The sequence below is a fragment of the Molossus molossus genome, unplaced genomic scaffold (genome assembly GCF_014108415.1).
Source record: "Molossus molossus isolate mMolMol1 unplaced genomic scaffold, mMolMol1.p scaffold_m16_p_2, whole genome shotgun sequence".
Lineage (NCBI taxonomy): Eukaryota > Metazoa > Chordata > Mammalia > Chiroptera > Molossidae > Molossus > Molossus molossus.
In genome coordinates, this window is record NW_023425355.1 from 2,280,106 (window position 1) to 2,557,366 (window position 277,261).

General features: G+C 43.2%; 4 protein-coding genes and 2 pseudogenes across 10 annotated transcripts; 3 read left to right on the forward strand and 3 right to left on the reverse strand.

The window, feature by feature from the left end:
- The first annotated feature begins 43,736 nt into the window (after nt 1–43,736).
- SLC7A3 (solute carrier family 7 member 3) lies at nt 43,737–47,839 on the forward strand. Its single transcript, XM_036271231.1, has 11 exons — nt 43,737–44,106; nt 44,553–44,711; nt 44,902–45,079; nt 45,278–45,390; nt 45,514–45,736; nt 45,907–46,046; nt 46,146–46,248; nt 46,664–46,830; nt 47,017–47,183; nt 47,513–47,621; nt 47,724–47,839. Exons 1-11 carry the CDS (start codon nt 43,737–43,739, stop codon nt 47,837–47,839), a joined length of 1,845 nt encoding a protein of 614 aa, XP_036127124.1.
- Nucleotides 47,840–60,589: 12,750 nt separating this feature from the next.
- On the forward strand, nt 60,590–193,422 carry TEX11 (testis expressed 11). Its single transcript, XM_036271112.1, has 29 exons — nt 60,590–60,626; nt 78,624–78,772; nt 84,747–84,831; nt 88,611–88,690; nt 93,454–93,534; nt 93,626–93,745; nt 98,399–98,479; nt 103,147–103,232; nt 117,578–117,632; nt 121,095–121,190; nt 128,238–128,319; nt 129,924–130,002; nt 133,770–133,921; nt 136,746–136,831; nt 138,833–138,970; nt 151,881–151,983; nt 153,850–153,974; nt 157,263–157,348; nt 160,322–160,378; nt 163,945–163,985; nt 165,146–165,232; nt 167,120–167,190; nt 169,309–169,425; nt 179,626–179,698; nt 185,370–185,519; nt 186,771–186,879; nt 188,347–188,467; nt 192,809–192,973; nt 193,351–193,422. Exons 1-29 carry the CDS (start codon nt 60,590–60,592, stop codon nt 193,420–193,422), a joined length of 2,784 nt encoding a protein of 927 aa, XP_036127005.1.
- On the forward strand, nt 168,031–168,471 carry LOC118635932 (annotated as a pseudogene).
- Nucleotides 174,430–175,308, reverse strand: LOC118635931 (annotated as a pseudogene).
- A 6,636-nt stretch (nt 193,423–200,058) lies between the features above and the next one.
- Nucleotides 200,059–251,115, reverse strand: DLG3 (discs large MAGUK scaffold protein 3). Of its 7 annotated transcripts, XM_036271095.1 has the most exons (22): nt 250,717–251,073; nt 248,984–248,989; nt 247,812–247,865; nt 247,511–247,561; nt 246,966–247,090; nt 246,582–246,751; nt 246,155–246,291; nt 245,689–245,833; nt 244,988–245,147; nt 243,265–243,421; nt 242,740–242,842; nt 221,278–221,392; nt 209,369–209,545; nt 208,576–208,651; nt 205,608–205,653; nt 204,188–204,229; nt 203,112–203,162; nt 202,627–202,728; nt 202,019–202,191; nt 201,539–201,648; nt 201,158–201,249; nt 200,166–200,740 (listed from the first exon to the last, which is right to left on the reverse strand). In XM_036271095.1, exons 1-22 carry the CDS (start codon nt 251,071–251,073, stop codon nt 200,634–200,636), a joined length of 2,556 nt encoding a protein of 851 aa, XP_036126988.1. In that variant the 3' UTR covers nt 200,166–200,633. The 7 variants fall into 7 exon arrangements, with proteins under 7 accessions (XP_036126992.1, XP_036126988.1, XP_036126990.1 ...); XM_036271097.1 differs by lacking the exon at nt 204,188–204,229; XM_036271094.1 differs by lacking the exons at nt 205,608–205,653; nt 247,812–247,865; nt 248,984–248,989 and adding an exon at nt 207,775–207,874.
- A 12,081-nt stretch (nt 251,116–263,196) lies between these two features.
- GDPD2 (glycerophosphodiester phosphodiesterase domain containing 2) lies at nt 263,197–274,217 on the reverse strand. Its single transcript, XM_036271319.1, has 15 exons — nt 274,113–274,217; nt 273,802–273,905; nt 273,475–273,568; nt 273,241–273,300; nt 272,844–272,942; nt 272,578–272,671; nt 272,306–272,451; nt 272,136–272,218; nt 271,905–272,055; nt 265,883–266,104; nt 265,526–265,674; nt 263,820–263,967; nt 263,608–263,690; nt 263,333–263,361; nt 263,197–263,249 (listed from the first exon to the last, which is right to left on the reverse strand). Exons 1-15 carry the CDS (start codon nt 274,215–274,217, stop codon nt 263,197–263,199), a joined length of 1,620 nt encoding a protein of 539 aa, XP_036127212.1.
- Nucleotides 274,218–277,261: the final 3,044 nt, after the last annotated feature.

The window sequence follows — 277,261 nt, forward strand, 5'->3', positions numbered from 1 at the left end:
TATATACAATAAAATGTACCTGTTTTACATGTACAGTTTGATGAGTTTTTAAAAAAATGTGTATTTATTGATTTTTAGAGAGAGAAGAAGGGAGAGGGAGAGAGAGAGAGAAATATTGATGAGAGAGAAACATTGATTGGCCGCCTCCTACACACCCCCACTGGGGATCCAGCCTGAAATCGGGGCATGTGCCCCAACCGGGAATCAAACTGGCAAACTCTTGGTCCATGGGTCAATGCTCAATCACTGAGCCACACCGGCTGGGCAGTTTGATGAATTTTGACAAATGAATGAACTTCTGAAACCACCACCATCAAGAGAGAACATTTTGGTCACCCTAGAAAGTTCCCCTGTGCCTCTGTCACAGCAAACCCTCCACACCCATGGCACCAGGCAACCATTCATCTGCTTCCTGTTACTATAGAATTGCCTTTTCATTTAAATATTTTTATTGGTTTTAGAGAGAGAGGAAGGGAGAGGGAGAGAGAGAAACACAGACAAGAGAGAAATATCAACATCTATCTGCTGCCTCCTGCACGCCCCCTGCTGGGATCGAGCCTGCAACACGGGCATGTGCCCTGACAGGGAATGGAACCAGTGACTTCTTGGGGCATGGGACGATGCTCAACCACTGAGCCACACGGGCCGGCATAGAATTGCCTTTTCTTGAATGTTATGTAAATGGAATCAAACAATATGTACTTTCCAGTGTCTGCATTCTTTTTCTCAGTGTAATTGTTTTAGGTGGATTCATGTTATTGCCTGTGTCAATAGTTTGCTCCCTTTTATGCTGACTATATCCACCATTTATTCATCTGTTCTCCCGTTGATGGACGTTTGGGTTCTTTTTTTTTTTTATCCTCACCCAAGGACACTTTTCCATTTTTGTTCAGATAGAGTAGGAGGGAGAGAGAGGGAGAGAGAGAGAGAGAGAGAGAGAGAGAGAGAGAGAGAGAGAGAGAGAAACATTGACGTGAAAGGGACACATTGAATGGCTGCCACCTGCACAACCCAACCAGGGCCAGGGACGAATTGCAACCGAGGTAAGTGTCCTTGGCTGAAATCAAACCCACGACTCATTGGTTCACGGGCCAATGCTCTTACCGGCCAGGGTCATTTGGGTTATTTTTTAATGTTTGACTATTATAAATAAAAATGCTATGAATATTCTTGTACATGTCTTGTGATGGATACATGCACTAATTTCTGTTGAATGCTTACCTAGGATTGGAATTGCTGAGTCATAGAATAGATGTATGTTTAGCTTTATTTGATACTATCAAATCGTTTTCCAAAGTAGTTGTACCAATTTACATTGCCATTAGTAATTATCAGAGTTCAGACAGCTCCACATGCTTGTCAAAAATTTGTATTTTCGCCCTGGCCAGTTTTGCTCAGCGTTAGAGCATCGGCCTGCGGTCCAGAGAGACCCGGGTTCGGTTCCCGCTGAAAGCACGTGCCTCAGTTGCAGTTTGTCCCTGGCCCTGGTTGATCGTGTGGATGGCAACCACTCCATGTGTCCCTTTCATGTCGATGTCTCTCTCTCTCTCTCTCTCTCTCTTCCTCTCTCTCCCTCCCACTCCCTCCCACTCTATCTGAACAGAAAATTTAAAAATTTTCTTTTTAAAAAATGTTTTTATTTATTTTTTGAGAGAGAGAGAGAACGTTGATTGGCTGCCTCCTGCACGCCCCCTACTGGGGATCGAGCCCAAAACTCAGGCATGTGCTCAGATTGGAAATCGAACTTGGACCTCTCAGTCCACAGGATGATGCTCAGTCCCCTGAGCCACACCAGCCGGGCAAAAAATTAGTATTTTCAATATTTTAAAAAGAACAAAAACAACCTTTTAGGTGAGAGAGAAGTATGTTGAAATAATTTTTGACAGTGAGCTGCCCATTTCCCTTAGAAAACTATTTGTGGGAATATTTTGAGGCTTTGAGCAAAAGAGCATTCTTTGCGAAAGCATTTTCTTCTGCTAGGCATTTATAGGCAATGATCTGGGACCACGTAAACTAAGGCAATTTTTTTTTTGACCACTAGATGGTGTGTATTTGAGCCGTAAATCTGATCAAGGACCCACTTATTGTTCAGTTTCTCAGGGGCATGGTTCTCCCCTTTACTTTCTTCAAAACAGCCAAAGCAACAGTTCCTTCAGTCCCCTGGAGCTGGGGAAGTGGGGTTTGGTGAGACTACTTTCCAGTTTGCCCTTATTTGAGGTTGCAGTCCTTTCAGGACCCAGCTAAAACCCAGGGGTACAGGAAGATTGCCCTTTTTAATTAATTAATTTATTTATTTTTAAATGAATCTTTTATTTACTTATTTTGAGAGAGAGAGAGGGAGGAAGGGAGAGAGAGAGAAAGGAAGGAAGAGAGAGAGAGATTTGTTGTTCCATTTACTTAGCATTCATTCATTGATTGATTGCTGCATGTGCCCTGACCAGGGACTGAACCCACAACCTCAGTGTATCTAGCCAATGCTCCGACCAACTGAGCTACCTGGCCAGGGAAAGAGGGCCTTTTTAAGTACTTTCCACCTTAGACAGACCTAGGAGTATACAAATATTTTAGCTGAAGCTTACCAGGTTTTGCAAATACTCCCAGGGCAAAGGCAGCTTCAATGCACCAGGTGTCTTTATAGGTTCTCTTTTATTTTATCAGAGTAATTCCTTAATATCTTACCAGTTCTTTGATGCTTTTAATAGGTGCTTTATGTTTTATACAGTCTCTTCAGTGTTTTTTTCCCCTATGTGAGGGCTGATTCAGACACCTAATCTACCATAGAACCGGGAATGGAAATCTCACTTCGTATTTCTGTCATTGTTTTCTTGTATGGTTTTTGTTTTTGCTGGAGTTTCCCATTGACCTTTATATTTTATAGTAATGACTTATTCAGATCATTAATATAGGGTCCCAAAAAAATGTATATACACAAAAAGTATAATTATAAAGCCAGTGCTTATTAAAATCTATTTCATTTTCAAAATGTAATGGAATCTACAGATACCCTGTAGACATTTGGAGGGGACACCCTGTATTTTCCAGCTTCCTAATCTGTCCAATTGGAACCTCTTTCATTCTTCTTAAAGACATTCTTTCTGTAGCACCCTGGTTTCCTTTGCTACGTTAGACTGATTGCTTTCTAGTCCTACTTCACAGTTTTCATCCTGGAGTTTTTGTCACTGTATTCAGGAGCTAAGCCTACTGTTTCTTGTTTCCCATGTCTTTTTATTTCCGGGATTTACCCTGGTTTTGTTGGAGTAACATCCTAAGAAAGGGTGTGCAGGAGGTATTATTTTGAGTTCTTACATTTCTTTTTGTACTCATAGTTGGTGATTTGGCTAGGTTTTTAATTCTAGGTTCAGAATAATTTTCTCTCAGAATTTTTTTTTTAATCCTCACCCGAGGACTTTTTTTTTTTTTACATATATCATCAGATAGAGTGGGAGGAAAGGAAAGAAAGAGAGAGAAACATCAATGTGAGAGAGAGACATCGACTGGGTGCCTCCCGCATGAACCGACCAGGGCCGGGGATAAACCACAACCGAGGTTCGTGCCCTTGACCGGAATCGAACCTGGGACTCATTGGTCTGCAGGCTGACACTCTACTGCTGAGCCAATCCGGCCAGGGCTTCTCTCAGAATTTTGAAGTGTCATTCTAGCATTCAGTATTGCTAATGAGAAATCTGATTTTTGTTTCTTTATGGGTAACCTACTTTTTCTTTCCGCAAGCATTTATAATTTTCTCCATCTCTGATAGTATAAAATGATGTAGTGTGTAAGCATGGGTCCTTTTCCCTTCGGTCTTCGTCAGCCCTTAAAATCTTCTCTTCTGCCCTGGCCAGTTCGGCTCAGCGGTTAGAGCGTCAGCCTACGGTCCACAGAGACCCAGGTTCAGTTCCCGCTAAGGGCGCGTACCTCAGTGGCAGTGTGTCCCCGGCCCTAGTTGAGTCGTGTGGGTGGCAACCACTAGATGTGTCCCTTTCATGTCGATGTTTCTCTCTCTCTCTCTCCCTCCCGCTCTAGCTGAATAAAAAATGGAAAAATGTCCTCTGGTGAAGATAAAAAAAAAAAATCTCTGCTTTATCTGTTCCTCTGGGCTTAATTCTGCTTGCTTATCTTGGTCATTCTTTACATAATGCTGTTTTTTCTTCATGTTTCTGGTGGTCTTGTTTCTTCATATTTATAATGAAAAAATAGGTGGTTGACATAGATGCCTCTACTTTATGTCTATAGATCCATTTTCTCACTAGATCTCTGTCCTGAATATAGTATTGGACTAAATATCTGTGTAATTGGTCAGACTTATGAGTAGCAGCCCCCCCCTTTTTTAATTTTAAAATTTTTTAAAATTAATTTTTAGAGAGGAAGGGAGATGGGGAAAGAGAGAGAGAGAAATCAATTGGCTGCATACCCCCATCAGGGACTGAGCCCATAACCCGAGCATAGTCCCGGACTGACAACCAAACCAACAACCCTTTTGTGCGTAGGACGACACCCAACCAACTGAGCCACGCTGGCCAAGGCTAGCAGCCTTCTCTTTAGACTTGGATTTGGAAGCTGCCTTTGTCCTGAGGGACTTCAAATGCCAGATGAAGAAGATTTTTCATTTGCTGTAGGGCACCAACACCTATACTATGCTTTAATTTTCTCCAGGCATTTATTCTACTTCTATTAAGTGCTCTTCTTTTTTCTGTTTATTTTCTTAACTCGGTCAAGATTGGGTTAACTCTGCTGAGTATAGGGATGATGGTGGGAATCACAGGGAGCCAATGGGGGCATTTGCTTCATAGACAGGCTTTCAATTTACCCCCTTTTTTTTTTTTTCCCCTAGGGGGAACCGAACCTGGGACTCTCTGGTCCGTGGGCCAAAGCTCAACCACTGAGCCAAACCGGCCAGGGTTACCCCCTTCTCATTTTGACCTTGAATACTGGCCAGCTCCGAAATGGGAGCCTTTCTGGGATTCTACCAGGTATATTGGTTTGTTCCATTCTGTTTCATCTGTTGACATATTTCCAATCTTCCAGAAATTAAGCCATTTTCTTCACTGTTAAGGGCTTATTCCTTTATTACAATTTTAATGGTATGTCAAAGGGAAGGGAGATAAGCACATATCTTTAGTCAGACATCTTCAAGCAGAACTCTCTTATCTTTATAATGGCTTCATGGTAGACCTTTGTGTGCATGTAATATAGTTTATCAAATGCCTAATTGATGGACATTTGGGTTCTTCCCAGTTTTTCACCTTTTAAACAATGCTGCAGTGGACACCCTCTTTACATACATCTTTGGGCACCTGTGCACGTGTTTTAATAGAAGTAAAATAGGCACATATTGCCAAATTGTACTCTTTTTTTGTAAATAATTCATCCCCTTTATTGATTAGAGAGAAAGGAAGGGAGAGGGAGAGATAGATAGAAACATCGATGAGAGAGAACATCGATTGGCCGCCTCCTGCATGCCCCCCACTGGGGATCAGGCCCACAACCTGGGCATGTGCCCTGACCAGGAATTGAACCAGCAAACTCTTGGTGCAGGGGTCGATGCTCAACACTGGGCCACGTTGGCTGGACCCAAATTGTACTCTTAAAACATTGACTCACTTCCCACTCCAGCTAGCAGTGAATGAGAATATCTCCTTCCCCATATCTCACACTATCATTAATCTTTCCCTATATTTGCCAGTGAGATGGACAGAAGTCTTCTCTGTCCTTGTTTTAATTTGTATTTCTTTTTTTTTTTCCCTCATCCGAGGACATTTTTCCATTTTTTGTTCAGATAGAGCGGGGGGGGAGAGAGAGGAAGAGAGAGAGAGAGAAACATCGATGTGAAGGGACACATCGAGTGGCTGCCACCCGCACGACCAACCAGGGCCGGGGACAAACTGCAACCGAGGTACGTGCCCTTAGCGAGAACCGAACCCGGGTCTCTCTGTACCGCAGGCCGACACTCCAACCGCTGAGCCAAACCGGCCAGGGCTAATTTGTATTTCTTAAATGTGAATGAAGTTGAGCATTTTTAGATGTAATTTCTTCTGTGAATTGTCCATGGATGTTCTTTGTCCATATCGTTTGCGTATTTCCAGTTGGTTTGTAGAAGTTCCTTTTCGTTATGTATCAAAAGTGTGGCTCTGGGTTTACATCGTTTATAAGTTTGAAATATGCAGAGTGACACAAAATTAAGCAAGCTTCTTTTATTTAATCCTCACCAGAGGATATGTTTTACTGATTTTAGAGAGTGAGAGAAAAACATCGATTGGCTGTCCCCCCAAACACACTCATACCTCCACTTTTATTTTTATCCTCACCTGAGGACATTTTTCCATTTATCTTCGATAGAGCAGGAGGGAGAGAGGGAGGAAGAGAGAGAGAGAAACATTGATGTGAGAGAGACACATTGACCGGCTGCCACCCACACGACCCCAACCGGGGCCAGGGACAAATTGCAACCAAGGTACGTGCCCTTAGCAGGAACCAAACCCAGGACTTTCCAGTCCACGGGCTGACGCTCTAACCACTGAGCAAAACTGGCCAGGGCCATACCCTCACTTTGATCAAACCTGCAACCTAGGTATTTGCCCTGACTAAGAATAGAACTCACAACCTTTTGGTTATTGGAGGATGCTCCAACCAACTGAACCACACTGAGCAGGGCAAGCAAACTTCGTCATCACAGACTTTATAAAGCCTTCAATCATTAAAGTTTAAATACACTTTATTTATTTATTTTTTATCCTTACCCAAGGACATTTTTCCATTTTTGTTCAGATAGAGTGGGAGGGGGAGAGAGAGAGAGAAACATCGACGTGAAAGGGACACAGCGAGTGGCTGCCACCCAAACGACCCAACCGGGTCGGAGACAAACTGCAACCGAGGTACGCGCCCTCAGCGGGAACTGAACCCGGGTCTCTCTGGACCGCAGGCCGACACTCTAACCCCTGAGCCAAACTGGCCAGGGCTAATCATTAAAGTTTAATGTGATCATGTAAATTATGACAGTGAATTTAGTATGCAACATTTCTGAAACTAATCTGACCACAGAACTATTTTTTCTGGAGTATCTTACGGAACTAGTTTTAAGGGACCAGTTTGGGAACTGCTGTCTCATATAGTAATGAAACTCAATGAGAGTGAAGACGGTGTCTGTCTTATTCACCATTGTATAGCCAGCATCCAGTACCTGGCATGTAGTAAACTTTAAGTAAATATCTTTTGAATAAATGAATGAATACATCTGTCAATGCCCAATAAATGAGCATTTTTTTGTACCTAATATATGGTACTCCGATAGCTACTGTTCACATGTGGAATTACCGTACTTCATCTCATCTAAAATATCACTATCAGATGCACCCTTATTTTATGCACCACTAAGAAAGAACAAAGCATTGCCCATTAAATTATAAAACAACATTATTTTAACTTTTAGAATTTATACTTTATAATTATTGAGAAAATTCTTTAAAACCTATTTAGAAATGGATTTTTATCATTTATCACTCTTGTGCATACAAATGACACTGAATGGAAATACATTGGTTAAGGTATTTTTAAAAAATGTATCTTTATTGTTGAAAGTATTATAGAAACACCCCCTTTTCCCCCATTGCCCCCCTCTATCCCCTCCCACCCCACCCAGGCCTTCACCACTATTGTCTGTGTCCTTGGGTGATGCATATATGCAGATAAATTCTTTGGTTAATCTCTTCCCACACCCTCTTCCCTCTGAGGTTGTCGGTCTGTTATTTCTCAAACATCTTTAGTTCTGGAATCTGACTCTTCTGAATTACCTTTTGGCTCAGCCAACTTGTTCCAGATTTTACACATAACATCATTCTCTTTGTCATTAAGAACATTGATGAAGTAGTATTTCTGGAGAGGGAGCAGTGTTCCACCATTATTCAGGATTTCCTTCCGAGTTGTTGACAACCATTCTGCAAGTGTGCTTTCTTGGTCTTACCAGAAGGTGTCAGGCAGGGACAGCGACATCACAGCTGCTGCCTGGCCAACAGCAATCGTGAGGTTCCATTCATCATAAGATACATCTCAATTTCAGAAATTTTCAAAACATGAAGAAATGTGAATGTTTGAATCAATGAAATATGCTCTGAGATATCACTGTGCCCTTCAAATTCTCTGTCTCTCCTTCCTGCCCTTTCATTCACTCCTTAGTCCACTGCATTCTAACCCCCATCTCTCCAGTGGTCGTTTGTTTTCTCTCCTGATACAGATTCATTTACCAACCAGCGAATGTGTAGTCTATTTGGGAAGATAACAATAGTAAGAAGCGGATCACAGAATCCTGAAGCTAGAAGGGTTCCTAATTCTGCCCTCTCTCATATGGCAATCACATATTTGACCTATTATCTGTGGCTCCTTTTTCATCTGCCCCTTTTATTTATTTATTTTATTTTATTTTTTTATCCTCACCCGAGGACATTTTTCCATTTTTTGTTCAGATAGAGTGGGAGGGAGAGAGAGGAAGAGAGAGAGAGAGGGAGAGAGAGAGAGAGAGAGAGAGAGAGAGAGAAATATCGACGTGAAAGGGACAGACATATTGACTGGTTGCCCCACCCACATGACCCAACCAGGGCCGGGGACAAACTGCAACTGAGGTGCATGCCCTTAGCGGGAACCAAACCCGGGTCTTTCTGGACCACAGGCCGATGCTCTACCACTGAGCCAAACTGGCCAGGGCTCATCTGCCCCTTTTCCATTCATTTTATTTAAGTTTAGTAGTTCTAGTTTCTTCAGCCAGTCCTCATGTGAGTCTTCCAGAAAACTTCCTATCTTAGTTACCTGGACCCGAACTTACACTGTAGTTGGCAGTGGCCATCCTCCCTTGTGGAGCCCCGAGTGAAATGCATGATGGCCCCAGTGAAATGCAGTCAGATCCCAGTGACCTAGCAGCCCTTTCACTATCACTAGGCAACGCGTGCTCCCCTCCCCGCACATGCTGTGTCAAACCTCTCCTCGCCTCTCTTCTCAGGTTGCCTGCTCTGTCCCTCGTGCCTCCCAATCTGAAGACATCCTTGCTTCCCCTTCATAAAGCACACTGAGCCAAGCATCAGCTCCTCTACTGCAAGTTAAATCTGTGCTCAGCCTGGCCGGTGTGGCTCAGTGGCTGAGCGTCGACCCCTGCACCAAGAGTTCACTGGTTCAATTCCCAGTCAGGGCACATGCCCAGGTTGTAGGCCCGATCCCCAGTGGGGGGCATGCAGGAGGCGGTCAATCGATGTTCTCTCTCATCCATGTTTCTATTCCTTTCCCTCTCCCTTCCTCTCTCTCTGAAAATCAATAAAGAAAAATAAATTTTTAAATCAATAAAGAAAATTTTTGGTTTTAAATCTGTGCTCAGCTTTGGGGGGTGAGGGAGGTAGGAGAGGGGATAGAGGGTTAAATGGTGATGGAAGGAGACTTGACTTGGGGTGGTGAACACGCAGCAGTGTACAGATGATGTATTATAGAATTGTATACCTGGAACTAGTATAATTTTATTAACCAAGGTCACCCCAATAAATTCAATAAAAAATTTGTGCTCAGCTTTTCCTGTTTCCTTCCCTCAGTGAAAAACTTATCCTTCTACCTGTGCTCAGAGTCATGGATCCTCCCATCTCTCCAGGGTCCTGGTTAGGTCAATATTATTTCTTCTCTTTCTTTTTGTTTCCCCCTGTTATTTTCTTAATTTTTATTTTTTATTTTTCATCTTTATTGTTGACAGTGTTACAGATGTCTCCCTGTTTTTCCCCCACTGCCCCCCTCCACCCAGTTCCTGCCCCACCCCAGGCCTTCACCGCCCTATTGTCTGTGTCTGTGGGCTCTGCATATATGCATATAAGTTCCTCGGTTCATCTCTTCCCACCTCCCTCCCCCCATATCTCCATCACAAATTCTCACCTTCAACTAGGCAACATGCTTTAGTATCCACTGCCTGGTGAGAAAACAGTATACCTCATTCATTCTACATCAATCATTAGTTAAATTGATTTTCTTCCTTTTATTTATAAACATCAATTAAATTTTTATTAGTATCTCCTTTTTGGTTCAAACTTCAAAAGTTATAAGAAGGCATACCAGGAAACATCTTCTTCCCATCTCTATGCCAGTGGCAACCCGGGTTTTCAGTTTCTTGTGTATCCTTTTACAGCCCGCCCTAGCACCCTCATGCATCCATTGCATGCAGTGAATCAACTTATGGCCCATGCATCTAGGTGGCATAACTATGTGCAATTCTTGGGAGAATTGAGAAAATAATCTCATAAATAATATTCTACAGGGCTTTAATTTCTGAACCCTGGTTAAGAAAACCTGCAGAGATATACTATACATATATAAGGGGTTGTGTGTGTATATGTGTGTGTGTGTGTGTGTGTGTGTGTGTGTGTGTGTGTATAAAATGTTCCTCTATTTTTAGAGAAATGGTGCATCTTGCATACCATCTTGCATCTTTATTTTATTTTATTTTATTTTGTACGTGCCCCTAGCGGGAACCAAACCTGGGACTCTCTGGTCCGCAGGCTGACGCTCCAACCACTGAGCCAAATTGGCCAGGGCCATCTTGCATCTTTATTCACTCAACAATATTTTCGGAGATCTATCTATATATCTGTATCTATTCTTTCTCTCTTTCAATTATCAATGTATCATCTAACTATCTACTGGAGAAATCTCTATCTCCAAACCTAAAGAGCTCTCTTATTTAAAATAATTTCACCTGTATATTTAAACTAACAGCTTTATTGAGCTATAATTTACATACATTACAATTTACCTATTTAAAGTGTACAAGTAAATGGATTTTTGCTTACAGAATTGTAAAGCCCTCACAACAATCAATTTTAGAACATTTTTATCACCTCAAAAAGAAATACTGTGCCCATTAGCAGTTATTCTCCATTTTCTCTCAACCCTCTCAGCCCCTGGCATCCACAAATCTACTTTCTGTGTTTGTAGATACTTCATATGAATGGAATCACAATATATGGTCTTTTGTTATAGGTTTCTTACACTTAGTATACAGTTTTCAAGGTTTATATGATAACATGTGTCATTTCTTTATAAATAATATTTGATTGTATTGACATGCCACATTTTATTTTTATCCATCTATTGATGGAAATTTGAGCTGTTTCTATTTTGGGTTATTATGAATAATGCTGCTATCAATATTTGAACATTTGTGTAACACTCTTGCTGGGTCATATAGTAATTCCATGTTTAAGCTTCAGAAGAACTGTCAGACTGTTTTCCACAAAGGCTGCGCCATTTTACATTCCCACTAGCAGTGTATGAGGGTTCCAATCACTCTACATCTTCATCATACTTGTTATTTCCTTCCTTCCTTCCTTCCTTCCTTCCTTCCTTCCTTCCTTCCTTCCTTCCTTCCTTTCTCCCTTCCTTCCTTCCTTCCTTTCTCCCTTCCTTCCTTCTTTCCTCCCTCCCTTCCTTCCTTCCTTCCTTCCTTCCTTCCTTCCTTCCTTCCTTCCTTCCTCTCTCCCTCCCTCTCTTCCTTCCTTCCTCTCTCCCTCCCCCCTTCCTTCCTCTCTCACTCCCTCCCTTCCCCTCCCTCCCCCTCCTTCCTTCTTTCCTTCCTTCCTTCCTTCCTTCCATCCTTCCTTCCTTCCTTCTCTCTTTCCTTTTTTAATTGAATGTATTGGGGTGACATTGGTTCACAAACCATGCAGGTTTCAAGTGTACAACTTAACAAAACATCTGCACACTATCGAGTGCCCGTTGCCCAAAGCAAAGTCTCTTTCTGCCCACCTCCATCTAATCCCCACCCCCATTTCCTCTGGTTATTACCACACTGTTTTCTGTGTCTGTTATATATAATGTTCGTTCTTAATCCCTTCACGTTCTTTCATCCAGTCCCCACCCTCTCTGCCCGCTGACAGCTGTCAGTCTACTCCATGTATCCATGCCTCTGTTTCTATTTTGTTTGTCACTTTATTTTGTTCATTAGATTCCATATCTAAGTGAAATCATATGGTATTTGTCTTTCTCTGACTAGCTTATTTCACTTAGCTTAATAATTTCCAGGTCCATCCTTGCTGTTACAAAAGGTAAGATTTCCTTCTTTGTTAAATCCTCACCCAAGGATATTTTTCCATTTATCATCAGATAGAGTGTGAGGGGGAGAGAGAGACAGACAGATAGAGAGAAATATTGATGTGATAGAGCCACATTGACTGGTTGCCTCCCACATGACATGACCAGGGCCAGGGATGAACCGCAACCGAGGTACGTGCCCTTGACCGAAATCAAACCCGCAACTCATTGGTCCACAGGAAAATGCTCTAACCACTGAGCCAAATCGGCCAGGGCGATTTCCTTCTTGTTTATGGCTGAGTAGTATTCCATTGTGTATATGTACCACAGCTTTTTTATCCACTCATCTACTGATGGACATGAGCTATTTCCGGATCCTGACTATTGCAAATAACGCTGCAATGAACATAAGGGTACATATGTTATTTCGAATTAATATTTCAGGTTTCTTCAGATATATTCCCAGAAGTGGAATTGTTGGGTCATAGTGATATCTTATTATGGTTTTGATTTGCATTTTCCTGATGGCTGATGATGTTGAGCATCCCTTCATGTTCGTTTTGGTCATCTGCATGTCTTTGTTGCAGAAATGTTTCTTCAGATCCTTTGCCTATTTTTAAATTGGGTTATTTGTCTTCTTTTTTTTTCTTTGTTGATGTTAGAGAGAGGGATAGAAACATCGATGAGCGAGAACATCTATTAGCCGCCTCCTGCATGCCCCCCACTGGGGATCGGGCCCACAACCTGGGCATGTGCCCTGACCAGGAATCGAACTGGCGACCTCGGTGCATGGGTCGATGCTCAACCACTGAGCCACACAGGCCAGGCTAGTCTTGTTTTTAAATAATAGTTATCTTAGTGACTATTTCTTTCTTTCTTTTTTTTTTTTTATCCTCACCCAAGGATATTTTTCCATTTTTTGTACAGATAGAGAGGGAGGGAGAGAGAGGAAGGAAGAGAGAGAGAGAGAAACATCGACGTGAAGGGACACATCGAGTGGCTGCCACCCGCACGACCAACTAGGGCCGGGGACAAACTGCAACCGAAGTACGTGCCCTTAGCGGGAACCGAACCCGGGTCTCTCAGGACCGCAGGCCGACGCTCTAACCGCTGAGCCAAACCGGCCAGGGCTATTTCTTTTTTTTTTATTAATGATTGAATTCAGAGATTCTCTGAGTTTTCTTTTTAATCCTCACTCAAGGATATGTTTTTGTTTATTAATTTTTTTTGTGTTGTTGTTCTTTTATAGTACTCACCCAAGTATATTTTTCCATTTATCTTTAGATAGAATGGGAGGTGGGAAAAAGAGAGAGAAAAAAACATTGATGTGAGAGAGACACATGGATTTGTTGCCTCCCACACGACCCCAACCAGGGCTGGGGACCTGACTGCAACCCACGTACGTGCCCTTGACCAGAATTGAACCCGAGTCTCTTTGGTCCACAGGCCGATGCTCTAACCACTGAGCAAAACCAGCCAGGGCTGTTTTGTGTGTGTGTGTGTGTGTTTAGTTTTTTTCTTTATGGATTTTAGAGAGGAAGGGAGAGGGAGAGAGAGATAGAAACGTTGATGAAAGAGAACATCGATTGGCCACCTCCTGCATGCCCCCCACTGGGGATCAGGCCCACAACCTGGGCATGTGCCCTGACCAGGAATCGAACTGGCGACCTGTTGGTGCATGGGTTGACACTCAACCACTGAGCCACACCAGCTGGGCAGGATGTGTTTTTTATTGATTTTTTTTTTTTTTTGAGAAAAAAGAAGGGGGAGAGAGAGAGAAACATTGATGTGAGAAAGAAACATGGATGGGTTGTCTCCCATGTGCACCCTGACCAGGGATCAAACCTGCCATCTCTTGGTGAATGAACAATGCTCCAACCAACTGAGCCACACTGGCCATGGCTATCTATTCTTTTTTTTAAAGGTTGCCCATGGTTTATTAAAAATATTATAGCACAGAAGAAGGATTCAAATGGCTCCACGTGGTGTTTTGAAATTCATCCCAATTGTAGCTGTGTGACCTGCAGGTTGGACAGACTGCTTAAGTCCAAGAGCCTCAGCATTTCCTTAGTGTCAAGATCAACTTCAGTGATCTGTTGATCCAGGGCTGAGACCTCAGAAACATAATTGTCTTTGTTCTCTATCCTCTTCCTGCAGCTTGATGAAGATACCTCTCATGGGGCCTGTCTGAATCCGCTTCATCAGATGTGCGACACGGCCTGCTCTCTTGTTCTGCAGCTTCTTGCTGAGGATAATGGTGATCTCCCTGCACACGCATTTGTTGGTGTGGAAGTCGTTGCCCAGGTGTGTGTAGTACTTCTCAATGATGACCTGGGCCTCCTTCTTCTGGTCTTGGTGTGACCACAGCCCATCTTGGTGGGTCCCTAATGAAACAGCTGATTAATCTATTATTATTATTTTTATCTTCACTCAAGGAACCCGCAACCCATGCATGTGCCCTGATCAGGAATCAAACTTGTGATCCTTTGGTACACAGGACAATGCTCCAACCAAATAAGCCATACTGGCCAGGGCTGATTCATCTATTCCTAATTCTGTTGCTCATGCTTTTGGTTTTATATCTAAGAATCTACTGCCAAAATAAAGGTCATGAAGATTTGCACTTATGTTTTCTTAGGAGAGTTTTGTATTTTTAGTGCTTACATATAGGTCTTTGATCCATTTCAAATTAAATGTGTACAGAGTGTGAGGGAGGAATCCAAAGTCATTTTTTCTGCCTTGGAACGTCTAGCTGTCCCAGCACAATGTATTGAAACATAATTCTCTGTCATTGAGTGATTTTGGTACCCTTGTCAAAAAAATCAATGATCAGAAATGTAAAGGTTTATTTCTGGACTCTCCATTTTATTCCATTTGATTCATAAACATAGAATATCGTTTCATGTTTTAAGTTCTCCTTTAATTTTTTCTAAAATATTTTGTATTTTTCAGAGTGTAAGTTTTGCGCTTATTTGGATAATTGTATTTTTATTGATGCTGTTATAAATATAATTAAAAAAAATTTTTATCCTCACTCGAGGACATTTTTACATTTTTTGTTCAGATTGAGTGGGAGGAAGAGAGAGAGAGAGAGAGAGACATAGACGTGAAAGGGACACATCTAGTGGCTGCCACCCGCACGACCAACAAGGGCTGGGGACAAACTGCCACCAAGGTATGTGCCCTTAGCGGGAACCGAATCCGGGTCTCTCTGGACTGCAGGCCGAAGCTCTAACCGCTGAGCCAAACCGGCCAGGGCTAAATAGAATTTTTTAAAATTTTATTTTCAGTTTGTTTATTGCACCTATATAGAAATACAACTGATTTTTGTGTATTGATTCTTGTACCCTGCAACCTGGCTGAACTCGCTCATTAGTTCTTTTGGTTGTTAGTGGATTTCTTGGAATTTTCTATATGCAAGATCATGTCATGTCATGTGCAAGTAGAGATCATTTAGTTCTTCCTTTCCAATCTGAATGCATCTTATTTTCTTTCTCTGCCTAATTGTTCAAGTTCACACTTCCAACGTTGGCCCGGCCGGTGTGGCTCAGTGGTTGAGCGTCGACCCAAGCACCAAGAGGTCGCTGGTCCAATGCCCAGTCAGGGCACACGCCCAGGTTGTGGGCCCAATCTCCAGTGGGGGGCATGCAGGAGGTGGCTAATCAATGTTCTCTCTCATCAATGTTTCCATCTCTCTTTCCTTATCTCTTCCTCTCTCTCTAAAATCAATAAAGAAAAAAAAATTTTTTAATTTCCAACATTGAATAGAAGTGGTGAGAGTAAACATAAACATCCTGTCTCGTTCCTGACCACAGGAGGGCAGCATTCCATTTTTCACCATTAAGTATGATGGGAACTGGATTTCTTAAGTTCTTGAAGACTGCATCTCCTTCTATGCTAAATCTCTGAGCCTCTACTTTGGAGATCAGGGCGAGGGCAGTGGCCTCTTGAGCAACATCTGTTCTTTGTAAGCAGGGCACTGGAAAGACCTGGAAGCCTTCAGGGCTGCAGTGTTGTTCTGCGCCTTGAGTACAGTCTCCTTTCTATGACCATGGGCTGGGTGGAGGAAGGGAGCCCTCAGTGTCTTGATCTCAATCACCAGGAATTTGAGAAATGCTGGAGGCTTGCCCCCCCCCCACCCTGGGGAAATATGAACTTTGGGACCTGGGAGAAGAGAATGTCCTGTTTTCTTGGCCACATCTTCCAGGAGTGGAGCTTAGTCATGTTGAACTGAGGCAGAGGAGGCTGTGTGTTATTGCTCAAGGGTCAGACTCTTACTGGCCCTACTGAGATTTACATTTCTTGAATAAATGTGTGTTTTTTAAAAAATTTGTTCTATGTCCTTATGACAAGTTCCAGAGAGTTTAAATGGTTGTGTGTTTAAAAAAATAATTTCAGCCTTGGCCAGTTTGGCTCAGCGGTTAGTGTCAGCCTGCAGACCAATGAGTCACGGGTTTGATTCCGGTCAAGAGCACGTACCTCAGTTGCAGTTCGTCCCCGACCCTGGTCGGGGTTGTGTGTGAGGCAACTAGTTGATGTGACCTTCTCATATCGATGTCTCTCTCTCTCTCTCTCCCTCTCTTCCTTTCTCTCCCTCCCTCTCAGCCTATCCGAAGATAAACGGAAAAATATCCTTGAGTGAGGATTAAATAAATAAATAATAAATAAATAAATAAATAATTTCACCAGTCATGGGTGTTTCATTTGGGAGTATATCTTGCAGAATTCCTGACACTGTCATTTGGAAATGGAACCTCCTTCATCTTTAAAAGAACTACCTTGGCCCAGCCAGTGCTCAGTGGTTGAGCATCACCCTGTGCACCAAGAGGTCGATTCCCGGTTAGGACACATGCCCAGGTTGTGGGCTTAATCCCCAGTGGGGGGCATGCAGGAGGCGGCCAAATGATGTTCTTTCTCATTGATGTTTCTCTCTCTCTCTCTCTCTCCCTTCTTCTGTCTCTAAAATCAATAAAGAAAAAAAGTCTAATAAAAAATACAGTTGAAATATGCCCTTTATATTATAATAACTACCTTATTTTCCACTGAAAGGACCATACTTTAGTCAACTAGTTCCATCCTGATTGACATTTAGGTTATTTAAAAGGCTTTACCATTAAACATTGTGCTGTAATTAACAACTCCTTGTATATGCTAGTATATCTGTAAGATAAATTTCAATTGCTAGAATAGTATGAATATAAATATCTTTGATAGATGTTGCCAGGTTGCCTTCTGTTGAGGGCTTCCACCACTAATATAAGGCAGCATCTATTTCTTTGTACTATGCCCATACTAGTATAAGAAATTTTGTCCTATAGACAACAATGCTGGAGGAGGAGGGCAGGATGTCTATGGGGGAAAAAGGAGAAACATCTGTAACAAAAATAAATTAATACAATTTTTTTAAAAAATTGTCCTTTGCTACCCTTATTACATGAAATATATATTTTTTAGAGAGAAAGGAAGGGAGAGAGAAATAAAAACATTGATGTGACAGAGACACATTGATCGGCCGGCTCCTGCACGCCCCCTCTGGGGATTGAGCCCGCAACCCTGGCATGTGCCCTGACCAGGAATCAAACCGGGACCTCTCAGTCCAGGGGATGATGCTCAGTCCACTGAGCCACACCGACCGGGCACATGAAAAATAAATTTAAAATTTTGTCATGATTTGTTTTCTCATTTTAAAGACATATTGATTGAGCTTTTGGTCAAGATAGTGGTGTAGGTAAACACTGCTCACCTCCTCCCACAGCCACATCAAAATGACAACTAAATGATAGAACAGCCACTCCTGAGAACCACCTGAAGACTAGCTGAACAGAACTTCTACAGTTAAGGATATAAATAAGAATACTAGTCACATCGAGACTGGTATGAGGAGCAGAAACATAGAACAGGCCAGTCCCACACCCACGTGTGGCAGTTAAATGTCAGGAGGGATATCTCGGGTGTTTAGGTCCCCCCTGAGGAGCAAGAGATCCCAGCCTGACACTACTACTCAGCCCAGGGTTCCAGTGCCAGGAAGTGGAGTCCCCACAATATCTGGCTGTAAAAATCAGTGGGGATGCCCTGGCCAATTTTCTCAGTGGTTAGAGCATCGGCCCGTGGAACAAAGAGTACAGGGTTCAACTGCAGTCAAGGGCACATACCTCGGTTGTGGTTTGGTCCCTGGCTCTGGTCAGGGTCATGCAGCAGGAAACCAATCAATGTATTTCTCTCACATCAATCTCTCTCCCTCTCTCTCTGCCTCCCTCCCCTCTCCCTCCCTCCTCTCCTCTCCCCTCTCCATCTCTCTTCCTCCCTCCCACTCTATCTGAAGATAAATGGGAAAATATCCTCAGGTGAGGATTAAAAAAAAGTCAGTGGGTACTCTGTCCAGGTGAGATGGAGGGCTTCTGTGGATTCAGGCATCCTTTTAAAGGCCCAAGAATAGATTCACTCACAAACATTCACCCTAAGCTCCAGCGAAGGGACAGCAACTTGAAAAGTGCCAAGGACGTACAGGGAGGAATGGAATTGTTTGACTTCAGGGCCAGGGTTAGAGAGACAGCTCTCACCTGGATAGAAGTGCTGGCAGGCACCAAATCTGAGCTCCCCATTAATTTGGCTAATACCACTCACACTGCCGTGGTAATTTCCTGAGATCCTGCCCCACCCAACTCTCGCATCATCCCAAACCTCTTTCAGCAGCTGTTCCTTACAAGCAGCCAGCCTCAGCCTGTGCTGTGGACTTTCCTAAAAACCCTCAAAGGTCCACAAACTCCAAACAAGCAGCTGCTGGCCTAAGTGTGCCCTGTACCTCTTGCTAAGTGGTCCTAAGCCCAGCACAGGCAGCTACCAACTGCAGATCACTCCTACCAGGTGGCCCCAGGACAGGTGAAGGCAGTGATTGCCTTGGACCTGCACTGGAGCCCCTCCCAAGAGTCCCCAAAACCAACACATCTGGTGGCTGGCTTCAGACCACACCAGAGCACCACGCAATTAGCACCACAAATGACACACCAAAAAGGTGAATTTGGCAGGCACCAGAGCACCACTAAAGTGAATCCCACATTGTGGGGTCAGTCCCTGTACAATGGCTCATACACTGTAGTCATGGACAGTCCTCACAGCCAGTCAGCCTGAGGGTTAACCCACTCACTGATGTGCCAACAGCAATAACTGCTCCACTACAACAGCAGGGCACAAACTACTCAAAGGCACACCCCTGGAGAACCCAGCTCAGGTGACCTGGGAATCTGTGCCACTACACTCCATAGGACACCTACTACATAAGGCCACCCAATTAAGACTGGGAGATGTAGAAGATCTACCTAATATACAGAAGGCAGATGCTCTCCCTCTTGGGAGTACACCCACACTTTTCCTGTTCCCCTAGTCTTCTCCCCAGGTGCATTACCTTTACCTTTCTCTCTCCTAAGCTCCAAGGGCCCCTTCTTTTGCCTCTGTAACTTGTTTCCTGAGCCTGTTCCTTCTACAGCTCGTTTCTTCTACCTCTGTGGCTTTCTAAACAAGCTTTCTCTTGAGAGAGAGAGGGAGAGAGAGAGAGAGAAATATAGGGAGGCAACCAAGATGAGGAGACAAAGAAATATGTCCAAATGCAAGAACAGGACAAAACTCCAGAAAATAAACCTAAACAAAATAGAGGCAAGCAATCTACCATATGCAGAGTTCAAAACACTTGTTATAAGGATGCTCACTGAACTTTGGGGAAGAATGGATAAACTCAATGAGAACTTCAACACAGAGATAGAAAACATTAAAAGGAGACAGAGACCAGCCCTGGTCGGTTTTCTCAGTGGTTAGAGCATCGGCCTGTGTTCCAGAGAGGCCCAGGTTTGGTTCCTGCTAAGGGCACGTACCTCGATTGTAGTTTGTTCCCGGCCCTGGTTGGGTCGTGCAGGAGGCAGCCACTCAATGTGTCCCTTTCACGTCGATGTTTCTCTTTCTCTCTCTCTTCCTCTCTCTCCCTCCTGCTCTATCTGAACAAAAAATGGAAAAATGTCCTCGGATGAGGATTTAAAAAAAAGGATATAGAGACCAGAAAAGAACCAGTCAGAACTAACCAATACATTAGATGGAATCAATAACAGATTAGATGAAGCAGTGGATTGAATCAGCGATTTGAAAGACAAGGTAGCATCTTTTTTTTATCACAATGGTATAAAACCTGAAATCAATTACAAAATAAAAACTGAAAAACACACAAACATATGGAGGCTAAATAACATACTCAAAAAAAAAAAAAAGAATGGGCCCTGGCCAGTTTGGCTCAGCAGTTAGAGTGTCCACCCGTGGACCAGAGAGTCCTGGGTTCAGTCCCCACTGGAGGCAGATGCCTTGGTTGCAGTTTGTCCCCAGCCTTGGTTGGGGTTGTGTGGGTGGTGGCCAGTCGATGTGTCTCTCTCGCATTGATGTTTCTCTCTCTCTTCCTCCCTCTCTCCCTCCCGCTGTATCTGAAGATAAATGCAGGGGTGTCCTCAGATGAGGATAAAAATAAAAAAAAGAATGGGTTTCCCTGGCCGGTTTGGCTTAGCGGTTAGAGCAGCAGCCCGCAGACCAAAGAGTCCTGGGTTTGGGTCCCACTAAGGGAATGTACCTTGGTTGCAGTTTGTCCCTGGCCTTGGTTGGGGTCGTGTGGGTGGCAATCAGTCGATGTGTCTCTCTCACGTCAATGTTTCTCTCTGTCTCTTCCTTTCTCTCTCCCTCCTGCTCTATCTGAAGATGAATGCAAAAATATCCTTGGTTGAGGATAAAAAAAAAAAAGAATGGGTTAACAAGATCAAGAAAGAGATCAAGATACCCTGAGACAGAAGAAAATGAAAATGCAATGATCCAAAATCAATGGGACACAGCCAAGGCAGTTCTAAGAAGGAAACTCATAGCAATACAGGCCTACCTCAAGAAACAAGAAAGCCCTGGCCAGTTTGGCTCAGTGGTTGAAGCGTCGGCCTGTGGTCCAGAGAGACCTGGGTTCAGTTCCTGCTAAGGGCGTGTACCTCGGTTGCAGTTTGTCCCCAGCCCTGGTTGGGTCATGCGGGTGGTGACCACTTGATGTGTCCCTTTCATGTCGATGTTTCTCCTTCTCTCTCTCTTCCTCTCTCTCTCCCTCCCACTCTGTCTGAACGGAAAAAAAAAAAAAAGGAAAGAAAAAAATGTCCTTGGGTGAGGATAAAAAAAAAAGAAACAAGAAAAATTTCAAACAATCTAACAAATACCATATGATTTCACTTATATGTGGAATCTAAAAAAAACAAAATGAATGAACAAACAAAACAGAAAGTGACTCATTGATACAGAGAACAAACTGGTGGATGCCAGATAGGAGTGGGGTTGGGGGTCTGTGTGAAAAAGGTGAAGGGATTAGGAAGTACAAATTGGCAGTTGCAAAATAGTCCCAGGAATGTAAAGTACAGCATAGAGAATATAGTCAATAATATTGTAATAACTATGTGCGGTACTAGACCTACTGGGGGCATCATTTTCTAAGTGATATAATGTGTAATTACTATACTGTACACTTGAAACTAATAGTGAATGTCAAATGTAATCAAAAAATAATTTTTTTTTAAATGATTAAAAAAATAAATTCAGACAGGGAGAATAACAAAAGTCCTTAGCATTTTGTGTTGATCACTGCTAAAAAGATCAGGGCTCTTGAATTGTTAATTAAAACACTGTGGGCCCTGGCCAGTTAGCTCAGTTGGTTAGAGTTTTGTCCTGATGCATCGGGGTTGTGGGTTCAATCCCCAGTCAGGGCACGTACAAGAAGCAACCGATGAATGCATCAATAAGTGGGACAGGAGATCGATGTTTCTCTCTCTCTCTCCCCTCCTCTCTCTCTCAGTCACCACAGATAGTCACTGAAGAACCTTTACTCCTTCTGTTGTCCTGTCGCCAGCTCACTTTTTGCAGCACCAACAATGGCCTTTGCACTTTCCATAATTTTCTTCATGTGTTCCTTTCTTGAGGTCATTGTTTTCTCATACAGGCCATGTCTTGCAAGTCAATGTTTGGGTTCATTTTCCTTTGGGTAATCCAAGGAATCATAAGTTATGCCAAAGCCAGTTGTCTTGCCACTACCAAATTGGGTCCTGAATCCAAACACATTTTTTTCCATTTTTTGTTCAGATAGAGTGGGAGGGAGAGCGAGGAAGAGAGAGAGAGAGAAACATCGACCTGAAAGGGACACATCAAGTGGCTGCCACCTGGACAACCAACCAGGGCCGAGGACAAACTGCAACTGAGATACGTGCCCTTAGTGGGAAGCAAACCCGGGTCTCTCAGGACCGCAGGCCGACGCTCTAACTGCTGAGCCAAACTGGCCAGGGCTGAACCCAGTTCTTAAAGTGAGACCTTTCCTTGCACTTCCCAGTTATATGAGTAAATATAGTCCCTTAAAATAATTATTGATTGATTTAGAGAGAGAGAGAGAGAAACATCGATGTGAGAGAGACACATCAATTGGTTGCCTCCCACATGTGCCCCTACTGGGCTGGGTATCGAACCTATAACCCAGGTATATGCCCCTGACCAGGAATCAAACCTGAGACCCTTCAGTTCATAGGCCAGCGCTGTAACCAGTGAGCTATGCCAGCAGGGGCTAGTCCTTTTTTTTTGCTTATACTAACTAGTATGAGTTAGATTTCTGTCACTTGTAGTAAAACTGTAATAGTCTTGAATCATGAGTAGGCATTTTCAAGGTAAGAAAGGAGAGGCATTTCATATAAAAGACACAGCCTGGGCAAAAGCCTAGAGGTTTGAGATGTGGCTAACGTAATGACAACCAAAAGAGAATTGAAAATAAAATAAAACATCTAGCCCTGGCTGGTTTGGCTCAGCAGTTGGAGTGTGGGCCTGTGGACCAGAGAGTTCCGGGTTCGGTTCCCGCTAGGGGAACATACCAAAAAAAAAAATCTTAGGTGGAACAATGTTGTAACATACATTCCTAATAAAATAATTTTTAAAAATACAAATAGAAGCTCTGGCCGGTGTGGCTCAGTTGGTTGAGCATTGTCCCCTGCACCAAGAGGTTAAAGGTTGAATTCCTGGTCAGGACACATGCTAAGTTTTGGGCTGGATCCCCAGTAGGGGGTGTGCAGGAGGCAGCCCATGGATGGTTCATGGATGGTTCTCTCTCTCCCTCCCTCTCTCTAGAATCAATAAAAACAAATTTAAAAAATAGAAATAGAAGGACATTTTCTTAATGCGGTAAAGAGAATCCCAAACCACAATCACCATACTTACTCCCTCTGAAATTGAAAATTAATAAGGATGCTTGTTATTATTATTATTTAATATTGTCTCGGGTGTTTCGGCTAGTGCAATAAGATTGAAACAAATAAGAAAAATCAATATTTGAAAAGAGACAAAAATATTACTTGCAGATGAGGTGGTTGTATGCCTAAATATTCACCAGATGAGGGAAATATACAACAATCAATAGCAATCTTTTAAAAAAAATTTTTCTTTATTGATTTTAGAGAGAGAGGAAGGGAGAGGGAGAGACAGATAGAAACATCGATGAGAGAGAACATTGATTGGCCGCCTCCTGCACACCCCCCACTGGGGATCAGGCCCACAACCTGGGCATGTGCCCTGACCGGGAATTGAACTGGTGACATCTTTGTGCATGGGTCAATGCTCAACCACTGAGCCACACCATCCGGGCATCAGTAGCAATCTTGTACACCATAAATAACCAGTTAGAAAATAAAATAAAATATTGCATAGCCCGTGGACACAGACAACAGTGTGGTGAAGGCAAGAGTGGGTGGGGGGGTGGAGGTGGAGTGGGGCCTGGGTGGAGGTGGGCAAAGGGAGGAAAATGGGGAACATTTGTAATAGTGTCAACGATAAAAAGAAAATATGATAAAAGAGATCCTATGCATGATAGTAAGAAATATTTTAAATAAACTCTGAGAGATACATATGACCTAAGGAAAATTTAAAAACTTAACTGAGGAAAATAAAATGACTCTGTTAAAAAGGCACATTTTGTTTCTGGATAGAAAAATGATATATAAGAATATTAGTCTGATACATAAGAATATTAGTCTTTGTTGATGTAAGAAACGTTCAAACCTGTAGAGAATTTTTATGCGAGGTTATTTGAGCCAAACTGATGACATATGCCAGGGAGTAAGATCTCAAATGCTCCAGAAAAATGCTCCAGTTTTGCTGCTGCTTGTATGCATCTGAATTAAGGCAGGAACATAAGGAAGATTCCATGGAGGTGAGAGATAGCAAGGCAGGGACTGGATTACTGGACAGTTAACAAGATTATGTGCTCTCTGGAGGGTTAATACCTGCTTCCAGGGGTATTACTTCTGGCATTTCAAAGGCTGTTAACCTCGATGCACAAGAACAGTGGTCAGGGCTGGCTTGAAAACTTTCACCAAAGGAGTTTTAGGCCCATTTACGAATTTATGATCAGATCACCCTGTGAGGTTACGTTCCATTGAACCCCCTTGCGGTCCCTATTTTAAAATGAATCGATTAATATATTGTGATTCTATTCAGAACTGCCACAAATTTTTTCTTGAAACTCAGTACTGTTATTTTTGCTATAAGCAACATATGCGTTTCTAAAAACCACGCAGCTATACAAAATTGTGTAATAGAAGCCACATGGCTTATGGGTAAAATGGGGTTAGGTGCTAAATTGTGTTTTGAGATCCAGTTCCAACTTGATTGGGAGTCCCCATACTAACAAGCAATTCTTTGGCTGACCAGCAGGGTGTCAAAGAATTCAGTTCAATCTGACACTATTGTGAAGGACAAAAAGGGGTTCTACGGAAAATCACCTCACAGGATGATCTGATTGTAAATTCCTACCTGCAAGGGTCAGAGTGAGTAGTCACGCCCTCGCAGGCATCTAACTTCTTTACAAAAAGGCTTATCTTTGCCTTAATCAAGCCCTGTCCGTTGTTTCTGTGCATCTAGGTTAACAGAATCCTTCTTCTAATACCTGACCACCCTTTCAGACCCCTCCTAAAGCAACCACCCTCAAGAGAGCACATAATCTCAACTCTCCTGTAATCTGACCCGTTTGCTTTCTTCCACCTTCATATCCTCTTCCTTCCCTTCCCCTCTTCATCTTTCTTAAAAAGGTATCTTTATTGTTGAAAGTATTACAGATGTCCCTCAGTTTTCCCCTATTGACCCCCTCCACCCCGCTCCCACCCCACCCCCTGGCCTTCACTGCCCTATTGTCTGTGTTCATTGGTTATGCAAATATGCAGATAAATTCTCTGGTTAATCTCTTCCCACCCCCACCCCCTTCCCTCTGAGATTCATCAGTCTAAGGAACTGCAAACTTATTCTAGGAAGTGTTTATCTCAGTCTGTTAAACTCTTACCTCCAGGTGTATCCTGTTTGGCTCCAGTAAATTCTCTACACATGTGGACGTCAACTGTATCTACTGGGAGATGGCATCAGATCCCACAGGTTAAGGGCTCAGTCCTACAAGACAGCCCTACTCCACCCCCCCACACACACTTCAGACACCAGCCTCCAACCCAGGCTCTTCTTACCTGTGCTTCTCACCCACCGGCTGTAGATCAGAGGTTCCAAGGGCTCCTTGCAACTCAGGATGCCAATCGCTAGTCTGGGTTGTCACCTGCACTCTGACCAACTGGTTATGTCAGAGATTCCCCCAAACTCCCTCCTTATTTTTTATTAACTTGCTAGAGGGGCTCACAGGGCTCAGAGAAACATGGGACTGTACTTAGTAGATCACCTCTTTATTGTAAAAGACTAACTCGGGGGCAGCCAGATGGAAGAGGTACGTAGGGCAAGGTATGTGGGCTGGGATGCGGACTCTCCAGGCCCCACTGTCCACACAGCTCCCTGTGCTCACCCACCCGGAAGCTCTCCGACCTTTTCTCTCTCTCTTTTTTTTAACGGAGGCTTCATTACAAAGTCATAATTGATTAAAACCTTGGCCAGTGGTTTAACCTCTAGCCCCTCTCCCCTCACCGGAGGTGGGGGGTGGGACTGATAGTTCCAATCCTTTAACCAGGCGGTTGGCCCCATTGGTCACCAGCCCCCAACCTTAGGCACTTTCCTACTGTCACATGGTTGACATAACAAAAGACGCCTTTATCACTCTCAACTCTCAGGAAATTCCAAGGATTTGGGGAGCTGTGAGCAAGGAATTGTGGAACACCAAGTACATGTATTTGGTTATCTGAATGACTAAATATATATTTCTTATAAATGACAATATTGCAAAGGCACAACAGTAAAAATTGTTTAGTGATCACAAAAACCATAGGATGTTAAAAAAAAGGGTTATCACAGTTTTACACACATTAAATGAAAAGAAATACATGACTGTAAGGTCGGTGGGCTCCCAGGAGTCGTATGACTTCGGGGAAAGAGACAGCCCGAGGAGAAATTGAAACCACCAATGAAATACCTCCCCTCTTCGTTATGCAGAATCACCCCATCTTACCCCTCGACCCATCAAGTACCCCCCCTCTTTGTTCCTCCACCCCTCTATAAAACTTTCCTGGGCGAACATAACAGCGCAACTTCCCTGGCCCCTGCCACGTGGACCAGCGAACCTTGCCCGGGAGCACTCCAATAAAACTTCCTTGCCTGCTTTTGGGGCTCTGTTTCTCTTTCTTCCTCTGTGAGAAACCTTACATTTGGTGCTTAAATCCTGGAGGAGCTTGAGCCCTCCTGGGCTGCTCCTCTCCCTCCCTCCCGAAGAAGACCGGGGACCACCGACCTTCCACCCAGTTTGGCGTTCGGTGTGGTGAGTCCCCCTGCCTCTGGCTGCTCCTCAGTTCTCTCTGCCTCCAGGGCTCCCTGTCTGTAATTCCAGCTGCTTTAGGGACCTCCTATCCATTCTGGGTGTGTGGGGCTCCACAGAGATGTCCCGAACGCCCCCTACTCTATCCGTCGGTCCAGTGACCAGAGATTGAGTTGCGGGTCACCAATTCTCATCTCTGATCACTCCAGAGCTGAGGCCGACCATGGGCAATCAGGAATCTCCACCGGATTCAGAGACTCCTCTAGAGTGTCTCATACTAAATCTCTCAAAAATAGATCCCTCTCTAAAGAAGAACTTACCTTCTTCTCCGCCGTGGCCTGGCCACAATATCCACTAGACAATGTGTCTAGATGGCCTTCTGAGGGGACTTTAGATTTTAACATACCAACTTAGATAACTTTTGCCAAAGAAATGGGAACTGGCCGGAAGTCCCTTATGTTCAGGCCTTTTGGCACTTGCACTCCCATCCTAACTTGTGTGCCTCCTGCTCCAGGGCTCAGGTCCTCCTAGCCAAGGACACCCCTCCAACCCCTCCACTCCTGACCTTTCCTTGTTTGCTGAACCCCCAGAAGAACTTTCTCTGCCCCCTATCCAGCCTGATCCCACTCCCAGTTCTCCGCCATACCCAGGTCCATCTTCCCCTAACCCCTCTCTGCCTCCAGCCTCTGACTCCGCTCTCCCTCCCCTGTCAGCGCCCACAGCCAATCACATCGTGCCTCACAGGAAGAAGTCAACCTTCTTTGTCCTCTTCGTGAAGTGGCAGGAACAGAAGGGTAGTTCGGGTCCATGTTCCTTTCTCTCTTTCTGACCTATCCGCCATTGAAAAACCCTTAGGGTCTTACTCAACTAACCCCACCGCCTTTGCCAAAGAATTCAGATACCTCACTCAAGCTTATGACCTCACCTGGCATGATCTCTATGATATTGTGTCTTCTACTCTCACCCCCGATGATCGTGACCGTATCCAGATGGCAGCACAGGCCTATGCCGACCAGGCACACCTCACAGACAACCAAATGCCCGTTGGGACCCTGGTGGTCCCTGTGGCAGAACCCAATTGGACTTACCAAGCAGGACAGGATGGTAGATGCAGACGAGATCAGATGGTCCAATGCCTTTAGCAGGCATGCAGAACGCAGCCCAAAAGGTAGTTAATTATGACAGACTAAGGGAGATCACTCAGGGACCTGATGAAAATCCGGCACTTTTTCTGAATCGTCTGACCGATGCTATGATTCTCCACACCCGGCTAGACCCTACCTCAGAGGCAGGGGCTACAGTCCTAGCTATGCACTTTATCTCCCAATCAGCTCCAGACATTAGAAAGAAACAAAAGGCAGAGGAGGGCCCTCAGACCCCTATCCGAGAACTGTTGAACATGGCATTTAAATCTTTAATGCCTGAGAAGACAAGGCTGAGGCCACTTGTCAGGCTCGAATGCAGCAGAAGGTAAACCTCCAAACCCAGGCTCTAGTGGCAGCCCTGAGGACAGCAGCCCAGCATGGGCAGGGTACAGGGGGTGTCCCACCTAAGGAACATAAGGTCTCTGGGCCGCCAAAGGGAACCCCACCAGGGGCCTGTTTCAAATGTGGCAACGAAGGCCACTGGGCTCGTCAGTGCCCGTGCCCACAGCCACCTATGAAACCATGCCCAGGCTGCAAACAGCCTGGTCACTGGCATAGCGATTGCTCCTTCTGGGCAACGGGCTCATCCTCGGTGCCTCCACGCCGGGGACAAGCCGGCCAAGCAGGCCCATCGCCTGAACTCCTCAGCTTCATGGACGACTGACGCAGCCCAGACTCAAGGACCCCTATCACCCTCACTGAGCCAGGGTAACACTACAGGTAGCAGGTAAGCCCATCTCATTCTTGATGGACACGGGGGCTACCTTCTCTATTCTGCCATCTTACTCCGGGCCTCTGGTTCCTTCTCAGGTCTTAGTTATAGAAATTGATGGAAAACCCTTCTTTCCCCCTCGAACTCGGCCTCTCTCATGCATTCTGGAAGGCTACCCATTCTCACAGTCCTTTCTAGTCATGCCTCTTGCCCAATACCTCTTTTGGGCCGAGACATACTTCACAGCCTTGGAGCCACCATCCAACTGACATCTCACCGGGCGGCCTCCTTCCATCACTCTCTTACCTTCCCCCCAGCTCAACCCCGCCCCCTTACTTCCGATTCCGGCCACGCCACCGGAACCTACCCATTCCTGTCCAGAACTGACAGACTCTCTCAGCAGACCCTGGGAGGGTCTATCTGACTCACCTTTGGAAAACCCGGACCTTATCCTTTTTGTAGACAGGAGTTCAGCACTGGGGCCCGATGGGTTGTGGCGGGTGGCCTACGTGGTAGTCACTGACTCCTCTACTGGCCCAACTCCTTCCAGAGGGCACCACTTCCCAAAAGGCTGAACTCACAGCTCTTACCCAGGCACTCACACTAGCCCGAGGAAACAGGTAACCATCTACATTGACTCTAAATGTGCCTTCCTCATCACCATAGCCACTCTGCACTCTGCAGGGAATGGGGATTCCTCACTACCAAGGGCTCCCCCATTATCAATGCTACCCTCAGCTCTAAGCTCCTTGACGCCCTCCTGCTACCATGGAGGTAGCAGTGGTACATTGCAAAGGACATCAAACCTCACCAGATCCTGTTTCTCTAGGCTCCGCTCATGCAGACACAATAGCTTGGCGTCTCACCTCGGACACCTCCTCTACACTCACCATGTTTCTCTCCACTCCCATTAGGCCTGTTATACTTCCCAGGAAGAAGAGACTCTTCTACAAAAAGGAGGAAGAAGAACTGACCAGGGATGGATATTCCTCGGAGACAGGCTGCGGCCCTCCGCTCTGACATCCACCGCTCCCTACATGTAGAGCCTAAAACCCTTTACCGGTTTCTGCAGCCACTCTTTCTCCTCCCAGGCCTCCAGCGAGCTATTGAAAAAGTACATGTGGCCTGTGCTATCTGTTCAAAGACCTCTCCTCAGGGGAGTCTCCGCCCCCGATTCCCTACCCACCAAATGAGAGGACATCAGCCAGCCCAAGACTGGCAAATTGATTTCACCCACATGCCTCCCCACAAAAAACTCCGCTATGTCCTTACCTTTGTTGATACCTTTTCGGGATGGATCGAGGCCTTTCCCACCCCTCAGGAAACAGCAGATACCGTCGCCTCTATCCTCATTGACCAGGTCATCCTATGTGTTGGACTGCCTACGGCCATTCAATCAGACAGTGGTCCTGCCTTTACTGCTCAAGTGGCTCAGCAGGTAGCGAACTCCCTTAACATCACCTGGAAACCCCACATACCATATCATCCCAGATCATCTGGTAAAGTCGAAAGGGCCCATGGTATCCTAAAAAACCACCTGACCAAACTTCTATCGAGGCCAAAGTCTCCTGGCCGGTCCTTCTCCCTCTCGCTCTCACCAGGACTAGAGCTACTCTGCGGGGCCCTACAGGGCTCGGCCCCTTTAAACTGTTTTACGGGAGACCATTTCTAATTAACCACAATTTCCCCATAAACCCCCCACCTCTGGCCACGTACCTCCCTTTCCTATCACTGCTCCACCACCTCTTGAGGGAACACGCAGATGGGACCCTCCCGCCTATAGGGGGCCCTGACGGTGCCCAGCCCACGGTTCCCCTCCAGCCAGGAGACAGCATCCTCCTACAAGAACTCCAGCCCAGCTCCTTGCAACCTCGGTGGACGGGACCCCATACGGTAATATTAACCACCCCCAGAGTGGCCAAAGTCATGGGATAAACATCCTGGTACCATGTTTCCTGCCTCAAGCTGGCCCCAGACCAAGACCACTGGCAATCTGAACCCTTGGGCCCCACCTGCCTCTGGATTACCCAGAGGGAGCCTGGCTCCCTTGGCCCCTTCTCCTTCTCCTTATCCTTATTCCATGAATTCCCAGTAAGACTAACCAGATCCAGGCCTACGTCTGGCGTTTCTAAGTACAAGAGAGCTGGACTGAAGGTGGGACAACCCACACCCACTTCCTAACCACAGCGGGCTGCCAGCCTGGGGGTTGCCAGGCAGCGGACACCATCACAGCCCAGATGTCAGAAATGAAAAGCGCACCTGATTCCGGCAGCTCCACCGTTTGTTTCCTGCATGAACAGACCCAGGATCACTGCTGTCGGTGGCCCCAGGCGTTTGGAGGCTGCCCCTACCGGGCCTGTGCCATAAGCTACCTCCAGTCGTCCAAATTTAAACTCATCATCAAAGACCCCTGGGACAGAAATGGGTAAAAAGTGTAGAAGGAAAAGTCTACAGATGGCATGCGGACAGCTACCCCTCAGCCACCCTGGACAGTCACCTGCAACCCCAAAAAGACCCGTTCTCCTGGCTGGCCCTGATACGTCAAGGGGCAGAAACCTTGAATCACCCCGGACTGGGCAATGTTACCGGCTGCTTCGTGTGTGCTTTTCTTGGCCGTTCACGTCTCACGGCAGTTCCCCTAATCCAGGGCTTCAACGACTCGACTCCACCCAGCCCGCCCTTTCCTCCGCTAACAGAGGTACCCCTATTCCGGGAATTCCTCACCCAAAACTTCTCTATGTTACATAGGCTCTTCTACCTCCTCATCTCGTCTCCCTCCCGTGCACCTCCACTATTGTGGTCACTGCTTTACTTAAAGCGCCACCTGGAGGATTCTTTTGGTGCAATGAAACCCTAACTAAATCTATAAACACCTCATCCCCTTTTCCCTGCTTACTGGTTACTCTAGTACCCCAACTTATGATGTATGGCCAAGCGGAATTCCTTTCCCTGCTATCCCAACGGCCCGCCGGGAGAAAAGGACAGTCTTTCTCGCGGTCCTGGTGGGCTCTCTCTAGCCTCCTCCCTCGTTGCCGCAGGTATGGGAGGTGGCGCCACAGGCCACGGCTAACAACCGCTTCCCAGCTGGAAGAAAAACTCCACATAGCTGTAGAGGGTTAGCAACATGCCTTGCCTCTCTCCAGCGCCAGATCACCTCCCCCGCTCAGGTTACACTCCAAAATCCGTGGGCCTAGACCTACTGACAGCAGACAAGGGAGGGACCTGTCTGTTCCTCCAAGAACAATGTGCTACTGTATCAATGAGACTGGTCTAGAGAAGAAAATAGCAACGTCCTGAATCGACTGCAAGACGAGCTCCTCAGGAAGCAGACAACAGATAACCCTTTCTCAGGATGGTAGCAATCACCAGCATTTACATGGATTGCACCCACCCTAGGCCCTCTCCTCATTATCTGCCTGTTACTGATGTTTGCTCCTTTTATCCTCAGATTTTTTTTTTTTTTTTATCCTCACCCGAGGACATTTTTCCATTTTTTGTTCAGGTAGAGTGGGAGGGAGAGAGAGGAACAGAGAGAGAGAGAGAAACATCGACGTGAAAGGGACACATCGAGTGACTGCCACCCGCACGACCAACCAGGGCCGGGGACAAACTGCAACCGAGGTACGCGCCCTTAGCGGGAACCGAACCCGGGTCTCTCAGGACCGCAGGCCGACGCTCTAACCGCTGAGCCAAACCGGCCAGGGCTATCCTCAGATTTTTACAAAGACACATCCGCAAGGTCTCTCGAGTAGCTGTCAACCAGATGCTACTTCACCCCTACATGCGACTCCCTTCTGAGCCGCCGACCACTGACCTTCCCTCCCCACAACACCCCTATCCAGCAGGAAGCTGCCAGACCGAAAAGGGCGCCCACATCTAACACAAAAGGTCAGAATGTAAAGTCAGCGGGCTCCGAGGAATCACATGACTTCGGGGAAAGAGACGGCTCAGGAGAAATCGAAACCACCAATCAAATACCTCCCCTCCACATTATGCAGAATCACTTCATCTCACCCCTCAACCAATCAAGTACCTCCCCTCCTTGGTCCTCCACCTCCCCTATAAAACTTTCCTGGGCGGACAGAACAGCGCGACTTCCCTGGCCCGAATCGGGCCAGCGAACCTCTCCCGGGCGCGCTCCAATAAAACTTTCTTGCCCGCTTTTGTGGCTCCGTTTCTCTTTCTTCCTCGGCGAGAGACCTTACAATGACTACTACAATAAATACGACACTTGATCTTGGAAAAAACCTCAAGTTTGCTTGTGGAAAAGGGCATTGAATGGTTTTAGCTTGTGAATTACTGTAAAGTGGTGGTGATAGTGTTATCAGAAATTTGACGAAGTTGTAATGCCAGATGTGGATGGCTGTGACTCAGAACCCGCGTGGTAAATTGATGTAGCTGGTAGCCCTCTGCAGTGTACGCATGTGCTCGTCGTTATGTGTCTTCCTGCAGGGCTTGGTTTATCTGGGTGCAGTTTTCTGCCTTTGTTTACTGTTTCCCACAGACGAAATTGTACGTAAGCGAAGGTGAAGCTCACATTCTGCTCAAATTGTCGCCTGATACATAAATTGCGTGTGAGCAAATTATCATTTCTTAAACGTTTTTTTTTTAAAATCTTTACTGATGTTAGAGAGAGAAGAAGGGAAAGGAAAGAGACAGAAAGATCGATGAGAGAGAATATCGATTGGCCACCTCCTGCACGCCCCCCACTGGGGATGGGGCCCACAACCTGGGCATGTGTCCTGACGGGGAATCGAACCAGTGACCTCTTGGTGCATGGATGGATGCTCAGCCACTGAGCCACGTCAGCCGGGCCAAATTCTCCTTTTTAAAACAAGCATTATAGCAGAAATGAATGTAAAATGGCTGTTCCACTTTGAGAAATAAAGTGCTTGGAGTACTTTGTAGAAGGAGCAAGTCTTGCCTTAACAAACGTTAAAATATGGTAAAGAACCTATTATTTCAAATGTTGTGCTGGGAAAATAAACTACAAACCACATAAATGTGCATAAACAGGAGGCTGGTTAAATTATGGGCCATCCATACTGTGGAACACTAGTGGTCATTTAAAAGAATGAATGGGGAAAAATAATAATAAATAAAAGAATGAATATGGGTCCGTGAGGACTGATCTGGAAAGCAGTCCACAATTGATTCTTAATAAAAAAGTAAAAAGCAGAAAAATATGTATAGTGTCAACATATTGTATGTAGTTTATCTTTATTGTTGAGAGTATTACAAACGTCCCCCCTTTTTCTCCCATTGCACCCCTCCACCAGGTCCCCCCAGGCCTTCACACCCTATTGTCTGTGTCCACAGGGCTATGCATATATGCATATAAATTCTTTGGTTAATCTCTTCCTGCCCCCTCCCCCCTTCCCTCTGGGGTGCCTCAGTCTGTTTCAAACATATTTGTATTTTAAAAAGGATATATGTGTTCATATTATGCATATTTTTTCTTGTATAGGCATGGAATCTGGAAGAAAGCAAAAGAAACTGGATGGAAGTGGACTTTTACGTTCTCAAGAACATGTTTTGTTTTTGTAATTTTTAAATTAAAAGTTAAATTTAATGTGCTGGCATGAGAGTGGACATAAATTAATTGAAGAATAGAAAATCCAGAACTACATACTATTATATTTAACAATTTACTATATGATGGGGGTAGATATCAGTTAAGAAAAGAATGACTCATACATGGTGTTAGGCTGACTGATTTGTATTTTGACAGTTCAAATCATTTATATATTATATATAATGTCATATATAATATATATAATGTAATATAATAACCATATAATATGTATACCCATATACCATATATCGCTTTTCATACATGAGAGTAAATTTCAAGTGGATTACAGACTTATTTAGAAAAAGTGAAATTAGTGAATTATCATCTATAAAAAGGTAATCATTTTTTTGTGATTAAAATTTTGTTTAATTGTATTGATTTTTAGAGAGAAGAAGAAAGAGACAGAAAGAGAGAGAGAGAGAAACATCAATACACACACCTCAACCCGGGATCTACAGGAGATTGAACTCACAACCAGAGCATATGGAATGACACTTTAACCAAGCAAGCTACACTGGCCAGGGTTGATTTTTAAATATTTTTTTTCTTTATTGATTTTAGAGAGAGAGGAAGGGAGAGGGAGAGGGAGAGATATAAACATCGATGAGAGAGAACATTGATTGGCTGCCTCCTGCGTGCCCCCCACTGGGGATTTGGCCCACAACCTGGGCTTGTGTTCTGACCGGGAATCAAACCGGCAACCTCTTGGTTGAGCATGGGTCGATGTTCAACCACTGAGCCACACCGGCCAGGCACAGGGCTCATTTTTTAAATTTTATTTTTCACTTACAGTTTGTGTTCAATATTATTTTGTCTTAGTTTCAGGTGTACAGCATAGCAGTTAAACAATCATATACTTTACAAAGTGGTTCCTCAATATTTCAAGTACCCACCTGGCATGATACATAGCTATTACAATATTGTTGACTATATTTCCTATGCTTTACTTGATGTCCCTAAAAGGGTGATCATTATTAAACTTTTAATGAAAAATTCAAAGCTGAGTATAAGTTGAGTAGTATAATGAATACCCATATGCTGTTCACTTAGATTCACCAATTGCCAGCATTTGCCCCATTTGTTCTCTGTCTCTCTCTACACACAAATGCACATTATTTATGCTGAACCATTTGGGAGTTCATGCCTCTTTATCCTTAAATACCCAGCACGTGTCTCCTACGAACAAGGACATTCTCATACATAACCTCAATACCATTATCATGCACAAGAAATTAATATTGATACAATACGGATGGCTCATCTTGTACCATCATCTAACACAAATTCAGATAGCCTCAATAGCCCCAATAATGTCCTCTCTAGCTGTTTATTTTTACATTTTAAAGTTCCAATTGAGTAATATGTACTTTATAATGTCATCTCTAGTCTCCTTTCAGCTAAAATAGTTCCCCTACTTTTTTTCTTTTGTTGATCAAGACATTTGCAGACTACTGGCTAAAGTTATCTTTTGTTTTGTAGAATATCTCGCAATTTAGATTTTTTTGTTTATTTTTATTTTATTTACTTTTTAAAAGGTTTTAACACTTAATTTATTCATTTTTTAAATTACAGATGTCCCTTCTTTGACACTCTCCTGCCTGCTTTCCCTCTCCCCCACCTTAACCATACTGGCTAGTTCTTTTTTTTTAATCCTCACCCGAGGACATTTTTGCATTTATCTTCAGATAGAGCAGGAGGGATAGAGGGAGGGAGAGAGAGAGAGAGAGAGAGAGAGAGAGAGAGAGAGAGAGAGAGAGAAACATCGATGCGAGAGAGACACATCAAGTGGCCACCATCCACACAACGGCAACCGGGGCCAGGGACAAAGTGCAACCGAGGTACATGCCCTTAGTGGGAACCGAACCCAGGACTCTCTGGTCCGCGGGCAGATGTTCTAACCGCTGAGCCAAACTGGGCAGGGCTACTGGCTAGTTCTCAATGGCTAGATTTAGGTTAACATTCTTTGAAAAAAATATATTATGGATGATATGTACTTCTCATTATATCGCATGTAGAGCACACAATGTCAGTTTGTCCCATTATTTGTGATGCAAAATTTGGTCATTTGGTTAAGTTGGTTCCCCCCAGATTTCCTCACTGTAAAGGTTTCGTTGAAGGTAGAATTTTGATCCCCATGACCGTCTCTCCTCAAGAATGTGTTACGTTACATAGCAAAAAAGACTGCAGATATAATTAAGGTTACCAATTCCTAAAATAGGGAGATTGTCTTGGATGATCTCAGTGAGTCTAATGTAGACACATGAGCCCTTAAATGTAGAAGAAGGGGAGTCGTCTGGCCTGTGTGGCTCAGAGGTTGAGTGTCGACCCATGCACCCAGAGGTTGCTGGTTCAATTCCTGGTCAGGACACATGCCCAGGTGGTGGGCCTGATCCCCAGTGGGGGGCGTGCAAGAGGCAGCCGATCGATGTTCTCTCTCATCGGTGTTTCTCTCTCTCCCTCTCACTTTCTCTCTCTCTCAAATCAATAAAGGAAAAAAAATTAAAAAAAAAGAAGGGGAGTCAGATTCAAAGCAGGAGAAGGATTTGATGCACTGTGGCTTGGAGATGGGAAGACCACATGTTAAGGAAATGGGGACCTCAGTCCTATAAATGCATGGAAATAAATTCTGCCAACAATCTGAATGAGTTTGAAAGTGGATTCTTCCCCAGAGCATCTAAAAAGGAATGCAGACACTTTTATTTTATCCTCACGAGACCCTGAGCAAAGAATTCAGCTATGTAGTGCCAGACCTCTGACCTAGACAAACTGTGGAATAATACATTTGTGTTGTTTTAAGTCGATAAGTTTGTAGTAATTTGTTGTGGCAGAAATGGAAAGCTAAGATAAGTACCTTTCCCTTTGTAATTAATATGTAATCAGGGAGGGGGGAGTAGTTTGAGATCATATGAATATTCTGTTTCTCAACACTTTATCTATTGATTAGCCTTGTCTGAATCAGTTATTACTTTGGTGAGTGCGAGATAGTGATTTTCTAATTCTAGCATTAGCTGGTATTCTTCTATAAAGAGGAGCTGTCCGGCCGGGTGTGGCTCAGTGGTTGAGCTTTGACTCACGCACCAACGTTGCCAGTTCGATTCCCCATCAGGACACATGCCCAGGTTGTGGGCTTGATCTCCAGTGGGGGGCATGCAGGAGGCGGCCAATCGATGTTCTCTCTCATTGATGTTTCTTTTTCTTTCTTTTTTTAATCCTCACCCAAGGACATTTTTCCATTTTTGTTCAGGAAGAGTGGGAGGGAGAAAGAGGAATAGAGAGAGAGAGAGAAACATCCACATGAAAGGAACATGTAGAGTGGCTGCCTCCGGCTCGACCCAACCAGGGTCGGGGACAAATTGCAACCGAGGTACGTGCCCTTAGCAAGAACCGAACCCGGGTCTCTCTGGACCACAGGCTGACGCTCTAACCACTGACCAAACTGGCCAGAGCTCTCATTAATGTTTCTATCTCTCTCCCTCTCCCTCCCTCTCTTTCTAAAAGCAATAAAGGGAAAAATTTTTTTTAATAAATAAATAAATAAATATATATGTATAAAGAAGAGCTGCCCTGGCCGGGTGCTCAGTGGTTAGAGCGTCAGCCCGCGGTCCAGAGAGACCCGGGTTCGGTTCCCGCTAAGGGCACGTACCTCGGTTGCAGTTTGTCCCTGGCCCTGGTTGGGTCGTGCGGGTGGCAACCACTCGATGTGTCCCTTTCATGTCGATGGTTCTCTCTCTCTCTCTCTCCCTCCCACTCTATCTGAACAAAATATGGAAAAGTGTCCTCGGGTGAGGATAAAAAAAAAAAAAAGAAGAGCTTCTTCCTGCCCTTTTTTTTTTTTTAAAGTTTTGTTACAGATGTTTCTCCTTTTTCCCCCACTGATTCCCCCTCCCCCTCCCTCTCCCTCCCTGCCCTTTCCCCAGTTTGTTGTCCATGTCCACTGTTCATGCATACATGCATATAAGTTCTGTGGTTTATCTCTCCCCCACCATCCCTTCTTCTGGGGATTGTCAGTCTGTACCCCACTTCCATGTCTCTGGAACTACCCCATTCCTCTGACTGTTATGTTCATTATATTCCACAAATAAGTGAGAGCATATGATATTTGTCTTTCTCTGTTTGGCTTGTTTCGCTTAGGATGATACTTTCCAGGTCCCTCCATGTAGTCTCAAAGGATAAGCGATCTTTCTTTCTTATAGCTGCGTAGTACTCCATTGTGTATATGTACCACAGCTTTTTAAAAAAATTTTCACCTGAGGATATTTTTCCATCTCATTTCAGATAGAGTGGGAGGAAGGGAGATAGAGAGAAGCATTGACGTGAGAGGGTCACATTGAGGGGTTGCTTTCCGCATGACCCTGACCAGGGCCAGGGACGAACTGCAACCCAGGTACATGCCCTTGACCAGAATTGAACCCATGACTCATTGGTCCGTGGGCTACCACTCTAATCACTGAGCCAAACCAGCCAGGGTCCTCCTGGCTTTTAAAAGTGTCACTATGAACTTATGAATTTTTTAATTTATTTTGTATTGTTCATATACATTTGTTCTACTGATTTTATTTTTTCAGAATGATTAAATAAATATTTGTGTTTTTTTTAACTGAACACACTTTTTTATCTTTAATAAATTCTAGTAGTCACATGATCTCACTTATTTGTGGAATATAATGAACATAACAGTCTGAGGAATAGGGTAGACCCAGAGACGTGGAAGTAGGGTACAGACTGACAACCCTCAGAAGAGGGGGTGGTGGGGGGAGGGAAGAGATAAACCACAGAACTTATATTCATATACGCATAACTGATGGACACGGACAACAAAGCTGGGTATGGGGTGGGGGGGATGGGGAGGAGGGTGTCAATGGGAAAAAAAGGAGAGACATCTGTAACTAAAATAAATTAATAAAAAATTTACAAAATAAAATAAAATAAATTCTAGTAGTAACTTGAAAAAATATTTGATCATGAAAAAAGGAGAATGCACAATTATGTGATAATTTAATATATGATATATGGGGTGGACAAAAGTAAGTTTGCAGTTGTGAGTATGTGAAAGTGAAACTGAGTTTATTTTTCTATTATTATTAATTACTGTATTATTTATTTGTATTATAACTGTAAACCTACTTTTGCGTACCCCTATGTATACATATATATAGACAAAAACCATAACAAAGCATGCAAAAACACAAATAGTTGGTTTGTTAGGAATTATGGGTGACTTCTTTTGCAGTTTGCATTACTGTTACATTGTTTTGTAATAAAAACAAACAAAAGCCCTGGCCAGTTTGGCTCAGCGGTTAGAGTGCCGGCCTGCAGACCTGAGACTCCCAGGTTTGGTTCCTGCTAACGGCATGTACCTCGGTTGCAGGTTGTCCCAGGCCCCAGTTGGGGTCATGTGGGTGGCGATCAGATGTGTCTCTCTCACATCGATGTTTCTTTCTCTCTCTTCCTCCCTTTCTCCCTCCTGCTCTATCTGAAGATAAATGCAAAAATGTTCTTGGGTAAGGATAAAATAAAAGTCAGTATTTTTCACCTGTCCGCTCATTGTACCACAAGAGGTATTGAAGTTGGAGAAAGTCCATGATGATGAGGACACCGTGGAACTTCTAGAAACATAAAAGCTGAGGAAGGAAATATGGTTGAATGCTAGCTACAGATTCATGAAAGGGATGAATAGGTGAATAACAGTTGTTCACAAAACCGTGGAATACTAGAATTGGAGGGTACCTCCTGATACTTCTAATTAATTGATCAAGTTTTTATTGGATAATTGAGTGCCTATTAAGTCCACATTTAGGTTTGACTGGTGTGAGTTTATGACTGATGATAAGAATTACTGTTTACATGTTAGGTGATAAATTTTTGACACCCATTACTCCAAGAGGGAGTCATCCACTACCTAACCTTATCTTCCTCTGCTGTCCAACAAACACGGCACTTGCTAGGCTGGTCTCTACATGGGACCCTGACTTTACCTCATACCTCTTTGTGGGTCCAGAGCTAATCCACCCTTCACCCATCATGGCTCAGCTCAAGTCTCTGCCAACCCCCCTCCTCAACCCCTTACAAACTAAGAGGGCTTTTTTATATGTTGCAGTCTGTACTGATGACTTCTTTCCCTGAATATTTACAACACACATTTGTCAATTAATCTCACAATTGAGTCAATCACCTACTCGAAGCAACCACATCATTATCATATACAAATATATTATTCTGAATACGAATAAAGTTGCTATTGAATACTTCCCATGTGTCAGGCAAGAAAATTTGATTTCATAATCTCATCTAAGTAGCATGACGACCCTGTGAAACGTGTATATTATATCTAGAAACTGAGCTCAGAGATGCTATAAAATTTGCTCCAGGCCACAGTGGCTGAGCCGGAAATTTATTTTTATTTTTTATTTCTTTTTGTTTATTGATTTTAGAGAGAGAGGAAGGTAGAAGGAGAGAGAGATAGAAACATCAATGAGAGGGAACATCAATGGGCTGCCTCCTGCATGCCCTCCACTGGGGATCGGGCCCACAACCTGGGCATGTGCCCTGACCAGGAATCGAACTGGTGACCTCTTGGTGCATGGGTTGACGCTCAACCACTGAGCCACACCGGCCGTGCTGAGCCAGAAATTTAGCCTAGGTCTAACTCCAAAGACTGCACTCCTAACCACTATGTAATACTGTTTTCAATTATACTGTGTGTGTTTTCTTGCCCTAACTGGATTTTTAAGTCTGGGAGGGCAAGGATTTTATTTGATGTTTCCTTTGTAGTCTCTTCATTGCTATACTAGCTGTTGTACACAGAGTGCTCAATAAATATTTAAGGAATGACAAAATGGAGTTGTAGTTAGCTGAAAATACCAATTATTTGGAAAAGGACTTGGATTTTGGGTAGATTTTGTGGGTGACATGTTCATAATGGATTCTTCATTATTATTTATTTTATTATTATTATTTTTTATCCTTATCTGAGGACTTTTTTTTCCCATTTTTTGTTCAGACAGAGCAGGAGGGAGAGAGAGGAAGAGACAGAGAAACATTGACGTGAAAGGGACACATTGAGTAGCTGCCACCCACACGACCCAACCAGGGCCGGGGACAAACTGCAACCGAGGTACGTGCCCTTAGCGGGAACCTAACCAGGGTCTCTGATCCGCAGGCCGATGCTCTAACCGCTGAGCAAACTGGCCAGGGCCGTAATGGATTCTTTAAAGGAAACAAGGATATTTGGGTCCATCCTTACTCCCTGAGATGTTTTGCTGGGGGAGAAGCACTCCTTCACAACACGTGCTGATCCATTACTACTCAGAGCTGATTGGGCTGGATGGCAGTATGGATTTGACACCAGGTGTGATCATTCTTTGATTCTTCAGCTCCTCTTTTGTTTTCCACAGACACCTGGCCTAAAAGGGCCTGTCTCCATGCTGGTGCTTGTCCTGATTTGGCTTTGCTTGAGACCACACCCCCTCCTCTCCTGCATTTAAATGAGGTATGGTACCTGTGGGAGGCAGGCATGTAAGTTGGACAAGCCAGGTTTTATCAGTGAACAAATATTTATGGTGTGATGTCAAGCAAGTCATGCCTCTGAGCCTCAGCTTACTCATCAGTAAAATGGAATTAGATGAGTGCTCTCTTCCAGTATTTCAATATTGTCAGAATTTCACACTTAAGAGTTTACCATTTACAGGGGCCTGGGAATCTAGATGGGGTTAATTATGTGTACAGGTGGTGGTTGAAATCATCTTCCATTCTCTTGCTGACTGCCTTAGGAAAACCCACAAGAAACACCCGCATATTGTATGCCAACTACACATTAGTAAAAATCAATTAAAAAAGGAAACTCCCACAGTTGAGAGCGACAGCCGAGGGTCGGCGTCAGAGGCTGTGCATAATCTGGCATGGTACTTGGGAAAGATTTCAGGGGTGCGGGACCCTCCTGTAGAAAGGAAATCTGAGGAAGACCGAGGGGGAGGGAGTTGGAGACTGCAATGTGGTTTCCCCTCCATTTCTCACCCCTCCCCCACCCCGCCAAATACAGAGGTAGAAAATCCCAGGGTGTCTCTGGCCAGAAAGCCTCTCCCGGCCAGGCTAGGAGATAGGCGAGGAATAAACGCTGCCCTCCCCCTTCCTCGCTCCTGGCCACGCAGGTCTTGCAGTTGCCAGTGGGAAACAGTCTCAGGCCCCACGCAATCCCTTTGGCAAAGCGGAGGAGTGGGTGTGCATGCGTGTGGGTGTGCGCGCGCGTGTCTGTGTTTGTGCGTGTGTGTGTGTGTTGTGTGTAGGGAGGAGGATTGGAGGCGGGATCCCATGACGTTACCGGCTCCGCCTCTGGGTGTATATAAGGGGCGCTTGGCGCGCAACGACCCCAAGCAGCAGCTTTGAAGCCTGAGCAACTGAAGTGGGCACCCCCAAACCAACTCGCCCTAACTCAGCCTCGCCGAGCCGATTCCAGACTACCCGCTCCCTGGTAAGCCTTGGGGGCCGACACGTGCGTCGGAGGGGGACGGCGAGGGTCCGGGCATGCCTAGGTTCTCTGGCAACCATGGTTTGCAGTTGCATCAGGCAACCATGGTTTGCAGTTGCATCAACGCAGCCGTGACCTGTTGCTGCGAGACCCCGGCCCCGGGAGCTAAGGCTCCCATCTCCACCTCAGCCCCCAACCGTTTCTAGTGAGGGCATAACGGTCTGGGAGCTGAGTAGGGGGGCCTAGTGCCGAACCCCTTCTCCCCGGTGTGAGCAATTTCGGGCTGCTCAGGGGCCCCTCTTGGGGGGCACTTCCAAGTCTTTAGATGTCGAAGCCCCGCCTCACTGTTGATGCTTGCTGGTCAGCCTAGCGGGGCGGGAGGAAATGGGGGAACATTTGCTTACTCCTCTGATCCACGGCCACGCAGTTCCGCGGTGTGGGCTTGGTGAGGATGGAATTGAGGCTCTGCTCACTCTTGATCCGCCGCCCCAGGTGGCGTCCCCACCATGGCCATCTCCGGGCCATGCAGGAACCACACCTATAAGTGGCCCTGGGGGCAAGCGCTGAGAACGAAGGTGGATATTGGGCTCCATCCCCTAGTTGCTGGCCCCTCCTGAATCGAGTTCTGTTTAATTTCCAAGGATCTACAGGCCAGGAAACAGACATATTGGGCTCCATGGTTCCTGGGTGGAAGGGTAAACCCCATAGCGTCCCTGCCTGAGGAAGAAGAGACTGATATTGACCAGACCGAGCAGGTGCCAGGCCACCGTACTTACTATAGGGGACTTTCATGTGAGATACGGTCATTCCTCCCCATGTGGAAAGAGACTGAGGATAGAGGAAAAGTGACTTGGCTGTGGAGAAACAAGCTTCGTTTCTTCAATAGCCTCCAGCCCATCCCCCCCATTGCACCTGTGCTTGGCGGAATGGGTATTGTAATTCATTTTTAGAGTTTAGGAGTTACAGCCCTACTGAAGAGTTTTTGTCTTGGCTTTCAGCAGATCCTAGCATCCTCTTCCATCCCAGCTAGGATGCCGATGCAGAAACTTCGCAGATTTGGTCACAAGCTGGCACGCAGACGTACACTGGAGCCAGGCATGGCTGAGACGCGCCTTGCCAGGTGCCTGAGCACCGTGGATTTAGTGGCCCTGGGTGTGGGCAGCACACTGGGTGCAGGCGTGTATGTCCTGGCTGGGGAGGTGGCCAAAGATAAAGCAGGCCCGTCCATTGTGATCTGCTTCTTGGTGGCCGCTCTCTCTTCTGTGTTGGCTGGGCTGTGCTACGCGGAGTTCGGGGCCCGGGTTCCCCGATCTGGTTCTGCATATCTCTACAGCTACGTCACTGTGGGGGAACTCTGGGCCTTCACCACTGGCTGGAACCTCATCCTCTCCTATGTCATCGGTGAGCTGTTGGGGCAGGGGGGAAACTGCTCAGCCAAGGAAGGGGCTTTAGTTTTCAAAAATATGTTTCTATTGATTTTAGAGAGAGAGGAAGGGACAGGGAGAGATAGAAACATCAATGAGAGAAGCACCAATCGGATGCCTCCGTGCCCTTCCCAGGGCAAGGAAGGGGCTTTTGAGTCCGGAAATCTGGGTGGAATGTCGAAGGCATTCACAGGACTTCAATACCGCTCAATGTGTGTGTTTGCTGGCGGGCGGGGAGGCTTCAAGGTGTGGAGACATTGTTCATTCTACTTCCCTTGGTCCTGGTTTTCTTACATTGACTAGTTTTGGTTTTTAAAGAGTAAGTCTACTTGAAAACCACAGGGATTCTTTTGAGCCTGCTATGGGGGAGGGAGGAGAGGAGGGAGGAAACTTGACCCGGTGTTTCTCCCTCTGCTCCTCCAGGTACAGCCAGTGTGGCCCGGGCCTGGAGTTCAGCTTTTGACAACCTCATTGGGAACCACATCTCACAGACCCTGCAGGGAAGCATCTCTCTGAATGTTTCCCATGTCCTTGCAGACTATCCAGACTTCTTTGCTTTGGGCCTTGTGTTGTTGCTCACTGGTGAGAGCAAGGGACGACGATAATGATGGGGGTGGGGTGAGGAGGGACGAGGCTTGAGAAGGGCTTGGAGGGGGTGGTGATGGTGAGAAAGAAGAGAAGCTGGGAAGGAGCAGTCTGTACATAGAGGTGGGGAAACAAGCTTGGGCTGAGGACTTTCTTGCTTAGAGTTCTGAATGTCTCTTTCCCACAGGATTGCTGGCTCTGGGGGCTAGTGAGTCGGCCTTGGTTACCAAAGTGTTCACAGTGGTGAACCTTTTGGTTCTCGGTTTTGTCATCATCTCTGGCTTCATTAAAGGGGACGTGCACAACTGGGGGCTCACAGAAGAGGACTTCAAACTGGCCATGGATGGACTCAATGATACTCATAGGTTAGGAGGTTCACTCTCCGCAGATGCAGAGCTGGGAACATGATGGGGAGCAGGGGCATCCAGGCTGAGGGATTCTGGGTTGGGAGTGGGGAGGGATGGGAGCCTAGGCATTGAAGACCTCAGTAGTTTGGCATTAGAGGAAAGGTACAGAGTTGGCTGGACACACCCTTAACTTTTCCATTCCTTCTTCCACTTTAGCCTGGGCTCTCTGGGCTCTGGAGGATTTATGCCTTTCGGCGTCAAGGGGATTCTCCGTGGAGCAGCTACCTGTTTCTATGCATTTGTTGGTTTTGATTGTATTGCTACTACTGGTAACTGGCCCTTCTGTTCTGTCCCGGGCTTGGGCACAGTGTGTGCTCAGGCTGCATGCAGACTGGGGGAGGTGGAGGAGTGATGCTGCTTTCCTGACCCAGAACATTGTGCCCTTTCTGCAGGGGAAGAGGCCCAGAACCCCCAGCGTTCCATCCCCCTGGGCATCGTGATTTCACTGTTCGTCTGCTTTTTGGCGTATTTTGGTGTTTCTTCAGCACTGACGCTAATGATGCCTTACTATCAGCTTCACCCCGAGAGTCCCTTGCCTGAGGCATTTCTTCACGTTGGCTGGGCCCCTGCCCGCTATGTTGTGGCTATTGGATCCCTCTGTGCTCTTTCTACCAGGTCAGTGGCAAATGTGTGTTGTCCTCTGCTGTCAGAGCCTCAGGTTCTAGCATTCAGCACACAGAAGACCCCTTAAAAGGGCTGTGAGGAGAAGGTGGAGACTCCTTAACCTCGCAGACTGGGGAAGAGAGATCAGTCAACTGATGCCACTCTGGACATTCTTCCCCCAGCCTCTTGGGCTCTATGTTCCCCATGCCGCGGGTGATCTACGCAATGGCGGAGGATGGCCTGCTGTTCCGTTTCCTTGCCCGGATCCACAGTGGCACACGCACCCCCATTGTAGCCACTGTGGTTTCTGGCATTATTGCAGGTGAAAAATCATTTCTGCCCTCCCCCAGTTGTTCCGCCAACCCCCTTATCTTTGCCCTTCGCTTTTCTCATTTTTTTGTTTTCTGCCCATCCATTGCAGCATTCATGGCATTCCTCTTTGAACTCGCCGATCTTGTGGACCTCATGTCAATTGGGACCCTGCTGGCTTACTCCCTGGTGTCCATTTGTGTTCTCATCCTCAGGTGAGACTCAACTCTCTGTGCATACTGAGATTTGGATTTTTCTTCTTGGAGGGGGAATGACGGAGATCTGCTTCCCCCACCCCCCACCCCAAAGATCTTCTGCCCTGCATAGTGCCCAGGGAGGTTAAGCTGCCTGAGAGATCTTAAAAACCATTAAGGCTTGTTTTTTTGTTTGTTTCTTTATTGATTTTAGAGAGGAAGGGAGAGGGAGGAAGATAGAAACATGGATGAGAGAGAACATCGATTGGCTGCCTCCTGCACGCCCCACACTGGGGATCAGGCCCACAACCCAGACATGTGCCCTGACCAGGAATTGAACTGGAGACCTCTTGGTGCATGGGTTGATGCTCAACCACTGAGCCACACCGGCCGGGCAAGGCTTGTTCTTATTACCACCTTCTTACTCTTGCCTCAGGTATCAGCCTGGCCAGGAGATGAAGATGGAGGAAGATGAACTGGAGTTGCAGGAGGAGACGATGCCTGAAACAGAAAATCTGACCTTACAGGCACTCTTTTGTCCAAGCAACTCCAGCCCCACTCTGCTCTCTGGCCAAGTGGTCAATGTTTGTTCCTCAATGCTTGGTGAGCAATGGGATTTTCCCTTGGGGGTGGCTCCAGGTCAGCATGATGTGGGGAGACAGTGCGTGGCATTTGGTGACTGAGGAAGGACTAGAGAGAGTGGATGACCCTCCTTGGAATGGATGCCTAATGTCTTCACACGTTGGTCTCAAGAGTTGCTTTTGATGGTTCTCAACTTGACTCTTGAAGCTCTGCTCCTGAGTGTCCTTTGCCTGGTGCTGGCCCAGTGGTCAGTTCCACTGTTTTCTGGAGACCCAGTGTGGATTGCAGCAGTTGTGCTGCTGCTGATGCTCATTACTGGGATAACTGGGGTCATCTGGAGACAGCCACAGAGCTCCACTCCCCTTCACTTTAAGGTAATGACCTCTCTCTTTCCCCTACCAACCCACCTTGAAAGAAAATAGGCTTAGACCCCTTGCAGTTGAATCAGGTTCAGAGATATTCTTTAATTGGGCAAGAAAGAAATGATCTAGGAGCTACCTAGACCAGACTTCTTCTCTGACCCGCCTCAGTTCCTTTCCAGTTCCCCCAATTTTGGGTATTCTTACAGTTCCATATGAGGTACACTAAATGAGTGGGCACTGAAATACACAGTTAGGATTTCCCTCTCCTGTCTGAGTAGGTTAGGGATCTCTTTCTAGGTCACCTTGTAGTATGTCCAAAAAAGATCTTGTTTTGTTCCCAGGTACCTGCTCTGCCTCTCCTCCCACTACTGAGCATCTTTGTGAATGTTTACCTTATGATGCAGATGACAGCTGGCACCTGGGCCCGATTTGGGGTCTGGATGGTGATTGGTAGGTATCCACTTGGGAAGAGTAGGCCTCGTGGGTGTCCTATCCCAATTCCTTTCCCTCTGGTCACTATTTCCTCACCTCACAGCTACGTTTCTACACTAGGGTTTGCTATCTACTTCGGCTATGGAATCCAGCACAGCCTGGAAGAGGTTAAGAATGATGAACCTCCACTCAAGACTAGGACCCGAACAGTAGAATTTGATCTCAGTAGTACCTGAATATTGTCTGCTGTCCCACACAATAATGGAGAGAACTCCTGAGCACACAGAGAGCCAGCAGTGGGAAGTTGGGGGAACACTAATGGGTCTTGGCTGTTTCTCCTCTCCTTTTTTTTTTTTTTTTAAACTTGCCTACTTTTTAATTGCACCTGTAGCTGCTTACTGGCTTTTAAAAATATTAAAAGGATCTAGAAAAAGAAACCATGTCTTTTTTTTTTTTTTTTTTTTTTTTTTCTTCCTGGAGCTGATGGAAAGCCTGACTTTCGTTGCGGAGAGCTTCAGATCAGTGTACTTGGTTCCAGTCCCCGCAAAAGTATCTGTTATGCCTGTGTGTGCTTGTTGGTTCAGGGATGAGGGTGGTGGAAGCAGTCATCCAGTCTACTGACGCTTACAGGAATAATCTTGAGATATGTTTTCCCTTGCTACACTAAAGGTTGGTTTCTGAATAAGTAGACAGCCACACTCATCTCGGGGGTTTGGGATGGACTCTGATCTCAACACTGGCATTAGTCATGGCCCATACTGAGACCACTGTGTTCCGTTCCACTCCTTCTAGTTGGACCAGTCTCAGACTCCTGTGTTTTCCTGAGAAACAGAAATTTGGCTGGGGGTTTGGCAGTGCTGGGACAGAAGTGGACAATGGGGAGGTTGGTAAAGGATTGTGTGTGTGTGTGTGTGTGTGTGTGTGTGTGTGTAATGTAGATACTGATTGCTACGTAAGTAGGAAGGGAAAAGAGAGGTGGGGTCAGAGCTCTGCTTAGACCCAGAACTAGTCATTCATCTATTTAACAAACACGTGATGCTCCTACAAAACACTAGGTCCCGTGCTGGGTGCTGGGAATACAAGCATGAATAAAAGATCCCTGCCCACAGGGAACTCAGTCTAGTGGAAGGGATAAGTAGGTAAACAGAAAACTGTGATCCGTGCCAGGGCAGAGGCAAGTACTGAGTGCTGCAGAATCCCAAAGGAGAACGCTTGGCCCGCATCTTGAATCGCTGGTGAAGTGGACTGAGGGGAGGGCTTGTCCGCCAGTAAAAAGTGTACCCCAAACCACGGGAGTGTGAAAAACATACTGTATTTGAGGCTACAGCATATAGCTTAATGTAGCTGAAGGGTAGCATGTATAGGGTTGTGGTGAACAGTAATAGAGCATATGAATGGCTTGGTATACCCTACCAAGGAATTCAGATGTCTTAAAAAGATGTTAGAGTAGTGAGGTAATAGCTTCCATTTACTGAGTGTATTATATGTTAGACATTGTACATACAATCTCATGTAGTTCTTACAATAGCCCTGTGAAGTAGATTTCATGATACTTCTATTTACAGATGAGGTGCAAGTTTGGAGTAAGAAATGTGCTCTAGATCACATAACTTGGAATGGTCAGGTCAGGATACAAGCCCTGTTTTGTCTGACTGCAGCCTGTGCTCCCTAACCATCGTGTTACACTGCCCGGAGTAACTAATTAGGAGGGAACCGCAGCCATTTGGGTAAAAGTTTCAGTTTTTTTGGTCAGGTTAATGCAGGTGGCAAGAAAAATGGATGACTTAGAGGATTGCTGGGTGAAATTTCTGGGTGACTGATCAAATTATTAGCCAAGATAGCATAAGAGGAAGAGTATATATGGAGAAAGATGCATTTTCTCCAGATAGGCTGACTTTCTAAACATACATGAGTTGAGCTTCATATTGGTGAAGATACATAATCACCGTTTGGACCTCGGAGCTGGTCTAGGGGTCTGGGCTGGGTTAGATTCAGCAGCCATCAGGATATACATGTGTATGTGAAAAGCTGTGTGGGCCTCAAGAGTGTCCTGGGCAAAATAAAACCAAAAGAGAAAAACTGTAGTACAAATTAATTTTCCTATATACAAAGAGTGCTTACAAATCAGAAAAAGGGGGTAAAGGATGTATAGTTTTCAAAAAAGGAATATGAGACACCAACATATATAAGAAAAACACTCAACCTCACACGTGACAGAAATGCAAGTGGAAAGAACCATGAGATCTCAGTTCTTTACAGACTGGCATTGGCAAAAGTGAAGGGAAACAGGCAGTCTTCTGCCTGATGGGGATATACATTAGGGTAACTTGTGGAGGGCAATTTGAGGGTACAAGAATTTAAAACATTACTTCTGCCTGCCTGGTGTGGCTCAGTGGTTGAGCGTCGACCCATGCACCAGGAGGTCGCCGGTTCGATTCCCAGTCAGGGCACATGCCCAGATTTTGGGCCCAATCCCCAGTGGGGGGAATGCATGAGGCGGCCAATTGATATTCTCTCTCATCGATGTTTCTATCTCTCTCCCTTCCTCTCTCTCTCAAACCAATAAAGAAAAAAAATTTTAAATATCCCACTACTGATCTGACAATTCCACCTATAGGAATTTTGAAAAAGCTTACAATATAAAGATATTTACTGTGGTGTTATTCATAATTGCATGAAACTTCGAAGCTACCTAATGGACATCAGCAAGGAACTAGTTAAATAAGTTGAAATACATTAATTAATTGGAATAGTTATACAGCCATTAAAAAACTAAATAAAACTATATGTGCCAAGAGGTCATATTAGATCTGAAAGACACACTATTGATTGGAAACACAACAAAATGCAGCTGTAAAAAGAAGGATCTCCTACCCTAAGACAGCATGGAGGGACCTGGGGAGCATTATGCTAAGCGAAGTAAGCCAGTCAGAGAAAGACAAGTATCCCATGATCTCACTTATATGTGGAATCTAATGAACCCGATAAACTGATGAATAAAATAGAACGGGAGGCATGGAAACATGGAACAGACTGACGTATCTCAGAGGGAAGCGATTAACCAGAGAACTTATGTGCATATATGCATTGTCCATGGACTCAGACAACAGTGTGGTTACAGCTTGGGGGTGGGTAGAAGTGGGGTGTAGGGGGGCAATGAGGGGAAGAAAGGTAGGACATCTAATACTTTCAACAGTAAATATAAAAAAAATGGACCCCAAATCTCAAGATACAGAATATTCCTGTGAAAGAGCAAAAGAGAATGTATTCACACATTTTTTTTTTTTTTCTGGAAAAGCAGACAAACTGTTATCCTTTGGTTTCTGTTCTGTACTTTTTCAGTTTCTTAACCAGGTACAAACATTCCTTTTATAACCACCATAAGAGTAAAACATTGGGGAATGTTTAAGGGGTAGAGGACACAGGGCAGATGGAGAAGGAATGACTGAAGAGACAGTCAAGGATGTCAAATGCTGCCCAAGAACCAGGACCAAAAAGGGTTAATTGGTTTTGTCAGTTACCAAGTAATTGATCATTTCAAGAGCAGTTTCGGCCAGATAGTTGGGGTGCAAGCCACATCGCAGTGGGCTGAAGTAGAGGGGTGAGGAAGTGGACAAACTTGAGGTGAGCATTTCAGGGCAACAGCTGGAGAAAATTGAGGGATAATATAGTTTTTAAAAGATGGGCGATTCTCGTGTTTATATTCTCACAGAAGGTTGTCAATAGAGGGATTACATCCTGGTACTACTGTTTAAATAAACCATTTGTGAAGGAGGGAGTAGTTCTCTGACTTGGTCCTCTATTCTTTTTTTCATTCAGTGCAGTGTTTGCCAGACCTCAGACAGGCTCATTGTAACCTTCATGAATTCTTCTCTATTTGTGTAATTCCTGTACTACTAAAAAAGACCTTGCTTTTGTTTAGCTTAAGGACACTTATTTTAAAGAGAAAACATTTTCTTAGTATCATAAATGCAGAACAAAGTATATTCCTAATACACATTGAAAGAAATATCCAACCATTAAAAACCGTTTGTCTGTGAGCCAACTAAAAGGATCCTATATATCACACTTTGGAAACACATAGGCGGTTAACACAATGAATAATCTGTAGGACACTGTGCTTGAAGATGTAGAAAATTGCTTTAGGCCTGGTCTAATCTTTTATTTATTAATTTTTAATCCTCACCCGAGGATATTTTTACATTTATCTTCAGACAGAGTGGGAGGGAGAGAGAGACAAAGAGAAACATTGATGTGAGAGAGACACATCAACTGATCACCACCCACACTGCCTCAACCGGGGCCGGGGATGAACCAAAATTGAGGTACGTGCCCTTGGCCAGAATCAAACCAGGAGTCCTTGGTCTGCAGGCCAACGCTCTAACTGCTGAGCCAAACTGGCCAGGGCGGCATGGTCTAATCTTAATCTCAAGGAGTCAGACATAAAATTGTACAAAGACACAAAGTAGGAGATAATGTGTCCTAAGAGAGGTATCTGTGAAGTACTATGAGAATTCCCATGAGGGAGTTCTGGGAAGTTTTTCATGGAGGTTGAGGCTTTATTATTATTATTGTTGTTGTTGTTGGTGGTGGTGGTGGTGGTTTTAGAGAGAGAGGAAGGGAGAGGGAGAGAGAGATAGAAAGATCGATGAGAAACATCAACATCAATCGGCTGCACACCCCCTACCAGGGATCAAGCTTGCAACCTAGGCATGTGCCATGTGCCATGTGCCATGTGCCATGACCTGGAATCAAACTGGTGACCTCTTGGTGCATGAATCCATGGTCAACCCCTGAGCCCCACTGGTCAGGCTAAGCTGAGGCCTAAATGATAGGTAAAATGTGTAATTTCAGAAATGGGGGGGGGGGCAGGGAGAGCATTTCCGGAAGAGGGAAACTTGTGCACAAAGGCAGGAAGATGGGAAAGTTTATAATTCAGTTTGCCTAGAGCCTAGGACTTGGAAGGAGTGAGGTGGAAAAATAAGGCAGACTCTTGAAGGCTGTTAATTCTGGGGCCTGCAACTGAAAGGCAAGAATTGTGTGGATGAGAGTATCATAATCTGTGAAGGAGAGAGTGGTTCTGTGCTTTGTTTAGTGAATTACACCTCAGCTACCCAGTCACATGGTTATAGCCTAGATCTTGCCAGAATGTATATGTCTAAAATCACTAATTCAAACACCACGTTCTCTGTCCACACTATCCCATGCTTCCCCAAGCTCACTTGCTCAGGTAACCCCATTGCCACAACGGTCTGACCTCATGAACCCTCCATTTCACTCTTCCCTTCCTTACACTTTCTTTTTTTTTTTTATCCTCACCCAAGGACATTTTTGCATTTATCTTTAGATAGAGCAGGAGGGAGAGACAGGGGGAGAGAGAGAGAGAAACATCGACGTGAGAGAGACACATCAAGTGGCTGCCACCCACACGACCCCAACCAGGACTGGGGACAAACTGCAACCGAGGTACGTGCCCTTAGCAGGAACCGAACCTGGGTCTTTCTGGTCTGCAGGCCGACGCTCTAACCGCTGAGCCAAACAGGCCAGGGCTACACTTTCTCTTTTTATCACTTTCCTCCAATCTTTGCTTGTTTACTTTCTCACCTTAATTCCTGAATGTATTACTATTACCTCTCTTGCAAACACAGCAAAACCTCGATATAACAGACTAATTCGTGCAGGGGGTGTCCATTAAAGCCAAAAATCTGTTGTATAGTAAAGTAGGTTTTCCGAAAGCCTATGTTAAAAAAATTGACAAATTAGCCCTGGCCAGTTTGGCTCAGCCTTTGGAGCGTAGGCCTGCGGTCCAGAGAGACCTGGGTTCGGTTCCCACTAAAGGGTATATACCTCGGTTGCAGTTTGTCCCCTGCCTTGGTTGGGTCGTGTGGGTGGCAACCACTAGATGTGTCCTTTTCACGTCGACGTTTCTCTCTCTCTCTCTACCTCCCACTCTATCTGAACAAAAAATGGAAAAATGTCCTCGGGTGAGGATAAAAAAGAAAAAATTGACAAATTAGTTAGTTGACCTGTTTTTACTTATGTAGACATGTTTGTGTAATTAAAATTATGTATGAAAAGTTTACTTTCACAGAAAAGTTTTCTGTATGTATTGCAGTAATTTGAAATGTATACTGACTAGGTCTAGTAAGTGTGGGCATGCACCAGTCGCTGCGAGGAAACAGATGCAGGCGGCGGGCCTGGCTCAGCGCCCGGGGGACCATGGCTGGCAGGTGTTCCAACTGCTGGCCAAAGTCAGGCCAGGCAACAGCAGACCAATTATCGCGCCCCATGTAGTGTGACCACGTACTAATCATTCCCCGATACTGTTTATAAGCGCTGGATTTCAGTATGTAGACCTTATTTGTAGATATGCAATATTTATATATGTTGGCAAAATTACTACAGGCTTTTCCAACATATGGTCTATTCGATAAAATGTGTTAAAAATAACAGTGAATTAATAATTAAAAAAAAACCTGTTAATTTAATTATAAGCAAATCTGGTTAAAAGCATTTAAAAGTGAACAGAGTGTTAATTTATTATTATTATTTTTTTTGTTATAGTTATGTTTTCAAAAGGGTCCCTATCTTTAATTAATTAATTAATTCATTCATTCATTTTTGGTATGTGGCCCTAGTGGGAACCGAACCCGGGACTCTCAGATCCGCAGGTTGATGCTCCAACCGCTGAGCCAAACCGGCCAGGGCATATTAATTTATTTTTGTTACAGATGTTTCTCCTTTTTTTTTCCCCCATTGACACCCTCCTCCCCATCCCCCCCACCCCATCCCTGGCTTTGTTGTCTGTGTCCATTGGTTATGCGTACATGCATATAAGTTCTGTGGTTTATCTCTTCCCTCCCCCCCACCCCCTCTTCTGAGGGTTGTCAGTACTTCCACGTCTCTGGGACTACCCTATTCCTTAGACTGTTATGCTCATTATATTCCACAAATAAGTCACATCAGGTGGTATTTGTCTTTCTCTGCTTGGCTTGTTTCGCTTAGGATAATACTTTCCAGGTCCCTCCATGTCACTGCTGGTGGGAATGCAGACTGGTGCAGCCACTATGGAAAACACTATGGTGTTACCTCAATAAATTAAAAATGGAACTGCCATTTGACCCAGGGTGTTAATTTTCACATATGACATACGGATTGGAAATGTTGTCTGTTCAAACTGAAGTCTGTGAAATGAAGGTCTGAAAAATCAAGGTTTACTGTACCCTCACCTCTCTAGGCGAGACTCCAGAGTACTGTCCCAACCCCACCTCTAGGAATTCTCATCTCTCCATATGTTCACCTGTGTAGCTCAGGATTGGTGGAGGCAACCACAGCGGAGCAGGTTATGGACCATCAACCTCCATTAGGCCCTCTACACTGCCTGGATTCCTTTTTTCTTGGATTCCTCTGCTCTCTGAAACAACTATTTCTTACCTTATTCACATTCTTTAGATCTCTCCCTCCTACTCTCTGCTGTTGACTTGCCTTATACTTTATTGTGAAAACACATGCCCATCAGATAAAAAACCCATAATTTTCCTGCAGATTTTTAAATAATAAAAATAGCCCCCCCCCCCGCCAATGATAAAAAATATATTCCTTGTAGGAAATTGAAAAACTGAAAAGGAAAAGAAAAAAGTAGAGATTCTCCCAAATCCCACTATTCAAAGATAAAAATGGTTGACATTTTAGTAAATAAATTTCCAAACATTTTTGTTCAAATATGCGTACAATTGAACACAACTGTATGCCTTCTTTTTCTTTTTCTTTCTTTTCTTCTACAATTTACATATTGGTGGGATTAGTTGGTCCTTGTAGCCACTTACGTCACTTCCCATTCGTCACTCCCCATTCGTGCCTAGGTGGAAACCATTCTAAAGAGGTATTTTTTGTAAATATTGTTTTTTCTTTATTGATTTTAGAGAGAGACGAAGGAAGAAGGAGAGGGAGAGATAGAAACATGGATGAGAGAGAACATCAATTGGCTGCCTCCTGCACTGGGGATCAGGCCCACTGGGGATTGGGGATCGGGCCCACAACCTGGGCATGTGCCCAGACCGGGAATCAAACCTGCATCCTCTTGGTGCATGGGCCCATGCTCAACCACTAAGCCACTCCAGTAGGGTGTAAAGAGTTTTTTTTTAATCATTCAAATCTATATAATTACCTCTTTTTATCAATTTTTCTCTTTTTAAAACTCATTGGTAGAATATAGGCATTTCCCTAGTTTTATAGCTTTAGATTGTTTTCACAGCAATGTTTTTAAAGGCTGCATAAATATTCCACTAAATGTTATTAATGTATCTTAATTGTATAACTAGTCTATATTTAACTAGGTGAACATTTAAGTGGTTTATAGTGCTTCAGTGACTGTTTCTGTTAATCTGTTTTTGCAAATTTTCCCAATTTCTTTTTTTTTTTTTTTTATCCTCACCCGAGGACATTTTTCCATTTTTTGTTCAGGTAGAGTGGGAGGGAGAGAGAGGAACAGAGAGAGAGAGAAAAACATCTATGTGAAAGGAACACATCGAGTGGCTGCCACCCGCACGACCGACCAGGGCTGGGGACAAACTGCAACCGAGGTACGTGCCCTTAGCGGGAACCGAACCCAGGTCTCTCTGGACCGCAGGCTGACGCTCTAACCGCTGAGCCAAACCGGCCAGGGTCCCAATTTCTTCTTTAGGAAAGTTCCTAGAAAAAAAATTGTTGGGCAACAGGGTACACGCACTTAAGCTTTTGACGTATAATGCCAAATTGCCCCCCAGAAAAGTTGCAATAATGTCTCCTCCTACCAACAGTACACAATAGTGCCTGCTTTGTGGATCTTGCCAATTTGAGGTTTTGTTAATCTTTTAACCTTTGCCAATCTGATAAATGAAAAAACATTTACCCTGATGCAATTTGCATCTCTTTGCGAACTGGTTAGGTTGAATATCTTTTCATGTGTTTATTAGCTATTTATATTCTTCCTGTGTAAATTGTTCGATCATGTCCTTTGCAGAATTATTTGCTAGAGCATTTGTCTTTTTCTTTAAATTTTAAGAGCTCTTTTTACATTAGGCATGTTAACTCTTTATCCATTACATACATAGAAAAGATCTTTTTCTAGTCTGTGGTTTGTCTTTCAACCTTGCTTATAGTACTATTCAGAAGATGTTAATTTTTATGTTGTAAAACATCATTATTTTTCCTTTTTGATTCTGGCTTTCAGATCCTGTTTAGATCTTGCTATTGTGTTTATAAAATATTCACCCACTTTTCTTTTAGAAACCTTATGACTCAATTTAATCTTTGATTATTTTGGTACATAAAGTGAGGCAGTGATCTAGTTTTCTTTCTTTCTTTCTTTTTCTGTGGTACGTGCTCCTAGCGGGAACGGAACCCGGGACTCTCTGGTCCGCAGGCCAACGCTCAACCGCTGAGCCAAACTGGCCAGGGCTAGTTTTATTTCTTAAAATGTTTGTCTAGTTTCAATATTTTTCTGGAATAACTCCTTTCCCCACTAATTTGAATCATTTCTACATATATTTGAGTCTCTTTCTGGACTCTATTTTGTTCCATTTTTCTGCACTATTACCATGCAATTTTATTTATGGTAGTTTTATTTATTTATTAAAATACTTTAAAAATATGTTTTTATTGATTTTTTAGAGAGAGAGAATGGGAGAGAGAGATAGAAACGTCTATGTGAGATAGAAACATTGACTGGCTGCCTGCCACATGCCCCCTACTGACGATTGATCCCACAACCCCGCAGGTGCCCTGATCTGCTTGTGCCCTGGGACCCCCTCAGTCCACGGGACGATGCCCAATCCACTGAGCCACACTGCTGGCCTACTTATGGTAGTTTTAATATTTGGTAGAACAAGACCCTCTCCCTTACTCCATTATTACTTTAGTTTTTAGAACTTTCCTGATTATAATTGCATATTTATTCTGAAAGTGTTTTTCTTCTTTTAACAAGGTGTAATGCTATCTTATTAACTAATTTGCATTCTTAGTTGCTTACTCTCTTTTAATCCATTCTATTAATGAGAGTCTTAGTGAGCTCTCATTAGAGTCCAAGCTGTTCACCTGCCTTATGTACTATATATTTCACCACTTCTGCATCAGTTTGTTAAAGGGTAGGAAATTTGTCGTTTATGCTAAGGTGAGAGAAAATATTCTCCAGCATGTTGAATGCCACTTAATGGTATTGTTCTAGTCATTCTTGCATATCCTCCTTGATGTGCACCTGCTTCTTTTATTGTCGCCTTTCATCATCCCTCCTCTTTTACTTTTTTTCTGTCTTTTTAATTCTCAGTTACTTGTAACATCTAGGGAGGCTATCTAGATTAAAAAAAACACACACAAAAAAACCCCAAAAACATTGGAGATACCCATGCAACATTAGGGTTCTTGCTGCATATTTCTCCATATTTGCCTTTACTCACTGGCCTTTTCAATGTAGTGGTGTCCGCTCAGTAACCCTGACCTGGGAGTCATATTTACAATCGGTATTAACCAGTAGAGTCCCTTGATTCTTGTCTGCCTTATATAATATTAGATAATATAACCTCCATTGTACTACATACATTGTTGATCACTAAGAGCTCTAAGATCCTTGTGAAAGGACCACTCTAGGCTTGAGAGCTGAGGTCTGATTATTGCCCCGTTCTTTCATCTGTTCATCCATGAACAAAGAAGTTATGGTAGAGCCAGGGGCCTGGGTGGATGATGGAATTTGGGGTTGCTGAGTTTGCCAACTAGGAAATGATAATGAGAACTAACATTTTTAAAGTATCTACTGTATGTCAGCCACTTTTCTAGATGCTTTATGTGCATTATTCCGGATGCCTAGAACTACTTAAAATTTTTTTTTTCTTTATTGATTTTAGAGAGAGAGGAAGAGATAGATAGAAATATGGATCAGAGAGAACATTGATTGGCTGCCTCCTGCATGTCCCCCACTGGGGATGGGGCCCACAACCTGGGCATGTGCCCTGACCGGGAATCCAAACGACAACCTCTTGGTGCATGCGTCGACGTTCAACCACAGAGCCACACTGGCCAGGCACCTAGAGCTACTTTTATTCACATTTTTCAGATGAGGAAATTGAGGTGCTGAGACTCTAAGTAGCTAGCATCATATCACACACATAGTAGTACATGGTGCATGAGGAATCAGTCAACTATGGGATATACGCTTGCCCCTTTCCACCAGACTTCTTCCCCTAATTTAGCAATCTAACATTGTGAAATGAATACCAAATTGCAGGAGGCAAAAGAAGAGGAGTTAATAGCAATGCTTTCTCTGTTTTCCCTTTTTTCTTCATTGTACTATGTGATCTAGGTGCAGAAATTTTTGAAGAGGGAAAAGCGGTTCTGTTTAGAAACTCCATCTTTTCCATGACAGTGACTGACTCTGAGACTCTCAGGGTCAGGAGGGAACTCTGTTAGTTTCCAGAATTGAAGTTACAATCTCTCCTCATCCTATTAGCCAGCTTCACATATGTCTTCACTGAGGTGCACAAGGCTTAACAGAGGGGTATGTGAGGGAGGAAGTGGGAGGCTTGTTAATGTTTTCATTTTGGGTTGTTGTCCAAACCTGGAGGCATTGTGCCTTAACACTGCTGTCTCCGAATGGAGATTTCAGTGAAAGCCAATTCCTTGGCTGCAAGCATCACCCACAGATTTAGCTGCAATCAAACAGGTTTGCTTAGATATTCCACTCCCATCCCTAAAACCATTTGTTTGGAGATGGGTGAGACTCCTGCCCTTACTGTGAGCCTGTCAGAGAATCATTCGTTTCCTTGAGATTTGACAAGGGCAGGGCAGCAGAAACAGTCTTGGAATTGCAGGGTTGTTGTTTTTTTCTGTCTCCTTGACTTCTGATATTTCTGAACTTGGCCACTCCTGCATAACCAACAGGCAACATTGTTTACTTCAACTCCCTCACTCCCTCCCTCCATCTTTCCTTCCCTTCCCTTCTCTTTCTTTTGGAGGTCTGCTCTTCTCTTTCCTATTACTCTGGCCACCTGCAATCTTTCCTCAATAATTGCAGTAAGCGCCATAACTCCTCACTCTCAGCGATTCTCTCCCTGGCCCCCTGCACAGCATCTCCAGGACTCAACTAGAGGGCGCCTGGCCCTTGATTGACATCACTGCGGGGGGTGGGACTTCGCAAGCGCCGACCTACGTGAGCTGGAGACATCTTGTGGAACGGCCATTTTGGTGAACGTCGTGAACAGAGTTGGAGGCGAGGAGTCGGTGGCGGTGGCTGCGCGGGCCGCGGTGAGTGATTTGGTCGGTGGGAAGTGTACAGGAGGGTCACGGTAGCCGGGTACTTTATAACTAGCAAGAAAATGTGGCCATTACGTCAACACTTTTTACAGTCGCCCTGAGGCAATTCTTTTCAACTACGGAGCTGCTGTAGTTGACTCTGAGGAGAAGGAAGAATGTGAAGGCAGAGTTTTTTGACTTGGAGAAAAATGGGGAGCGGTTCTTGGCCACTGAAAGCAGGAGGTAATAGTTATGGTAGTTTGGACGTGAAGGACCTAAATTCCGTTGGACCTCGACGGTTGGTGACCTTTGGGGGGAGGGGGCAGGGAACTGAGGGCGCTGGCTGCGGCTGCGAAGGGGGGAGGGGTAGGGCGGTGCGTGATTGGATGGTTTCCATATGGGGGGGAATTTTGAACCAATTAGAAGGAGACAAGGAGGACCAACCAGACCAATCAGTGAACCCCGAGCCCTGCCGTCTGGCTTTATAAGGCCAGATTACCTCAAGAGAGAACGGCGGCCATTTTCTCCACGTTGGGCTCAGGTAGCTAGACAGCCGTGCTCCTCCTCAACTACTTTTTCTGAGGAAATTTCCTCAACATTTTTCCCTTTGAATATCAATTAACTGGAAAAAATTGACTAATGGAAATTTACTGAGAAATAGGAATATAAAGGAGACAACATTGAAATATTTTCTTATTTCATAGGCCCGAGCCACAGAATTAAAAATGGACGACGATGATTTTCGCTTCATGGATTTTAAAGGTATGTAGTTTTACAGGGTAGTAAAGACAATGTCAAACTGTTTGCTTCCTCATCTAAAATCTGCATTTATTTTGTTTCCAAATTTGTTCTCTTTGGAATATCTACAGCTCCAACTTTTCTCCGAATGTACCAGAAGAACAATGTAGACGTTCAAGACATTGGAACTTTTTTGTAACCTAGTATAAGAAAATATAATGAACAATTCGTGGATTTTTTCCTCAGGGTTTTCATGGCATGCAAAATAACATTGGTTTAATTTGAAATAGAAATCTACCGTGTTAAAAGTACATTAAAAAATAGGGCCTTGGCTGGTTTGGCGCCCGTGGTTCAGAGTGTCCTGGTTCGGTTCCCACTAAGGGCGCGTATCTTGGTTGCAGTTTGTCCCCGGCCCAGTAGGGGTCGTGCGGGTGGGGGCCACGCGGTGTCTGTCTGTCATTGATCTTTCTTTTCTTCTCTCTCTCCGTCCTGCTCTTTGTCTTCTTCCCTCTCTCCCTCTGCTCTATCTGAAAGTAAAATGCAAAAAAAAAAAAATTACAGTTAGAGCGTCAGCCCGTGGATCAGAGAATCCCGAGTTCGGGTACCACTAAGGGCGCGTATCTTGGTTGCAGTTTGTCCCCGACCCAGTAGGGGTCGTGCGGGTGGCGGCCACGTGGTGTCTGTCTGTCACTGATCTTTCTCTTTTCTTCTCTCTCTCCGTCCTGCTCTCTCTCTTTTTCCCTCTCTCCCTCCTGCTCTCTGTCTTCTTCCCTCTCTCCCTCCTGCTCTCTGTCTTCTTCCCTCTCTCCCTTCTGCTCTATCTGAAGGTAAAATGCAAAAAAAAAAAAAAAAAAATTACGGTTAGAGTGTCGTCAGGCAGACCAGAGAGTCCCGGGTTCGGTTCCCACTAAGGGCAGGTATCTTGGTTGCAGTTTGTCCCCAGCCCAGTAGGGGTCGTGCGGGTGGGGGCCACGCGGTGTCTATCACTGATCTTTCTCTTTTCTTCTCTCTCTCCGTCCTGCTCTCTGTCTTCTTCCCTCTCTCCCTTCTGCTCTATCTGAAAGTAAAATGCAAAAAAAAAAAAAAAAAAATTGCAGTTAGAGCGTCAGCCCGTGGACCAGAGAGTTCCGGGTTCACTTCCCACTAAGGGCAGGTATCTTGGTTGCAGTTTGTCCCCGGCCCAGTAGGGGTCGTGCAGGTGGGGGCCACGCGGTGTCTATCACTGATCTTTCTCTTTTCTTCTCTCTCTCCGTCCTGCTCTCTCTCTCTCCCTCCTGCTCTCTGTCATCTTCCCTCTCTCCCTTCTGCTCTATCTGAAGGTAAAATGCAAAAAAAAAAAAAAAAATTACGGTTAGACAGAGCGCCGGCCTGCGGACCAGAGAGTCCGGGTTGGGTTACCACTATGGGCACGTATCTTGGTTGCAGTTTCTCCTCGGCCCAGTAGGGGTCGTGTGGGTGGCAGCCAATCGATGTGTCTCCTTACTTCAATGTCTCTCTCTCTTCCTACAGCTCTCCCTTCTGCTCTATATGAAGATAAATGCAAAAATGTCCTCCCGTGAGGATTAAAAAAAAAAAAATTACACCAAAATTTTGAAGTGCCTTTCCATAATCATCAGTGAAAAATAAATTATATCATGTATAGTTTAGCTTTAAATGCAATTTATTGTGTCATTACTCTTTTGAAAGTAGGTAATCCATGTAGGGTATTTATGGGAATTATTTTTTAATAATCTTTATTGCAGCTATCTCCCCTTTTTTCCCTTACTGCCTCCCTCCACCCAGTTCCTGCCCTGCCGCAGGCCTTCACCACCCTATTGTCTGTGTGCGTGGACAATGCATATATGTATATAAATCCTTTGGTTAATCTCTTCCCACCTCCCTTCCCCCTTCCCTCTGAGAGTCCTCATTCTGATCCATGTTTCCATTTGTTCATCAGTTTATTTTATTCATTAGATTCCAAATATGAGTGAGATCATGTGGTATTTCTTTCTCTAATTGGCTTATTTTGCTTAGTGTAATATTCGCCAGGTCCCTCCATGTTGTCTCAAAGGGTAAGAGATCTCATTTCTTAACAGCTGTATAGTATTCCATTATGTAGATGTACAGGTTTTTTATGTACTCATCTACTGATGGGCACTTGGGCTGTTTCCAGATCTTAGCTATCGTAAATAGCGCTGCTATGAATATAGGGGTGCATATATTCTCATATATTCTTTCTGATTGGTGTTTTGGGTTCTTAGGATATATTCGTAAAAGTAGGATCACTGGGTCAAATTGCAGTTCCATTTTTAAGTTTTTGAGGAAACTCCACACTGTTTTCCACAGTGGCTATACCAGGCTTCATTCTCACCAGCAGTGCACTAGGGTTCCCTTTTCTCCACATCCTCACCAGCACATACTGTTTGTTGATTTATTTATTTTTTATCCTCATCTGAGGACATTTTTGCACTATCTTCAGATAGAGCAGGAGGGAGAGAGGCAGGAAGAGAGAGAGAAACATTGATGTGAGAGACACATTGACTGGTTGCCACCCACAGGGCCCCAACCAGGGCTGGGGACAAACTGCCACCGAGGTATGTGCCCTTAGTGGGAACTGAACCTGGGGCTCTCTGGTCCGCAGGCCAACTCTCTAACCACTGAGCCAAACCGGCCAGGGCTGTTTGTTGATTTATTGATGGTAGCTATTCTGGCAGGTGTGAGGTCACACCTCATTGTCAATGGGAATTCTTTTTTCTTTTTATGCTCACCCGAGGACATTTTCCCATTTTTTGTTCAGACAGTGGTGAGGGGGAGGAAGAGAGAGAGAGAGAAACATCGACGTGAAAGGGACACATCGAGTAGCTGCCACCCGTGCGACCAACCAGGGCCGGGGACAAACTGCAACCGAGGCACGTGCCCTTAGTGGGAACCGAGCCCGGGTCTCTCTGGAACGCAGGCCGACGCTGTAACTGCTGAGCCAAACCGGCCAAGACCCCATATAGATATTTTAGCTCTAGTTCATTTATTTCCACTGCTGATTAGTACCATGAGATTGAATATAAGTGTACTACAATTTATTTATTCAGTCTCTCTTATTATATATATGAGTGTTTCAAATAGTTGCTCTTTAGAAAGTTTAGTGGGAGCTTTCAAACATTTTTATTCTTTATTTATATTTTTCTTTTTCTTTATTGATTTTCAGAGAGGGAGGAAGAGGGAGAGAGATATCGGTGAGAGAGAACATCGACTGGCTGCCTCCTGCATGCCCCCCACTGGGCACCAGGCCCACAACCCGGGCATGTACCCTGACTGAAATTGAATCAGCAACCTCTTGGTTCATGGGTCAGTGCTCAAGCACTGAGCCACACTGGCTGGACACTTTCAAACATTTTTGACCACCACCCATGGCAAGGAAATGCACTGTATTTATCCTTATTACATGCAGCAGTGCACTACAATGTTTTCTATTCAATGCTTTTTTATTTTAAAAATGGTGGTTATAACCCACTAAATTGATTTTATTTCTTAAGCCCTGGTGGGTGAGGCTCTAGGGCAGTGCTGTCCAGTTGAAACATAGTGGAAACAAATTTATATTTTCTAGTAGCCACATTGAAAAAGGCTAATCAGCCCTGGCCAGTTTGGCTCAGCAGTTAGAGCATTGGCCTGCGGTCCAGAGAGACCTGGCTTTGGTTCCCACTAAGGGCACGTACCTTAGTTGCAGTCCCTGGCCCTGGTTGGGTTGTGTGGGAGGCGGTCACTCGATGTGTCCCTTTCGCGTTAATGTTTCTTTCTCTCTCTTCCTCTCTTTCCCTCCCACTCTATCTGAACAAAAAATGGAAGAATGTCCTTGGGTGAGGATTAAAAAAAAAAAAAAAAAGGCTAATCAGCCCAGCTGGTGTGGCCTAGCAGTTGAGCATCAACCCACGCACCAAGAGGTCACCGATTTGATTCTCAGTCAGGGCACATGCCTGGGTTGTGGGCTCGATCCCCAGTGGGGGTGTGCAGGAGGCAGCCAATCGATGTTCTCTCTCAATGATGTTTCTGTCTCCCCCCCTCCCTTCTCTCTAAAATCAATAAGAAAAAAAAAGGTTAATCAGATGACATAAATTTTAACAATATAAATTATTTAGCTCAGTATATCCAAAATATAATTTCAACAGGTAATCAGTATAAAAGTTATTAATGAGATAGTTCACATTTTTTTGAAGAGTTTGAAGTCTGGTATGTATTTTATACTGAAATCATATCTCATTTGGGACTTGCCACATTTCTGGTGCTCAGCAGTCACATGTATGTGGCTAGTGGCTACCCTATCGTGGCAGTGCTGTTGTGGGGTACACATTTACGTAGAGCTGCTGAATGTGCAACTGCCAGCTCAAAAGCTATCAGTGTCTTGAACTTGACAAATACTACCCAATTGCTGCCCAGAGTAGTTTTAACAATTTATACTCTCTCTTTCTCTTTTTACTATACACTTGTTAATATTTGGTATTGTCATACTTAAAAATTTTTGCAGATATGAAAGCATTGTTGTAATATTTTTCTCTTTATTGTTTTTTTTTTCTTTAGAGAGAGAGGAAGGGAGAGGGGGAGAGAGATAGAAACATCGTTGAGAGAGAACATACCTCGTTTTGAATTGGCTGCCTCCTGCATGCCCCCCACTGGGGATCAGGCCCACAACCAGGGCATGTGTCCTGACCAGGAATCAAACCGGTGACCTCTTGGTGCATGGGTCAGTGCTCAACCACTGAGCCACACCAGCTGGACCATCATTCTCTTTAGATAACAGTGGAGCTAAGATTGAAATTTATAGAGGGGAGGTTGAGGCAGTTGGCCACACTAAGTTTTACCATTTTGCTTCTAAAAGACCTTCTTTTTTTTTAAAAAAACCAACTACATGCTGCTTTTCAGTTACATCTTGCCTGTTGTATATTGGTGCTATTAGTTTTGAAGACTTAAATGCAGGACTATAATTTTTTCTTATATTAATCCCATTGCTGCAACTAGAGATTTAATTTTTCTCCTGATTATATCATCTATCTTATTTGTTATCTCTCTCTCTCAGTTTCTTCATTCAAATCATTGATAAGATTGTTAAATAGGACAGGGCCAAGAACAGAATGTTGTACCATTAAAAACTTCACTTCAGAGTGGCATCAATCCATTAAGCAACATGTTTGAATGTGCTCCTTCAACCTGCCTGATTTGCTCTTGTCTCCAGAGTCTGGCACCTGTCTTGTTCTATAGTTGGCTTTATCCCTAGATGTAGAATTTTTGGTTCATCTTTTTGAAAGACTCTCAGGGCTCTCTGTATATGCACTTCTTTTACCAACTCTCATGTTTACCCCTCCCAGCTTTATTGAGATATAATTGACATATAACACTGTGTAAGTTTAAGGTGTACAACCTTATGATTTGATACATGTATATACTATGAAATGATCACTACAAAAGTTAATTAACACATCCATTACTTCACATAGTTACAGGATTTTGGCAGGGAGGCGGGGAGTGGGGTGGGGTGAGGAAAATGGGTGAAGGTGAGCAAAGGGGACAAACCTCCTGTTCACCTTTGAGGCTGCCTTCTTGATGTTGAACAAATTTTGATACCAGTGTGCTATTCTCCTGACCTACAGCCTCTAGTGATTTCAGCTCTATAGTGCCTTTTCTTTCCCTTCCCATCCCTCCTTCCTTTTTCTTTTTAGAGATCAACTTTATTGAGGTATAATTTACATGTATAATGAAACACACACATTTTAAGTGTACAGGTTGATACAATTTTTGAGTAGGGCAAATGTTACCCATGTAACCACCATTCTAATAAAAAAAATAGAACATCATGCCCCTTTGTGGTCAGTCTACCCTTTGCATTCCACCCCAGGCATTCACTGTTCTGATTTCTATCACTGCAGATGAGCTTACAAATGAAAAAAATACAGTATGTTCTTTTTCCTACAGTGTCTTTCACTAAGTGTAATGATTTTGAGATTCATCCATATGATTACATGAGTAGTTAATTCCTTTTTATTGCTTGGTAGCATTCCACTGAATGAATAGACCACAATTTATCCATTTATCAGTTGATAGACATTTTTGGCTATCATGAATAAAGTTGCTATGAATATTTATGTATATATTTTTAAATGACTTAGTTTTTCATTTTATTTCAGGGAGAATACCTAGGAGTGGATTTGCTGAGATGTAAAGTGCCGTTGTAACCAGGTTGCAATAGTGTGTTTAGAGCAGCGGTTCTCACCTGTGGGTCACAACCCCTTTGGGGGTCGAAGGACCCTTTCACAGGGGTCACCTAAGACCATCGGAAAACACATATTTCTGATGGTCTTAGGAAATGAGACACCGCTCCTCTATCCGTCTCCAAGCGGGTCCGCCCACATACAATATGAGAAACTGTATTAAAGGGTCGCAGCATTAGGAAAGTTGAGAACCACTGGTCTAGAGGATTTCCTTCCTGGAGGACAGGTTTTGACAATTTAAGAAACAATAGCAATTGGACTGGGGGATTTCCTAAAACTCCCTCCTGATTCAGGAAAAAGAGTGTTCTGGCCCTGGCCAGGTAGGTCAGTTTGTTGGAGTGTCTTCCCGATACAATGAGGTTGTGGGTTAGATCCCCAGTTAAGGCACATACAAGAATCAACCAGTAAATGCATAAATAAGGGGAAAAACAAATCGATGTTTCTTTTCTTTCTCACCCTCTCTCCCTTCCTCTTCTCCCCCTTCCCTCTCTCTCTCTCCAATCAGTTAAAAAAAACTTAAAAAATGAGCCCTGGCCAGGTAGCTCAGTTGGTTAGAGCATCATCCTGATATGCCAACATTGTGGGTTTGATCCCAGTCAGGGCACATACAAGAAGCAACCAATGAATGCATAAATAAGTGGAACAACAAATCAGTATTTCTCGCTTCCTTCCCCTCTCTCTCTAAAATCAATCAATAAAAAACAACAAAAAATTGAAAAAAATTTCTCATCTTGGCAAGCACCTGGGACCATCCATAATAGAAGATGACTTAATATAGGAATAGCAAACAGTTGAGTGGTGTTAAAAGAATATTTGTACCAAGATATTTTAGCCCAGTTTTTCCTTCTCAACAAGAGGGTTATTTCTTCTTAAAGAATGGCAACTGTTTATCAAGCTTTGGAACTCCCTTTCCTATGGTTAATTTGGAGATAATTCTCCTTTTTCTAGATTTCTAACATTTCTGTATTTGCTGTTGTATAAATTCCCTTATGGTCTATTAAAATATTGAAACATATATATATTTAAATCCTAACCCGAGGATATTTTTCCATTAATCTTTAGATAGAGTAGGAGGGAGGGAGAGGGGAAGAGAGAGAGAGAGAAACATTGATGTAAGAGAGACACATTGGTTGGTTGCCTCCTGCACTACCCTAACTGGGGTGAGGGACTAACCACAACTTAGGTATGTGCCCTTGATCAGAATCGAACCCGGGACTCTTTCATCCCCAGGCCGATGCTCTAATCGCTGAGCCAAACTGGCCAGGGCTCAAACTTATATTTTCTTTTTCTGTTAAATCTATGATGACTGTTAGGAAGGTAGATATTAACTGGTTCCATCAAATCTTCAGAATCCAGTCACAGTATATACTCTAGACCAGCCCTGTCCAGTAGAAATATAATGTGAGTTACAAATGTAATTTAAAAATAATTTCAAGTAGCCACATTTAAAAAGTAAAGAGAAACAGGTGGAATTATTTTTAATAATAATAATTTTAATACTATATTTCTATCCCCATATATCGAAAATACTATTTTAACATATAATCAGTATACAAAATTACTGATATTTTAAGTTATAAACTTTTGGTTATTAAAAATTAATTGAGATATTTTACATTTTTGTTTCATATTAAATCTTTGAAATCTGGTGTGTATTTTACAATTAGAGCATATCTCAACTTGAGCTAACCGTATTTCAGGTGCTCAATAACCACATGTGGCTGCTATGTTAGACTGCAAATCTAGTCTAAAAGCTGTAGTAGAAAAAGTCACTCAAGATAATAGACTTTCATTGACTCTCAAAGGGCTGTACTTATCTGGAAACCTCCCTGAATAACTGTTCCCCATGCCTTTAAATGCCACAATAGGATCCTCAGATTAGGAATAGCAGAGATATTAGGAAGTGTCCCAAGAGAGGGCCACATAGTTCAGAGTTGTGAGCATAATTTCTGTATGGTCTGTGCAGAAATCTCATTGAGATACTTGGTGGGATCACCTGGTATGCATATATTAGGTAGATATAATACAGTTTATGAAATAAAGAGGTGGAATAACTAACAGAATTTAGCCTTCATATTGTGTCATACAATACGTATCAAGCTCTGGCTTCTACATACCTTTCTAACGATGTTTCCTGTAACCTGCCTTTACCCTTTTCTCCATCCATTCGTAACTACTTATAGTTATTTGGACTGTACTGTGCATTTCCATACCTCTCTGCTTTTCTCTTTGGTATGTTGCTTGGCAAATCTCTAACTTATCCTTCAAGACTCACCTCAAATAGCACCTCAGTGAAGCCTATCCTGTCATCTCTATATCCCAACTCTCAAATGGGTAGAGTTACTCAATTCTTCCTTTATATTCCTGTAGCATCTTGTATTCACAACACTCTTTACATTATATTGCAAGTTGCTTGATGGCATAGAATGTCTCATTTATCTTTGTTTTTTAATCCTCCCCAGAGGATATTTTTCCATTTTTTGTTCTGATAGAGTAGGAGGGGGAGAGAGGAAAAGAGAGAGAGAGAAACATCAACGTGAAAGGGACACATTGAGTGGCTGCCTCCCGCATGACTCCAACCAGGGCTGGGGACAAACTGCAACCCGGGGTATGTGCCCTTAGCGGGAACTGAACCCCGGGTTTCTCTGGACCACAGGCTGACTAACCGCTGAGCCAAACTGGCCAGGGCTGTCTCACTTATCTTTGCATTCCTAGCAAGATGCCCAGTATCTTCCTGGTACCAGCAAATTAATAAATGCTTTTTGAATTAAGTTTTACAAGGAGAAATGTAAACACCAGCCAGAGCAGAAAGAGTGCAATTGTTTTGAACTCTGTTCATGCTGTGCTATCAATAGCTTTGATCTTGAGCAAGTTAATTAACTTAACCTATTCTTTTATTTTAATCAACTGGGCAAGTTAATTAACTTACCAGTTCTTTATTTCATTTTTTTTATCCTCACCCGGGGACATTTTTTCATTTTTTGTTCAGATAGAGTGGGAGGGAGAGAGACAGAGAAACATCGACATGAAAGGTACACATCGAGTGGCTGCCACCCGCATGACCCAACCAGGGATGGGGACAAACTGCAACCGAGGTACGTGCCCTTAGCAGGAACCGAACCAGGGTCTCTCTGGACCGCAGGCCGACACTCTAACTGCTGAGCCAAACTGGCCAGGGCCTAATTCTTTTTTTTTTTTTTTTTATCCTCACCGGAGGACATTTTTCCATTTTTTGTTCAGGTAGAGTGGGAGGGAGAGAGAGGAACAGAGAGAGAGAGAGAGAAACATCGATGTGAAAGGAACACATTGAGTGGCTGCCACCCGCACAACGACCAGGGCAGGGACAAACTGCAACCGAGGTACGCGCCCTTAGCAGGAACTGAACCCGGGTCTCTCAGGACCGCAGGCTGACGCTCTAACCGCTGAGCCAAACAGCCAGGGCCAGGGCCTAATTCTTTATTTTAATCAACTGTAAAATTAAGAGTGTTACTAGAATTTAAAAAATTATTTTTCTTTATTTTAGAGAGAGAGGGAGGGAGAGGGAGAGATAGAAACATCGGTGAGAGAGAACATCAATTGGTCGCCTCCTGTATGCCCCCCACTGGGGTTTGGGCCCACAACCTGGCCATGTGCCCTGACCAGGAATCGAACTGGCAACCTCTTGGTGCATGGGTCGACACTCAACCACTGAACCACACCGGCTGGGCAAGTGTTAGTAGAATTTTAAGGTGACTTAGACTCTAAAAAATTGGTTGATTTATAATGTGTATAAACATATCATACGTGGAAATGACTGTAAGCTTCTCAGGGGAGGGAGCTATATCTTGTTTACATTATATCCTTGCTGTTTATGGAAATAACTTATTAAGTATTTATTGAAGGGATGAGAGAAATAAAGAACTCTTGTCTGTTTCATTCATATTCCTACATGGGTAGCAACACTATCACCAGGGATATATATATTCTGATGATGATCTGGAAATGCATATCGACTCAGATAAACTTGCCTGTATTGTTCCATCACCATCAAAAAGGATTCATAGGATGCCTAATTGTTTATGACATTTTGCTTAGCAATCTTCTAAATAATGCATTCTCTTAGGAATGTAAAGGCTAAAGATATCTTCTGTGGAAAATTAGCCATCTTTCTTTTGATTTTATTAAACTTTTGACCTCTTGCAAGCACATTCTATTATTTTACACTAGTATAGACATAAGAAGCCACAAAGACATTTGAATCAACTTAGATTTTTTTTTTCTTCAGATATCTTTTTGGTAAGAGTTGTTCAAATGTTCTCAGCCTGCTGTGGCCAGTTTGTCTCAGCAGTCAGAGCATTCGCCTATGGACCAGAGAGTCCTAGGTTCGGTTCCCACTAAGGGCATGTGGCTCGGTAGCAGTTCGTCCCTGGCCCCGGTTGGGGTTGTGCAGGTGGCAACCAGTCGATCTCACATTGATGTTTCTCTCTCCCTCTTCCTCCCTCTTTCCCTCCTGCTCTCTCTGAAGATAAATGAAAAAAAAAATGTCCTCAGGTGAGGATAAAAAAAAAAATGTACTCAGCCTAGCTAACCTATTTCAGCCTTCCAACTGTATTATTATAGTCTACCCTACTGCATTCCTAACTTTTCCACATACTGTTTCTGGTCCGATTTAGATGTGAATATACTGGGAAAGTCTTGGATTAATTTTTCTTCAGTGCCTAGTACATTGTTAACACAGTAAACAGAAATTAATGAAGTAAAGTTGTTTATATAGGTAGAAATAGCCTTCGGTAACCATGGTACTAAAACAAACCAGATCTTAGCTGAATAGAAGATTCTTTTTTTTTAAAATTGATTTTAGAGAGGGAGAGGAAGGGAGAGAGAGAAATAGAAACATCAATTCATTGATCGGCTGCCTACTGCACACCCATTACTGGGGATCAAGCCTACAACTTGGGCATGTGCCCTGATCGAAACTGGTGACCTCTTGGTGCATGGAATGATGCTCAACCAACTGAGCTACACCGGATGGATTAAAAAGAATATTTTTAGTCAAGAACAGCAGCGAGCTCAGCTATAAAGGGTAACAGGGTGTAATGAGAATAGAAGAGTAATATGTACAGATAGTTTGTAAAGTAGATGCTTAGGGATAGGATTGGATAAATTGGCAAATTGAGTTTGATTATGGGCCTTGCATTTACAAGAGTGTGAAACATACAAAATATGTAGATGCATTGCAACATTTACACAATGTGCATTTGGTTGAGAGGACTGAATTGTGGCTCTTTTGAAACATTCCTTCTACTGATGTAGTTTGTTCAGTGTCAGTATTATTCTGTCTTTAAAAATTTTTTTTTCTTTATTGATTTTAGAGAGAGAGGAAAGGAGAGGGATAGAGAGATAGAAACATGGATGAGAGAGAACATTGATTGGCCGCCTCCTGCATGCCCCCCACCAGGGATCTGACCCACAACCCAGGCATGTGCCCTGACCGGGAACTGAACCAGTGACCTGTTGGTGCATGCGTCGATGCTCAACCACTGAGCCACACCGGCTGAACTGTATTATTCTGTTTTATAGTCTCTATAGATTAGTGCCCTGAATGCGACTGGATGTGATTCCTTGCTAGAATCAAGCTGAACATTTCTTGGTTAGCATAGTATTGTTAATTCTTCCCTTTTTATCTCCCTCAGCCAATTTCCTTCCAGAGCTTTAGTAGATTTATCTCCTGATGAGCCCAGGTATAAGTTTGCTCCAGCACCTGAACCAGTTCTGTGCAGGGCAAGAAAGAAATAGCAGTATTGTGGAGTAGGGAAGGGGTTGGTTTGGAATGAAGTCATACTGACGATCAGATTTGAGATTTAATGTGCTAGATGCATATTGTAGGCACTTGTTGAGCTTTGGACCTGTATCATTGCTGCTTCTCATAATTTTCATGGAGTTAGACTGCCCTAAATCCTTTCCAAGTTGCCTTCCAGGCCCAAGATGCCGCTCAGAACTAAAATACATTGTTTTGAATAATTCTCTTGGAATTATAGTGCACGCAGCTACATCTGACTTAGGTATGATCACTTGCTGCTTGGATTTTCTTGTACTGTACTCAGCTGGTCAATTGGAACCTCCTGGAACATCATATGAGATAAATGATGATCTCTCTGACCATCGATAGAAAGTATGGTTTTAGTCTGACTAAGTCTTTTTGCCATGCCTTTTTGACACTGTCTTGGTTATTTGGGCTCATTCAAAGCTTCTGCTGGAATAGTTTTTCTTAGCTCACAATTAGAGCTATAGTGTAGCACTCTGAATGGCGTTGGCTTATTTCTTCTCTCCTTGCTGTTTTTCAGTTATTTTAATATCCTGGCTGGTCACTTATTCCAGGCTCTTCCTGATAGAACTAGTATAGTATAGGATTTCAAATTAGAAAGTCTGAGTTCAAGTCCTATTTGCTACTTTCTTTGTGTCACCTTTGAGAAGTCATTACACTTTGTTAAATCGCAGTTTCCACATCATATAAAATAAAAATATCTCCTTTACAGAGTAGATTGATAATTAAATGAGGATGCATATGAAAAGCTTTGAGACTGTAAAACTGCAAATGTTAATTTTATTGTCATTTTTTTTTCTCACTGTCACTGAGAAAGTTGCAGATAATCATTGTGACTGGGAGTAAAATCTTGAATTGACCCTTGTAGTCTTTGAGCTGCTTTGGCTTTTGAATGACTGGTTGAGCTGATAGAGGTCACAGGGAGAGAGTTGGCAGGACTGTTGATAGATATTTTTCCATGTCGTAGCAGAAGCTTTCTTCCTCAAGGACAGGGAAAATGTTTTTTCCGTTATACTGTACCTACAATGCTGTCTGCCTAATCAGAATTAATTGGTTTTGATGAACACAGCTGTCTCAGTAGTGTGACTCCCCACCCCCAGCTTTAACTAGGATGAATCTCATTTAAATTATATTGACTGAAAAAAACATTGTAAATCAATTATTTTAGTAACCAGGAAGATACTTTAATCATTTCTTTCAAAATGTACAATCTTGCTTCATCTAACCTTAATATAGCATGTCTTCAGATCTCAGGAATAGACTATATTTGTGGAAGCTCCAATCTGAACTGCCAGAAGCAAGTCTCCTTCATAGTGTAGCTCAACCATTCAGCTCTATCTCTGCTAATTACCTAGTTTTGCTGACTGCATTTTACCCTACAGATCTGCAGTGCTATCCTTGCCTCAGCTGATGTCAGTCAAATTGCTCAAGTGAATGACATTGAAAATATGTTTTGAAAGGACTAGAATTATTTTGACAAAGAATGAATTATATTAAACTAAGAGAACATGCACAAATCAAAATTAATGTCTTCACAGTCTCATATACTATGTGACCAGACGTTATTGGTATTCTACTAAAATATTATTGGAATTTTTAAAAAGTAACTCAAATAAAATATTTAGCCTGGCCAATGTGGCACAGTGGATTGAACATCGTCCCATGGACTGAGGGGTCCTGGTTTGATTCCTGGTCAGGGCACATGCCGGGGTTTCAAGCTCCATCCCTAGTAGGTGATGTGCAGGAGGGAGCTGACCAGTGTTTCTCACACTGCTATTTCCATCTCTCCCTTCCTCTCTCTCTAAAAAAATCAATAAAAACATTTAGAAAGAAAAAAATGTATATGCATTTTTTCTTTTCAAAACCATTTCAAAGACATCTGTTTTTAATATTAGGGTTTTTAACACCATTTTAAGAGCTTTTCTAACTTTTTTATTTTATTAAAACATTTTTTTTCTTTATTGATTTTAGAGAGAGAGGAAGGGAGAGGGAGAGAGAGATAGAAACATCGATGAGAGAACATCGATTGGCCGCCTCCTGTGTGCTCCCCGCTGAGGATTTGGCCCACAACTTGGCATGTACCCTGACCGGGAATCAAACTGGCGACCTCTTGGTACATGGGTTGATGCTCAGCCACTGAGCAACACCGGCTGGGCACTTTCCTAATTTAAAAAAATTGAGGTATAATATAATAACATTAGATTAGTTTCAGGTGTACAACATAATGATATATTTGTATATATTGGGAATGATCACCACAGGAAGTCTAGTTAACATCAGTCACCATACATAGTTACAAAGGATTTTTTTTCCTGTGATGAGAACTTTTCAGATTTACTCTCTCAGCAACTTTCAAATATGCAGTACAGTATTATTAACTAAAGTTGCCGTTTTGTACATTACATCCCATGAATTACTTATTTTATACCTGCAAGTTTGTACCTTTGACTCCCTTTCCTCATTTTGTCTACCACCTAACCCTGGCCCCTGGCTACAATCAATCTGTTCCCTGTATCTAGGAGCTTGGTGTTTTTTACTTGCTTTAAGATTTCACATGTAAGTGAGATTATATGGTATTTCTCTTTCTCTGACTCATTTCAGTTAGCACAGTGCCCTCAAGGTCCATCATGTTGTCACAAATGGCAAGGTTTCATTCTTTTTATGGCTGAATAATATTCTATTATATATATTAACACATTTTTTAAACTAAATTAAATTTATTGGGGTGACATTGGTTAGTACATCATATAAGTTTCAAGTATACACTTTTGTAATATATCATATGTATATTGCATTGTGTGTGCACCACCCAAAGTATAGTCTCTTTCTGTCACCATATATTTGCCCCTTGCCTTTATCCTCTATTCCCTTCATTCCCCTTCCCCTCTGGTAATCACCATACTTTTGTCTGTATCAAGAGTTTGTTTTGTTTTGTTAACTCATTTGTTGCTTACTGTTTCATATCCCACATATCAGTGAAATCATATGGTTCTTGTCCTTTTCTGTTTGACTTATTTTGCTTAGTATGATACTCAAGATCCATCCATGTTGTCGCAAATGGTAGTATTTCATTCTTATGTCTGAATAATGTTGTAATGAACATAGGGATGCATATAGTGTTTTTTTTTAATCCTCACCTGAGGACATTTTTTTTTGGTACATGCCCCTAGCGGGAACTGAACCTGGGAATCTCCTGTCCGCAGGCTGACGCTCCAACCGCTGAGCCTAACCGGCCAGAGCTCACCTGAGGACATTTTTGCATTTATCTTTAGATAAAGCGGGAGGGAGAAGGGGAGGAAGAGAGAGAAACATTGATGTGAGAGAGGGAACCAAACTCATGACTCTCCCGTCTGTGGATCAACGCTCTAACCTCTGAGCAAAACTGGCCAGAGCTGTGCATATAATCTTTACGAATAAATCTTTTCAAATTTTTTTCAGGTAGATACTCAGTAAAGGAGTTGCTGGGTCATATGGTAGCTCTAGTCTTAATTTTTTGAGGAATCTCTCTACTGTTTTCCACAGTGGCTGTACCAGTTTACATTCCCACCAGCAATGAAGGAGGAGGGTTCCTTTTTCTCCACAACCTCTCCACTTATTTTTTGTGTCTTGTTGATAATAGCCATTCTAACAAGCGTGAGTTGGTATCTCAGTATAATTTTGATTTGCGTTTCCCTTATAGTGAAGTTGACCATCTTTTCTTACGTCCATTGACCATTTGTGTGTCTTATTGGGAGAAGTGTCTCTTCAGGTCCTCTGCCAATTTTTTAATTAGATTGTTTTTTTGTTGTTGAGTTGTATGAGTCCTTTATATATTTTGGATATTAGCCCCTTATTGGAGTTATTAGTTGCAAATATCTTCTCCCTTTCAGTTGATTGCCTTTTTGTTTTGTTGATGGTTTCTATTACTTTACCACATTTTCTTTATCCATTCATCCATCCACCGAACACTTAGGTTGTTACCATATATTGACTATTGTAAATAATGCTGCAGTGAACATGGGGGTGCATATATATCTTATCAAATTAGTGTTTTTGTTATGTTTGTATAAATGCTCAGAAGTTGGGATTGTTGGATCAGATGATAGTTCTGTTTTTAATTTTTTGAGTATCCCCCATACTGTTTCCCACAGTGGCTGCCCCAATTTACAATCTCACCAACAGTTCCCAAGGGTTTCCTTTACTCCACATCCTTTCCAACACTTGTGTTATTTCCTGTCTTTTTGGTAATAGCCATTCTTACAAGTGCGAGGTGATATCTTATTGTGGTTTTGATTTGCATTTCTCTGATGGTTAGTAATGTTGAGCATCTTTTCATGTATCTGTTGGCCTTCTGTATCTCTTTGGAAAAATGTCTATTAAGACTCTCTGCTCATTTTGGCCTGGCTGGTGTGGCTCAGTGGTTGAGCATTGACCCGTGCACCGAGAGGTCGCCAGTTTGATTCCCAGTTGGGGCACATGCCCAGGTTGTGGGCCCAGGCCCCAGTGGGGGGCATGCAGGAGGCGGCCGATCAATGTTCTCTCTCATCGATGTTTCTATCTCTCCCTCTCCCTTCCTCTCTCTCTAAAATAAAAGGGGAAAAAAAAGATCCTCTGCTCATTTTGAAATTCGATTGTTTGTTTTTTTGCTATTGAGTTATGAGAGTTCTTTATGTATTTTGGATATTATTCCCATATCAGATAGATGATTTACCAATATTTTCCCCATTCTAAACTTTTCTCATTATGTTATCAATACATGGTGGTGAAAATAGGTTTACAGTTGTAAATACATGAAATACACTTTATTCCTATATTATTATTTATTAGTTATTGTATTATTTTCAATATGAACAACTGTAAACCCACTCTTTGCCCCACCTTGTATTTTAAGCAAGTGTTGTAATATATATGCCTTTCAGCTTAATCCTTGACCCAATCTTAGAAGAATCAAGATATTTAGAATGTTTTTTCATGAATTTATAGGAGTAAGTAAGGTAGAGATTGTTCTTTTTGTATAAATCTTATCACCTGAGGGGTACAAATATTATGTTAGTTTTCCTGAATACCACTGGTCATGCAGTGGATACTAAAGATTCCATGAGCTGTAAAAAATATTTGAGTATATTTGAACATAATTTGCTTTGTAAAATCTTTATATGAATCTAGTTTTTGAGGTTTAACTGAAAAATTTTCACTTAGCAGATTTATTGTTAATTGTGGCAGGTTAAATTGCAGCTTAAAATATCTTTCAGAAGGTACTCTTATAGTATTTATATGAATATTAACAACATTTTGTTAGTTGATGCTCAGAAATGTTTTAAAAATTACAGACATCTAGGTTATGAAGACCTCTGTTACATGAGTTTGGAAAAACCTCAATTTTGATAATATGAAAGGCATCAATTATGATTCAATATTATGCTTGGGTTTAAGGAATTCCATGTCTTATTAAGACTCAGCTTGATGGAGTCTGGCGTTCAGACTGTTTAGAAAATGGTGACATCATTTGTACAGATTCAGTAACTGGCTAATGTTATTATCACTAATTGGGCATGTCATTTTTTTTCTCACAAAGTAAGGTCAAGACATCAGAGACAGGATAAGTTAGCTATGTCTGCCTAATGTTTGAAAATATTAATAAGTATTTCAGTTTTACAGGGCACATATCTAAGTCTCCCTTCAGAATTTCTACATTTTCTAGTTTTGAAGACATTAATTTCTATTTTGTAGTTTTAAGATGACCTATAATAATGTTACTATTTATGAAGTTAATGCATTTTACTTTCTGAGAATGAGAGTAATGATTGTTAAAAACAAATGACTCCAGGGAATATAAATTTTATTTGAAAATTTTACTTTACTTTTAGCTTAAAGAAACTTTTTCTCGAGTTTGATTTTACTCTAAAGATCATTCAAGGTTTCTTCATGCTGTGTTCATTTGATCAACTATTTAGGGACTGATTTAGAAATGATTTGCTACTTTTAGCTAATGGTGGTAATTTACAGCACTTTTATTATCCATTGTTATTTCAGAAATTATTAAAAACCTGATTGTAAAAGACATTTCACCTGGCATGCCTGAGGCAATTGATCGACTCTTCATGGACATAGCAAATATCAACAGGGAATCTATGGCTGACATACAGGATACTCAGGTTGGTATAAAAATAATTATATTTGATAAGTTTTGATGATGGATCATTTAAATTAATGTATAAGTAAAAATGATTTACCACATAGAAATCTACTTTTGGATTTTCAAGCCTAATGTTGCATTTAGGGAAAATAGTTTTAGAAACCAATGGAAAAATATGTGCTCAATTTTAATATTTACTATTTAACCTCTAGGCTTCAGTTTTCTCATCTGTTAAAGGAGAATAATAAAACACACTTCCTGGTGTTAACTGTGAATAGTAAACAAAATAATGTATTTAAGGTCACTAAATAGTAGTTCTCTTTTTCTTAACCTTTGCAGCAAAATAAAAAAATAAGTGGGGAACACAGTTGAATATAAGCCTTCAGGAGTGCTATTATTGGGGATATTTTTTTCTGGTGTTTAATGAGGGTCTGTCATTTAATTTAGCAATTGCCTTGAGGTTCTGAAATACTTTTGGGAATGTTTACTTTGGGGTTAATCCCTCCATTTTTGTGACTGCATATACAGAAAAGTGACTGTAACTCTCTTTTACATGCAATAGCTTTATTTAAATGTAATCATAAACCATATAATTGACCCATTTCAAGTATACAATTCAGTGATTTTTAGTGAGTGTTTCACAGAGTTGTGTACCCATCACCACAATTCATTTTAGAACATTTTCACCATCCCCAAAAGAAATCTTGCATCTGTTCAGAGACACTTTCCATTTCTTCCCCTTCCCTGCCCTAGACAACGTCTAATGTATTTTGTATCTGTATGAGTTTGTCTATTCTGGACATTTTCTATAAATGGAGTAATACATATGTGGTCTTTTGTGACTGAATTATTTCACTTAGCATAATGTTTTCAAGGTTCATCAATGTTACAGCCTGTATTTGTACTTCATTACTTTTCAATTTTTAAAATTAATTAATTTTTTATTGTTGAAAGTATTACAGATGCCCCCGCCACCCCCTCCTCCCTGCTCCCACTCCTCTCCTGCTTTCCCCAAACTAAGGTCTGTGTCCATTGGTTGTGCATATATGCATATAAGTTCTTTGGTTTATCTCTTCCTACCCCTTCCACCCCCCATCCCTCTGAGGTTTATTAAATTTTTATTTTTCGATTATTGTTTACATTCTATATATACTTCATTACTTTTTATGGGTGAATAGTATTTCATTCTTTGGCTATACCACCTTTTGTCTATCCATTTATCTGTTAATGAACACTTGGGTTGTTTAATCTTTTTGGCTATTACGAATAATACTGCTATGAAAATTTATGTACAGGTTTTTATGTTTTTATTTCTCTTCAGTATACACCTAGGAGTGAAGTTGCTGGGTCATATGGTAATTGTTTATACTTTTGAAGAACTGCCAGATTGTTTTCCAAAGTGACTGCATCTTTCTACCAGCGTTGTATGAGGGATCCAATTTTTCCACGTCCTCACCAATACTTGTTATTATCTGTCATTTTTATTATAGTCATCCTAGTGTTTTATTTCTAATTGTGGCACTATATATATAACATAACATTTACCATCTTAACTATTTTTAAATGTAAAGTTTAAATGTTAAATGCATTCACATCGTTGTGAACCAATCTATAAAATTCTGTTCATCTTGCAAAACTGAAATTCTATACCCAGTAAACAACTCCCCGTTCCCCTCTTGACTGAGCCCCTGGCAACCACCATTCAACTTTTTGTCTCTATAAATTGGACTACTCTTGGTGCCTAATTAATACAAGTGGAATCATACAGTATTTATCTTTTTGTGTCTGCCATATTTCACTTAGCATAAGTCCTCAGGTTTATCTATGTTTTATCATGTGTCCAAGTTTCCTTCCTTTTAAAGGCTAAGTAGTATTCTTTGGTATATCACATTTTGTTCACCTGTTTATCATTCCAGGGACACTTGAATTGCTTCCACTTTTTGACTGTTGTGAATAATGCATCTATGAATGTAGATGTACACATATCTGTCCCAGTTCCTGCTTTTAATTCTTTTGGATATATACCTAGAAGTGGGATTGCTGGGTCATATGATAGTTCTATTTTTTAATTTTTGGGGAACCACCATACTGTTTTTCATCAGTGGCTGCACCATTTTACATTTTCACCAACAGTGCACAAGTGTTCCAATTTCCACACATCCTTGCCAACAATTTTTATTTCTGTTTTTGTGATAGTATTATCCTCATGGGTATGAGGCAGTATCTCATTGTGATTTGATTTGCATTTCCCTGATGGCTAATGATGTTGAGCATTTTATTTATGTGCTTAGTGGCCATTTGTATATTTCCTTTGGAGAAATGTCTATTAAGATTCTTTGCCAAATTCTAAATTGAGTTGTCTTTTTATTATGAGTAATAGTTTTTATTCTTGATTCAAGTCACTTACTATATACATGATTTGCAGATATTTTCTCCAATTCTGTGAGTTCACTTTCCTGATTGTTTTAAATTTTGATAGCCTAATTTATCTATCTCTGGTACACCTATGATGTGGATGTTGTTATGCTTCATGTTTCCCAAAGTTCCCTTAAACTATCCTCATTCTTTTTGTAATTAATTAATTAATTTTTGTTACATATGTCCCCACTCCCCCCCCCCATAGACACCCGCTTCCTGTTCCCCCCAGTCCTCATTCTTTTTAACTTTTTTTCTTTTTGTTGCTCTGATTGGGTTGTTTTTCCTACCTTGTCTTCCAAATCACTGATTCAGTCCACTGCTTCATCCAATCTACTGTTATTTCTTCCATGTAGTCTTTATTTTTTACTGGTCATTTCTTATGGTTTCTATGTCCTTTTTCATGCTGTTGAACACCCTTATAACTATGACTTTGACTTCTGTATCTGATAAATTTCTTGCCTTTCATTTCTTTGTCTTGTCTGATTCCTGTTTCTAGGACTTCTGTTACTGTGTTGAATAAAAATGATAAAAGTGGTCGTACTTGACTTATTCCTGTTATGATGCTAGCTGTGGGTTTGTCATATTTGGCTTTTATTATGTTGAGATATGTTTGTTTTCTCTATTCCCACTTTGCTGAGAGGTGTGGTGTTTTTTAAAATCATAAATAGGTCCTGGATTTTGTCAAATGCTTTTTCTGCATCTATTCTTAGGATTACATGATTTTTATTCTTAATTTTATTTATATGGTATATCCTGTTCATTGATTTGTGGATATTGAACCAACCATGCAATCTGGTTATAAGTCTTCTTGATCATGGTGTATAATCTTTTTAATGTATCGCTGAATTCAGATTTCTAGTATTTTGTTGAGGATTTTTTTTTTTTTATCCTCACCCGAGGACATTTTTCCTTTTTTTGTTCAGATAGAGTGGGTGGGAGAGAGAGGAAGAGAGAGAGAAACATCGACGTGAAAGGGACACATCGAGTGGCTGCCACCCGCAGACCAACCAGGGCCGGGGACAAACGGCAACTGAGGTACATGCCCTTAGCGGGAACCGAACCCGGGTCTCTCTGGACCGCATGCTGACGCTCTAACCACTGAGCCAAACCGACCAGAGCTGTTGAGGATTTTTGCATCTATTTCATCAGGAATATTTTCTTTTTTTTGGTAGTGTCTCCATCTGGTTTTGGTATTAGGGTAATGCTAGCTTCCTAAAATGAGTTTGGGAGTGTTCCCTGCTCTTTAATTTTTTGCTATATTTTGAGAGGGATGGGTATTAATTAGTATTTGAATGTTTGGTAAAATTCACCTGTCCATCTATCTGGTCCAGGGTTTTTGTTTGTTGGAAGGTTTTGATTACTTATTCTATTTACTTAGAAGTTACTGGTCTGTTCAGATTTTCTCTTTCTTCCTGATTTAGCCTTGGAAGATTGTATGTTTCTAGGAATTTATCCATTTCTTTCAGGTTGTATGACCACTATTTTAAGTGGCTGAATAATATTCCATGTAGTGGATTTATCATAATCCATCTATATAGTTCTTTATTTTTGGATATTGATATTGCTCCTAATTTTTCACTATTATAAATCAAAATATAGGGAACAATAGTAAATAAAAAAAATGATCCCCTCAACATTTAGATTGTATCTGTATGTTAGAGTCTCAGAAAAGCAATTACTGGATCAAAACATATGAATAGTTTTTGGCCTTTTTTTTTTTTTTTTTAACATACTGTCAAATTGCTTTCCAAAATACCAAAAATGGCAGTTTCTTTAAGCTATTTTACTCTAGATGTTTACTTTCCCCCCTTAACACCATTTGTTCCCCTGGGAAATTTGGAGTCAAATATTAACTCCATGTGTTTTTGATAAAACTAATCCAATGATACTTCATGTGAAAGTCGTCATTAGGTCAACTGTGGCAAGGGTTTATTATATGAGAGAGATGAAGATAAGAATCAGAATTAGCCCCAGAATAATTAAAGAAATGACAGCAATGCTAAATAAATAATCTGTTTAAAGGGAGGCTCATCAGAAAAATGTGGAAATGTAGGTAAGAAAAGTGACACTAGAGAAAATACAATTAAAATATAATTGTGCACCTTTAATGTACATAAAACAGGATTTTTTGCTCATCCACTTAGTATTCCTACCAACCAATATGTTTTATTATAAGTCAGTGGTATATAGCTTCTGTCATAGTCACCATAGCACCCTTAGAGATTTAGGCCAAAACTATGCCATATTGGTCTCAGGCAATAGTAGCACTGAGGATCACTTATTTTCTTCAGAAGTCTCTTGCCAGAAACAAGCCTGTCCCAAATTCACATTTTCTGTGTGTCTTCATTTAATCCTTGAGACACTATGAACTTGATTTATTTTTGCATCTGACAGAAAGATAAACCCCAAAAGAAGCTGCTAGGAACTTTGCCCTCTATTCTTTTTTTTTTTTTATCCTCACCCGAGGATATTTTTCCATTTTTTGTACAGATAGAGTGGGAGGGAGAGAGAGGAAAGGGGAGAGAGAGAGAGAAACATCGATGTGAAGAGACACATCGAGTGGCTGCTACCCGCACGACCAACCAGGGCCGGGGACAAACTGCAACCGAAGTACGTGCCCTTAGCGGGAACCGAACCCGGGTCTCTCCGGACCGCAGGCCGACGCTCTAACCGCTGAGCCAAACCGGCCAGGGCTTGCCCTCTATTCTTTACAACAAAAATAATAAAACAAATTGTATTATGTGAGTATATATTATTTTAGTTTATTTTTATTGCATTCGGAGAGAGGAAGGGGGAGAGAGAAATATCAATGAGAGAGAAATGTCGATTGGCTGCTTCCCACATGCCCTTACTGAGGATCGAGCCTGTAAACTGGGCATGTGCCCTGACCAGGAATCAAACTGGTGACCTCCTGCTGCATGGGACAACGCTCAACCACTGAGCCACACCAGCTGGGCATTGAGTATATTCTTTAGCAATTTGGCAGGTACTATACATGCTGCATAAGTTGCAGGAGCCTAATTTGGAAATAAGAATAACAATTAAAGAATGATACACAATAGCATAATTAATTGCTCAATTATGTGAAACTCATCAATATAGGAATTCAAGGAAGAGAGAAATTAGACTGTAGTGGTTGCTGAAACCGTCTCGGATGTTCCTGGTGAGACTGAACTGGATTTTAGTTACATAAAGAGAATGGGCCCTGGCCAGTTTGGCTCAGCGTTCGAAGCATTGGCCTGCAGACCAGAGAGTCCCAGGTTTGGTTCCTGCTAGGGGCACATACCAAAAGCAAAAAAAGAGAGAGAGAGAGAATGGGAGGAGGTATATCAGGTGAAGTCAACACTATGAATAAAGGTGCACAGGTAGGAATGAACAAGTTGTGTTCATGGGACAGTGAGATAATTACTGTAATAGTGGGTAAAATTTTGAGAGGAAAAGTAGAATATGAGCAGATTATGGAGGCCCTGTAAATGACAAACAGCAGTCACATAAGCATAAAATATGTAAGAAAGAAAATGGACGGTATTGGAAATGCACAGTATTTTAACTAAGAAAATGTTTTTCTTCTCTAGATTGAAGAAATGGCAGTAAACCTGTGGAACTGGGCAGTTACCAGAAATGTCGGCTTGCTTATAAGTAAAGAGCAGAAAGCTAAATGTACGTATATATTTTGTAACTTGTTGTGAGGGGTATTCTTATTATAAATCAGGTTGTGTTCCTCCAATTTAAATAATATTTTGACCATTCTTAGGTGGAGATTTTTTAAAAGAAGACTAAGCCAAACAACCTATAAACAGTGGTTTCTCAAGCAAAGAGCCTCCCTTAGTTTTATGATTTTTCAGAAATTAGCTCTATATTAATAAAAGTTTCAAAGCATCACTGTAAAAAATAGGCTGGTGGTAAACAACAATGATGATTAAAGGGTGGGAAAATGAGAATTTGAGGGAACGTTAAAAGACATGGATTATTTTCCTTGGAGAAGAGATGATCTGAGTTCTAAAGGACCACCATTGGTGGTTTTGACTTATTAAGCTCAGGATGAAACCTGGGTATATATGTAATTTGAAAAAAATTCTCAGGACTTCTCATGCATATCAAATTTTAAGAACCAGTGGTGTTGAAAGAACAGAGTAATGAGATTTTAACCTTGAGTCTCCCAAGTCTGGGCAGAACAATAACAAGGGTAGGAGACCAAATGAAGGTCAAAATATTCTAGAAAAGACTACCTCTTTATTGAATACATAGTTCTGATAGGGTTGTCATATCATGTTAAGACAGACAGTAGGTGCCCTGGCTGGTTTGGCTAGCGGTTAGAGCGTCAGCCTATGGTCCAGAGAGACCCTGGTTCGGTTCCCGCTAAGGGCACGTGCCTCGGTTGCGGTTTGTCCCCGGCCCTGGTTGGTCGTGCGGGTGGCAGCCACACGATGTGTCCCTTTCACATCGATGTTTCTCTCTCTCTCTCTCTTCCTCTCTCTCCCTCCCACTCTATCTGAACAAAAAAAGTGAAAAAATGTCCTCAGATGAGGATAAAAACAAAACAAAACCAGGCATCATTATGCTTAAGGATCTTGGAAGGAACGGTTAAATGAACAAGAAAAACAAAGAATTCGTGAATGCCACAGGATACAACACTATGTGTTGTCTAAAGTTGATTTAAATATCAAGCTGTGGGCACTGATGGAGCAGAGTAAGGCAGACGTAAGGAGTCAGCACCTATCCAAGATGTTTATAATTTAGAGGGGCCAAGAACAGGCTGGTGAGAAGACAAGGATAGGGAAACACCAGCAACAACAACAACGAAAACATCTCTATACTGAAGCAGCATTCTGTCTCAGCTTCAGCTGCCTTTGGCCTGAAGGCTTATTGGTGATAACTGTAAACAGCTGGATTAAGAATGTGGGGATGGGAGCAAAATTCTTAGACTAAGGCATTTCCCATAGAGAGACACTGCTTAAAGCTGTGAGGTCAGAGAAGTCGTGTTTTTCAAAAAGGTTATGATAACTGAAATGTTGCTGTGAAACAGGGAACATGATCTTTGATAGTGCAGTTTTAGCAAAGTAGTAAGGATGCAAAAACACTGCAGGGGCTTAAGAAGATGAGCGCGTAGCGAGAAAATAGAGGTAGTAGATAAACCATCAATTCAAGAAGTTTGGCAATGAAAGGAAGAGGGAAATGGGATGGAAGTTTGAAGCACAGTGGGGTTGATTTTTTTTTTCCCAAGGACGGGAGATGGATATGCTTGAAGGCAGAGAGGAAGAAATAAATTGAGAGGGAGATACTGAAGGTGTCTTTGGAGAGGGGATATAATTGAGAGATCAGGCTCCTAAAGAATACTGTATTAGTACATTTTGGAAAAAATAAAGGAAACATTTTAAAAACTGGAAATGTAAGACAATGAAATACATGATTTTAGTTATTTTACTGAAAGTTTTTTCATAAATTAATTAATTTTGTTAAGGAATGAATAGACTGAATACTTCAATTACCCTGTAATTTCAGCTGTGTAAATCTCTTTTCAGTTGAATATTAATGAAAAATGGTTTTAGCAGCCTGACCGTTGCGGCTCAGTGGATTGAGTGTCCTCCCATGGACTAAGAGGGCCCAGTTCATTCCCGGTCAGGGCACATGCTGGGGTTGTGGACACGATCCCCAGTAGGGGGTGTGCAGGAGGCAGCTGACCCGTGTTTCTCACATCAATGTTTCTATCTCTCTTTCCCTTCCTCTCTCTCTAAAAAATCAATTAAAAACATATTTAAAAATGGTTTTAGTATAGGTAGAATGGCTACTGAGACCTACCATCAAGGGAGCTAGTTCAGTTATATGTGAAGTCATCCTTTAAAAAATTGGATGTTTCCCCTGGCCAGTTTTGCTCAGTGGTTAGAGCATCAGCCCGCGGTCCAGAGAGACCCAGGTTCAGTTCCCGCTAAGGGCACATACCTCTGTTCAATTTGTCCCCAGCCCCAATTGGGGTTGTGTGGGTGGCAGCCAGTCGAGGTATCTCTCTCACATCGATGTTTCTCTCTCTTCCTCTCTCCCTCTCCCTCTATCTGAAGATGTATGCAAAAAGTGTCCTCAGGTAAGGATAAAAAAAAAATTGGGTAAGTTTAAAAAATTTTTTTTTCTTTATTGATTTTAGAGAGAGAGGAAGGGAGAGGGAGAGAGAGAGAGAGACAGAAACATCGATGAGAGAGAACATTAATTGGCCGCCTCCTGCATGCCCCCTGCTGTGGATTTAGCCTACAACCCGGGCATGTGCCCTGACCAGTGACCTCTTGGTGCATAGGTTGATGCTCAACCACTAAGCCACACCAGCTGGGCCAAAAAAAAAAAAAAATTGGATATGTTTTATGATTAAAGAAACCACAAGTAAAGAGGTTATGATTAGTTAAGCTTTCCTATCTTCAGGGAAAATTAACTGTATAATGAAGATATCTGTATTTTCTAAATTACATTTTAAGAATTTTTACGCCATCTACAGCAAAGAATAAATGTAGAAAGTTTTGATTTTAGGAGACTAATCCACAACTATCCTTATGTTGTTTTACTTAGAATTATTTTGCTTTCAGTATGGACAACAGCAGCATGTGGAACCAGGTATCTTCAATGAATCTTTGGGGCTTAAGATCTGCAGAAATTAAAAACTTGAAAATTCAGTATCTGTCTGACTAGCATTAAGCAAATAATTCATTTGATACATTTCAGATCATTTACTTTTGATAATTTATTATTTAAAATTTTTTTTCTTTATTTTAGAGAGAGAGGAATGGAGAGGAAGAGGGAGACAGAAACATCAAGGAGAGAGAAAGAACATCGATTGGCCGCCTCCTACATGCTCCCCACTGGGGATTGGGCCTACAACCTGGGCATGTGCCCTGACCAGGAATCAAACCAGTGACCTCCTGGTACATGGGTCCATGCTCAACCACTGAGCCACACCAGCCAGGCTTGATAATTTATTTTATATGAAAAATATTACCAATGAGGCGCTGGCCGGTGTGCCTCAGTGGTTAGTGTCGGCCCTTGAACTGAAGGGTCTCAGGTTTTTTTTTGTCCTCACCCGAGGACATTTTTCCATTTTTTTGTTCAGATAGAGTGGGAGAGAGAGAGAGGAAGAGATAGAGAGAGAGAAACATCCACATGAAAGGGACACATTGAGTGGCTGCCACCCGCACGACCCAACCAGGGCCGGGGACAAACTGCAGCCGAGGTACACGCCCTTATTGGAAACCGAACCTGGCTCTCTTGGGACCGCAGGCTGACGCTCTAACCACTGAGCAAAACTGGCCAGGGCGATAATTTATTTTTTAAAAGGCTTTAAAAGTCTTATTTCTAACAACAATTACTTGTTTCACTTCACATCTCTTGTCTCTTTATAGGTTTATATAAAAAGAGAATGAATGTTTTGTGTTTATGGGTGTCTAATTACTGTTTTGCAGTACGACATGTTGCTTGCAAGTTGCTGTGTATGTGTGATGACACAGCTGCCACAGAAGAAGTTATTCACAGACGGATTTTGGTAAGTCCTACTTAAATGAGGACAAAGTACAAATGCAATGAGATTGTTATTACTCCTGTGAAGATGGTTAAAGTTAGTGTAAACCTGGAAGGGGGTTATATCCTTCAGTGTATTCATATTCCTTTTATGGTAATTATATCTATTAAAATTAAGGATATCAGTAGTGTTATAGTTGTTATTATAGTGATTCAGTGGACTCAATATTGAACTTATAATTCAGGATTTAGGGAAAGTAATGAAAATAATAAAAAGGAATAGTTCTCTGATTCATTCCTCCCTACCTCCTATTTTGTTCCCTAGAGGTAAGTGTGTATTTTCAGTGGAAAGTATTGTTTCCACTGTTTTAAAACAGCATTTCATTGAAAGTCTGAATTGCACACACAAAATCAATAAAATAATGCAATGATTCCCCCATTTACCCATGTGTAATTATCAACACATGACCACTTTTGTTTCTTCTGTATCTCCTCCAACAGTATATTCCCATGGGTTATTTTGAAACAAATCCAAAATACATCATTTTACCCATAAATATTTCAGAACATGTCTCCAAAAGACAAGGTATCTTTTGTTGTTGTTGTTGTTAATTACCCGAGGATACTTTTCCATTGATTTTTAGATAGAGTGGAAGGGAGGGAGGGAGAGACAGAGAGAGAGAGAAACATAGATGTGAGAGAGACACATTGATTGGCTGCCTCCCGCAGGATCCCAACCTGGGTGGGGATTGAACCTGCAACCCAGGTACATGCCCTTGACTGGAATTGGAACCCATAACCCTTTGGTCTGTGGGCTGACACTAACCACTGAGCAAAAAACCGGCCAGGGCTAAGGTATCTTTTATTCAAACCAACCCAATACCCATTATCACACTTGATAAAATTTCCCAGAGATTTTCTAAAATTATAGATATCTAGTCCCCCTTGCCCTGTCCGCCCTATCCCGCTCTTTCTCCCCATTCTAGTTGGTTTTTTAGAATCAGTTTAAAGAAAGCATTTTATTAATATCTCTGTTTTAATCTACATGTTTCTCCCTCCCTTTAAAAAAATCTGTTGACTAAGTTTATTTATTGAAGAAACCAGGTTGTTTATAGTTTCCTAAGTTCTGTATTCTGATGGCTGCTTCCTCACAGTGTCATTTAATATAGTCCTTCATACCTTGTTTTTACTGTAATGATAGATAGAAGCTTGGTATGATTCAGGTTCAGTTTTGTTAAGAATAATTCATAGGCTGGATGGTTGGTGTACTTCCATCAGAAAGCACTAATGTCTGCTTGTCTCTTTTTTCTTGTGTTAATGCCCTTTGATGATTTTTGTTCCCAGATCCATTATTTCTGGGAAATAATGTATCAAGTCAATAGCTTAATCACAGGGAAAGAATTAGAATTGCATTTTCTAATTCTGTATTCTTCTTTGTTTATTAACTGAAATAGAAACTTTCCTCATCAACTATCTGGTTATTCTAAAGTACACTTTTGCAAGAAAGATAGTCTTGATTCTTTATCTTTAGCATTTCTTCAGAATAGTGAGTTGGTTCTCTAAGATCCTTAAATGATGACCAAATAGGTTTTTAAAAAGTCTTATTGTGAACTTACAGATTTTAACATATTTAATGAATTTCAATCCATTGGGAGTTATTCTTTTTATTGAAGCACAATATCCCATCTTTGGCCAGAAGGAGACTCTCTTTAAGTGATTATAAGTCCTTTTGATATGACCCCAGTAGTCTTTAATAATTTCATTTGATTTCTGAGATGACAAGATATCCAGGCTCACCTTGCATACTTCCTGCCTAAGACCTGGAATCAGCCATTCTTCCAAGGAACCCTGTTTTCTTTTAGTGGAGAATGTTAAGAAACCACAATCTGGACATTACAAGCACTTGTTGTTACTGCATTGGTCATTATTTCTAGACTTTTTGAAGTGGACAGAGCTAGGAAATACATATTTTTTTTAAAAAAAGAGAAAATACATAATGAGTTCACACTGATATTTTCAGTTGACATTTAGGGTTATGCAGCGGTTCTCAACCTGTGGGTCGCGAGGATCGAATGATCCTTTCACAGGGGTTGCCCAAGGCATAACAGTAGCAAGATTCCAGTTATGAAGTAGCAATGAAAACAATTTTATGGTTGGGGGTCACCACAACATGAGGAACTGTATTAAAGGGTCGCGGCATTAGGAAGGTTGAGAATCACTGGATTATAGGGTTTTACTTCTTGATTTTATATTTGTGTCTTTTTTCTCTGGCACTAACAATCTTGGTGTCCGATAACATTAACATAATAACTGTTTTATTCTAAAAATGTATACTTAAAATAGTTTCAGAATATATCAATATCAATATTATTACTAAGAGTGATTTCTGAAAACAGTTTACAAATTTTTTGTACTTTTAGTCTTAGAATATTATCCCACTTAGAGATGTATAGTCAGAATATTGTTTTATACTATTAAAATACTGTTTTAAAATTACTTGAAATAATTTCTTTTCCTGTGATTAAGCTATTGACTTGATACATAGTTGGGTTCAGTTTTTGTATTTGCTTTTGGTTTTTAGTGATTCCTTTCCCCCTATGTTGATTGAATTTTGTTTTATAATTATGTAAAATATTTACATGGTTCTGAAGTCCAGTCTTCTAAAGGAAATATATTCAGGTAAGTGTAGCTTCTATCTCTGTCCTCTCCACCTGGTTCCCTCCTTGTCCCTGTAGTTAACTATTTTGTTTATTTTATTGCTTATCCTTTTGGTTTTTAAATATAAGCGAACAGGCATATATTCATATTTTTTAAGCCCCAAAGTTCTTAGATAAGTGGTGGCATTCTATACTTTTCTCTACCTTTAAAAAAAAAACTGTTTACCATTATATCCTACAAATCACTCCATAGCAGTATATAGAGATATTACTAATTTTTATAGCCACATAATATTCAGTTGGTACATGTACCTTATTATATTAAACCGTCCCTCTTCGATGGATATTTATGTGCTGTAGTGAATTTTCTTGTGCATATGTCTTTTCCTATTTTAAGGTTATTACTTGTAACCATTTCTGTTTTCACTTCTCCTGATTACCTCTATGTACCTTAATCATATGCTTGTATCACTGTTTTAGTTTGCTAGGGCTGCCATAACAAAATACTACAGACTGGGTGGCCTAAACAACAGAAATTTATATTCTCACAGTTCTGGAGGCTAGAAGTCCAAGATCAAGGTACTGGCAGGTTTGGTTTCTTCTGAGGCCTCTCTTCGTGGCTTGCAGATGGCCGCCTTCTCTCTGTGTGTCTTTATATGGCTTTTCCTCTATGTGTGTGAGTCCCTGGTGTCCCTTTGTGTATCTAAATACCCTCTTATGAAAACACCAGTCAGATTGGATTAAGGCTCTCACCCTAATGTGCTCATTTTAACTCTGTAACTTTATTGAAGACCCTATCTCCACATAGAGTCACATTCTGAGATACTGGGAGTAAGGGCTTCAACATACAACGTTTGAGGGTCACAATTCAGCCCATAGTAATAATAATTAAATTTTTTGTTTGTTTTTTGAGATTGTTGGAAAAAGTTTAATAGGCTGGAGAAATCTGTAAGACCCAAAGGCCGCATCTGGAGGACAAAAGGAAAGTGCCCCTCTGGTTGCGGTTAATGAAAGTACCTATTATTAGGTTCCCTTCGAGGCTTTCAACCCATATTTGGTGGAGAACAGAGTGATTCTTTAAGAGTGTGGAGATTTCTTCAGATAGTTGTTTTGTCTTGGCTTCAGTTACTTCAGAGCCTTCCCAGGCAGTGCCTGTCATTCCGAAGCATGTATTAGTTTCAGCTTATTTCCAACGCAGCTATCCTTGGCTCTGAAAAGCTGTCATCACTGGCATCGCTGTAGCTATCACTTGGTTGCAGTTTGTCCCAGGCCCCAGTTGGGGTTGTGTGGGTGTCAGCCACTCAATGTGTCTCTCTCACATTGATGTTTCTCTCTTCCTAATTAAATCTGTTTAAATATTAAATTTATTGGGATAACATTGGGTAATAATGTTATATAGTTTCAGGTGTAAGATTTTATAATACATCATCTGTATATTCCATGGTGTTTTCAAGTCTATTAATTTTTTTAGCTTTAGTTATTTTTTTAATTAAAAATTATTTTTAAATTACTATAATTTTTTTTTGTTTTCAATTTTTTATTGTTGAGAGTATTACAGGTGTCCTCTCCTTTTCCCTCCCATTGTCTCCATCCTCCTGGTTCCCATCCTGCCCCAGGCCTTCACCACCCTATAGTCTGTGTTCATGGGTCATACACATATGCATGTAAGTTCTTTGGTTAATCTCTTCCTGCCCCTTTCCTTCCCAAGGACATGTTTAGAGAGAGGAAGGGAGGGGAGAGAGAGAGAGGGAGAAACATTAGTGTGAGAGAGAAATATTGGTTGCCTTCTATACATTCCCCAACTGGGCATCAAACCCACAGCCTGGGCATGTGTACTGATCAGGAATTAAACCAGCAACCCTTTGGTGCGTGGGCTGACGCTCAACCAACTGAGCCACTCTGGCCATGCAAATCTATTAATTTTTCATTATTGCTTTTCTTAATACCATTTCTCTTAAATTACAGAGTTCAAAACAGAGCACAGAACTCTAATAAATGCTATTACCTTTTTGTTTTCTGTGGATTACACTACTGAATATGGACAGAAAATAAAATATTTTCTCCAGTACTCTCAACCAGTTTGGAGGAGGTGTGATTTTAAAAAATATATTTTCTAATTTTTCTCTTCCAGATGACTATGAAAACAGGCAAAGGGTGGGTGGATGTTGGAAATGCTGTGATGGCTGATGAGTTTTTTCAAGCTGCCTTGACTGTAAGTTACCACTGATTTTTAAAGCTGTGGCAATAATTAGTAACAGTTGTTATTCTCATTATTACATAGTATTGTGGTTTTATTTTTTCAGGGTCTGGAGCAATTATATGCCAAAATTATGGAGAGGAGCTGCAGTGAGACCCAACTGACTATGCAGAAGCTGGCTGTGGAGAGGAATCTTTTCAAAGTGTATTCTTACCAGGCAGAATCAGTAAGTATCATAGTCACCAGGACCTCACAGTGAGGGATTTTGTATATGTAAATGCAAAAGTGGTTATATGTAACCTATTTGAAGAAGGTCAGGTGTCATTAGAGCCTTCTCATTTGCAATTGTTCTGGGTTGTTTGCTGATGTTTTCTAAAAGTCTACTGCTATCAGTGTTCAGAGTTGTACTTTACCTGTGTTTGGCTTCTGGATTTCCTCCTCTTGTCACCATACAGTTTGTGTGCATTTTCAGTTGACAAAATATAAGCCACGATGAGTTTGTGCTCTGTAATTATGTAATTCTAGAAATGAAAGAGACCTTAAACATGATCTTGTATAATCCTTTTGTTTTTATTTTTAACATATTTATTGAGATATAATTTATATACTATAAAATTCACACATTTAAAATGTATAATCCAGTGGATTTAGTATATTCACAAAATTATGCAGTCTTTACCACAATCTAAGATTAAAGCTTTTTTTTTTTGGTATGTGCCCCTAGCGGGAACCGAACCCAAACCAGGGACTCTCTGGTCTGCAGGCCAACACTCCCAACTGCTGAGCCAAACCGGCCAGGGCAGTTTAAAGCATTTTCATCACCGCAAAATGAAACCCCTACCCGTTACCAGTCACTCCCCATTCCTCCTGACCCCAGCCTAGCAACCACTAATCTACCTTCTGTCTCCATAGATTTATCTGTTCTGGACATTTCATATAAATGAAATCACACAATAAGTACTCTTTTGTGATTAGCTTCTTGAGCGTGTTTTCAAGATTAATCTGTGTTGTATCATGTATCATTACTTCATCTTTTTATTACTAAATTATGTTTCACTATATGGATATACCACATTTTGTTTACCCATTCATCCATTGATGAACGTTTGGATTGTTTTCAATTTGGGGCTATTATGAATAATTCTACTGTGAACATTCATGTACAGATTTTTTATGTACATATTTTTATTTCTCTTACGAGTAGAATTGCTGAATATCATGGTAACTCTATGTTTGACTTAAAAATTTTTTTTATTTCCACTGATTTTTTATTTTTTAGAGAGTCTGGAAGGGGGAGGGAGGTAGAGAGAGAGACACACACATCGATTAGTTGCCTCCCACACAGCCCTGGTTAGGGCCAGGGAAACTGCAACCTAGGCACGTGCCCTTGACTGCAGTCGAACCCGCGACCCTTTGGTCCTCAGGCTGATGTTCTAACTGCTGAGCCAAACTGGCCAGGGCTATATTTAACTTTTTATGAAACTTCAGTACAATTTTCCACAGTGACTGTAGTAGTATATGAAGGCTTCGGTTTCTCCATATCTAAGAGTTTTATAGTTTTAACACTTAATTTAGATCTATGATCAATTTCAAGATAATTTTAGAGTATGGTGTGAGGTGAGGGTCCAGATCTATGATCAATTTCAAGATAATTTTAGAGTATGGTGTGAGGTGAGGGTCCAACTTCATTTTTTTGCATGTGGCTATCTAATAGTCTCAGCAAGATTTACTGAAAAGACTGTTCTTCCCCCATTGAATAGTCTTGGCACTCTTGTCAAAAATCAGTTTATCGTAAATGTGAGAGTTTACTTCTGGACTCTGATTTTATTCCATTTTGATCTTATGGCAATACCTCACTGTTTTGATTATAGTATCTGTGTAATAAGTTTTGAAATCAGAAAGTGTGAGTTCTCCAACTTTGTTATTTTACATGATTATTTTGACTATTTTGGGTCTCTTGCATTTCCATATGAATTTTAGGATAAATTTGTCAATTTATGCAGACATGCCATCTGGGATTTTGATAGGAATAGCATTGAATCTGTAGGTCAGTTTGAAGAGTTTTGCTATCATAAAGATATTAAGTAGTTTAATTTATGAATATGGGATGGTTTCCAATTTATTTAGTTCTTAAATGATGAATATATCCATTTTTTGTGTCTTCAGTTTCAACAGTGTCCTATAGTTTTCAGTGTATAAATTTTTCATCTCCTTTGGTTAAATTTACTCCTAGGTATTTTATTCTTTTTGTTGCAATTGTAAATAGGATTGCTTTCTTAATTTCTCTTTCCATTTTTTTAAATTATCAAAGACATGTTTTGTAAATTGATTTTAGAGAGAGAGGAAGAGGGGGAGAGAGAGGAAGGGGGGGAGAGAGAAACACATTGATGTGAGAGAGAAACATCCATCTGTTGCCTCCTGTATGTGCCCTGACCCAGGACTAAACCTGCAACCTAGGTATGTGCCCTGACCTGGAATTGAACCTCTGCAACCTTTTGGTGTACCGGAAGACGTTTCAACCAAATGAGCCACCTGGCCAGGGCAATTTTTCTTTCTAACTTTTTGTCGATAGTGTATAGAAATGCAACAGATTTCTATATATTGATTTTTGTACCTTGCAACTTTACTATATTTGTTTATTTCTGATTTTGGGGGTGGTTCCTGTATATAAATTCATGTCATCTGCAAATAGTGACACCTTTACTTCTTCCTTTCCAATTTGGAGGCTTCCCTTCCCTTCCCTTCCCTTCCCTTCCCTTCCCTTCCCTTCCCTTCCCTTCCCTTCCCTTCCCTTCCCTTCCCTTCCCTTCCCTTCCCTTCCCTTCCCTTCCCTTCCCTTCCCTTCCCTTCCCTTCCCTTCCCTTCCCTTCCCTTCCCTTCCCTTCCCTTCCCTTCCCTTCCCTTCCCTTCCCTTCCCTTCCCTTCCCTTCCCTTCCCGTCCCTTCCCTTCCCGTCCCTTCCCGTCCCGTTCTAGATAGGACTTCAAATACTGTATTGATGATAATTATGGAAAATATTCTGTGCTCATGGATTGGAGGGATTAACACTGTTAAAATGTTCATGTTACCCAAAGCAATCTACAGATTCAAGGCAATCCCTGTCAAAATCGCAATGGCAGTTTTTTTCTGAGAAATATAACAGAAAATCCTAAAATTTGTGTGGAACTACAAAAAGATGCCAGATAGCCAAAGGAATCCTGAGAAAAAAACAACAAAGCCAGAGATATTACATTCCCAGATTTCAGACTATACTATAAAGCTTTAGTAACCAAAACAGTATGGTATTGGCAGAAAAACTGACACATAGATCAATGGAACAGAATCAAGATCCAGAAATAAACTCACACATATATGGAAAACAAATTTATGATGAAAGAGCCAAGAGTATTCAATGAAGATAGAAATGTCCCTTTAATAAATGGTGGTGTGCCAGTTAGTTTGGCTGCGTGGATTGAGTGCTGTCCCATAACTGAGAGATCCCGAGTTGTGGGCTCCATCCAGTTGGGGGCGTGCAGGAGGCAGCCGATGGATGTTTCTCACATCAATGTGTGTCTCTCTCTGTAAAAAATCAATTAAAAAAACTATAAAAATTTAAAAATAATAAATGATGTTGGGAAAACTGGACAGCTGCATGAAAAAAATGAAACTAGGCTACTCTTATGCCATAGTAAAAAATTAACACAAAATGCCCAGAAATCAACCCTATGTCTTTATGGTCAATTAATATTTGATAAAGGAGGCAAGAGCATACAATGGAGGTAAGACAAGTCTCTTTAATAAACGGTGTTGGGAAAATTGGACAGGTGCGTGCAAAAAAATGAAGCTAGACTGCAAACTTACACCACACAAAAGAATAAACTCAAAATGGATAAAAGACTTAAATGTAAGGCGTGAAACCATAAAAATCCTAGAAGAAAACATAGGCAGTAAAGTCTCAGTCATCTCTTGTAGCAATATTTTTACCAATACATCACCTAGGGCAAGGGAAACAAAGGAAGAAATAAACAAATGGGACTACATCAAGCTAAAAAGCTTTTGCACAGCACAATAAACCATCAGCAAAATGAAAAGGGAGCCCACTGTGGGAGATCATATTTGCCAGTGATACATCTGATAAAGGGTTAATTTCTAAAATATATAAAGAACTTACAGAACTCAACAACAGGGTGATAATCCAATTAAAACGGGCAGGGGATCTACATAGACACTTCTCTAAAGAAGACATACAGATGGCTACTAGACATTAAAAAATGCTCAATGTCACTAGTCATGAGAGAGATGCAAATTAAAACCACAATGAGGTATCACCTCATCCTGCCAGAATGGCTACCAGCAATAAATGAACAAACAACAGGTACTGACGAGGATGCTGAGAAAAGGGAACCCTCCTGTACTGCTGATGGGAAAGTAAAATGATGCAGCCACTGTGGAAAACACTATGGAGTTTCCTCAAAAAATAAAAAATGGAACTGCCTTTTGACCCAGTGATCCCACTTCTGGTAATATATCCTAAGAATCCCAAAACACCAATCTAAAGAATACATGCACCCCTGTATTCATAGCAGTATTATTTAGAGCCCAAGACTGTTATTTAACATAAAAAAACTTGTCTAATACAAGACCTATTCTGTTAGACATGACATTATATCATAATGTAATAACATAAGACTGTACACCAGTTTCAGCATTTCCAAAAAAAATAAACGACTCCCGGTCATACAGTGTCAGTTCTGTGTTACCCAAGATTCTTGCCATTTATTTCTCTGTATTTTGAGCTGGCTAGAAAACAAATGAATTTTAAATAATAGTTAGAATATGTCAAAATTGACTTGTAGACAAAAAGCTTGTTATTTCATTATCGACACTTTTCACTTTCCCAGGCGATTGCTCAAGACGATTTTCAAAGAGCGTCTACATGTGCAATGCGCTGCAAAGATATGTTGGCGAGGCTCCCTAAAATGGTGAGTGAAATTTCTGCATTATTCTTGAAGAGTTTGAAAATATGTCATATCAAGTTTTAGGAAGAATTATTGATACTTTATGCAACCCTTTAGAGATTATATTGAAATCAGTTCCACTTAGCTGATCTTTATTTATTTATTTTATTTTGTTAATCCTCACTGGAGGATATTTTTTCCATTGATTTTTAGAGAGAGTGGAAGGGAGGAGGAGAGGGAGAAACATCTATGTGAGAGAGCATATCGATTGGTTGCCTCCCACATACACCCTAAGCAGAGCTGGGGATCAAACCTGCAACCCAGGTACGTGCCCTTGACCAGAATCGAACGCCCAACCCTTCCGTGCTCAGGCTGACGCTCTGACCACTGAGCCATGCTGGCCAGGGCCACTTTAAAATAGTTTGCTTGCTTTGTTGTATACTAGAAAGGGTGTTTAAAAAAAGCAATACGAGTTATTTAAATTTCTTTGCTTTCCTTTTTATTGTCAAACCATTTTGATAACATTTCCTCCATATTTCATGCTATGTGATAAAAGAAAGAAAAAATGAGTTTATTTCCCTGCTGGCAAGGTTGGCGTATCACTGCAGTAGTATTTTTCTATATTGGGATTTGGAGGTGTGAGAGATTTCATAGGATAAATAAAGCTTGCTTCCCAGGCTGGATCTCATCAGATTTCCAGAGCTGATAAGTTTTTATTTTTCCACTTTATCTCCCTTTTCCATTCTTTCTCCCGTTTCAGAGTCTATGCCTACTTCAGTGTTTGCTATCACAGAGGTAACTGATAACAAAGATATATTTGGAAGTTAGGGGAAATGTTCTGAGGGTTCCATAAATTGTACTTACTTGTGAGATTGGTCTTTACCCCCAAATTCTGTGTAACAATGTAGAACTTAATTCAGTAAATATTTACATATTGCCAATTATATGCTAGGTATTCTCCTAAGATTTTTTGAGAGAGAGGAAGGGAGAGGGAGAGAGAGACATTGATGTGAGCACGAAACACCAACTGGCTGCCTCCTGAACGTCCCCTACCGGGGATTGAGCCTGCAATCCAGGCATGTGCCCTGACTGGGAATTGAACTGGGATCTCTCAGTCCATGGGACGTCGCTCAATCCACTGAGCAACACCGGTCAGGCTCTCCTTTACCTTTTTCACCCATCTCTCTACCTCTCTTCCCTCTGTCCAGGCCAGAAAGTGATTGTTAACTCTGAAGATCAGTGAAAGTATTTAGGCTATTTTTTTATGTGCTTAAGGTTTAGGCAAGGGACCTGACAATCTAGGGCAGGAAATCTCACAATGATAGGAAATGATCAGATAAAGATTGAAGAAGCACTAACATAGTGTTTTAAAAGGAATTAATTAGTTAAATTAACCAGCTCTCTTTTTTTCTGAGATATCTTTCCTGTATCCCAAAACTAGATTAGGAATTATTGTAAGGTGTTGACACAAAGGCAGAAAATTGTATTTTAGAGCACCAGGAGAAATAACTAATGGCTTATTGTCAGTTATTACTGAGATAATCTGAAGATTAGAGAAAGCTGTATAAGGGAGGGATTAGAAGGTAAATGTCTTAAAGCCAGTAAGGAAGAAAACCAGGCAATTATCATTCAATTTTTGCTCCCTTATTAGAATTGAATTTATAAATGTTTAAAAGACAACAAAAACACAAAGAAAAATAGCTTGGAATTTGGGACTGGAAAAATAATAGGAGGTTGGTTATACTGAATTTGATAAAAACCCAATTTACAAAGTAACTTGTGAAAAATGAAGTTATCTAGTTAATTAAAAATAAAAAGCCGTGTCACAAACTGGAAAGTTAGTGGTCAAACTCATTTTCAGCAGCAATATCTCATTGCGTTTAAATCATTTTATGTGATCTCATTTTGTCATTGTAATGTAGGTATTCAGTTGGAGCTGTCATTTTGGGGCCAGGACTTGTAGCAGTGGCTGGAGGTTCTAAGATCCCATGGGTCCTGGAGATCACATAATGCATTAGTAAAAACCAACATACAAAACATTTACAGCTCTACCTGCTTTGTATTTTTATTTCAATTATGTATTGCTTGCAAAATGAAATGTTGGCACTCCATAGAAAGCTAGGAACATATTTTTGAAAGAGGTATTTTTATTCATCTTAGTACTTCATACCCCATTGGAAATGTTTCACATCTGGCCATGTGGCTCAGTGGATTGAGCATCATCCCATGGACTGAGAAGTCCCGGTTCAATTCTCTGTCAGGGCACATGCCCGGGTTGCAGGCTCAATGCATTTAAATACTTCTGGATTCTTGCCGGACCCACATTACCAAGACTACTATTTATTTTAGATTTAAATATACAGTAGGTCTGATGTGAGCAGGCATGTATATTGAATTTCTGAATGTGCTGTAATTCAAAGGGGAACTTTTCTGAAGCAAGACAGGTCTTTACATATTATTTATGATTAACTTGCCTCATATCTCAGATTTCTGAGGATCTGTTTCTGTAGTCTTACTGAGGTAAAACTTAGAAAGGACTCCTTTATGTGTGTATAATCAGATTCTGGATAGATGGTTCCTGAAGGGGATAGATGGGTAAATTATTAGAATTAAAAAGTTTTCTCTTATGCCATTTGCCAGTATTTTGACAGATGAAAATTCTGTAAAATATGGCATTGATGCAGGGACTGAGAATATGATTAACCCATAAAAAAGTATTTTTCTATGGCACCATTCACATGCTTGTTTCTACTTTTATCTTAGTGGTAATATATGTCAAAAAACTTTTATTGTTAAAGAGGGTCCATTAAACTAAGTATATTTGAATAAGTCTTATGACTAGATAAGTGCTTTGGACACATTTCAGAACTTCAGAATTTTTTTATAGTTATCTTAACTTTGGAAAAAACTATCATTTTTTCCTTCCCTCAATGGTGAATTTTTTTTGGCTTTGAATATAGTCTCTAATCTAAAGCCTTTTACTGAATTTGACAACCTGCAGAGTCATTTTAGCCTGTCCTTTTGCTGGACAGTGATTAGATTTTCCAATTCCTGTTATGAAAGGACCTTTCAAGTTCTGTTAGTAATACATCGTATTACTTTTCCACACATAACTAATTTCCCAACCTGAATATTATGTAGCTCCTCTTTAAATAAATTGAGAGGTTTTGATAAGAAAGAGTAGGTTATTTTGATGAACAGAACACTTTATGTCTTAAAGACTCTGAACTGCTATTATAATTGGACACACCAATTATGTGACCATTCTGGATTTCATTTTGATTAAAAAAATAGAAATTTATTCTCTCACAGTTTTGGAGGCTTGCCAACTGAAGTTAAGGTGTCTCTCCGCAGGGCCATGCTCCCTCTGATGGCTTTAGGAAAGATTTATTTCTTTGCTTCTTCTAGCATCTGGGCAAATCTTTGGCATGCCTTGGCTTATAGATGTATCACTCCAGTCTCTGCCTCTGTCTTCATATGGCAATCTACTCTATGCATCTGTGTGTCTCCACATGGCTTTTCTTTTTCTTTGTTTTTGGTTTCTCTTTTCTTTACTGGCTGATTTGTAGGTGTCACTTCACATGGCTTTTTATTGATTGGTTGGTTTTCAGAGAGAGAGAGTAGAGGTGAGAGAGAAAGAAAAACATCAATTTGTTGTTCCACTTATTTATGTATTCATTGGTTGCTTCTTGTATGTGCCCTGACCAGGGATTTAACCCAGAACCTTGGTGTATTGGATTGATGCTCTAACCAACTGAACTTGGCCAGGGCCTCACAGAGCTTTTTTAATAAGGATAATAGTCATTGGATTTTGGGCCACTCTAATCCAGTGCGATCTCCTCTTTTTTTTTTTTTTCGGTTAATCCTCACCTGAGGATATTTTTTTTATTAGTGTTTAGATAGAGTGGAAGGGAGGGTTGCCTCTTTATGTTTGTTTCTGTGTATTAGATAGAGCTGCTATGTCTCCTGGTCTTAATAGAGTAGCCTAATGTAGTAGGTGTCCTGTGGGGCCCAGTGGCACAGCGTTCTCGTTACCTGAACTGGGCATTCCAGGTGGGTCCCTTCATGTGGGCTGTGTGCACCCTCCTATTGTAGTTGATCCTTGATTGCCATTGGCATGTCAATGGGAGGGATTTACTCCCAGGCTGACCAGCTGCGAGGACTGGCCCCAACTGCAGCAGAGGAGCTGTTGTGCAGGTGGGTGGAGACTCAGATAAGGCATTTGCCTGCTGGTTCTGTGGGAGGAGTGCTAAGTAAAGGAATCACTGCTGGTTTTCACAGCCAGAAGATATGGGGACTTCTCTTCCTGGCACTGGAACCCTGGCCAGGGAGGCCTAGTGTGGGGCTGGGATCCCTCCCTTCTCAGCAGCTCAGATATCCCTTCAAATTTTAAGTACCACATGTGGCCGTAGGACCAGCTTGTTGCACAGCTCTGTCCCTCCTACCAGTTTCATTGTGGCTTCTTCTGTATATCTTTAGTTGCAGGACTTCTGTTAAGCTAGATTTCAGGTGGTTTTGAATGATGGTTGTTCTATAGTTTAGTTGTAATTTTGATACAGTTGTGGAAGGATGCAAGTACTGCATTTAAGTACGCTGCCATCTTGATCAGAAGCCCAATATAATCTCTCTAGATATTTTAATGTTAAGGAAATCATGATCTAACATATCTTTTTTAATTATTTTTATTGCAGGCTGAATATCTTCATATTCTCTGTTACAACTTTGGAGTAGAAAACCACATGCTGAATAAATATGAAGAAAGTTGCTACTGGCTTAGGTAATATGAACAAAAATAATTATAAATTTAAGAATATTATTGTAAAATTCAGTTAATATTTATTATAGGGTACTTTGGCAGTTTAAACATTCTCTGACTTCAAAAGCCAACATGCTAAATTTATTTACCCCTTTAACATGTATTGTTTATTGTTCTTACATGTTGCCAGTGATAGAAAAATGTTTTCTGATCTTAATATAACATAAGAGCATGCCCTACCTCCATTCCTGCTTTGTATCTTTATCAAGAATACAGAATTTTTTTTTTTGCTTTGGGACATATTACTGTTTGCGAACCCCACAGTATAAGGGTAGGAGGGGTGGTGAGAATGGGATCAGCTAAAATCATTAGTCTTAAATGAATTTTGGTATTTTATTATCAGTCAACTTAGTATATATGTAGCACTTACTATATGCTCAGTATTATGCTAAGATTTGTACTGTTGTGTTGAATATGGGAATATCAAGAGAATAGTGCAAAAAATACAGCAACTATATGCACAAACTCTGTCTTTTACTGAATACGTAGGCCCAGCACAGATTGACAAATAGTAGATACTTAGTAATTTCTTGTTAAATGATTTTACGTGAAAATGTATTTTTCTGGAGATATCACATAAGATGCTTTGAATATTAGGGGATCACAGAGTAAAATATATCACATCAATTCAGCAGATTTTTTTCTTTCTTAGTGCAGGGTTAGTTCTGGTTGTTTGGAGATATTCCCATGATTAAACTATTGCAAAATTTACATTTGCCATTAATGAAATAAATACAACTATGGTTATTAAGATTATAGTAGTCATAGGTGTATATATCTCTAACAAAATATTTATGCAAATACCTTGTTTATGTAAAAGACTTTAGAGCTCAAAGATTGATCAAACCATAAAGAACTGTACTTCCACTTTGCTGTACATCTGAAACTAGTGTGGAATGGTATTGAATGTAAACTGTGGTTGAGAAAAAAAACTATGCCTGCCCTGGCCAGTGTGGCTCAGTTGGTTGGAGCATCGTCTAGTACACTGATAGGTGGGGGGGATTGATTTCCTGTCAGGGCACATACCCAGGTAGAGGATTTGATCCTCAGTCAGGTGCTTATGAGAGGTAGCCAGTTGATGTTTCTCTCTCACATTGGTGTTTCTCTCTCAATAAAAAACAGTCCTCGGGTGAGGATTAGAAAAAAACAAGAACTATGCCTGACAGAACAGGCTTACACAGTTATAAGAGCTATACTTGTCTCGATTTAGAATGCTTCATGCAAGTGCAGTATGCCTGAAATTTTTATTTTAAATCACGTTTTTATAAATTGAATTATTTAAAATATACCAAAAGAGCTAACTAGTCTAGCATAGGTTTTACGGCAGGTTTCCTTTAAAGAAACAACCTTTTTATAAAGTGAATGATCTACCTGGCCAATGTGGCTCAGTGGATTGAGCATCCTCTCATGGACTGAGAGGTCCCGGTTAGATTCCCGGTCAGGGCACATGCCTGGGCCTGCAGGCTCGATCGCCAGTAGGGGGCATGAGGAGGCAGCCGATCAGTGTTTCTCTCTCACATTGATGTTTTTTTATCTTTCTCTCCCTTTATCTCTCCTCTAAAAAAATCAATAAAAAACATAATTTTAAAAATAAAGTGAATGATCAGTGAGTTCTATTTGGTATTATTTGGTAGTATTTAAGGTAAAAAAAAAAAAGCATGTTGGTGCCTTGGATGGCTTAAGACAATGGAGGTGAGCTTGAAGTTTATGCCAAGAATGAGGGTCGATGTTTCCTGGGAACTGGTCGTAGGAGTAGGCTGAGTCCTTTTTTTTTTTTTTTTAATAAATTTTTTTCTTTATTGATTTTAGAGAGAGAGGGAGGGAGAGGGAGAGAGAGAAACATCGATGAGAGAGAACATCAATTGGCTGCCTCCTGCATGACTCCTCTGGGGATTTGACCCACAATCTGGGCATGTGCCCTGACCGGGAATCAAACTGGAGACCTCTTGGAGGGAGGGAGAGAGAGACAGAGAGAAACATCGATGTGATAGAGCCACATTGATTGATTGCCTCCTACACGACCCCACCAAGGCCAGGGACGAACCACAACCAAGGTATGTGCTCTTGATCGGAATTGAACCTACAACTCATTGGTCCACGGGCCGGCACTCTACCTGCTGAGCAAAACCGGCCAGGGCTCTAATATTATTTTTAATTCTCTAATTTAAACCTGTCTCAGTTGGCAGCTAATGTGAATTGCTTTCTGTTAGTTGGGAATTTTTTATTCTGGATGCTGTATCCTCAAATGAGAAGAGAAGTATGTTGTGTCTCTTTCCTGCTTCTATAAAACTTTTTTTTTTTTTTAATCCTCACCCGAGGATATTTTTCCTTTTTTTTTTTTTTGTACAGATAGAGTCGGAGGGAGAGAGAGAGAGAAACATCGACGTGAAGAGACACATCAAGTGGCTGCCACCCGCATGACCAACCAGGGCCGGGGACAAACTGCAACTGAAGTACGCGCCCTTAGCGGGAACCGAACCCGGGTCTCTCCGGACCGCAGGCCGACGCTCTAACCGCTGAGCCAAACTGGCCAGGGCTATAAAACTTTTTGTCTCTCTCATGGAATTAGAAGAGGAGAATTCAGCAAATATTATACTTTTGTTTTGTAAATTCATAGCACTTAGAGTTAACCCAGATTATATTATTTCCATGCTGGATTTAAAATAGCTATTATGTTTACAATAAGGAGAGTATGATATTTTAACATTTATCAATGTTTATTTAGCTTTTACTATGGTTATGTAGGAATATATATCACCAAGGTCTTCTGATAAGAAGTAAAGGAGAAGGGTAGGGGGAGCGGGGTGGAAGGGGACAATGGGAGAAGAAAGAAGAGACATCTGTAATACTTTCAACAATAAACATAAATGTATTTATGGACACAAATATTAATGGTTCAATATTTGGGCCGAAGGGAAGTTTGCATTTGTTTTAATGCTACTGAATATTCATTCCTTTCTTTTCCTTTGAGAATTTGACAATATTATTCATAGTGAGGCAGTAAGATTTAGGGAAAGAGTACAGAGCTAGTAGTAGAAAATCTGTTGCTTGTCAACTGTATGACTGTGTCACTCACCTAACTACTAGTATGTGCTAGGATGTTTTAATCAGAAAAATGGGTGCAACGTTATCTGTCACAGGCTTGTAATGAAGATAATGTAAGTAACATGATAGTACTTTGAAAAATTAAGGGTATTACATAATCATAGACTATGATAAAATTATTAACTATAAAAATGATCAACACCTGTTTTAATGGAAAATGGAATGTATTAGCACCATCTTGTGGAAATATAATGAAGTATATAATTGCAATTTTAATAAGATAATTTACTATAAATAACACTTTAGAGCTGCAAGAATCCTTACAGATCATCTAATTCAGGAATTTAGAAACTATGTTCTTTGGAACCCTAGGTTTCTGCCAGAAATGCTTCAGAGTCTCCTTTAAGAGGAAGAGGAGCCCTGGCCGGTTTGGCTCAGCGGTTAGAACTTCGGCCTGTGGTCCAGAGAGACCCGGGTTCAGTTCCCGCTAAGGGCAGTACCTCGGTTGCAGTTTGTCCCCGCCCTGGTTGGTTGTGCGGGTGGCAGCCACTCGATGTGTCCCTTTCACGTTGATATTTCTCTCCCTCTCTCTCTCTCTCCCTCTCTCTCCCTCCCACTCCAGCTGAACAAAAAATGGAAAAAAATGTCCTAGGGTAAGGATTAAAAAAAAAAAAGGAGGAAGAGGAGACTTAGCCACAACTCTCTAAGATCCCCATCTTGCTGCAGAGAAGTTAGGCTTTAATCAGTTTCCTATGTAGTATGTCCTTGTAAGATTTTGCTTGAAAGAATGATTCTCACCTGGCTGATGTTGCTCAGTGGTTGAGCATTGACCCATGCACCAAGAGGTTGCCAGTTCTATTCCGGGTCAGGGCACATGCCCAGGTTGTGGGCCAAATCCCCAGTCCAGGGGCATGCTGAAGGCAACCATTCGATGTTCTCTCTCATCGGTGTTTCTATCTCTTTTTCCCTCTCCATTTCTCTTTCTCTAAAAATCAATAAAAGAAAAAAAAATGTTAAAAAAGAATGACTCTCCTGCTTATAGTATGAAAATGACTGATATACATATTAACTTCATTTTGTACAGATAAGGAAATAGAAATTTAGAGATTAAGAGATTTATACAAGGGCACCTACCTATGGCACTAGATCTCCACAATCGTTTAGGAATAGAATAGTCTTTTTCTAAATGTCAATAGAGATGTTCCCTCTTTGATTCCTGATTTTAGTCATTTGAGCCTTCACCTTTGCTTGGTCAGCCTAGCTAAGGGTCCATCAATTTGTTGGATCTTTTCAAAGCACTAAATTTTGGCTTTCTTGATTTTCTGTATAGTTTTTCATTTATCGATCTCATTAATTTCCACTGTAATCTTTATGACTTTTTTCCCTCTGTGCTTGCTTTGTGCTTAGTTTGCTCTTTCTTTTTTATTTTCCTAAGGTGGAAGGTTGAGATCTTCCTTTTTTTTTAATGTTGTTGTTTAGTTATAAAATTTTCCTAAAGCATTGCTTTAGTTATATCAAATAGTTTTGGTATGTTGTGTTTTCCTTTTCATTCAACATGAGGTATTTTCTAATGTCTCTTGTGTTTTATTTTTTTGACTTACTGGTTATTTAGGGGTGTGTTTTTAAATTTCCACATACTATTTTTCTTTTGGATTTCTAATTTAATTCCATATACGTGGAGAACATACTTTGTATGATTTCAATCCAGTTAAATCTACTGAGGTTTTTTAGGCCTGGAGTATGTTCTGTTCTGGGTGATGTTCTATGTGTACTTGAGAAGAATGTATAGTTTGTTGTTATTGGATGGAATGTGCGGTATATATGTTTGTTAGGTTAGTAGGTTTATAGTATTGTTCAAGTCTTCTATATCCTTTCTAATGCTCTGTCTAGTTGTTCTGTTATTGAAAGTGGGGTATTGAAGCCCACAACTATCATTGTTGAATTATGTATCTGCTCACTTTTGTCAACTTTTGCTTCATGTATTTTGGGCATCTGTTTTTAGGTCCCTAGGTTTATAATTGTTATATCTTCCTGATGGATTAATCTTTTTATCTTTATAAAAATCCTCCCTATCTCTAGTAACATTTTTTTGTCTTGAAGTCTATTTTGTCTAATATTAGTGTAACTATTCTAGTGCTCATATAGTTGCTATTTACATGGTATATTTTTTCGTCACTTTATTTTTAGTCTTTTAGTAGTTTTTAATCTAAAGTGTGTCTTTTGTTGACAGCATATTATAATGACTCTGCTTATATGCGGAACCTGGAATATGCAAAGTCATAGAGACAGGAGGAAGTAGAATAGAGTTATCAGGGACTGAGAAGAGTGGAGAATGGGGACTTATTGTTGATTGGGTACAGAATTTGTTTACAATGATGAAAACATTCTGGAAATGGACAGTGGTAATGGTTACATAGCATTAATGTACTTAATGTACACAACATTAATGCACTTAATGACATTGAATTGTACAATTAAAATAGTTAAAGTGGTAAACTTTGTTATGTATATTTTACCACAATAAAATAAATTATTGGTAAAAAAAAAAAAGAAAGAATGATGTTCTCATATATGCTACAACATGGATGAAACTTGAAAATATTTTGCTAAGTAAAATGAACCAGACACAAAAGGACAAATGTTGTATGATTCCACTTAAATGAAATATCTAGAACAGGCAAATTCACAGAGACAGAAAATGGATTAGAGATTACCAGAGACTGAATGGGGGAGGGAAGAAAGGGAGTTAATGTTTAGGTGATCAAAAGTTTTGGAAATAGATAGTGATGATGGTTGCACAACACTGTGAATGTAATTAATGCCACTGAATCTTATATTTAAAATTATTAGAATAACAATTTTATATGTATTACCACAGTGAAAAATTTGTTAATTAAAAATAATATCCACTTAAGACAAAAGGAGATATAGTAAAGGAGGAAAAGGGGAAAAACATTATAATGAGACATATAGAAAACAAAGAACAAAATATCAGATAGAAATATTAATTCCATTAAATATGAATGGATTAAACAATGCAATCACATGGCACAGATTTTCAAACTGAATTAAAAAACAAGATACAATTATAGACTGTCCCTGCTCAGAGGTTTCCCCCTTGTTTTTGTTTTTTCATGGCTTACTAGGGTTCACCCCTCTGTCTACATAAGCCACTTATATGTTAATGGTTGTGTTTAAGCCCACTTAGCAAGTCAAGTTAGATTTTCACCCTTTCCCATTGGATGTGTGTTTGTCTTACAGACTCTTTTCACAATTCAGTGAATTTTTTACTTTGCTCTGTGTTCAGCCAGGGACTAGTAACTAATGGATTCTTTTTCTGGTCTTGAGAGGGCAGCCTTTGGCATGTGCATAGTTTCCAATACCCTCAGGTATGAGTGTGGTTTCATTTTTTTTTAATGACATAATTTTTACAGCATTTTCAGGTTTATAACAAAATTGAGGGGAAGGTACAGCACATTTTGTCAGATGCTTTTTCTGTGTCTCTTCATATGATCATGTGATTTTTCTTTCCTCTTTTAATATGTTTTTATTGATTTCTTTAGCGAGAGAGAGAGAAACATCGATGTGAGAGAGAAACATTGATCGGCTGCCTCCTCCATGCCCCCTTTGGGGGATCGAGCCTGCAACCTGGGCATGTGCCCTGACTGGGAATTGAACTGGGACCTCTCAGTCCATGGGATGATGTTCAATCCACTGAGCCACACCGGCCGGGCTGATCATGTGATTTTTTTGTTTTTAGTCTGTTGGTGTGATGGATTACATTGAGTTTCAGATGTTGAACAAGCCTGGGATACATTTTGTCATGCTGTATAATTTTTTTTTAAGTTTGTTTTTTTTTTTGGATTTTATTTGCTAAAATTTTGTGGAGGATTTTTACAGCTATGTTCATGAGACATATGGGTCCATGGTTTTCTGTTCTTGTAATGTCTGTCTGATTTGGGTATTAGAATAATGCTGTCCTCAGAGAATGAGTTAGGAAGTATTCCTTTGGCTTCTATTTTTGAAAGACATTATAGAGAATTAGTATAATTTCTTCCTTAAATGTTTGGTAGAATTCACCAGTGAACCCATCTGGGTCTGGTACTTTCTGCTTTGGAAGTTTGTTAATTTTGTATTCAATTTCTTTAATAAATATAGGCCTACTCAGACTGCCTGTTACTTTTTGTGTGAGTTTAGGCCACTTATATCTTTGAAGGAATTGGTCCATTAAATCTAGGTGATCAAACTTGTGGGCATAGAGTTTTTCATAGTATTCCTTTATTACCCTTTAAATTTAATGGGTTCTGTAGTGGTCTCCTCTTTCATTTCTGATATTAATAAATTGTGTCCTTTCTTTTTTTCTTAGTTAGCTTGACTAGAGGCTACTTGATTTTATTGACTGTTTCAAATAACAGCTTTTGGTTTCTCCAATTTTCTCTATCGATTTCCTATTTTCAGTTTTATTAATTTCCTCTCTAATTATTATTTTTTATACTTACTTTGGATTTAATTTGTTTTTCTAGTTACTTAAGGGTTATTGATTTTAGTTTTTTCTTTTCTAATATATGCATTCAATGCTATAAATTTCCTTCTAAGTATTGTTTTTGCTGCATTTCACATATTTTGATAAATTGTGTTTTTATTTCCATTTAGTTCAAAGAACATTTAAATTTCTCTGGAGATTTCTCCTTGGATCATGTGTTATTTTGAGGAGTGTTGTTTAATCACATATTTTTAGAGTTTTCCAGTTATCTTTTTATTATTGCTTTCTAGTTTAATTCTTCTGTGGTCTGACAGCAAACACCGTATGGTTTCTATACTTTTATAAATTTGTTAGAGTGTGTTTTGTGGCCCCGGATGTGGTCTGTCTTGGTGAATATTCCATATGAATTTGATTAGAATGTGTATTGTGCTGTTGTTAAATGTGGGAGTCTATAGATGCCAATTATATTCAGTTGATTGCTGGTGTTCCTGAGTTCAACTATGTTATTACTGATTTTGTTCCTGCTATGTCTGTCCATTTTTAGAGAGGGATATCGAAGTCTCCAACGATGATACTACACTCATCTGTTTCTCCCTCTGTTCTATAATTTTTTGCCTCCCATAGTTTGACACTCTCTTGTAAGGTTCCAACACACTAGTAATTGTTATGTCTTCTTGGGACATTGACCCCTGTGACATTATGTAATGCCCTTTTTTATCCCTGATAATTTAAAAAAATTTTTTCTTATTGATTTTACTTTACCTATTTTTTCTTTTTTTATTAATTTATTTTTGTTAGAGATGTTTCTCCTTTTTCCCCCATTGATACCCTCCTCCTGATCCTGCTCCCCCTTATGGATTTTAGAGAGAGAGGAATGGAGAAGGAGAGAAAGATGGAAACATCGATGAGAGAGAACATCTCTATTGGTTGCCTCCTGCATGCCCCCCCAACTAGGGATTTGGCCCACAACCTGGGCATGTGCTCTGACTGGGAATTGAACCGGCAACCTCTTGGGTGGACACTCAACTACTAAGCCACACTGGCCGGGCTCTGATAGTTTTTATTACTTTGAAGTTTGCTCTGTCTGAAATTAATGTAGGTACTCCTGCTTTCTTTGGATGTGTTAGCATGGTAATTTTTCTTTATCTGTTTACTTTCAATCTCTATGTGTCTTTATATTTAAAGTGAATTTCTTGTAGAGAATATATTATTGGGGTATGTTTTATTAAATTATGTTTTTATTGATTTTTTTTTTAGAGAGAGAGGAAGGGAGAGGGAGAGAGAGAGATAGAAACATCAATGAGAGAGAAACGTTGATTGGCTATCTCTTGCATGCCCACAACCTGGGCGTATGCCCTGACTGGAATTGAACTGGCAACCTTTTGGTGCATGGGTCAATGCTTAACCACTGAGCTACACCAGCTGGGCTATTGGGGTATGTTTTTTGATCCACTCAGAATCTCTGTCTTTTAATCAGCGTATAATATAGACCCTTGAAATTCATAGCTGGATTAATGTATACCATATATATACTGTTTTCTCTTTGTTGTCATTATTCTTTTTTCCTATTGTTGTCTTCCACTCATTTTCTTCTTTTTGTGGTTTTAGGTATTTTATATGATTCCTTTTCTTTCCTTTCTTGTCATATAGATTATAGTTCTTTTATAAACTTATTCTTAGTGGTTCACCTAGAGTTTGCAATATACATTTACAAGCAGTCGAAGTCCACTTTAAAATAACATTATACTGTATCATAGGTCATGTAAGTACCTTATAATACCAAAATTCCTCCCTTCTATTTATTGTATCATTGCTATCATTTCATTTTATTCTAAGCATATATATGGTATATAAATAACCATACATAATTGCATACAGTATTTTGTTATTATTTTGAACAAACTGTTGCTTGTTAGATCAATTAAGAGTAAGAAAAATAAAAGCTTATCTTTTACCTCCACTTATTTCTTCTTCCATGTTCTTGCTTACTTTAAGTAGATCTGAGTTTCTGACCTATATAATTTCCCTTTCTCTAAAGAACTTTCTTGTAAGGCAGGTCTTCTGGCAACAAATTTCCTCAAAAGGAGAGCCTTTATTTCTCCTTTACTTTTGAATATTTTCCCTGGGTACAGAATTTTAGGTTGGTGGTATTTTTTTTCTTAACACTTTAAATATTTTACTACACTTTTCTTGTTTGGTTTCTGAAATGTTGACTATAATTCTTTGCATCTTTTTTATTTTTTAAGAGCATGGTTTATTTTTAATTGATTTTTAGAGAGAGGAAGGGAGGGAGGGAGGGAGGGAGAGAAGTGAGAGATAAACATCAATTAGTTACCTCTTGCGTGTACCCTGACCAGGCATCAAACTTGCAACCTAGGTATGTACCCTGACCAGGAATTGAACTCACCACCTGTGGTGCATGGGACAACATTCAACCAACTGAGCCACACCAGCCAGGGCTCTTTGTATCTTTATTGATAAGTTTTTCCCTCTCTGGTTTATTTCGGGATTTTTTCTTTATCTTTGATTTTCTAGAATTTGAAAATGATATGCCTAGGTGTAGTTTATTGGTATTTATCTTGCTTTGTGTTCCCAACGTTTCCTGGATATGTGGTTTGTTATTGGACATTAATTTGGGGAAAATTCTTAGTCATCATTGTTTCAAATATTTCTCACTTTTTTTCCTTTTTTGGTATTTCCATTACACTTAATGTTCACTTTTTGTAGTTGTCCCACAGTCCTTGGATGTTCTGTTTTTTCAGTCTTTATTTCCTTTGCTTTTCTGTTTTCAAGGATACCGTCGATACATTCTTTAGCTCATAGATGCTGTCCTCAGCCATGTCAAGTTTATTAAAAAGCCCATCAGAGAAATTCCCCATGTCCATTACAGTGGTGGTGGTTTTTTTTTATTTCCAGCATTTCTTTTTTTATTCTACTTTATCCATTAGCCCTTACTGTATTAACTGTAGTTAATTTGGATTTCCAACCTGATAATTTCAACATCTCTGTCATGTCTGGTCCTGATGCTTCTCTGTCTCATCAAATTATGACTTTTGCCTTTTGATATGCCTTGTAATTTTTCTTCATAGGTGGATATGTTGCACTACATGAAAGGAACTGTTGTTAATAGGCCTTTAGTAATGCAGTGGTTAGGTTTGAGGGGCGTGGAAGAGTTCTACAGTCCCATGAATATTTCTCAGTCTTTTGGTGAACCTATGCCTCTGAACTGTGAACTTCAAAAGTGTTTCTCTATTTTATTTCTTTTCTTTCAGGTGGTACATACTGGCTAGAGTAGGGTGGAGGTGATTATTCCTTTTCCCCAGGTCAGTTAGGCTCTGATAATACCCCCAGAGGTTAGACTCTGGTTAACTAGTTTCCCATCAGGGCAGACCTTGTTAAGATGAACAGAGTGCTCTGGGGTATTTCAGAATAGTTTCTTTTAGCCTCATCCTGACAAAGCCCAAGGGAATATTTTTCGGATATTTGCTGTGGGAATCTGGTGGAGTTCGTATAGGCCAATCTAACAATATTGTGGGTCCTCCTCCTGTATGACTATCTCTCTCTCGAGTTTTTAACTCTCAGACTTGTCTACACTGATCTTCTAGCAATCTATGAATTTTACAGCTCACACTTTCCTGTCCCTGCACAAGTTTCCGCTTATGAGGTTTTCCTGTGGTAAGTCACAACTTCTTGATTTGCCTGCCTATCTCTTCAGTCTTACCCTGTGTCTTCTCTTATGGATCCAAGAAGAGTTGTTTATTTTTTATTCTTTTCAGCTTTTTACTTGTTTTTAGGATGGGGTAGTACCTTCCGAGCTCCTTACATAAAGAATCTAAAACCAAAAGTGTGATTTTTTTTAAAGCTTGGCTGCTTTATCATTGTAAATCAAAATTAATTTTAGACTGTAATAGAGAATAAAAAGCATTTATTTGAGCAGGAAAAGAGCTGCAGCCTGGGAGACACAGATTCAGGTAACAACTTAAATTGAGTTTCATTGAGACAAAGGGGAGGCCATCTTTTATAACAAAAGTTCCCACCCATCAAACTGAAAGAGACTTTGCTTTGGGTGATGGGCGCACGATGCAGTGTGCAGATGATATTTTGTTGAGTTGTACACTTGAAACCAGTATGGTTTTGTGAACCAACGTCACCCCAATAAATTCAATTTCAAAAGTTCCTTCCCAGGTTCTCAGTTTGGTCTGTTTTATGTAAATGAGGTATCCAGATTGTGCAGCCTTGATTAGACAGGGCACATCTCAGTCCACTAGTAGAAAGATGAAACCAGGGCTTCCCTGCAGTGATTCATTCAGACGGTGAAAACAAACAGGCATAGTGTGGGAAGCTGAACGTTCAGGCTAAGGTTCTTCCTGGAATACAGAGTATGCGAGAAGCTCCTCTTAGCAAATGGCCACTAGGCTCTTATTATTTATAGAATTTGGGCCCTTGGTTGACCATGGGGAATGCATCTCAGCAGATAAATTCCTTCTTGAAGTTTACATCAGATAGATCTTTTTTCTTCAGAGTACCTTAATTTCAGTTATTGTTTGCGAAGAGGATCCCCCAAAGCTATTTGAGCCATGTAGGCTTACTGGCTCTTAGCTGATGGATCTCTGTATTTCTTTTTTTTATTATTATTTTTTATCCTCATCCGAGAGAGAGAAAAACATCGACATGAGAAAGACATATCCAGTGGCTGCCACCCACATGACCCCAACTGGGGTGGGGACAAACTGCAACTGAGGTATGTGCCCTTAACCTTAGGGGGAACTGAACCCAGGACTCTGGTCCACAGGCCAACACTGTAACCGCTGAGCCAAACCGGCCAGGGCGGATCTCTGTATTTCTTGAGGAATGCTTTGTAGTCTGCCCCAGATTACCCTCTGATTACTCCTGAGTGGATATAGCCAAATGCATATTCATAGCCTTCTGTATCTTCAGGGATGAGTGTGGCCCCAGGATTGTCTCCCCTCTGTTAAACTTCTCGCTTTTTTTTGTTTCTTTTTAAATTTCACCTGTTGCTACTATTATCATGGAGCTACCAGACTCTTCTTAATTGCTCACCCCAGAAGATCTCCATTGTTTTTGACAATGCCCCTTAGGCAGGAATATCTCCCGCTCTGTTTTAAATAAAGTCAGTCCTTTCAGGCAGAGATGCTGAGCTCTTCCACTTTATTGCCTACTTCTCCCCCTGGGCAAAACCTCTGTACCGCACTACTTGAATTGGGGGCAGGAGCATGGCATGCTTCTCCTGGAGTGACACCCCTGCTCTATGAGTGGATGCTGAAGAGATGGTTGTCCCTGATTTTATTAACATGCCCTCCTGGCATGGAAGCACTGTCCAATGAACTAGCCCGGGTGAAGGCCTTTAGGAGCCTAATATTCTTGGGTAGAACCCTTACCCTAAGAGTGAGAACTGGGTGGGGAAAGGAAGACCTCGTTCTTTCATTGTACCTGCCCAGAATAGCACTTCCACAGCAGACCTGAGGAAGATGAGAGGCTGGCATCCAGCCCCTCCCAAGGTGAAAGCATACCCTAGGAGTCTAGGAGCTGGAGGAAGAGGGAATCCTTACCTTCTTGACAGCATTCATCTAGAATAGCTTCCATGAGATGGAGCTAGTGTGGATAGCAGCAGGTGTGGATAACAGCTAGGAGCTCAAATGCCTCAGACTCTCACTGTTCTGAGATTTAGGCTTTTGGTTTTTTAAAAATAAATATTTTTCCAATCGCTTTAGACCCTTAGGACAATTTCCAGAGACTTTAAATGGTCATTTATTTTAACGATTTTCCCAAGAAAATGGTTGTTTCACTGGGGAGAGGGTCCACAAACTCCTTATATACCATCATTACAGAAGTTCCATCCTCATTGGTAATTTTAAAAACTGAATATAGAAGGTTTAATGGACCAAAGGAGACATCTATGGGATAGACTTCCAGTGACTAGGCCAGCATTATTGTGTCCTTGTTAGTAGCTGAAAACTCAGTTTGGTAGTTCTGGGTCTTTTTAGAGTTTTAAAAAAGGAATATTTCAAAGTAATGTCTTCAGTTTAATTCAGTTCACCAACATTTTATGGACATCTTCCCTTGGAATACCAATTTTATGGCGAGTGATCCTTGTTTTGCTTTTTAAATTTTAGGTTTTAAAATCCTGAGGCTCATATTAATATATTATTTGTGGTTATCAGAATGTCCCATAGATAACATGGCTTGGTAATTAAAGCAGAAAACCGAAAATCAAATTTCTCTACTTCCCAACCCCTTACTCGTTTTCAATACCAATGCAGGAAATATTAGAAATCACTTAACTGCTAAATTGGTTCTTTCAACTACAAAACGGAACTAATAGTGCTTCACAAGGGTGTTGTGAAGCTTAATAAATATTGCTAAGCATTTGTTTCTGTGAAAATCCTGTATTTGTTTTATTTTTAAAATATATTTATATTTCTTAGACTTTAAAATGTGCCCAATAAGAGCTTGTATATACATGTAAATTAGTTTAATGTAGTATATTTATAAATATAGCCAAATGGAAAAGAGCAATAATATAATTATAGTGTTGATTTATTTGATATATATAGCCTGAGAAAATTCTGGCTTTTTTAGTTGGAAAGTAATGCTTTATACAGTTGATCTTCATGTATTAATTGTCTAATAATCTGTTGTAGAACAAAGTAGAAAGGTTGGAATAAAGTATAATTATATCATGTCTTCTTAGTAATGTGTAATCTTAAAAAATGTAATCTAAAATTAATCTGTATTTTTTTTCTTTTTTAATGATTAGCCAAAGCTATGATATTGGGAAGACAAATAAGAACTCTGTTGACCCAGAAATGCTGGTAAGGATCATGTTAAATATTGCAGAAGTAGGTAGAAGAAATACAGTTTATGTTATTGTTATAAAATTATAATAGTCTATCCCCCCATTTGTGAATAGATTATCTATTGGGCATATCATTTACTACCTCAGTACATTAGTTTCTGTAAAATTGTTACACTAATACCTGTAGGGTAGATTCTTGCACCCATGAGTTAATATGTGTAAACAAGTGCTTAAACAATGTTTGACCATATAAGTTTTAGCTTTTATTATTGCATGTTAAAAAATTGCATGTTTTCCCCTAACCACCCGGATGGTATGGGAGTTAATTTTAATATTGAATCAAGCAAAATGTGATAATATAAATAAATGTTATGTAATACATGCCATAGTAAAATTGAATTTTTTTGAATATCCATTTCTGCTGCTTACCATTATAGTATATCAATCAAAATATAACCTAATACCTACATAAATCGGGCAATGTGATAGATGTGGCATAAAAGAGAAGAATAAAAACATGGCCTCTACCCTTATGTTTATGTTTAAGATATAAAATGAATATAAATGAATACAATGGAGTATTACTCAGCCTTGAAAAGGAAGGAAGTTCTGATTCATGCTACAACATAGATAATCTTCAGGACATCATGCTAACTGAAATAAGCCATTCACAAAAAGACGAATACTCTATGATTCCACTTAAAGTACCTTGAATAGTAAAATTCATAGAGACAAAAAGTAGAACGCTAGCTACAGGGGTTCGAAGGGGGGGGCATGGGAACTATTGTTCAATGGATACAGAATTTCAATTTTTCATGATTAAAAGATCTGGAGATGGACAGTGGTGATGGTTGCACAACAGTGTGAATGTACTTAATACTACTGAGCCATACACTTAAAAATGGTTAAGAAAGTTCATTTTATGTTATATGTATTTTATCTCAATGAAAAAATAAGAAATGTGTTGTGCAAGTGTGACAATGGGTTATACAGCAAGGAGAAAAAATGAACTATAAGAATTGAAACAATACGGACGTTCTGACATATAATGTTGAATACATAAAGCAGGATATAAAATAGTACCTACTGTATGATTCCATAAATGTAAATGCCAGAAGCAGGTAGAACTTACACGTGGTGGTGGAAAGTCAGGTAATTCATTACCCTTGTTTGGAATAGTATTTGTAAAAAGTCATGAAGGGAGCCTGTTACTGTTCTGTTTCTTTTTCTTTATTGTGGACACCATTACAGATGTTCTCCCATTTTCATTTTCCTCCCTTTTTCCCCCCTCCACCCAGTGCACGAACACACAGGCCTTCACCACATTGTTTTCTGTGAGCTATGCATATATGCACATGTTCTTTGGCTAATCTCTTCCAGTATCCCTTACCTCTTCCCCTCTGAGATATATCAGGCTGTTTTCATGTTTTTGAGATCTGTGTCATTAACATACTTGTGTTCACTTTATGAAAACGTGAATACTCTTGAGGTTTTGAACTCTTTTTTTTTTTTTTTTTAATCCTCACCTGAGGACATTTTTCTATTTTTTGTTCAGATAGAGCGGGAAGGAGAGAGAGGAAGAGAGAGAGAGAGAAACATCAGCGTGAAAGGGACACATCGAGTGGCTGCCACCCGCACAACCCAATCAGGGCCGGGGACAAACTGCAACGGAGGTGCATGCCCTTAGCGGGAACTGAACCCAGGTCTCTCTGGACCTCAGGCCGACGCTCTAACCGCTGAGCCAAACCGGCCAGGGCTGAACTCTTTTTGTTTTATACTTGAATTAAAATTTCCAAAATAGATTTTAAAACTGAGTACTAGTGAAACAATATGGGAAAACTAAGTGATAAACTGTATGGTACTGATCTGAACTTTGTACAAGGGCATGCAGAAAGGGGAATAATAGGGTTGACTGGAGTAGTTGAAGATGCCTTGTGGTAGGAAGTCCTTGAAAAGTAGATGGGGCTCATGCAGTTAAAATGAAGGGAGAAGGGAATCCCAGGCAAGGCGTCTGGAGGAGGAAATGAAGATGGAAGACAAGATTTAATTGTGATTGAAATGTAATACGTATATTGTGAAGTAAGATTACAAAGTAGTTTTTCTTCCTTTTTTTTTTGGTTTTAAGCATTTTTAAATTAAAGTATAGTTGGTGAAGTAGTTTTTCTTTCATGCTAACAGTACCTTATTGAGGTTTAATTTATGTAAAGTAATTTGTACAATAATTATACAAATATTAAGTGTACAACCTGATGAATTTTAATGTATCTATATAGTCTTGTTACTACCACACAGATCAAGTTACAGAAATTTCTGTCACCCTCAAAGTTTACTTAGTCCCTTTCCAGTTAATAGTCATCCTACCCTCAGGGTGAAACCACTATTCTGACTTCTATTGCTATAGATTATTTTCACCTTTTCTTGAACTTTGTATAAATGGAATCATACAGTATGTACTGTTTTATGTCTGCCTTCTTTTGCTTAACATAATAGTTTTGAGATTCACCCATTTTGTTATATTTTTCTGATTATTTGACCCTTTTACTGTTACAAAATAGCTACGGTCTTTCTCAGAGATGCCATAGTTACTTCATAAAGTCCTCTGGGAGAGTTTATAAGTTGAGAGTTGTTCCACAATAATAACGATATTAAGTACATTATATACATCTTACGTGACCTATATTAGTTTTGAATTTAAAAAGCTCAAAGGTAAGATACCCTAAATGTCACTTCTCTAGTTTCACAGGGCCTTAACATATGTGCTTAACGTATGTTTTTTAAATGTTAGAAGATCACCTCTGTCTGGTCCTACTGTCCTTATACATAGAGGCAGATTCTTCACTGAAATAGGGCTCCTTCTTTCAAAATGTGAATCTGTAGTTAAATATGTTCACACTGAATGGCGTTACTCCCCTTACCAATGTAGATCTGGCTGAAGAAACTTACTCAATTCAGCAATACATTATTAATTTTAAAATTTGGCTGAGTTGGGAGAAATTTTCTCTGTAGGAAAGTATATCTGTTCCTACTGAAATGGTGGTCTGTGTGCCTGGGTCCAATTGGTTAATCTCATCTAAGCTGTAAAGTCTGAGAAAGGCATTATGTCTTTCTATTTATCTCTTTTTGATGGAGGCTTGATACAATGCAACCTATATATAAGGTAAGTGGTAAGATGATTAAATTAAATACTGCTGTGACCTGGCCTTAGTTTCCTTTTTTGTAAAGTGGGGATGATAAAGTACTTGAATGCTAGAACACTGTTAAGAAAATAATTATATTAACACAATTATATTAAATTAAGATAAGCTATTACTATAAAATCCTTAGACAGTATTTGGTGTGGGTAGCCTAATGAGGACATATATCCAAGACTATGTGGTTACTTAAGGAAATGACGACTTATATTTGAGAAGATGCCTGTCACTGTGTGTATTGCAATTTAACCCTAAGCTGTGTGATTTTTTTCTATTTTTAATTATAGGCTAAAGTTCTGCGCTTACTAGCCACTGTTTATATGCATTGGGATGACAGAGAATATCATGATAAGGCTCTCAGCGCTGTAAACCTAGCAAACAAGGTATGAGTTTTTACTTGTAAAATATATATTTACTTGTAAATATTAGATTAATGAATTTTTAAAGCTTTGATTTACATTTTGAAATCCTGTTTAGGCACTTCCTGTAGTATCCTTAGGTTTTTAAATTTAATTTAATTTAATTTTATTTTATTTTAATCCTTACCCCAGGACATTTTTCCATTTTTTGTTAAGATAGAGTGGGAGAGAGAAAGAGAGAGAGAAACATCAACATGAAAGGGACACATCGAGTGGTTGCTACCCACATGACCAACCAGAATCGAGAACAATCTGCAACTGAGGTACGTGCCCTTAGCGGGAACCAAACCCGGGTCTCTCTGGACTGCAGGCTGATGCTCTAACCGCTGAGCAAAACTGGCCAGGGCTCCCTAGGTTTTTTTTAAACAACAGATTGTAATGATCTTTTTTTTTTTTTTTAACAGCACAGAAAGGAAAAATAAAGTATACCTCATTGACAGCAGATATTTTTGAAAAAAATAATTCTTTTGTATGAAACAAAGGCTTCTCTCTGTGCTGTGAGTTTTCAGGATAAAGAAGGAAATGTTGATAAGACAGGCAGATAATGGAATTTAGTTTAAAAACCAACACCATGAGAGTAAAGGCTGGCAAGGAAAGAAGAAAGAAGAGGAGATGGCACTTGAGTAAGCCAACCCACAGTGTGGGCCGTCACTGTGTGTCAGGTTAAATACAGTATTTTATTTATTCATTCAAATGAATGTTGAGTACTTCCTGTGCCCAGAGCTGAGTGTTGGGTAGGATTGATGAGGAAAATCAGACTTGGTGCCAGGGGGTGTGATGAGTGCTTGACATGTCTGTTGCAGGGGGTTGTGAGAGCAGCACCAAAGTTTGGGGGCAAGGGGTAAAGAAGACTTCCTGGATGGGTGCTGACAGTGACTTGGAGTGGAGGGAGGTGGGCAGGCTGCCCATGAGGTGTTCCAGGCAGAGGGAATAGCATGTGCAAAGACTTAGCAGCAAGAGAAATCACCACAGGCATTCAGGGTATTGAAACAAGTTCCCCAGAGGCCACCAAGGTTTATTCAGACAGGAGAAATCAAAAGCAGAGCACACAAATGTGAAGTGAGTAAATTGGATTTAGCAGGACCATTAAACAGTAGTCTGCCAATCCCTTCCCATGGGAAAGAGAAGGCCTGGCAGCTTTTTTAAACACGGAGCCTGCAGGAGAAGCAGAAAGCCTGTGGAGCTGCTGTGGACAAACTCAGCTGCCTTGCTGGCAAGGTCATTTGGGAGAGGAGAGCCTCTAGACCTGGCCTGCTGGGTCCTGCAGCCAGGTGTGTGGGGGGGTGTCTCTACCTTTTTAAAAATCCTTTACACGAGGCCCTGGCACCTGCCGTGCCCTCTGCCTGGAATTCTCATCCCCTGAGTCTGCTTGCTCCTCATTCCCCGCCCCCCTCACCCTTCAGGTGCAGTTCTGGACACGTTTCCTCGGGGATGTCTCTTCTGACCAACATCCACCCTGAAATGTGTCAACTCATGGACAGTCCATTCACCAGGGAGGGACTTCACCTTGTGGCTATTACCACAGTTGTGATTTTATATCTATTTGTGTGGATTAAAAAAAATTAATGACTATCTCTCCTGGTGGAGTGTAAGCTCTACGAGGGCAGCAACCAAGGCTGGTTTTGCCTGTTACTACATCCCCATTACCTAGCATTGTGCCTGGCACATAATAGGAGCTTAATAAATATTAAGAGCTAGACCATATCAGATGGCCAATATTAACCATCTGTGACCTATAGAATGGCAATTCTATATGAGTTGTCCTAATACTAATTGAATGAATTTGAGTTTTTCTGAGCACTATGGAGTTCATTCAGTACAAGGAGGGTCCACGTTGGGCCTGTTCAAAGGGCAGGTTTTTCCTGAAATTATTAAGAGATGAGTGTTTGGTCCTCAGTCATGGCCTAGACTTGAGCAGCACTTCTCACACTTCAGTGTGCAGTGGGAGCCCTTGGGGATCCTGTTAATGTGCAGATCCTGACTCAGTAGATCTGGAGTGGGGCCTGAGATTCTGCATTTGGTTTTTGTTTTTGTTTTTTTAAATTCTCACCCGAGGATATTTTTACATTTATCTTCAGACAGTCTGGAAGGAGAGAGAGAGAGAAAGAAAGAGAGAACGATGTGAGAGAGACACATCAATTGGTTGCTACCTGCATGATCCCAACAGGGGCCAGGATGAACTGCAACCAAGGTACGTGCCCTTACCAGAATCGAACTCGGGACTCCCTGGTTCACAGGCCAACGTTCTAACTGCTGAGCCAAACTGGTCAGGGCGAGATTCTGCAATTGTAACAGGCTCCCAGGTGACACCTGTTGGAAGGCAGCCAGAGGGAGGGGGGCCAAAAGGCAGACTTGGAGCCTGGTTGATGTTGTCTGTGCCTCACCAAGGAGCTCCTACTAAGGTTCCTTTCTCTTTTCTTTCTCGGCCAATACAAAATTCAGAACTTCTTTTGACAAGAGATGGGACTTCAGGTCATTACTGTAGCATCTGGGGAAAAAAAGCTGAACAGCTGCCACTTATAAATGAAAACTTTCCAGATCACTGAAACTTAGTCCTCCATATGCCCCAAACTGTTTTTCTGTTTTTTGTTTGTTTGTTTGTTTTGTTTTATCCTCACCCGAGTACATTTTTGCATTTATCTTCAGATAGAGCGGGAGGGAGAGAGGGAAGAAGAGAGAGAGAAACATCAATGTGAGAGAGGCACATGAAATGGCTGCCACTCACACGACCCCAACTGGGGCCGGGGACAAACTGCAACTGAGGTACGTGCCCTTAGTGGGAACCGAACCTGGGACTCTCTGGTCGGCAGGCCAACACACTAACTGCTGAGCCAAACCAGCCAGGGCTGTTTTTCTTTTTATTGTTATTGGTGGAAATGTTTAAAATTAATGTTATTCAGAACTATCTTGCCTCCTTGGAGTAAATAGGACAGAACCTGAAAAAATAAAAACCAACACCAGTGTTTTTTTTTCAATTCATGCTCATATGTACATGCATATGTACATAGACACATACATACATACATACATATATACATACATGCATATATGCCTCTACGGTGCTGGACACTGAGCATTGATAGTCAGGCTGATGATCATTTAAAAAGAGATTCAAGCCCTGGCCGGTTTGGTTTAGCGGTTAGAGCGTCGGCCTGCGGTCCTGAGAGACCCGGGTTCGGTTCCCGCTAAGGGCGCGCACCTCGGTTGCAGTTTGTCCCCGGCCCTGGTTGGTTGTGCGGGTGGCAGCCACTCGATGTGTTCCTTTTACATCGATGTTTCTCTCTCTCTCTCTGTTCCTCTCTTTCCCTCCCACTCTACCTTAACAAAAAATGGAAAAATGTCCTCGGGTGAGGATTTAAAAAAATAAATAAATAAATAATAATAATAAAAAGAGATTCAATTAGGATCAATATATTTTACTCAGTGAGGCAACCAAATAACTGATACATTTTTAGAACGAGTTTTTTTCAACAAGATTGGAAGCATGAAAATGAATAGTTCAATTAACCAAAGTATTGAATTTCCCAAACACACCATGTACTTGGATTATATTTTCCTGAACTTTATGACATATAGATGGTGTTATTTAATGCTGGAAATGTCTTTAATATTAAAGTTTAAAATTTTTTTAAATATTATTAGACATGAAAATTTTCTAAAGTTTTTTTATTTCATTTGCTAAGGTTCCAGTTCAAGTAAAAAACAGGGACCAAGAAAACTAAGGAAATGGTATGCCAGCTATATGCCTTCTTGCCAGCGTGTCTCTGTTCCCTGCATGCAGAAGTTGCAGCTTTTTATTTATTTTTTCCTTTATTGATTTTAGAGAGAGAAGAAGGGAGAAGGAGAGAGAGAGAAACATCAATGAGAGAGAACATCAATTGGCTGCCTCCTGCATGTCCCCCACACTGGGGATTTGGCCCACAACCTGGGCATGTGCCCTGACCGGGAATCGAGTCAGTGATGCTCAACCACTGAGCCACACATGCCGGGCTGTGCTACACATTTTTGTATAACTGGCAGTGCAGTAGGTTTGTTCACGCCAGCATCACCACAAACATTTGAGGAATGCATTGTACTATGACCTTAAGAAGGCTGTGATAAGAATTTCCAGCTTCATTATAATCTTACGGGACCACCATCGTATATGGGGCACCCTCATTGACTAAAACGTCGTTATGTAGTGCATGACTGTAGCATCAGATATAGCATTTATGTGTCATGTCTCTTTAGTCCCCTGTAATCTGGAACATTTCCACAGCCTTTCTTTGACAGTTTAGAAGAAGACAGTAGCTCCCTACCTTGTTTCAACCAGAAGTTCTTTATTTGAGGTTTATCTGATGTTTTCTCCGGACTGGATTCAGGTTATGCATTTGTGACTAGAATACTACATGAGTGATGCTGTGCCCCTTCCCAAGGCATCACATCTGGTGGCCCATCATGTCCATCTGTTTTTCATTGGTGATGTTAATACTGATCACCTGGTCAAAGGTGTTGCCTAGTTTCTTCACTTCTCATTTCCTATTTTTTCCTTGCAACTAATAAACAGTTGGTGGAGAGACTTAAAAATTATGCATATGCCTTGCTTATCATTAATATTTCTCTCTAGAGTTAGTGTTCTTGCCTGAATCAATCTTAATCATGATGGTTGCCAAATGATTTTTTTTTTAACTTTAGCACTCTATCCACGTTTGCCAGTTGGCTCTCAGCATTCTGCTATAAGCAGGAGCTCTCCCTGCTCTCATTTAACCTTCGTATATTTATTTACTTATTTATTATCAGTGTGAATTTGTGTATTATTTATTGCTGCTTTATAATTCAGTGCTCTTTTTAAATTTTTATTTTTCAGTTAGAATTTACATTCAATATTTTCTGTTTTAGTTTCAGGTGTACAGCATAGGGGTTAGACAGTCATATGCTTTACAAAGTGTTCCCCCCGCCCTGGCCGGTTTGGCTCAGCGGTTAGAGCGTCGTCCTGCGGTCCGGAGAGACCCGGGTTCAGTTCCCGCTAAGGGCATGTACTTCGGTTGCAGTTTGTCCCCGGCCCTGGTTGGTCGTGCGGGTGGCAGCCACTCGATGTGTCCCTTCACGTCGATGTTTCTGTCTCTCTTTCCCTTCTTCTCTCTCCCTCCCATAAAAAAAAAAAAAAAAAAAAAAAAAAAAAAAAAAAAAAAACACAAAGTGTTCCCCCCGATATTTCCAGTACCCACCTGGCCTTGTACATAGTTATTACAATATTATTGTTTATATTGCCTATGCTGTACTTTATATCCGTGACTGTTTTGTAACTACGAATCTGTACTTCTCAATCCTGTCACCTTTTTCTTTCTTTCTATTTTTTTTTTTTTTTGGTATGTGCCCCTAGTGGGAACCGAACCCGGGACTCTCTGGTCCTCCAGCTGATGCTCCCACCGCTGAGCCAAACAGGCCAGGGCAAACCTGTCACCTTTATCACCTAGTCCCTAACCCCAAACCTCTGGCAACCGTCAATCTGTTCTTTATATCTGTAAGTCTGTCTCAATTTTGTATGTTTGCTAATACTGTTCTTTAGATTCCACATTTAAGTGAAATCATATGGTATTTGTCTTTCTCTGTCTGATTTATTTCACTTAGCGTAATACCCTCTAGGTCACCTTTCTAATGCCACGACCTTTAATACAGTTGTATGTGGGCGTATCTGCATGTGGGCAGACCCGCCTGGAGACGGATAGAGGAGTTGTGTCTCGGTTCCTAAGACCATCGGAAATATGTGTTTTCCAATGGTTTTAGGTGACCCCTGTGAAAGGGTCATTCGACCCCCAAGGGGTCACAACCCATAGGTTGAGAACTACTGCTCTAGATCCATCCATGCTGTCATAAATGATAAGATTTCATTCTTTTTTATGGCAAGTAATATTCCATTGTATGTATGTACCACAACTTTTTTTATCCAATCATTTATTGATGGGCACTTGAGTTGCTTCCACATCTTGGCTATTGTAAATAGTGCTTCAGGGAAAGCTTATTTTCAAGAGACAGTAAGGGTGGACACTACAGTGCAAATGTTTATGGAAGTGAATAGATGATGATACAATAAAAGCAAAGTATTGTTCACTTTCTGGAGTTGTTTAGTAATGAAATAAAAGAGAAAAACAGTGTTAACTATGTGAGTATCATAGACTAAAGGAAAACAGATACTGCCCAGGTAAGTGGGAATCGAGCCTAAGTTGTATTTCATCATGCTCCTTAAGAAAGGTAGTAATGAAATAGATTAAAATGTGCTTTAGTTTATTCTTTGTATTAATGTCATCTATATTTGCAAAACCTTTTAATACCAGTGCTTACTTTCTCTAACTTTCCATTCTTAAGGCATGAATAGCTATAATCATGTTCAGAGTTTGGATCTAATGAGCACGGTGTTCATATAGATTATAGTTGGCTTTGTAGAAAGAAAAGTTCTATTCTGTGGGCCTTCACTGCACCTTTAATCTTAGCCACCTGGTTTAAAGATACACCCTGTCAGGCAAAAGTGGGACCAGGCTAGAGATTACAAATGTCTTAAGGCCAGCCAACAGGACTTGGAAAAACCATTCAAGAGTTTGTTGTTATGAAGAGTAAATATGACAGGCATATCTTATAGGAAAGACAATATGTTTTCTATTTCATTCAACCATTGTTTGTAACTGTTATTAAAACCTCAAAAAAATACCCAATGCTAATTGATATTTGGGATTTTGCTTACCAAAACAAGAATATGATCTTATGTTCTCACAGTTTAAGTATCGACCTTGCCATTTTCATAAATGCTTGCCACTCAGTGGAAATGTTTGCATGTTCTTTTTCTTCATTTAGATTGAATAAAATATCTGAAAATATCCCCAGGGATAGATTGGATGTTATGATCTGATGTTTTATAATTTTGATTTCCTTTGATCACGAGTCATCCTGCTGTGGTTGAATAAAATGCAATTACTTAAAAATTGTTTTTTATATTCCATAGTTTTAATATAATTGTGATTTCTTTGTTTAAACTAGGAACATTTAAACCCAGCTGGGATTTTCTTGAAGATAAAAATCCTTTTGAAGGGCGAAACATCTAATGAAGAACTCCTTGAAGGTATCATCTCTGTGTGTGAAGTGCAATTTTGAAATTTAACCACCATTTTGTTGAATATAAGATATTTTGTAGTATAATTTAATGATGACTGAGAAGGAAAATGATCACATAAGAAAGGGAGAAGATTGTTAACCAGGAAGAAAAAGAGAAAGGAAAGAATACTAGCAAATTTCATAGGTAGTAAAAAAAGAGCTGAATAAAAGCTATCAGTTTGCTTTTAGTTTAGCAGAGCGTTGCAGCTGCCCAACCTAAATTGTCTACTACCATGAAGAAAGATTACATGTTGATGGGAAAAGCCTTTGTAATGTTGTGATTTTTATAATTACTTGTATAAACATTGCTATTTGTTTTTCACAATTCTCAGGGGACTAGAATATACACATCACAAAATAAACATCTTGATATATAGCTGTGGGTCTTTTGGCAAGTTACTTAATTTTTCTGTGCTTCAGTTTCTTCATCTTTTTTGTTGTTGTTGTTGTTGTTGTTAATCCTTACCTGAGGATATATTTCTATTGATTTTTAGATAGAGTGGAAGGGAGGGGGGTGGAGAGAGAGACACACACACACCAATATGAGAGAGACACATCAATTGGTTGTCTCCCGCATTACCCTGACCTGTAACCTATGTACATGCCCTTGACCGGGGATTGAACCTATGACCCTTTGGTCCTTGGGCTGACACTCTAACCATGAACACTGAGCCAGACCAACCAGGTCATTTCTTCTTTAAAAGAGATACAACAATACTGTCTACTTCATTGTGTTGTTTTGAGAATCCTATGAGAAAATGTATGTGGAGCATTTAGCACCATACCTGGTGTATAGTTAATGTGTAATAATAATAACTATTACTGTAGTTATTATTATCATTGTTATTACTACTGTATAAGCTCCTTGATAGAAGGGATTTTGTTTTGTCTGCTGCTGGCCAGCACCAGGCACACAGTTCTTGGCCCCACAGCACACACTCAATATATTTCCTTTTCATTGTTATTAGTCCATACTGCTTTTAGTATCTTTGTTCATACACATTTTCCCATATTTATTTCAGATGACTTTTCAGAAATATAATTTCTAAGGTACAAGGAATAATAATACTAGCAGCTGCCATTTGTTGAATACTTACTAACTGCTAGGTGCTGTGCTATGTAATTTACATATATTATCTCATGTAACCCTCTCAGTCACCCCCAAGAGATTGGTGATATAGTCCCCATTTTACAGATGACACAACTAAGGTGCAGAAAGTCTAAGTAACTTGCCTATGGCCATACAGGTGAGAAGTGGTTTCAAATATAGGTCTTTCTGATTTCACATCTCAGGCTTTTAACCACTGTGTTCTTCACATGTAGGAGTACCAAATTGCTTTTCAAAAGGATTATACCAGGTTACTTTGTCATCCATGTAAGAGTGCCTGTTGGTATTTTCTCGAGCATTGTATATTATTATTTTACAAAAAGGTATTGATAAATGTTTTGGCAAGTCATGGTATATGGCAAACACTTAGAAAGTAGATTTTAGACAGAGAAAAATTATTGAAAATAGCTAAACTTCCTCATTAATGAAACTGACCGATTATTTCATTTTTTTCTCTTTGTTAGTTCTCATGGAAATACTACATCTTAACATGTCTTTAGATTTCTGTCTGAGCATTACTAAACTGCTGATGGATAATGAAAGGTAAAGAAAATTGAATTTTTTTTCTCTAAAGGCTAACCTTTTTCTAAGGTTTCTATGAAAACATATTGATCTATATCTAAATCTATATCTATCTATCTCCATACATACATCACAGAGCATAATATTTGCCATTGTGATGATCAAATTAGAAGATGGAACTGCTTGTTTAATGATTTAAACAATCAAGAGTCAAGTTAAGTTTAAAATTTATATTAAAATTTTTTAAATAACATGAAAAAGGAATGAGATAGTCATGGCTTTATAAAACAGGAGATAGACTAGGTTAACCTGCAGGTCATTGTCACATGGAACAGGAAGTATAGTTCTGCAAGTGATATACCTCTACCTTTTTTTTAAATCCTCAGCAGAGGATTTGTTCTTTTTTTTTTTTGAGAGGGAGAGGCATCAATGTGAGAGAGAAACATCAATTGGTTGCCTCCCATATGCGCCCTGAGCAGGGATCGAACGCACAACCTTATTGTGTACATCAGGTATTGCTGGTGGGAATTTAAATTTTTATGTGCATCCATTGGTGTTTCCAGGGTGCCATCATCAGCACCCACCCTTTTGGAGGGTAGGTTGACAGGATCAAAATTTAAACTGCTCATACTTAGCAGTTTTATTCCTTGATATTTACATGTGCTACTTCACATAAGTTTACAAGGATATTTGCTCACACATTGCTTATAATGGTGAAACATTGAAAATATTCTGAATGTCATCAATAAAGGAATAAATAAGAAACGTAAGTTATCTCTATAGTACACATTACTATGTGGCAGTTAAAAAGAATGAGGTAAATCTATGCATAATGATCTCTAAGACATGCTGTTGAGAGAAAAGGAAAAAGGTATGCATAAAATGTCATTTATATATTTTAAAAACTGTGTTTCTATAGATACAGACATGCATGTAAATGCACCAAGAAAGGACTGAAAAAGGACACTTACCCAATGTAGAAATAGTTACCTCTGAGAAAGGGACTGGGACAGGGAAATGTCAGCTTTATCTTTGCTGTTTGCATTTTGTTACTTAAAAAAGTTTTTTAAGGTTTTAATTAAGTTTTTAATTATAAAGTACACATTTAGCATCTTAATCATTTTTAAGTGTACAGTTTACTAGTGTTAAGTACATTCATATTGTTTTGTGACCAATCTCCAGAACTCCTTTTATTTTATAAAACTGAAACTCTGTACCCATTAACTCCCTTTTCTGCCTTTCCCCCAGACCCTGGCACACACCATTTTACATTCTGTCTCAGTGAACTTGACCACTCTAGGTACCTCATATTAGTGGAATCATGCAGTATTTGTCTTTTTCTACTGGTGTGTTTTACTTAGCATAATGACCTCAAGGTTCATCCATATTGTAACATGTCAGAATTTCCTCCCTTTTATTTTTTTAATTAAAATAAATTTTGGCTTACAACAACATAGATTTATTATCTTAAAGTTCTGTAGTCCAGAAGTATTACATCAGACCAGGCTAACCTTAAGGTGTTGGCAGGGCTGGTTTGTTTCTGGAGGCTCTAGCCTTTTCAAGCATTTAGAGGCCACCTGCACTCCTTGAGTTATGGTCCCCTTCCTCCATCCTCCTCAAAGCCAGCAAGGCCAGTTGACTCATCCTCCGCTCACATCACTGGGACACTCAGAATTTCTTCCCTGAATAATACCCCATTGTATGTATATATTACATTTTGTTTATCCAATTCATCCATCAGTGGAGACTTGGGTTACTTTTACCTTTTGACTTGTGAACAATGCTGCTGTGAACATGAATATACAAATATTTCTATGAAACCCTGGTTTCAATTATTTTGGGTTTATACTCAGAAATATAATTACTAAATCATAATGGAAATTCTATTTTTAATGTTTTAAAGGAATTAACATACTGTTTTCTATAGTGGCTGCACCATTATACATTTCCATCAGCAGTACACAAGTTTTCCAACACTTGTTTTTTTTTTTTTTAGAAGTAGCCATCCTAATGGGTGTGAGGTGGTATCTTGTGGTTTTAATTTCCATTTCCCTAGTGATTAGTGATATTGAGCATCTTTTCATGAGATTGCTGCCATTTGTATATCTTCTTTGGAGAAATGTCTAGTTAAGTTCTCTGCCAATTTTTTCAATTGTTTGTTGAGTTTTAGGAGTTCTTTATATATGTTCTGGGTATTAGCCCCCTATCAAATATCTTATTTGCAAATATTTTATCCGAATCCATTACCTTTTTACTGTTGATTGTGTCCTTTGATAGACAATATAAATTTTTATATACTTCAATTTCTTTATTATTTACTTTTGTTACCTGTGCTTTTGGTGTCATATCCAAGAAATCATTGCCAAATCGAATGTTGTGAATATTTCCCCCTATGTTTTCTTCTAAGAGTTTTTTTGTATTTTAGCTCTTCTGTTCAGGTCTTTGCTCTATTTTGAGTTCATTTTTGTATATGGCGTAAGGTAAAGATCAAGTTCCATCCTTTTGCATGTGGATTCCATTCTTTTGTTGAGAAGACTGCTCTTTTCCCCATTGAATGGTCTTGGCACCCTAGTGGAAAATTATGTGCCCATATATACAGGAATTTATTTCCAGACTCTATTCTATTTCGTTGGTGTATACATCTGTCTTTATGCCAGCACCACACTGTTTTGATTACTGTACCTTTGTAGTAAATTTTGAAATCAGGAAGTATGTGTCCTCTAGCCTTGTTCTTTTGTTTAAGGATTATTTTGGCTCTTCAGAATCCCTTGAGATGCCATATGAATTTTAGGATGGAGTTTTTCATTTCTATACAAGATGTCATTATGATTTTCATAGGGATTGTATTGAATCTGTAGATTGCTTTAGGAGTATTGACATCTTAATAATAATACATCTTCCAATCCATTAACTGGTTGAATTTTTAAACAATCAAAATATACTGGTATTGTTTGTGTAATCAAGCATAAGTAAATATTTATAAGGAATTGTTGGCAGAGGGAACTGGTAAATTTATTATTTTTTTTAGTATGTTTTTATTGATTTTTTAGAGAGAGATAGAAACATCTATATGAGAGAGAAACACCAATCAGCTGCTTCCTTCCCGCCCCCTACTGGAGATTGAGTCTGCAACCCGGGCATGTGCCCTAACTGGGAATCGAACCAGTATCTCGAAGTCCATGGGACGAGGCTCAATACACTGAGCCACACCAAACAGGCTTCTCCTTTTAGTTTTACTGAAATGTAAACGACACTAAACACTGTATAAGTTTAAAGGTGTACAGCATAATGACTTGAGAAGGTGGTCAAAGGTACAAACTTCCAGTTACAAGATAAATAAACACTAGCGGTATACTGAACAACATGGTGATTATAATGATCATAGCTGTATGGTGTATTTGAAAGTTGCTAAGAGAGTAAATTCTAAAAGTTCTCATCACGAGTGACTGGTAAATTTCTAATGTCAGTTTATGTATCTTCACTGGATCTTATCCAATTTTTATAAATTTGCATCATTTCTGGAGAAAAAGCATAAATAAGATATTAGGAGAGAGAGAACTATCTGACTACAGATGAAAAGAAAATGTTTGGCTTAATGAATTAAACAGAAATTGAATTAAATGGTTTACTTTGACAGATAGACTTATTTAGACATTTAATGATACTACTTAAGCTTAGATATAGTTTTATCTTGCCTCTTTTGCTCATACTCAAGTAAACTGTAGTCCCATTGATTAAAAACCCAGTTATTCTATTCACACCACTTACAACTTTGTTTCATTGAACAGAGAATTGGTTGGATTTCATTTCCTGAAGATTATTTCTGACCATTTTAAGTCACCAGAAAATATGGGAAGAGCTTTAGTGGTCCACATTGACATACTTTTACAAAGGAAGGAAGAACTGTTTGCCCAGGAGAAGATTGAAGAAGTCATTAGAGGTCAGTAGGATTTCTACAGGTGTTTTAGAAAGGTGTTAATATGCATGTAATTATCAGATAGATGTCAGAACAGTAGCTAAATACTGAGGTCAACAGATTTTTTCTTTTTCTCCTTTTTTTTTCTCCCTAATAACCTTTAACTATAATTACATACAGTGGAAAATTGTGATGTTGGAAGCTTAATCTCATGTTTCCAGTTTGATCTCAAATTAGCTGTGTGCCTTTGGGCAAGTCGGTAGTATCTCTGGATCTTGTTTTTTCCTAACTATGAAATGAAGATTGTGAGCTATAATTCCTGGTTTTAAAGTTCTTTTTGGCAGCAGCATCCTTTTGTGATGCAATTTTATATGAACTCTGTCCCAAAAAGAATATAGTGGAGTTGCTCTGGTTAAAGCAGAGCTGTAGAACCAAATCTTAGCATTCCCTTAATCCCCACCTCTCTGTAAAACTCTATATCCTGAAGAATACAGATAGTACGATCCCTTTGTTAGAAAATTCTCAGTCCAATTTCTTCTTCTAACTCTACATGTATATAGAGATATAGTTACTAAATGTTAACACTGGGATTTATTCTGAGTGATGGCATTTTAGGTGATTTGTAACTTTCTATTTTACCAGATTGCTTGAGTTTTATAAGCATGTTTTATATTTTTATGAAAATATAGTCATTGATAATTATTTAAAAGAATAGTTTATTGATTTTTAGGGAGAGAGGAAGGGAAAAGATGTGAGAGTGTAATATCAATCGGCTGCCTCCTACATGCCCCTTACTGGGGACTGAGCCCGCAACCCAGTCATGTACCTTGACCAGGAATCAAACCAGCAACCTCTTGGTGCATGGGACGATGCCCAGCCAACTGACCCACAATGGCCAGGGCTACTTAGTGATACTATTTTAAAAGAAATCTTTTGACTAAATAATTTCTAAGCCTTTTGAACTCTAGATTCTATGAACCATATTTTACTGATGACACCTTTTCTCCAGATCCTCATTAGGAATCTAGTTATTTTAGACCCAATTTTAATAAGCTTGGTCATCTGGTTTTTCTAACCCTTAGCATTTTTGAAAATATTTTTTATTGATTTTTAGAGAGAGAGGAAGGGTGAGGGGGAGAGAGAGAGAGAGAGAGAAACACCGATGTGAGAGGGAAACATCGATCAGCTGCCTCCTGAATGCCCTCTACCAGGAATTGACCCCACAACCTGGGCATCTGCCCTGACTGGGAATTGAACTAGCAACCTTTCATTGCATGGAACAATGCCCAGCTAGCTGAGCCACACTAGCCAGGGCCAACCCTTAGCATTTTAATGGTAGCATATTAAGAAGAGTGAAAGGTGCCCTGGCCAGTTGGGCTCAGTGGTAGAGCGTTGGCCTGTGGACCAGTGAGTCGTGGGTTTGATTCCGGCCAAGGGCACATACCTCAGTTGCAGTTTGTCCCTGGCCCTGGTCAGAGTCATGCGGGAGGCAGCCAGTCGATGTGTTCAGAGTCGTGCGGGAGGCAGCCAGTCGATGTGTTCCTATCATGTTGATGTTTCTCTCTCTCTCTTTTTCTCTACCTCTCTCTCCCTCCCACTCTATCTGAAGATAAATAGAAAAATATCCTCGGGTGAGGATTAAAAAAAAAAAGAGTGAAAGGCTCTACAGGGAAATATATGGGTAACTTGACCATTAGATAGGGGAAAAAAACTACAAATTGTATGAAAGTTTCAAACATTAAAAAATATATAGTAATCTGTACTATACTCTATAATAATTACCAAAGGCATCGCTGTGATATATTAATAGTACAATTACAATAAAATACAGTACTTGTTAGTGTTCTTGACTTTGAATGGTCAAGCAAAGGTTAAAATGTGCTTCAGAAAACTAGAAAGTATGTTTAGAAAAACAATTTATAAAACAATTTTAGAAAAGTTAAGAACTTAATGAAATGATTTCGACTTTTTAAAATAAAATGTTTTATGTTTAATAAAAATAAACTGTCAGTCAATTAGAAAACTTGGTTATCCAGAATAACTAATTTTCCTAAGATCACAGGAAATCTTAATTTTATGATACCTGATTCTACACTTATACTCTCAAAGTATTAATAAAATTTTAAGTAGGTACATTAAGTAGCTTTTTACTCTCATGTGGGTATTTTTAACTAAGTCATGGAACATACTACATCTGCTGACTAGGCTTGTGAGTCAGAGAATCTCAGTGTTCTAATCAAGACTTTGTGGAAATTGATAGTGCCAAAGGGGTAAAAGAGAAGTGGGTATAGAATTATATTACTGGTTTAAACTTTACCTTAATGTGTGCTAATATATTTGAACCCTGTAAATGTCTAGACCAGAAACACTCAGAGACAAGTTACAATTTAAAGTAATAAAGTTTATGTGTAGACATTGTTTTAAAGTGTTTTACAGAGGCTTTAAGGTATAATTGGCCTTTCTTGTGAACTTGATGTGATCTGGTTAGTACATAAAAAAACATTTCTTATTAATGATTTCCAACATTGCTGCCTGTTCATTCACAATAACATTAAAGCACCAGATGAAGATCAAATTTGGAACATGGGAAATACATTAAAGAGAGACTGGGATGGAAAACTTCACAGAGTGATAGGCGAATTACTGTGAATCTACCGAACTCTGATTGTATTGTATAACCCATTTTGCTAGTAAACCTAAAATTGATGACGCAACCCTGTCTAAATGTGATTGTGTTTGTAGCCATTACTTAAAGATTATAGGTTCTGAATATAGTTAGCTCTTTTACTTAATGTAATAGATCTTGATTCTTGTTTGTGGATCTTGAGGTGGTTTTTGTTTTTTTCAGGTCAGCAAACAGGAAGACCACTGGCAACAGAATTAGTAGGCTATTTACACAACATTCTGTGGAAAAAAGCTTCCAAAAGTTTTGAGGTTTGGAAATGTCTTTTTGTTCTTTATATTCTTTTTCAACCCCAACGAATGAAATAGTGTGATGACTATAAAAATCATAGAGCATCAAATACTTTAATAATCTCTGTAGTTATTAAATATTTATAATGAACAGTGTTAATGGGCATTGAACAAGAATTTATTTTAAAATATTAAGACATGATTCGTCCCCATTGGGAACTTACACTGTAGGGAAATGACATCACTGATATTAAGCTATAGAAAAATAATTTATTTTAACATGAAGAATGAGAAACCCTGAGGGGTTTTATTCCCTTTAAAACTTGGGGTGTGAAGCACGGAGGCTTTCTAGGGTAGTGAAAATACTTTGGATGATACTATAATGATGGATAGATGTCATTATACATTTGTCTAAACCCATAGAATGTACAACACCAGGTGTGAACCCTAATGTAAACTACGGACTTTGGGTGATTGTGATGTATCAGTGTAGGTTCATTAGTTGTAACAAATGCACCGCTCTAAATAAAAAACTTTATAAAGTTGTGGTACAACCCTGGCTGGTTTGGCTCAGCTGTTAGAGCATCGGCCTGTGGTCCAGAGAGTCCTGGGTTCGGTTGCCGCTAAGGGCATGTACCTCAGTTGTAGTTTGTCCCCGGCCCTGGTTGGGTCGTGTGGGAGGCAGCCACTCGATGTGTCCCTTTCACGTCGATGTTTCTCTCTCCCTCTCACTCTATCTAAACAAAAACTGGAAAAATGTCCTCAAGTGAGGATAAAAAATAAAGTTGTGGTGCAATAAAACAATACAAAAAAAGTAATATATTTTCTCTTTATAAATAATGCAGGTTTATTGTAGAAAAATTTGAAACTACAGATAAGGTTTTTAAAAGTTATTTGCAATCTAATCACTTTTAAAATTTTGGCATATTTTCTTCTAATCTTTGTGTGCATTTGTGTGTCTGTATGTGGGGGGAAAAAGGGATATACTATTATAAAAAGTTATGGTGGATTTCCACTTCCAACCAAGATGTAACAGAGACCAGATTTATGTCTTTGCCTGAACACAACTATATAAGGATGCAAAAGGATAAAGTTAAAATAGAATGTAGAAAAAGAAAATAGCTGTATTAGCATGGTGAATTATGGGTGTTCTCTTTAAAAATGTTTATCATTGTCGTTTTAACAACTTTTAAATTGTATTTAGAGTTTAATAGCATGTTTCATCCCATGTGTGAAATCTCTCTTTTTTAAACTTTATTGAGATATAATTGACAAAATTATAATTAAAGCGTAAACTGTGATGATTTGATTTGATACACATAGACATTGTAAAAGGGTTTTAACAATTGATTTAATGAACACATCCATTACCTCACATACTTACCTTTGAATGCTTACCCAGAAGTGGGATTGTTGGATCACATGGCAGTTCTATTTTTAACATATTGAGAAACCTTTATACTGTTTCCCATAAGTGGTCATACCAGTTTACACTCCTACCAACAGCCTACAAAGTGTCCCTTTTCTCCACATCTTTGCTAACATTTGTTATCTTCTATTTTTTTTGATGATAGCCATTCTATGAGGTATGAGGAGATAATCTTATTGTGGTTTTGATTTGCTTTTCTTTGGTTATTATTTATGTTGAGTACCTTCTCATGTACCTGTTGGCCATTTGTATGTTGTTTTTGTATATTTTGAATATTAAGCCCCTATCGAATATGTGGTTTGAAAATATTTTCTCCCACTCCATAAGTTGCCTTTTAATTTTGTTGATGGTTTCTGTGAGATTTCTAATGCGAGGGAAGAGATAATGTTGTCACTTTATCTGTAACTTAAATAACTATAAAGACTGATAATTAAATGCACTTAGAACTCAGCTAGAAGCGGGTGTGGTGTTTTGGTTGCCTAAAAAAAGAAAACAGTACCATTTTTCTGTTTGTTTCTAGAAGTAACTTGAAAAAAATTAGAGTCAAATGTAGAGATAGCCGTGTGATTTTCTTATTTCTTTTTAAACTTTAGGCACACAATTATACCGATGCCCTATGCTGGTACTATTATTCTCTGAGACTTTATGAATCTGGTAAAATGGATATGGAATTCTCCAAGCTGAAGAGGAACATGGCTTCCTGTTACCTGCATTTGAATCAACTTGATAAGGTCTTTTGATTCATCTGGTTTTCAAAGGCAGCAAATGTTGTCATGCTCAGTGGCAGAGAGAGGGATGCAGTGGTGTGACTTCTTGGCTGTTAGGTCAGGATATCTAAGAATTCCATCATACAGGACAAAGCCAAATTGATACTTTCCTGATTTGCTCACTTCCAGAAGGAGAGAGAATTTGGGAGACAGTTAATTTTATTATTTACTCTTTATTTTTTGCACCCTGTTCTGAAAGGTAATATATCATTGGAACACCTGAACAAAGTTATCTGCTATTAACCATCTGCAATATTTTCCTTTGAAGCAGACTGAATTTTAAGGCACACATTTTTTTTGGACAAGGATTCAGTGAGAACAAATACTTGGATGAAATGGTCATTCTTCTCTCTAGCTTAGTTCCTTTCTCTTTGAGAAGAAGGAATGCATTTTATTTTATTTTGCTTTAAAATGAAATATTGAATCATAGGTCACAAGTTAAATTTGGGCAGGTAAAAGGAATTGGAGAATATATTCCTCTGAACTCTTAGTAGATTATATTACAGATTCATTAGTTCATGCATTTGGCAACATCTTTTTGAGACAACAGTGACTTAAATATAGGTCATATCTTTGTCTTGTTTTTTTCTACGTTATATAAATGTAAATTTCTAATTGCCCTTATCCATTGAGCACCTGTAGTACTTTATGTGAGACAATATTAAACTATATAGTTTTACAGACATGAACTCTACTTTTAGGGAGTGGACAGTACCTTAAGCCCAGTATCCTAATTTTATTTTTTCATTTTCTTTTTTATCTTTTTTTATTATTTAATTTATTTTTGTTACATTTTAATTTTCTTTTTTAAAAATTATTTAATTAATCAATTTATTTTTGTTACAGATGTTTCTTCTTTCTCCCCCCAGATACCCTCCTCCCTATCCCGCCCCACCCAAGCATTGTTATTTATGTCCATTGGTTATGCATACATGCATATGCTTGAATGGACAGACTTAGTGGGGGCGAAATGGGCTTGGGTTCTAAGTATAGGAGCAATTTATCACAACTTGATATAATGGGATTTTGCTGCAAATCAGTGATTATCAACTTGTATTCTACAAGAATTTTTAAAACATGCAATACCTGACTATTTAGTCAGGGGCACTGACTTCTTTTTTCTTAGAATGTCAAATTAAAAAATGACAACAGCCAACACAACAGCTGTCTGGTGTGAATGAATAAAAATTATACCCACTTTTTTGTGTATGAGACTGGCAAAAAATATTTTTTGGTTTGCCGCAGAATTTTGATAATTACTTTATGTGTGCCTGAAATGAAAAAGTTTGAAAATTGCTGCTGTAGTCCTGGGTTGGCTCAGTGGTTGGAGCATCGGTCTGCAGACCAGAGAGTCCTGGGTTTGGTTCCCGCTAGGGGCGCGTACCGAAAAAAAAAGAAAATTGCTGCTGTAAATCATAATAAAACCTGAATTTTTGTTAACAGGTGGATAATGGATTGTTTTGGTGATAGTCTGTAAGTTAATGGTAATACACAATTGAGTATTCTTTTTTGTCTGATCTTATTTATAGGTTAATCTTAGAAAAGCTCATTTTTGAGTGAACGCAGATGTAGAGGTAGTAACTCTCAGAGAAGACAGCCTACATCTCTTGGCGATCTGTTCCTGGCGTTTTTCTTTGGCCTCCTTCATTCTCTTTGCAAAAAGTTTAGCATATTCTATGGCCTGTTTCTTATTTTTCTTGGTATGTTGTTTCTTCAGAGCAATGCGCCAGTGTTTGTGTTGCAGGACATGCAGAGTAACAAGGCGCTGAATCTTGGGTGCTTTAGTCCTAGGTTTCTTACCTTCTTTGCTTTCTCACAGGCATTATCTTTAGAGAGATTGAAAAGTTTGAGGGTTCTGCTCTCTCTGGGTTCCCAGGCAATGAAGCACAGTAGTATCTATGAGACCAGAAATATCCCCCCCCCCTTTTTTTTTTACAATGACCAAGTTGAGAACGGTGACATTGGCATCCACAACGCAACCCCAAATGGATTTGCGCTTTCTCTCTCCGGTCCTCCTTGGTCTATAACAGGAATGCCCCTTTACTCAACAGCAGGTGGAGGCAGCCATGGGTTAAGACACCCTGCTTCATGGGGAAACCTTGTTTGTCATTCCCACCACTGATTCGAACCACATAACCCTTCCATTATTCACATAGAGCATCATCAGCAGCTTTTGTGGCTTCTCATAAAAAGATACGAAGTTTGCATTCATCATCCACTTCAATGGTTTTCTGGTAGCCAGTGGCTGGGAAAAAAATGTTCAGCTTCTTTCTGAAGGAGCCAACTGTCTCCGAGGCACCATGAGAAACAGACATGATTGAGTATTCTTAACCCAGTACGGAAATTCCATCCTCAGCTTGCAACTGTAGTTTAGGTAGAGTGTCATTAGTAGTACTATAGACTGATAAAACTAAAGCACAATCCCAGACCATAGTGTGCTGCTAAGACTTACAAAACAACCACAAGATAAGGTTGTGTATAGAATATTTATATGACCTAAAGTAAAAACAACCGTGTCTCACATGCTGGTTTTATGTTGGTTCTGTTTACTATATGAAGTTTTAAAAATCATACCTTTCCGTTTCATGACTGAAAATGAGCTTGTGATCTACAGAAGTAAACTAGCAATGTTCACTAGATGGCACTGTGGCCTCTGTACTGTAGCAGCTTGTCACAGATTTTGAAGTGATTATGTGATGCTTTGGCAGGTATAGCCTTTCCCACAAATGTATCTGAATGGATGTAAAAAAACACACTTAAGTAAACAGATGAAGGTCAATTGTGGCTCTTTCTTGATACAGCTAGACTGTAAAAATACCATAATTGAAGTTTCAAGTCAACAACTATTTATTGAATGCCCAGTCTGTGCCTGCTACTGCACAATAAGTAGAAGACATGATCCTTTCTATAGCTAAGCTTAAACTATTATTGTGGAAACCGGATTTACATATGTGCAATCATTAGAAAGTAGAAGTGTGTGCCCTCGTCGGTTTGGCTCAGAGGTTAGAGCGTCGGCCCGTGGACCAGAGAGTCCTGGATTCGGTTCCCACTAAGAGCACGTGCCTTGGTTGCTGTTTGTCCCTGGCCCGGTTGGGGTCGTGTGGGTGGCAACCACTGGATGTGTCTCTCTCGCATTGATATTTCTCTCTCTCCCTCTGCCTCTATCTGAAGATAGATGCAAAAATGTCCTCGGGTGAGGATAAAAGAAAAAAAAAGAAAGTAGACGTGTGCAATTGAATATCAAATTATGTGGCATGCACCATATGAATTTATATAAAATATGTAGATGAAAATCTTCATGAATATTGATTGAATGTGCATATAACCTGAATCTGAAAAGAGTACTGATATGTTACAAGACAGAGTCAGATTTGAAGAGACCTCAGTAGTCTGAAATGATCAGTTTATTCTAACAAGATGAAAAATAGGGAACAACAAAACATCCTGGTCTTGGATCTTCAAAACCAACAGTACAAGAATAGAATAGATGAAATTGGCTTAACAACAGAATGTGTGAAACATTTGGGGTTGTTAGTTGACTGTAGGCTCAACATAAGCCAATCATGCTAAGGAAGTTTATTCAAATTAGGTTGCCTCATTAGAAATACAAAATATAGAAGAAGAGTGGTAATCACCCTGTATTCTGCTCTGGTTACAGTATATCTGAAGTATTGTGTTGGACTGTATTGTGCGGGGGGCAATACTTTTGAAGAAGGATGTTAACAAACCCTAATGTGCCAAGGGGAAGGCACTCAGGATGGCGAGAGTACTTAAAACCATCTTATTTGAGGAATAAAGGAAATATGGATGTTAAACTTGGAAAATAGAACATTTAGGAGGAACATGATAGCTTCCTTCTAATAATCGAATGGCTGTCAAGAAGTAAAAGAATTTAATTTATTTCTTGCATGTTTTTATAGGCAAGCACTATAAAGAGTGAGACATCAAGTCATCCTAAGGGAACTGTTTAATGATTAAGCCTGTCCAAAAACTGAAATGGATTTTCTTTTTTAAAAAAATATCTTTTTACTGATTAGAGAGAGAGGAAGGGAAAGAGAGACAGAAACATCGATGTGAGAAACATTGATGTGAGAGAATCATTGATCAGCTGCCTCCTGCATGCCCCCCTACTGGGGATCAAGCCCATAACCAGGGCATGTGCCCTGACTGGGAATAGAACCAGGACCTCTCAGTCCATGGGATGACGTTCAATCCACTGAGCCACACTGGCAGGGCTGAAATGGATTTTTTTTTTTTTTAGAAAAAATTTTTTAAATATTTTTTTCTTTATTGATTTAGAGAGAGAGAAAGGGAGAGGGGGAGAGAGAGAGAAACATGGATGTGAGAGAACATCGATTGGCTGCCTCCTGCATGCCCCCCACTGGGGATTTGGCCCACAACCTGGTATGTGCCCTGACCTGGAATCAAACCAGCAAACTCTTGGTGCATGGGTTGATGCTCAACTAGTGAGCCAGACCAGTTGGGCTGAAATGGATTTTCTTAAGGTTCCCTCTCGCTAAAGGTATTTAAGCAGAGACTGGATGACTACGGGATGAATGTTATAGAGAATATTCAAGCATCAGAAGAATTTTTTTGATAAGAGAATTTTGAGGTCTCTTCCAACCATATTGTTCTAAGATATCAGTATAATCTGATAAAATCTGTAGTAGTCAAGGATTTTATATAGTTCATAATTTCATAGATGATTGAATTTTAGAACTAAAGGTACCTTTACAAATTTCTCTGAAAAATCAAATTCATTGAAGTATAATTTACATTAAAAGCACGCATTTTAAGTATACAGTTAGACGATTTTGACAAATATATACCCCAGTATATGCACTACCCCAGTCTAGATGTAGAATACCTTCATTACCCCCAAAGTTTTTCTCGTGCTTCTTCCCAATCTCTCCACTCACACAGCCCCAAGCAATGGCTGATATTCTATCACTGTCAATTAACTTCATCTTTCCTTTACTTCTTTGGTGAAGTTTATTCCTAGGTATCTTACTTTTTTTGCTGTGATGGTCAATGGGATTGTTTTTTCAGTTTCTCTTTTATGAGTTCATCATTGGTGTATAAGAATGCCGTTGATTTTTTGACGTTAATTTTGTATCCTTCTACTTTGCCAAATGCATTTATTAAGTCTAGTAGATTTTTGATGGAGTCTTTAGAGTTTTCTATGTATAATATCATGTCATCTGCAAATAATGACAGTTTCACTTCCTCCTTTCCAATTTGGATCCCTTTTATTTTTTCTTCATGTCTGATTGCTGTGGCTAAGACTTCTAGTACTATGTTAAATAAGAGTGGCAGAAGTGGGCATCCCTGTCTTGTTCCTAAGGGAAATGCTTTTAGTTTCTGCCCATTGAGTATGATGTTGGCTGTAGGTCTTTCATATATGGCCTTTATTATGTCGGGATATGATCCCTCTATTGCCACATTGCTGAGCATTTTTATCAGAAATGGATGCTGGATTTTGTCAAATGCATCTATTGATATGATCATGTGGTTTTTATTCTTCATTTTGCTCATGTGGTATATCACATTTATTGATTTGCGAATATTGTATCATCCTTGCATCCCTGGGATGAATCCCACTTGGGCATGGTGAATAATTTGTTTGATGTATTGCTGGATCCAATTTGCTAGTATTTTGTTCAGGATTTTAGTGTCTATGTTCGTCGGGGATGCCTGTAGTTTTCTTTCTTTGTAGTGTCTTTTTCTGGTTTTGGAATTAGAATTATGCTGGCCTCATAAAACAAGTTTGGAAGTCTTTCTTTTTGAATTTTTTGAAATAGTTTGAGGAGAATGGGTGTTAGTTCTTTTTTGAATGTTCGGTAAAACTTCCTGTGAAGCCATCAGGGCCTGAGCTTTTGTTTGCTGGGAGAGTCTTGATTACCTGTTTAATTTCCTTAGTTGTTATTGGTCTGTTCAAGTTTTCTCTCTCTTCCTGGTCCAGTTTTGGGAGACTATGTGTTTCTAGAAATTTTTCCATTTCGCTTAGATTGTCGAATTTGTTGCCATATAATTGTTAATAGTAGTTATTAACGATCTTTTGTATTTCTGTGGTGTTAGTTTTACTTCTCTTTCATTTCTGATTTTGTGTATTTGGGTTCTCTCTCTTTGTTTCTTGGTGAGTCTAGCTAAGGGTCTATCAATCTTGTTTATTGTTTCGAAAAACCAGCTCTTTGTCTTTGTTTCATTGATCCTTTGAATTGTTTTTTTGGTCTCTATGTCATTTATTTCTGCTCTAATGTTTACTATTTCCTTCCTTCTACTTGCCCTGGGGTTTTCTTTTTGTTTGCTTTCTAGTTCTTTAAGTTGTGAGGTTAGATAGTCTATTAGAATTTTTTCTTGTTTCTTGAGGTAGGCCTGTAGTACTATAAACTTCCCTCTCAAAACTGCTTTTGCTGCATCCCATAGATTTTGTGCTGTTGTGTGTTCATTTTCATTGGATTCCAGGAAGTTTTTAATTTCTTCCTTGATCTCCTCGGTAACCCATTCATTGTTTAAAAACATGCTATTTAGCCTTCAAGTGTTCAAATGTCTTTGCATGTTCTTGTTGCAGTTGATTTCTAGTTTCATGCCATTGTGATCTGAGACGATGCTTGATATGATTTCAGTCTTCTTGAACTTGTAGAGATTTAGTTTGTGGCCTAACATGTGGTCTTTCTGTGAGAATGTCCCATGTGCACTTGAGAAGAATGTGAATTCTCTAGTTTCAGGGTGTAATTCTCTGTAGATATCTATGAAATCCATTTGGTCTAGTGCTTCATTTAGAGACTCTGTTTCCTTGCTAATTTTTTGTCTAGAGGATCTATTCAGTGGTGTCAGCGGGGTGTTGAAGTCCCCTGCTATGATTGTATTGCTGTCGATTTCTCCTTGGAAGTCCTCCAGAAGATTTTTAATATATTTTGGTGCTCCTTTATTGGGTGCATATATGTTTACCAAGGTTATATCTTCCTGTTGGATAGATCCTTTCAATATTATGTAGTGGCCTTCTTCGTCTCTAGTTATAGCCTTCATTTTGAAATCTATTTTATCAGATATGAGTATTGCTACCCCAGCTTTTTTTTCCTTTCCGTTTGCTTGGAAGATTTTTTTTCCATCCCTTCACTTTCAACCTACGTGAGTCTTTTGTTGTGAGGTGGGTCTCTTGTAAACAACATACAGATGAGTCGTGCTTTCTTATCCAATCAGCTACTCTGTGTCTTTTTATGGGAGCATTCAATCCATTTACATTTAAGGTGATTATTGATATGTACTTATTTATTGCCATTTTTGTTTAGTGTGGTTCTATTTTTCTTCCTATTTCTTCTACTAATTACAGCAGTCCTTTTAACATTTCTTGCAGTGCTGGTTTGGTGCTAATATATTCCCTTAGCCTTTCTTTTTTTTTGTCTGGGGAGCTCTTTATCTGACCTTCTATTTTGAATGATAGCCTTGTGGGGTAGAGTAGTCTTAGATTCAGATCCTTGTTTTTCATGACCTTGATTACTTCATGCCATTCCCTTCTGGCCTGTAGTGTTTCTTGTGAGAAGTCAGCTGAGAGCCTTATGGGGGTTCCTTTGTAGGTAACCTGTTGCTTATCTCTTGCTGCTTTTAGGATTCTCTCTTTGTCCTTAATATTTGTCATTGTAATTACTATGTGTCTTGGTGTGGGCCTGTTTGAGTTCTATTTACTTGGGGCTCTCTGTGCCTCTTGAATTTGAATGCCTTCTTCCTTCACCAAATTAGGGAAGTTTTCTGTCACTGTTTCTTCAAATATATTCTCTAACCCTTGCTCATTTTCTTCTTCTTGGGGACTCCTATGATGCGAATATTACAACGTTTCCAGTTGTCCCACAGTTTTCTTAAGCTGTCTTCCTGTTTTTTAATTGTTTTTTTCCTTTTGTTTTTCTGATTGGTTGATTTTTTGTGCCGTCTTCTAATTCACTGATCTGGTCCTCAGCTTCCTCTACTCTGCTCTTTAGACCTTCCAATGTGTTCTTTATTTCTGATATGTCATTCTTCATTTCTTCTTGGTGGTTTTTAATTTCCAATTGGTTGATTTTCAACATTTCTATGTCTTTACTCATGGTGTTGAGCTTCCTTAAGATCATGGCTCTGAATTCTAGCTTTGTCAACTTGCTTAATTGCTCCTCACTTATCTCATCTTCGGTAGAGGACTCTTTTTCTTTCATTTGGCATTTGTTTCTTTGTTTCACCATTTTGGCTATCACAATGGGCTTTGGAGCCTGCCAAATTTTCCCCGTGGGTGTTGGTGTTTTGCTGTTTGTGGCTCCCTCTCCTGGGTTTAGATGAGCGTGGGAGGACCCACGTTAAACACCACTCTCACGTCTTTCTTTCCTGGGCAGAGTTGCTAGCCCAGGAATGGTTCAGTTATCCTCTAGCTTTTTGCCTGGAGGCTATCAGTAATGGTTACTTGGAGAGCCTTCAGTTCTCAGTTGATTGAAAAACTCCCTCAGGTGCTCAGTGTAAGGGGATGTCCTGAGGGTGGGGCAGATGCTGGTTGTTAATGAGCCTCAATATGCATTTCAGTGGCCAACCTGGGTGGGGTTGAATCTCCGAGGGAGGGGCTACCGCCTCTCTCCAGAGCCCTGGGAAGGAGTAAAATGGCCACCGTCCTGTGTGGCCACACCTCAGCAAAAGCTCTGAGCGCCCTCCAAATTCTGAGTGTTCCCTCACAGTTCCAGTCCAGTCCGCCCTCCCTCTGCCAGAGCCCAAGGTAAGTGGCTATGGCTATTTTAGCGTCTGTCCCAGCTCTGTGCTCACAGCTAAGACCGCTGCTGTCTGTGGGCTCGCAGCCCCCCTCTCATGCCTCCGCAATCCTACCAGGATCGAGTCAGTGTCCCTGGTTATATGGTCCTTGCAAGCTGCTTTTCAGTTGCTTTTTCCCGATGATTTGTTTTTATTTTAGTTGAATTCCAGTTTGGTCCTGGGCGATGGTCTGTGTAGCTTCCATTCATTCCGCCACCATTTTTCAATATGTGTTTTAAATATTTAGGTTTTCTAATGTTAAGTGCCTGTGTATTTACAATTGTTATATCCTCTTGATGAATTGACCCCTTTATCATAATATACTGGCCTTCTTTGTCTTTTGTGACTGATTTTGACTGAAATCTATTTTATTTGATATAAGTATATCCACTCCTGCTCTGTTTGGTTTACCATTTGAATGGAATATCTTTTTCTGTCCCTTCACTTTCAGCCAATGTGTGTTCTTAAAGCTACAGTTAGTCTTTTATAAGTAGCATATTGCGGGATCTTTTTTATTTCATTCAGCCACTCTGTGTCTTTGATTGGAGAATTTAGTCCATTTACATTTAAAGTAATATTGAAAGGTAAGGACTTATAATTTCATTTTGTTTATTTTCTGAGTTTTTAGTTACTTTTCTTGTTTTCTTTTTCTCTTTTTCTTTTCTTTTTTTGGTAGTGGTATGCTTAAATTCCCCTTTCTTTATCTATTGTGTATATACTACAGGTTTTCTCTTTGTGGCTACCATGAGGCTAATATCTTGTAGATATAACAGTGTGTTTTAAGCTGATAGCAACTTATTTTCAATTGCACAGAAAAACTCTACATTTTACTTCCCCTCCCCCACATATATACTCTTTATCCTTTGTTTTCCTTCTCAAGATTGCTGAGGCTATTCAGGATCTCTTTTGGTTCCATATATATGTAGTTTTTTAAAAAAAAATATTGCTTTTGAGCTTTCATGGTAGAAATAAAAGTGTTTTACATACCAACATTATAATGTTTAGGGTATTCTGAATTAGACTATGTTTTTATCACCTATTGAAGGACATCTTGCTTGCTTCCAAGTTTTCACAACTATGAATGAAGTTTCTATAACCATTCATTTGCCAGCTTTTCTGTGGACATTAGCTCTCACCTTATTTGTTAAATACCAAGGAGTACAACCACAGGATCATATGGCAAGAGTGTGTTTGGTTTTGTAAGAATCTGCCTGACTGTCTTCCAAAATCGGTCTGCTAATTTTCATTCTCACCAGCAATGAATTAATTTCTAGTACTCTACATCCTCACCAGCATTGTCAATATTTTAGATTTTAGCCATTCTAATAGGTGTGTAGTGTTATCCCATTGTTTTAATTTGTATTTCCTGATGAAGTATGATGCATTGTGTGACGTCTGTGCGTCTTTTTTTGGCGAAGTGTCTGTTCAAGTATTTTTCCCCTTTTATAATTGGATTGTTTGCTTTCTTATTGAGTTTTAAGTTTTGGTATCATGTTTAAAACGTCATTGCCAGCCCTGGCCAGTTTGGCTCAGCAGTTGTGCGTCGGCCTGTGGACCAGAGAATCCTGGGTTCGGTTCCCGCTAGGGGCACATACCACAAAAAAAGAAAAAAGAAAAAGAAAAAAATATATATATGTAGTTATTTTTAATATTATTGCTTTTGAGCTTTCATAGTAGAAATAAAAGTGTTTTGCATACCAACATTATAATGTTTAGGGTATTCTGAAGTAGACTATGTTTTTATCACCTATTGAAGGACATCTTGGTTGCTTCCAGGTTTCCACAATTATGAATGAAGTTTCTATAACCATTCATTTGCCAGCTTTTCTGTAGACATTAGCTCTCACCTTATTTGTTAAATACCAAGGAGTACAACCACAGGATCATATGGCAAGAGTGTGTTTGGTTTTGTAAGAATCTGCCTGACTGTCTTCCAAAATCGGTCTGCTAATTTTCATTCTCACCAGCAATGAATTAATTTCTAGTACTCTAAATCCTCACCAGCATTGTCAATATTTTAGATTTTAGCCATTCTAATAGGTGTGTAGTGTTATCCCTTTGTTTTAATTTGCATTTCCTGATCAAGTATGATGCTTTGTGTGACATCTGTATGTCTTTTTTTGGTGAAGTGTCTGTTTAAGTTTAAGTATTTTTCCCCTTTTATAATTGGATTGTTTGCTTTCTTACTGAGTTTTAAGAATGCTTTGTATATTTTGGATGCTAGTTCTTTATCAGATATGTTATGCAAATATTTTCTCTCATTGTGTGATTTGTTTTTTTATTCTCTTAACAGTGTCTTTCATAGAGCAGAAGTTTCTCATTTTAATGAAGTTCAACTTACCAGTTTTTTCCATGGATTGTGTTTTGGTATCGTGTTTAAAAAGTCATTGCCAGCCCTGGCCAGTTTGGCTCAGCAGTTGAGCGTCGGCCTGCGGACCAGAGTATCCCGGGTTTGGTTCCCACTAGGGGCACGTACCAAAAAAAAAAAAAAAAAAAGTCATTGCCAAACTGAAGGTCACTTAGATTTTCTGTGTCCAGATAAATTTTTTTTTTGCATGTGGATGTCCAAATGTTCCAGTACTGTTTGTTGAAAATACTACCCTCATTTTTTTTAACTTTATGGTTTCCCCCTTCTAGTAGTGTGGACATTATTTACTGTGGCTGTTCTTATAATGGAGGTCCTAAAAAGAATAGAATCCTTACTTAACTGTCCTCCATGTTTGTAATCTCTTTGTGCTGCACTTTGGCTAATGTATTGTCTTGTTTTTCAGTTCACGAATTTTCTCTTTTTAAAAATTAATTTATTTTTGTTATAGATGTTTCTCCTTTTCCCCCCAGTGATTCCCTCCTCCCCCCTCCCCACCCTGTTCCCACCTTTGTTGTCCATGTCCATTGTTCAGTTCACTAATTTTCTCCTCACCTGTTTCTAATTTGCTTTTGAACCAATCCACTTTTCCATTTGGGTTATTGTGTTGTTCATTTCAAGTAGTTCCTTCTTTTTCAAATCAACAAGGTCACATTTTATCATTTCTGTTTCCTACAATCTTCTGTGATATTCAAAGTGTGGAACAATTGATACGGTATAGGCAATACATCAGAATGAATACCAGTTGTAAAAAAACCAAAAAACAAAACTGTGAACTGTATTTATATGTACTATTGATTATCAACCTACTTATATATATATTTTAACATAGCTTTTATTTCTATAATTTTGTAAACAAATGTTTCACAGCCAGTTTTCAATAATTCTGGTATCTGAATCTTGAGAACCTATTACTGCTATTTGTTGTTTCTGTTGATACTTAGAGTGCCTTGTTGCCTAGTGTGCTTGATTTTTAAAAATGTTTTCTACTCGTGATTTTTCAAAAAATATGTATGGAAATATTTTGAATCCTAAGATGAAATTGTCTTCCTCCACAGAGGATTTATACTTGCTTATTCTGATGTTTGGGAACAATGTAAACTAAATTTATAGCTTGAGGGCTTTTAGCCGCCCATATAATGTCCTTTGGGGCTGTAAATACATAAGAGTCTGTTAGTGTTACACCTCAGGGATTGGGTCTCTCCACCCTATTTTGCCATATTCTTCTCATAGCCAAGGTTAATTCTTTTGCAGTCCCCTGGGGATGTTGGTGGAGTGGGTTACTTCTGTTTTGTTGTTAGCCTTGATATCTGTTTCTCTGACCTACTGAGGTCCATTAAAACTAAAGTTAACATTTTCCTCGATTTACTAATGCCCACCAGGAAAAAAAAAGTGGCTTTAATTCTCTGCTTATTTCTCTGGAAACTCACTTTGTCTTAGATTTTACTTGGTAATTACTTTACATATATTGTCAGTTGCTTTTTGGAATTTAAAAAATGTTATCCAACATGTTTGGTTGTTTTCAGTAAGAGGGTTGGTCTGACATATATAAGGCACCCTATTTTCAGAAGCAGAAGTCACTGTCTCTTCAACATTTTAAGAAATGGTTCTTCAAAGACTTTTGTTAGATTCATGTCTTTTAATTATGAGTACAACTTAGCTATTGTAACTGTTATTAATATTAACAAAATACAGTAAGGTCTTCCTTAAAACTTTTATAAAAGAGACCCAATATTTTTTTTCCAGGCTAAAGAAGCCGTGGCAGAAGCTGAACAACTTGATCCTGGAAATACTTTCACTCAATTTTATCTATTCAAGATTGCAGTCTTAGAAGGCAACTCTGACAAAGGTACAAATGTTGTTTATGAGTTACATTTAACTGTTAACACAAAGAATACAAATAATCCTCTTTGATCATAATGGAAAAAAAACATTGTAAGAAGAATGAAGTTGTATATGTATATACACATATGCATATATATTTTCTAGCTTTCCTATACAAAGATAATACAACCATGCGAAAAAAGAAACTATGGAAGGTTACATAAGAACAGGGGCTACCTATTTAAGGAGCAGGATCTAGGCAGATCGTGGGAAAAAATGGGGGGAGGGAATCTTGTCGCAATATATTTTTTTGAACATCATGTTATTTGAACCAGTCTATTCAAAAATTATGTTTCAAAACTGTGGAGGCAGGGGAGATTATACTGCAAATATTTATCAGTTAATTATCTTTAGAGCCCTGGCACATTTGGCTCAGCAGTTGGAGCGTCAGTCCTCGGACTGAAGGGTCTCAAGTTTGTTGTTACTTCTCCTCTTTTGTTTCTGATTTTGTTTATTTGGTTTCTTTTTGTTTCTTGGTGAGTCTGGCTAAAGGTCCGTCGATCTTGTTTATCTTTTCAAAGAACCAACTTTTTGTTTCATTGATCTTTTTAATTGTATTTTAGTCTCTGTCGTTTATTTCTGCTCTGTCCTTTACTATTTCCTTCCTCCTACTAGTTCTGGGTTTTTCTTTTTGTTTACTTTCTAGTTCTTTAAGTTGTAGGGTTAGAAAGTCAGTTAGGGATTTTTCTTGTTTCTTGAGGTAGGCCTGTAGTGCTATGAACTTCTTGCCTCTCAGGACTGCTTTCGCTGCATCCCATAGATTTTGTGCTGTTGTGTGTTCATTTTCATTGGTTTCCAGGAAGTTTTCAATTTCTTCCTTGATCTCGTTAGTAACCCATTCATTGTTTAATAACATGCTGTTTAGCCTCCCCTCCAGCTTTCTTTCAATTATCCCATCCTTTTTCTTTTAATTAATTTTGTCATTATATTTAAAGTGTGTTTCTTGTAGGTAGCATGTAGTTGAAAGTTTTTCTTTAATGCTATCTATCTCTGCCTTTTAATTGGGTGATATAGACCATTATATTTAATGTGATTATTGATATGGTTTGATTTAAATTTAGCATCTTGTGATTTGTCTTATCTATTCTTTAATGCCACTTTCTTTTCTGTTTCCTTTTGGATGAATTGAATTTTTATGATTACATTTATATTATTTCGGCTTACTAGCTATATAACTCTTTATTCTGTTATTTTAATTGTTACTTAAGGTCTTTACTACATATATTTAACTTATCATAGTCTACCTTTAAGACATAATGGATACAATACTATTATTTATTTATTTTACTTCATTCTGTATTATATTCCATCTTAGGGATATACCAAAATGTATTTAGCCTATTTATTATTGATGGAATTTAGGTTGCTTCCATATTTTTCTTTTATAAATACTGCTGGGTGAACATATTTGTATGTTTCTGTTTACTTTTGCATACACACACACACACACACACACAATACATAGGATAAATTCACAGAGGTCATTTGATCAGTGGGGCATTTTTCTGACATTTAAGTCCTCTTTGACAGTTTAGCAATTTAGATGACTATAAAAATCAACTAAAATTTGAAAGACAGCAGTACTCGTAAAATGAGTTCCAAGGTCATTGTGATATAATTAACCATTGATAGCTATTATCTTTTTAAAATTTATCTCTATTGTTGAAAGTATTACAGATGTTCCTCCTTTTTCCCTCATTGGCACTCTCCTCCCCACTCCGGACCCCCCGCCTTCACTGCACTGTTGTCTGTGTCCATTGGTTGTGTATATATGATAGCTATTATCTTTGATAATAGTAGCTCATGGTTTGAACTGTTTTGTTGTTTTCAGCTCTGCAGACAATTGCCATTTTGGAGAATTTATTAACAACTGAAACAGCAGAAGGGAATGACCCAATTAGAGATACAATTTCACCTGCCACGCTTTTCGGTTTAGCTGCCCAGTTTGCTCTTGAGGTAACTCTTATATATCCATTTATGAAATGTTTGCCTCTTCTTCATTTTGAGAGACAATTAATGGAATCATCATTAGGTAGGTACAGGAAAGGCCTGCCTTTACTATTTTGCCTCATATTTTCACATCAAGCTTGGTTGCAGAGTTGCTTTATTTCTCTTCGTTTCTTTATAATGTGAGGTAAATGAAGCAAAGTGAGGTAACAGATTTGTGCTTGAAACTACAGAAAAGATAAATATAACAAAACATTAATTTTTAAAAGAAACACCAGATTTAAAATGCTATGCCATGCAAACAAACACAGTAGTTACCTATTCAGAAACTTATCTTTCTCATCAATTTGAAAAACAGAAACAGTTTAAATCCCTGTGGACCTTTTCAGTTCTTCACCACAAAACAATTTTAGCTCAGAAGTAATAAATATTTGCACCCGTTTTTTACGTACACGATTCTGGTCTTAGTATAATACATGGGATTAGGAAAAGCATTGTAGCAACTGTGGAGCTCTTAGACTTGGTGATAAACTAGATTTGATTACTGGCTCTACCACTTAACTGCTTATCTTCTTTGAGTCTTAATTTTATTGTTTGTAAAATAAAGGTAATATCTACCTACAGAATTGTGGAAGTTAACTGAGAAGGTAGCTGACAATGTGATTTAAAGCTTGATCTACAAGTATAGTGTTTCTGTTCGTATTAATGTATGTACTACTTGGCCATAGCAGTTGTCTCTTCTGCTTGACCTCATATTACTCCACTATGTCATCCTCATATGTCTGATGGTGGGGGAAACGAGAAGGTATGCTAAGACTGCAAAATGAAGCAGGCAGTTTCATAGAATATAAAAAAAATTATTATAGGGTAATTTACTCACAGGAGGATTGGGTTAGAGTAGAGCAGATAACCCAGTAATTCTGTGCAGATTATTCTCCACTACCAGAATGTTTGTTTCCTCGAACTTTCATGGTTTGGGGGGAAAAGAGCAACCAGCAAAGGAGAAAATAAAGATTATGTGGTGTCCTGGAAGCCAAATGTGTTTCAAGGAGGAAAAGAGTGATCAACTATGTTGAATGTTACTGATAGGTCAAATACGAGAGCTGAAAATTGACCACTGAAATGTACACTATGGAGGTCATTGGTGAATTGGAGAAGAACAATTTTGATAGAGCAGTAGGGCAAAAGCCTGTTTGGAGTAGGCTCAAGAGAGAAATTGAAAGAAAGGAATTGGGATGCAATAAGTGTAGACAACTCTTTAGAGGAGTTGCTACAAAGGGAATAAAAGAAATTAGGCAGTAGTTGGTGAGAGAAGTATGTATGATGAAGAGGTTTGTTTGTTTGTTTGTTTGAGATAGGATGAATGAGGATGTTTATATGCTGATGAGAATGTCCCAGGAAGAGAACAAAAAGTTGACAAGGGGGGAGAGAAATAGGAGAATTGTTAGAGCGATGTCCTTAAACTGACAAGAGGTGGTGGACACAAGTGTATAAGTTTAGGGATTGGCTTTAGGAAGAAACATGGATAATTCATCTATGAAAGCAACTGAGAGGGCAGAGTATGTGGTATGGTTCCTGGGGTGTGAGTAGATGTGGTAGTAGGAATCTGGAAGTTCTCTTCCTGACCTCTTCAGTTTTCTCAGTGAAGTAGGAACAAGGTAATCACTGGAGAATGAGAATGGGAAAGGAGGTGTTGAGGGTAAAGAAGAGAGGATAAGGTGTAAGCTAATCATCCAGAAAAGCAAGAAATTGGATGACAATGATAGTGAGGTATGGGTTGCCTGGTAGCAGTAAGGGTCATTTGATGAAGTTTTAAAGGAAAGCAAATAGTTGTATGGGTTTTTATCTAGCAACTTCCTGCAGCATGGATGCACGTACAATAGTCAGTAGAAAGTTGGATATAACCAGGCTTGTGGTTTTGCCAGAAGAATACAGTGAAGCAAAAGAGGGGCAGGAAAAGCAAGGAATGAGGAAGTGGTTATAATTAATCCCCATGGAATTTGAACCTAGGCACGGATGAGGACCTCAAGGGAACAAGGGACCATGAAAAAATTATTAACATCAATGGATTAGAGGTCTTAGTGCAGTTGAATGATTGCTGGAGAATAAAGAGGTGAATTAGAGAGGTAGGAGATGGTGGCTCTGGAACAGAGCAGGGTGAAGAACTAAGGTGAGGGAATGAGGGAGGCACTCAAAGAAGCACTCATTCCCAGGGTTGTGCAAGTGCAGAGTTGGTCCTTACACCCTTACATGACCATAAAAGTGGATGCCTCCTTAAATTTTTCACCCTAGGAGCCTCATTTACACTACCAGGCTCATCCTAGTCCCAGCCCTGACTGAGAACATGGAAGAGTTATAATCATTAGCAATGACAGGGTCCAGTGAATAACTGTGCTAGTGAATGGCTAAGGTAATTGGCAGAGTGAAACTTAAAGAAACAAGAGGCTAAGAAATTATAAGTATCGCTTATCTTTATATTGAAAATGCCAAAAATTAAGACAGGGATAGCTTTTAGAGAAAATAACTGTGAGCAGTATATAAATCATTAAGGAATGAGAGGAATTAGCCTGAGAGCTGGTAGATCACCACAACAATGAAGGATGTAGGTTATATAATCTGATGACAGGAAATTCAAAACTGAGGATTTTAAGGAGAAAGAAGGGAAAATGATTTTAAAGCAGCAATGAAGAACAAAAACGATGCCTATTCCTCCTCCAGGTCTAGGGGTAGAAAGGAGATGAGCGAAAAACAGCCACTCCCTAGAGACAGTATTCTTGATGAAACCTAGATTTCCACTAGAGGAAGAATGAGGAGGGAACTTTCAGGGAAGGCATTTCTCATAGAGATCTTGCTGATAATGGGCTGAATTTCAGAGCGCATGGAAGGGTTGAAGGAATTGGGGAGAAATGGGAAAAGAATGCAAAATATGGGATTTACAGAGCCTTATGGAGATTAGGGTACTAAAATTAAGCATGACCTGAGAGTTTGTCGTTCTTTGGTTAATGTTCATCAATAGGAATAAAGAGCACAGTAAGATCAGTCCTAGTGGATTCAAGGTTGGCAAGGCTATTAGTGTTTCTCCATAGGGAGGAGGGGTGGGTTTCTGAGGCCTATTAACCTGTTCTGTTTTTGTCAGTGAGTTGTATCTTCCTTCTGTCACCTTGCAGTAGCTCTTCTGAGAATACAAAATGAAAATGTTTAGTTTTCTTTTTTCTTGTCCTTAATGGACAGGAATATAGACATTTTGTAAATATCACTTTGAGATGTAATTTAACATATTATATTTGTCCTTTTTAGAATGGACAGCAACTTGCTGGAGAAAAAGCTTTGGAATATTTGGCTAAATATTCAGAAGACACAGAACAAATCATTACTGCTTTAAAGTAAGTAATTCATATCCTATGGATAGGAAAGGATTTCCTCTGTCAATCTTACTCTTGGTTGGAAAGGATTTCCTCTGTCAATCTTACTCTTGGTCTATAAACTGCTGAAATAGTGCTGATGGGATCAGGCTGATTCAGTGCCTACTATACAACTGTTTTATATTTAAATTTTTTCCAGCTTTATTGAGGTATAATTGACAAATAACATCGTGTAAGTTTAAGGTGTACAACCTTATGATTTGATACATGTATATATTGGGCAATGGTTAGCACAATAAAGTTAACACATTCATCACCTCACAAAATTACAATTTGTGTGTGTGTTTGTGGTGAGAACATTTAAGATTTACTCTCTTGGCAACTTTCAAGTATATACTACAGTATTGTTAACTATAGTCACTATGCCGTACATTAGCTCTCCAGAACTTATTCATCTTATAAGTGGAAGTTTGTGCCCTTTGACCAACATCTCCCCATTTCCTCCATCAGCCCCTGGCAACCACGATTATGCTTAGTTTCTAATTATTTGGTGTTTTTTTTAAAGATCCCTCATGTAAGTGAGATAATGCAGTATTTATCTTTCTCTGTCAGACTGATTTTACTTAGTACAGTACCCTCAAGGCCCATCCATATTGTTGAAAAAGGCAGGAATTCCTTATTTTATATGGCTGAATAATATTTCATTGTGAAATGTGTGTCCATACCACATTTTCTTTATCTGTTCGTCCAGATTCTTAGATTGTTTTCATATATTGACTATTGTGAATAATGCACAGTGGACATGGGAGTGCAGCTGTCTCTTTGAGGTAGTGGTTTTCTTTCTTTTGGATATATACCCAGAAGTGGGACTGCTGTATCATGTGGTAGTAATATTTTTAATTTTTGAGGAACCTCCTTAACTGTTTTCCATAATAGCTGTACTAATTTATAATCCCACTAATAGTACGCAAGGGTTCCCTTTTCTCCACAGTCCCACAAACATTTGTTATCTCTTGTTGACGATCGCCATTCTAACAGGTATGGGGTGATAGCTCACTGTGAGGTGATATCTCACTGTGGTTTTGATTTGCATTTCCCTGATTATTAGTGATGTTGAGCATCTTGTCATGTACCTGTTGGCCATCTGTATGTCTTCTTTGGAAAAAATGTTTATTCATGTCCTTTGCCCATTTTTAAATTAGATTGGTTGGGTTTTTTGTTTGTTTTGGTGTTGAGTCATATGAGTTTCTTAATATATTTTGAACATTAACTCCTTACAAGGTACATGGTTTGAAAATATTTTCTCCCATTCTGTAGGTTGCCATTTCATTTTGTTGATAGTTTTTTTTTGTTTTTTGCTGTACAGAAGCTTTTTAGTTTGATATAGTCCCACTTACTTATTTTTGCTTTTGTTGTTTATGCTTTGGGTGTCATATCCAAAAAAATCATTGTCAAAGAGCTCTTTCCATGTGTCTTTTTCTAGGAGTTTTGTGGTTTCAGGTCTTATATTTAAGTCTTTAATTCATTTCAAGTTAATTTTTTGGGAATAATAGAAGATATAGGGTTCAGTTTCATTCTTTTGCACATGAATACTCAGTTTTCCCAGCACCATTTATTGAAAAAAAACTGTCTTTCCTCTATTGAGTATTCTTGGCTCCCTTGTCCAATGTTAGTTCATTATATATACATGGGCTTATTTCTGGGCTATGTTATTACATTGTTCTATATGATCTTTTATGCCAGTACAATACTGTTTTGATTACTATAGCTTTGTAGTATAATTTGAAGCCAGGATGTGCGACCCCTTTAGCTTTGCTCTTTCTCATGATTGCTTTAGCTATTTCGGGGTCTTCTGTGGTTCCATACAAATTTTAGGATTTGTTTTGTATTTCTGTGAAAAAATGCCATTGGAAATTTGGTGGGGATGCTTAAATTTAAAAAATAAAAAAGGTATCATTTGAACCTGATATTCCCCCTTCTCTCTTTTTATGATAGAAAAGGGTTTATCAAAAGGGAACTTTTACATACAATAGTGAGGCAGAGGAAAGTGAGGTTAGGACATGATCACTAATAATGTGACTGAGAATATGCCAATGGGAAAATTTGGAAACCCAGGGGATTCCATAATGGTTCTCCTGTTGGTCAACTCTACTTGAGGCCACAATTCCAAAGGGAAATGGAATCACAGAAATAAAAGTATCTAAAGGAGTATTAATATATTTGCATGCCTTCAGTCAGATAAATATCTGAAATCATTCAGGATAGATGGTATTTAAAAAGATTTTTAAGGTTGCCATGGCCAGTTTTTCTCAGTGGTTAGAGCATTGGTCCATAGAACAAATAGTAGTGGGTTCTAGTCCCAGTCAGGAACACGTATCTTGGTTGCAGGTTCGTTCCCCAGCCCTGGTCAGGGTCGTGCAGGAGGCAGTCAATGGCTGTATCTCTCACACATCGATATTTCTCTCCCACCCTTCTACCCTCCCTATCTAAAAATCCATGGAAAAATATCCTTGGATAAGGATTAAAAAACAAACAGCAGCAACAACAAAAAAGATTTTTAGGGTTTTTACACACCGACCTTATTTTGTCAGCTTGTCATTATGCTGCCAGATCCCTTTAAAGAATAGTCATTCTAGTTATGTGGAACTCAAGGGCCAGTTCCAGGTTCCTTTTTAGGAAGAAAAATATAAAGACTTGTACACCGTACTTAATGTCCTAGCAGGTGATTTGGGGCAATTCTGTCAACTGTGGAACTATTTAAGAATTTGTCATAGCATCACTTATGTTTTTAAATGATTTTATTTAAATCACTCTTTCAAAATTACAAATTGGTATGTTTTCATTACAACCATTAAAACAATACAAAGATCTATAAATAAAAAGAGAAGTAATCTCCTCCGTACCCTCTCTTTTCTCACTTCTGCCTCCTGGGGTAATCAGTGTTAATAACTTGGTGTATATTCTTTCACATGTTTATATTATTTTATCACACAGGTGTTTGTTTCGTCTTCTTGTTCCAAAAGTTTCTGAAATGCCAGAATCTGAAAACAAGTAAGTTATTTCAGCAGAAATGATGTATTCACCATTAGAAAAATTATAGTAGCTTTTAATAAAAACCTAATTTTGAGAGATGTATAGTACAGTGGGTAACATCAATCTAGGCTCTGGGGCCAGTCTTCCTAGCTTTATATCCTGGCTCTGCTGCTTGCTAGATGTATGACTTGGGCTTCTGTTTTCCCATCTGTACAATGGGAATGATAATAATACCTACTTTATGGAGTTGCTGTGAAGACTGGATGAGTAAATATGTGTAAAACACTCAGAAGAAGATTGCCAGGCACTCACCACGCCCTCAACTATGTTAGCTATGATTTCATTATGATATTTGATCTGTTTCCTTCTTTCTTAACAGGATACTTAAATATAGACATATCCCTTACTTTCCCACAGGAAGATTTAACCTGATTGGCTAGTTGATTCTGATTCTGTATCAGCTCAGCTGGGACTATTCAAACTCAGCTGGGACTTGATGGAAGAATTGGGTTACCAGTTTTTTTCATTTACAAAATGCACTATCTCCTAATGATTTAAAAGAAAACTCTATTCAAGGCCTTAATTAGGGATACCTTTCAGAGATATATTGCCATCTCCACATTCTCTACTCATACAAAACACTTTTTTTTTGTGTATCTGTACTTCACTTTTGCTTTATATATTTGAACCCAGAGATAATATATTTTTTCAGCTAAATTGTTTGGGAAATAAATGTGACTGAGGTGATACTGGATTGATGACAACTTTTTGTCATAATACAAATTTTACCCAAGCATATGTAAGTTTCGCCTCTTTACAGGCTCTATGAATCCATTAGAAGGCAACCCAAACTACAAAAATATTGAGACAATTAAAAATTGAATAATGACCAAATATTTGATGCTCTTAAGAAATGATTACTTTTAAGGCTTGTAATGGCAGTATGGTTATGTTTCTTAAAATAATCCTTGTCTTTTATTTTATTTAGTTATTTATTTGGTACACGCCCATAGTGGGAACTGAACCCAGGACTCTCTGGTCCGTAGGCTGGCGCTCCAACCACTGAGCCAAACCGGCCAGGGCAAATCCTTGTCTTTTAGAGACACATCCTAAAATATTTATTGATGCAATGATACGATGTCTGAAATTTGCTTCAAAATAATATGGTAGGGAAAGGAGTTGGTGGAGGGTATCATTGAATTAAGGTTGATGATGAATTAGTAATTATTGAAGCTGAGTAATGGGTACATGGAGATTCACTTATCTGTTAACATATGAACATCTTTGAAATTTTCCACAATAACACAGCTGTCAGGAGAGGGGTTGGGGACCTGGGTGAAAAAGGTGTAGAGATTAAGAAAAAAACACATACACAAGTCATAGATATACAGACAATAGTATGGTGATTGCCAGAGAGGGAAAGGGGGTGAGGGGAGGTAGAAGAGGGTAAACGGGGGATAAATGGTAATGGGAGGAGACTTGTATATTGTATTGGGGTGGAGAACACACAATACAATATACAGATGATGTATTATAAAATGGTATATCTGAAACCTATATAATTTTATTAAACAACATCACCCCAATAAATTCAATTAAAAAGTTAAAAAATAAAAAAAGGAAACGGAGAGACTAAACCTTGATAGTAGATTGTAAGCGTTCCTTTGCAGCTAGGGCTATTTGTATTTATCTTGGTATCTCCGGAACCTCAGATAGTATCTGACATATAATAGCCACTTGATTTATTTAAATGACTGAATGTCTGTTCTTTAAAAGAAGACCTTTGCCCTAGCCAGTTTGGCTTAGCGGTTAGAGTTTCTGCCCGTGGACCCAAGGGTCTCAGGTTCGATTCCCGGTCAAGGGCTGCATGTACCTGGGTTGCAAGTTCGATCCCCAGCCCTGGTCGGGGTCCTGCAGGAGGCAACCAGTCGACGTGTGTCTCTCTTGCATTGATGTTTCTCTCTCTCTTTCTCTCTTTCTCTCTCCCTTCCTTTCACTCTATCTAAAAAAATTAATGGAAAAATATCCTCAGGTGAGGATTAACCCCCAAAAAGGAAGAAGAAGATGTTTATCACTAGATTTACAGGTGATTCATAGCCCATGTAATTGTGACATACAGTCAAACTCCACTCATTAAAACCAATTTGGAGATGGGGGAAAAGGAAAGGAGTCCTGTTTGAATTAGTAATAAACTTAGATTACGAAATACTTTATACCCTTATTGTTTTCAGGTAAATATAGTAGTAAAGAACATTTTCTAGCAGTGTTTTCTGATAGAGGTCAAGACCTGATTTAACAAATTGATTATACTAACTTTTTTTTTTTTAAGCCTAATTCAATGAAAAGAGAGAATTGAGTTCTAGTTTCAGCTATTTTACTAACTTCTGCTTTACCTTGGGCAATAACAACTTATTTAATTTCTCTAAGCTTTATTTTCTTCATCTGTTTAAATTTAAAAAGCTGGATTGGATAATTACTAAAGTTTCATCCTCCTCTGAAATCCTATGGTTTTTTATTTTAATTAATGATATCTACTTAAGTATTAACAAATCGGTGTGCTAAAATTTTTTAAGCACTTTGTTTCTTAAATAAACCATGCACCTCCTTTTCATATCCTTATATATATTTGTGTTATTTATTTGCATTAATGGACCCTTCCTAGATGATTTTATGTAGTCACTGAATTAAATAGGGAAGACGGTAACTTTAGGTCAGCTTAAATTCAAATTAATAAAATTTACTGTAAGAAGTTATTTTATATAAATCAGAATTCTAAGTTTTCCCTGAAAAAACTGCTAATTTCTTGAAGCACAGTATTTATTATATAGTACTAGACCCTCTCCTGATAAAGCCAGTCTTACAGTCCACTCTACCCTACTTCCTGTAACCTTCCTTAGTTGAGTTTGCCAGTACTTCCATATTTATTCCTTTAAGTGAAATGGAATATTGTTCTCTATTAAAATTTACATACCCCTTAAAGGAACTTGACAAAGGGTCAAGAGGCCTAGGTGGTAGTCTTGACATTGTCATTTTTATGAACTTGAACACATCATCCCCCCATCTCTTGATCTGTTTTCTCTGGACGGGATGCATGTTTTTTAAACTATACTCCTCAGAACCCTGGAAATTCTGTGGCACTGACCCAGTGACTTTTAGGAAGGTGAGGCTCTAGGCCCGCTTTGATCTTTTCTTGTATATTAGATTTTTATAAAATTGTATTTGAAACAAGAGTTTTAATTTTTCCTCTTCAAAAAAAATAAAAAAGAACTTGAAGATGAAGATCACTACCTACTCTCAAATTCTGTAGCCCTGTAATATAAAACCTTATCAGTCATTGAAATCCTTTGTTGAGAGTAGGTGTAGAAGAGGAAGAGAGAAACAATATGTGGGCCCTGGGGATGAGGGACAGGATCCTACAGTGGGGGAAATAGTGTTGAAATGACATGTTGGAGCCATGAACAAACTTCACAATTTTGCAGTTTTGTACAGCTTTCAGGCACAAATAGGGTCTCATGGTGGTAAAGCTTTTCTATAGTAAAGCTTTGAAACAGTAGGCAAATAATCTTTTTTCTTTTATTTTATAGAAAGAAAGAAACGGATAGACTTTTGGTTTGCTTGAATAGAGGTAAGTATTTCTTTGATCATTTTTAGGCCTTCATCTTGCCTCTATCCTCTATTAAATTCTCCTAATACATTGAGCTCACTGACTCAAACTTCATGCTTTTGTGAACGTTTGTTGCAGCAGTCAACCTTGGTTTCTTTATTCACAAGCCCAGAGAAGTTTGGCATCCCTAGTATTCATATACAAATGAGATTTCAGTTCTGTTCCTGTTCAATTTGTTTTAAAAACATTCTCTCCCTCTCTCTCCCTTCCTCCCTTCTATCCTGAATTGAACAGGTGAAGAAGGATCAAGACAAAAAACAAAAATGTTCTGAACCCTGCTAGTTTTCATGCCCTCTAAAACAAATTCAGATCATTTACTGTTATTTTGAAGCTACCCAAGTCTGTGCCACCTCCCTATCTAATAATTTCTCTCTGTCCCCTTCATTCAAGCTAACCTCCTAGCAACATCTCATTCCTGTCCCAACTTCATGCTTTCAGATATGATGTTTCCCTTTTGCCTGACAGGTCTTCCCATTTATATTGTTCACATACCTATTCCCTTATGTCCAATGCACACCAGAAACTCCACATCTTAGAAACTCGATTCTATTTATTGCGGTAGTTCAATTTTATACCTCAAATACCTGTCAACAAGGTGTGAAATGCAGCAAAGTGGTGTAGAAACCAAAGCTTTTCGAAAGAGAATAACTTTGCTGGTTGGCATCCTTATCCCTCAGAAGGGCATGTGGATATGTAGTAAATGCTTTCTGGTGACATCATGTTCTTGTTCTGCAATGTGCTTGCTGTGGGAGCTTAGTAAGTATGCCAGCCCCTTGATACTCTTCCAATTCTCAATCTCCATTTCAGTCTTTTTAATGATTGCTCCGATTCTTTTATTTCCTTACATGTAAATCATATCTTTCTACCTCAGGTGGTAAATGATTGCTTTAATTAAAATTATAAATCTCTCCAAAGGCTTGTTTGTTCCTCAAAGTTTTAGTTAACAGCGGCTTGGACCTTGTCAGTGCTTTTTGTCATTTTAATTACTTTTGGCATACCCGTGCGCACACACGCACACAACTTTCCTAAATTCAAACTCATTGTTCGTCTGTTTTGAAATCAGGATTAACAACTTTGATAAAGTAAAAGACCTTAATATAAAATTTTCCTGTTCGATGCAGTACACCTGAAATTTTCTCAGACTTTGTTTGGAAAAGACTCGACTTCAGCCTCATGGATTAATGAAGCTCATTGGTTTAGAAAAATAGGTAAAAGAAAATTCTATGGTTATGGGAAACATTGTGGGGTGGGAGAATCAACAGATGTGGATTCAAATGTTTGCTCTTTCATTTGTATCTGTGGGTACAAGGGTAACTTGCTTAATCTAAGGTTAATTATTTACAAAATGAGAACAATTATATATATTTTGTAGGATTAGTAAGGGTTGTAAATGAAACATTGTACCTGGGACATATAGGTACTCAATAAATATTCATTTTCTTCCTTTTCTGTAAAAATGGGTCTAAAATAAAATGATGAATTATAACTGCATATCCCCAAGGCTATGACCCTAAACTTGGTCTAGAATACACAGTTTTTCTCTAAAATGATTCATCAAAATAAACTACATGCAACAATATGGATGAATCTCACAAACATAATATTGAGCAAAAGAAACCAGACATTGAGTACATATTGTATGAGTCCATTAATATATGGTAAAAAAACAAAAAAAAAACAAAACAACAACAACAAAAAACAGGCAAAATAAATTGATGATGTTAGAATTCAGGATAGTGGTTACTATCCTGAGGGGTTTGGACTTTGTAGAGGATTGGTGGGGTGGCTTCTGGGTTTCTGGCAATGATCCAGATCATTCTTTATTTATATTGGTTATGTGAATATATATTTCCTTTGTGAAAATTCATTAAGCTGTACAATTATTAATGTTGTGGATGCAGTTACTACGGTAATAAGTAAACAACGATTAAGCAGCAATATCACAAAGTAGACTGATTCTACATGGACCTTTTTCTGCTTTATGGGCTTTACTGGAGCTCTAATCTAGAAGAAAGGGGAATAAATACAGCAATCTGGCTTCTAAGAAACTTATGTAGATAATGGAAAATAACAAACATTTAAGCTATAGAAAGGTTTAATGACCTTGATATTTTGAAAGTTTGAAAAGTTACTTTCCAGTACTACTTTTATTGAATTTTAATTTTGATATTCCAAGGTGAAGATCATGCTGAATGTTGCCTAATGGGGCTTCCACTGCTCTGTGGAAGATGTAAATCTTTCCAGCAGTTTTCTTCAACCCTTGATTCTAGCATACCATGTTCTTTGCTAAATTCTAAATGTTTTTTAACCAATGCCAATTGGTGAGCTCCTTTGTGATCCTCATTTTTTGATGGATTTGTGCTAAGAATTTATTGTATATCCCATTTTTTTTTCTTCACTTGAGGATACTTTTTATTTATATTAGGTAGAGTGGGGGAGGGGGAGAGAGAAAAAGAAACATCGTTGTGATAGAGCCACATCCACTGGTTGCCTCCCGCAGGACCCAACCAGGGCCGGGGACAAACAGCAACCTAGGTACGTGCCCTTGACCGGAATTGAACCCACAACTCATTGGTCTGTGGGCCGACACTCTAACCACTGAGCAAAACCCTGGCCAAAGCTCCCCAATTTTTTTTTTTTTTTTTTTATCCTCACCCGAGGACATTTTTCCATTTTTTGCACAGATAGAGTGGGAGGGAGAGAGAGAGAGAGAAACATCGACGTGAAAGGGACACATCGAGTGGCTGCCACCCGCACAACCCAACCAGGGCCGGGGACAAACTGCAACCGAGGTACATGCCCTTAGCGGGAACCGAACCCGGGTCTCTCCGGACCGCAGGCCGACGCTCTAACCGCTGAACCAATCCGGCCAGGGCCAAAGCTCCCCAATTTTTTAAAAAAAATCAGCACTACCTTTATTGGTCATTGACTTAGAATTGAAATCTCTAATTTACCTGGAAAAAAACTAAAGTTAGCTGTTTTAACCCCGAGAAGCCCCTCATTAGTATATTAATATTAAAAATGTATGTATAGAGATTATGGTACATATTAAATAGTAGATTTTCATAACTGTATTATCTCATGTTAACTTTCAGCTTGGAACTTGGCTGTGCAATCTCACAGAGAGCCAGTGACAATGAGAGAGTTTTTCATTCTTTCTTATAAGGTATGTCTCTTCTAATAAATATCTCATGTACATACTACAGCAAGGATATCAGCATGGCTAAATACAGGGTGGGATTGGATTTTAATGTAGGAACTTTTAATATGTGTTTAAGCAGGAAGGACCTAAGGAAAATTTGATCCCTATAGGGTATAATGTGATAACATGAAGCAGGTCTCCCCATACCAAAATATCACAACCATCATAGAGCCTAAAGTTCTACCATTAGAAAGTTACTTCTTTGACTTTGAAGAAATTTCACTGTTCGAGAGACTTATCTTGAAATATAACTATCTTTAGAAGGGGAATCCTCTAAGAAGTTGTAAATTATCAAAACATTAGGAAGGTTTATGGGTATAAGTCTATAGGAATATAGAATAGATGTCTGGGGACAACAAGAGATAAAAAGGATACTAAGAAGCTTGGGCCTACTTTATAATTTGTCCTAGAGTGGGTTCTGTGTGTAAAGATTTGTGAGCTGTTTTGCAATTATAAACATGTTTAAATAGTTGTTAACCTCTAAGTTAAAGGTTAAATACCAGAAAGAAAGACAAATATTGATGAAAGAATGCAAGGAGAAGTGCTAGAGAATATTGTTCATACACATCTGAGAGTATACAGTTTGATATATTGAGATAGATTAAATGGTAAGAGTTTTAAAACTGGAAAGAACTCTAGAGATAATCTGGTACAACTCCCTGGTCTTATATATGAGTCACCTGAGACCTGGAGATATTGGGTGTCTTAAAATGCTATCAGTTCAGTGGACGGTGGTGATTATTGCCACTAAACATTTGGGAAGACTAAGAAATAGTTTTAGGCTCTTGCATCTCGGCCACCGACATGCCATCTAGACTAAGGAAGACCCGGGAACTTCGGGGACACGTGAGCCACGGCCTCGGCCGCATCAGCAAGCCCAGGAAGCACCCGGGAGGCCGAGGTAATGCTGGTGGCTTCATCATCACAGGATCCACTTCAACAAATGTCACCCTAGTTACTTTGGAAAAGTGGGTATGAGACATTTCCACTTAAAGAGGAACCTGAGTTTCTGCCTAACTGTCAACCTTGATAAATTGTGGACCTTGGTCAGTGAACAGACACGGGTTAGTGCTGCCAAAAACAAGACTGGAGTGGCTCCTATCATTGATGCGGTGCGATCGGGCTACTACAGAGTTCTGGGGAAGAAAGCTCCCAAAGCAGCCAGTCTTTGGGAAGGCCAAATTCTTCAGCAGAAGAGCTGAGGAGATTAAGGGTGTTGGTGGGGCTTGTGTCCTGGTAGCTTGAAGCCACATGGAGGGAAGTTCCCAAAAGCAGTGTGTAAATTCTTCAGCAGAAGAGCTGAGAGGAATATTAAGGGTATTGGCAAGGCTGAAAACCTGAGAAGATTGATGGTGTTGGAGTCACATGAGGGGAGTTCATTAAAATGTCCACAAGTGAAAAAAAAAAAAAGTCTTTGGCCCGGCCGGTGTGGCTCACTAGTTGAGCGTCGACCTGTGCACCAAGAAATAGTCTTTGGAAGTTTAGGTATAATTATAATAATTAAATAAATTACTTCTAGTTTTGACATTTGCTATAGCTCTAGTAGAATTCCAGGTTAAAATCCCAAGTGGTCTAGAGTTTTATTTTAATACAAAGCAGGCAGTTTTTTTCCTAAAGCTAGAGGACAAGGTTTAATGATGAGGTTATGTCTAATGCCTGTCAAGATTTGGCATTGTCTCTTTCAACCATGACAATATATGGACTAATTTCAGCTCTCTTCAATGCAAAAGGGAAATGTATTTGCCAGGGGGGAAATCACTTAGAAACTACAACATAAACCAAGAAGTAGATCACTCGATAGAAATACAGGGCTAAGTGACAGTACTTGTCATTGGTAAAGATAGGAAAATTGTGAAGAAATGAAGCATTTTATCTCTAGAAAGGCACTTAAAAACAATGGAAAGTAATATAAAATTGAAGCCATAAATTGATGTTAGAGTCTATATTATTCTTAAGGTAAGATGTGCTCTTCCAGCTGAATTTTCTCATTCAGACAGAATATTGCTGATTTTCATTCTGATTGTTTGTGTTCACCTGGCAGAACTCTAACTATTCACTGATGTTCTGGTTATTTCTTATCAGATGTCCCAGTTTTGTCCTTCTGATCAAGCAATTCTGATTGCACAGAAAACATGTTTGCTGATGGCAGCTTCAGTTGATCTGCAGCAAGGGAAAAAAGCCGCAACTCCTTCTGAACAGGTAATGTGCGACCTTCTCCTAAAACACAGGAGTTCAGTGTGCTATTTGGTATATTTGTCTTCCCTGATTCAGTTCTTTTTGATTCTCTTTAAAGAATTCTTTCCACTCTTCCAGTAGCATCTTGATTTTAAAGGTTTATAATGGCGAATTCCTTCCTAAGGAAAGGTTACCTTTGGCTTGGCCTCGTCTTTTAAAAAGATTGAATGTCTCTTCTTTGAAAATGCCCCTTCCAGTGGACAGCTCTTTCCGAATCTGTGTTTAAATATTCTTTATCTTCATCATTGCCTTGTCATCATATGTGGTCCATAGGAGTTTTTTCTCTCTTATTTTCTTTCACATATTTTCTAAGGAAGAACTCCTCTACTTCCACAGCTTTGATAAGCCATCTGAAATTATTTATGTGGCTTGTTGTTCTTCACTCAAGTGCATTTGCTTTCTTTGGTCCACATCCTTAAATCTATCATTAACTCAGTTTTAACAAGAAGATGGAATTCCTACCTTTGCCTGAGTTACCAATTTGTTTTTCTCTTACCCAGACCAAAAAAAAAAAACACCTTCCCAGTTTCCCATACTTGCCAGCTTCTTTTCTTTCCAGTTGATATAAATCCTTCTTGATGGTTTTTCTCTTTGGTTAATCTCTCTTTTCATTTGATTCTTTAGATCTGGAACAAACTCTCACAGATCTCTGCTGACGTATTTTCCTTCCTTTCTCTGCCCTTGTTGAGGACAACTCAAAACACACTTGAGTACCAAGCACTCTGCTAAGTACTGGAAATAAAGAAGACAAAGTTCTTATTTTTGGAGAGTAAAACGCCCTCTTTTTAGAAACTTTTCCATTGTAAAAGAAGATGAGCTCTGGCTGGTTTGGCTCAGCAGTTAGAGCATCGGCCCTTGGACTGAAGGGTCACGGGTTTGATTCCTGGTCAAGGGCATGTGTGCCTGGGTTGCAGACTCAATCCCCAGCCCTGATCAGGATTGTGCAGTAGGCAACCAATAGATGTGTCTCTCTCACATCCATGTTTCTCTCTCCCTCCCTCCCTACCTTCCACTCTATCTAAAAATCAATGGAAAAGTGTCCTTGGGTGAGGATTAACAACAACAACAAAAAAAAAGATGAGAAAAGAATCTATGTACCCTAGAGCAAAATAAAAAAACAACCATTTTGCTTTTTAGCAAGTAAGGGCAAATGTAATTTTATTCTCAATAGGATTTTTATGCTTTACTAAAAAATAGTAACGACATCTTGTTTTTACATAGTGCTTTTAACTTTCTGAAAGTTTTCCTTTTAAGTTGGTAGTCCTGACTTTGTTGAATTTTGTATCTCAGTGAAAGGAGATCAAACTGACGTGAGGGAAATGTCACACGCTCTTTACAGTTCTTAAGTATTTTGTTTGTTTCTAACAACTGTTCTCTTTTTCTGTTCTTTCTCTGGTACATCCTTATGTTTCTTAAGAACTCTCTTAGTAACCCTTATATCATTTTCTTTGCCTTTGAAAAGATATCTATTTAGGTAACTGAACAAGCACTTCTCTGCCTGTCACTGTCTCAGTTTGGTCCCTGTGAATGCTGCTCTGTCTCTCTAATGAGGACTTGTTGATTCTACTAAATACATCTGTTCCTTGTTCTGGTAATCCTCATAAATTGGAGGATTCCAAATAAATAGATGATGAAGGACAATAGCTACCCTGCATAATCTTATCACCATTGTCTGTATTCTCCTGAGTATGAGTTAGGGGGAAGTGAAGGGTGCTTTAAATATATAGTAATTGTAATTTATCAAAGAAACACATTTTTTTCCTAGAACGGGGGTGGATAAACCACTGCTATGGCCTGTTTTTCTGTACCCTCAGAGTTAAGAATGGTTTTTGCATTTGTAAAAGGTTGTAAATTACAATATGGAAAGATATGCGAAAGAGAGTTTATGTGGCTGGCAAAATCTTAAATATTTACTGTCTGGCCTTTTACAGAAAAGTATCCTGACCCCTGTCCTAGATTAATTTTTAACAGATTTATTGTGGTATAATTCACATACTTTATAATTCACCCATCTCAAGTATACAAAATGGTTTTTGGAATTTTCACAGAGTTGTGCAGCTATCAACACAATCTCATTTTAGAAAAATCCCTTACCAATTAACAGTGACTTTCCATCCCTACCACCAGCCCTAGGCAACCACTCATCTACTTTCTGTATCTATAGATGTGCCTATTCTAGATATTTCATGTAAATGTCATCATACTATTTATAGTCTTTTGTAACTGGCTCCTTTTATAATTTTTCAATGTTTTTTGGGTTCTCCATGTTGTAGCTTGGATCAATACTTCATTCCTTTTTATGGCTGAATAATAATCCATTGTATGAATACACCACATTTTGTTTATCCATTCATCCATTGGTGGATATAGGGGTTTTTCCAGTTTTCACATATTATGAATAATGCTGCATGTCCAATTTTTGTGTGGATATGCGCTTTCATTTCTCTTGAGTGTATACCTAGAAGTGGCACTGCTGAACCATATGGTAACTTTATGTTTAACATTTGAGGAACTACCAGACTGTTTTCTAAAGCAGCTGCACCATTTTACATTTCCACCAGCAATGAATGATGGTTCCATTTATTCCACCTCCTTACCATCACTTCCTATTATATCTTTTAGATTATGGCCATCCTAGTGAGTATGAAGTGCTATCTCATGGCAGTTTTGTTTTGTTTTTTGGTATGTGCCCCTAGTGGGAACCAAACCCAGGACTTTCTGGTCCGCAGGCTGATGCTCCAAACGCTGAGCCAAACTGGCCAGGGCTTATTGCAGTTTTGGTATACGTTTCCCTAATGACTAATGATGTCATTACTAATGACTAATGACAAAAGATGTTGAACATCTTTTTTTTCCCTTTATTGATTTGAGAGAGAGAGAGCAAGTGAGAAGGGGGGCGAGAGAGAAACATCGATGAGAGAGAACATCATTTGGCCACCTCCTGCATGCCCCGCTCTGGGGATCGGGCCCACAACCTAGGCATGTATCCTGACTGGGAATCAAACTGGCGACCTCTTGGTGTATGGGTCGATGCTCAATCATTGAGCCACACTAGCCGGACAAGATGTTGAATATCTTTTGACCATTTTAATAAAGTTATTTGTCTTTTTATTGTTTTCAAGTTCTTTATATATTGATACTAGGCTCTTATCAGATACAATTTGTGATTATTCTCTCCCATTATGTGGTTTCATTTTCTCTTTATTGCTAGTGCCCCTTGAAGCACAAACATTTTTAATTTTGATGATGCCCATTTTATCTATTTTGTTGCTGCAGCTTGGTTTTTTGGTTTTATGTCTAAGACTATTACCTAATCCAAGGTCATGAATGTTCACCCCCAGGTTTTCTTCTAAGAGTTTTTTTGTTTGTTTTGTTTTTTTTATCCTCACCTGAGGACATTTTTCCTTTTTTTGTTCAGATAGAGTTGGGGGGGGAGAGAGAGAAAGAGAGAGAGAGAAACATCAATGTGAAAGGGACACATCGAGTGGTTGCCACCCACACGACCCAACCAGGGCTGGGGACAAACTGCAACCGGGGACAAACGTGTTCCTGGTGGGAACCGATCCCGGGACTCTCTGGACTGCAGGCTAACACTCTAAACACTGAGCCAAACCGGCCAGGGTCCTTCTAAGAGTTTTATATTTTTAGTTCTTACATTTAGATTTGTGGTTCATTTTGAGCTAATTTTTGTGGGTGGTATAAAATAAGAGTCCAAAGTTGTTATTTTGCATTTGAATATCCAGTTGTCTCAGGACCATTTGTTGAAAACTACTTTTTCCCATTGAATTATCTTAGCACCCTTGTTTGAAAGACAATCAACCATAAATGGAAAAGTTATTTCTAGAAACTCAGTTCTATTCCACTGATATGTCTATCCTTGTAACAATACCATACTGTTTTGATTATTGTAGCTTTGTGTAGTAACTTTTGAAATAGAGATGTGTTGTCCGGCTGGTGGGGCTTAACCCATGCACTAAGAGGTTGCTGGTTTGATTGCCGGTCAGGACACATGCCCAGGTTGTGGGGCTGATCCCCAGTGCGGGGCATGCAGGAGGTGGCCAATTGATGTTCCCTGTCATCGATGTTTCTATCTCTCTCCCCCTCTCCCTTCCTTTCTCTCTAAAATCAGTAAAGAAAAAAAATTTAAAAAAGAAAGAAAGAGATGTGTTAGTCCTTCAGCTGTGTTCTTCTTTTTCAAGATTGTTTTGGCTATTCTAGTTCTCTTGAATTTACATATGAAAGTTAGGATCAATTTGTCAATTTCTGCAAAGAAGCCAGCTAGTATTTCAATAGAGATTACACTGAATCTATAGATCAGTTTAGAGATTATTTATTGAGATTATTGAGATCGTAACAGTTAAATCTTTTGACTCATGAAAATGGAATATATTTTCATTTATTTAGGTCTTTAATTTCTTTCAACAATGTTTTACAGTTTTCAGAGTATAAATGCTTTACTTTTTTTATTTTGTAGTATCTTCAGATTTTCTATTCTTTTTAGTAGTCAATTTTAGTAGTTTATGTTTCTAGAAATACATCCATTACAATCTAAGTTATCTAAAATATTTTGGTTTACAGTTCATAGTATTTGCTTATAATCATCCTTTTTATTTCTGTAAGGTTAGTAATGATGCTTCCTCTTTCGCTCCTAATTTTAGTCATTTGTATCTTCTTTTATTATTATTAAAATACCGAGTTTATTTCACATGTATATTTTTGTCTCCCCACCATTTCCATTTGTCTGACCACTACTACTACTATGTCCTATCATAACATTCCATACATACTTAAAACCAAGCAAAGGGTGGAGTTCCAGCTTTAAAAACAAAACAGGCATTTCGGATAACACATTCTTGGCCATGGAACCTGGACAACATTTATCAGACACGGTAGGGAAAGTTCTCACTCTGCATTATAAGAAGGACGACCAGAGATCAACTATTACAGAAATGAAATAAGACAGAAAATTTTAACAAACTGTTTAAACTATTTTCTTAAAGAGACTTCCTCCACTGCCAGAGATCTTGAATAGCCTCCAGGTCAGTCATTCAGAAGCAATTCTTCACATAATTGATGAACTTGGCTTCTACTTTGGGAAGAGAACCACCCTTTTCTATACTTGCTTGCATTTTTGCTTTAATGTCTTCTACAGAACTAGATCCCTTCGGTGTTTTAGGAGATTTTTCCTGTTTTTTGAAGGATTCTTGACCTTTTGATCGTGGTGTTGATGGTTTTGAGTCTTTTCCATTATGGTTTGATTTTTGTGCATTTTTGCCTGGAGTATCTCATATAGATTTCTTTACTGGAGCTTTTTCTTCAGCTTCCTCATGATCAAAATCATCATCATCATCATCATCCTCATCATCTTCATCAGGAGCAAGTTTTACTTTTTTCTGTGGAACCTTGCTTCCACTTCCAGGGGTAGAACACTTTCCTGACAGGGAGTTTCACATCCTCCTTTTCTTCATCTTCTGACTCTGCATCTTCCTCCACAGACACTAAATGCTGTCCGCTAATATGCATAGGCCCTGAACCACACTTCAACCGTAAGACCACAGGTGGTGTTATTTCAAAGCCACCAAGGGAAACCGTGGGCTGTAAAGACATTTTCAGAGTTGCCAATGTTACTTTAATTGGACTGCCTTCATAATTCATTGCCTCTGCTTCAACAATGTGCAGTTCATCCTTTGCACCAGCCCCTAAACTGACTGTTCGTAAAGATAATTGGTGCTCATTTTCATCATTATCCACCTTAAAGTGATAATCTTTGTTGACCTTTAGTTAACAACCGAAAAGATAGTTCTGGGGCCTCAGAGGGCTCATGTCCATGTCCGTTGAATTTTCCATGGGTGGTAGCACGCACTTTAGGTGAGAGAAGGCGGACGGAGATAAACGACTTGTGTTGCGCAGCACAGACGTGCAGCACGGGATCGCACCAGGGAAAAGTCGTCTTGTTTTTTTTTTTTGGTCAGTTTATACAAAGGGTTATCAATTTTGTTGATCTTTTTCAAGAACCAACTTTTGGTTTCGTCTTTTTATCCTATTGTGTTTCCAGTCTCGATTTCATTAAGTCTCACTCTAATCTTTATTATTTTCTTCCTTCTGGTTGCTTAAGGTTGCTCTTCTCTTTTCAGTTTCTTAACTGAAACTGATGGTGGGTGTTTGGTTATTGATTTGAAATATTTCTTCTTTTTGGAATACATACGAGCTTTTCCAGCTGTAAACTTTCCTCTAAGCACTGTCTTAGTCTGTTTGAAATAGTATAACTAAATACCACAGACTACATAGCTTATGAACAGCAGGGATTTATTTTTCACAGTTCTGGAGGTTGGAAGTCCCAGACCAAGGTACCAGCCTAGTCACGTTTTCTGGTACGGGCCCTCTTCCAGGTTCATAGCTGGCACCTTCTTGCAGTGTCCTCGCATGATAGAAAGGGCTAGGGATCTATCTCCCTGGAGCCTCTTTCAGAAGGCATGAATCCCATTCATGAAGGTTCCACTCTCATGATTTTAGCATCTACCAAAGGCCCCACCCTCTACTAATACCATCACCTCTGGGAGTTAGGATTTCAAGATGTGAATTTGGAGGAGCACACTCAGACCAGAGCATTCCACCCCTGGCCTACCCCAAATTTATGTCCTTCTCTAATCCAAATATGTTTGTTCCACCCCAGTAGCCCCTAAAATTTTAACTCATTCCAGCATTTCCTCAAAAGTCTTAAGTCCAAAGTCTTATCTAAATATCATCTAAACCAGTTATGGGTAAGACTCAAGGTCCAATTCATTCTACGGCAAATTGCTCTCCAGCTGTGAACCTGTGAACTCAAACAAGTTATATGCTTCCCAAAAAACGACAATGGGACGGGTGTAAGATAGACATCCCCATTCAAAAAGGGACAAAAATAGAAGGAATGACAGCTCCGAGGTAAGTCCAAAACCTAATGGGACAAAGAACATTAAACCCCAAGGCTTAAGAACAGTCCTCCTTGGCTCGGTGCCGCACATTCTGGATACAGTGGAGCTGCAGTCTAAGCCTCTAGACCCCACCCCCATGGCTCTGCCAAGTATAGTGCAGCCCACACTGCCGTTCTCACAGGCTAGGATTCAGGCTGGAATCCCACATGGTAGCTTTACTGGTCTGGAGGGGAAGGCTCCACTAGGCATTGCCCTAGTGGGGGCCTTTTGCAGTGGCTCTGCCCCCCCAGAGGTCTTTTAACTGGGCCCTGAGGGTCTCCACAGCACCCTTTGAGATCCAGGTAGAGGCAGCCACACCCCTGGCTCTTGTACTCTGCAAACCAAGGAGCTGGCACCAAGCTAATGCTTTCCAGAGATTTGCAACCTGTGCCCTCTGGAGGAGCAGCCACAGCAGCCTGTGCTGCACTTGGGGCAGCTGATGAGCATGGCACTGGGCTTTGAGGAGCAGAGCCCAGGAGGTGAGACGGCACTGGGCAACAGCAGGCCTTCCTTAAACTTGTTCTGCCCACAAACCATGCACTCTGGGCCTGTGATGGGAGGACCAGCCCTAAAGATGTTTGAACTGCCTTTTGGGTCATTCTTCCATTGCTTTGGACAATAGGTCCTGACTTGTGATTTTAGATGGCTGACCAATCTCCCTGTTGTCTTGAAAAATAGCTCCTACCTTCTGTTGAGATGGTTGATCCACAGCAATCTCTTTATCAAATTCAGCCACATCCTTGGTGTTCTGTCCCTAACAAGTTATCTTATTTCTTTTCACATTGATATGCTGAGAATTTCCCAAATTTTAAAATTATGCTGTTGTTTGTTTAACAATTTCACCTTTAAATCATTAATCTCTTCCAACATTTTCTTATAAGCATTCTAGAGAAACCAGGTGATTCTTCAACACTTTGCTTAGAAATTTCTTTAGTCAAATATCCAGTTCCTTGCTCACAAGTACTACCTTCTATAAAACTCTAGGGCACAAAAACAATTCAGCCTAGCTCTTTGCCACTTTATAACAAAAAATGGTCTTTCCTCCCGTTTCCAATGTTCCTCATTCCCATCTGAGCCTGCATCAGAATGATCTTTACTGTCCATATTTTGACCAACATTCTGTCCACAACCACTTAGGTATTCTCTAGGAAGACTGAGGCTTTTTTTTTTTTTTTTTTTACAGCTGTCCTCTTCTGTTTCTTGGTCCTTACAAGAGTTGCCCTTAACAGCCCATTCACAGCAATGTGGACTTTCTCTAGCATGCACCTCTAGCCTCTTCCCACCTCTGTGCCCCTACCCAGTTCCAAAGCTGTGTCCGTGTTTGTAGGTATTTGTTACAGCAGCACCCCTTCGGTACCAGTTTTCTGCCTTAGTCTGTTCAGGCTGCTATAACAAAACACCACAGACTGGGTTAGCTTATAAACAACAGAAATTTATTTCTCATGATTTTTCATTGAAAACTGGACATTTTAGATGATGTATTGCAGCATCTTTGTTTGTTTGTTTTTATCCTCACCTGAGGACATTTTTCCATTTTTTGTTCAGATAGAGTGGGAGGGAAAAAGAGGAAGAGACAGAGACAGAGACAGAGAGAGAGAGACACATCCACGTGAAAGGGACAGAGACATCAAGTGGCTGCCTCCCGCACGACCCAACTAGGGCCGGGGACAAACTGCAACCGAGGTACGTGCCCTTAGTGGGAACCAAACCGGGGTCTCTCTAGACCGCAAGCCGATGCTCTAACCTCTGAGCCAAACCAGCCAGGGCTATTGCAGCATCTTTGAACATGGATTCCCCTTCTGGGGCTTGTTGTTAATATTTGCTTGTTAATTTGTTTAGTAACTTGGCTAGGCTGGCTCATTGAAGTCTATTTTCCCCAGCTGTACCACCCATCAGAGGGCACAGTCTTTGCCCTTGTAGTCACCCTAACCCCTCTTCCCCAAAGGAATAAAACTGGTTTTTAGCAAGGTTGCTTTTGACCATCTCTTTCCCTGATCTCCCCATTAAGCTTCTAAATGGCCTTCTTCTATTGTTATCACACCCAGCTATTAGTCTTAATTCTGTGTGTGTGTGTGTTTGAAAATGCTCTTTGGCATAAATTGAAGGGGAAGGGATCTTAGCTTTTTCTTCCCCTGGTTCGAGCTGGTCTACTATTTTGCTTGTTGCCGTTATTGAGCTACCAGCCACCTCTTACTTGTTCAACACTGTAGTCGCCATGTTTTTTTATAGTGCCCTTAGAGTTGAACTTTCCCATGCTCTGTTCCAATTAAAGTCAGTCCTTTAAGGGAGAACTACAAAGCCCACTCTTGTAATGGCCTGCCTCTCCTCCTAAGCAGAAACTCTGTACCCCTTGTTTTGATGGAGGCAGGGACAGTGACCCATTGCTATCAGCTGTGAGTAGAGGGCTGGTCAGGAGTTGTAGTCCCTGGCATTCTTGGCTTACCTCTCCCAGCATGGAAACCCTATCCTATATGCAAGCTGAGGTAAGGGCAATTGAGACCTAGAATTCACAGTAGGCTATGCCTGGTATGTACGGAGTGGGGACTGGGTAGAGGAAGAGAGCTCCAGGCCTCTCAGTTGTGCTTATTTTATAATAGCGCTTCTGCAGTGCAGACCCAGGAGAGGGAGAGATGAGAAGGACTAGCAGCATGCTTCTTCTGGAAATTTCTACCCTGGAAGCTGGGGGTAGAGGGAGCACCATCTTCTTGGCCACACCCACCTAAAGTAGCATTTACATCACCCTGTCACCCTGAGCTCTGGGGAGTTGATGAGCAGATCGTTGCTTAATTGCCACAGGTGCTCACTGTTCTTACTGAAACTCAGATTTCTCGGAATAGATTTGCTCTGTGCCCTTAGGTCAATTTCCTGAGATGTTACATGATTGTGTTTTATAATTTTCAATTATGGTTGTTTTGCTGGGGAGAGGGTTCAAGGAGCTCTTCACGCCACCCTCTGGAAGTGCTTGTCTTCTGTCCTTGATTATTAAAGAAATTGATAATGCTCAGACTTTCCACTTAATCTTCATTTTCCTGGAACATTCAGAGAAAGTACAAAAAGAGGCTAATGTTTTTATATAAACCCTAAAATGTTCAGTTTAAACTATCATTTTATTTGTAACTGTTTTGAATGAAAATGATATCAAGATTATTTTAATTTGCTCAAAGTTTTGTTTGGTGGAGACTAATTTTTTTTGTTCATTGTTGCCAAATAGATGAAATTCCTGAATCGTGCACTTGAGCAGATCCATAAATGCAGAGACATCTGGAATGTCCTGAAAGAAACAGGTATAGTGGGAACTGGGAGTTTGGTAATGTGGTTCTCAATGAATGGTGTTTGAAATTGGAATACCCCAGTCTTTTCTCACCAGAGGTGTGTGCCACTTGCAGCACTTTATAACCAGTCAAAGGATTCTTTAAGAACTAATGTTTCCCCTGTATGTCTATTTGACTCTGTGACACACTGCTTGGAGTAAGAATATATTTTACCTTGCTTTTTATGGAAGTATATAGTATTGACTATATATGACATTATTACTTGTAGGTCACTGGAGTAAATGTCTGATTTGATCAACCTTTTTTCACAGTATAAAAATTTTATCACAGGCCCAGCTGGTGTGGCTCAGTGGTTGAGCGTCGACCCTTGCACCAAGAGGTTGCTGGTTTGATTCCCAGTCAGGGCACATGCCCAGGTTGTGGATAAAGGGAAAAAAAAGAAAGCTCGTCTTTTTTTTATGTAGTCTTTGAACCTTTACAAAATTGATCATAGGGAAAATCTGAATCAATTCTTAAGATATAAATAAAACAGATGGTATTATCTGATCACATTGCAGTAGAACTAAGAAATATTAATAGACTAAAGAAACAAAACCCTTGATCATTTGGACATTTTAATTTATTTTTTTATTTTTATTGAATTTATTGAGGTGACACTGGTTAATAAAATTATATAGATTTCAGGTGTACAATTCTATGCTACATATTGTGTTGTATGTTCACCACCCTAAGTCAGGTCTCTGTCCGTCACTATTTATTCCTCCTTTTACCCTCTCCCCCCACTCCCCTCTCCCCTTCCCTCTGGTAATCACCGTACTATTGTCTGTACCTATGAGTTTTTTTCCTTAATTCCTTCATCTTTTTCACCCAGCCTCTCCTCTGACAGCTGTCAGTCTCTATGAGTCAGAGTTTTTGTTTATTTCATTTGTTGGATTCCACATAGTGAAATCATACGGTACTTGTCTTTCTCTGACTGGATTATTTCACTCAGCATTATACAGTAAACCCTTGATTTTGTGGACATCAATTTAACGGACTTTGGATTTACTGGACAAAATTTCCAGTCCATATGTCATATGTGAACATTAACACTCTGTTAATTTTAGTGAATAGGCCATATGCTGGAAAAAACACTGTAGTAATTTCGCTGACATAAATAAGCATTATATATCTGCAACTATAGTCTACATATTTAAATCCAAGAGTCACCACTGGTAAACAGTGTTGGCAAATGATTAGCACGTGATCACACCACATCAAGTGCGGCAACTGGTTCTGTTGCTGTGTGGTGTGACTTTCTGCAGCCATTGAACGTGCATGCTGCTGATGTTCCCACATGCGTTGTCACACCCCAGCCGTGTGCATTTGTTTACTCCTGGTGACTGGTGAATACCCGCATTTACTAGACGTATCAGTATAAATTTAAACTTACAGTAATACATATAGAAAACTTTCCTGTGAAAGTAAACTTTTCACACATAATTTTAATTACACAAATGTGTCTACCAAGTGAAAACAGGTCAACTAACTAATTTGTCATTTTTGGATTGTATACTTGAAAGTTGCAAATTTTAAATATTCTCACCACACTTACAAAATAAGTACATGAAGTGAAGGATGTATTAACCTTGTTGTGGTAGTTATTTTGCAAGATATATGTATATCAAATTACCCCATTGTATGCCTTAAACTTACAATGTTATGTCAAATATATCTCAGTGAAGCTGGGGGGAAAAAATCTAGCAATATATAAAAGGAATTGTGTACCCCCAGAAGACCACTGAGTACAGCTCCAAGGACGATGGATTATAACATGTTGTTAAAATGGATTTTATTTTATTTTAAAAATATATTTGTATTGATTTTAGAGAGAAGGGAGAGAAAGAAACATTGATTAGCTGCCCCCTTGCACATTCCCGATAGGGGATCAAGTCCGTAATCCAAGCACGTATTCTGTCCAGGAAGCAAACCAGTGACCTCTTGGTCCATGGGATGACGTTCAATCACTGAGCCACACTGGCTAGGCCCATCATCGTTGAAAGTCTTAGTAGTTATGGCAAACAGGGTAAACCTAAGAGCTTTAGCACAAAGCCCAGCATGGGTCTTCTACCAGCAGAAGTTCAGTTTAGCTGGCAGGGCAGAGGATAGTTTACATTTGTATATGTTATATATTTATGTGTCATGGTCTCCTCATATGTTAACTCTGTGTTCAGTCATTTGAGGAGTTGCCAGACTGTTTTTCAAAGTGTCTGCACCAGTTTGTATTGTTACCAGTAGTGTATGGTGCTTATGATTTCTCCACTTTCATGTCAACACTTTTTTATCTGATTTTTTTAATCCTCACCCAAGGATATTTTTCTGTTTATCTTCAGATAGAGTGGGAGGAAGGGAGAGAAAAGGAGAGAAAGAGAAACATCGACGTAAGAGGGAAACATCTACTGACTGCCCCCCACATGACCCGGGCCGGGGACAAACTGCAACCGAGGTCTGTGACCTTGATTGGAATTGAACCCGTAACTCATTGGTCCACAGGCTGATGCTCTTAACTACCGAGCCAAACCAGCCAGGGCTGATTTTTTTTATTCTGGCCATCCTAGTGAGTGTATAGTAACATCCCATTGTGGTTTTTATTTCCTTATGACCTATTTTTCTGACAACTAATGGTGTTGAGCATCTTTTCATAGGCTTATTGGCCATTTTTGTATCTTCTTTGGAGAAATGTCTATTCAGACTCTTTCCCCAATTTTAACTGGATTATTGTAATTTTATTTTATTAAGTCATGAGAGTCTTTATTATATTCTAGATACAAGTTTTTTGGTCAGATATAGGGCTTGCAAATATTTTCTCACATTCTTTGGGTTGTCTTTTCCCTTTTGATAGCATCCTTTGAAGCACAATTTTTTAACTTCATTGAAGTACAATTTATCTATTTTTCTTTTGTTGCTCATGCTTTTGGTATCATATCTAAGAGTCATTTGCCAAATCCAAAGTCATGAGTGTTCACTCCTGTGTTTTCTTCTAAGGAGTGTTATAGTTTTTCTCTTACATTTAGGTCTTTGATTCATTTTTGAGTTAATTTTTGTATGTGGCATGAGGTAAGGGTCCAATTTCATTCTTTAGTCCTCACTTGAGGATATCTTTCCACTGATTTTCAGATAGAGTGAGAGGAAGGAAGGGAGGGAGAGAGAGAGATACATCAATGGGAGAGAGGCACATGGATTGGTTGCCTCCCACACCACCCAGACCAGGGCCAGGGATCGAACCACAACCAAGGTATATGCCCTTGACCAGAACTGAACCCGAGACTCTTTGGTCTGTGGGCCAACGTTCTAACTGCTGAACCAGTCCAGCCAGGGCCAACTTCATTCTTTTCTATATAGCTATCCTGTTGTCTCAGAACCATTTATTTAAAAAAAACAACAACAACAACAACAACAACAAAAAAAACCCACAAAACGATTCTTTCCCTGTTGGATGGGTTTTGCCTCCTTGTGGAAAGTTATTTGATCATTGATAGATGGTTTTACTTCTGGAGTGTTAGTTCTATCCCATTGACATATATGTCTGTCCTTTTGCCAGTATTACACAGTCTTGAGTAAAATTGCTTTGCATTAAGTTTTGAAATCAAGACATGTTAACCCTCCAAATTGGTTCTTCCTTTTCAAGATTGTTTTGGCTATTCTGGGACCCTTAAATTTCAATGTGAATTTTAGGATCAGCCTGTCATTTTCTGAAAAAAGAAAAAATAGATAGGCTGCTAGAGTTCTGATAGGAGTTGTGTTGTGTCTGTAGATTATTTTGGAGAGTAGTGCCATTTTAGCAATGTTAAGTTCTAATCCTTAAGTGTGGAATATTTTTCCATTAATTTACATTTTTTAAATTTTCTTTCAATGTACAAGTCTTGCACTTTACTTTATCTCTAAGTATTTTATTCCTTTTGATGCTATTGTAAATGGAATTGCTTTCTTAATTTTATTTTCAGTGTGTTTATTGCTATTGTGTAGGAATAGGATTGATTTTTGTATTCTGATCTTGTTAAACTTACTAGTTCTAATGGTATTTTACTGGACTCCCTAGATCTATTTACAAGATCACATTGTGTATGAATAGAGATGGTTTCACTACTTCTTTTCCAGTCTTGATGTCTTTTGTTTATTTTTCTTGCCTAATTTCTTTAGCTAGAACTTCTAGAACAGTGTCGAATAGCAGTGGTTAAAGTAGGCATTCTTGTCTTTAGTTGTTGTTTTTGTTATTAATCCTCACCTGAGGATGTTTTTCCATTGATTTCTAGATAGAATGGAAGGGAGGGAAGGAGGGAGAGAAAGAAATGTAGATGTGAGAGAGAGATATCTATTGGTTGCCATCCATACGACCCCAAGTAGAGCTGGGGATTGAACGTGCAACCCAGGTACATGCCCTTGACCAGGAGTCAGACCCAAGACCCTTTGGTCCTCAGGCTGATGCTCTAGCCACTGAACCAAATCAGCCAGGGCAATAGGCATCTTTGTCTTGTTCTTAATCTTAAAGGGAAAGAAGAGTATTTCACCATTAGTATATTGTTAGCTGAGTGTTTTTTAAATGCAGGTTGAAAAAGTTCCCTTTCATTCCTGGTTTTAGTCATTGTTTTTATCAGGAAAAGATGTTGGATTTTGTCAGATGCTTTCCTGACTCTTGAGATGGTCATTTAGTTTCTGCTTCTTATTTTATTGATGATATGTATTCCATTAATTGGTTTTCACTTGTTAAAGTGAAGCACAATAAAACGAGGTATGCCTGTGGAGTGAAAAAGAAGAAATACAACTATCTCTATTTGCATGCAGATGACATGATTGTCTATGTAGAAAATCCCAAAGAAGCTACAAAAAGTTCCTGGAACTAATAAATTATTTTAGCAGATTACAGGATACAAGGTCAATAGTCAAACTTGATTATATATCTATGTACTAGCAATGGCGTTCAAGAACAGGCAATAACGATCTATAGTGATAAAAGTGAAAATAGTTGTTAACTCTTCTAAGGTGGTATTGAGTAGAAAGGAACATGAGTTTTGGAAGTATTGTATATCATGATCTGGGTAGTAGTTATATGTATTTTAAACATACATAAAAAGTCATCAGGCTGCTCAAGATTAATGCACCTCATTCAGTTTATTGTATGTATGCTGTTCCTCAATACTTCTTTAAAAGTTCAGTCTAACAGGGTGAATGAAAACTGTCTCACATAGTATGGTATATGCCATCTGATACAAGATTCTGCCCATGGTGATAGCCAAAAAATATTGTTGACTGACTACAGGGAACAATTTGGAAACTTTCCTTTGCTTAAAATAAAACCACAGTTAGTTTATGAACCACTGTATCTTCTGCTTAATTCAGTCATTAAGTGAGACGGGTAAACATTGGATTTGAATTAGCGTAACTTTTTCAGGCTGAATAGGGACATCATCGCCATAATTTTAGGAAATATAGGCAATGCTGCTGATCGCAATGCAGGGTGCTGAAAGAATTGGTGAGGTAATAGATTTTAAAATGTAAAAAATGTGTCCACAGAAGCTGGGATAACCTTCGAATTGTAAGTGAAATTAATTTTTCTCAACAAGATAATCTCCCAAGGAGAGATTCGAATAAGAGAGAATATTGAAATGTAATCACAGAGAATGTTGCATTCTTGCCTCTTTCTTAGGGGACTTCTCCAACGACCCTTGTGAGATCTTGCTTATACTGTATGAGTTTGAAGTTAAAGCCAAAAAGAATGATCCGTTGCTGGACAACTTCCTGGATTCAATGTGGCACCTGATTCATTTTGAAAGTAAAGCATTAGAAACAATTGCAAGTAAGACCTATATTTATGGTTTGGGAGGCTAGTACAATTTAAATTGTCCTACTATTTTATTTCTGTTCTCTGTTCTCTCTACATTTCCTCATAGCACTTTGTTTTTCCACTTTGTTATTCCTTCTCTAATGGCATTCTTGAACCATTTTGTATTATAATCATGTATACATTCATCTTTTTCTTTATATAAGATTATAAGCTCTTTAGAGTCATGAACAATAATTACTTATATTTGTTGGACTTACAAACCCTGGCTAAGTGCCTTGTTTACCATGGATGCTCCTATTTACTCTGTGTGGAATGGAGTTCTATAACTACACAACAGGGGGAGCTCAAACTTAGTTTTGCTCGGCTGGCTAGAAATGGTCAACCACTGCTCCATTCATCAAAGGTGATGCAATCAAAGCAATTTATTAAAGGGTACCGAGAAATGTCGGTAGTATTTTTAACACAATTGCCACTTTCCAATTTCTGCCTGGGCTGTAAGTGGTATTTGGGGGCCCAAAGCCTCTCTAGGGATATACTGCAAGAAATGGCCTAATTGTCTTCTCTTTTTATCTCTCACCCTCCTCGGGAGCCTGTGTGTGGTTAATAAAAGTGTTAGGTAGCCCTGAATGCACAAGAGTCACATTTGCCTTTCCTTGTATTGCCAAGACAGAATTCCTAGAGACCTGGAGCAGGTGGTGGATACACTGTGGACATGTGATGGTTACCACTGCTCATGGTATAAAAGAACTCTAGTTCTAGAGGCCTGGTAGATGCATCTGGAAGTCTTAGGGTCTGTTATCTTGGACACCCACTCTCATGTCAAATGTTTCCTGTTTTTAGAATCAGACAGAAATAGCAAACTGTTGTAGGAACCTATTTTTGATGTGTACCCTTTTACTGCCCTGCTCTCTGTGTCCTTAGTGCCTGTCCTGGACTCCGGTTCATAAGATTATTGCTTTACCTATAGTACTGTGCAGGGTCACAAAAACATTGTAGGTTCTTTGTTGCTGTTTGCTGAAGAAAAGCTATAACCTGCTGATTCTACTATGTTACTCTGCCCAGAAAGTAGATGCTGCCTCTGAAAGCCACCACAGATTCATCATTTTATAAGTGTGTGTGTGTGTGTGTGTGTGTGTGTGTGTGTTCATGTTCATGTTCATCTGTTTCAGGCCAGTTGTGTTAGAGAAAGCAAGTTGTGGTCTGGAATGGAAGCTGATGGATGAGATTATGGTGTTCACAACCTTTTTTCTTCCCTTCCTACAGCATTAGCAATGGAAATGCCTGCATACTATCCTTCCATTGCCCTAAAGGCCTTAAAAGGGGCTTTATTGCTTCACAAGAGGAAAGAATCATTTGATGTCATGAAATACAGGTTAGTGATTGTAACTCAACACTGTCTCCAGGCTTTTTAATAGCCAGAGAGCTATGGTCAGTGTCTCAGAAGTCATCGATCATACTCCACTGGTCCAGTTTAAAAGACGATCAGGGTGCTCCTGTAACTCCTGAACTAAAAAGCCTTCAGAACAGCTCCATATTCAGAGTTGTATTAAAACACCAAGAATTAGCCCTGGCCGGTTTGGCTCAGCGGTTAGAGCATCGGCCTGCGGTCCTGAGAGACCCGGGTTCGGTTCCCGCTAAGGGCATGTACTTCGGTTGCAGTTTGTCCCCGGCCCTGGTTGGTCGTGCGGGTGGCAGCCACTCGATGTGTCCCTTTCACGTCGATGTTTCTCTCTCTCTCTCTCTCCCTACCACTCTATCTGTACAAAAAAAATTGGAAAAATGTCCTCGGGTGAGGGTAAAAAAAAAAAATAAAACACCAAGAATTAATTAGTGAAATCCAGGAGTCTGGTTTTCCCAAAGGAGAAAAAGAGAGGGGAGGTTGCTTCTGTGTGTGAGTATGTGTACACTAAAATTACTAGGTACCTGTCTTTATTTCATTACTAAATATGCCAAATGTAGACAGATTAATATAACAACAGTATATTCCCCGCCAAAGTTTAACAATGTTAACATTTTGCTGTATTTGCCTCAGATTGTTTCTAAGCACTTTTTTGTTGTTAACCTCACCTGAGGATATTTTTCCATTGACTTTTATTTATTTATTTATTTATTTAGATAGAGTGGAAGGGAGGGAGGGAGAGAGAAAGAAAGAAACATCGATGTGAGAGACACATTGATTGGTTGCCTCCCATATGATCCTGACCTGGGCCCAGGATCAAACCTGTAACCCAGGTACATACCTTTGACCAGAATCAAATCCATGACCCTTTGGTCCGAGGGTCATCGCTCGAACTGCTGAGCCAAATTGGCCAGGGCTCTAAGCACCTTTAAGGGCCAGTAATTGTTGTACATAATACATATTATTTATTGGAGATTTTGTGTTTTCTGTGCCTACATATGGGGAAAAATAGAAGTTATGTGATTTTTTTTTTCTGGAAAACATCATTATAGTCTCCTTTTTCTGAGATTTGAGAGACAGTGCTCCTGGAATTATTTCCAATTTAAATCCCAGTCTTGCTTATTTGAGGGTGTAATGAGATGCTTTAAAGTGCTTGTAGATTCAACCAGCTCATAAAATATAGTAAACAGCCACAACTCCTTAGTGTAGGAAACTTTAAAAAAAAAAGTGAAAGACAACCATAATAAAAGGAAGGATTGGTCAGCCCCTTTTATAGCTTCAAAAATCTGTCTTCTGAGGTTGGAGGCCAGACTGAATTTCGGGAAGAACAGACATGTTTTGAAGCTCTGCGTCTGGGATGAGATCCAGATTTTACTTATCTCAGCCATGGAGCCAATGATTTCTTTCCTTATGGGATGAGTTTTCTCTCTTTGATTTCAGCCACTGTCTGCACAACTTGATTAACCTCTTAGTGCCAGGTGGGGTGCCAAGTGCAGAGCTCTGTCCCCTGGAAGAAGTTTGCGGCTATTTCGAAGATGGCTTGAATCTTATTTGCCACACCGTAAGTCAAGCAATGATCTTAAGCTTTCAGCTGATTTTAAAGATTTGAACTGTCTTGTGTATTAGGAATTACACAGAATAATGCTTTCTGATACGAGTTTTAGGGTAAATTCATATTACAATGTAGTTACACACTACAAAATTTCCCTGGGTTTATGAAATGTAAGTAATTGATAGTAGAAAGTTTCCAATATAAGTGTACTGTGGATTAGGTCAGTACTACCTGGCACTTTGGTTTTTTTTTCCCCTTCATTGATTTTTAGAGAGAGAGGAAGGGAGAAAGAGATAGAAACATCGATGTATGCCCCCCACTGGGGATCGGACCCACAACCTGGGCATGTGCCCTGACCGGGAATCGAACCAGTGACCTCTTGGTGTATGGGTTGACGCTCAACCACTGAGCCACACCGGCCGGGCTTATTTTGTATTTTGTTAAAGATTTTTCATCTGTATTCATGAGAAATATTGGTTTGTATAGTTTTCTTTTAGTGTACTGTCTGTGTCTGGTTTTGGGATGTGTTCTCTCCTCGTCTACATTTTTGGAAAAGATTGTGTAGAATTTATTAGTTCTTTTCTAAACGTTTGGTAGAATTCTCCAGTGAAACTATCTGGGCCTGCAGATTTCAAGAGTTTTTAAATTATAAATTAAACTTCCTAAATAGTTATAGAACTGTTCAAACCATTTCATATTGGATGAGTTGTGGTAACTTGTGTTTTTCAATGAAGTGACCTATTTAAGTTGTCAAATTGCTGTGTATAGAGTTCTTCATATTATTCCCTTATTATTCTTTTGATGTGTGCATGGCGTGCAGTGATGTCCACTGTTTCATTCCTGATATTGACAATTGATGTCTTTCCTTTTTTCTCTTTCTTCCCAGAATATAAATTTTATCCATCTTTTCAAAGAACCAGCTCCTCCTCCATTGATTTTCTCCATTGTTTCTGTGTTTTCAGTCTCACTGATTTCTGTTCTTATCTTTATTATTTACTTTACTCTGCTTCCTTTGCATTTAGTTTGCTTTGCTTTTTCTAGGTTTTTGAGATAGAAACTGAGAGTGTTAAGACTTTTCCTTTTTCCTGATGTATGCGTTTTCTGATGTATAGCACTTTGCTCACATGCACACCTCAGTCTCAGAATGATTAAAACAGAACTTAGCATGATCTTGATCCTGGATCCCCAGAAACATTTCTTTCCAATTTCTTCTTTCAGTGGAATTGGCATTCTCTCCGCCATTCGAACTGTGTACTTTGGAGCCATTTTCAATGGACCTAGGCTTACATTCTCCACATCAAGTTACCAGGTTCTGTTTCTCACATGTTTCTATTTCCATTGTCACTGTTTTAGTTCTGACCCCCATCATTTCACCCTTAGACTCTTCCTACTCTATTTAAACAGATCTGGCTGTCTGTGTTTTCCCTCACTCACGTCTGTTCTAAACACCACAGGCATTTCAGTCTTACTAAAGCTCCAATTTCATCCTAGCACTTCCCTTCTCATAAAGTTTCAGTGACTTCTAATTACCAGTAGAAGAAATTCCGAGATCTGTACTTATAATGCAGAAGTTCTAACATTCCAGGCCAGTATTTCACAAGTTACATTCAACATGTTGTAAGTGAACATCTGCGTACCCCGGATCCAACAAAGTTATGTGGTTTCCTCACTGTAAAACTTCCCAAACGTTTAGTGAACTAGTGCACATTATAATGCTCCAAAAGGATGTATATAGAAGGCAGTATTTCTAAAACATTTGACTCAAGAACCCTATTTGTATGACCATCTGTTAACATTTTTCATAGCACTGATGTTCTGAGGGAAAGCATTTAGGAAATGCTAAGGTAGACCCCATCTACATTTCTAGTCCTATTTCCCGATAATTTCCCTACAGAAATTGTCTGCTCAGGCCAGATAACTGTTAGTCTCCCTGAGACATGCTCAGTCTCGAGCACAATCTGAGTTTTTATTTATTCTGCTCTGCCCATATGGAATGTCCTTCTCGTTCTCTGTACAGATCTATGTATTCGTAATTTCTATTGATATAATTCATATATCTTAAATTTAGTTTTAGACATTTTTTTCTTTATTGATTTTTAGAAAGAGAGGAAGGGAGAGGGAGAGATAGAAACATCGATCAGAGAGAACTTCAATTTGCCGCCTCCTGCATGCCCCCCACTGGGGATCTGACCCACAACCTGGGCATGTGTCCTGGCCGGGAATTGGACCAGCGACCTCTTGGTGCATGGGTCGATGCTCAACCACTGAGCCAACTGGCTGGGCAAAATTTACAGTTTTAAAGTATAGAATTCCGTTGTTGAGAACATTCAGAAAAGTGGGAAACTATCACCAGTATCTAACTCCAGAGCATTTTCTTCAGCCCAAAAAGAAACCCCATAAGCATCAGCAGTCATTCTTCATTACCCACTCTCCCAGCCCCTGGCAACCACCAGTCTGCTGTATATCTGGATTTGCCTGTCCCGGACATTTCAGATAATCTCTGTGTATCTGGATCCTGCTCATCTACCCTAAGACCATATTTGTTTGTTCAGTCATCATTCATTCAGTTCAAATCACAACATTGTCGGACACTGTGCCAGGCGGGGGCTATACAAACGGAGATGACATTTTGCCTCGAAGGAACTCCCAGGCTAGGGGAGGAGACAGACAGCACAGTGTTGTAAGTGCTGCTGTTGTGCTGTGAACAGAGTGCCATAGAGCATACTGGTGGGCATAATAAAATGTGGAGAGGCAGGGAAAGCCTCATGGAACAGCTTTCATTTGGGTAGATATTGACTCCCTTGTTCATTTGTCATTTCATTCATTCAGCAAACACCTCTTGTGCCCATCATGGGCCAGGCACAGTGTTGGATTCTTTTTGTTGTTGTTAATCCTCACCTGAGGATATTATTTCCATTGATTTTTAGAGAGAGTAGAAGGGAGGGAGGGGGGGGGAGAGAAATACATTGATTGGTTGCCTCCCTCATGCACCTCAACCAGAGCCTGCAACCCCAGGTATGTGCCCTTGGCCGGGAATCAAACCCACGACCCTAAGGTTTATGGGATGATGCTCCAGCCAAATGAGCCGCACTGGCCAGGGCCGTAGTAATTTTTTTGTAGATCCAAATGAGTAAATTATAGCTGAGACAACATTATTGACACTCTCAAGAAGCTGCTTCCCAAGTCTTCTATCATTTCCCCTTCCAAGGACTTGAGACCTAGTGTTTAGATGAAGGGCTTTAACCTGGTTGCTCTCTGTGTGGTCCATCTCCTGTAGAAGAACTGAGAAAGTTGCTCCCTACACTAATACCCTTCACTATTGCAAAATTTTGTGATCAGTCATGTTAAACACACTCATGAGGCAAAGGGACCGTCTTAGAGATGTACCCTTTGTTCATAGCTAGGTAGGTGTTGTCAACACTAAAGATTAATATTTATTAAAAATCACCACCAGTGGATGTTAAGTAAAACAGATTACCCCCCATAACCAATGTTTGTCTTAAAGGCAAGAACTGAGTTTTCCTGGCGAAAGAATTCTGCCTCAAGACTCTAACATAGAAACCCTGCCTACGTTTTCAGCCTGCTGGCCTGCCATACATATTTCAGACTCAAGATTGCAACGTCAACTCTTAGCTGAGTTTATAGCCTATTGGCCTACGGATTTCAAACTTTCCAGCCCCCACAGTTGTGGGAACCGCTTACTTAAACTCTCCCTCCCTCTTGCTCTCTCCCTCTCTCTCTCTCTCACTGTGTGTGTGTGTGTATATAGTGTCCCAAAAATGTATAAAGAGTGTCTATAGTTTCGATTACATTTTGAAAATGAATTGTATTTCCATAAACACTGCCTTTATAATTATTCAAAGTTGTATATACATTTTTGGGACGCCCTGTGTGTGTGTGTGTACAAAAAAAGATTAATATAATTTTTGTTCCAAACACAAACTGATATGGGTCAAGGAAATTAAGAGATTTAATAAATCTGCTTCTTGACCACCACCCCTGAAAATTAAGGGATTAGAGAGGGGTATTGGGGAGATTGTTGGCAGAGGACAGCACCAAAGGAAGCCCCAAACAGGAGACAGATGTTTCTCCTGCTTCAGGGAGCTCAGGACTCAGTCCAGGAGGGCCCCATTGCTTCTTTGGTTTATGTCACTTCATGAGGTCTTGACCTGGAGCACTGCACAGCTGACAGCGTCACAGTGCTGTCCCGCTCTCCAGGAGCACAGGATTGCTGGCGGAGGCTGTGGCTCCGGCCTCTGTGTTAGCACAGCCCGTCTTGTAAGAACAGTGGGTACTCAGTGATGCCCTCAGTGCTACCGTGACAGTAAACCCACTGTCCTCGGATTTCAGGAAGGCTACCCGGAAGTGGAGATTCTCTGGCTGATGATGATGTCCTGGAATATTGGAATATACATGTATGGCAGGAAAAAGTACGTGGCTACTGAAAAATGGTGTGGCCTGTCAGTGCGTTTTCTTGACCACCTTGGCTCCCTCAGAAGCATCTATGAAACTCAGGTGAGGAGGGAGAGGGCAAGAGGTGGATGGCGGGACTCGGCAGACAGATTCTGTCCGGGCTCTCAGTAAGGACCCAACGCTACCTTCCTGGACTAGGAAAGGATCTTGATCACTGTTTCTCTCGGCAGGTCCATAGAACCGGGAGAGTTAGGGGACTGGAAACAGTAGTTAGGTTTTGGGTATCTTCTCCCTTATAACAGCTGCCTGTCCCTAGAATACGGACTAGCACATTGGGGTCCCTCTCCCCCAAGAGAGGACTGTGTTTTCTCCCCGGTGTGGCTCGGGTATGGCTAGGCTCTCATGCCATCGCCACGGTCAGGGAAGCTTTCCTGCGTGTCTTTTCCCCCAGGAAATCTATGTGCTGTTCTCTCTCCCAGGTGAATGTTCTGTACAGTGAGCTGGTGGACACACTGAATAAGAACAAGAGCTCCGTTTTCCGTGAGGAGTGATCATCCCTGGAACAAGCCAGACAAGCAGGCAGGCTGACAGCAACTGGGAGAAGGTGCCTGGTCCCAAGATGCTGACTGTCAACATTACCGTTAAATGTTCTCTCAATTTTTGTTTCTGATTTATTTCTTTCTGATTTCCCAGGCCTTTGTTTTCATTTTGTTAAATTTTTTGTTCTAAAATAAAAGCATTTTGACGCAAACCACTGTGACCAGCTCATTCCTGGCAGACAAATGAATTTTCTAAAGTGCTAATAATTATATATTGAAATAGCCCTTGTGAGACCAAGATGATTCATGTCCCATGTGAACAAAAAAGAGTGTTCATCCCAATCCAACACAGGTTGTCTTTTATTCCAGAAGTGCTCAAATTCCCAATACCTGAAGGTAACAAAGAACCACAAACTCACCATCAGAAGGACCTTAGCAGTCCTTGGGCCCAGCATTGATTGGATTCATGAAATCTCTCTATGATGCACTTGAGAATTGATTGTCTAGTCTCCATCAGAACATGTCTAGTCTCCATCAGAACACGGCCTAGACAGGAAACTCCCGAGTTGCTCTATGTGCTTTTAGTCAGGTGTGGGACACACTGACCTCGTGCGCCCGTTGGTGTGCTGCACTGAGAAGAACATAGCACTTTTGTGGTGTGCCCGCCCAAAATGCATCAGCTGAATTATCATTAGGAAGGGGAACACTAGATACATCCGAGTTGAGGTTCATGCTACAAAGTAGTCTGTACTCTTCAAAAATACCAAGCTCATGCCCCGGCCAGTGTGTCTCAGTGGTTGCATGCACCAAGTAGTCCCATGCACCAAGAGGTCGCTGGTTCGATTGCTGGCCAGGACACATGCCCAGGTTGTGGGCTTGATCCCCAATAGGGGGCATGCAGGAGGCGGCCAACTAATGTTGATATTTCTCTGTCATCAGTGTTTCCCTCCCTCTCTCTAAAAAATCAATGAAAAAAGACTAGCACATCTCTTCCCTTTATTGGGCACCTATTGTGTGACATACTGTGCTGAATGCTGAAGATGTGAATATGAATAAGACACGGCTTCTGCTCTGAAAGAGGAGGAGAGGGAGGCTGGGCGGTAGGGGCAATGCAACGTTCCAGGCGTGGCAGAGTGAGAGGCAGCACCGTGTAGCCGTTAAGAGCACAGCTACTGCAGCCAGGCCGCCTGTGTGACAGCTGGCCCACTTTTGCTGTGACCTTCTGCCTTAGTTTCCTCAACAGCACGAGGCTAATAAGAGCACCTACATCATGGGGCTCTTTGGGCAATAGTGAATTAAAATACCTAAGGCACTTAGTAGTGTTTGTCACTTACCAAGCATGTTATGAAGATTTTTTTTATCCTCACCTGAGGACATTTTTGCATTTATCCTCAGAGAAGGAGGAAGAGAGAGAGACACACTGATGTGAGTTAGACACATCAGCTGGCTGCCACCCACACGACCCCAGCCGGGGCCGGGACCAAACTGAGGTACATGCCCTTAGAGGGAACCGAACCTGGGTCTCTCTGGTCTGCCGGCCGACGCTCTAACCTGAGGCAAACCGGCCAGGGCAACAAATGTTCTTATGTGCTCCTAATAGAGCACAAAGGACAGAAATGCCAGTTCAACCTCTGGGGTGGGAGGGAAAATAGTAGGGAGCGTGTTCTCTCACATTGATGTTTCCCGTTCTCTTCCTCTCTCTCAAATCAATAAACTATTTTGCCCTGGCTGGTTCGGCTCAGGGGACAGAGCCTTGGCCCACGGGCCAAAGAGTCACGGATTCAATTTTCGGCCAACAGCACGTACCTCAGTTGTGGTTCATCCCTGGCCCTGGTCAGGTCGTGCGAGAGGCAACCAGTTGATGTGGCTCTATCACATCGATGTTTCTCTCTCTCCCTCCCTCTCTCCCACTCTATCTGGTAACAGCTGGAAAAATATCCTCGGGTGAGGAATAAAAAATAAACTATTCTTTAAGAAAATATTAAGAGGAGTCTTCTAGGCCAGCAAGATGGGCTGGCAGCAAGCACATTTATGGGCAGAAAAAGTGTGAGCAAAGTCACGGGTTGTGGTGCATTCAGGGAACTTTGGCAGGAGCACATGGGGACACAGCAAAAGATAAGGCAGGAGAAAGACCAAGGCCTGGTGGCAGGAGGGCCGTCCTGAGGACCTTGGATATTTTCCCTGTAGGTAGCTGCCTGGCCGGAGGGGGAGCGCTTTAGACAGCGAGTTCTGCCCGCTGTGGAGGATGTACGTGGGTGCAGGGCCCGTCAGGAAAGCATCCTCCTGCACGCGCTCTTCCCTGCGAGCAGGCACAGCTGGATCCTTCTGAAACCACCTCGTTTCCGGTCCCTCGAGTATGCAGGATACTTCTGCTTAGGGTGCCAGTAATGGGAAGGGTAGGACATGCAGGTGGTTCACTTGGCCGAACACAGAGAGACAAGTGGGCATCAAACTGCCACCGGGCACTCTGGCAGAGCTCAAATACCGAGCCCCTGTTTGCCGGGGAGGAACCGAAGTGCACAGGAGCCAGCTCTGCTATTTCTTGGAAGATGGGGAAAGAGATGCTTCGGGGGAAATTGAATTTTGAGCTTCTGAAAATTATTTGCAGTGATAATAAAATGTCCGACAAGTGACAAGGAAATGACTGAATGGACAAAAGGATTCAGAGAATCCAGGCCAGAAAATCCTAGATGGGAACAAGGATGAAGGTTAAAACTTGGGGAGACTGAACCTGATCAAGTACTGCCAAGACCCAGGTGGCTCACCAGGCACCCAAGCGCACTTCTAACCCCAGCACTGTTTTTGTGAATCCTCACCTGAGGATATTTTTCTATTGATTTTTAGAGTGGAAAGGAGGAGGAGATGAGGAGAGAGAGAGAGAAACTTCGATGTGAGAGACAGACATCAATTGGTTGGCTCCCGAATGTACCCTGACCAGGGCCAGGATTGAACTTGCCACCCAGGTACGTGCCCTTGACTGGAATCGAACCTGAGACCCTTCAGCGTGTGGGCTGATGCTCTAATTAGTGAGTCATACCAGCCAAGGCCAACCCAACCCCAGTACTCCTGTGGGAGGGCCTTGAGAAAGCTAACAGCTCTCCCAACACCCACTGAGCTCACTTCTACAAGGTTTTCTGACATCTTGGGCTTCTAGTGGTTGCCACCAGACAAGCATTGACCCTTTGGAAAAGGCTCCATTGTCCTTCAGTACTGACCCCTCTGATGGACCCTGGTGTCCCTTTCCAGCCCCATCCTTTTTTTTGAATCCTCACCCAAGGATATTTTTTTCCATTGATTTTCAAATAGAGTGGGAGGGAGGGAGAGAGAGACGGAGAAACATCTATGTGAGACACACAGATTGGTTGCCTCCCACATGTACCAGATCGGGCCAGGGATCAAACCTGCAAACCAGGTACATGCCCTTGATCGGGAATCAAACCCACGACCCTTGGTGTGCGGGCCGACGCTCTGACCGCGGGGCCATAGCAGCCAGGGCCCCATCGTGTTTTGCTCTAGTCTCTTCCCAGTCTTGCAGCTCAACTCCCACTTTCTTCTGCAGCCATTACTAGGGTCATCCTTGAGCACGGCTTCCACACTTGTTTTAGGTAAAGATTTTGCTTTCAGTAGCTAATATATAGGAGTACTTTCACCTTAAGAAATACTTTCTTTCACCTGAACAAATAGTTTACATAGTCATGGGTGTCATCCTATGAACGCTGATGTTTCCACGTTGCTGGGGCTGAATTCTCTTTAGCTGCACCTCCTCTAGGAGGGACAACAGCTGTGAAGTCCCAGCACAGTGGAGCTACGGGCCAGCTCTTTGTCCCCTTTGCACTTAGGAGCAGGATTTCCTTGGACCCCACAGAACACTTTGGGGACTCCCTTTGGTCAGGCTGCCTTCTAGCAAATGGGAGAATGTGTGGACGGAAGCAGCCGGCAAACTGTGAAGCACCACACACTGGTAAGGATTGTCATCCTTAGGGTGGTCCAGCCCACACACATCACGGCTGCTCGGTCAGTTGTAGCTTTTTTTTTTTAATCTTCGCCCAAGGATACTTTTTCCCATTTACCCTCGGATAGAGAGGGAGAGAGAGAAACATCGATGTGACAGAGACACATCAACTGGTTGCCTCCTGCGAGACCCCGACCAGGGCCAGCAACGAACCGCAACTGAGGTACGTGCCCTTGACTGGAATCGAACCTGCGATTCATTGGTCTGCGAGCTGATGCTCTAACTGCTGAGTCAAACCAGCCAGGACTGCTCTTGACCTTAAGACAGGCCTGCATCAGGCCCTGGCCTGTTTGGCTCAGCAGTCAGAGCGTCAGCCCTCGGGTTTGATTCCGGTCAAGGGCACGGACCTGCATTGTAGGTTCAATCCCCAGACAGGTCAGGGCCATACGGGAGGAAACCAATTAGTGTCTCTCTCTCTCTCACTCTCCCTGCCTCCCTTCCACTCTATGTAAAAATTCTCAGGTGAGGATTAAAAAAATGACTTCCACCCTGGCCGGTTTGGCTCAGCGGTTAGAGCATCAGCCTGCGGTCCAGAGAGACCCGGGTTTGGTTCCCGCTAAGGGCATGTACCTCGGTTGCCGTTTCTCCCCGGCCCTGGTTGGGTCGTGCGGGTGGCGGGCACTCGATGTGTCCCTTTCACGTCGATGTTCCCCCCACCCCCGACTCTATCTGAACAAAAAATATTGAGTGAGGATCAAACCAACAAACAAAAATGACTTCCTTTGGCTGCTCCTTGCAAGTTGCAGTGATATCCACCATGTCACACATAAGTGACCTAAGCACCCCTGTGATCAGGGAGCTGTGGGGATGACCCACCGTGCTCTGCCAGCTAGGACCTCCAGTAGGCCAGCTTTCTCCCACCATGTTTCTCTAGCACGGCCCTTTGCTGCAGCATCTCCCAGCTCACCTACCTTGGGAGGAAATGTCAGCATTCCGCCACCAAGGATAGGGGGACCCCTTCCCAGACCTAGCTGCTGCTATCTGAAGCAGTGTTTGTGGGCCTGGGGTGAGGACAGAGAATATAACTTTCACAGAGGACCCGCTGTGATCACAGGGGACTGGAACCATCCAGAGGAGCACCTGACTTGGTCCGCAGGTGATCAGTAAGTTGAGAGCCTTTTGGCCCCCAAACAAAGGTTTGAGATATTTTTCCCACCGCTGTGACCCCACCCACTTCAAGAAGGTCTCTGAGCCACAGGTCATTGCAACTATCATTTATTAAAAAATATATGTCTCCTTGGAAGGAACACTGGTAAACCAACTAGTGTCATGCTTTGAATCTTCGCTTTTCTTCCCTGGGAGGGGCAGAGGGTTGAGCATCGTTCAGACTTACATCAGTTATTAACATCAGAGAAATGCCCGCTCCCCGCGCCCCGCCACTCGTCAGTCATCGTCGGCCATCACTTGACCCCTGTCCGCCTGCAGCCCGGTGTACTGCCCAGGGAAAGCTGCTGCCCTTTCTTTACCCTCATTCTGGGCCCACACTTGACAGTTACGCTCATGGTGATCGTAGGAGACCCGTTTCCAGATGTCCTGCACGGCGTCATTCCCACTGCTCATTACACAATGGCCTAGAAACAAGTGACTCAGCCCCGAGGGGCCAAGCACATCCACTCTCTTCTCCCATGTCACGCCCCCAGCGTGGAGGTGACGGAGGCACGGTGGCGGCAAAGGGGCATGGTGGGGAGGGGCCTGAGCCACACCTGTCACCTGCATGTGGTCAAAGAAAAATTCCTTTGTCATCACCACCATCTGATTCTAGGAAAGGGCGACAAGGTTTTGTGTGTCGCCAGTAAATGCATCCTGGCTCTCCAGCGCAGAGTGAGCACAAGTCGGCTTCCCCCCGGGAGAACCAGGAAGCTACCCGCTGTTGGTGAGGGGCCGGGGGCGGGTATATGAGGCAGCTGCGAAAGAAAACCAAATCCAGCTTCTCGTCCCACGGCTGGCCAAGGCCGGTGCTGGCCCACTGTCCCAGCACAGAGCTGGAAGGCTAGTGACTGTCCCTGTCGGTGGGCCCCACGAGGGGGCCTCAGCTGAGCCCAGCGGGTCCCAGGCGGGGGAGTCGAGGGCCGCACCGCGGAGCCCCGGCCCCGCTCAGTCCTCAGCAGCCCCCGCTTCCCGTCCCGCTGACTCTGTGGCCCAGTCTGTGTCACCTTCTCTACCACAAGGCCCGGCGACTCCACAATATCCCGAGCCTTCAGAACACTGGCCACCTGGATTCTACGCATTCACTTCAATAGTAAAAGTAAAACGTGGAGTAATGGAAAGGCTGACACAGTAGCACAACAGCAGCTTGAAAATGAACAGAAAGGAAATCGCTCATGCAGACACATCGGGTGGCGAAAACAAGAGGCAATTTAATATGGAGCATCGTTAGCCATTCTCTCGCTTCCCATACACGGCACTGCAGCTCAGGGCAGCAGCTGCTCGTGGGGAGTCTCCGCCCTGGGCCCGCCTCCCGCTGGCCCCTCCGGAGAAAGCCCCGCCCTCAAGAGCACGAGCGAGTGCGAGCGCCTCTCAACCCCTCCCCAACCAGCCGGGACGGACGATGGAAATTAAAGCATTTCTCTGACAACACAGTACCACTGGTGAAGTCTCCATAGATTTTTCTAGTCCGAAGGTGTGTGATATATATATATATATATTATATGAGTGTGTATAATATATATATATAATAATTTCTATATATTTTAGATAAATTACATATATATATCTGTATATAAATAAGATACTTTCTGTGGCCGTGACGTCGCACCGTTCAGAGCTGCATGACGGCTGAACGGATGGGCAGCGGTGCCCGGAGCGTCTCCTGGGCGGTGCACTGAGCTCCCAGCAAAGCCACGCAGCTGTCCAGAGTCCGTCTTTCCACCCGTCCTCCTCTCTTCTCTTCTGCTCGATTTTTCTGAAAACAATGACTCTGATGGATTTGCGCCTGTGCTAGCGCGTGGGAAAGGTCCATGCAGGAATGGGCACAGTCACGTGATGAGTAAGATGGCATCATCCCCCCCGAAAAGAAACTCAAACAAAACGAAAATTTAAAAAAAAAAAAAACCAGAACAGGACTAGAAAACTCAATTTTTTTTTGACATATCTAAAAAAGGGGACAAGAACAGTAGTCATTTGTTCTCCCCGTGGGGACAGGAATGAAGAGGGAGGAGGGAAGAGGGGCTTGATTTCTTCTGTTCACACGAGAAAGGATGGAGGGGCTTCTTCAGAGTTTTTCGGGGGATGGGACCCAAATGTAGTGCCCGGACTGGTCCTCGATGATTTGCTTGATTTTGTTATAAATCTCTTCCAGTGAGTCACCCTGTACGATGGCTGAAGCGAAGAGGAAAAGAGGATTATTACCATGGTCCGGAGCGCGGCCCACACCCGGCAACCTGGCCCGTCCAGGCAGCTCAGCCCGCACCAGCACCCGGTGGCCGGGGCTGGCATCATGGCATCTCGGCCCGTGTCACTCTCTGTGAGCCTGGGGCAGCAGGGAAAGTGCAGGCGCTCCAAGCCCGGGGCTCGAAGTCACTTTGCTGGGACAGGGAGACTAAGCAGCAGTGAATAGGAAAATGTGTCGCCCACAAACTTTCTGGAGCGCCCCTTAGATGCCAGACCTGGTGTGCCCGGGAAAGGTATGCGCTCCCAAGTGCCCAGAAAGCGCAAGGGGGCCGAGCCTTGCGGAGCCCCTTCCAGGGCAGGTGCTGGCTGCTCCCAGGAGCCGGACTGGGCAGCTGTGGTCCTCACCTGTGAAGTACTCTCCGAACTCCTGCTCCAGCTTCGTGGCTTTGTCGTAGATCTTATTTGCCTGTTCGTATGTCTGCCTCCGGTTCATTTCCCTGCCAGAGACAGAAGACATGGAGTACTGAAGGGGACCCGACGTCCTGATCAGTCCAGGTCCCTGGGGATCTGCTCCCCTGCAGGGAGCAGCACGGGCCAAGGATCCCGTCTTCGGACCCTCCAGGTCTGAAAGCTCGGCTGGGACCATGCGCACGGGCCCTCCCCCCGGGAGCCCTCGGAGACCAGAGCTGGGGGGAACCCGCTTTGTGCTTCTCCTGGGGCACCCCGGGCCCAACCCATCCCTTCGTTTCTGTCTCCCGGCGCGTCACGGTAGCAGCGAACACTCACATCAGCGCCTCCACGGACTTGGGCTTGATGAAGACGGCGATGGGGAACACCTGTGCTTGCTGCAGCCTCTTGATGGCATTGCCCGACACGTCCAGGATGCAGTGCTTGCCCTGCGAGAGCCACGGTGCGTCGGCACACCCAGGCCGTCACCCCGAGCCCAAGCACTTACCCAGTGGCAACCCCAGCATCCCTGTGGGGGAACCCAGAGAGGCCTAGAAGATTCTACCCAGAGCTACACAGGCCCCACATTGTGCTCCTACTACCCAGAAGGCCAGGTCCTCAGAGGGGCCCGTATTCAGGTGGGTGATGCGCTGGGGTGAGGTGCATGGAGGACACAGGCAGAGCCCTCCATCCGGGGGCTGGGAACGGGCAGGTGGGCTCGGCCTTGGTGGGCAGCGCCCCTTGGGAGGCCCTGCAGCAGGAACCCGTATGGCACCCTCTGAGCGTTGCTTCTGTAGCCGGGCCACCTCCGGTCCTTACCCTCTCTGCAACCGCCCGCACCGACTGGATGCTGGTCCCGTAGAGATTGTCATTGAATTGGCCTGCCTCGATGAACTTGTTGTCCTGAATGTCCTTCTCCATTTGTTCTCGGGACACCACGAAGTGGTAGTCCTGGCCGTCCACCTCATTCTCACGCCGAGGCCGGGTGGTATCTGCAGGCAGAAAGGGAACGCTGGGCAGCCCGAGGACAATGGCGTGCCACTCTGTCACCTGGGTGCCAAGGCCACTCCAGGGGTGCGATGAGGGGGGAAGCCGCTGCGAAGAAGGGTACCTTGCCGACTTCTTCTCTAATCTCCCATCGCACACACAGCGGGCTGTTTTAGCTTCAACCGGGTCAGAAAGGTGGGGGTTCCCAAGCCAGGGCCTGGCAGAGGTGCTCCCCTTGTCAAATCATCCCTGACTGTCTTACTCCTCTCAACCCCATCAGCTTGGGGGGGGGGTCTACTGCCTCATGTCTTCTAGGGTATAAGATGCACCCTGTTTCCAGGGCACCTTGGAACCTGGCCCTACACCCTTTCCTTTGCACATCAGAGCCACAAACCCCAGGGTACTGGTACCCCAGACCCACAGCCTTCCTGGGCTCTTACGTGGCACACAGGATCCGAATTTATGCGGGAACTCTGAGATCAGGTCATCGTTGACTCTGTCCTTCATCGGGCCCAGGACGATCACGGGCCTTGCATAGTGAACTGGAGAGAGAGAGCGCAGGGCGGTAAGCGGGGAACCACCGGGCGGCCTGCTCGACCTGCACGTCTTCCCACAACCCCGAGGCTTGCAGCGCCCCCTCAGCCAGGGCGGTGTCCACAGCCATTCACCGGCTTTTAACTACAGACACCGAAGGTCCTTGACTTCGCGAATCTCTAGGTCCGGGGCCCCTCCCTTCTGGCAACAGCCACAGCCATTGAAGTGGCAGCGAGCTCAGGTGGGGCAGGGGCACACGGGGAGGCCCCCGTGCCCCTGACACAAAGAGTGGAAGAGGACAACGCACGGGGGCTGCACACGCTTTCCCGCTCCCCCACCTCTTCCCCATCAGCATGCCCCCCCGAGACTGGTTGCAAGGACAGGTTCTTACTTTCTTGCCGAGTCACTGGCTCGTATGACAAAATAGCATCCTCTTGGCCTTCTGCAACAAACAGGGAGATGTGTTAGTGCTCCCGAATCTGCCTGCCTGTGTGCTCCTCTCCCTGAGACACTCACCTCCGTCCCGCCTGTGCCAGAACACAGCCTGGTCCAGGCGGGCCTGCTCACACCTGCCCCGTGGCTCTGTCTGCTTCCCGGCGGCGACAAAGCTCGGAGAGCCCTCAGCGCCCCGGGACAGGAGCCAGGAGGCCTCTCGTTCAGCAGAATATTGTCGAGCAGACACATGACCCAGAAATCATGAAGCCTGCACTGGAAAGCACCCTGATTTTTCAGGAACTGTTCTTACAGGTAACTGTTGCCTGTGCTCAGTTACCCTTTTATACTTGTTAGAATCACTGGGAGGCTTCGACTGGTCCAGACGCACTACCCATGTCCTCGTGCCTGCAGGCCGGGAGGCGGGACGCTCCTGTAAGTGCCCAGAGCTGCAGCCTCACTTTGGCCTTTTAAGGGTCTATCTATCCCCCGCTTTACCTGGAAGAAGCATCCAGAAAAGTGGCACAAGGCTGGGCTAAGGTCCCCAGTGCCCTTTCAGAGCCACGCTGAGGCCTGCTCCCTCCTCGTGGTGGAACGCCATGTCCTAGCAATGGTGAGCTTTCCCCGAAACAGCTGCCAAGCCCCCAGCCCGGGGTGCCCGGAGGTCCCAAAGCGGCGCGTGGCAGTGCTTGGGAAAACAGGCCAGTTACCTGATCCTTTCACCCGGCTCAAAGGCAATGACACCAAGCCTCCACCCAGGAGGGCCTAGCGACCTGGCAAGATGAGCCCAGAGCCCCGGGGGTGCTTTAGGTGAGGCCTCAGCCAGGACTGCAGGGCTTCTACTCTCCTTTCATCTACGGCCCGAAGCCCAGCCCAGAAGGCCCCTGGCCACAGCATGTTCCGGATCTGAACGTGCACATGGCTCAAAGGAGCACGCGCGTCCCAACAGAAAGGGCAGCCGTGCAACACTGGAATGAGGGTGGCTGGGACACACGATGGAGCAACACGACATGGGGGAGGATGACACACACTTACTGGAGCTGCTTTCGCTGTCACTGGTGTTGGATGTCACTCCCTCTGCAAGCCAACAAGAAAGAGACTCCGATTCAGAACACGCCCCTGACAGGTCACACGTGGCACAACACTCATGCTCCGGGAGCGAGACACTGAGCTGTCAACCAAGTCAGGCCACAGGAGACCTGCCACGTCCACGCTGCCAATGGGGAGGCACAGCTCCAACCCTGAGCCCCAGCTACCTCGTGCTCGTCCCCAGAGCCCTTCACCTGCATCCAAAGAACTGACAATGGATGGCTTCCAACCCTACGTCCAAATGCATCTCCCAAGGCTGCCAAGAGAAAAGGCAAGGCAGTGACCGCAGCAAAGAAAAGTCCAGGGACCAGGCTGCTCTTGACACTCCCTCCCAGAGACAGGCCCCCAAGTGCAGGATGGCGTGCTGCTCCCAGAGTCCGAGCTAAGCGCAGGGTAGGCCGAGCAGTCACCAGGTAACAATGCTTTGACCACTAGGCTGCCACCGCTGTCTCGAAGGAGGGCGTGGCCTCAGCGGGGAGGGCGGTGCTCCCCCCTCTGTCAGCAGACAGACAACAAAGAACACCTGGAGGACATGACAGCTCTCCTGTCTCAGAGCCTGGGGACCTGCCCACACTCACAGGAGGCACAAGGCACAGTCTGGCCCGGACAACAGGTGAATGAAGATGAAACATGGACACGACACACTATGGAGACGGTGCTCATTTCAGCCAAGATGACACTGTTCTGGACCGTGATATGCTGTGGCCCCCAGGACGGGCTGTCTGACTTCCCCCCGCTGCTCCGCCCTGGCCAATCCCAGGGAAGCGGCTTCCCCTTCATGCCCCTAGGACTTATGGGAGGAGAGAGTGTGCTGGACGAGCCTCCGGCCTGGTCACCTCTGTGCACTGTGGGGGCGCGTAGGCCCTGATACCCAGGTCCCTTTACTTTCTACTTTAGGGTTATTCTCAGAGAGGAGAGGACAGTCAGGTTTTCCCCGAGCTAAAGCACTGGATGTATATGCTCCATAAATGCTGCTAAAGCCACGTCTGTTTGTGAGGTCCCTGGACCTGCTGAGAGAGCCCAGATGCACGGTGGGGAATGGGCTGCACGGTATTCCTGCCCCCAGTGAGAGACTGACCCCGTGGGCACCCCTCACCTCAACAATAGGCTAGTGATGAGCTGAGCAGTCACCCTGGAGAAGTAGTTTTTGCCCACCTCACTTACAAGGAAAACACAGACATGAATGGCAGGCTTTTATTGGGGTACCAGGGATCCAGAGCAGAAGTGTGACATTCATAGCCACTTGTACTTCCTCAAAAATACTGCCCTCCCCTCGCCCTTCGCCCTCACCCATGGCCCCTACACCCCCAACCCCAGCATCTCCACTCAGGCCCCAAACAGTGAACGGTGTGAACGTTTCACTTACTCAGGTTCTTTGCTCCATAATAATCGTCACTTAACCCAGGGAAGTCCTGATTTCACAGACAGCAAGGACAAAGAGGGGGGGAGAGAGGGAGGGGGGAGGGAGGGAGGGAGGGAACGAATTAGGGAAACAAGAGAAAAGAGAGAAAAAAGACATGGGAAGGAAGAATAGACCCAGGTGAGCATTAGTGACAGAGTATGAAATACTACGAAGACCTATAGCTACAGTGAGGTTAAGAACTTGGCTACAGAAAGAACATCCCACGTCAGATAAGATAGCTGGGCCTCAGGTGGCCCAATTTGCTGCCAGAGGGCCTTGGAGTGGACCAGCTTTCTCAGGTGGCCTCCAGCCTCCAGGATGACGGGGCAGGTGGCTTGCCAAGGCTCAGAGCACATGCTTTGACTGAATCTGTAGTTACAGAGCCAGGTCTCTGCTTTGCCCCGGAAGTCACCGTTTCCTTCTGCAGGTGCAGGGAGCGAACACCTACGTGTGGCAGGTGGGCAGACAGAATCGTCCCTGTCCCCATGAACTCTGCCCCGATACTGGTTCACTCTGTGCAAAGCCTGCAGGGAAAGCTCCGTGCACACTTGAGTTGTGCAGACCACAGATGATGAGCTCAGCTTCCAGAGGAGAAGCACTAGGCAGCTTCGGCTCTCATCCAACAGGTAAATGTACCCCTGTCAGCTGCGTCCCCAAACAGCGCCCCCTTCAAGGCTCAGCGCAGAGGTTCTGGGACTCATCTGGAGGATTATGGGGACTGTCCCCAAATGCTATGAGCAGAACCAGCCACACCTGGTGCTCCTTACTGAGCTCCCAGGGACTGTGAGCCATGACCTTCATCTGGATGAGGGCACACTTATATCTAGTGACCACCCTAGATGGCAATGACCTACATATACCACGCCCACGAATCAGGTTGGGCTATATAAAAGGGACATTCCCTAATTAATAACCCAGGGCTCCAAGACTCCTCCTTGTGAGGCCGAAGAGAGGTTTATAAAGCATCGTGAGCCACGTGACAAATATTACCCAGCCTGACCTGGCATTCAAGGTCAGTTCAAAGCAGTTAATTTCTGAGGTATATGTCAGAATACGAATATTCTCAGGATTAAGCTGGTTCATAAAAAGTTCATGTGGGCCCTGGCCAGTTTGGCTCAGCAGTTGGAGCATCAGCCTGTGAACCAGTCACGGGTTTGATTCCAGTCAAGGACATGTACCTCAGTTGCAGTTCAGTCCCCCACCCTGGTTGGGGTCATGTAGGAGGCAGCTAATTGATGTCTCTCGCTCACATCGATGTTTCTCTCTCTCCCTCCCTCCCACTCTGTCTGAAGAGAAATGGAAAAATATCCTCAGGTGAGGATCCCCCACAAAAATGTTCACGTAGTCCTGACCAGCTTGCTCAGTTGGTTGAGTGTCGTCGTCCCAAGCACCCGACGGTTGCAGATTTGATTTCCCATCAGGACACATACCCAGGTTGTGGGTTCAATCCCTGGTCAGGGCACGCACAGGAGACAACCAATCAATGCTTCTCTCTCTCCCTTTAACTCTTTCTAAAAATCAATGAAAACACATCCTTGGGTGAGGATTAAAAAAAAAGTTCATTTAGCTCAGCTATATGGTCTTTTCTACCAAAGCCCCTCTGTGTCAATTCCTTCAGGAAGGATTTTATTCTGAAAGCTGGCTCTGTAACCACTCTGGGGTGACGTGGGTCTGTGTGATTCAAGAAGTAGGCCAGACTCCAGGCATCCAGCAAAGCAAAGGCACTTCTCTTGATACGGGCGAGTGAAGTCAAGGGAAAGAAAACACAGGAGGAGGAAGCCAGGAGAGCAACACTGAGTCCCTAGACCTGGTTCTCTGGAAAATCCAGTTTTCCAAAGCTGACAGTGTGGCTGAGCACTGCTCCCCGCCAGGACTTCCTAGTCGGCCAGCCCGGGGACCAGTCGCGCTCAGAGCCTCCGACATTCTTTTGGAGTGACGAGCTGGACCAACAGAGCCAGCGTCTCCCTGTGCAGACCAGTTGCTACCCTGCCCCTGCCGACAAGCAGGTACACACGCACGCGCACACGGACACGCCAGCACACACACTTCCCAGTCCTCTCGCAAGGGGCGGTGCCAATGAGGAGGAGGGCGGGGCTGTGCGCCGGCTGCTCTGGACCCTGCTGCTACTTACGTTCCTGTATGCTGCTCTCCTGGGCCATGTTTTCTTTGCTCTTGTAAAATGGAAACTTTCGAGAGAGGCGGAAACTCTTTTTACGTTTCGTTTTGCTCGACTGTGAAAGAACATGAAGATGGAGGGGAAGGACAGAAGAAAAAAAAAAACAGAACAATGGATTTTAAAGCATGCAAGGAAAACTAAAATGGAGACAATGGTGAGCTAAATAAAAGACCATTTTCCACAAATGGAGTCTATGAGATTAAATGAAAGTTGATGTAAGAGGAAAATTATGTTTACAGGAAAATGTAGGGATGTTAGAGGTTTCTACCTAATCCACACTCACTGGTACTTTCTAAAGCACAAAGGTCACTGCAGCCTCCTGAGACCTGCCCTAAGGTGCCACTGATAAACGGAGTCATTTACTCCAAGTCTGTCTTCCCTCTACCGCGCCGGAACTTCTTGGCCTGCGAAGCTCACAAAAGAACAGGGGTGAATGCAAGGAGCCCTCAGGCCTCGCTTGGTCTGAGGGGCGGTCAGAGCTGTGGGGCTGCCTCCACAGCTGGATGACATGTTCAGGGTCCCCACAGCGCTGACCGTGTCTGCGGCCAGGGAGACACCCACAGTGGTTTCAGGTGCCCCCAGGGGAAGGAGTCCTGACTGGCCGCAGACTGTGAGTGCCCTCTCTCTGCTAACAGGCCAGAGCCAGCCCCTGACAAACGCGGACTTTTGTGGTCCCAGTTCTCTTATCCACCACACAGACTCCAAGCTTCTTACTCATCTCCACATACTGGCTGACTTCCTGAGGACCCCACTTACCCTGTTGGACTCGATCATCCCCGTCCTAGCGTGGAACTTCACGGTTTTCAATCGAGCTCGCTCTTTCTTTTCCACCCTGTTTTGGAGTCAGAAACAAGTCCTCTTATTGCCAGTGCAGAAGCTTAGCAGCGGGGTTCAGCAGGCACGCTGAGTGATAACCATGTCCTGAGCACCAGCTCTATCAAAAAGGAATCAGCCCTGCAGGTGTGGCTCCGTGGTTGAGCACTGTCACACACACCAAGAGGTTACCAGTTTGATTCCCAGTCAGGGCACATGCCCAGGTTGCAGGCTTCGTCCCCAGTAGGGGGCGTGCAGGAGGTGGCCATTCAATGTTTGTCTCTCACATCAATGTTTGTATCTCTCTCCTTCTCCCTTCTCTCTCTAAAAAAAAAAAATCAATAAAAACACATTTAAAAAATGCATAATAGAGCCCTGGCAAGTTTTGCTCATCGGTCAGAGCATCGGCCCGCAGACCGGAGAGACCCAGGTTCGGTTCCCACTAAGGGAATGTACCTCAGTTACAATTTGTCCCCGGCCCTGGTTGGGGTTGTGTGGGTGGCAGCCAGTCGATGTGTCTCTCTCACGTCGATGTTTCTCTCTCTGCCCCCCTCTCTCCCTCCTGCTGTATCTGAAGATGAATGCAAAAATGTCCTCGGGTGAGGATTATAAAAAAACAAAAAGCAAAATAGAGCACATCCCCAGCTGTCAAGCAACTTACAGTATAATAAGTAAAAAAGAAATCAGTACCAAGGAGAGGGTGAGGAAGGCCTCTCCTATGATCGTGACAACTCACCTCTTCTTACTGGGGATCACACCAATTTGCTCGCTTTCTCCATGTGGGGTCACCAGTCTTGCCTGCCACCACTCATCATCAGAGGCATTAATGACATGCAGAATGTCACCGTAGGAGAAGCTGAGCCCCTGGCTTGGCAGGCAGCTGTCCCGAGTTCGGTCATAATCAAACAGGGCCCTGAAACACACAGGGAAAATGATCGTCCCAACCCTCGACACCAGGAGGCCGGCATTCAGGAAGGACGGCGTTGGAAGGCCAAGCCAAAGAGCAGTGCAGACCTAGACACCGCCCAGCCGCCCAGGAGGACTTCCCTTCCGTCCGTCCCGACATTACCATGTGCCCCGCTGCCAGACAGACATTTCATTCTGCCATCAAGGGAAAATCGTTCTCGACTCCCAGCTCCTCCCAGCTTCTATGTACATGGAAGTGCCAAGTAGAACACACTCGATAGTCTGCTCCCTGACCCACATCCCAGGGAAACAAACGTATCCTCAAGAAGCAGTTGAGGATTCACTATGATCCCAAACAACGAACGGTATGAAATGGTGCTCAAGGCTGCAGAACCACAAGAGACAAAAACGGCCCTGTGTCCTGGGGCAGCCAAGGAAGACGCTAAGGCCGATGTCAACCTCCATGATGTCAAGTTGAAAGGGACCCTGTGAAGAAGGCTCTGTCTCCTATATACATACGTGGAAACGGAGGCTGGACGTGGAAGAATCATTTGATGTGGGTCACAAAGGACCTAACGAGGCCTACAACTCGGGTCCTGTGACGAGACATGCAGAGTGAAGAGATAAAGGGGACAGTGGGAGAAAGTGGGGGGAGCTGTTCCATGCAGCTGGGAGTCACAGGAAACGGGGCCGGAAATAAACATTGGGGCAAATTTTGGAAGGCCCCTGAAGATGCGAGAGCAGGGACATAAACCCGACCTCGTATGCGATGGAATGACAGGAGGGTGCACCTGAACGCACACGCAAACCCAAGCTATGAGCTCAATCCTTCCGGATCCCTCGCTGACTCGTGCTCAGGGAACAACCCACCTGCGTGGACGCGTGTCCTTTGCTCCTCCGCCGCTCTCCTCATCGCAGTCCCCAGGAATGGGTGACTTCAGGGGGAACTTTGTACTTTTCTACTTGCAACCTAGGCTCTGACAGATTCCCATGAGCACCTTGGCATGCACAGCCCGGTGGATTTCCCGGGACTAGTCAAAGACCGAGACATCTACCTGCAGTGCAGGGCGCTGGGACTCACGCGGAAGCTGCCAAGGAAAACATGCTATTTCCCCGCACACAGGCCCCAGGGAAACACAGAATGTAGTGAAGCTGTGGCCAGTGAAATACCCCTCGATTTTGGAAACTTCTTAAAACAGAATCCTTAAGAAACCAGTCTCAGCTCCTTTAAAAATGAAAATGCCCAAACTGGAAAAAGCCCTTTATTTCCCTTGTCAAGTTACATCCTGAGAGCAGTAAGGAGAGAGGCCAAAGCCAGCAGATGAGGGAGGCACTGGCTCTGGCCACGAGGGTCCGAGTTCAGTGTGACACAATCAAATCGAATGTGTTGGACCCTGGCTGTGTGACTCAGAGGTTACAGCGTCGGCCCTCTCATCAGAGGGTCGCATGTTCGATTCCCTGGCAAGGTCTTGTACCTGGGTTGCAGGTTAGGTCCCCGGCCCTGGTTGAGCTGCACGGGGAAGCTACTAATCGATGTGTCTCTCTCATATTGATGTCTCTATCTCTCTCCCTCCCTCCCTTCCACCCTCAAAAAAAAAAAAAGAAAAGAAAAGTATCCTTGGGTGAGGGTTAGAAAAAAAAGCGGGGAAATCGATATACTGAGCATCTGGCTTGACTCATTTATTGCAGAATAGGAACAACTCTGGTCCTAAGTTCCCTGGCAAACACGACAAAAAAGGTAATTTCCCTATAAAAAGTGGTACCTAAGTCTGGATTTTATCTGATGAATTTGTGAATGAGAAATATTGAGCGATGTAACTGACAATGCTTTTTATACTGTGATTTTTGTCAAAGACAGAGCAGCACAATATTGAATGTAGAATTCTGAACTCTTGGATCATTCTCAGTCGAGAACGTAGAAGATGAATGAACAGCATTCTGCTTTCTGTCACTCAGAACTGCAAACGGGTAAGAGCCCTGCAGAACCCTGGGGCCTCAGAGGTCAACTCGTCACACTTCCTGTCTCCCAGTCTTTCCTAGGTCTTCTCTGCTGGACCAAACATTCCCAACTCCTTCACGGGTCCTTCCATTGTCTTGATTTTCATTTGTTTTCCAAATCCATGATGTGAATTCTTTCTAAGTGCACTTTGTCCATGCCCTGGCTGACGTGGCTCAGTTGGTTGGGGGTGTTCCGTGCACTGAGAAGTCCCTGATTGATTCCCAGCCAGGGCACATACCCGGTTGCAGGCCTGATCCCCAGCAGGGGGTGTGCAGGAGGCAGCCGATCCATGTTTCTCTCTCTCTCTCTCTCTCTCTCTCTCTCTCTCTCTCTCTCTCTCTCTTCCTTTCAGTCTAAAGATCAATACAAACACTTTATTTTATTATTATTATTTTTAATCCTCACCTGAGGATATTTTTCTATTTATCATCAGATATAATGGGAGGGAGGGAGAGAGAGAAACAGTGACATGAGAGGGACACATTGACTGGTTGCCTCCTGCATGACCCCAACCAGGGCTGGGGACGCACTGCAACTGAGGTACGTGCCCTTGACCCGAATCAAACTCTCGACTCATTGATCCCCGGGCTGACACTCTAACCACTGAGCAAAACCAGCCAGGGCAATAAAAACATTTAAAAAAATAAGGCATAAATACTCACTGAGCCCACTGCGCACGGGGCACTGTGTGGGAGATCCAGAAGCAGAGTGTCCAGGGCTGTGGCGTGTGCCACCTGACACAGCACGTTGTCGTGAGAGGCACAGAGCATATAAAATAAAGTGTTTTTATTGATCTTTAGACCGAAAGGAATGGAGAGAGAGAGAGAGAGAGAGAGAGAGAGAGAGAGAGAGAGAGAAACATGGATCGGCTGCCTCCTGCACACCCCCTGCTGGGGATCAGGCCTGCAACCCGGGTATGTGCCCTGACCGGGAATCAACCAGGGACTTCTCAGTGCACGGAACACCCCCAGCCAACTGAGCCACGTCAGCCAGGGCATGGACAAAGTGCACTTAGAAAGAATTCACATCATGGATTTGGAAAACAAATGAAAATCATGATAATGGAAGGACCCGTGAAGGAGTTGGGAATGTTTGGTCCAGCAGAGAAGACCTAGGAAAGACTGGGGTCTCTATAAGGAGGTGCTGACTTCTAAATTGAGGCTCAATGAAGATTCAGGGTTTCAAAAGGCAGAAATGGGGAGAGGCCGTTGGCCTAGAGGGTACAATGTGTGCACAGGCAAGCACCGGAGTGTGTGCGGGGTCAGCTAAACTTTCACGTGCAAAGTAACCCAGGCCCTGGCTGGTTTAGCTCAGCGGTTAGAGCGTCGGCCCACGGAACAGAGAGACCCAGGTTCGGTTCCCGCTAAGGGCACGTACCTCTGTCGCAGTTAGTCCCCAGCCCTGGTTGGGTCGTGTAGGTGGCAACCCGTCAATGTGTCTCTCTCATGGCGATGTTTCTCTCTCTCTCTCTCCCCCACTCTTTCCCCTCCCCCGCTCTCTCTGAAGATATTTTTTCCATTGCTTTTTAGAGAGAGTGGAAGGGAGGGAGGGGGAGACAGAGAGAAACATCCATGTGAGAGAGACACATCAAGTGGTTGCTTCCTGCATATGCCCCGACCAAGGCCGGAGATCGAATCCAAGACCCTTTGGTGTGTGGCCTGACCCTCTAACCACTGAACCACACTGGCCACAGCAGTGCTGGCCCTTTTCAATTAGCCAATCGCTGTCCTCAAGCTGACATCCCACACACAAGTCCCAGATGACACAGCAACAAAACTCTTCAACCTCTAACTCAAAAGGAGAGCGCACAGGAAAAAAAGAAGAAAGCTGCATTGATCTGTCTGCAGACATTGGAAGAAAGATCAGACTGAGTCACTCTGTCACGTGGTCCCACCCCACGTGTATGAGCAGATTGACAAGCAGGTGTGTTGGGAGACAGGAAGCCTTAGAAACCCCTCATTCTTCCTGGGTCTAGAGAAAAAGTTTCAAGGAGACCCCCAAATGAAGGGCTGGTCCGGTTGGAAGGCACGCGGTGTCAGGAGAGAACAAGCGTGCGGAAACATTACTATGCGCAGCCTCAGACTGCGGTGAGTGCTTACAGGAAAGATGACCGTCCAACCCTGCCTATGCTCCTCCTTGGTAATGGCACCTCTGTGAAGCCAGGGAGAGTCAGATCCTGGGTGTCCCTGCCACTTCTCAAACATGGTTGCTAAGCCAGAAAAATACTAACTGATCTCTTAAGAAATATGTTTTTGTTGATTTCAGAGAGGAAGGGAGACAGAAACATCAATGTGAGAGAGAAACATTGATCTGCTGCGTCCTGCACGCCCCCTGCTGGGGATGGAGCCCAAAACCTGGGCATGTGCCCTGATTGGGAAGTAAACTGGTGACCTCCTGGTGCACGGGACAGCACTTACCACCTGAGCCACACTGGCCGGGCAACACTAACTTATCTTAACAGCAGGGCAAAGCACACGGCCCAGGGAGCATGTGGCGCGTAAAAACAAAGAGAAAGTGGGTAATCTGCAGCCGAGTCACACCAGCAGCGAGAGCAGATGCTCTCCTCCCAGGTCTGCAGGTTGTAGGTCCCGAGCTCAGCCTCAGCACGGCAGCTGTGAATCCTGCTCCCTGTCTTCCCAAGGAGAAAGCAGTGCCAAAGGTCTTTCAAGACATGTTGTTGAAGTGGTGACCTTCAAACAGTATCCCCTAAGAGCTGTGCGCCTGCTCACAGGGGCGATGCACGGGCTCTGGGGCACTGGGCCTAATCTTCCCTTGAACTGGGGCCCCGCCGCCCCATAGGAAAGCAGGAATAGAAAAAGCTCCAAGTAAACAGATCACCAGGCCAAAGTCTCTACGGTTCCGATCCTAAGTTGTGGGGGGTGGATATGCAAGATGCACAGAAGTCCTGGGCTCAGCCTGGTGACTTAGTGAACAGGAATGCCAAGAAAATGGCAACAGCCAAGGAAACTGGTTGGGCAGGTTTCTCAAAGCAAACGAGCACTTCAGCCTCAGAGGCCAAGTGGCTCAACCACAGCTCTGCGCCTGCGCCTCCCACCGGCTCCCGCCTCGCACCCGCTCCCGCCGGAGAAGCTCTGCCTGTCCCCTCATGCTCCCTGGGGCCTCACCCAAGCCCCACCCTTCTCCGTGGCCATGCCCATGGTCACGTGACACGTTTCCTTCTTCCGAATTCATACGTTGTATTTACCAGTGACCTTTCTTTCGATTTTCTATTGGTTGCTATTGAACTCTGGCACTTTTTCAATCTCTTCTATTTTATTTGCACTGCATTTCCCTTCCGTATCTGTCAGGGTCTAAGGCGTTGTTTTCTTCCTTTGGTCGGTGTTCTGGGCTGAATGTTTGTGTTCCCCCTAAATTCACATGCTAGGGCCCCAAACCCTACTATGACAGGATCAGCAGGTGGCGCCTTTGGGAGGTGATTAGGTTTATATGAGGTCATGAGGGAGGGGGCCCTCATCATAAGATTAGTGTCCTTATGAGAACAGAGAGAATAATCTCTCTGTCTTTCTTTCTCTCCCTCTCCCTCCACCTCCCCCCCAATTCTTCACACACAAAGGCCACAGGAAGACAGCAAGAAAGTGTCCATCTACAAGCCAGGAGGTGGGGCCCTCACCTGACACAGCCCCCAGAACGGTGAGAAATTTAACTGTCTGTTGTTCAAGTCACCCAGTCTGGTGTTCTGTTAAAGCAACCTGAGCTACCCAAGACACAGAGCAACACTCATCAACCCCTGACCTCAGTGTGAAAGGCAAAATTTCCAACAGCTTCTGAACATCCAGCAAAAAGGTTCGAGCATGCCACACCTCCCTGGCACCCCCTGAGGAAGGGGACCAGGCCAGCATGGAAGGGCACTGTTCTCCTTAGTGTATCTCAAAATCTCAGGCCTCGGAGGGCAATTCTGAAGTTAGAGGGGCATTCAAGGACCAAATGCCCCCCCCCCCCAATGTGTGGCCATTTGAGGTTCACACACCCGTTGCATCAGCCGAGGGGAGGCTGAACACATGTCCAGGGCCAGCTTTGGGCGTACATGACCTAGCAACAGGCAGTTCCAGAATCGATGATACTGGAAATTTTGCCCCGCCCTCTGGAAGACCTGAACACTACACGGATTGTTGTAGCTTTTTCAGATGCATGTCAACATCACCCCCAAAACCTATCAGAAAGTGAAGCCTGCCAGTGTTACCTCGGTGGCACCTTAATCCACTACGGAAGCTCAATGACTAACAGCGAGGCGGGCTGCCCCAAGCACAGCCCTGGGCTAGGCGCAGGGTGGTGGCACAACTCATGCCTGCCTGTTGACAAGAAGCAGTGTTCTCCGGCTGCCTTTGATGATCAAGCCAATGTTTTTTGACATGGTTTCTTCACTCGAGAGTACAAATGCCCCAACATGATTTCCTTCCTAGAGTGGGAAGAAGACGGGGATGGCAGATGGCCAGCCGGGACGCCAGGATTCCCCAAATGCCTGATGCTGGCCTGTGGCTGTGAATGCAGGCAGGCCAGCCAGAACACTTGCAAAAGCTACTTGTACAAATGGACCATCGGGCCTCTTGGCACCTTTGGCGTACAAGGTCTTTCGTTCATTCCTTCTACAGATACGTTAAACACGAGTACAGAACCTGGAAGTCCCTGGAAATCTAACCTACCCCGTGTCTTTGTACGAACTTCACATCCGAATGGCCTGAGTTAAACAACTCGTCACCCCGAGGCTGAGCAAGAGGAAAAGAGGGGCACATTCCTGTGGACTTCTCCAGCGTACAAGGTCAGTTAGCCAGCACGGCAAAGGCCCTACACTGGGCAGAAAGAGGGGCTCTGCTCATCCTGCCTATGCCATTTAAGAGCTGCTCCTAGCCCTGGTGGGTATGGCTCAGTGGTTGAATATCACTCCGTGCACCGAGAGGTTGCCGGTTCGATTCCAGGTCAGGGCATATACCTGGGTTGCAGGCTCGATCCCCAGTGGGGTACATGCAGGAGGCAGCTGATCGGTGTTTCTCTCTCTCTCTCTCTCTCTGAAATCAATAAAAACATATTTTTAAAAAAAGGGGTGACCCCAGTATGGTGAAGGGTGGGGAAGGCCTTTCAAAGCCACTAGTGACTTTGAAACCAAGTTTCATTTGCAAACACTGTTGTTTTCCCTTCTTCCTCCTGCTCCCTGCTCCCCAAATCTTGTCCCCCCTGTGGTGCATACAGCTGCAGCTCCCTAGGCCTTCACCTGCTAGAGCATCAGTGCAGCTGTAAGAGGGTGTTATTTGCTTCAAAACAGCTTGGCAACCCCATGCGCACCAGAGAAAGAGAGAAACTCGGGGGAAGGGAAAGCGGGAGGAACATCTCAGAAGGGCTTGAAACAGCAGCAAAAAGGAGGTGAAACCCCACCTGCAAAGGGCCCCTTCCCTCTAACTACATACAGCTCGGTGTCTTCTGTGTAGACAGCAAGCTGCCCTGGGCTTTACCCCTTCCCACGCAGTAGGGGCTAAAGAAAGTGTCACGCTCAGTAGTTCAAGTGAAACAAACCAGTGTCTCTGGTGACACACAAGTAGTCATTCCTGGCTGTCCTGATTGCTTGTTACAAACATACATTTCCCCAGCCTGGTGCAGCCAATCGACAGAAGAGGAGCCTGGGAATCTGTATTTTCACTAGCATGACAGCCGACCCCTCATCAGCAAGTTGGGGAAATGCTAGGAGAACCACCCTCTGCAGTCTGAACAACCAGTCCCAGTCTGGGAACTACTTGGCTGTCTACCTGGAGTCTCCGTTTTCTCACCTGCCAAACGCGAATGATAATGTCTACTTTGTAACGTCATGAAAAGGATCTGAAGAGCAATTTCCAGAGAATAACAAAGGTCCTGCTGCTTAGTAGGTTTCCCCTAAAGGTTGTTCGGCTTTATCCAGAAAACACTGGGGAACTATTAAAAGCTTCTGAGCAGATCACGTCTAGATTGTCACTTTACTTTCAGCGTCCTCTGCGACATCCCGGCAAATGGCTGCCCAGCCTCTGCGTAACACCTCCAGGGACAAAAGATCAAATTGACTATCTCCGGAAGCAGGCCACTCCACTTACAGACAGCTTTCATCATTAGCAATTTCTTCCTCTTGTTGAGCTGCGCTCTGCCTTGGGTGACAGGATAGATCTAATCCCTTTTCCATGTGATAGGCTGATGCAATTAACTCAGCTAAGGAAGGTGAGGAGGAGGAGGGGGTGGGGGGGTCCGATCTGAACGCCCTGCACGGGCAGGGCAGCTCCACGCCCATGTCCTGCGAGCAGCTGCCATGCAGTTCGGTAAAGAGATCTGGGGCGTCGTTTACACAATGACGAGTTGAAGTTGTGAAAATAAATGATACTGCCATTCAGGGGGCGGAGCTAATGAAGGGACTGAGGAGAGGTCAGTGAGGCAGGAAGAGAACCTTTACAGAAAAAGCAGGTAACCCAGGGAAACAAATGCGGTGAAGGAGTCAGACCAATGGCAGAGGATCCGTGAACCCTCACTGAATTTGACGGCTAAGAGGTCACCATGCCCTGACGTATGTACGTGGCTCCGTGGTTAGAGCATTAGCCTGCATACCAAAGGGACATGGGTTCGATTCCCAGTCAAAGGCATGTACCTGGGTTGCTGGTTCAATCTCTGACCCAGGTTGGGGCATGTGCAGCAGGCAATCAATCAATATGTCTTTTTCACACTGATGTTTTTCTCTCTCTCCCTTCCTCCATTCCACTCTTTCTAAAACTCAATGGAAAAAATATCCTTGGGTGAGGATTAACAACAAAAAAGAGGTCACCATGGTTCCCTGGCAGACCTGGGCGCTTCCCTTCCTACTAAAAAGACTCAAGCACAGCCCTGGCCGGTTTGACTCAGCAGTTAGAGCATCGGCCTGCAGACCAGGGAGTCCTGGGTTTGGTTCCCACTAAGGGCATGTAACTCGATTGCAGTTTGTCCCCAGCTGTGGCTGGGGTCATGTGAGTGGCAGCCAGTCGATGTGTCTCTCTCACATCGATGTTTCTCTCTCTCTTTTCTCCACTCTCTCCCTCCTGCTCTATCTGAAGATGAATGCAAAAATGTCCTTGGGTGAAGATAAAAAAAAAAAAGACTCAAGCACAGTCCGTCTGGTGTGGCTCAGTGGCTTGGGCGTGGTCCCATGGACTGAGAAGTCCCAGTTGATTCCCAGTCAGAGCACATGCCCAGGTTGCGGGCTCAATCCCCCCAGTAGGGGGCGTGCAGGAGGCGACTGATCCATGTTTCTCACTCATCAATGTTTCTCCCTCTCTCTAAAAAAATCAATAAGAACATATTTTTTTAAAAAGTAAAGCACAGGTGACTCTGACCTTTCCCAACCTGCATGTTAAGACAGGGTTCTTCAAATAAGCCTCCCATGCTCCTTCCTGTCTTTGGGGACACGCTGCCTGGTCAGTTCGCCCTGGCGATTCATCGCAATGAAACACACTGTCCTCCAGCTTCATCTTGAAGCACCGCAATTTCACTCAATATGTAACCTCTTAAGGAAGTGGCATTTCCTAGCACCGAGATGGGTGAATGTGGGGGGCAGGAAAAGAGACACAAGACGGTGTTTTATGGGCCTACCGGTATTAAGGGAATTTTTTTCTTTTCTTTTCATTTTCAGAACAGATGACAGTTGAATATGTTTCCATGTGGAAGAAAGAGAACCATGCACAGAGGGCAAGGCCAATGGGCACGAAAGGAAACGGAGCAAGCCCGGCTCTGGCAGAGGGGTTAGCTCAGAGAAGGACCTCAGGTCACGGCTTCAGCCAGGAAACATTATTTTTAAATTCAGTCTAGTGATCACACATGTTCACTCTTCGCAACCATGTTTACTTTGCTCAGAGGATACAGATGTTATCAAGATCAGGGTTAGGGCAGATTATGTAAATTGGAGAAACTGCTTCACTAGAACCAGGGTACATCTCCGCCCTCCTGCCCAGACCTTTCCTGGCCAGGGCCAGAGAAGGGGGTTCCAGGTCTTGCAGCTGGGGAGCTAACGCCCCGCGGCCCCTGCCCAGGCAGGGCGAGCTGTAGCACGGGATAGGCGGAAAGCGGAAATCAGAAAACAGAGGTGGCCGAAGAAACTCTTGCCTAAAGAGTAGCTTCCCATGCACTCTAGTGCCACATCTGCGAGACGCAAAGCTCCTGATCAAGTCGCCTAAGTAGGACCCATAAGCAGGGGCCACAGCGCACTGCTGATTCTCCCCATCAGTGCCCCAGCGTCAGGACACTGCGCAGATCACTGCAGCCTCCGTTCGCAGCGGGAGGTGAGCTCGGCACCTGCGAAAGAAGCTGCTCCCCAAACACCGAGAGTGGGGTTGAGGCTTCTTTTCGGAAAGAACCATGAAGGGGTTAGTGGGCTTCAGGCGAAGCTGGGCCCCCTCGGCCCCACTCCTGGCAGTAGGGTCAGGGACGGGCGATCAAGTGAAGGACAAAAATCAAGCACCCTGAGAGGAGCTGCGATTAGCCTTGCTGTCCAAGGACAGGGCAGTTGACAGGTTACCCGGCAATGAGCATATGCAACCTCCCCTCCTAACCCTCAGCCAGTATCAGAGGCCACGAGCAAAAGATCCACTGATGCCCTGGCCAGTGCGGCTCAGTGGTTGGAGCGTCAGCAGGCACACCAAAGGGTCATGGGTTCAATTCCTGGTCAAGGGCATGTACCTGTTGCAGGTTCGACACCCAGCCCCAGTTGGGGCACATGTGGGAGGCAACCAACTGATGTGTCTCTCTCACATCGATGTCTGTCTCTCTCTCTCTCCTTCCTATACCTCCCTCCCTCCCTCCCTATCTCCATCTCTAAAAATCAATGAAAAAATATCCTCAGGTTAGGATTAACCAAAAAAAATTATGTATGTTCAACCCAAGAGTTTGCTACAACCAGACACATAAGCATGAAACCCCCAGGGAGGGAGGCACCCGGCTCACGCGGGACAATCGCACCCCCTTTCTCAAAGGGTTTTAACCTTGAAGACATACAACATATTTGCCCCAAGTATTGGAGTTTTGCCAAGAAACCCAAGCAGGAGGCCACAGTGTTCACTCAGCAGTCAGCTCCCAGGAGCTTGTACTTTGACCCAACAAAGTATGATAATGTGCCTCGAGGGTCAGAGGCCCCGCCTTGGACAATGCCTTGGAATCGGTTTCAGCAGAAATGCGCGCAAAACTGTATATCCACCCACCCTCCTGGGGAATGCACACCATCCTGTCCCTTGTCCCATGACCCATACAGCACACCAGTGCAGCTGGGAGTGAGAGAACACACCTTTTTGACTTTAAAAAAGAAAAAAGAATGCAACAATCTGTCAGTTCCTTGGTCTCTTAAAAGCGACCCTGTATCAGAATACAGTGCTAGTTGTTATGCTCCGATACAAAGCCTGATGGGTGTTATGCACATGCGAAAGGGGGGTGCCAGGCCTTCCCCTCGAATTACAGACGGGCAAGCAGAGTACTTGGAACATTCAAGTGCTATTTGAATACTGAGTATCAGCGAGCACACAAAAGCCCTTTCCCATCGCAGCAAACTGAAATGGTCCCGGACGGAGTCATTCAGGAGCAAAAAGGCACAAGCCAAGCCAGCTCCTGACTGGGAGGAGATACTCCGGACCAGAAAGGGCACAACCCGAGCATACAGCACGAAGCGGGTTGTAGCACCGGGAGCACACCCCACTGGGTAAACAAGGGCTGGGCTGGCGCGGGCTCCCCCAGTGCAGCTCGGAAATGGGACTCACCTGACATACAAGGACCTCTTCTCGCTCGTCCGGAGGGACCCAGACCCAGAGCTCATGCTGCTGTTCATCATCTGTTCTCGCAAGTCATGTATCTTCGACTCAAAGCGGCTGTACTCTGTCAGGAAGACAAGGGAAAGAATGAAGCCAAGGAGCGGCGCTGAGCCGCCTGCCAGTGCCCCGGAGCCAGAGGACACTTGGCTTCAAAGCGGCCAGAGCCAGCCCAGGAGATCTGTGCTTGGATAGGGAGAGTCCCTCCTCCAAGCACAGAAAGGCAGACTTCTGTGCAACCCCCACGCTAACAGAAGGAAAGCACACACCTGAAAAAAGGAGTAACATTTCAACACATCAACTGGGAAGGCTTTTATCTGCCTTGAAGTCTCACAGATCCTTGAAAAACGAACAACTCCAAACACGGTCCAGGGTGGCCTTCATAAATCTTTGGAGCGGGCACGAAGGCCCAAGGAGAGCAGATGGGAAAGGAGAATTCCCCCAAAAGAGGGCTGCAGAGAACAGATGGCCCTGAGGGCAGGGTGGAGGGGCTGGACAGGACCCGAGGCACGAAGCCGCTTTGTTTCTAGATGCCTTTTTTGAGGGGGCATGGTGGAACCCTGTACCTAGGTAAGAGCCCACAACCCTCACAATCGGATAAGGAGATCACAAACCTAGATGTCTGCTAATACCTCCCTTCCCCCAATCATCCAGTCAGTGGGATCAGAAATCCGGGCCCAGCTTGGAGGCCCCCAGACACCACCACAGCCGCCGGAACCACCCATCACGCTGAAGGGGACTGTGTGTTTGTGCACAACAGCTTTCAGGGCTGGAGCTGCTGCATGTATCTAAACGGATGGATCTAAGCACCGGCTGTGGAAACGGCACAAAACACGCATGCCTCATTATGACCAGCTGATATGAAAGGAAATCCAAATTTATTCTGGGGACTGAAGGTTGGGGAACGGCTTGAAAAAAACACAAACACATTTCCAGGGAAGAAGAATTCCACAAAAGCGTTTCCGGGCACCGTGGAGGGCTGGCAAGAAGCATCCCCATGCAGTCTGTGTGACTGCACCCGCAGAAAACAAAACACCTGTTCCAACACCTGACACCCCCCTTCCCTCAGCGAAGCAACCTGACCTTCAGCTGGGCATAAAGGGAAATGCTAAAAAGCCTAAAGGGGAGGAACCTGGTTCTCACTCACAAAAACAACCTCTTCTCAACAAAGTTTCTTTTTGTTCCCGCTGGTACCAGTGGAGCCAACAACTGGTTAGGTTCGTGTGCTCTCTCATTCTTCAAGCACTGGGATTGTGGTGATCTGTCCTCACTACCTATCCTGTCCCTGAAATCCTACAGGAAGTAGTTAAGCCACTGAGTCACCCATTAAATGTTGGGGGGGGCAGCAGCTGGACAATGTCCCTGTTCTGAGGGTTACCTGGCAACACATCGATATCAACAAGGTGCCCCAATCTAAAGGTAGAGGGTGGTGACCGATCTGTCACAGAAGCCCTGGACTGCCCAGGAGCTGGCCTGGGCACTGGCCCCACCCCCGGGCTTGGCCCTCCACCCTGGCCCTCTCTAGCTGGCTCCTTTCAGGCTTTCCTTCTCACGCCCCGTATAAGAGCAGAACTGGGTGCCACAAAGAGATTCCTGACCAGGCAGCCCTTTCTTGGGGAAGATAACTAAAAGGCAGAAATACGCAGAAAAAAATACATCCAATCTACCCTTAAGCCATTTTTCCCCTCTCGCAACTTGTTTATATATTCCCTTCTTTGGAATTGACTTGCCTGCTGAACTCCAACTTAGCAGCAGGTCACAGCAGTTGCTTAGTAACTACGTTACTTAAAAAATCCTTTAAAAAAACAACCACCAAACCACCATTTCCTCAAAGCTCCTAATCCAAGGTTGATAATGCTGGGCCAGAGGGCCCACTTAAAATAGGCTCCAGAAAGAGAACAAGGCTATTACTTGAAGGACTCCACTTTCTGTTTTTTACATGCTACCAAGCTTTCCAGTGTATTAAATTGTGTTTTATTCATTTTTTTTCCCATTCAGATGATCCCCTTAGAGTCCCAGATGCTCATCGGGTCTCTGGCTTTTACTTGTCGAGTTCTCTAATGTCCACGAGGCACAGAGTAGCCTCTGAATAAATGATTGTTGGGTAAATGAGGAGCAAATTAGAAAACTGTGCCCAAGTCGATGCTTCTGTTCGCAAACTAATAAACCTAATGGTTTATTTAACTGATGGCTGCCAGCTTCACTGAGGGCTTGGAAAGGTAGTTAAGAAGTATTCCCATTTACTTTCTTACCAAGGTTAATCATTGAGATGTTAATAACCCACAGTGGGCATCTGATTAACAGACATTGTTTATAACAAAGAAAAAAAAAACTCATTCTAACATAAAAACTATTTAGAATAGTCTTAATATCAGAGGCAGCATTTTCCGAGAAAAGAAGCTTCACATAAAAATAATCTGAATCTGACACTTTTCGCCAAAGGTCACCAGTTTGATTCCGGTCAGAGCACGTGCCTGGGTTATGGGTTTGATCCCTGGTCGGGGCGTATGGGAGGCAACCGATCCATGTTTCTCTCTCATACCGATATTTCTCTCTCTCTCTCTCTCTCTCTCTCTCTCTCTCAATAAACATAGCCTCAGGTGAGGATTTTAAAAAATCATCTGAATTCTAAGGCCTCACAGTTTGCCAAGGTCCCTCCTCCCCTTCCACTCTATCCCAAACAGCTCACTTCAAATAGGCTATTTTAAAGCAACAACACTTATTACTAAACTCTCAGGTGTACTTAAAATGTGTTTTATTCATTTTTCCCATTCAGATGAACCCAGCCATTTGGGACCCACAAAGATGTCCATGGTGAGTCATCACATCCCTCTTCCCTTTGCTGATCACAGAGAGTAGTGGGGGAGGGGACACAGTCGCCATTCATAGAACTTGGGGTTTCTCACAGACCACCTGGAGTACCTCGGGAAGATCCTGGACCCCACTCGAGACACTGACTCACAACCTTCTCAGCAGGCTCAGGAGTCTGCATTTTCGCTCAGGAGTCTGCATTTTCAGCAAGCAGCAAGGTGATTCTTTTTTTTTTTTAATCATTAAATATGGTGATTCTTATGCCCAATAAAATCTGAAACTGCTGTTCTTGGCTTACAAAATTGAGTTTTGTTTTGTTCAGGGAAAAGATAAGGTAAGTATCGCGTGCAGTGTGTCTCTCAAAAAAATTTATAATACAATTGCAAATTCCACAGGAAAGGAAAGTGCTCGAGAGGCAAAGAAAGCTGATGAGTTTATAGTTTTGTAATTATAAAAGTAACACATGAGCCCTGGCTAGTGTGGCTCAGTGGTAGAGTGTCGGTCCGTGGACCAAAGAATCCCAGGTTCGATTCCAGCCAAGGGCACAGACCTTGGTTGTGGTTTGTCCTCAGCCCCCGTTGGGGTCATTCGGGAGGCAACCAGTTGATGTGTCTCTCTCACATTGATGTTTCTCTCTCTCTCTTCCTCCCTCCCGCTCTATCTGAAGATAAACAGAAAAATATCCTTGGGTGAGGATAAAAAAAAAACACATGATTTTTACACATCTTTAACTTTTTTCATTAGGCACTCCTGTATCATTTCCCCATCCCAGTACCCAGACATAATGAGTTAGTATTTTTAGTATGTATCCTTCCAGACTCAGTTCCATGTACAGTTGGCCCTTGAACAACACAGTTAAACTGCACGGGTCCACTTATACACGGATTTTTTTTTTTCAGTAAATCTTGTAAGTGTATTTTGTCTTCCTTATGATTTCCACATATAACTTTTGACTGTCACCAAACTTAACTAATAGCGTACTGTTGACCAGAAACCTTAGTGACAACATAAATAGTCAATGACCACATATTTTGTTATATGTATTATGTATTGGATTCTTACAATAAGGCAAACTAGAGAAACAGTTATTAAGAAATCATAAGGAAGCCCTGGCCAGTTTGGCTCAGTGGTTGAGCCTTGGCCTGCGGACCACAGAGTCCTGGGTTCGGTTCCCGCTAGGGGCATGTACCACAAAAAAAAAAAAGAAAGAAAAGAAAAGAAATCATAAGGAAGACAAAATACACTTACAAGATTTACTGAAAAAAAATCCGTGTATAAGTGGACCCGTGCAGTTTAACTGTGTTGTTCAATTTATTCAGTTATAGCCTAACTGACGTACATTCAAATTGTTCACAACTGTTTAATATTACTATCAATGCTGCACTATATATTTATTTCTTTCATAGTCTACATATGTTTTTCTTTTTATTAATTAATTTTTTTACAGAGGTCCCTCCTTTTCCCACCGTGGACACCCTCCACCCCGCTCCCATCCACCTCCATCTTCACCATACTGTTGTCTGTCTGTTGGTTATGCACATATGCATATAAGTTCAATCAGAGAAAGATAAATATCCCATGATCTCACTTATCTGTGGAATCTAATGAATAAAATAAGCTGGCGAACAAAACAGACCCAGATACATGGAAGTAGGGAACAGATTGACAGCCTCCGAGGGAAGGGGGGAGCAGGAAGAGAAAAGCCAAAGAACTGATATGCATATATTTCTGTGAGTATTACCAGAGCATGGATTAGTGAAACTGCAGGGTCAAATTATATTCACATGGAAACATTCGATCGGCACTACGGCCTTGAACCCCAACATTCTGTAACCTTCAGGACTGGAAGCCAGGATCAACTGCTGGTCTGAAGCTTCCCGTGCCTTTTCTGTTTCTGAGGAAGTGGAGGCAGAATTTACCTTTCAGGACACAGTGATCTTTTGTTTGGGGCACTTTAGTGAGCCTTTTGGTTATGCCAAAGTCCAGTTAAGATTGTACTGTGGAACAGGCAAAGACAAAGAGGAGCCTCAAACGTTTTGTTTGCATGATCACAGAAAAGGTGGTCCTTTGGTGGACAGAGTTGCTGGTTCAAAGGGCTTTGTCCGAACACCTCCGTGCCACTCCTTCTTCCTCCAGAAACATCTACCTCAAGACCTAACCCCTCTGCCTCCCCCTACTTGATAACCTCAGGTCAAACCTGTTCCAGTAAAGGACACCTTCCTTCTACCCTCCCCCCCCCCCCGCCCTCTGGGCACAACCAGTGTTTTCTTCAAGTGTTGTTGCATTCCTCAATCCATCTATTTCTAACTTTCATCTCCTTGCGTCACTGTTGATTTTGCCTCTTCATTTCCTCTCTTGCCTTGATCTAGGTCACAGCATGTCTCCTCTTCTCTGGACCACTGCTGTATTGCCCAAACTGGCCATCTGGTCCCAGGCTCTCCCAACTCCAGTACAGCTTAGATTCCTATTTGAAAAGCCCTCGTAAAACTTCAACTATTGCCACCCTGTTCGACTATCTATAATAACTCAACAACAACCACAGTATTTTACTTTAATCATTTTGGTTGTTGATCCTCACCCAAGGATATTTTTTTCCATTGATTTTTAGAGAGAGTGGAAGGGAGTGAGGAGGAGAAAGAGAGAGAAACATTGATGTGAGAGAGACACATTGATTGGTTGCCTCTCACAGACCCCGACCAGGGCCGGGGGTGGAACCTGCAACCCAGGTATGTGCCCTTGACTGGGAATGGAACCCATGACCCTTTGGTGCACAGACCAGCACTCTAACCATTGAGCCACACTGGCAAGGGCTCAACTAAATTTCTCAAGGTGACTACCACCAGCCTCCTGTCACTCCCAGCCTATGCATGCCACCTCTCATTGCACAGACCGTCTTGTGAGCTAGCCTGGCTGGAACTCTTGAGCACAACCTGTTCATTCCTACCTTTATTTCCTTCTCCTGGAATTGGCTCCACTGCCTGACACTGAACATCTTTTACGTCCTTCACCACTTTTTTCTTTGTCCTAGAAGTTATATTGATTCACTGACTGATTCAAACATTTACCGAATGTCCACCGTGTGCCAGCCACTGTGAGAGCCGCTGGGTATACAACGGTGATCAAAACAGTTCCTAGAAATTACAATCGCGTAACAAACAGGTCTTTAATTACAACTGTGACAACCGCTATAAAGAAAATGCTGAGAAAGAGAGACGAACAGGGTGACCTAACCTACTGCGGGGGGTGGGGGCAGGAAGGACACGTTGACAAAGGTTTCCCTGAGGAGATGTCATAGAAGCCAAAACTTAAAAGATAAAAAGTGAGCCAGGGGAAGAGGGCTGGATGAAGCACTCCAGACAGAGGCAACATGGGAGGGTACAAAATGTCTGGATCACAAGAAAGTCAGGGGATACTGGCAAGAGATCAGATCAGGGAGGTAGGTGGGCATCAGGTCATGCAAGGGCTTATGGGCTATGGTAAGGATTTTTACTTTTATCCTAAGAGTAATGGAAGGAAGTCATTGAAAGAGTATAAGTAAAGGAATGACATGATCAGGGTGTGTGTGTGTATCACCTTGGCTATCGTTCGCCGAGTAAGTGTGGCGCCTTACATGGAAATGGAAGTTCCTTGGGAGCAGAGAACCACGCTCTGTCTTTCTGTGGAGGCCCTACAGCCCGCAGTATAAGCAGTCCCTGCTTCTGCAGCAGCCAAAGCAGCTAGCCCCTAGCCTCTACTCAAGCACATCCAGTATTAAGAAGCTCTCTATTCTTTCATCATTAGACAGCACTATTCAAGAGAAGATCCTTGGGTTGAGGGCCATCTCTTTTGCCAGCTGACTCTAATTTTGGTATCTAAAACATGATCGGTTCTCTCTTTCGTAATAGCATGAAGGAATAGTTTCAGGAAGGTCAAAGAGCTAGGAGAGCCTGGAGCGAGTTCCAAGACTATGATTAAGACCGCCCAGGAGGTGAAGTGTGAAAGGGGAGTGGAGGTGATGGAAGGTGGAGGGCCGGAGGGCCGGACTAGTGTGAGATAGAACTTTTCTTACTAAGCGATGGGAACCATGGAAGGTGTTTAAATAGGCAAGTGATACAATTAGAAGCAGCCTTGGGGGAAGACTGTTCTGAGCGTGTAACACAGAACGGAGGACAGAGATGAAGAGAAAAGAGACATATTCCACTACCGACAATGACTTCAAATGCCTGAGAGAGTATGGGGACAACTGGGAACAGAAAGAAGAGGCAAAATCAAGAAATATGCTGGACCTCAAAACAGACAACATTTTACATCTGATTAGACACAGGGTGAAAAAGGACTAAAGGTACCTTCTAAGGTTTTTCCTGAAAGACCAGGAAAAGGTGGGATAATATCAGCTCTGATATGATGTGAGAATGGCCATCATGTCCTCAAAATAAGTTCTGCAGGCTAAATACTGGTATTTCTTTTTTTTTTTTAATCCTCACCCAAGGATATTTTTCCATTTTTTTGTACAGATAGAGTGGGAGGGAGAGACAGGAAGGGAGAGAGAGAGAGAGACATCGACGTGAAGGGACACATCGAGGGGCTGCCACCCGCACGACCAACCAGGGCCGGGGACAAACTGCAACTGAAGTACGTGCCCTTAGCGGGAACCAAACCCGGGTCTCTCCGGACCGCAAGCCGACGTTCTAACAGCTGAGCCAAACTGGCCAGGGCTAAATACTGCTATTCCTTAATCATTCTTCATCTAACATGGTTTCCAGATCCTCCACTACGTCTCCCTTTTAAAACCTAGTGCCCAGCCTGGCCAGTTTGGCTCAGCGGTTGAGTGTCGGCCTGCAGACCAGAGAGTCCTGGGTTCGGTTCCTGATAGGAACGTACCACAAAAAAATAAAATAAAATAAAATCTAGTGCCCAGCCTGGCCGGTGTGGCTTAGTGGGTTGAGCATCATCCCATGGACTGAGAGGTCCCAGTTTGATTCCCGGTCAGGGCACGTGCCCAGGATGCGGGCTTGATCCCCAATAGGGGGCGTGCAGGAGGCAGCAGATCCATGTTTCTCTCTCACATCAATGTTTCTCTCTCTCTGTCTCTCCCACACTATCTGAAAAGAATCAATGGAAAGAATACCCTCAGGTGAAGATTAAAATAAATAAATAAAAATAATAAAACAAAATCTAGTGCCCAGCATTTGTGGTGATGTCATGTCTTTCCAAAACTCAAAGCTCTTTGATGTGGTTTTTGTTTCCTTCTTCAAGTTTAGCAAGGCAACCTTCAGCCCAGTTGAGTCAATAAACTCATTGAGCCCTGGCCGGTTTGGCTCAGCGGTTAGAGCGTTGGCCTGTGGTCCGTAAAGACCCGGGTTCAGTTCCCGCTAAGGGCACGTACCTCGGTTGCAGTTTGTCCCCGGCCCTGGTTGGTCGTGCGGGTGGCAGCCACTCGATGTGTCCCTTTCACATCGATGTTTCCCTCTCTCTCTCTTCCTCTCTCTCCCTCCTACTCTGTCTGTACAAAAAATGGAAAAATGTCCTCGGATGAGGATTAAAAAATAAATAAATAAAAAAAATAAACTCATTGAATGTGTGAACTTGCTAAAAGAGTCTACAGGACAAACCTGGACACTGTAATTCTCAACTTCTGCTTCGTCGGGAGCTAATGTAAGAACAAAGAACACAAAACTTTCTCCTTCCACCCCACCAACCACAAACCACTTCTGCAAAACACTGATGTGTCAGAAGTTCCCAGAGCTACTAAATAGCCTAATAAAATATCAAAAGGGCCTGAGACTACAATGTTCTCTCAAATCCATTTACCTTTCTAATGATAGAAAAATTGTCTCCTCAGAATTAAAAGTGACATTAGTCATGCGCTGGAAACAGCTGAACGGGACTCAGGTTCTCAATCCATAGAAAGTTTATTCGGTCTTATTTCCTGATGGGTAGGAAAATGCTGTAGACAGGAAACAAATGGTAGCAACAGAGGGTACTTATTCTGTGTGCAGTATCGATTACCAATGATCTGACTGAAGATATAAAAGGGAAATGCTACAAAATAAAATAAAAGGCAGGCTTCTCCAGTTTGGAAGTGCCAACGAAGCTGGAGAGACAACTGGATGACAGACTTCAGACACAGATTGTGACAGGGAGAAACAATGGAAAGACATAAACACAAATAAAGTCAAAAAGAGAAATGTCATTTCCTGACCTGGAGTCCCCGCACAAATACTGAGTAGGGAAGACAGGCCTGGCGAAGGCACGTGTCTTGGTTGGCTTAGAAACTCAAGAGAGCCCTGGCCGGTTTGGCTCAGCGGTTAGAGCGTCGGCCTGCGGTCCGGAGAGACCCGGGTTCAGTTCCCGCTAAGGGCATGTACCTCGGTTGCAGTTTGTCCCCGGCCCTGGTTGGTCGTGCGGGTGGCAGCCACTCGATGTGTCCCTTTCACATCGATGTTTCTCTCTCTCTCTCTGTTCCTCTCTCTCCCTCCCACTCTACCTGAACAAAAAATGGAAAAATGTCCTCGGGTGAGGATAAAAAAAAAAAAAGAAACTCAAGAGAAGTCAATGGCTGCCCAAAGGCGCATATGTTCTCCCGGAAGCGCAGGTGCTCCCATCTCAAACCCACACAGCCCTCATTTGCCATTGCTGAGCTGCCCTGAGCTCAAAGGGATCACCCACTGTGCAAATGGACCGAAGTCTGATGCAAATGAAGTGACAACCTCAGGACAGAGTCACAGATTTGGATGAGTGGGAACTGTGTTTGAGGGTTCTATAGTGCCCTCTGGAGTGCAATCCCTCAGGATGTGTCTGAATTACAAGCACCTGTCCCAACAGTAGAGCTCATGTTTTCAAAAGAAATGGATGGGGATAAAAGAACAATGAGTCCATCGAGAAGATACCTGCCAGTGTGGAGAGATGTGTATGAATCACCCAACAGCATAACATTTCAGTTGGTTGAGCATCGATCAGCTGCCTCCTGCATGTGCCCTACCAGGGATCGAACCCACAACCCGGGCATGTGCCCTAACCATGCACCAAAATGTCGCTGATTAGATTCCTGGTCAGAGCACATGCCCAGGTTGTGAGTTCAATCCCCAGTTGGGAGCGTGCAGAAAGCAGCTGATCAAAGTTTTTCTCTCATATCAATATTTCTATCTCTGTCTCCCTTCCTCTCTCTCTAAAATCAATAAAAACACATTTAAAGAAACAATATGAAGCTATCTCTTGGGTTTGTTTCTAATTACGGAGCCCACTACTTAAAGATTCTGACACCACTAAAACTGGACAACTTCTCAGGGCTCTTCTAATTTTGACATAATTATAATTTAAAGACCAAATCAATGAGGTCCATAAGGTGTCAAACCTAGTTTGATTTACTTTTTTTTTTTTTTATCCTCACCCGAGGACACTTTTCCATTTTTTGTTCAGGTAGAGTAGGAGGGAGAGAGAGGAACAGAGAGAGAGAGAGAAATATCGATGTGAAAGGGACACATCGAGTGGCTGCCACCCGCACGACCAACCAGGGCCGGGGACAAACTGCAACCGAGGTACATGCCCTTAGCGGGAACTGAACCCGGGTCTCTCAGGACCGCAGGCCGACGCTCTAACCGCTGAACCAAATAGGCCAGGGCTGATTTACTTTTTTAATATGAACTAGAAGAGGGAATTCGTCACATATGCAAATAATCCTAAACTCTTTGGGTCCAAATAATACCAAATCAATGGGCATCAATTGTTAAAAAAAAACAAAACACAACAACTAAACATTTCTAAAGGCTGAGTGACAAACAGGCCTCAATATGGGCAAGTGCTGCTGGAAGGAAAATCATTTCAGCTCTACTTTTAGAACAATGGGCTTGGAACTATGACTAACCCAGAACAGAAACCTCGGTGTCATTGTTCTGGTCCCTGCACTGTCACAATGTGCTTCCTCAGCCATACACACAGAGCCTGGGCTCTGGATAACATCCTGAGACTGGGAACAGAAAACAAGACATGCCAGATTAGTGCCATGAAAGATTCCAGTTTACTCCTATTGACTGGATGTTTCTGTCCTGCAAAGAGCTTAATGAGGAGGTAGGAAGATTTACTGGGCGAAAGTAGTATAGTATATAAAGATTTCATTACACTCAGCCATCTGGTCTGAAATGAGTGGAATGAAGAACGCTTTGATCCCATATCAAGCTAAGAAAAAGTTATCCACAGGGCTTGCTATTGGTCCTTCTCACCTATTTGGAATCACCCAGCACATCAGGGTAAAAGCCTCAAATAGGGCCTTTTGTCTATTTCAAAGGAATGTCATATAGTGTATTCACATGCACGATTAACAAAGCCTTTAGCACCTTTGACTGTAAGCCAAAGTATATATAAGAACCACCCCAAGACAAAACACCTCATCCAGATAAGATGAGGATGAAGACAGAATTACACCTTTCCCTGCTCTCAAGGTGATGGGTACTCTTGTTCCTAACAATCGTTTCTGTTTGACAGAGACGCTGCAATATAGTGACTGAAACAGCATCTTATGACTAAGCTTGCTAACTTGAGTTAAGGAAACTAATTTCTCTGTTTCATCACATCAGTTGAAAGTCTAGATTCAAATGTTCTCCACAGTAGTCACTCCAACAGGATCACAAATTCCCTGACTGTCTTTATTGGGGTCTCAACTGAATCTCTTTTGAGTAAAATTTCTGGGTAAAGAACCCAGAAAATGGGACCTAGAGAAAGAAAAGACTCTTGTGATTTGTTTACACATCTGTGGTCATTTTTCAGTAACTGATAATCCCAGAAGAAACACAAAATCCAAATCGTGTGTGTGTGTGTGTGTGTGTGTGTGTGTGTGTGTGTGATCCCCAGCCCTGGTGGGGGTCATGAGGGAGGCAACCAATTGATATGTTTCTCTCACATTGATGTTTCTCTCTCTCCCTCCCTCCCTCTCTCTTCCACTCTATCTGAAAAGCAATGAAAAAATATCCTCGAGTGAGGAATAAAAAATATATATATATCCATCAAAGAGTTATTTATAAGATTTTTAAAAAATGAAAATACTTAAATGTCCACTAATAAGGGAATAGTTGCATGAAATATAGCACACATGATACAATTTTATTTAACTATTAAAAACCATTTTAAGCATGGCATATGTTAAGTTAAAAAAAGGATATAAAAGGGTTTAAATACAATGGTCCCAATCTTGAAAGAGATATAGACATACATATTATATGGTATACCATGAAAGTTTGGCAGAAAATACACACACACACACACACACACACACACACACACAGTGGTTATTTCTGGGGGTGATTACAGGTGATTTGAATCTTTTTTTATACTTTGTATTTTTCTGTGTTTTCCAAATTTCTACAAATCGAAATACAATACTTTTCTATCCCGGTGGGGGGGATCAATACAATTTGAGGGAGGTGGGGAGGCAAAATGAACAAGACAGGCCCAAGGACAAAGCCAGGGCACACTCACACTAGACACTCCCCTCCACACTGCTCCTGGCTCATTCAGCATTTCACTCTGGGACTGAGCATTCAACCAGTTACAGACAAATCCACTTAAATGTGTTATCGCTATTGTCACCTGGTCATCTGATTCAAGAGTGAACCAAAGAAGCCTTGCAGTACCTTTCATGGAATCTACATATACCACGTCTGCCATACTGCCCTGACCTGCCAGTCACCAACCCTGTCCATCAAGGCAGTCTGGCCAGTCTGACATGACTTGTTTGACCGTGGTGAACCAATACTGGTTCCTGTACTCATCACTTCTTTTTCTCAGTGTTCACAAGCAACTCTTAATAATGTAGTCTGGATTTGCGAGACTCTCTTCATCCTTTTCGAAAATCAGAAGGACATGTGTCCAGATCCCTGATGTACATATTTATACAGATTCTGTTCATCTTCTTCTATGAGTTTATTAAAATTTTTTAATCACTTAATTTCATCAAGTGGAAAAATCCCCAAATCTCTAGGGCCTTTGCTTTTTTTTTAAGATATCTAAATTCAGTGAAAAGTAAACCAAGGCCCATTTCAGGAGGATGAAAGCATCATCCCAGGAAAAAAGAAGAGACAAGACCCTCACTAAAGTAAGGCTGTGATTAGCTCAAGATTGTGTGATTCAGTAGCAGTCTAGGTACAAACAGGAACTTGTCAACTGAATTCCAAACTCACTTGCACTGATCTAACTTTGAATTGTGGAATTGAAGTCTAAAGCTTTCAACAAAGCAACAGTGTAAATATGAGGGTAAAGTTTCCAATAAGGAACACATTAAAGTAAAAGAAATCCTAAAAAGTTAGTAACTACATCAGAAACAACTCATTCTCACTGTCACATATTATTGTAATCATTCCACCCCATCAGGAGGACCAATGTTCTGCAGGCACCAAAGCTCCTAAGATTTTGCCTCAAACCATCTGACAAGGACAAGAAAGCGCCTGTCTAGCTGGATTCAGAAATCTCTTTCAGCTGAAGCTACCATGTCCTCGGGCTACACAGAAAGACACAAAAGGCCAGCTCACCCATGAAGTTCAGCCCCACGAGGCAGACCTGGACAAAAGGTTAACAATTTTCTCTTCCAAATTTGAAAAACAGGGTGGGCCTAAAACTGGTGTAGCCACTTTGGGACAAAGTCTGGCAGTTCCTTGAAAATGTTGTTATCTTGTGACCTAGCAATTCCCCTAAGCATATCTACCCAACAGAATTAAAAACATATGACCACACAAAACTTGCCCATGAATGTTCATAGCAGCACAGTTCACAATAGTCAAAAGGTGGAAACAACCCAAAGTCCATCAACAGATGAATGGATAAACAAGGGGTGGTCTATCCACACACAGCATGAGCATCACTCAGCCTTAAGAAGCAATGACGTTCTGACACACACTACAACATGGGTGAACCTTACAAGCATGCTAAGTGAAAGAAGCCACACACAAAAGACCACATATTGTAAGATTCCAAGTACATGAACCAGCCAGAAAAGGTAACTTTATAGAAACAAAAGATTAGTAGTTTCCTGGGGCTAGGGAAGCAGGGGAATTGGGGGGAAACGGGGAGAGACTGCTAATGGGACAGGGCTTCTTCTTTTTTTTTTTATCCTCACCCGAGGCTATTTTTTTACATTTATCTTCAGATACAGCAGGGGGGAGAGAGGGAGGAAGAGAGAGAGAGAGAGAAACATTGATGTGAGAGAGACACACTGATTGGCTGCCACCTGCACAACCCTAACCTGGACCAGGACGAACTGCAACCGAGGTACGTGCCTGTGGCCAGAATCAAACCCGGCACTGTACCTCACGGCCAACGTTCTAACTGCCGAGCCATAGCGGCCAGGGTGGGACAGGGCTTCTTTTTAGGGTGAGAACAATGTTCTAAAACTGATTGTGGTGATAGTCGCACCCCAAACACTCTATAACCTCTGAATTGTACACTTCAAAAAATTTTTTCCTTCATTCATTTGTTTTTAGAGAGGAAGGGAGAGGGAGAGAGAGATAGAAACATCGATGAGAGAGAAGATTGATTGGCTGCCTCCTGCATGCCCCCCACTAGGGATCTGACCCACAACCTGGGCATGTGCCCTGACCGGGAATTGAACCAGCAACCTCTTGGTGCACGTGTCGATGCTCAACCACTGAACCACACCGGCCAGGCTGAATTGTACACTTTAAATGGGTGGGCTGTAAGGTATGTGAATAAGCTATTTCTTAAAAAAAAAAAAAGGTGAACCTTATCATTTTTATCAGGTAAGCATTCCTACCCAAAGTTATCAACACCCAATCTTTAAAGCCCTCCAGTACAGTGAAAGCAGTAAACTTGGTCCCTTATCATTTTCATTCCCTCTAATGCCCTAATAACAGAGTTGGCCTGCTCCGGTCCCAGGTCAATTTGGAAAGTGGAAGAATCAAATCAGGGGACCAAGCATAGCAACACTGAATGACAAACAATAAGCACATAAAAAGATACTCAACATCTTAGCCATCAGGGACATGCAAGTGAAGACCACAATGAGTGATCACTTCACACCCACCAGGATGGCTACAATCAAAGACTGGCATTGCCAAGGATGGGTGGAGATGTGGGAATGTGAAATTGTGCAGCCGCTATGGAAAACAGCCAGGCCATCCCTCAAAAGGTTAAATATAGAGTTCCCATGTGATCCAGTAGGCATATATACCCAGGAGAAATGAAAACAAATGTCCATGCATAAACTTGCATACAGATGTCCATAAAGATCATTATTCATAACAGCCAACAAGTAGAAAAAATGCAAATGCCCATCAAGTGATGGATGATGGATAGACAAACTGTGGTATATCCATATAACAGAATATTATTCAGCTATAAAAAGAAATGAAGTATTGCCCTGGCCGGTGTGGCTCAGTTGGTTGGGCATCATCCCATGCACCAAGAAGTAGCCTGTTCAATTCCTGGTCAGGGCACCTGCCCAGGCTGTGGGCTCAATCCCTGGCAGGGGACATGCAGGAGGTAGCTGATGGATGTTACACTCTCATATTGATGTTTCTCTCTCTCTCTCTCTCTCCCCCCTCCCTCTCCCTTCCTCTCTTTCTAAATATCAATAAAAATGTTTTAAAAAGAAATGAAGTATAAATCCATGTTACAACATGGATGAACCTTGAAAACACAATATTAAGTGAAAGCAGCCAGTCACAAAGACCATAAAGGGGTGGGCAAAAGTAGGTGTACAGTTGTTTGTATGGAAAAGACGACAATCATCAACAAATAACGATAGAAGAATAATTTGTGTCGCGTCCTCACAGCTGTAAATGTAGTTTTGCCCACCCCTGTATATTATACAAAATGTCCAGAATAGGCAAATTCCTAGAGACAGGAAGAAGATCAGTGGTTGCTTAGTGCCGAGGGGACAGGAGGGTGACACTGAAATGGTGCAGACTCTCTTTTTTTTAGGGTGGTGAAAGTGTCCTAAAATTGATGGTGGTGACAGCTGCATGACTTGTGCACATTGTAAATGTCACTGAATTGCAACTTTTTTAATCCTCAACTGGGGACATTTCTCCACTTTTGTTTTAGACAGAGTGGGAGGGAGGGAGAGGAATGAAGAGGGGGGCAGGGAGAGAGAGAGAGAGAGAGAGAGAGAGAGAGAAACATCAATGTGAGAGGGACACATCAATTGGTTGCCACCTGCACAACCCCAACCAGGGCCAGGGATGAATCGCAACCGAGGTACATGCCCTTGACTGGAATCGAACCCGCAACTCATTGGTCCGCTGGCCGATGCTCTAATCACTGAGCCAAACTGGCCAGTGATCGCACCTTTAATGAGTGAACTGTAAGGTCAGAACGTATGAATGACAAATACAGCTCCGTTTCACTTGAGGTGATGAGAAATGCCTACTTTTTGCAATAAGGTGCTTAAGCCGGCACGCATTTGCCATCAAGTCAGGCAAACCAACTCCTGTTTTTGGGCTCCGTCCGGGGTTCCCACCACAGTGTTATTCCATGGTAGTCTTCCTAAGCCCCCTTTTCTTTTGTAGGAGAGGGGGTCTCCCTCAGGCTTCCAGTAGCCCCTCTACCTCCAAGTTCCTTCCTCCTTTGCTGCAGGAGCTTTGGCCATGAAAACTAAAAGGCTGCCATTTGGGAGTCGTTTTTTTTTTTTTTTTTTTAACTCCTCACCGGAGGACATTTTTCCATCTTTTGTACAGATAGAGTGGGAGGGAGAGAGAGGAAGAGAGAGAGAGAGAGAGAAACATCGACGTGAAGGGACACATCGAGTGGCTGCCACCCGCACAACCGACCAGGGCCGGGGACAAACTGCAACCGAAGTACGTGCCCTTAGCGGGAACCGAACCCAGGTCTCTCCGGACCGCAGGCCGACGCTCTAACCGCTGAGCCAAACTGGCCAGGGCTGGGAGTCGGTTTTGCTCCATTTGCTAACAGGTTCTAGCACCTGAAGAGTCTCAGAGCAGAATCTTTTGCTATGTACTTGGGTAGACAGCGGAGGCTCCCAGCTTCTCTGCTATGGTGGATGGTAATCGTGACCTAATAGCAAAAGCCCAGGACCTGAAGTTCTCAGGAAATCTGACTTCCGATTTTGATTCTGCCCCTTACTGACTGTGTGACCTTTAGCAACTCTCTCAACATCTCCGAGCTTGATTTTCCTCGACTATAAGATGGGGTAACACCACCTGCCCCACAGGGATATCCTGAAATGCTTCCAGAGCCGTCTGGAACACAGAGCTACTCGGTGATTCAATTCAACAAAGCACGTGCCACGCTCTGGACCAGGTGCTGGGCACACAAACATAAATATGATACCAGCTGCCTTCAAATCGTTCGGTCTGGAAACGCTGTTAGCAGGCATTCGTTTTCTTCCTTCCCTACATCAGCCTTCTTTTAGGATGGCAACAGACAGTTCAGGATTTGCTAAACTTTCGCCTCTGTGTCCCGAGAGAGATCTCACGAATAGGGGAGGGCTATGTTGACATCCTTCCTTCTTAAACATGGGGATACGGAAAGGTCACTTAAATGTTGTGGGGGAAATATCCCTTCTATGCTTTGAAGTTATTATGAACACTGATCCTTGACTCTTCCAGGCCTTACCTGAAGATGTTCCCAAGGTGACAGTGTACTTCCTCAGCACTTTAAAATGAGCATGGAAAACTCTCCTCCTCTCTTGCTCCCTGTACCCCCAGCATGTCTGGATTTACATTCCAGTTGCAAAGACTGGTCACAAAGGATCAGTTCCCAGTTTAGCTACCTTAGTGACCAATTTCTGGCTTGCCTCCTGATTTGGGGTTCAGGTTCTACTCTATAAATGAAAGGGCTTTCCAAAAAAACAGTAGCTCAGTTTATAAACAAAGGCTAACACGAAGTAACTAGAGGGAAAAATGTAGGAGATCGTTTCTAAATCAAAACGTTTTAACATGAGACCCTTGGTGGGGCAATTCCACGAGTCACAGAAAAAATATTTTTCATTTTGGAATAGATTGGAAAAGAGCCTTTGCCAAGAGCCAGTTGTTTAAATTTTCAATTTGAATTTTAAGCAGGATTATACATGCCCAAAACATCATGCTATTTTTAGCTAATAGGTAGGATTGCTGTGTCCACAGCAGTTTGGAGCAATCAGGAGTGTAAACTATTAAACAGTATCTCTCACTGTGGTACCTTTATCACTTAGTACTTCTACTTCGACTTTAATATTTTCCAAAGCTTCAGCAGAAAAATACTTGTAAAGCACCCATGCTAGGCACAGTACACATTTCAAATAGCCACAGTTCCTATCTTCACAATGGGTTTAACCCACATTAAGCAAACCAGATACATGAAAAAAAATCTCAAGATCAGAGCACCTTCCACCCAGCTGCCATCCAGCCCCTAGGTGCCCAGGGGAGATATACCCATCACCCTTCCAATAATTGCACCCAGTGCAAAGAGAGGGGTAATGAAAATGCTCTCAAATTGACTGTGACCAAGGACGCACAACCCCGTGAATGCACTAAAAGCCATGGAGTCCTATGCCGAAATGGGTGAATTTTATGGTATGTGAATTATATCTCAATTAAGCCACTTAAGAAGGGAGAAGAATTGTTGTTACTCTGTTGTAATTAGTCAAAGCTATTTTTCAAAGCTCTCATGCTAAAGGGGATCTAGCTAAAGGCTGCACTGATTTGGCTGCCTCAGTGGCCACCGTGGAGACCACTCTGGTCTTCCCTTGCACATACATCATTCTTTCCCTCTCTCTCTTTCCCTAGTCTCTCGTTCCCCAGTCCTTTCCAGTTGTGCCTCTGTTCTAACCAGGTCTCAGATCTCTCAGGCATGCCCAAGTGCCACTGGCTGACCTCAGGATTGAACCAACTGCTGACCCTCGGCAACTTTCCCTTCATGACCTTAGGCAAGTCATGTCCTTGTTCTCAGTAGCTGTTTGGGTTTGCACAATGAGGGGTTGGACTACATAATCCTTTCCAGCTTCCACATTCCATGTGAAAAAAAAATGAACACTTACTTGGCCAATAACATGCTGTCTCTGCCATTTTAGCCAACAGACATATATTTGGATTATTCATTTTGTAAATGCCCATGGAGAGCAGTCTTCCAAAGAACAGTATTTGATATACTTATAAAATGATCAACATGGAGTCCATATTTTTAAAAACGATCACTTTATCAAAGAAAATTTGGAGCCCAACACGAAATGCTTAATAGTCCCTCTGGACCTGTCTCCAAGGATCCATTTTCAAATGAGAGGGAAAAAAAAAAAGCTTTTGCACATTGGGACACTGTTGGAATTACCAAACTAAAAGAAGTAAGATCCGGGTGGCAGAGTTTTAACAGCAGTGGTCCAAGTAAATCCTAAGAGTTTCAAGAAAGGCTTTGTGTAGCAAGTGGTAAGACAGCACCTCAATATACATTATACACTCCCAGAAAGTCTCAGAGAGTACCGGCACTGCAGGAATCCTTTTACCCAGGACAACTTGCAGCTTTGTATGGAAACCAGTTACACTCCCCCAAGAGAACTCACAAAAAAATGTAGTCACATCCAACATCCTACCACCAGATAAATTCACAGTATTGTTTCCATGTGCCCAACATCAGAGAGCAAAACCGAAAGAAACACATCAATTTCTCCTACACACACACACACACACACACACACACACACAGACACACAAATATGTGAGAGAAACCATTTTCTTTGCAGAACCTACATTATCAAAGTTGTGGGCATGAACTGGATAAATACCGGTTGCTAATAAAAATCAGATGGTAGCTCTACACTAAGAAGCCAAGAGCAAATGCAGAAATCATGAAAACAATAACCCTAAGGTGTGTTTCTTGTCTTTAGGCTGAACACCAAACATGGAGAGAAATGACTCAGAGTGTCCATCTGCATCTCTTTCCCATTACCTCAGACCAGCCAACTCTCCTTTGGTTACCTCTCTGCACTTCTGTCCAGATCAAAAAGTCTAGCACAGAAGGTGGCAGGCCCCTCTGTTCTTTCCCTTCAGGCTCTTGGCTGGAGGTACTGAACCAGAGTGGGGGTAGGGCAGAAAGGACAAAGGTAGGTGCTTTAGACCCCTTAGGGCTTGGCGACAGGGCTCCCAGCCTCTCCCTCTCCCATCACGGAACCTGCGCACCTGCCCGGGAGAGGTCCCTTCCTCCACATTAGTAACTGGCCCAAGGGGCCCAGGTGTCCTAAGGGCCCGAGCGCTGCAGCCCTAAGGGACAAAGGCCGGGCTAACAAAGAGGAGGGGGAGGCGAAAGAAGTCGGTGCAAACAAAAGCGGGGTGAGGAGCCCCCCGAGAAGGCCAAGCTCATCCGGGGGCTCCCAGAGGTAGCCCGGTTTGGGGGATTCCAGAGTGGGGGGAGGAGCGCTGTAGAAAATTCCTCAGAGGTTAGGGGTTAGGGAGCTGCTAGTGGAGGGCCGAGGCCCGGAGCGCGAAGGGGGCAGAGCCGGTGGGCTGGGAGAGGTGATGGCCAAGAGATGCCGCAGACGAGGCCCAGGAACGGGCGAGGGGGCGCTCCCCGGGCCTGGGAGGGACCCCTAGGAGGCGATGCAAGCTGTGCCCGCAGGGGCTGGGGGAGAGCGCAGAGTGGGGGGCGCAGTGTTGGAAAAGAGAGTCTGAGAACAGAACCGTAGAGAGGTTCGGGCGGGCCGGGAGGAGGCCTGACCCCCGGCCGCCCCACCTCACCTGGCGCGGGTCCGAGTCCAGGTCTAGTGCTGAGAAAGCGCCAGCTCCGGCCGCCCCTCCGTCCCGCGCGGGAGACCACGGACACAAAGCGGGGCGCGCAGGAGGAGGGGAGGAGGGGGGAGGGGGACGGCGGGGAGGAGGAGGAGACGCCTGAGGCGCGCGAGGGGGGGAAGGAGGGGCGCCTGCCTCCTGGGTCAGGGGGCGGGGCGTGCGGCTGGAGGCCGCGCTCGGCCAGCCAATGGCCACCCCGCCGGCCAGCTAGCTGGGGCGCGCCGGCCCGCAGCTCACCTCGGCACCTGGGCCTCCGCCGGCCCCAGCCAATCAAAAGCCTTCATTTGCATAACAGGCCCCGCCCACTCACCCCAGCCAGGGGACTGCTCCCTGAGAACACAAAGAAGGCCCCTTGTAGGGGGAGGGGGTGCACTCCCGATTCCCTACCCTGAGGGCTTGGCATCACCTTTTTGGCGCGTTGATGGGTCTTTCATGGTCACCCTGATATGGAGAGGGAAATGGGGGGCAGTGGCCATAGAGCTTTGGCCCAAGATGTCTTAAGAGGTCGGATCTCTTCTCCCTGAAGTCCTTCTAACCAAGCTACCCTCCTCCTGTTCCAGGGCACATAGTTCCTTGTCTTCGCCTCTAAGCCCACCGCGCCCCATTCCTCCCCCTCCCCTTGTTTCAGCCGCCCCAATCTCAGTGCTTCCCCCCGTAGGCTGCTGCCCTCTACTGGCCTTCTGCTGTACTGCAGCCCTGATCAGCAAGCTCTGAGCACAACCTTGATAGATGCTCCAACCAGCCCAAACCTACCCCTGTCCAGAAGGAAACAGAGAGCAAGGGGTCACTGTACTAGGACAGAAGGGACCTGGTCTAGTGGCTTTGATACCAATATGGCAAAAGGCCGACACTTAGCGTAAGTCTAAACTCCTCAAATGATCTTGCCCGACCTTCCTTCCCCTACCTTCAGGTCTGTACTGGGCCACAATGGTGACTGACTGGCCAGCCCGTTTCAGAGCAGCTGCAGCCTGCTCATGAGTTGCATTCCTCAGGTTCACGCCATTCACCTGTTGAAAGAGAGGAGCTATGAGCCACCCCAAAAGCAAGGAAGGGCATCCTCTGTCTAGCAGTTAGGAAAGGGAGATGGATAGCCCATCGCTAAGCCTACTCAGATGCCTTTCTCAATATCCCATTCTTGCCCCTAAAAGAAGACCTAAAGGATATGGCATCTCTAGTGTAATAATCATCTTTATGGGGTCAAATGCCAACCAGGGTTAAGATTAAAGAGACATTCATTACCTCCTCAAGAATAAGTCTCGTCTTGGTCCCTGTCCCTCCCTAAGGATGTCCATCAAGAAAATATAAGTTTTCTCCAGGTCTTAGCTCTTCCCCCATCTCAAGAAGCATTCCTTGGAGAAAGCAGGGTCTCCTCTCCTCCCTTTTAGGCTGGCACAGCTCCCATCCTCCCACCTCCTCTTTGTCTGCTCACCGATAAGATCCGGTCTCCCCTGCGAAGCTCCCCACTCAGGTCAGCTGGGCCTCCTGCCAGGATGAAGGAGACAAAAATGCCTTCTCCATCCTCTCCTCCCACGATGTTGAACCCCAGGCCTGTGGAGCCCTTGTGCAGGATGATCTTGCGGGGCTCTCTGGTGGGAAAGCAGTGAAAGAGTCAGGACAAGGTAAATATAAACATGTCCCTATGAGGGCCAGCCTGCAACAGTCCATATCCCTGCAGAAGGACTCGGGTCCCTATGGATGATACCCTGTTCCTCCCTTTCTTTCCTGGAACCTGCTTGGCTGCTGTTTTCTGCCGGGTGCCAAGTTTCAGTTCCTCTTCCCTCCCTATTCCTGAGGGCTTGGAGTCAGCTTCCCAGTGCCCTACTCTCTCAGGTCAGCAAAGTCCTAGCCTGGACTCTGGAGACCATAGCTCAGATCCTACTCACTGGTCCTCTGCCTCCCCAGAGTCTCCTATCCAGCCAACTGGTGTGCTGGAGCCGGGCCATAGAAGGGGAGCCAGTTAGGGACAGTGGAATCACCCTGGGGTTGCTTGCACTCTCCACCCACAGAATGCACATAGTTACTTCCCACGTGTTCTCCTGCTGCCTCGAAATTCCACCCCCCACTATGACCCTCCCACCTTCCCCAACAACAAATGTAGTCACCAGCTACTATGCACCCTTGCTTGGTGATGTGGGAGACAGAGATCAAGAACTCCCAGGTCCCCCCAAAGGGGGCATAGGAGCCTAACTGAAGAAAGGAAACAAACACAGGAAAACCTGCAACTAACCATGTTTAAGAAATCCCTCAGTAAATGCTCACAGTGTTATCAGGTGAGGGCAACTGCCACTCGGGGCTATCCGTACCCCGGACTCCCAGCACACTTGCCCGGCCCACCACCTTCACTTTGAGCATCTTTCACCAGAGGAGCCCCAAGTCCAAGACTCCTCCTTTCTTGCTCCGGGTCTGGGCCCGAGGCTTTCTCCCTGAGGCCGGATGCTCTTGCTGGAAGCCCTCCTCTCCTCCTACCTGGCATCCCCTCCAGGTCGTAGGGAGCGGAGCGGCCAGGCCCACCGCTGCGAAGCCCTCCTCCAGGCCGAGGCCGAGGCCGAGCCCAAGCCCTGGGCCAAGCCCGAGCCCGAGAACTTGCGCGCCCTCTCCATGGCTCCTGCGGCTCTCCCCCGTCCGCCTATCCTTCCGGCCCCTCTGCAGCCGGCCCAGCAGCCTAGCAGGCCCCACCCCAAGGCAAACCTGTCCCCGGAACCCCAGCCGGCCCGACCAGTTCCACTGCCAGAGTGGGGCGGGGCGGGTCCCTAGGAAGCCACCCGGCCCGCCAGCCTCCCCGCGTCCCGCCAACCCCACCCGCTGCACGGCTTTCTTGTCTAATTCGGAACGACTGCAGCAGAGGGGGCGACAACTGTCTCGGGGCAGGAACCCCCGCAGCCTCCACCTCCTCAGCCCTCGAAACACTCCACCCCACCCTTTCTCTGCACTTTGGATCGGGGCCGCACGCTTGGCACTCCCCCTGATGGTACAACTTGTCCCTGCAGCCTCTTCTGCCCCTTCTTAGGGCCCCACGGGCTGGGCCTCCGACCCCAGAGATGGGAGCCAGCGATGAGGTACTGGCCCTCTCCTTTGCCATACGACACTAGGCCTGTGGCCAGCCAGAAACTGCTTCCTCTCCTTCCCACCCTCTATAGGGGTGGGGGTCTCACCTGGTGAAGTCATCCTCAGCTAGCATGTGCCTCGGGATAGGAGAGTAGCGGGCGGGGGGAGCCTGGGGAGGAGCAGGGTAGCTGACCTTGCTCTCCACCGCCCCGAGATAACCCAGGCTGGAGTTATGGCTTATGTGGTTGTCAGCCATGGCAGTGAAAGCTGGAATCCAGAAAGGGGGAGAAAATTTTGGAGACCACTCCACGGAGGGACCCTCCTCCCGTCCCCAAGGACCATCCTCGCACCCCACCTCAGAGGCACCTCAGCACCAAGGGGTGCTGATTCCTTGCCTCTGCGCCCCACTCCACCCCCAGGATTCCTCCTCCACAGTCCCTTTTGGAATCCTGGGCTCGCTCCTGTGAGTCTTAGAAAGAGCTGGAGTCTAGGCAGTCTACAAAGAAAGGCATGACTGGAGGTGTAACTAAGAATAATCCCTCACATCTCTATAGCCTAATCCAGTTTTCCGAGGGCTTTCTCGTCCATGATCTCATTTGATCTTTGCAGCAGGCCTATGAGGAAGGCAGCTCCTTTCTGCCAGGCAAAAGGGCACCGGCTCTAAGGGGCCGAGCTGGGGTTTGGACTCGGTTCCTCTGAGCACCCGTCCTTTGCTGTCTCTCTATCTGAACAAGGGGTGTGAACTTCTTCCTCTCCAGGAGCCAGGGGCGGGGGCTTCAGCCCGGGGACAGGGCAGGTGGGTACGTACTGCTGGCGTAGTCAGGGGGTGCGTACATGTCGTTGAGGTGAAGGCTGCCCGGCTTGGCCACCTTCAGATAGACCATATCAGAGGTGTTCTTCAGCGAGGCCACAGCTTCTTCATGCCTCACGTCCTGCAGGTTGGTGTTGTTCACCTAGAAGAGGAGAGGCCTTCGGGCTAGCACTCGGGGAAGGAAGGGCCTCTCCGGGAGCCCTGAGGGGGGTTCGCTCAGTGCTGTCAGAGGCAAGAGCAGTGCTTCGAGGAGCAGAGAGTCTGAGCTCGAGGTAGGGCAGGTGAGGGACTCCCCGCCATGAAAAGGAGTAGCACCTTGGTATCTGATACGCCCAACTCCGAGGATGCTCTTGAAATCCCCCACAATGCCTAGTCCCCGAGTGCGGTTCAGGTGGGGTGAGAGGCTGCTGGAGCTCCACCTTCCCACCCTACCATTTGGGCATCCCCGTGAAGGCTGTCTCACCGCCAGCAGCCGGTCCCCGATCTGTAGGCGGCCATCCTTCTGAGCAGCACCCCCCTCGATTATCTTGGTGATGTAGATGCTGTTGTCTCCCGGGATGTGCTGGTTGCCAATGCCCCCAGCAATGCTGAAACCCAGACCTGGGTGGGAACCAGGCAGCAGGAGAGGACCATGGGAGGAGTTAGAGCACTGGGAGGATCCCAAACCCAACCCCCACCCCCAGCCAACACACTCGTGCAAGGGAGCTCCCCCCAGGGATGCCAAACTACTAGGGTGCCATTCCCAGGTCAGTAAGGTGAGTCATGAGGTCAGGAAAGAAGGCTGTGAGCTGGAATGGGGAGTCAGGCAAGGAGTAAGGCTATTCCCTTCCATTTCCTACAGGGCCAACCGCGGACCTCTGGCCAGAGCCCGGGAACCCAGAGGGCCGCACCTTTGGGCCCTTTGAGCAAGTTGACCTCCATGATGGTCTCGGGTGGGGGCTGCCGCCTCCGCACCACCAACCGCACCACAGGGCCCGCCTCCTTCAGCGCCTCCACAGCTCGGCTGTGCACCACCTCTGACACGTCCACCTCATTCACCCGCAGCACACAGTCATTCACCCTGTGGGGGAAGCCCAAGAGGCATGACACTGCGCCACCGCCCCTCCACCCCCTCTCCCGCCTCCTTCTCTCCCCTCCCCTGCCTTCCGCTCCTCCTCCTTCCTTTCCCCTCCTCCTCTCAGATTGAATGCCAGGGTCAGCCTGCCAGGCGGTCCTCCTCCCCTCCTCTCCATCCTGCCACTGCTGCCCCCCGCCCTGCTCCCAGGCCACCTCACCCCAGCCTCCCATCCATGGCAGCTGCTCCACCAGGAATGATCTTGGTAATGAAGATGCCAGGGTCATCGGGGACATGAGGGTTGTCAATGCCACCTGCGATGCTGAAGCCCAGGCCGGAATTGCCCTGCAGAAAGGGGTGGAAGGGCACCGTCTGCTTACTCAGAGGGCACGAGGGAGGGTCCCTGGCTCCCCCACCTCCCCCTATCCTCCAGAGCAGGTGCTCCAGGCCTCAGAAGGGGCCAGGGCAGACCAGGGTACATTTGTCAGAAACCTGGTGGCTTCCCAGCCTGTGCTGATCCTTTTGGCGTAGAGGCCTCAGCAAAGCCATCCCCTCCCCAATTCCCCAGGCTTCAGCGAGCAAGGCCAATTAATATTGGTTAGTTGGTTGATTGATGGATGCAGTGATGCGGTCTCTGCCTGCCGCTGTTTCCCCATCCTCTCAGTGCAGGTCCCCCTCTGAGTCTTAAGACTGAGGTTCAAGGCCCTTCCCTCTCCTGGCTCAACCCCTCCCGCCCCTTTCATCCCGCCCCACTGGCACACTCACCCGCTCAAGCACTATCTCTTCGTACTTGAACATGCCGTCACTGCCATTCACCTGGGGGGAGACACAGGCGGTTCCCTAAGTGCCTCCTGTAACCGCACCCAGGCCCCCGGTCAACCCGCTCTCCCCACTCCCCACAGCATAGGAGAGCCCAAATGGGCCCCAGACACCTATAGGCCCCAGATGGGGACAGGCTGACCCGGAGGAGTCCGCCCCCCTCCCCTTGCTTCCAGCCCTATCAGGCCAAACCCAGCTGCTCATTTAGCTCAGATCAATGGTCTGGGACCGAACCAGCCAGTGGTGCGCTCAAGGAGAGGCTGGGCTGCAGGGCCTTGTGGCTCACCAGGAGGGGTGCAGGCTGGCCTGAGGGGGCGGCAGAAGTGGAGCGTGGCAGGTAAACCGCGCCAAGCCCAGCACCCATGCGGTACTCAGGACCTGCACAGGGACCTGCTTGCCTTCTGGGCCACAGCTCTCCGTGGGGGGGACCACAGACTCCCACCATGTGAGAGGTAGAAAGACAGCAAGGTACCATCCTGTCCAACCTCCCTCATGTGACAGATGGTGACACTGAGGCCCAGAGAGGACACAGGTTGTGCCTGGCGGTGCACTGGGAGTTAGTGGCAGAGCGAGGGCTCGAACCTGGATTTCCAGGTGCTCTGTGGATTAGAGCGAGCTCAAGGCCACTGGTGTTTTGGCCACTCATCCCCTTCCCCGGCAGAGCTCATCGGAGAAAGTACCTCGTGAACCCTCATTCTACATCTTCTCCCGGGTCTCCAGGAGCCCGATTCCTCATGTGGTTAGAGGAGTTCAAGTCCTACTCCATTCCCTGCCAAGGGCTGTTTAATCTTGAACCCTTTGTGCTTCCCGGCAGAAAGGGCCAGGGGAGGATCAGGCTGGGAGTCCCAGGCAAAGCCAGGGGTGGGCAGGGCAGAATGGACAAGACTCCCCACCAGGGAGAAGCTGATGACCATGGACCGATTGGCAGCTGAGTTCATGGCCTTTTAACACGCAATCGTCATGGGCACAGGGTTGGTCTGACCAGCCCACAGAGGTGACCTCCCAGACAGGTCATACTTGTGGCCTTTGTCAAGTGAAAATGTGATTCTGGACAGACAAGTAGCACCTGTTCTCTGGCTCCCACTCTCATCACCCCCCCCCCAAATGGAGGAGCCCTCTCTCCCCAGGTAAGTGGGCACGTGCTCCCCATTTATCCCTGGCTGTGTTGCCTCTTGCCTTGCCCCTGGTCTCCTCCTCTGAAGAAGGGAACTGGGAACTGGGGGGGGGGGGAGCTCCTCCACATGCCCTGTTCTGCTTCTCCCTCCCACCTTCACCCCACACAGCTTTGGCTTTGAGAAGCAGAGAGGAGGAGATGGGGAGAGGGCTGGCTAGTCATGCCTCCACCTTTTCTAGGCCTGACCCCAAGACTGTACGCCCTGCTTTGGTCCCTGATCCCAGGAGGAGTCCCCAAACCAACACAGCTGCCTGAAGTACCATGCGACAGAAACACAGGGAAAAGGACACCCATGCAGCTCTGGCATGCATCTGGGGTACCATGTGTGCCCACATGTGATAAGCCACGTTTCCAGCCCAGCTCCAGGGAGACCCAGAGGCTCCGGCTCCCATTGGTCCACCCTACCATTGCCCCCCCTCAGGGACTCTGCTCCCAGGGCCAGAAGCCATCCAGGGATCAGCCCTCGCAAAGAAACCTTGGCCAACTGGCCCAGCCTTGGAACTGTCACCCGTCTCCCAGTTGAGCAGGACAAGCATAGGAGAGTGTTTGCAAGGGTAGGGGCCCAGGAGAGAGAGGAAAAGGAGAGAGGTGTCCTCACTGGAGAAGGCAAGGGGCAGGGCAGGGCACAGGAAACAGTGTGGACAGACAGAGGGCCAGGACCAAGGACTGCCCTCCCCAGGAAGTCCCCACCTTTGCTTCTGAGTGAGCACATCCTATCCCCAGAGGAGGACAGAGGCAGCCAGAATGGTCACTAGCTTGGGGCAGTCAGCACCTGCTCTCGACAGCAAAACCTCCTCCTCTCTCCCTACCCTGGGGGCCGCAAAGCCAAATAACCAGACAGGCCCTCCGCCATGCGTTCCGGGGACCTAGCTCTGCCGGCCCAGCCTCCATTTTGCTGCTTCTCCCACAGATGCTCCTTCCATTTTCTAAGCTGGCAGTTTAGTCTGGGAGTGGAAGCCGGAGTTGTGCCTGGCACCCAGGGGTCCCCAAGCTGTGCCAAGTCAGGCCTGGGGGGCCAGGTTCTCCCACATCTGGGGGTTCCCAAGGGGGCATGCCCCACTGGGGCCAGTCCCTGCACCAGGGCAGCTGCCCCTTGCCTGGCTCCAGGCATCATGCCTGTTCTGGAGCGAGGAAGCTGGCTGGCTCCAACCCCCCACCCCCCACCCCCAGCACACACACACTTCAGAGCTGCTTGGACAAAAGAGTCCATCCTTCCTAGCATCCTCTCAGCCTTGCTTGGGACGTGTCTCTCTTCCTCCCCCTCCCCTCCCCTGCCTGTCAAGCGCCTCTCACCAGGGACACCACACACAGACACACACACACACGCACATGTGTGCACACACTTGCAGCCACATGCTCACACACATATACATGTAGCTGCACACACGGGCAAACACAGCCATCCCTGCAGCCTCGTCCACAGAAACACCTCCACGTTCCGAGAGGCGCTCTCACACGTCCATGTGCACATCCACACACAAAGGGACTGGGACGGAGAGGGACTCATGGCCTCGAGGGATGAGGCTCCGCCGGCTGGGCACATGGCTCCACATAGATTCCCAGGCACTCCGCTGCCTTCCTCCACACACCTCAACACACACACACATGTCCCCCTACGCAGAGCACCGTGCCCCCTCCTCCCCTCCCGCGGAGACACACACCACACACAGCCCCCGCAGAACCTCCCGCCCCCTGCCAGACACAGAGACACTGCTGAACCCCCGCACTGAGACAAGCCCAATTCTCCCACCCGGGAAAATGTGCCCCTCCGCCATGCCTCACCCCGACACACAGCTCGTCCGATCCCCTCCAGATGGAGACCCCCAGACAGACACACACAGTGAAGCACACATTTCCCACGCCTCGCGTGGCCCAGCTGCAACGCTAGGGCTTAGGGTCCACTGGCTTGGAGCCCCAGGAGCCCCTGCTGCACCCCAGGCCTCCAGGCCCCCACTGCCCCCACCCCACCGCTCCGTACCTGCTCATACCAGTCCCGGTTGGTACAGGTGCACTCAGGCCACCAGCTGGAGCCGCTGCCGTTGAGTTTGGGGGCGCTCTTGCCCGGGACTGGCTTAGGGGGGACTGGCCCCACATCCCGGCCGGTGGGGATGAGCTTGGCCTTGGTGCGCGGGGTGGGGGTGGCCCCCGCCTGCGAAGGCAGGGTCTGCGAGCTGTAGCCCCCGTATGCCGTGCTGGCTCCGTTTCCCCCACCTGGCCCGTAGGGGTCGGGCACCTGCCAGTCACCGTAGCCGGGAGGCTCGAGGCGCCGCAGGGCGGCCAGACGGGTCACCTCGTAGCACTCGGGGCACTTACAGCAGTGCTGGTGCTTGTGCATGGCACTGCCCCCCGCGGCCCGGACCCCCCAGCCAGCGCCGGTCTCCACGCCGCCGCCTTCCCGGGCACACTCACACTGCTCGGACCAGGAAGGGGGGGGCACCCGTGGGGGCGCCCGGGCGGAGCGGGGCCTGGGGCCGGGCGGGCGTCCCGGGGCCTCTGCCCCTACGCTGCCCCGCGCCCACGGCTCCCCCTCCAGCACTGGCGGCTCCGTGTCGCCCGTCGTGGCTCCTGGGCCTAGGCCCAGCGGTGAAGAAGAAGCGGGAGCCTGGGCAGAGGCTGGGTGCTGCGAGGACCGCTCCTGCACTGGTCCCCAGGATGGATCTGAGTGGAGTCAAGAGCATCTCTCCCTGGCTCCCTTCTCAGTTGATCCCAGCCAATCAGCGTGCAGAGTCGGGCAGCGGCAGCAGCAGCGGCAGGAATGCTAAACAGCGGCTCCTTAAAGGAACAGAGGCAGTGGCGCCCCCAGGCTCAGCCCCAGCTGCCCAGATATCTGGGGTACTGGCAACCCTAGGGCGGGGGCAGAGGATTTGGGCCAAGGGTGAGCTCAGTCCCCAACCTTATGCCCCTAGATCCCCAGTTTCAGCGCATCCTCCGCCCACTCCACCCCACCCCGCTTCCAAGAGGGAGTTGCAGGAAGATGCTCAATGGGTCCCGGGTTTGCTCAGAGCTGGGGCCACCACCGGGAGTAAAGACTTGAGGCAGCAGAAGGACCGAAGGGACGCTGAGGTAGTGCCCTGTCCCAAAAGGGGATCAAGGGAGAGGGCAGCTTAAGAGGCCTGTCGACGCCCCCTCCTCCAGACTATTGTTCTCTCAACCTCTAGGCCCTGAAATGCCAGCAACCTACCACTTGACCTGCTTCCATGACCAGTGAGAGACCGAAGCCTAGAACAGGGGGAAAAGAAAGCTCCAAGTTCTTGTCCCTGCCCCACAGACTCCTCCTGTGTCCCCCACCCAACTTCCGCACGGTTACTGTGGGGGAGAGAGCTTCATGGCACCAAGAGGAACCAGAGTCCAGGGCAGGAGGAAAAGCGACAAGCTATCTGAAGTAAGAGAAACCATCCCAGGAGGTCTGAAGAACTTGGGAATCTCCTTAGCCTCTCCTGGCTCAGCCTGCAGGGGGATGGAACTTGGATGACATGCCCGGAAGACTCCATCTTTTTGCTGTTCTTGTTTTGTAATTAACTACCAATTACTGAGTCTTTATGAAGTCCTAAGTGCTTTACATGCAAACAAAAACGCCACCAAGATACTACTCTTGTTATCTTAATTTCACCAATGAGAAATCGAGGCTCAGAGGTGTTAATGCAGGTAGGGACCACACTTGGAAGTGACAGAATCCAAATCCAAACCCTGGCCCTTTGCCTCCCGAGTCCATGCTCTGAACCACTCTAGTACAACAGGTCTAGTCTAAGTCCTTCTGCAGAACTTCTATCTCAGTTTGATGTTCATTGCACACCAACACTGTGCAAGACACTGACCTAGGTCCTAGGGATACAGAAATGCATTCTTAATTCAGCAAATACTCATTGAGCACCTGCCACGTGCCAGACACTCTTCTGGGACTTGAGGGCACAGCAGAAAATAGAACAAAACACAACACAACAAATTACTGTCCTTGGGGAGCTTACATTCTAGTGAAAGGATACAGACAAAAATGAGCACAATAAATACTTGAATTACATACTTTATATAATGATAAACTCAGTGAAAAAAAGAAAAAGCAGAGAAGGGGAGACCAGATGTGCTAGGACAGGACACCAAGTTGTGATCATTTTCCTTCGAGTTTTTTACCCCCACATTTTAAAAAATTATCTTTATTGTTGAAAAGTACTACAGATGACCCCCTTTCCCCCATTGATCCCCTCCACCCCTCTCCCACCCCCACCCCCCCAGATCTTCACTGCACTATGGTCTGTGTCCATGGGTTATGCATATAAGTTCTTTGGTTAATCTCTTCCCCCAACATTTTTAATATAAAATTTTTTAAACGTACAGAAAAATTGAGAGAATTTTAGAGGAAACAAACACCCAGTTGCTGCCTAGATTCTTATTAACATTTTACTACACTTGCTTTTATCGCTTATCTATCCTCTCCAACTTCTAAAAAAATAAAAATTCACCAACATACAGAAATGTTGAAAAATGAACAGAGAACCCACTGAATGAGAGAACATACTTGCCAACAATACATCTGATAAGGGGTTAATATCCAAAATTTATAGAGAACTACTCAACACCATAAAAACCAAACGATCAAATTTAAAAAATGGGCAAAGGACCTGAATAAACACTTCTCCAAAGAAGAAATACAGATAGCCAATAGATATATGAAAAGATGCTCAATGTCACTAACCATCAGAGAGATGAAAATTAAAACCATAATGAGATATCACTTAATGAGATATCACACCTGTCAGAATGGCTATCATCAATAAATCAACAAACAACAAAGTGTTCACGAGGATGTGAAGAAAAGGGAACCCTCGTGCACTGCTGGTGGGGGTGCAGAATGGTACAGCCACTGTGGAAAGCAGTATGGAGTTTCTTCAAAAAATTAAAAAATAGAATTGCCTTACGACCCAGCGGTTCTTCTTTTAGGAATATATCCGAAGAAACCTGAAACACTAATTTGAAAGAATATATGCACTGCTCTGTTTATAGCAGTGTTATTTACAATGGCCAAGGTCTGGAAACAGCCCAAGTGCCCATCAGTAGATGAGTGGATAAAAAAGCTGTGTGGCTCAGTGGATTGAGCGTCATTCCATGGAGTGAGAGGTCCCAGTTCAATTCCCTGTCAGGGCACATGCCCAGGGTGCGCGCTTAATCCCCAACAGGGGGCACGCAGGAGGCAGCTGATTGGTGTTTCTCTCTCTCTCTCTCCCTTCCTCTCTCTCTAAAAAACCCATAAAAACATATATTTTTAAAAAACCTGTGGTACATTTACACAATGGAATACTACTTGGCCATAAAAAAGAAGAAAATCAACCACTGAGTCGCACAAGCCAGGTTTTTTTAGCCACTTTTATTTATTTATTTATTTATTTATTTAATCCTCACCCGAGGACATTTTTTCCATTTTTGTTCAGGTAGAGTGGGAGGGAGAGAGAGGAACAGAGAGAGAGAGAGAAACATCGATGTGAAAGGAACACATCGAGTGGCTGCCACCCGCACAACCAACCAGGGCCGGGGACAAACTGCAACCGAGGTACATGCCCTTAGCGGGAACCGAACCCGGGTCTCTCAAGACCGCAGGCCGACGCTCTAACCGCTGAGCCAAACCGGCCAGGGCTTTAGCCACTTTTAATCTAGAACAACTTCAATCATTAAAAAAAAACAAAACAAAAAAAAACCCACCTTTTTATTTTGAAATACTTGTAGATTTGCAAGGAAGTTGCAGAGATAGTACAGAAAGGGCCTATGTACCCTTCACCTAGCTTCCTTCAATGATTACATCTTACTAACTTACAGTACAATATCAAAACCAGGAAACACCCTGAGACGACGTGTGTACAGTTCTCTGCCATTTTACCATGTGTGAAGATTCCTGTGACAACCACGGCAATCAAGATACAGAACTATTTTGTCACCATAAAGATCTAGTAGTGTCGCACTGGCTGGTTTTGCTCAGCGGTTAGAGCATCAGCCCGTGGACCAGAGAGACCTGGGTTCGGTTTCCACTAAGGGCATGTGCCTCTGTTGTGGTTCATCCCTGCCCCAGTTGGGGTCCTGTGGGCGGCAGCCACTCGATGTGTCTCTCTCACGTCGATGTTTCTCTCTCTCTCTCTCCCTCCCACTCTACCTGAACAAAAAACGAAAAGGTGTCCTCGGGTGAGGATAAAAGAAAAAAAAAAAAAGAATCACTATCACCTGGCTGGTGTGCTCAGTGGTTGAGGGTCGACCCATGCACCAAGAGGTCGCCGGTACGATTCCCCATCAGGGCACATGCACAAGTTGTGGGCCTGGTCTCCAGGGGGGCATGCAGGAGGCGGCCAATCAATGTTCTCTCTCATCGATGTTTCTATCTCTCCCTTCCTTTCTCTCTCTAGCATCAATAAAGAAAAAATAAAATAAAATAAAAAGAATCACTCTCTAACTAGTGCTCATAGTGATTTCATTCCAATATGGACTTGAGGGAGGCATGGCAAGTCTCAGTTTTCTCACCTGTACAGTGGGAATGAGAATGTTATTTCCTCTACGTATATTGAGCTCCACATCAGATGATGTTACACTTATTGCTTCAACCATCAAACATAGTTAGACAACTCAAGAGGAGAAGGAAAGTCTATGTCTTTATATTTTTACTTATTCTGTTATTTCTTCCTTCTTACTGTTCCTAGATTTCTTCTTTTATCATTTCCCTTTCTGTTTGCAGAACTACCTTTAACCACTTTTTTGGGTGGCTTTGCTGGCGACGTATTCTCTTAGCTTTCTTTTGTCTGAGAGTATCTTGATTTCCATCTCATTTCTGAAGGATATATTCACTAGACTTAGCATTCGCGTTTGGTAGTTCTTTTCTTTCAACACTTGAAATATGTTGTGTGCGACTTCCTGCTGGCCCCCATGGTTTCTGGTGAAAAGTCCACTGACATTTATTTCTCCCCTGTAGGTAACTTGCTGCTTTAAAGATTTGCTCTTTGTCTTGTTTTCAAATGTTCAATTGTAATGTGTCTTGGCATGGATTTCTTTAAGTTTATCCAGTTTGGGATTTGTTCAGCTTCTTAAATCTGTAGGTTTATGTCTTTTGCCAAATTTGGGACATTTTCAGCCAGTATTTCTTGAGAACTTTTTCAGCCCCAGCTGCTTTCTCTTCTCCTGGGACTCCGATGACACAAATGTAGGTCTTTTGTTATGGTCCCACATGTCTCTGAGGCTCTGTTCATTTTTTTTTTTTTAAGTCTATTTTCCTGTAGTTGTTCAGATTTGGTAATTTCTAATGTTCTATTTTCAAGTTCACTGATTCTGTCCTCTTCCATCCTGATGATGAGCCCATAGTTTGGTTATTGTATTTTTCTGTTCTAAAATTTCTATTTGATTCTTCATTATATCTCCTGTTTCTTTGCTCAGATTTTCTTTTTCTTTTTCTCATTTGTTTCAACCTTGTTTGTAGCTGTTCATTGAAGCATTTTTTGGCTTATGTTGGCCAATTTAGAATCCTTGTCAGATCGTTTAAAGCTCTCTGTCATCTTGGCGTGGCCATCTGTTGATGATTTCTCATTCAAGTTGAGAGTCTCCTGGTTCCTGGTACGATAAGTGATTTTTTTATTGCATTCTAGACATTTTTGGATATTATGTTAGGAGACTCTGGAACTTATTTAAATGTCTGGTTTTTGATAGGTTTCTTCTGACACTGCTGCCAGGTAGGGGTAGAAGTTCAAGTTTAAGTCCCCCCCTTGGCATCAGTCAGTGCTCCAAATGGGGACTCCTCCTTCCAGTTGGGCAGCGATGGGAGTTCCAGCTCTCCACCCAACCTCTCTGTGTGGAAGGGGTCGAAGTGCCTCCTTCCTGATCTCCAGGGGGCTGCCACTGACCATGGGAGGGGTGAGGGTGGTAGAGGAGTGGGGTGGGGAGGAGAGGAGGGATATTGCTGATGCAAAGTCCTGACGCTCCACTAGGCCCCCTCTGGCACTCTGACACCACCCCGTGGGGAGGAGGAGCCTTGTACTTTGTGGGGATGGAAGCCCTGGCTCCCTACTTGGTCCCTTCTGGCACCACCCCAGAGAGTGTATGGGGGAGCCTGATGAAAGCGAAAGTCTGGGCTTCTACTTGGCCTTTGCTGGTGTGGGTGGGCCTGCAGTTTTTTCTGTGATGTTCGGTTGCAGTAGAATGGTTATCGTCTACGTGTTTTCTGTCTGTGCCCACTGGCATTTCCAGGCCGCTCACTTTTCTGGCACCCAGTCTGGGATATATTGGGCAACAAAAGAACCCAGGGAGCTCTCCACTGTGAGTTCAGGTCACTGGAGTTCCTGGTCAGCCTGTCCTTTTCTCCTTCTTTCAGAGTCTTATGTTTGTTTCATATATAATGCCCAGGGTTTGAACAGGAGGGATAAGGAACAGTGTGTCTACTCCAGCTGGGTCCAGAACTAGAAATCTCATCTTTTTTCTTTTAGTTAATGACATTGGCTTTTTGAAGAGTACAAGTCAGTTGTTTTGTAGAATACCCTATGTTCTGGATTTGTCTGCCCCCCCCCCCCCCCCCCCGCCGCATAGTGTCATTGATCTCATTCTTCTATGCCCCGTATTGACGGTACACTGGAAATGAGAATAGAGGTCATCTTAAATAGGTTTACCAGAGTAGGCCTCAGTGAGAAGGTGATATTTGAGCAAAACTTGAGGGAGGAGAGGAAGTGCACCATGCAGAAAAGTAAACCTAGCTAGGAAACAGCCTATGCAAAGGACCTGGGTAAGGAGTGCACCTGGCTTGTTCAAGGAACAGCAAGGAGGGCCAAGTGACTGGAACCGAGTAAGTGAGGGGGAGAGTACTAGGAGCTGAGATCAGAGATTTAGTAGGGAACCAGTTTGTGGAGGGCCTGTAAGCCATTGTAAGGATTTACTCTTTTTGAAAAACATGGTTTTTATTGATTTTAGAGAGAAAGGGAGAGGGAGGGAGAGAGAGAAACATCAATGAAAGAAAAACATTGATCGGCTGCCTCCTGCCCGCCCCCTCCTGGGGATCGAACCCACATCCCTGGCATGTGCCCTGACTGGGAATCAAACCCACGGCCTCTTGGTGCACGGGATGATGCTCAACCAATGGGAGCCATTGGAGGGTATTGTGAAGAGAACTGACACACTACGACTTGGGTTTACCAGGATTGCGCTGGCTTTTGTGTGGATTATAGGTCCTGGTGGATAAGGGTGGAGACAGTGAGGCTGGTTAGGAGACTCCTGCAGTGATCCAGACGACAGGTGGTAGTGATGGTTTGGATCATGATGGTAGCACTGGGGGTTATGAGAAGTGGTTGGATTTTGGATGTATGTTAAAGGGAGAGTCAACAGGATTTGCTGATGAAATCCTGACATGAGATGTGGCTCCAAGGTTTTTGGTCAGAACAACTGTATAGATGAAATTGCCATCAACTGAGATGAGAACGGCTTTAGGAGGGGTCATTTGGGGGGAAAAGATGAAGTGTTCAGATTTGGATATATTGATCTTTTTAGAAAATGTTTTTATTGATTTTAGAGAGAAAGAAAAGGTGAGAGAGAAACATTGATATGAGAGAGGTACATCAATCAGTTGCCTCCTGTTGCACACACAACCTGGGCCTGGGCCTTGATTTGGAATTGAACCGGTGACCTTTTGGTGCATGAGACAACACTCAACCAACTGAACCACAATGGCCAGAGCTGGATGTGTTGATTATAAGATGCCTATTAGATATCCAACTGAATTCCCAGTCAGGGCACATGCCCAGGTTGTGGGCCAAATCCCCAGTGGGGTGCATGTAGGAAGTGGCCAATCTCTCTCTCTCTCTCTCTCTCTCTCTCTCCCCCCCCCCCTCTCTCTCTCCCTCTCTATCTAAAATCGATAGAGAAAAAAAACATTTTTTAAAAAAGAATTACTTTAGTCCGGCCAGTGTGGCTCAGTGGTTGAGCGTCCATCTGTGCACCAAGAGGTCGCCGGTTCGATTCCCGGTCAGGACAGATGCCCAGGTTATGGGCCAGGTCCCCAGTGGGGGGCATGCAGGAGGTGGCCAATTGATGTTCTCTCTCATCGATGTTTCCATCTCTCTCCCTTTCCCTTCCTCTCTCTAAAATCAATAAAGGAAACAATTTATTAGATACCCAAGTGAAGATGAATAGTAAACAGGCCCTGCTGCCAAGGTGCTCGGTGTTAGAGGAATAGAAATCAGGAAGCCGATTGTCACAATACCTGTGAAAAGTGCTATCTCAGGGGGTGTAAGAAAAGCAAGTTGTCAACTCTACTTGTGGGGAGAGGACATAAGACAAGTTTTACAAAGAAGATGACAGTTGTATTTTGATCCTGAAGGGTGACTAGGTGTTCAGTAGAAAGAAAAAAGAAGTGCCTTGTTTTCTATGTTCTTAGACCCTGGCACACAGTGGTTGCTCAGTCAGACCCAACCTAGTTACTAGTTGTGTGACCTTGAATGTTATTTTACTGCTCTGAGCTTCAGTTTCTTTATCTGTGAAGTAGAAATAATCATAGGGTTTTGGTAAGGATTATTGTAAAACACTTAACACAATAACTGCTGTACAGAGTGTTAGGGTCAATTATTATTGTAGAATGAACAAATGAATGAATATCTTTCTTTGTGACCAAGTCTAGGCTAGACTGGTAACCCAGGAGTTTAAAGTCTTGTATATGCTCAGCAATTTGTCAATATAGAGTGCTAGACTCTTTTTCCTACAAACTAAAAGTGGCTCAGGGGAGGGGAAAAACCTCTATATATAGCCTAGGCCCTCTGAACCACTCTGATTGAGCAATAAACATTACTAAGCTTGGAGAGAATCAAACTGCCCTTCCCTTCCCACCCCCATGCCCATTAACTCTCTCTCTCTCTCTCTCTCTCATCTTTTCATTTCTAATGAATCTGAGTAAAATCCCTTGAGATTCATAGTGAGCGTCTCTCCCCACTCCACAGGCTCTCTGAGACTCAGACTGGACTGGGTTGACAACCCTGAAATGCTTTGACACTTGGAACCCCTCCTAACTGCTAGAGCCTGAGGTCACAGGAAAACAGGAGCCTCCTACAGGTAAAAAAAAAAAAAAAAAAAAAAAAAGCCCGGTGCCAAGGCAGGCACTGTGAGTGCTAGGCTGCTGGGACTGAGGCAATGGATGAGTAGGGGAAGGGATTTCAGAGAGTGACCATCTCTCACTCCATTCACCTTCTCTCCTGCGCCCTCAGTAGAGCGAGAGAGAAACATTATGTGAGTGACACATAGAGTGGCTGCCTCCTGCACACGCCCCAACCAGGGCTGGGAATCAAACCTGCAACCCAGGTAAATGCCCTTAACCAGGAATCGAACCCTTGACCCTTTGGTCTGCGTGCTAGCGCTCTATCACTGAGCCACACCTGCCAGGGCTCGTTCTTGAAAGTAGAGCTTCACTGGGTGAACTCAGTCTTTGTATGTGCAGAAGCAATCACCCTTGCCCCCAAACCATCTGGTTTCACCTGGGAGTCAGAGTCCTGGGTCTCTGAATGCAGAAGTTTCGGGTTTGCAAGCAGGGGGTGTTGCTGTGAGTGTGCACCCTTGGTCAATGGGAATTCTAGCAAATTGGGCATGAGTAATGATTTCTCCACCGTTCCCAATGTATAAATTAGGGAACTACTGCTTTAGCTCATTAAAGTAAAAAGGCCTCATAGGAACGGCACTTGGTGGAGACAAGTTTCTCACTCGCTTTCTTGAATTCTTTTCCTCTATGGAGTAGGGAGAGATTCTGAGGTCTGTTGACCCCTGTGAGTGGAGACAGAGCCCACGAATAGGGGAATAATAATAATAATAAAAAGAATGGGAGGGTGGTAAACACAGAATCAGTCAGCTTCCTAGTGCTGTGTCTGGTTCCGGGCTAGCAAATTCCTGGCTCTGTCCCCTCCTTCTCTGTCACGACCATGTGGCACACTCTGTCCTCATGAGGGCCTTTGAGGACCAGCAATCCACAGCTTTTTCTAGCATTGTGGCCCAGGTAGTTCTAGGCAGGCCAAGGCTGGGGCCACAATAACCCCTCGCTCTCAGCTAGTAAAACAGGAGCGTCATTGCGGTAGAGCCCCAAACTACTGCAAAGGTAGTGGAGAGCTGTGCCCAGGAGTCTCATGGTGGAGTTTCCCTCAAGAGTTGCCAGGTAGAGATGCCACGCTAAGACCCTGGCAGCCAGAGAGGTACTGGTGCAGCCACTGGGCATGATGGCAGGAGGAGGCTCCTTGCTCCGTGTCTTTCCACACTGAAATGGGTCGGGACTGTGCCTCAGCTCTATTAATAGCCCCCTAGCCCAGTCTGGTTGCCCCAAACCCGGATGCCAGAAGCTGTGAGTCAGCAACTAAAAATAACGGAGAGCAACTGCGCCCGGAACCCCAATGAGCAGCTCCCCTGCCCCTCCGCCCTGGGGTTTCTGTCAGCTTCAGTCTCCAGTCCAGGGCCTCTGGGAGCTGAAGTGCGCTGTCCAGTGCTCATGGGGGGAGGGTAAGGACTTGCGGTGGCAGCTCAGAGCTGACCCAAGGCTGGGGGCTAGGGGCCAGGGGTTAGGGGCTGGGCCCTGCCTCCCGCCGGGCTCTGGAAGCCGAGGGTGGAGGGCTACAGCTGAGAGCCTGGGAGCTGGATGCTGAGCAGGCGGGGGCCGGAGACCCTGGAGGCGGTCAGGGTTAGATCGGAAGGGAAAGGGAGGAAGAAGCTGCAGGGCTGTGGGGCTGGGCGACCGGAGGGGACAGAAAAGTAGGGATGGGAGCTGAGAGGTACAGGGAGTAGGGAGGTACATGCTGAGAGGTGAGAGTCGGCCTGCCTGAAGGGCGCGATTGGAACGAGCACACGCAGGGAAGGCGGTGTGTGCCGGGGGCCTGCTGGGCAGCAGCCGGCGTGCAGCCGAAGACCCAACCGCAGCCGCACGGCGCGCGCACCGCACGCCGCGCCCCGCCCACCGCGCCAGCTGCAGGCCAGGTATGTTGGCGCGGACAGCTGCCTGTGTGTGTCTGCGCATGCGTGTGCAGGGAGGGGCGGGGTCCGGGAGAAGGCGGGGTGGGAACACCAACTCAAACTCGCCTCCGTCCATCGCCACCGTGAGACCGGAAGTGGCCGGGGCATCCTGGGAATTGTAGTTCCCGCCCCGCGTCGGAGTAGGGGTTTGTCCCCAGGTGTGGTCCCAGGTACCAGTCTGGGGAGGGGGGAGGAATGGAGACCCAAACCTCCTGAATTCGCTCAAGCCCCGATTCGAATTGCCTTGGTGTGGGGACACGAACTGGGTGCGGTTGGGCACTGAACAGGCAGCCACAGAGCCCCCTCTTGTTCCCCTTTTTGCCTTAGCCCCGCCCCCTTCTTCCAGACGCCTGGCCCTAGGCCAGCTCCCCGCTCATCACCTCGGTGTTTCACCCAGGGACTCACGAGCTGCAAACCCACTTGGAACTCTCTCTTCGAGGGAAAGGCGGGCGAGGGAACCAGACAGACTCTGTGCGCAGCCCAGGGAAGTGAAAACTTGTGCAAATAGGATGATGCCCTCAGGATCCAGAGGAAAGGACACAGGTACCCAGCTCGCAGGGCAAACAGGTGGCCTTCAGAGAACACGTCAAGGTGATGACCAACGCGGCTTTCCTCTTGGGGCAGGTGACCGACCACAAGGTGGAGCTACAAAGCAACTCTGTATAGTGCGCCTGGGCCACCCGGCCCACCCCTGAGGAGGTGGCTCTCTGGCTTCCCTCTTGCCACTCTTCTTGGCCTCAGGTGATCCTCTTCCCGCCTCCAACCCATCCATCTCCCTATGACGACCCCTCCTCATCATGTCGCACACAACCCTAGATGGAGGGTGCACCCTCCTCCCAGCCCCAGTGCTGAAAAGATAAGACTGTGGACAAATGGAAATGAAATTCATTCAGAAACAGATTAATAGACAAGAAACACCAACCAACATGTCCTGGAGAAAAAGGCTGTGCGCAGCAAGAAGACACCTGTAGGCGCAGAACTACATAACTAAGTGGGCTCTTTAGCCTCAGCCTCTCAGCAGGAAAGCAGCTAAATCGCAGAGGTCGGGGGAACCAGTGAATAGAGCCGGATTGGTGCCACTATCATCTTACAGTTCTCCAGGAAGGTGTCATCTGTCAGTCCCTGTTCCAAGCTTTCCATCCCTGACACACCCTGTGCCGTCTACACAAGAACACGTGCACACAGGTCTGAAACATTATCTTGGCAATCTCCCCTCTTCTATAACATTTATTTGGGGAGAAATTTCTCATGGCTCACTCTCTTCCACCACCACCACCTCAGGTCAAAACCCAAAGGGAAGCAGGTTCCATGAAAGCTTGGGGCATGTCCACCATTTCCCTCATAGTTCCAAACCTCCTGTTGGCAAGATTCACCCCACCCTAACCCCAGCAACGTTGCACCTTAGCCATTTTCCCTTCATGGCTGCGGGCAGAAGACAGGCCCCAGACTCCAGCTGGTGGGGGCCAAGGTAGGGCATTCATTCCCTCATGAAATTGTTGATCCTGGTCAGCAGCACGGTTGTTTCTGAGCCTGTGGGGGGGGGAGGGGAGCAGGGATGAGTAAGGGGAATGCTGGCGGAAAAGAAACATGAGGTGAGGGGGGAAAGTTCTTACCAGTTATCTGTCTCTTCTCAGCACATCTCCTAGGGAGAAAGCTTCCCATTGTGAGTTCCGCCAACTTCAAGCACGACCTTTTCACCCTGGGTTTCCCCAACCTGCTTTTCCCAGGTTCAAGCCAATTTGGTGTCCAAGGAAGGGTTTGAGAATCTCAAAGGAACCAAACAGACCCAACCCCCAAATCCAGGCAGCATGTGCCAGTTTGAATCAGTCCCATCACCTGGCCCCTGGGGAGAATAAAGATCCAGAAAGCTGAGGCACAGAACACTCACCCACGGAGAAGGAAGAGCCACAAAATCAGCAGGGCAGAGACGCAGTTGATGACAAGCCAGATCATTAGGTAGGTTTTAGGGGGCTGTGGGAATAAGAAAAGGCCCCTGTCGATGGCCAGATCCCCAAAGGTAGTATAGGGGGGAAGTCAGGAAGAGAGGGACAGGGTTAAGGAAAAGTAGGGGGAGGAAGAGGAGGAGGGTGACAGTCTCACAATAAGCCAGGCGGGGTAATGCATCTGCTGTAGCAGCTGGCAGTCGTTGGTTGTGACCGAATCCACCCCTGCACACCAGAGTATGGAGAAGAGCCAGGGCTTGTTCACTACAAATAGGTTCACCGAGACATTATCCTCATGCAGTGCCCTATGGGGGTGAAAAAAACGGGGAACATCCAGAATCATGGGGTACAAGGCATGAGCGGCAGCCTTTGTGTGAGTTGAGTCTACAGCATCCCTGCCAAAGGACTATCACTTCCACTTTTGCTTGACAGCCCCGGACCCAAGTGATTGAACTCTGTCTTTTGGTGGATTCTTACCTTTGCTGTCTGGAGCCACACAAATGTGGCTCTCCTCTTTGTCCCTTGACAGTCCTTCAGTGGTCTGAGGAACAGCGACCATGTCCCCCTGAGGCTTCTCTTGTAGACCCAACAGTTACTGTCCCTTCAGTTGGGGCTCGGAACCTGGCTTATTTCCTTTACCAGACATACCCCTTTCATCTGCTCTTACTCTGGTTTATCAATATTCCTTTCAAAGTACAGGGTCTGCATCTACACATGATACCCAGGAGGCTTGCACAAGCTTTGAGTAGAACAAAACTCTTCCTGCCTTCTGGGTGCTGTGCCTGTATGAAGGCAGCCCAGGGTCAGGGTCGTTTTGGCAAGGCGATGTGCCACCGACAACTCATTGTGCACACTGTTCAGTCAAAGCCCTGGTCTTTTCCACACATTGCTGCTGATGCCAGTGTCTCTTCTCTTGTCTTTGTGCAACTGAGCTTCTTTGGGGCCCCAGAGACAGGTGTTTACATCTATCCTTGTTGTGTTTCATCACAGTACATTTGACCCATCATCTCAGAGCAGTTAGACCTTTCACTGCCTTGATTTCCTCGTATTCATTGCCAATCCACATCTTTTGGAAACTTGACTGGCAGTCAACACTGACCAGGACAAGACTAAGGTGAGGACCAAACCCAGTGTCATGTCTCCCTCCACGGAGAAAACTTGAGGAAAAGTCCTTGAAATCCTTATCATAACTGGGTTGTCACTCAGTCCACATTTGTTTTCTGTCTCACCAGAAGAGATCTTGGTGGCTGAATGCTTTGAGGTTCATCATGTTTACTGGCTGGGTCAGTTTTTGGGGGCCCAGCTCACATGTGCGACTCTGTCTCCTCTCTCCCCTGCCTCCATCCTCTCTTGCTCTTATCTCTTTGGTGCAGAATAGAAGCTAAAATCCTTCTCGTAGCCTCCAAGGTCCTACCCAATTTGGCCCCTGCCTACCTCTCCAGCCTTGCCTCCCCGTTGCTCAGTAGGCAGTATTCCTGCTCTTCTGCTGCTCTTCTCATTGTTCGCTCTTGGGACCCACCAGGTCTCAGCCCCGACACCACCTCTTTAACCATCCTTCCTAATGTGGCCCTTCCCTAGCCCCTCACTCCCAACCCCAATCGCTCTATCGCATCTCCCCATTGTATCGTCTTCATATCACTTATTGGTGTCCAATAGGCATATCTTTTGTTCAGCGGTTTATTGTCTTTCTCTTTCACTTGGATGCCCAAAGCCTGCAATAAACAGTGCCTGACACACAGCAAGTGTTTGATACGTATTTGCTATAGGAGTAAATGTATGAATGGTCTTTGCCCTCCCCGCGTTGGCTCTTCCCCATCGTGAAGCCACAAATGATCCCCTCAGCTCCTGTCCTCTGGCACTCACTTTATATTCAAGTGTGTCAGGTCTTGATAAGGGAGGTTCAGAAATAGGGGCCTCTCAGTGCTGTTGACTCCCTGCTGTCCATATATCTGGCGCATTCTGGGTGCCTGTTGTTGGACATTAGCCCGATCTTCATCCGGCAGCCAAAGGACCTGTGGTTCGGGGAGGATGGGCGTGAAGCTAGGGAAGGCCTGGGGATTCCAAGCACAGGGGCAGAGCAGAGAGGTTTGATCCCAGAATGGGGCAAATGAGCTGAGGCCGGGCCCTGGGGCAGGGACAGCTCAAGCTTATCACCAGGGCCTAGGGAAGGCAGTAGGGGGGGGGGTTGGGGAAGGGCACTTGGGATCCTGGCAACATCACCATGGCTTGAGGAACCCTTGAATTCAGCACAGTCTCCAGTGTCTGGTTCACAAAAGTGTCATAGTACGTGTGATTTCGTGGTGGGCGGCGCAAATCAAACATGATGGAAAGGTTGAGGACAGCAGCTTCCTTCAATAATTCTTCCAAGGTCGGTATTGTCTGACTCTCAGCCTCTTTCCTGTCATGGCCCGACAACTGCTTGGCTTCCCAGAAGGGTGGCCTCTATAAGGATAGACAAATTATTTAAAGACCAGAGGAAGCCTCTGGGCCATCCCTCCATCCTCACCATCTTATTCATTCCCGACTTGGTGTCCAGCTTCTGCCCACGTCTGAGCCAGGGTCTTTCTTTCCTCAAACTATGGCCTTTCCCAGACTCTCTAACGCCTTAATCTGTGATCCCAAACTCCTACCTTCCCAGTTCCCTAACTTCCTCTTTCTTTTTGGTTTCACGAAGGTCTTTGGTTTCCTCCCAATATCAGCACCCCCTCCCATGGTCCCTCCACAACTTGAACTACTCTTCCAGAGCACCATCAACAATTTTCCTGACCCACCTATTCTACAGATTGCCTAAACTCGAATTCAATTCTACAATCACTTGCCCCTTGAACCCCGAGAGGGGCAGAGCACACCATGTGGACTGTTGGCACTGCAGTCCTGTTTTTCACTCTGGTGCCACTTAGCCATCCATTTACTTGTCCTTGATTTGCTCCCTCTCCCATTTCTCCTAGAGGCTATTCAAAACCTCGGTCACTCTCCTTTCCTCCCCTCATAATCAACAAATGACCTGAGCTCCTAATCGCTGACCTGGAAAAAGCAAGCTAACTAACACTTATTAAGTATTGACCGTGTGCCAGGTAGTGTCAAAAATGCTTTAGGAGGCAGGTGAAAATATCCTATTTGAATGATGCAAAATTAGGTGGACAAGAAGCACTCTGGAAAGTCATAGTAAGGACTTTCATATGTATAATCTTCCAGAAAAACAACAAGAATGCTTGCAAAAAAAAAAAAAAAGGTAAAAATTATGGTTGACTACTTGAATATAATGTATGCCAGGTATGGGGGGAAAAAATCTCAATGATGATTTTATATACAGTGAAAATATCCTTCGAAAATAATGGTGGCCCTGGCTGGGTGGCTCGATTGCCTGGAGCATCATCTGGTGCACCCAAAAGATTTCAGTTCAATTCCCAGTCAGAGCACATACTTAGGTTGCAGGTTTGATTCCCCAGTCAGGGTACATATGGGAAGCAACTGGTTGATGTTTCTCTCTCATATCAATGTTTCTCTCGATCTCTCTCCCTTCCTCTCTCTCTCAAATCAATTTTAAAAAAACATCCTAGGGTGAGGATTTAAAAAAATACTAATAAAAAATAATGGTGGCCCTGGCCGGTTTGGCTCAGTGGTTAGCATGTGGGCCCGGGTTTAATTCCGGCCAAGGGCATGTTCCTTGGTTGTGGTTTGTCCCCGGCCCCTGTTGGGGTCATGCGGGAGGCAACCAGTCAATATGTCTCTCTCACATCGATGTTTCTCTCTCTCTCTCTCTCTCTCTCTCTCTCTCTCTCTCTCTCTCTCTCCCTCCTTCTTTCCCTTCCACTCTATCTGAAGATAAGTGTAAAATTATCCTGGGTGAGGATAAGAAAAAAAAATAATGATGGACCTAAGCTCATTTTACGAGGCCAGCATTATCCTAATTCCAAAACCAGATAAAGACACTACAAAAAAAGAAAATTATAGGCTAATATCCCTGATGAACATAGATGCTAAAATCCTCAACAACATATTAATGAACTGGATTCAGCAATATATTAAAAAGATCATACATCATGATGGGATTTATGATCCCATGGTGGGATTTATTCCGAGAGTGCAAGGTTGATACAATAACTGCAAATCAATAAACGTGACACACCACATAAATAAAATAAAAGATAAAAATTACTATCATATCAATAGACTCAGAAAAAGCATTTGATAAAATCCAGCACCCGTTTATGATAAAAACTCTCAGCAAAGTGGAAATAGAGGGATCATACCTCAACATAATAAAGGCCACATATGACAAACCTATAGCCAACATAATACTCGCTCGGCAAAACATAAAAGTGTTTCCCTTAAGATTGGGAACAAGACAGGGATGATCACTTTCACCACTCTTATTCAATACAGTACTGGAAGTCCTAGCCACAGCAATCAGACAAGAAGAAAAAAGTAAAAGGCATCCAAATTGGAAAAGAAGTGCTAAAACTGCCATTATTTGCAGATGACAGGATACTGTATAGAGAGAACCCTAAAGATTCCACCAAAAAACTACTAGAACTGATAAATGAATTCAGTAAAGTAGCAGGATACAAGATAAATATTCAGAAATTGGTTGCATTTTTATACACCACTAATGAATTGTCAGAAAGGGAAATTAAGAAAAGAATCCCATTTACAATTACATCAGAAATGAAATACCTAGGAATAAATTTAACAAAAGATGTAAAAGACCTGTACTTGGAAAATTATAAGACACCGAAGAAAGAAATTGAGCCCCGGCCAGTTTGGCTTAATGGTTAGAATGTTGGCCTGTGGACCAAAGAGTCTCAGGGTTGATTCCATTCAAGGTCACGTACCTCGGTTGCAGTTCGGTCCCTGGCCCTGGTCAGGGTCGTGTGGGAGGCAACCAGTTTATGTTTTTCTCTCTTTCTCTCTCTCTCTGTCTCCCTCCCACCCTACCTGAAGATAAATGGAAAAATATCCTTGGGTGAGGATTTAAAAAAGAAAGAAAGAAGAGGGGGTGTGGAGGGAGAGAGAAACCACAGAACTTATATGCATGTATGCATGAACAATGGACATGGACAACAAAGCTGGGGACAGGGCAGGGAGGGAGGGGGAGGGGGGAATCAATGGGGGAAAAAGGAAAAACATCTGTAACAAAAATAAATAAATAAATAAAAGTATTTAAAACCTAGAAAGAAAGAAAGAAAGAAAGAAAGAAAGAAAGAAAGAAAGAAAGAGAAATTGAAGAAGATACAAACAAGTGGAAGCATGTATTATGCTCATGGATTGGAAGAATTAACATTGTTAAAAGGTTCATACTCCCCAGAGCAATCTATAGAATCAATGCAATTTGTATCAAGATTCCAATGGCATATTTCAAAGGACTAGATCAAATATTCCAGAAATTTATATGGAACCACAAAAGACCCCGAATGGCCACAGCAATCTTGAGAAAGAAAAACAAAGTTGGAGGGATTACACTACCTGATATCAAACTATACTGCAAAGCCATAGTAATCAAAATAGCATGGTACTGGCATAAATACAGACATATAAATCAATGGAACAGAATAGAGAACCAAAAATAAACCCACAACTTTGTGGTCAATTAATATTTGACAAAGGAGGCAAAAACATACAATGGGGTAAAGACAGTCTATTCAATAAATGCTGCTGGGAATATTGGAGAGAATGGTGCAAAAAATGAAATTAGACACCTTCTTACGCCACATACAAGAATAAACTCAAAATAGGTTAAAGACTTAAATGTAAAACTCAAAACCATAAAACTCCTAGAAGAAAACATAGGCAGCAAAATCTCTGACATTTCTCCTAGGAATATTTTTTCTGACATATCTCCTTGGGCAAGGGAAACAAAAGAACAAAATAAACAAATGGGATTACATCAAACTAAACAATTTTTGCACAGCAAAGGAAACCATCAACAAAACAAAAAGATAACCTACTGAATGGGAAAAGATATTTACCAAAGCTACATCTAGTAAGGGGTTAATGCCCAAGATTTATAAAGAACTCATACAACTCAACACCAAAAAAAAGAATAAAGAAAAATCCAATTAAAAAGTGGGCAGAGGACCTGAATAGACACGTCACCAAGGAGGACATGCAGATTGTCAACAGACATGAGAAGATGCTCAACATCACTCATTATCAAAGAGATGCACAATAAAACTACGATGTATCTCCTCACACCTGTCAGAATGGCTACCATCGATAAATCAACAACCAAGTGCTGGTGAGGATGTGGCGAAAAGGGAACCCTCGTGCACTGTTGGTGGGAAAGCAAATTGATGCAGCCACAGTGGAAAACAGTATGGAGGGTACTCAAAAAATTAAAAATGGAACTGCCATTTGACCCATGATCCCACTTCTAGGAATATATCCTAAGAATCTTGGAACACCAATCAGAAAGAATATATGTACCCCTATGTTCATAGCAGCATTATTTACAATAGCTAAGATGTGGAAACAGCCCAAGTGCCCATCAGTAGATGAGTGGATAAAAAAGCTGTGGTACATTGACACAATGGAGTACTATGCAGCTGTAAAAAGGAAGGATCTCTTACCCTTTGAGATGACATGGAGGGACCTGGAGAGCATTATACTAAGTGAAATAAGCCAGAGAAAGACAAGTACCACATGATCTCACTTATATGTAGAATCTAATGAACAAAATAAGCTAACAAAGTAGAGACAGACTCAGAGATAGAGAACAGACTGACAGCTGTCAGAGGGGATGGGGGTTGAAGGGCTGGGTGAAAAAGCTGAAGGGATTAAGCAAGAAAACAACAACACAACAACAAAAACTCATAGACACAGACAACAGTATGGTGATTACCAGAGGGAAGTGGGGATGGGGGAGGTAGAAAAGCATAAAGGGGGATAAATGATGATGGAAGGAGACTTGACATGGGGTGGTGAACATGCAATACAATGTACAGATGATGTATTATAGAATTGTACCCTTGAAACCTGTATAATTTTATTAACCAATGTCAACCCAATAAATTTAATTAAAAAGTTTAAAAAAGAGATAATATACATGTTCTCTTAATACATACTTTCACATTTCTAAATAAAATCCTAATAAAAAAATAATGGTGCAAAAAAAGACTTTCCTAGTCCTGGCCGGGTTTGCTCGGTGGTTAGAGCGTTGGCCTACAGACTGAGGGGTCTTGGGTTCAGTTCTCAGTTAAAGACACGTACCTGGGTTGAGTTCCATCACTGGCTGCAGTCGGGGTCATGCAGGAGGCAACCAATCAATGAGTCTCTCTCACACTGATGTTTCTCTTTCTCTCCCTCCCTCCCTTCCACTCTCTCTAAAAATCAATGGAAAAATATCCTCCAGTGAGGAGCATTAACAAAACAAAACAAAACAAACCAAAAAAAACTTTTGCAGATTAGTGATTATTAGTGAATTTGTCAGGAAATTGGAGCACAGTCATAATAAATATAACTCATTGTGTAAAATAAGAACCAATAAGCCCATATTTACACGAGCAAATACATGAATACAAAAACAAATGTGAGATCAAAGAAGTACTTTGTGTGTATTAATTTACGTAATCCTCCCAATAATCCTGCAAGGTACTGTCATTATTCCCATTTCACAGATGAGGAAATGGAAGCGGAGAGAGACTGAAGAATGTTGCCCAGGCTCACAGGGCTAGGAAGTGGCGAAGCCAGAATTCAGCCCAGATGTCCCTTGCTCTTAACACTCTGATGTGTCATTACATAGAAAGCTAAATGAAAAAAGAAAGTTGCCAAAGAATATGTATTACTTTCGTAGTCAAGAAAAGAGCAACTGAAAAAATCAAGTGGCCTTTGCCATGTATCATTCCATCACCTGCAGGATTGAAATCCACACGGTGGGGCTGGATTCGAAACCTTCCAGGACCAAGGCCCTGCCCCCCTCCACTGCTCTCGCCAGTTTCATCTCCTGGTGTCACTTTATGTTCCCTGAAAACGCTTCCTCATACTTCTGGGCTTTACCACGCTCATGCCGTGTCCTGTGAAACTACACCTGACCCACCCTGCCCAACAGTGACCTCTCCACTCGGTTATCGCTCTAGGATTCATACTCTGATAGCCTGTGGCCCATGCTCTCATTTTTATCAGCAGGTGATGACCCGAGGGCAGTGACTGTATACCCATCGCCCAGCACAGGGCTCAGCAAGTGCTTATCAGTGAATGGACTGTGCCCTGCAAGTGGCTGTCTCTTCCCAGATGCTGTCCTCACCTGTAGAAACCAGGTCCCGGCATTGAGTGTCTTCAGTTCAGCCCAGGTGAAGTCGCTGCTGTGGGCAGTGACTCGGGTTGGGAACACAGAGGCCACGTCTGTGGTTCTGCTCAGGCGCTCATCGTGCATGAGGAAGGGGACGCCATCAGAGCTGAGGGCCCAAGGGGTGTCAGAGGGCCGGGCTCGGGGGCTGCTCTGGCTCCCGGAGCTCCCCTGCTGTGTTCCTCTCACCTGACCATCACGTCAGTCTCAAACACGGCAGCTCCACATTCTGCTGTCTTCCGCAGGGACATCAGGGTGTTCTCGGGGGCCAGCTGGCAAAGGGAGTTGGTGAGGAGGTCACAGGATAGGGTGGGAGCCTGGGGACCCACAGGCCTAGCTGCTGCAGACCCAACACTCACCATGGGGGCCCCTCGGTGTCCGACCAGCCCAGGCTTGGAGGGTAAGTCTTTGGGCTCCATGATACAGGGTGAGGAGATGCACAGGGGGGTCAGGTAGATGGCCAGGACCATTGTGAAAAACAGGAGCAGTAGCGCAATCTTTTGACCTGTGGGGGTGGGGGGGCAGGCCATGGAGAAAGGGCAGCGGGCCAGCTCTGGGGGCAGGAGATCGGGCAGCAGGAGGCTGAGGTGGGGGTGGCCAGCAAGGGTGTATGCGGGCGTGGAGCTGGCACCTCTTCTGTGGAGACGATAGAAGTTCTCAGCCACGGGCCAGGCCAGGAGGGTGACGCACACGACGGCTCCGATGTGAAGGAACGGCGCTGTGGCCTGTGGACGAGAGTGGGCGAGGAGGGCTCTTCTCCCTACTCCCCCTTTCCTCTGATGCCCTCACTTTGGGGATTCAGAGCTATTTGCAGTCTTGGGGGACCAGTGAGGGAGAGGTCCTGGGGCTGATCACAGGCCCAGGCTCCCAACCAGGCACTGGATCTCGGCCACTCACCCACAGTGACAGGCGCACGCTGAGCCACTCCTGCTGCCATCGGATGTCCAGCACCACCAGGCCCAGGAATATGAGGAGTGCGGTGAGGAGCAGCAGCACCTGGGGGGCCCGGGAGGGGCGGGGCCTTCTGTCAACCCGGGTTCACGGCTACCTGGGCTGCCCCTCGCTCTAGGACAACGGAACCGTTCCCCTCCCCAGATCCCTCCCCTTGCCTTCTTTCATTTAACACAGATTTCCTGGCTCAGGTCCTGAGTCTGAGCCCCGGGGATAGAATAGCAAGGTCTTGGGCTTACTCATCCCTGGCCCTGCCCAGCTTTCCCGCTACCAACATCCTCAGAAGGCAGCCAAATGCTGGGTCCGGGGCCCCCTCTCCCGCTCGTTCCCGCCCCCACTCTACCTTGTGGACACCGTACAGGTGCAGAGGCTGGCCACACAGCCACAGGAGCACAGCCAGGAGCTGGGGGCACAGGGCGTTGGGAGTAACAGGTAATGAGGTGCCAAGAGAGGTGGTCACTGAGGTCGGCTTCCCAGACCCACGCCTCCCTCCTCCCCTCCCCACGGTGGGACAGGGTAGAGCTGAGTGGGAAGGAAGGGCCAGATGGAGGTTAGGCCAGTGCCCCCCTGAACCCACCAATAGCAGGGACGCATATGTGACCAGTAGAGAGACAAAAAGAGTAAGTGCCAGGGACCAGTCCATCCAGTGTCCCCAGTGCCGGAACAGGAATCTGTGGGGGAGAGAGGGAGGTGTCCGAGTACAGGAAGGGGGTGTTAGCAGTGGCCGGGGTGGACCCAGAAGGAGGACTAGAAGGGAGTGAGGGGCGGCCCTTCACGGGGCCAGGGGCCTTCTGAGGCTGTTAGTAGCGGGAGAGCTGGGCAGGGCCGGGGATGAGTCAGCGCCCAGGGGCCCGGGGTGGGGACTGGGATGCCATGTGTCCTGACTCAGGAATCCATGACACACTCATTGAAGTTGTGCAGATCATTGAGGAGGATGAGTCCGATGTACAGCCAGCCCAGGGAGAGGAGGCAGGTGAGGAAGACCAGGCCACACCACGTGTATTCACACTGTAAGGGGCAGGAGAGGAGCTCACGGCCCGTCCCCACTTCCAGCTCAGAGTCCCAGGCTTTTCCATGTTTGAGAGACTTTCTTCCTGGGGAGAGAAGGCCTCTTCCCCTCTACCCCCAGCTGCCGCTGAGCGCGGTGGCCTCCTTGGCCTCCTTGTCCCCTTCCAGTGGCCTCTCGCTTGGACTCGCGCGGCCCCCGTACTGCACCTGGCTGGTTTGCATCCTTTCTTTGGGGCACTTCCTCCAGTGGCAGCTGTACAGGCAGTGGATGCTGCGGGCCCAGATGGAGCAGCAAGCAGGGGACTCGGCCATGATGAGGGCCTGGGGGAAGAGCTCCTCTGCCGTCAGGGACCCTGGTAGGAGGCAGATGCCAGCCTTCCTCCCAGCGTATCTGAGGAGCCTGGGGAGAAGCAGAGGCCTGGCCCGTGGAGGTCACGAGGCAGGCCCCGCGCCCGAGCAGATGAGGACGTGAGGAGGGTGCGACCACCTCCAGGGGCTTTCCCTTCAGTCCGCGGGACACCTGGGAAGTCCAGCCTGCTTGCCTGCAGGAGGAACACCCAATCTCTCCTACTTAACAGCATCCCCATTTAACAGAGCAATTCCTCGGGGTGGGGCTAAGTCAGTCCAGCAAGTTGAGGCAGATCTAGCCAAGCTTCCAGCCGTCCCACGAAGAGGATGAGCTTTCCACCCCAGGGATCAGGAGCAACCCAAAGAAGTTCCAGGGTTGACCTGGGGCTCAAGGGAGGCCTAACTCCTTGGCCGGTTGCTATGGATACAGATTGCACACATCACAAAGCCCCAACTGAAGGATCCTCTGTCTCCACCTTCCAGGGGGCAGGGGGCAGGGGGCACACCAGTGAGAGGAGGCCAGGGGGACCGGCAGGCTGGGTCACTCCCAGCCGTCTTCAGGTGCTCTCTTCCTGAAGAATCACCTGGAAAATCCAAGCCCTCTTGCCCAAGTCATCACTCAGACCCCAGCCAGGAACCCAGTCTCCACCTCCCCCCTTTCAGGGGCCTCACCCTCTGAGGTCCCTTAGGTGCAAGTCCAACAAATACAGGACAAAGGTACGGGGGTGTGTGGTTGTCTTGACCAGGCGATCCTTGTACCTTGTGCTTTTGGGACAGGCGGGGACTGAGCGGGACTGAGCTGGCTGACTGAGCCCGAACAAGGCTGGGTGCCTCTCCAGGACAGGGTGCGACCCGTGGGCACTCCTCCGCGCGGGAGTACTGGGCGCTGGCGGCGCAGATGGGTTTGTGGATGACTTTGGGTGTGGGAAGGAGCTCCTGGAGACACCCAAAGCGTGTGTGGCGTATGGAACACAATCCCTTGTCATCTGGCCACTCCTGAGGCTGTGGTCTTAGAGGGGCTCAGGGTGGCTGGGCCCCTGAAAGGAGGGCTCCCCAAACTGCCCTCGTTACACCATGCTTGCTTTGGGAAAGGAGGTGGGGTAGGGTGCAGAGGGGTGGGGGCCTCGCTGCTCCCCGAGCCCCCTTCCAGGAAGAAGTCATCCCAAAGGGAGGCCCTGCCTCTCCTCACCCTGGCCCCGGGCTCCACCCGCACCTCCTGCCTCCCTTCAGGTCCTGCCCCGGTATCCCGGGAGCTGCCTGGAGGATGGGGTCAGGTGTGAGCAGCCTGAAGAGCCCAGTGGAGGGAGTGAGGGGGTGTGCCCATCCCTGTCGGTTTGCCTCCGCCCAGGCTCCCGCCTGTACCCCCAGCCTTCCCGGCCCTCACACCTTTTCTCAGCCGCAGTTCTGCTCCCTGCTCTGCGCAGCACAGCCTCCCAGCTCCTCTCCGAGTTGTCTGCCTCCTCCCTCTTGCAGTCCGAGGCTCAGCCCCGCTGCAAACAGGTGGCACTGTTGCCACCTACAGGAGGCTGTGCGGGTCCTGTGCCCAGTCCGGCGGCGCGAAGATGGGAGGGCGGGGGAGGGAGGGCCGATCTGCCTCTTTACTCGCTGTTGCCGGTCAGGGGCTTTGGGGTGAGGAATTCCTTTGTGCAGCCCTCCGCATCTCTCTGTCCCTCCTCCTGCTCCCCTCAGTCACTGGCTTTGTCCTGGCTCCGGGAGGAGAGGGCTGAGGACACTGGGAGGCGGGAGAAAGCTGGAGGGAGGTGACCACACAACTTTGCAACTTGGCAGAGGAGAAGGGGCCCACCCAGCCCCCTTGGAGGACAACATTGGTGGAGTCTATTTCCACTTCTCAAAGCACATCCTATCAAGAACTGCAAGCTACTTCCTGATACCTGGGCAGCAGGTCACCCCGTTTCTAGGCCAGGGGTCCCCCTGGGCTGGGATCTTCCCCTTCCCCTGCATCGCCCCAGAGGACGTGCTCATTCAGAAGGGCTGACTTGTGCATCACTCCCTCGGCTTTATCTCCGAGGCATCTCAAGTCTCCTTCCAAGAATCGTTTGAGGAGCACAGGATATTAGGGTCACAGGCTTGTGAAAGATGAACACATTGCCGATGTAAGAAATGATCAAACCTGCAGAGAATTTTTATGAGTTTATTTGAGCCAAAGTGACAATTACCAGGAAGCAAAATCTCAAGGGACTGAGAGAATGCTCCAGAGAATGGCAGTTTTAGTCCATTTTATACACAAGAACCAAAGGAGGAGCCGCCCGAGGAGGGTTACATGAAATCCACTGGTGGTGGACCAAGGGGTCAGGAAAAAGCAAAGCAGGGAAATCGCTGGGATCAGGTAAAGAGTGAAATGGGGACTCATACATCTCTGACATCGGCGGGGTACAGGACAGTTAGCATTTACAACACATAGAGGAACAAAATAACAATGAGGGGTTCGTAGTCTCTGCTCTGGTGGGTCCCAAGGGTTCTGGAAAAGATTGCTCTGACTTTCTAAGGGTGTGTTATCTTAGATGCAAAAAGACAATATACAGGCTCAAAGATACGCAGGCCTAGGATGTGACTACCCACTCTGCCCTGCTTTTAGTGAGGAATTTTTATGATCATCCTGTGTGGTTCCTTTCAGTCTGAGTTCCTAAGGCTGCCATGCAGCCCCCCCCCCCCCCCGTCAGGTTTAGCACGGGGTTCCCTTTTCGTCCACAACATACAAAAGGTGCCGTTACTACACCATCAGCAGAGAGGGCTGGCTAGCACTTGTGGTCAGATTCCTGCTAAAGCGGAGGGCTCTCGGGGTGGGAGCGGGCTGGCGGCCGCCTCCGCTGACCTTTCCTCTCTACCTTCTGGCTGATGCGGCGGCTGGAAGGTAGTGTTGGGCTAGCGCAGTGTCGGTGGGAAAGGATGTCTCTCTGGGGACAGCTCGGCTGCCCCTCCCCCCACTCACACTGGTTTGGAACAGTGAGAAGACTGGCTCTCTTATGCCAAGAGACGGCCCCCCTCCC

Bases quoted from the DNA above. Each gene is read 5' to 3' on its own strand.
- SLC7A3 (XM_036271231.1), top strand. From the start codon at position 43,737: ATGCCGATGCAGAAACTTCGCAGATTTGGTCACAAGCTGGCACGCAGA. The intron at 45,080-45,277 runs GTTAGGAGGTTC...CTTCCACTTTAG, and splicing joins GGACTCAATGATACTCATAG to CCTGGGCTCTCTGGGCTCTG. The intron at 47,622-47,723 runs GTAGGTATCCAC...TTTCTACACTAG, and splicing joins TGGGGTCTGGATGGTGATTG to GGTTTGCTATCTACTTCGGC.
- TEX11 (XM_036271112.1), top strand. From the start codon at position 60,590: ATGGACGACGATGATTTTCGCTTCATGGATTTTAAAG. The intron at 78,773-84,746 runs GTTGGTATAAAA...TTTCTTCTCTAG, and splicing joins CTGACATACAGGATACTCAG to ATTGAAGAAATGGCAGTAAA. The intron at 192,974-193,350 runs GTGAGGAGGGAG...TCTCTCTCCCAG, and splicing joins GAAGCATCTATGAAACTCAG to GTGAATGTTCTGTACAGTGA.
- DLG3 (XM_036271095.1), bottom strand. From the start codon at position 251,073: ATGCACAAGCACCAGCACTGCTGTAAGTGCCCCGAGTGCTACGAGGTG. The intron at 246,752-246,965 runs GTGAGGTGGCCT...CTTCCCCCACAG, and splicing joins GCCATGGATGGGAGGCTGGG to GGTGAATGACTGTGTGCTGC. The intron at 202,192-202,626 runs GTAAGAGCCCAG...TTCTGCCTGCAG, and splicing joins ATTCGGATCCTGTGTGCCAC to ATACCACCCGGCCTCGGCGT.
- GDPD2 (XM_036271319.1), bottom strand. From the start codon at position 274,217: ATGGCCGAGTCCCCTGCTTGCTGCTCCATCTGGGCCCGCAGCATCCAC. The intron at 273,301-273,474 runs GTGGGTTCAGGG...CTGTGCCCCCAG, and splicing joins CATATGCGTCCCTGCTATTG to CTCCTGGCTGTGCTCCTGTG. The intron at 263,691-263,819 runs GTGAGACTGTCA...TTATTCCCACAG, and splicing joins ATTACCCCGCCTGGCTTATT to CCCCCTAAAACCTACCTAAT.